Source organism: Microtus pennsylvanicus, chromosome 3, assembly GCF_037038515.1.
Source record: "Microtus pennsylvanicus isolate mMicPen1 chromosome 3, mMicPen1.hap1, whole genome shotgun sequence".
Taxonomy (NCBI): domain Eukaryota; kingdom Metazoa; phylum Chordata; class Mammalia; order Rodentia; family Cricetidae; genus Microtus; species Microtus pennsylvanicus.
Genome location: NC_134581.1, coordinates 68660772 through 68949129, shown reverse-complemented (window position 1 = coordinate 68949129; position 288358 = coordinate 68660772). Strand labels below are relative to the sequence as shown.

General features: G+C 42.1%; 3 protein-coding genes and 1 long non-coding RNA gene across 6 annotated transcripts; 2 read left to right on the top strand and 2 right to left on the bottom strand.

Moving 5' to 3' along the window:
* Positions 1-39717: 39717 nt before the first annotated feature.
* Fdx1 (ferredoxin 1) lies at positions 39718-60099 on the bottom strand. Its single transcript, XM_075965916.1, has 4 exons — positions 59758-60099; positions 54153-54277; positions 43378-43507; positions 39718-39918 (listed from the first exon to the last, which is right to left on the bottom strand). The coding sequence occupies exons 1-4, from the start codon at positions 59952-59954 to the stop codon at positions 39804-39806; spliced, it is 567 nt and encodes a 188-aa protein (XP_075822031.1). The 5' UTR covers positions 59955-60099; the 3' UTR covers positions 39718-39803.
* A 73827-nt stretch (positions 60100-133926) lies between these two features.
* Rdx (radixin) lies at positions 133927-199562 on the top strand. Of its 2 annotated transcripts, none has more exons than XM_075965914.1 (16): positions 133927-133947; positions 150937-151008; positions 155449-155532; positions 159776-159871; positions 160348-160622; positions 162028-162111; positions 162849-162995; positions 164761-164857; positions 165742-165905; positions 169279-169409; positions 176461-176621; positions 177898-177990; positions 180129-180371; positions 181274-181434; positions 196506-196599; positions 198922-199562. In XM_075965914.1, exons 2-15 carry the CDS (start codon positions 150997-150999, stop codon positions 196570-196572), a joined length of 1815 nt encoding a protein of 604 aa, XP_075822029.1. In that variant the 5' UTR covers positions 133927-133947; positions 150937-150996; the 3' UTR covers positions 196573-196599; positions 198922-199562. The 2 variants fall into 2 exon arrangements, with proteins under 2 accessions (XP_075822029.1, XP_075822030.1); XM_075965915.1 differs by lacking the exon at positions 133927-133947 and adding an exon at positions 135002-135136.
* Positions 199563-207824: 8262 nt separating this feature from the next.
* Zc3h12c (zinc finger CCCH-type containing 12C) lies at positions 207825-271648 on the bottom strand. Of its 2 annotated transcripts, none has more exons than XM_075965913.1 (6): positions 271572-271648; positions 242301-243052; positions 226181-226320; positions 218161-218395; positions 215459-215565; positions 207825-214930 (listed from the first exon to the last, which is right to left on the bottom strand). In XM_075965913.1, exons 2-6 carry the CDS (start codon positions 242978-242980, stop codon positions 213534-213536), a joined length of 2559 nt encoding a protein of 852 aa, XP_075822028.1. In that variant the 5' UTR covers positions 242981-243052; positions 271572-271648; the 3' UTR covers positions 207825-213533. The 2 variants fall into 2 exon arrangements, with proteins under 2 accessions (XP_075822028.1, XP_075822026.1); XM_075965911.1 differs by lacking the exon at positions 271572-271648 and adding an exon at positions 267546-268061.
* Positions 267927-280215, top strand: LOC142846070 (uncharacterized). The gene is made up of 3 exons (XR_012910021.1): positions 267927-267976; positions 269460-269534; positions 280099-280215. It is a non-coding gene; the product is annotated as an uncharacterized LOC142846070 (long non-coding RNA).
* Positions 280216-288358: the final 8143 nt, after the last annotated feature.

Sequence of the window (288358 nt, the reverse complement as noted above, 5' to 3'; positions counted from 1 at the left end):
AGGAAAGAGATATCTTGATTGAGGGAGCCATTATGGGACTAGCAAGAAACCTGGCACTAGAAAAATCCCCAGGAATCCATAAGATGACCCCAACTAAGACCCTAAGCAATAGTGGAGAGGGTGCCCCAAATGACCTTGCCCTGTACTCAGATTAATGACTATCTTAAATGTCACCAGAGAACCTTCATCCAGCAACTGATGGAAGCAGAGACAGAGAGCCATAGCGGAGCACTGGGCTGAGCTCCCAAAGTCCAGTCAAAGAGTGAGGGGAGTAAGAACAGGAGCAAAGAGGTCAAGACCATGATGGGGACAGCCACTGAAACAGCTTACCTGAGCTAAGACATCACCAATTCTGGCCATACAGGAAAGGAATCAGCATAGCGCCAAACTAGGCCCTCTTAAAGTGGGTGACAGTTGTATGACTGGGGCAGACTGCTGAGCAACTGGCAGTGGGATCAAGATTTATCCCTACTGCTTGTACTGGCTTTTTGAAACCCATTCTCTTCGGATGGATACCTTACTCAGCCCAGATATAGTAGGAAGGGCCTTGGACCTTCCCCAAAGCAACGTACCTTACCCTATCTGAGGAGTGGATGGGGATGGGGTGGGGGAAGGTTGGAGGGAATGGGAGGAGAGGAGAGAGTGGGAACTGGGATTGATATGTAAAATGAAAAAAAGATAGTATTTTTTAATACAATAAAAACTTGCTTATTTCACATTTTACTACAATAATCAAAATAGCCTATCAGGAGCATAAAAGCAGACATATAAAGTGATGGAAAAGACTAGAAAGTCATAAATAAGGTCTGACATGTATGGACAAATGATTCCATAAGAGTGTCATGACCATTCGATAAGAATACAACACAGCTGGTTTGGTAACAGAGCAGGCAGATCTCTAAACTTCAGACAAATTGGGTCTATAGAGCCATGTCTAGGACAGCCAGAGCTACACAGAGACCCTGTCTCAAAAAAAAATGATAGTTCACTTGGCACATGTGTTGACAAAGAAAAAAATTAAGAACACAACAGACTTTTTAATGAGTTATATTAGAGAAACTGGAATCCACATTCAGAAGAATGAAGTTAGGTTGGGCATGGTGGCACCTGCCCAAAGTGCAAGTCCTCAGGAGGTGTACCAGGAGGGTCAAAGCCAGCCTGGAGTCACACAAGAAGAGCCTGTCTCAAAGCAAGGAAGAGAAAAGGAGGAAGAAGAGGAGGAAGAGGGAGGGGAACAGTAGCAGCAGGTGATTCTTTAATACTATTTACAAAACGTAACTCAAATGCCTCAGAAGCCTAAGAGTGACAGCTAAAACTGTGACTAACACAAGGCACAGTCTCATTATACTGCTTTGACAGTATATTTTTAAGGGCGGTGGCCAAGGTACTAATAATAAAAGAAATACATATGCAAAGAGGTTTCATTAAATTTTTTAGAAGACATATCGGAAGATTCTATTAAGAGAACAAAAGAGACAACTCAGAGAAATGAGGAAAATAGTTGCAAACCACTTACCTAATAAGAGACTGAAGTCCGGAATGCACAAGGAGACCCTGTGTCCTGAGAAAGGGGCAGAGAACTCGAGCAGACTTTCTCCGAAGGGAATAAACAAAGGAACTGTGGATGAAATAAGAAGGACACACGAAAGGGTGGGTACTGCACACTTTCACTTACCTGAATTACACTAGTTGCCAGAGGCTAGCTGGGGAGGAGGATAGACTGTCTTCAGCAGGTAGGCAGAATTTTAGTACAAGTGATGGGAAATTTCTGCAGATGGATACAGTTGGTGGATAAAAAAAAAAACTCATAGCATTTAACATCCCTGAATTACACATTTGGAAATGGTAAAGATGGTAAAGTTACCCTAAGTATATTGTGCCACGGTTTTTAAAAAGGGGCAGAAGTAAACTATATTATTTAGGTTTTGTGAACATTCCTCCCATGAGGAGATAGGCATAGCATCTATCCCTCCTCTTAAGGTTCTAACAACAGATCAAAGTATGATTCTGCCAGCGTCATTTTGGGGGAACCCATGAGCTTATTGGGAGTTACTGACAGGAACATGAGTGACCCTAAAGCAGCCCACCAGCCAGTCTTAATCCAGCAAAGATAATGGCTTCCCCATGGCCATGCAGATGGAGCCCCTTCTCCTAGTGATTCCCACATTATATACTCTAGCCCCTCCCTGAGCCCCTGAGCTCACCTGCAATTAGGGCCCAATCTTCACACTTTTAAATCAAGATTGCATTCCGAATTATACCCTATTTTATAACCAGCTACTGTGATGTCTGTGGATTATGACTCCATAACTGACCCGTAAAGACTAACTTGGCAGAACAAAGGTCATAGCATTTCACAGGTAATAAAGAAATCTGGCGTCAGTATCATTTCAATCGGCTCCTCTCTTTAGTACCACTGGTTTCTACAGGATCCCTTTTCCCCAAGCTTCCTGTTTTGTTTCTCCATCCTCTTGTCTCTTCTTTCACAGATGATTCAATGACGCATCAAGGCTTTGAGACTGTTGGTGTGAGAGAGCTCTCCGTGGAGGTATGGAGATTCTGTGTATGATGCTTAGAGACCAGTGTGAGCTCCCAACAGCATTCCAGAACTGCGGTCCACAGACCTAAGGTCTGCGTGAGATGACCCCAGCTAGGCCTAAAGTTAAGGGCCTCCTGAGCCTCCCTCTCAAGGAGCCTGGATTTTATCTTGAGAGATGAAGAGGGTCACTACGGGATATTGATCCAGGAAAGAGCAGGAGGGAATTATGGTCTTCAAAGCTCACTCGGGCTGCAGTGTGAAGAGCCTGGCTTATAGGAGTGTAAGAATGGAAACAGAGAGGCTGGTTAGGTCACGATGGCTGTCATCCAGAAAGAGCTGATGACAGAGATTGATTTGTCTGAACTCCCCTGAAAGCCTGCTTTAAAATTCCACTTCTCTGAACCAGTAAGTGCTGTTAATAAAAGGGCAGCCTCAGTCTCTCATATGAAGGGAAGAAATGGCCTCTGCTGAGGCAGCTGAACAGGCCCAGAGGGGTCAGGCTGACAGGTCCCATTTCCCTGAGAACAGAAAGCCTTTGTCAGGATGGAAGGAGAGTCCCACCCTCCTCTCACTGACCCTCCCATTGACTCAGGCATGCTGGGAGTGGATGAGGCTGCAAGGATTCCATGGGTTGTTTTGGCAGTCGCTCATTCCAACTTCTCTAAAGAAGAGGAATTCTTCCAAGTTGGAAAAGCCATGCTTGAGGTATCTAGCGAGGATGTGAAGTGTCCAGAAGGTACTGGGCAGCCTGGACGAGTGTGAAGTGACTTTCTAGGTTGGCTGACTTCCCTTTTAACAAAATCGGTAGCCCTGGGCATTTTACTTTCAGGAATGGCACTTAGGGACACCTCATCTTGGGTGACAGAGAGGAGCAAAGACATATTGGTGCAGTATGCCAACCCCCTAAAGTAAGAGATAACCTATGTAAGGTATCCCTGCCATTCTTTGGTTTAAGACCCCTTCTCTTTGCTTGTAGCAATAAACAGGCCCTTCTGTCAGCCCAGACTGACCCCACTCCTACCCCATTGCCTTTTATCAACAAGATGACACTATGCCCCCACCTTGCTGCTTAGAAATGTGTATGGCATATGACATATATGCCAACATCGCTTACAAAATATCCGAGAGCCTCCTGGTTTCCAAGCAGTCACGGACGGTATGTGCTGTAAGGGAAGAGGTTAACAAAATGGCATTAATCTTGTCTCCCCAACCCCCAGAAAGAGCCCCCTGGGAAGTTCCCTGTGCTGGTGTCTTCTGTCTATACCACTCCTCCCTGCAAATGGAGCCGCAAAGTCATCTTCTGTCCCCTGACCCAGTTTGTAGGGTTGTATTCTGACCTTTATGTCCCCAGACACCAACTGAGTCATCTCCTGGAGTACATCCTGCCCAGCACCACAGAGCCTTGGCTCACCTGCCCTGTGCTCCTTCCTGGGTCTGAGTGACAAGATTGGCCTAACTTTCCCCCGAAATTCCCCAAGTCCTTTTGCCCACCTGGACGTTGTTTGAGTTGGAGCCCAATGTGCTTAAGCTTGAACCTGGAGTAAAATACTTGTGGCCCTTGAGTATCGCTTATGAATACTGGTCCATTTGTATGTATGTCTATAATTTTCTTTTTCATTCTTTCTTTCTGCCGTTCTCCCATGTCCCCTGCTGCCCTGCCCTCCCTTCCTAGCAATGGACCTCAAACCCAGCTACACATTACAAACGCCTGAGGATGTTACTGAACTACAGGTACTTTTACCTCAGCCCAGATAAACTGAGAATTGCTGCTTTCTATGGATTCCCACAGGGTCTAATCTACAGTCAGGCTGGAGAGCCAGGTCTCCTGAGTATGGAACCCACCTAAGGAGGCAAAGGGTGATCAAGGGCTTCCAGAGATGTTATATGGGGACCAGGCATGGATCCCAAATGTGGACAGGGACAAGCAGAGCCAGAAAGCGGCCAGGAAGTGGAGGGCAGAGCTTGGTTTTCTCACCGGACTTTGCTCTGCTGCTGGTTCCTTTCTGAGAAAGTGGTTATAGAAATCTGAGTCGAAAGAATCACTGCACCTCTGTCCTCGGTAGTTGTCCTAGTTAGGGTTACTATTGCTGTGATGAAACACCATGACCAAAAGCAAGCTGAGGAGGAAAGAGTTTATTTGGCTTATGTTTCCACATAGGCCATCAGTGAAGAAAGCCAGAACAGAAACTCAAATAGGTCAGGATCTGGAGGCAGGAGCTGATGTAGGGACCATGGAGGGGTGCTGCTTACTGGCTTGCTCAGCCAACTTTCTTATAGAACTCAGGACCACCAGCCCAGGAGAGGTATCACCATGATTCCCTACACCCTCCCTCATCAATCAATAATTAAAAAATGCCCTACAAGCTTGCCTACAGCCTGATCATATGGAGGCATTTTCTCAGTTGAGGTTCCCTCCTCTCAGATGACTCCAGCTTGTGTCAAGTTGACCTTCCCAAACATGGCTGCACATTAAAATTAGAAAGACTAGAAAAAGGGCTGGATACATGGCTCAGTTGGTAGAGGGCTTGCCAAACATGCCTGAAGTCCTGGGTTCAATCCCCGACACCACATAAACAAGATGTGTTGGTACATGCCCATAATCCCAGACTTTGGGAAGCAGAAACAAGAGGATCAGAAGTTCAATATCCTCCTTGGCTATGTAGGAAATCTGAGGCCAGCCTTGGTTAGCTAAGAGTCAGTTTCAAATACATAATTTTAAAACAACAAGCCCATCTCTCTTCCTGAATAAAGTCCAGAAAGCTAAATGTAAAGCTGAAATCCTGAAAGAAAACAGAAGGAGCTGGAGAGAGGGCTCAGAGGTTGCGTGTGACTCAGAGGACCCAAGTTGAGCTCTCAGTACGCATGTCCAGTGACTCACAGCTGCCTGAACTCCAGCCCCAGGGATGTCCGACACCTCTGGCTACTGTGTGCACATATACTCACGTGTGCATACCCACACCTAGACACCCACAAATACCCATACTTTAAAATAAAATAGGCCTAAAAGAAAACTAAAAACTAAACCTGGAGGCAGCACCTTCCTGTTAATAAAGAGAGAAAGGGCCAAGTTCTCTAGTTAAAAACAAATGGGAATCCAAACAACATGGAAGTATCCTTTTCTATACTGCATGGAAACAAGGTCTCCAAAGATGAGTGCTGAGCCAATAGGCGATTGCACATGACATCACTCCTCTTTATGAATTACCCCAACCCAAAAATCCCTTCACCGACACTAAGCCAGGCAGTGTCAGGCATTGCCAACTCTTTCTCAGCAGGCTATATTTTGACAAAATACTTTAGGTCACCAATCAAACATACTCTTGGTACCCGTTTTAGCTGTGCAGGCCTCAGTGTTAAAACTAGAATCTGCTCGATGGGCCCATATCCCTCAGCCTGATCCAGTTTCCTGTTCCTCCTGTCCCGGCCTTTCTCTGATAACTATTGCCATGCCCTTGTAAAGCCTCTGTTTGCTTTCTCCTCGCACCAGATCGCATGACGGGAGGTGTGGCTTCTCGTTTCTACTCATTTCTGCGCCATTTGATAAATAAGACAACATCAGGATGGAGATGCTCAATATTGTACTGGCGCTCCCAGCTAGGGAGAGAAGATCTCTTGCGTCCACACCCTTTGACTACAGAACTTGTAGCCCAAACTAAGAGGTAGATGGCAAAAGCGAGGTCATTGGTCTCAGCTGAGGTCAGACCTGCTCCGTGTGAGACAGAGAGGAACTCTATTGCCAAAGCAAGAGAAGGTGGGTGGGTGGGGTGGGGTCAGTGGATGAGCGGGAAAGGACCAAAGGAGGGTACCCCAGTCATGGGGAAGCCAAAGATCAGGCACTGGAGGAAAAAAAATGCCTAGAATCCAGTTTCGCCTTCTTTGTTTTTTAAATTTTACATAACAACCACAGTTTTTCCTCCTCCCTCTCTTCCAGCTCCCTCCCTTCACCTCCACCCTACTGCCCCCATCCACTCCTCCTCCATATCCACCCAGATGGGGTAAGGCCTCCCATGGGAATCAATAAAGCCGGACACATCAAGCTGAGGCAGGACCAACCTCCTCCCTTCTGCATCAAGGCTAAACAAAGCATTCCACCATAGGGAATAGGTTCTGAAGAGCCAGCTCACGCATCAGGAACAGGTCCTGGTCCCACTGGTAGGAGCCTCGCCCCACAAAAGACCAAGCTACACAATTGTCACCCAGATGCAGAGGGCCTAGGTCAGTCCCATGCCGACTCCCTAGACACACTTTTGTTGCTATATCACTTATAAAGTACCCCATGCAAACTTAAAGTATATAAATTGGTGAATTAAAACTGTCCCCACAATCTCTAGTCCCTACCCACCCAGGCAAACCCTCATCTTTGTGTCAGTAGGGAATCGTATGGTATTTACTCCTGCCCAGTGTCCTTAACTTGGGGTATTCACTCTGAGGTCCATTTGTGTTTTAATGGTGGATGAATGTTTAGCCCTGACCAAAATATCTGACAGACTAATGTTAGGGTGGATAATCTTATTTTTGCTCATAGTTGTGGGGAAAAGGGGTGTCTTTAACTTGACACAAGTATCTGAGAAGAGAGTGTCAGTTGAGAATTGTCTGCAGCAGACTGACCTGTGGAGCTGTGTCTGTGAGGGACTGTTTGTTAACTAGACCTCTAGCTGAGTATAAGCCAGCCTGCCAGCCAGAAGGCCGCATAGGTGCGCTCCCTCCCTCTGGAGGAACTAGCTGTTTGAGTGCCTGCCTTGACTTCCTCACAATGACAGACTGTTTCGGGGAATTGTAAGCCAGATAAACCCTGTCTTCCCTAAGCTGTTCTTGGTCAGGACATTTTACCACAGCAAAAAGAAAATGAGAAAAAAACTGAAACATGAACATGAGGTTTGGTCCTTGGTTCTTGGCCCCGGGGGCTTAGGCAGGATCTCATGACAGTGAACAGAACACGCTGGAGGCACTCACATGACACGCAGGAGTCAGAGGCACGAAGGAAAGGGCCGGAGACAAGACACCCCTAAGAATGATCTACTTTTGCAGCTACATCCCGCCTCCCAAGGTTCCCAAAACTAGTGCCACAGATGGAGAATGGAGATCCATCTTCTGAGTATATGGGGACACATTTCCTATTCAGATTATGACAGGTGTCTATTAAAACCTTATTCCTTTTTATTTCAGAGAAGTATCCATTGTCGGACTGTGTCAAAACATGCTTCTCCCTTTACTCATCGATGGCCATTTGGGTTGCTCCCAGCTTAGGGCTACCACAAGTGAAGTGGACCTGAACAGTCTTCTTCATGGCTTTGCATGGAAGCATGTTTTCACTCGCCAGCTGTGGAGCAGCTGTGGCCAGTGCTGGGATTGTTCAGAGGCGACACTAGGCAACTGTCTTAACAACCCACAAAATCCAACTCTGCCCATCCTTACCAACACTTGGTATCGGTGCTCTTTTTGGTTTTACATCTTTCCATGACGCGTTTTGCCGTGGTTTTAATTTGCATTCCCTAGTAGCTGATGACGTCATCTATTCACAGGCTTGTTTGCCATATGTGACCACATATGTCTGTCTTGATGAGGTGACCCCGAAGATGTTTTCCCACATTCTTCTTATTGTTTGGTTGAGTTTTAAGATTTACTGAGATGTCCGCCCTGGCAAAAGAGTTCAGTCAGAGGGCTGTGAGAAGGAAGACATAAATCCAGACGTGTGTCAGACCAACACTTCCTTTCAACATGAGGACTGAATTTTCATTTTATCAATAGACGTTATTGATGCTGATAAGTCCCATTTCTTTCCTTTTTAAATTTTAAAGATTTTTTTTTTACAATTTGTTTATGTGGGGAGGGTTCTGTAGGTTGAGGATGGGTGTGTATGTGTGTGAATACAGGTGCTCTCTGCTAGAGTGAGCCTTCTCACTGGGTGCTGGTACCCACACTTGAGTTCTTAGAAAGAGCAGCGCATACTCTTAACCACAAAAGCCCCTTTCTTTTTTCTTTTGAATACACATTTGGTGTCAGAGCTTTAAAGTCTTGGTTTAACTCAAAGTCACAAACATACTCTTACATTTCTTCTTCTAGAAATTTGATGCCGCTCATTTTTACACTTAGATGTTTGGCTCACTTCATACATTTTTGCATAGGAAGGACATAGGGATCAATTACATTTTTTGCTCATCAGTAACAGTCATTCCATCAGCTGACAAGCTGGCCTCCCTCTTCTGACTGTCTTTGTGTTTTGTCACACTCAACTGAGAGCTGAAGATCTAAATTCAATCCCCAGAGCCTGTGTGAAAAGTGTCGAGCATGGTGACATGCATTTACAATCCTACTGCTAGGAAGGTAGAGGCACACGGATCCCTGGGGCCAGCGGGAAACCCTGTATCAACAAAAGGTGCTGTTTCCTGAGGAGCAACACCTTAGTTGACCTTTGCCTTCACCCCCTCACACACACATACCTGCACATATATGACCGCACCCACACACACACTCACAACTAGGTTTACCTCCTCTCTATGTAGTGTCTCTCCAGATTCTCCGTCTTCCCCATTGGTTCATGTCACATTGTCTTCATTACTGCAGATTTGTAGAAAATCTTCATCTAGAAGAGTGTAGGTCCCTAACAACTTGTTATGTCCCCTGTAAGTGGTTTGTGCTTATTCTAAGTGTTTTACATTTCCATGTGAGTGTTAAAACCAACATAAATTTCTCTTTTAAAAAGTTGATTATAAATGTGTTGATTCCATGGATGAATTCATTGAGAATCCTCATCTTGACAGCATTGAATATTCCAATCCATGAAATTGTTGCATTTTTCCAATAAGTGGATTTTTAAGAATATTTTATCTGGTGTGCAATGCCTTTATAAAGTCATACATGCGTGCTTAAAAACATGTTGTAGTTGTGTGTATTTTTTTTTGAGAGCTATTGGCAGGGCCAAGTTTTGTGTTTCAATCAACATGGCTAGAGCCAAACAACCCATGTGCAGCCAAGAGCAGGGGACTGAAGAGAAGGAGAGTCTTTGGGAATCAGTAGAGTCCCACAGACAATACAACTGATGGTTCAGGAAAGGTGTTATCTATGTCTCAGCGCCCAAAAGAACTTCTGATGACAGCTGGGCCATAGTCTGGAAGCATCTTCCAGGAGGCAGACACCCACTGCCCCACAATGCACCTTAGATCTACACTCTTGCTCCCAGTACAGTAAAAGAAAAGGCCTGGCTGCATACTGCAGAACAGAACAGACAGGAACTGGCTTCCCGTTGCCTAGCAACTAACAAACATGCTCGCTTCTTGTCAATAATCTGCATGCTTAGAAGGCTTCCAGTTGGAAGCTAGAAATGTTTCTTTTTATTCCTTCCTCTTTCTCTTATACCTCTCTCTCTCTCTCTCTCTCTCTCTCTCTCTCTCTCTCTCTCTCTCTCTCTCCTTCTTTCTCCTCTTTCCATTTTTTTTTAAAAACAGTATCTCACTTTGTAGCCTCAATTTGCCTGGAATTTACTCTCCTCCTGCCTCTGCCTCCCTAGTGCTGGGAATGCAGACAGGCCCCACTACACTCGGTTTTTTCTTCCTTCATCTCCCTCTTCTCCCTCCCTTTCCCCTCTCCCTTCTCTCTTTATCTTTCTTTCTTTTTTAAGTCCTCTTTCGATAAATGTAAAACCTGTGTTCATCTCTAGCCACCCTCCCTTTTATTTGAAACAGCGCCTTCCTCCTGAACTCACTTGTTACACGAAGCTGATATTCCAGGCTGGAGTTCAGCTACCTCTGCTTGTTAACCAGGATGAAGAAAAATCTAGCGACTTCTAAAAGCAGCCAAAATGTTGCCCACTTATGCTTTTCTTTTCATATAGCCAGACTCAATGTCTGGGTCAGCCAGGAGAAAAGTTGGAGTTGGCCTAGCACAGAAATTTGTTTTTGTTTTTCGCTTGTCTCCCTGCTACCTAGGGAGCCTTCTGTAGCTGCTGCCTTCCTTGATGCCAGCAGAAACTGAGGAACAGGACAATGTTCACAGCCTCTGGCCAGGACTTAGCACTTTATACCAACAAAATGAAGGTATAAGCCAGGCTCCAAGGTGCAGACCTATAATCCCAGCTCTCAGATGCCTGAGGCAGGAAGATCTCAAGTTTGAGAAATCATTCTCATTACTTGTAAAAAAAAAAAAAAAGTTCTTCTTGCCTCATGCCCTGTGCAGAATAAGCTCCATTGGAGCTAGCTAATGGGAACATAGATACTGGTTCTATGAACCAGAAACACACAGAGGAAGGCACTTTATACATAGTTATATTCGTAGGATGGTCAACTTTTTATCAGTAACTTGCTATGAAACATAGAAAAGAGTAGCTAAAATGGTAGAGAACAATATTCAATAAATATTTTTTATTTTCTAGACTAAAGTTAGGATAGGGGTCATGTGACTAATTTTGGCCAATGATTGGCTTATGATCCAGCTTTTTCCTCCATCTTTTTCTTCCCCTACAACAGACATTATAAGACCTGAGTCAAGTGGCTTTGCTATATGATAGAAGGCAGCCAGACCCATACTAGACTTCATGTAAGTGAAAATCAAGCCTTTCCGTATGCAGTCACCACAGTTGGGGGTTTAACTGTTACTATGAATTATGTCAGCGAAGATAACCAGGCATCATGCTGCAGCTGGGAACCAGTGCCAAAGCACAGCGTACTATCAGGAAGAGCAGCCGTTCAAAGAGCTGAAGGTAGCCTGAAGGTCACCTTTGTACCACAGTTTTGTTTTGTATTTGTACTAGCAATGACACTGAACTCACAGACACCATTCAGAAAACCATAATATTACCAAAGGTCACAGAACAGCCTTTGTGTGACTATAAATGAAGTCTTAAGCAGGAATTTCAGGAGCTTCTCTCCAGGAGATGTCTCGCTTATGTGCTTCCGGCTGCAGACAGAGAGCGCAGACACCTCTGCCTGTCCTTTGGCAGAGCCCACAGAAGGAAGCTTTCCTCCCGGAGCTGTGCTGGATTCATGTCCCTGCCATGGGTTGACATCACAACAATTCTGCAACAGGAAGAACCAGGAGGCAGCCGCCTGCTCACGCTGACAAGATTCCCTCCTTCGGCAGGAAGACTGGAGGTGGCTTTATCTGATGCACGGTTACATAACACTATCTCCCTCAAAAATGTCCTCTGCCAGAAATGGTTGCTCTAGCCCCAATAAATACCTAAAGCTCTCTCTGAGGCTCCAGGCTTCCCTTGGATTTGCTTTGGAGCCCTCACAAAGATTATGGCAGTGGGAGCACTGGGATTGGAGGCCTCTCAGAATGGAGCTGATGGCTTCTCCTGAGAGAATTCGGAAGTTGCAGCTTAGCCATGTTCTCTTCACGCAAGGACTGCTCTTCAGGTGGGAGGCGCTGAAGCGTCTATTTAGAGCTAATTGCTGAAGGAGCAAAGTGAGCACTGAGAGAAAAAGCGAGCTAGGTGGCACGTTAGTGTCAGCATGGCAGAGCCATCCGTGTGGAGAAGGAAGGAAGACTCCTGGGCCATTCCTGCCTCACAGAGCTCAGGCACTAAGAATTCTTTCAGACGCTGGACACAAAGTGTTTTTGACGTGCATGCTCAAATGACGGTCTTAAGTGACAGGACCAAGAAAGGGTATTTCAATTGGGCACTGCCCTTTGCTATTCTGCCTGTGCAGCCCCTAAAGCTGACTGTCGTTCCTGAAAGGAGACCAGCTCTCAAGAGACATGGATGCTTTAGAAGACACCAAGATGAGTATTGTCTGTGCGGTGTGTCCGGATAGATAGGTCTAGAGGCACGTTCCTACAGGGTTATCCTATGACCCCACCCCTGCATTCAGGTGTCCAGTTCCTAATATATCTGCACAAGGCCAGGAGAAAGGGGCAATTTCCTGTCTTACTGTCCCTACCCAGGAGACAGAGGCTTAGCTGTCATTCTTCCTCTGTAACTCGAGGGCCACATGCAACCAACCCAAACAGGCTCAGCTCAACAATGGACTGAGCCTATGATTCAAAGGTAAGAAAACAAGAGCAGGCAAGATGCTCCGGAGTACTTTGCCCAGCCAGTTATCTATTCGAATTGGAGTCTACATGCACTAAAGCCACAGAAGCATTGCTAGTATGATGACAATAAAGTGACATTCTCTCTGGGGTTTGCTTGAGAATCACCAGGTTAGGCACCGCAGGGACGGCTCAGTGCAAGTGCTTGGTGCACAAGGGCATGGACCTGAAGTCAAATCCTGAGAACCCACACAAATCCAGGTACAATGGAAGGCAAGGACTAAGTCAAGATAGTCCACACTTGTGCCATGACACACGAGTACATGCACACACACACACACACACACACACACACCCTGGAGGAGGGGGAGGGCAGTTAGAGGATGTGAAGGAGGTTAGAGGTTATAAAGGAAACACTCGTCACTAGACACTGGTACTTGGATACTTGTCAAAAGTGGCCCGTGGGGACATTTCACTCAGTCTGCTAGTGTAACCAGTGCCTGGCAGAGGGCCTGCATGGCACATGCCACACCCCTCACTCTGTAATGGCAGATACTGTGGTGGAACATTTCATACCCATTTCTGTATTAGCCAACACAAATGCCAGGTGATGCGGGGACTCGTGTTTTGTCTGGAGAGGCTAGGAATCGAACCCTGGCACTCAGACACTAGAGGTTGTCCTCCTACTCAGGGGACTACAGATTCAGGCTTCCCTGAGTAAAGCTGCACAGAGCCATGGAAAGGAAGGACAGGCTGTGGTGCTGGCGCTGGACTGATCAGCGGATGCCCTGAAGGGCTACCAACAACAGGTGCCTTATTTCAAATGTTCGGCGCTTACTCCCTTTGTTGATTCTAGCCTGACCTCTGAAGAGCATAACCTGACTTCAACACCCACAGTCACCTCTCCCAGGGCTGCCATCCCAACTGAGGAGAAGGAGACAGAAGGCTGCTGGGAAAAATAAGTCAGAAAATGGGATAGTGGCAGGTTAGTACTTCTAATAGTGGCTAGTGATGTCCTTGTGAGAAGAGCAGAATGTTCCAGAAATGCAGCAGAGCAGAGCCTGAGCTGAGTCTTTGGGCATTAGAAGCCTCACGGAGAAGACGCACGGGTAGACCACGTGGAGAAGACTCACGGGTAAACCACACGGAGAAGACTCACTGGTAGACCGCTCAGAGAAGACGCAAGGGTAGACCATGCGGAGAAGATGCACTGGTAGGTGTGGAGCAGTCCTCAGAGGCCTGCGGTCTGCTGCAGGCTTTGACAGGCCAGCCGTCTATCTGGACCCTAGGCATAAGAGCAGCAGCAGGTGCCCACGCAGTCACCGGAAGCCCTGTCTACCCTGAAAGGCATCAAGACACCACACTATTGGCCTGTTTTCTTAATGGATCTGGCTCTAGTGGGCATCACCAGCTTACTTTAAAAGGGTGTTTCCTAAATTCCATGCCAGGGTTCCTAAACAGAGCTCTTCAACAAAGAGGCTTCGGAGGCTTCAAATCTCTCTCTCTCTCTCTCTCTCTCTCTCTCTCTCTCTCTCTCTCCCACCCTCCCTCCCCCCATATGTGTGTATGTGTATATGTATGTGTACATATGTATGTGTGTGTACATGTATGTGTATATGTATGTGTACATATGTATGTGTACGTGTATATGTATGTGTGTATGTGTATATGTATGTATGTGCGTGTATATGTATGTGTGTGTGTACACACAAACGTGTATATGGAGACCTAAAGTTGATGTCAGCCATCTTCCTCAATTACTCTCCACCTTATTGTGAAACAGGATCTCTCTCTGCACCTACACTTGTCAGTTTGCCTAGTCCAGCTAGCTAGTAAGCCCCAGCAATGCTCCTGTCTCTACCTCCCCAGCACTGGGTTTACATCACCCTGCCTGTTTGTTGTTGTTGATGATGTTTTCAATCTGGGCTCTGGGGATGCAATTTCACATCAAACTTACCTGGCTGAGCCATCTTCTCTGCTCTTATATCGGAATCAGTATTCTTTCTGCTTTCATTTGTTTGAGGTGTATGGGTGTTTCCCCTGCCTGTGTATCTTTGCCCCACTTGCACGCCTGGTGCCCATGGAAGCCCAAAGAAAGTGTAAAATACCCTGGAAATGGAGTTACACATGGCTGTGAGCCATCACATGAGAGCTGAGAAATAAACCTAGGTCCTCTGCAGGCGTATCCAGAGCTCTTACACACTAACGAGTTTTCTCAAAAAGTCCTCATGAGGCTCTTAGGACCAGGCAAGTTTGGAAGCATTTGGGCCTGGAAATGGGGTAATTGGAACTAATGCCGGACTCATTTTAACTGAGTGTCCTGTTTTCTCAAGCCTCCTCACTCAACACACACTCCTTGTAGCACTGCGTGTCCCGAGACCTGGCCTGCAGACTTCCAGACCCTGCCCCCGACCCAGCCTGGTAAGGCTGTGTGTAACCTTTCCCACCAGAAGCATCTCTGCAAATCAACCCTTTTCTACCAGCTCAACGCAAACAGCAGATGCGGAAGACACAGAACAGGCTCTGTTTCTCCTTGTTCCCTTTTTATTAGGTGATAAGGGCTTACGTCTGCACCGTCCCCTAGGGAGGGATGATGGCACACTGTGATGATAAAGGGGGTGGAAGGAGACGAGAGGATACATCTGGGAAGAAGCCCTGGGGTGATGAATAGAAATCGTCATGGGTCAGAAAATCATGCCTATAGCCATTTGGCAAACTGTGTTAGAACACGCCTCAATGAAGAGACAAATGGAACGTCCTCTTAAGCATTCTGAGGAGGGCTAGCCAAAGCTGCCTGAGTGGTGAGCGGCTGGACAGCATCCATCTGTCCATGCTAAGTGTGCAGACTGGGCTGGGGATTGGGTTTCACAATAGTAAGTCGGGCTTGCTACAGCTTCCCCTGCTGGGGACCTGCTCTCCACCTAGGGTACCTTGGCTTCAGGTGGTTCAGAAAGGATTAGGGACAATTTCTGGTGCATTTGCTGCTTGAAACAAAGAGGAAAAACGGGGGGAGGAGAGAAGAGAGGAAAGAGAGACAATGCCAAAAACTGAAAACTCATTTTAGCTCTTCTATTAAAGCCAGATGTATTTTAGGCCCTGTTTCTAGGCAACTGCATAATGGTAATATTCTCAAATCTTTTTTTTTAAAAGACGCACAACTGTCAGAGTCAGTAAAGGTCAGAAGGTAATTATAAAGTAATAAGGATGACATACGAGAGGCAGGATCACTCCAGGGTGCTCGGGAAGGACTAACATTTTATACTTCGCATTCATTTTCAGAAACTCTGAGATCACTCGGGCACTTGTACTGCCCCCTCCAGCGAGTCTCCTGTGCAATCAAACCCAACAGGTCATTGGCATGGAACCTTGCCCTCTGCCTTCGCACCTTTCAAGTCGCTCCTCAAAGGGCTAGTGCAGTTCCCACCACGTGCTCCACTTCAGGAGAGAAGGAAAGACACATCTAAGACACGGTAAAGAACTCTACACCTGGCAATTGCCTGGGCGCACAGATCCAAGGCTCAGCACACAGAAATTGAGCTCAGAGAAGAGGGGTAGCAAGGAGAGAGAGAGGAGAGAGAGGGCATTAAAGTTGTGATCTGCCAGACATGGGTGCTGGGACACGAACTTGGATCCCCGAGAAAAGCAGCAGCACAAGCGTTCCTCCCCGCTGATTCTCTCTGGCCCCACGACGTGTTTATACATCCTGTTTTCCTGAGGCCACTGAAAAGTTAGCCGCAAGCACACCGTTTATTACCTTGACCTTGTCCTAGCTGGGGCCAGCACCTGGATTTTCAAAAACTGTCTGTTAAATAAATATTTGTGTGTATTTCTTCTCTCCTCTTCCCCCTTCATCTCTCAAGGTCATAGTCCTTATCAGATCTGAAGCCTTTGACCTTCCAAAGTATGAAAAAGAGGAAAATTCCAGCTGTCAGCGGTAAGGGAACGATGAAGGGCTCTAAGGCATTGGTGCACCCTGGCCAATGTTTCCAGGCTCTCTCTCAGCGCTGCAACTCCATGCTGAATGGAAGATCCCGAAGACCTTGTTTCCTTTCCTTCCCCCACCTCCCTCTTTAAAATGTTGTTGACGCTTGGGTGGCAAGAAGGCATTTGCTCTGTTTCCCAGTGTTTTGGTTCGAGCATTTATTGACTGATTCCTAGACGGTGCATAGAATATGTTCATGGCTGCAGCAGACAGACATCAGCAAGCAATCCAGGGTGCTGTAACATGGTAAAACTAAGAGGGAACTCTATCTTAGTGGTTCCCCCAAAGGAAACATTTGGGGAGTTCAGAGAAGGCATCCCATCTGAGGGATGCCTAACTACGCTGATAGACAACCATGAACAACTGCAGTGGAGAAGGGATAGGAAGCTGCTCCAAGTGGCCATGCTAGACCACTCGGACACCAACTGCGGTGGTTTGGATGTAGATAGAGGCTGAGCAGCACAGTGTCCCTTGTGTGATAGGAAGGACTTGGGTTTTTGCCTGTGAAAAATTGGTTGATCCACTTTATATGCACAAGACCCAAACTAATGTAGGACTGTTGCTCCAAGCTAAGGATAGCAAAGAAGGGCTGGGTATGGTGATACAAGCCTGCCATCCCAGGACTTGGGAAGTTGAGACAAGGTTTGCTGTATGTTTGAGACTATAATGTAAGATTCTGTCTCAAAACCAGCAAGGGAGGCTAGTTTAGAAGAGGTGGTTTAGTGTATGAAACCGGTACTATAAATGCATGAAGGCTGGAATTTGGATTCTTCGCTCCTCTGTGAAGCTGGGTGGACATGGTGACCCATCTGTTATCCCAGAGCTTGGGAAGCAGAGACAAGGGATCGCCCTCCCATCCCCGCCTGGCAAGGCTGGCTAGCAAGACTAGCCGAAGCAGCAAGTTATGGGTTTAGTAAGAGACTTGCCTCAGTTAGTAAAATAGAAAGCAATCAGGAAAGACACATAGCATCAACTCTGACCTCTACAAGTGTGTGCAGGCACATGAATACACATTTACACACACAGTGTGCATGCGCACACATGCAACTATGCACACACCTGTGCATATCACATACATACAGATGCAAAATAAATCTCAAAGCTTCAAAAGCAAAACAAAAGAAACTCATTCAAAGAAGACTTGAGATTATTTAAAATGTTTTGGGAAAAAAGGAATTTCCAACTACCTGTTTTATGATATACCTAGCCCTTTGCCCAAGGTGATGAGAAAACAGACCCCCCAGGAACATGCATGGCCAAGAGGCTACCGAGAATGAATCAGGTTGCTCTGCACCTGACCATGGCCAGCCTCCGGAGACCAGAGTGTCCCCGGGCAGGCGCGTCTATTTTGAGCTTGGTTGAGAAGCAAATTCACAGAAAGAGTCGCATACTGACATCAGTTCTAATCCTGAGGATCCAACTGACCCACTTCTCAGGGACTTTGTAGATTTGGGGTTACTTGTTGGCCACTTGCTACACCCGTTCGTGGTGGTTCATGAATTATGATCTGAATCAACCAAAACAAATTAAAACAACTTTTCAAATCTGGGTAAGCATACAGCAATCTGGAGACTTCACACAAAAATTGGGCTCCAGCTCCTCTTGGGAAAAGACGGGAGAGCAGTGGTTCACCTTCTTCTCTGACACAGTGGGTTGGCAGGAGACAATAGCTGCTACCTGTCCCCATTGCTTCCTACTCTTCCACCTAGGTAGGGCAAGATCTCACTGGCCAGCCCCTATGTGACCCTCCAGGTGATCAGGCCAACTCTGAGTCTTCAGAAACTGACCGTGACTGTCCTTGGATGCACTCTCACCCCATTTCCAATCTGCATTTATCAGATTACCTAATTTTTAATACATTTTTTCCTAGGCTAATTAGTCCTGTCAAACATTTCGCCTGGTAGATTCCTTGATGCCAATAAAAGCTGGGCATTTGAGAGCAGAGAATGTAATAATATACAAGGAAGACAGGAGGTGGAAAGTGGACTAGAAGAGGAGAGTGCCTCCGGAATCAGATCCCAAGCCTGAGCAACTGAGCTACTTAAAAAAGGAAAGACATGGAAGGTGACAGGGTGGGGCCTGGAGAAGGAACTAGAAGGGAATTATCTCTCAGCAGGAAGTTGGGGAAGATGGTGGAGTATGGGTTGACAGGGAAGGACCCTTCCCCCTATCAAGCCACTTTGGCTAATGCTTAACAGCAAAACGTTAATATCTATGTACTTATCCATCTTACCAGTAATTAAACTTAAGATTCTTGGGGATTTTGAATGAGGTGTTAAGTGCACAGTATGCTAACTTAGGCAAGAGTAAGCTTTTTCCAGTTCAAAGTTAGTGCCCCAGCAAGAGAAATGAGAGTGACGGAATGCTTCACCCAGATGGTTTGGCTCTTTAATATCTACAAACACTTAAAATATTTTTCAGTGTTTTCTGTGCAGTTGCATTAGGTGATGACTGCTAGCCTGCTTGTTTCCTGTTTGGTTTTTCCTTTGCTCTCTCTCCAAATATTTTTTTTGGCCTTGGAAGGCTATAGTCGATCCACAACATTGGAACTTGAGGGCATGAAACGTTGAGTAATAGTTGGAGACTTGTGAGGGCCAGCAGGTGGTTTCGTCATCTAAAGCCTTGAGATTCTGCCTTTCATCTTGGTACTCCCCACGAGCTCTGGGCTTGATGATGCATATCTGAGACATACACACTCCCCACATCAAGACGAAGCTATTTCCTCTCAAATACGGGATCTTACTGGAGCTGTGGAAGAGTTCCAATACTGCTTGATGCTACACAAGAGGAAGAAGTCTCCAGTTGGCTGAGAAACAGGAGTTGGACAAAAGTTCGAATCCTTGGTGAAAGGGAAAAAAGAAAACACCAGGCAAGTCCACTTCCTGAGACCACTCTCGCTGCCCTGTACAAGGAGAAACCTCTTCTCCAAAGGTTGTAGCCACTTTGGCAGTACACAACGGACATGCAGTAGCAGCCGGGTAAAGTGCATGGCAGGCTGAGGTATGGCAATGCCATAAACACTTCCCTTTCCCTTTGTAAATTCTAGCGTGTTCCCCTGCAGGATTCAACTGTGTGGAAAAAGCACTGAAGACCGGGTTGGAGAGACGGCTCAGCAATTAAGAGCACTGGCTACTCTTCCAGAGAATCCAGGTTCAATTCCCTGTACTTACATGAAGGCTCACAACCACGTGGAACTCTAGTTCCAAAGGATTCTGTGCCCTGTTCTGGCCTCCAAAGTCACCGGGCATGCATCTAGTACACAGACATACATTCAGGCAAAGCATCCACTTAAATAATATAATATAATAATAATAATAATAATTGATACAAATAAACTGTAGCAAAGTGTTATAATAATGTCATGTCAACTCAAAATAGCAGAAAATTAAACTTATCATAGAAAAAGCAATGAAGACTAAAAACCCTGGAGTGGGGGCTACACAGGTAGGGGAGGCTTCAGAGATGACTGGGAAGTCAAGACACTGGTTGCTTTGAAAGGAAACTTGTGCCTGGTTCCTAGTGCCTACATGTAATCTCATGATTAGAAAAGAGAGATAAAAAGGAAAGGAAAATGTAGTAAGGAGAGCAGGCTGCATCTCACCACCCGGCTAGCTTAACCCACAAAATAACCACACAGAAATTGTATTAATTAAATTACTGCCTGGGCCATTAGCTCTAGCCTCTCATTGGCTAACTCTCACATCTTGATTAACCCATTTCTATTAAATCTGTGTATCACCACATGACTGTGGCTTACCGGCAAGATTCTAACCTATGTTCGTCTTAGGCCAGAGATTCACGGCGTCTGTCTGTCTCTGCTTTCTTCCTCCCAGAATTCTGTCTGTCTTCCCCACCTACCTGAGTTCTACGCTATCAACTAGGCCAAGGCAGTTTCTTTAATAACCAATGAAAGCAACACAAATACAAAAGGGCCTCCTACACCAGGAAAAGATATGACCACTCTCAGGTATGGTAGGTGGTGGGGAGGAGTTTATTGCAGATGAAAGAGAGAGTAAAGCATAGGTAGAGGCAAGGACATCTGGGAGAGTCCAGAGTGGACAAGACCAGGCTCAGCTGGGACATGTGAGGTGATAGGGAGGGGATGGGAGAGGGGAGAGGAGAGAGAAAGAAATGATATTCCTAAGTAAACAGGAAGTACATTGTAAGCAAATTCCAAAACTCTAGAATTGACAGAGACATCTTGCTGTCTGGACAGTCACTCAAAGTTCTTCTGTAATATTGGGACATCCATCTTCAGCCTACAGGCCCATAGTATCTGGCAGACTTTTCCATGAAGCAGGAAATTTCAAAGACAGTTCCACCTATATTGGCAGTTTGTCAGTCACTTTCTTCTGTGTCTTGCTGAATGTCTTGCAGACCCTTTTATGAAATAGGATCCCTGAAGGGCCATCTCACCTTTAGACAAGCTCAGCAGTCATTTCTCTGTGGGTCCTGCATGTCCAGTTCATATAGCATAACATCAGGCAGTCCAGGCAAGAGCAGTTTCTTGCCCAAATGGCTATCCAACTCCATAAGGAGCCTCTTCAATGCCCATCATTCTCTTGAAGTAGATTGGTGCTGGCAGGAGCAGATGTGTCTCATGTCATAAAAAGTCCTAAGTTATTAAAACATTTTAAATGCCATATTCTGAAGGTCTCTGAAAGATTTGAAGAATATGTATCTAACTGAATATAACTCTATACATATAGGAAACCTAACTAACATGACTACAGGCTTGACTAGTATAGATGACTATCTATTAAACTATATTTCTTAATTATATATTACATTTTTAAATGAGCTGTACAAATATAATACCTTATTAAGAACAGAAATATACATAACAAAATTGACCTTAAATTTGTATCAATAGACCAAGATCCATACCAATGCAAATCTCTATAGCATATCCCCCTTTAAATGTAAACAAACATTTATAAACAATATCTGGGAATTTGGGTGTAGCTCTTTCCAAACTACTTCCTGCTGTTTATTGGGTGAAGTAATTTTTGGGATGTTCACAGAGACATTTCAGGGGATCTTGGTCCATCAAACCACTTAAGTCTGGGAGAAGTCCATAGATTCTCATCTTCTGTGGGAACAAAAGAAGAACCTCTTTTCCAAAATAACATATCCTTAGACCCAAATTATGAAGTCAAGAAACCTTTAAAACATATTTGTTTTAAAGCAGCCCCATACAATGAAATGTCTGTCTGTATTTAGCTCCTTCACCGTCAAAAATTCGAAGAAAACATAATATACATAATCCAGACTCTTTGTGTATAATCCATCTTTACATGGCTTTTCTTACTCTATTACTTTTCTATGAGATTACACTGTCTCTTTAAAGACTTTGTTTTAACCTCGGTCAACATCTTATGGCCTCAGTTTCTTCAAAACATGGAATTGTTCCTGGAATGTGTTTTCATGCCCCTCCCAGGTGTGGGGGAACAGGAGTGAGTTTACTTCAGAATATTCATTACAATTTGTCATTTGTTAGTATGTGTCTATGGAAAAACATGTTTTTGCCACATGAGTCTTGCCTGCCACATGTGGCCTGCCCTTGTGATTGCACACTTTACTCATGTGACTCCTCTTAATCCTGAGTGCATAAATTGTAGGAAGCTCTGGATAAAGTTGTCTATTGCATGAGGGGAAAAAAGGAACTGTATTGGTGAACAAGAGACAGTGAGACAGGCTAGCACAGGGAGTAGCTGAGCAACCTGAAACTCCTCTCGGTTAGGCCAGCCACACCCCTCTTCTAGTAATGTGCTCAGGAACCTTGAGCAATCTAGGATCCCAGTGACATCAGGCTGCACACACACCTCTCCAAATGGATTAAGTTTCTCTTCCCTTAATGATCATCAAGTATGAGCAGTTTCTATTCAATTGTACCCCAGTTACATCCTGATGGAAGAACTTATCCTGAACTAGGCTTGGGGGCATGTGTAATAAAGCTACCCTCTCAGTGAACTCTTGGAGAGAATTCCCTGTTTATGAATGTGTAACTGGGCATGCGTATGATTGAAATCAAGTGCATCATGGGAAAGCACACAGCAGTGAGCAAAAGATTATAATCCAAATCTGTCCATCAAAACAGAACCACCAGCACCTGCCTTGTGGCCACCAGTTCCATCTTCTCTTGATCTTATAAAAAGGAAGTCCCAATAATCTAGGTCCTTGGGTATTCCCATGTGGCTGCTGTCACTCTTGATGGCATCCTTCCTTCTGACCTATATTATCACTTCACTTTCGAATCTTCTGAATAAGATTTCTTTGCTACTTTGCAGTCTGTGTCGGCCTTTATTTCAAGTCCTTGAAAAGAAGCTAAGAACTCGGAAGCATGTGACTCAGACTCTGAAACCCAGTACAACTGAACTTTTTAAAAAGGCCCAGGAGCTCTGTCTTTTGATTTTGTAATTTAGACTTTAGAACAACACATTGCTGAAGTCACTGTATGTTTGAGCATCTGTGGGCGATTTCAGTGGGTTATACGGCACACAGCTCCCTTCAGTGAGCTCCTTCAGTGAGCAGCCAGAGCATCCTGTCTTTCCCACAGCAGACCTGAGCTGAGAGAAACCCGTCCAGGTTTATTGAAACCTCCACCAATGTGGATTAGCTGGTGCTCAGAGAATGACTCGTCTACTGTTCAAGGTAAATCTCATGATCATTCTTCAAAAAGTAGACTAGGCTCTTTAAAAAGCTGTACAAAATATCTTTGAGTGTCATTAAAATATGTAGAGTCCTGTTGTTCCTTTCACATCAGATTTCCATATAGTGGTTTGTTCTGGATTATTACAAAGAAGAATGTGCCTTAAATCACCAACCCTGCATTTAAAAAGTCAACAGTTTCTATTTCCATTTTTGGTTACATGAGTTTCCTCCTTTTTCACTTTTCCTCAGGGTACCACGACTTATTTTTCTTTCAATCAAAAGTCAATGAATTCATTCCAGCCCACTCCAAGCAACATGAAGCTAGATTCCATCACTTGTTCCCTTGTCTAGAAAATTACAAATTCAAACGACTTCTCAAGGATTTAATACATGTGGCTATTAGGATATTTATTTAATGTAAAATATAATTAAATACTTCTACTGTCAATAATATCAATCAGATGAGTATTACCACAATCTCTTTATTCATTTGTCTTTTAAAAATGATGATGTTCAAACTGGGCTTGATGGCACATTCCTTTAATCCCAGCACTTGGAAGGCAGAGGCAAGTGTACCTCTGTGAGTTTGAGGGCAGCCTGGTTTACAGAGCTAGTTCCAGGACAGGCCTGGCTGTTACACAGAGAAACCCTGTCTTAAAAAAAACAAACAAACAAAAAATATTTATGCTCAACTTCTTAGAAGTCAAATCATCAATCCAGTTCATGCATCATACAACCAAGCATATGCTTCAATATCTGAGATTTAGATTTTGTCAAGAAACATAGCTTGTCATGGTACCACACACTTATGATCCCAGTACTTGGGACATGGAAGGAAGAGGCTGGCCCAGATACATGAAAGACTCTCTCAAAAATACAAAAAGATTAAAATAAAAATCATGTCCAATACTTGCAAACGACACAGTGCTTGGCAGTCAACAGTGCTTACATATACCATCTTTTTTTTTTTTTTTTGGATTTTTTCGAGACAGGGTTTCTCTGTAGCTTTTTGGTTCCTGTCCTGGAACTAGCTCTTTTAAACCAGGCTAGCCTCGAACTCACAGAGATCTTCCTGCCTCTGCCTCCCGAGTGCTGGGATTAAAGGTGTGTGCCACCACCACCTGGCTTATACAAACCATCTTTAAACTTCATCACAAAATGTTGTCCAGTGTCTACTACTACCTGAGTGAGGAAGTAATTTGGCTGAGATTCTGGGAGAAAGAAATCCTCTCCACTTAAGAAATAAAGAACCTGAGGTTCTGCTGGATTAAACGACTACCTCTAAGTGGAACCCTGGTGAAGCGGCCCTGGCGGGCTTGGGGCTGTCATTGTGCAACATTCTAAAAATAATGACTAGATAGTACAGAGTGAGCATGAGTCAAAGATTTTCTTAACTCACTAATGAGAGGAGGTGAGAGCTTATTTAACACAAAAGAACAAGAGAAACAGATACACAGAGTCACTAAGCAGAAGACATTGTCAGAACACTATAGTAGATTCACAACCAGGCAACTATAAGGAAACCCGACCTCTACGAGTTACTTCTTCCGTGGACAGAAAACATCTACAACTTATTGTTCTTTCTCATGTGAATATACAGCTTCAAGGTTTGGATACAAATCACTCTGTAGCAAGGGTGGAAGCTGTCTTCTCAGAGGTTAGCAGCTTTTTCTCTGTAGAGCAGAGCAGCAAATGCCCTCTGGTTCCTAGGCTGCATGGTCTCTGCTGCTTCCATGTAAGCTGTGGTATTGTACTGTGAAAGCAGTTATGGAAAAAAATGAATGAACATAGCTGGATTCCCATGAAAAAGAATAAGCAGAGGCCAACAGGACCTCAACTTGCCAGCCCCTATCAAAGACTTCCTGGGGATCATCCATCGGGTAACACAGTTAATCCTGTATGCAAACTCTGAAGAGACATACAGTAATGTCCAAGGTTTACTTAGCTTTATAATCAGTAGCCAGGGCTGCAAATGATGAGTCTCAAGAATAAGTTTTGTATCTCTATGCTCACTGGGGGTCCTTCAAATACATATAGGAAATAAATGGGCTTTTGTTTTCTTAAGATTAAAACATCATTATTTTTTCATCTTTGGCTTGTTTTATTGAGAAAAATACTCTTGTGAGCAGCCCTCTATTTTTTATATTGATTTGAGGAATTCTCTTCAGAACTAGAGCTGACAGGGAAGCTCTGGGAGCCATCAAAAATGCATGATGTGACCATGTCCTCTCTCTCTGCTCCCCCAGACCTAATCCCTCAATCTTGCCCCTAGTGCTGCAACAGAACACCAGCTGCAGCCTCCTTTCCCCTCTGCTCAAATTTGTTGTAGATCCCACAGATCACCCCCTCCCAACTTCCCTACCTTCACTCCCAGCCCCCAACTCCAGCAGGTTCCCCTGCTAAAACCACAGGCCACACTTGCCAGAAAGCCAAGGAGACTGTCCTTAGACCTTCTCCTCTCTGCTTCCCCAAACCCAGCTCCCCAGTCTCAGGCTCAGCTCTGCAGCAGAGCTCCCTGGGCAGCCTTCCCTGCTTCTCTGCTCCCATCTCCTGTGGATCCCACAATCGTCCCCTGAAACCCTTCTTCTCTCTGACCCCACGCCCAAGGGATCACAAAAACCCCCTCTAACCTGCCTTCCCCAAACTCATCCCAGTATCCCAGCCTCTAAAACCAGCAGGGATTCCCTGTGAACACATCAACTGAGCAGGTCAAGAAAACTGGCAACACACAGCCATCACACACTCCAAGAATCCAGAGAGGAAACAGAAACATAGGGAAAAAACACCCACCCAACAAAGACAAATCCAGAAAACAGCACCTAGACATGTAATTAACCCAAGCCCAGATGCCTACATGCCAGTGTAAGAACACAGTTAACAACAGCCAGGACAACAGGTCACCACCAGAGCCCAGCTATCCTACTATAGCAAACCTAGAATATTCCACCACAGCTGAAGTACAAGCAAAAGACCTTTAAACCTTAAAGACCTTATATGAAGATGGTAGAGTTCCTTATACAGGAAAGGAATAAATCACTTAAAGAAACCCGGGACAACACAAACCAAAAAATGCAGGAAATTAATGAATCTCTTAAATAAGTCCAAGGAAACATAAACAATTGAAGGAAATGAATAAAACACAAACTTATGGGACCTGGAAATGAAATAATTAGGAATTCAAACAGGAACTACAACAGCAAGCTTCACCAACAGAATCCAAGAGATGGAAGAAAGAATCCAGGTATTGAAGATATGAGAGATGAAATGGATACATCAGTCAAAGAAAATGTTAAATCCAAAAAAATCCTGACATGAAACAGCCAAGAAATTTGGGACACTGTGAAAAGATCAAACCTAAGAATAATAGATATGGAATAAGAAGAAAACCAGCTTAAAGGCACAGAAAAAAATCTTCAGTAATGTGGAGACCCAAAAATGTGAGCCTATTTTCATCTTAACCAAAAGTCAAAGTTGGAACTTACCTCTTCCTTCAAAGTTATTGTCTGTTTCTACCTCAAACAAAGGTCCCACCGAGATTTAGTTCAGAGAATTCTACTCTCTCAAGGTTATTGTCAACAGATGTGTCTAGTATCCGGACCTTGTATTTCAGGAATAGAGAAGTCAATATGTTTCTACTCCAAACAAAAGTCTAAGGATCCAACTAAGTTCCTACTTCCTTAAGGTGTAACAATGGATTTCAGGGGCTGGAGAGATGGCTCAGAGGTTAAGAACATTGCCTGCTCTTCCAAAGGTCCTGAGTTCAATTCCCAGCAACCACATGGTGGCTCACAACCATCTGTAATGAAGTCTGGTGCCCTCTTCTGGCCTACAGGCATACACACAGATAGAATATTGTATACATAATAAATAAATAAATATTTTTTTAAAAAAGAAAAAAACAATGGATTTCACCCAGAGAATGGTTTGCCTACAAAATGTTTTGGTCTAGGGTGTGAACATTATTTGTCTTGTTGTTCTAGCAACAAAATACTTACCTAAGGTAGCCCACAACTTTCAATTGGTATGTTTATTTCCTTATATCATGTTAATGCAGTTTTTTTTTTATCTTACTCCTACCTTCAGGGGTCAGGGTATTTTAAGCAATTGGAAATTAAACTTGGGTGATTTCAGTAATCACTGGAATTTCCTCCCAATATGATCCTATATTTCTGTTTTCTTATTTTATTTGTGTCTTCATACGCTTTACTTATTTTTCTGATCCCCAGGCCCCTACCCCAGCAAGAGGTATTTTTGTTGAGGCTGGTCCCTAACAAATGGCACCCCCATGGCACAGTCCCTGACACAACCTAAAGAAGGAGCTGCCTATATAAATACAAGAAGCTTACATAACACCAAATATATGTAACCAATAAAGTCCCCTCACCACATAATAATCAAAACATTAAACATACAGAACAAAGAAAGAATATTAAAAGCTTCAAGAGGAAAGGACAAATAACATATAAAGGCAGACCTATCATAATCACACCTGACTCCTCAATGAAGACCCTAAAAGCTAGAAAGGCCTGGATGGATGTGCTCCAGACTCTAAGAGACCACAGACATCAGCCCATACTATTATACCCTGCAAAACCTTTAATCACCATAGATGGAGAAAGTAAGATATTCCATAATAAAGTCCAATTTAAACAATATCCATCTATAAATCTAGCCCTATAGAAAGTGCTAGAAGAAAATCTCCAACTTAAGGTTAACTACACCCACGAAAAACACAGAAAATGACACCAGCAAAACCAAAAGAAGAGAAACACACACACAGTGAGAGAGAGAGAGAGAGAGAGAGAGAGAGAGAGAGAGAGAGAGAGAGAGAGAGAGAACAGCACCAACAATAACAATAACAAAATAAGAGGAGTCAACAATCATTGGTCATTGTTATCTCTCAAAATCAATGTTCTCAATTCCCCAATAAAAAGATACAGACTAACAAATGGCCATGAAAACAGGATCCATAATTCTGCTGCATCCAAGAAACACACCTCAACATCAAGGATAAATTTTACCTAAGAGTAAAGAGTTGGAAAAAGATTCCAAGCAAATGGACCTAGGAAGCAAGCTAGTGTAGCTATTTTAATATCTAACAAAATAGACTTCAAACCAAAACTAATCAAAAGAGATGAGGAAGGACAGTATACATTCATCAAAGGAAAATTGCATCAAGATGACATTTTACTTCTTAACATCTATGCCCCAAACACAAGAGGAAATACTATTATAACTTAAGTCACATATTGACCTTTGTACACTAATAGTGGGAAATTTCAATACCCCAGTCTCACCAATGGACAGGTCATTCAAACAAAAATTGAACCGAGAAACACTAGAACTAGCAGATGTTATAAACCAAATGGACCTAACTGATATTTGCAGAACATTTTTCCCAAACACACACACAAAGAAATACCTTCTCAGAATCTCATGAAACTTTTACCAAAATTGACCATAAACTTGGTCATAAAGCAAGCCTCAACAGATAAAAGAAAACTGAATAACTTCCTGCATTCTATCAGCCCATCAAATATTAAAGCTGGATATCAATAACAGAAACAACAGAAATCTTATAAACTCATGGAAACTGAATAACTCTACTAAATGAAAACCTGAGTTAAGACAGAAATAGATTAAAAAATTAAAGACTTCCTATAATTCAATGAAAATGTATACACAGCATATCTAAATTTAAGGGACATGATGAAAAGGGTGCTGAGGGGAAAGTTCATAGTTCATATCACTAACTTACAATTAAAAAATGAAGAGATCTAACACTAGCAACTTAACAGCCAACCTGAAAGCTCTAGAACAAAAAGAAGTAATCATACGCACAAGGAGTAAATGACAAGAAATAATCAAACTGGGAGTTGAAATCAATAAAATAAAAAACAAAGAGAACAATACAAAGAATCAATGAAAATGATGTGGGATTCCATTCTGTATGCTGTGATTACCATTAATGAATAAAGAAACTGCTTTGGACCTGTAGCAGGGCAGAACTTAGCTAGGCAGAGAAAACTAAACTGAATGTTGGAAGAAAGAAGGCATGGCTTCTCAAGGAGAAGCCATGGAGCCACCGCTGGAGACAGATACACTGAAACTTTGCTGGTAGGCCACAACCTCATAGTGATACACAGATTAATGGAGATGGGTTAAATTAAGACATAAGAGTTAGCCAATAAGAAGGTAGAGCTAATGGGCCAAGCAAATGATTTAAATAATACAGTTTCTTTGTGATTATTTCAGGAGTCTAGATGGCCGGGAAATGAACAAGCAGCCTCTTACAACAATGAAACCAAGAGTTGGTTCTTTGAGAAAATTAAAAGACAGGCATACCCTAATTCAAACTCACTAAAAGGTAGAGAGAGAAAACATCCAAATTAACAAAATTAACAAAATCAGAAGTGAAAAGGGAGTTATAACAACCAGAGAAATCCAGAGAATCACAAGGACATACTTTAAAAACCTGTACTCTACTAAAAGACCTAAAAGAATGGATAATTTTCTCCATAGACACTGCTTATCAAGTTAAATCAAGATCAGATAAACAATTTAAAAAGACATATAACCCCTAATGACATAGAAGAGTCATTAAAAGTCTCCCCCCCCCAAAAAAAGGCCAGGTGGTTTTAGTGCAGAATTCTACCAAACTTTCAAAGAATTCAAAGAAGAGTTAATGGCAATATTCCTCAAATTATTCCACAAAATATATACAGAGGAAACATTGCTCAATTCATTTTATGAGACCACTATTACCCTGAAACAAAAAAACACATAAAGACTCAATAAAGAAAGAGAATTCCAAGCCAATTTCCCTTATGAACATAGATGCAATTATACTCAATAAAATACTTACAAACTAAATCTAAGAACACACTAAAAAGATCATCCACTATGATCAAGTATTCACACTGAGATGCAGGGATGGTTCAACATATGAAAATTAATATATATAATCCACTATATAAACCAACTGAAAGAAGAAAAACAAAACAAAAAACTTACATGATCATCTCATTAGATGCCAAAAAGCCTCTCAAGATATCCAATATTCCTTCACGATAAAAGTCTTGAAGATATTAGGGATACAAGTTACATACTTAAACATAATAAGGGCAATTTACAGCAAGCCTATAGCCAACATTAAATTAACTGTAGAAAAACTCAAAGCAGTTCCAACTAAAATCAAAATTGTCCACTCTCTACATATCCACTCAACATAGTACTTGAAACTCTAATGTTCCTCAACAGAAGACTGGATAAAGAAAATTTATGCTCTGGAGTATTACTCAGCTGTTAGGAAAAAATGACATCATGAAATTTTCAGGCAAATGAGTGGAACTAGAAAAAAAAGTCATCCTGAGTAAGGTAACCCAGACTCAGAAAGACAAATATGCTATGTATTCACTTGTAAGTGGATATTAGCCATTAAGTAAATGATAACCAAGCTACATACAGTCCATAGACCCACAGAGGTTAGGTAAATAGGAAGGGTCTGGGGATGGGAAGATGTATAGATCTTCCTGGGGAGGGAAATATATTTTAGGGGTGAACTAATGGCAGGTGGGACTGAAGTGAGATCAGGTGGTGGGAGTGGGATGGAGGGAGAGAGTGTAGGGAGAGACAGTTGGAATTGGGTGGAGGGGCACTTGAGGGGTAGTGTGGAAACCTAGTGCAGTGGAAACTTCCGGAATCTATGAAAGTGATCCTAACAAGGACTCCTAGTAAAGAGGGATAGGGAGTCTGAATTGGATGTCTCTTCAAGCCAGACAAGGCTTCCAGTGTTTGGACTGGGTTGCATTTAATTGAGTTGTTTGCCAAGGAGGTCCTATAGAAATCTCCAAACAGTCCAGGCCAATGCTAAGACAAAGAATTGCTCTTCACAAACTGACAGCAGCGCCCCATTGCCCTGACAACATCCACACAGCTTACTGAACATAGAGAAGTTGAGCTGGTGCCTACATGGAGTCTTCATTCCTACATTCTAGTCTCTTTGGTGTGGGACAGTTCTCTGCTGACTACTGAAAGAGAAATATGGGCACCAACCAAGCTACCCTTTGACCTACAATCTGTCCTGTCTCCAAATATGCTAGGGCAATGGTGGCACAGATCTTATGGGAGTAACCAATCAATGTCTGATTTGACTTAATCCAGGAGGCAGAACCATGCCTGGAACTACTTTGGTGAGCAAGAACCAGAAACTAGTTAGCATGAAGACCTGAGGTAAAACCAAACACTATGAATGAAAAAAAAAAAGAATAAAATGATTCCTAGTGATATTCTGCTCTACTCACAGATCAGCACCTTATCCAGGCATCATCAAAGAGGCTTCCTCTGGCAACAGGTGAGAACAGATGCAGAGATCCACAGCCAGACATTAGGTTGAGAGAGAATCTAAATTGGAAGTCTCCATCAAATCCCTCCCCTCAGAGCACAGGGACTCCTTCAGAAGAGAAGGTGGAAAGATTGTAAAAGCAGGAGGAGATGAAGGACACGAGGAGAACAAAGCCTTCTGAATCAACAAAGCAAGGCACATATGAGATCACGGAGACTGAAGAAGTAAGCAAGGATCTACACCAGGTCCTTTGAGTACGTATTAGAGCTATTAGCATAGGGTTTTTATGGAACTTCTAACTGTGGGAGCAAGTGGGTCTCTGACTCTTGCCTGCTCTTGGGGCTCTTTTCCTCCTGTTGGGTTTCTAAGTCTTATTTTGATGTGATGGTTTCTGCTTTATCTTATTATATTTTGTTTTGTTATGTTTTGGAAGTTATTTCTTCAAAGCCTACCATTCTTTCCTAATGAAAGACAGACAGGGGGGATAGAGGGGGGAACTGGGAGGAGTAGAGGAAGGGGAAACTATAATCAGGGTATATTGTATGAGAGAAGAATCTATTTTCAACAAAAGGAAAAATATAACAACAAAAAGCATGATGTCAGACACTTTCAAGAGATGGAGTGGGCCTGTGTCTGGAGTCAAGGTCATGACTTTATCACCTACTCAGACAGACTAGCGTCCATGGAACAAGTATCAGCTTAGAAATGCTGACCTGTAAGATCAAAACCAGCAGAGGGACACACGTCAGGATTATTCATACAAAAAAGAGTTAGGGGTTACCCAGAAGACAAGCAAACTGGAGTGTGGTCCTCCAGAGCCCATGTAAACACCAAGTATAAACATGGCAGCCTACCTGTAAGTGTAACCTTGGAAGTGAAAGGCCAGGAGGCTAGGAGCTCCAGAGCAAGCGAGCTAGAAAGACTAGTCATTTTGGCAAGCTCTGGGATTGATTGAGCCCTTGCATCTAAGAATAAGGTGGAAGTGCAATCGAAGAGGATTCCTGACAACATCCTCAGGCCTACACACACACAAACATATGTGTGACACACTTCAGGTGTATGCATGTGTGCATACTCACATGAATGCATTCATATGTAAATTTACACAAACACACATAGCATGTGATGAGAAGAAAAACACAAGTTGAAGAAGAGTTACATACATTTTCTGATCTCTCAAGAAAACATTGCTATGCATCCTGACTCCTACTAAATTAGGCTGCAGGCTCCATATATTACCCTAAATTTAGCTTCTATCCCAACTATAATAGGTGACTGCCACAAAACCAAAGGATTAGAAGCAGGTTCCTTCCGGGTCCTAGTTAACTCACTGCATGGGTACTGTGGCTAGAAACCATGACACACTGTTGTTACCACAGTGAACACAACACAGTGCTCATTCTCAAAAAGAACAAGTGTTAATCTATCAGGGAAAATGCTGATGGAATTAAAAAGCAGTGATTCTGCTATGTGCCACAAGGTAGGCATAGTGAAAGGCTGGAAAAGATTCCATTTCTGTGCTGGGCCCTTTTGGGACCTTGAACTACACCCCAGCCTCCAGGAAAAGCTAAAGGCCGCGGGACCCCTCTTTAAGTAATGGAGAAACCTAAGTTATACAAAGTTGCTGACTGCAGCCCATTCCCCCTCCTGTAGTCATATAGAGAAAGTTGACCACCCAACTTCCCCTATCAACTTGGTAATATTTCAAACAGCCCCTACAGTTAGCAAGGGTCAGATGTCTGGAAGACATAACCAGGGGGACTGTTGCTATCCCCCTTAGATAATAATAACCTACCAGAAACTAACAGCTGAGCTTTACCTAATCTTTAGCCAATTATGATATAGGATACATAATTTTGTACTTTGAGTCTGTAACCTTGTGACTGTCATGTTATTTTTTTTTCTTTAAACTCTTTACAATAGTAGACAGGGTCCTTCTCTCTCCATCTGCTGTATCAGACTGTGAGGCAGGGGACCTGTGCTAGCCTGTACTTAATAAATGAAACCTTGCTTTTGCATTTGGAAGTGTGGCTCCGTGGTGGTCTTCTTGAGGTCCTAGGACTCAGGCACAACAATAGTAAACGCTGCACATGACAGTCAAGTGGGAACGTCTAGTGGTGCTCAGGCGAGTGCTGCACACTGCTGCCTGCACACTCCAAACTGCTGCAATACTTCCTCAGAGTGGGTAATTTATCATCATCAGATGTTAGGCTCACGGTTCGAGGGGTAAGTCCAAGTTCAAGGGTCCCAAAGAGTAAAGGAAGTCAAGAGAGGGTAAGGAGCTGGAGTTTAGCCTTGTATGAGGGAGCCATTGCCACAATAAAGTCATTAAGAACCCAACACCTCCGTGGCTCTCTCCATGCAAGTGCACCAGGCAGAGTGGCAGGTGCTGTGTTCCTAGCACTGCAGAACTGGACATTCCAGGCAGTCTCATCTCCATGGTGAGTTCCCCCGCCAGGGAGACCCTAACTCCAAATACCAAACAACCAACAAACAAAACCCCACATTGTTGTAAGAAGGATTAACTCTGAACACTGGAAGACTACTTTCAGAGACAGGCAACAGGGGCATTAGAATGCTACTTTGTAAGACAAGCAAATGAGCAGAGAAGGGAAAGGCAACCCAGAAGCCTACAGTCAGCACGTGTAGAAGTGTATCTTCTGACTAAGGAGAGGCGGTACACACCTCTAATCCCAGCACTCAGGAGGCAGAGACGGGCGGACTTCTGAGAGTTTGAGGCCAGCCTGGTCTACAGAGCGAGATCCAGGACAGCTAGAGCTGTTACACAGAGAAACCCTGTCTCAAAAAAACAAAACAAAACAAAAAATAAACAAACAACTACAAAAACCCTCTGCTTTTCAGTCCTGTTATACGTTTCCACGTGTTTGTCTGCTAAGGACCGTGCCTTCCTCTTGCCAGGTGGTTATCTAATTTGTTAGCATCCAGAACGTTATAAACAGAAGGCAATCTGACTCTGATGAGGAAAATGTGATACGTGACATGCTGACACACGAAGGAATCCCTGCTGCTGCGTCGCCAAGATCACATTTCTAGTCGTCGATATTTCTCTAACAGGAAACTCAGTCCTTCTGTCTCACTGTGGTCTACACTTAATTCACACACTATTTTCAGGAGTGAGCACACAGAACATTATCTCTGGGTTTTACAGCACAGTAAGTTAGCCCATACACAAGAAAGCTATGTGTACAAACTGTTCCAAAACGTGGTTTCCCACAGAATTCCAGGCCACAGCATTCCAGGCAGCTTAAGGACGGCTATTAAGAGGAGTAGGGGAAAGGAAGGAAAAGCTAGGACCACACAGTCTGTATCTCCCTTAGAAAATGGTTCAAGTGAAATGGGAGGGGTGACCACTACACTGGCCATGTGGGCCACCATGTGACATTTAACATAGCCACCAGGAAAACATGGACACCGTTCTTTAAGAAAAAATAAGAATATGTTCACAGTTAACATTAGTAAAAGGTTTCAGAAATTCCTAGGATAGTTTCTTTTAAAAAAAAAAACCCACAGAGTTGTTCTAAAGCACTTATATAATTGCAGGTTGTGGGTTTATCATGAAATCCAAATATAATATTAAGCATTAGCACACCGCCAACAATTACTGAGTACACCACCAAAGGAAGACACTTGTTTGAAGAAGCAAAATTACTAAAAGGAAACCAGCCTTACGCAGCGCTCAAAGGGAATTCGTTGTTGCTTCCTTTCAATCAATAGTCATGGGGGTTGGAGGGTGGGTGGCATGAGTTAAAGAAACAAACCATCATAATACAGTCAACGCAGGTATTTCAAAATATAATGCAAAATAAGTAGTTTCTCTTGAAAAGCTTAGGATGCCGTTTTCTTCAAAGTCCAGCATCTCTTGCTGCAGTGTGTGCCACTTGCAGTGTGCCTGGCCTTAAAACTCAGCCTCTGCTTTGTAAGGAAGCCAGGTCCCACTGTGGATGTTCCAGCCAACGTGCCCTGCCAAAAGCCCTGGCTAACCCTGCCAAGTCACCCAGTCACGAGGACTATGTTTGCAGATGGTACTCCACCGAGACTGGTTAGCGGTCTTTAACTTGAGTCAGCTGGAGCAAGAGAAACTGATCTGAGGAACGGCTTTCATCAGACTGGCCTGTGGATGTGTGTAGATGGGGGCTTTTCTGACTGCTGATTGATGCAGGAAGGCCCACCTCACTGGAAACAGCGTCATTCCTGGGCAGGTGCACCTGGGCTGCATAAGCAAGGCAGCTGAACCAATCAGTAAACAGCCCGACCCTCTGCGGTCGCTGCTTCCTTCCCGCCTTGACCTTCTGTCTATGCTTCCCTCGTGATGGAAAGTAAACTGTAGGATAAAACAAACCCTTTCCTCCCCAGGCTGCTTCTGGTCAATGTTTTATTGCTGCAACAGAAAGGCAAACCGGGAGAGAGCACCTCAGCTCTAACCCACAGCGTGGAGCCGACACAGAGTAGCAGACACGACAGCTCACTTCTTGCGGTCTACATTCCTGAGCGGCAGGAGCTGTCTGAAGAAACAAAAGATAACTGTTTGACACTGAGCTTTTAGGAAAACCTGTTTATCCCAGTAGAGGAGCCAATGCAGTAACACCTAGAATGCACACGCTTCAAATACAGAAGGGGCCTTTCTTCACGCTGGAAAACTCCCCCTCGTCTAAACCAACTCTTCAGTGTGCTCCAGCTGATAAGGTTAGGCTGTATAAAGGTACACACCATTGGTCTGAACCTTTACAACCTGGCATGGGAGGTGATTTACACCGTGATGTGGAACAGTGTGAAAATGCTCCGGAAAGGTGAGTTTGGGCGATCTGTGTAGGACACGAATACTCACACTGAAGTATAAATCACTTCCAAGCACTTTCAAAGTACAGCGTGCTCCACACAAAAAGGACCCCAGCCATCAAGCGGTAAACAAACACAAGATGCTTCACATCTTCCTAGTCTCTATTTACACACTAATTAAAAATAAGTAAAAACAACAACAAAAACATTTGGCAAAATGATCAGCTTGGTTCAAGGAAATCGCGTACATATATACATTATATTTTTCATCATTTTGCCCTCCTTGAGGGCACTCTCTTGATCATCCTTTTTTCCTATTCTTTGAGAATTTCACACATGCATGTGCGTTTTAATTAAACCCACTCCCCATTCGCTTCCCTCCAGTAAGTTCCTTACCCCTTCTACCATTTTTGCTTCCCAACGTCACTTGGTCATCCTTTAAAACCCACTGAGTAGTCAGAGACTGGAGAGCTGGCTCAGTGGTTAGGAGCACTGGCTGCTCTTGCAGAGGACCTGATTTGACTCCCAGTGTTCACGTGGTAGCCCACAGTTCTAACTCTAATCCCAAGGGATGCAACTCCTCTGACTTTCATGGACACTATGTGCATATGGTACACAGACTTACATGTAAGCAAACACCCATACACATTAAAATAATGTTTTTTTTTTTGAAGCCAAAATCCACTTGGTTGTTACCTGCATGTGCATGGATATAGGACCATCTACCAAAGTATGATAGCATCTCAAGGACTACATCCCTGGGAAAACTGATTTTCCTCCCCGGTAGCCATCATTTGTCGGTAACTCCTCCCCTGGAAGTGCGACTTCATAAGCCCCCTGCACAGGCTGAGATTTCTGGCTAGCTTGATCTTGTGCAACAAGCTGCAGCGTCTATGGGCTCACATGTGCAACAGGTCTGTTTTGCTACCAATGCCTACCTCAGGCTCTTACACTCTCTCTGCCCCCTTTCCACTGTTAAATCTCTGAACCTTGTGGGAGGCATGAGACGGATGTCCTATCTTCTCACCTGTCCATCTATGCAGTATATAACACAATGCTGTTTGTCAAGTTTACACTTGATCCATATTTATACAAAGGAACAAACTGCAGTGGGGTGCTCAAAGAGAACGATGCTTATGCTTTTCCTCCCCACTCCTTTATTCTGTTTTTCTCCAAAATTATTTGGTGTTTAATTACAAACAAAGAAAACCATGTGGCCTCACAATGCAATAGCAGCATGATTCCAGAACACACTGTGTGCACTTATTTATTTTTGGTTTATATAAGGAGGCAAACATCTTTCATACACAACTGCCTATCAGTGTGCTGAAAATACACATTAGTTTCTAGGACTGTTGCACACTGTTGACAGATTATGCACAAGGAGAGACAGAACAGTATCCCCTGGGCCATGCAACATGGTCCCCTGATCATATGGCAAGACTGAGGAGACACAGAAGTAATTCATTAAATCCCATTCTGTGGAATGGAAACAATCTGCACATTATTTGCAAAAGATTACAAAGATAGAGTACTCCTCTTGGAACAGAGAATAAGATATACAATTCCATTTATCCCCTAGCTTAGTCAGCAGACACCACACTTCTCTGTCAGGGTTATTATATCTATGTTCAGATACTTCTTACTAAATCAAAATTTTGAATACTTATTATAGGTTTTACTGTCTGAAAGTGTTTCCTCTGAATGTGGGTGACAGTTGTATAGCTGGGGCAGACTGTGAAGCCACTGGCAGTGAGACAAGTATTTATCCCTACTGCTTGTACTGGCTTTTTGGAACCTATTCTCTTTGGAGGGATACCTTGCTCTGCTTAGATACAGTGGGGGAGGGCCTTGGTCCTGCCTCAAAGCAATGTGCTAGACTTTGTTGACTCCCCATGTCTTCTCCCAGTAGTGGTTGAGGGTGGGAAGAGGGGGGAAGTGGAGGGAGCAGGAGGAGGGGAGGGAGTGGAAAGTGGTACTGGCATGTAAAATGAAAAAAGTTTTTTTAAGGGGCAACGGCTCAGAGGTTAAGAACACTAGCTGTTCTTCCGGAAAACCTGAGTTCAATTCCCAGTAACCACATGGTGAGATCTGATGCCTACTTCTGGCATAAAGGCACTCATATTCATAAAATAAATAAATCTTTAAAAATAAAGCTTAAAACAATGAAAAACCCAACAAATGAAACCAAAACAAAATTTAAAGTAAAAGAAAAACTCAACACTTTGCTTTTAAAAAATAAGTTTTTTAAAAAAAATAATTAAAAACAAAGACATTAAACGTTTCACTCAGCAATTAAGTATCTTTTCCACCCGCATATACATTTAAATACATACATCGTGCTGCCTGCGGATGGAGGCTGAGGAGTGGGCTCTCCAAGACACAGCAGACTGAGGCCTCTTCCCAGTGTTTCCAGGTTCTTTCCACCACCACCACCACCACCAAAAAAAAAAAAGGACTTTAAGACAAAGAACAAACTGAGGAAAAGTTTTACTACAGTACAAAAGGACACACCCAAAGGTGAGTGGAAGCTTCTGAGAGGGATGGGTGGCACAGGATTTGAGAGATGTATTACAGGCAAACTTTAAGGAGGACAATTAGTCCTAAGTTAAGGCACACTAAAGAACCCCAGGAATGGACCGAGATCTCTACTGAACAGAGTAAGCTCTCCTTACCCTTTTTATCCCTAAGTGGAGTTTCTGAGCTAATGATACACACACGCCATTATCATGAAGTACAGGACCAGCTGAGGTGGTTCCAGCAGGCCTGTCAATCAGCCAGTTTTGGGTCTTATGTCCGTACTGTTTGAGAGGTCGCATGATGTCCTCTGTAACACAGATCTGCCAACCTCAGCTGAGATCTTCATATTTCCGTCAGTTTCTGTCTAAACATGAAACTGACAGCCAGAAGCACAGATTCTCTGATTACACCCTGGTCAAACCACCTTATATGGAGATCTCCTGCCTACATGAAACAAGAATAGTGACAAGTTTTTTAAAAAATTGTTTCTTGAAATTTTTATTTCGTGAGTGTGAACGTTTTACCTGATCATATACCTATACATCAAATGCATGCAGTGTCTGTGGAGGCTAAAAGTGGAGTTCCAAACCCTTATGGGCAGCCATTGAGTGCTAGGATTTGAAGTGGGTCCTCTGGAAGAAGAGCCAGTGCTCTGAACTGCTGATCTAACTATCTATCCCCAACGACACTCTTTTTAAACTTACCTCTTAAAAAAGCAGACATAAGATTACACAGTAATGTTTTACTAAAATCACTTGAACACACTCATGGTAAAATGTGTAAGGAGTTTATTATATCAGCTAGCTTCTAAAATTAAACTGACATTTTAATAATCTAATCAAACGAAAACTGCAGACTTTCAGTACTACAAACTGAATTAAGACAACACAGCTACTCACACGGAGAAATATATTCTGTTGTATAATCATTTAATTATACTGGGAAATAATTATAAAAATAGGTAAAAATTTCATGAAAATATTTCTTTTTAATGTATCTTAGGAATTCTTGCTCATGTCAATAGATTGTCTGACATCCGCCACCGCCTCAGGCACACGAACGGTCATATTGTCCATAGCCTTGGTCAGACAGACTTGGCAGCCCAACCGTGACCTGCAAGGAAAGGAAGGAGGCTCAGTTTAGTATTGGATGCATGTCATTCAGAAGCCTGTAGTTGTTTAGGATATTTTTATACTTTCTTGCAAAAAGCAGTTGGAGAATTTGCTAATCTTCCACGTTTTCATTAAGCCAAAGCAGACACCCTCTCCAACCCAACTAGAGGTAGCAGAAGGTCAGCACCAAACAACCATAGTGGTAAGCACCTATAAACCCAGCACTTAAAAGACAGAGCCAGGTTAGGAGTTCATGACCATCCTCGTAAGAGATCCTGCCAGACAATAACAACAAAATTCTTTAAGACAAAAATGAAATCTATAGATTCAAACCATCAATTGTAAGAATGTATTTCCCCCATATTTTTAACATCTCTGAAATCAAAGTCCATCTTCAGGCCAAAGGCATCTTACAGTCACTGCTACAATATGAAGTGGTTGCTGTGTCACAGCTGTAGACTCGGTCACATTATACACATCAGTGGCTCCAACCAAGTAAGAGAAGGATGCTGTTGACTCCAAAGGTGTTAAAGTTTTAGCCCTTTCAAAATAAATCCAAAAGGATTATAAAACCAAAATCACTGACACCAGAGGAAGCCAGCAGATGCAAATGTGTAACCGTGGGAAGACTGACCATCATTTCATCTTCCTCTTTCTTCACAAAACTGCTCCCAATCATGCTTTCCTTAGACGCTGTTTTCAACAAGTGTGGCCCATGTGTGCGGCTATGTCTGAACAAGCTTTCTAAGTGCAGGCAGTATATTAAATGAAGACATACTACAGTGCAGATTTTAATAAGCAGCACTTTCCTTTTCTCTTAGAAGTACACAAAAGTTACATGTTAGGCTAGGACTGGTGGCATGTGCCTGTCACCTCAGCCACGAAGGAGGTTAAGACAAGAGGAATGCAAATTGAGGGCCAGCCTGGGCAAAAGAGTAAGAATTCCAGCTTGAATTTAACTTAAATTCAGTCTCAAAATAAAAAAAGTAAATAAAGGGCTGGGATACAGCTCAGTGTAAAGTACTTTCCTATCATGTGAAAAGCCCTGGGTTCAGTTCCCAATACTGAAAAAAAAAAAGGCTAATCTTATAATCAAACTCTCTTTGACATCACATGTTCTGACAGCATTAGCTTCATTAATGGCTTCAAACATTTACTGGATGTATAATGGTAAAATTTCTACCACTAAATGTCAATGATATAGTACTAAATGTCAACTGGTATATTACTAAATGTCAATGATTGTTTTACTAAATGCCAATGGGTACAGTACTACACATTAATGGGTATACACAGAGCACTCAACTCAGGGTTTTCACCTATTACACCTTGGGCACAAGAGAGGCATTCAGAGGAAAGCACAGGATTTAGAGAAAACCAGCCAGTGGAAAGCCAGCACTAACAGTGTGTTCACAGGCACCTTTCTGTTCTTCCCTAACCTGATCATCAAGAAGGAGGAGAAAAGGCTCACTTGCAGGCCTGCTGAAGAGACTAACTGCTGTTGTCGATCAGACAGATGAGATGAGACAGCTGAGGGCGAGCATGTGAGACTGTGACAAGTACCACATACACAGAACAATGAACCGCTGCACAGGACACACTCAGGAAGAGCCAAAGGAACCTGAGGAGAACATCTGAGGGAGAGGCAAAGTAGGCACTTCCGTTTTGTTGCTGCAAAGTATGGACAAGGACAAGCAATGAGCTGGGTTGTGGCTCAATGACCGAGCACTCGCCTACTGTACAATCCAATCCCCAGCACCTCCTCTGAGGGGAAAAGAAGAAAGAAAGAAAAATTACACGGAGAATTATAGTTTAAAACAGTAGCCGGGACAGCCGGGCGGTGGTGGCGCACGCCTTTAATCCCAGCACTCCAGGAGGCAGAGGCTGGCGGATCTCTATGAGTTCAAGGCCAGCCTCATCTACAAGAGTTAGTTCCAGGAAAGGCTCCAAAGGTAGAGAAAGCTTGCTTGAAAAAACAAAAAAAGCAGCCAGGACAAAACACATAAATTTAGACATAGTGAGGCACCACTTTCTGGAGTAAGAAAGCCAGTTTAACCAAAGAAAATTTTGATGATTGGAAGAAAAAAAAAATCACCTCCCATCAGTAGTTCTTCTTTGTAGAATTATAAACAGCATTGACAATACTTAATTATGCATCATGCTCTATCTGCAAGAGCAAAAACCATGGCAAGGCAACAGAGATAACTATAGGACTTGGGAGGTCTTAGGGCGACAGTCAGGTACTCAGCATTTCATATGTGGTGAGTGAAACAAGGCTATCCTTTAGAGGACAATGATTCAGAAAGTGAAGCAACTGTCAGCGAGGCAAAGCAGAACACTGCAGGCACAGTGAGGGGAGAACCAGCACCCCAGGGCCAGAGCGCAGCCACGCATAAGTGCAGCAGCTTGGATGTAAAAGGTATGAAGCGCTCACTCTTTCTTCCCAGGGTATTAGTCTCACTTCAATAAGAGGGAGGTGGAGGCCAGGACATAGCTCACTGACGGACAGGATGCTCTGTCTAGCATGGGCAAGGCCCTTAGCATCCAAAACCAAACAGAACAGAAAATAGGGAGAAATAAACTATAAAAGAAACAAACTGAAATTAATAAAACTATTATCACTATAACTGCTTAAAATTTATTCTTACCACATGAAACCTAGATCTTGTAAGCTAATACAGTTTTTAAGAAGTTATTCTTCATTAAGGTAGCAAAATACAGTTAAACAAAACCCACTCTCAATAAGAAATAAGCCTCCTTAATTATGCCTTGAAACAGTCAATCAAGGACAAGCCTTCCTTGACTCTAAGACGGGATAATTAAAAAATAGTATCACTGATGCCATCTGCTTTTGCGAAGCTCACTGTGTTTAAGAGAAACTACCTACTAATTAATAAGCTCTGATTAATTTACTTTACTATACACCTAGAGAAAGAACTACTCACCTTAACATAATTACTATTATATATTAAGTTTCTTTGAAAACTCAGTTCTCTCAGACAGGTAAAATTTCCACTATAATTTTGTTCAATTATCAAATCTGTTCTTCAAGAATACTATAAAAAGCATTCCATTTATTTAAATCCTATGAAATTATGATAAATATTAATTCCTGGCAAAAATAGACTAAAGATGTAATAGGATTAGAAACTATTACTACCGATTAACTCTTTGATTTTGTAAAGGGGAAGCTTCATGGGGGGCAAGTGTGGACAGTGAAAGAGAAACGCTCCCAGAGGATGCTTAAACTTCGTGACTGTTCTCTATCTACTCCTACTCGTGGAGTGATCTTAGACCTGAAGGAAGATAATGCAGACTTCCCCAGGGTGTCACTTACTCACAGGTCAGACACACAGTGTGCCTTATGCCTGTGATCTCAGCACACACGAGTGTGAGGCCACCCTGACCAAAAGTTAAGACACCGATCCTAAAACAAAACTAACCAACAAAATCTACTCACCTGTCTGTGAGTCCGTAAGCCAGGTCCAGCATGTCGTTCTCCTCATCGGTGATGGCATCTAACTTCTCATATATATGATCCTCGAAGATAAGGTGGCAGGTGGAGCAAGCCAAAGTTCCCTCGCAAGCACCTGTAAGAGCAGCAGAGGCTGACCATGCTGTGCACCGCAGCAGTGCACACCTGGCTGCTCTGTGTTTTAGAATCAGCTACAACACTAACTTAAAGGGTTTCAGTACTGAGTAATCACGAGTCAGGAAGAGGTCCTCCAGCCCCACATTGTCTGAAACCACTCACACAGCACTTCACAAAGGTACGTCATAAACAGGCAATGTGAAGGGACCATGAAGGACATACAAGTCTAATATTAAAATGTATCCAAGTTCATAACTGAGGCACACATACACACAAAGATGTATTCTTAAATATATATAGCAACAATGTATACAATCATATGCACATAATTCACCTTACCTGGAGAACCTCAAAATAACAGATAATGACTTGTGTTATCCAAGAGGAAGTAACTACACTACACCTAAATAAAGTTAAATATCCTTCCCTCTCAATCCTAAGTAATTGGGCCTAACAAACAAGGCATTTTAAGATACACCAAGGATTTAAATAATGTGATCATTCCTTTTGTTTCATTTTAAAGTTATATTTATTCTATATTTGTGTGCTGTGTATGTGTGTGAGCATGTGCACCATGTGGGTGGGTCCCAGGACCACACTCTGGTCACCAGATGATGTCAAGTGCCTTTACTTGCTGAGCCATCTCGCTGGCTCCTTATTCCACTTTTAAACCATTAACTTAGCAGTTATTCACTCAGCTCTTGTCATGTGCCAGGCACCACACAAAAGAAACTAACAAAATCACGCCATCCAAACAAATTAAGAAAGACTTCATTTGGAAATTGTCTTACAAAGAAACTCAACTATATAAGCCAGGGCTTCCTCAAGTTTTTCCCACTCATGACCCATTTTCAAGTGAGAAATCTTTAAGTGACCACAGGTATATAGGCAAATAAAACAGGTACATAAATCAAACACACAAAGATAACAAATCATAAACAACTTATTTTAAAGCAACTACTTGGTATATATATAAACATTGGTACACAAGATCTCCCAGAAGTTCATGAGCCAGATTGCCTAGAGTATAAAACATAACAGCAGAAACAAAACCAAAAAAAAAAAGGAGACTTGCTTCAATCAAGAAGAAAGGTGAGGGAAAAAAACCTTCATACCATGTACCAGAACACACATAACACATGAGGGAGAGGGGGAGGGAGAGGAAGAGAAAGAGCGAGGGAGAGAGCACCTTAGTTTTTACTGAAGTCATTTAGAAGCACTGATAGCCTCAGGAAGGTCCAAGTAATGAGGCACAAGAGTCGGGTATATGAGCTCTGGAACCAGATTCCCCACCTTTAACCACCTCTCTGTTTACTGCGTCATAGTAGGTGTCTTTACTCTCCGTGTTTCTGTTATTTTAATAGCAACTATACCAACCTCGCCTGGGAGTTGTAAGAATCATGAGTATAAGTAATATATGTATTGGCAACAGACCTAGATAATAACTATTTGGAAATGGTGAGAAATCTTAGGCTGCTGGGTGGGGGGGGGGGAGAACTATATCAATGGTCTCATCCAGCACTAGACCCTGCATGCTGCAATACTAACCAGATTGGCAATATGTGGACATTGGTGCAATAGTGGCATGACTGTCATGTCAAGCAGTAACCAACAACTTTCTGACTGGTTTGTTTATTTGGTTTTTTTTTTTTTTTTGAGACAAGGTTTCTCTGTAGGTTTGGAGGCTGTCCTGGAACTTGCTCTTATACACCAGGCTGGCCTCAAACTCACAGAGATTTGCCTGACTCTGCCTCCTGAGCATGTGCTGCCACCCGCCTGGCTTTCTGACTGGTCTTTAATCTGGCTTCACAGAAGGGATTCCAAACCTGTTACTGTAAACCTGGCAGGAATTTACTATTGTTGTTTTGCTTATTGGTTAAGCTATCCAACTGCCTTCTAAACATTGATTTGTGTTGCTTATGTTCTCAAACCTAGTGGGAGAAACTTGTTTTTTTATTTTTGTTTGTTTTGTTTTGTTTCTGAGACATGGTGTGGGAGGGTCTTCTGTTTTGAGTTGATTTCATTGGTTAATAAAGAAACTGCTTTGGTCCTTTGATAGGAGAGAAATTTAGGTAGGCAGAGTAAACAGAACAGAATGCTGGGAGGAAGTGAGGCAATTGCCATGCCTCTCCTCTCTGGGCCAGACACCATGGAGCCAGCCACCAGGTCAGACATGCTGAATCTTTCCCGGTAAGCCACCACATCGTGGTGCTACACAGATTATTAGAAATGGGTTAAGCAAAATGTGAGAGTTAGCCAGTAAGAGGCTGAAACTAATGGGCCAGGCAGTGTTTAAAAGAATACAATTTGTGTGTTGCTATTTTGGGGCATAAGCTAGCCAGGCTGCCAGCAGCTGGGCGGCAGGAACGCAGCCTGTTGCCCCTTACTACAGTGTTTCTCTGTGTACTCCTGGCCATCCTGGAACTCATTTTATAGACCAGGCCGGGCTCAAACTCAGAGAGATCTGCCTGCCTCTGCCTCCCAAGTACTGGGAATAAATGCATGCACCACCACCACCCATCACAGCTTGTTTTTCCAGCAGGCAGTGAGTGACTAATGCAGAAGACTCATAACTGGTCAAAGTGCCAACATAAGCAACTCTAAGGCTCAGTGAGCATTATGGAAGAGGGGCAGAAAGAATTTTAAGCATTGGTTGAGGAGGAAGAAAGTTGTGAAATGCTGACATCTGTACCTGGCACAGCTTCTGCACACATCAACTCATAGCATTCGTGATTACCTGCACAAGATTACTCCAGTCAAAAACCCAGCATGGACGTAGGAGGGGCTCTAAGGCCCGACCCTTGGCATAGGAGCTATTGGCAGTTGATGGGTGCTGAGGGAGATCAATTCACACTCGTTTGAGGACATGACCCTGGTAAATTGTTCAATATCCCAACGGGTGGCCCTACACCCACCATATATTAGCTGCACTAATTGGTCTCAGGGGGTATTAATAGCCAAAAGAAGGACAGGAAGTTTAAAGGAAGACAGTGTAGGGGACACCAAAGGAAGTTGGAGATACATAGGGATGAAGAGATAATAAAAGTATACTTTATAGATATACGAAATTTCCTCTTTCCATTTATGAAATCTAAGTTTGCTGACAGAAGTTACCTACATGCAAGTCTTGTATTAGGCTCATTTCATTCACTTATGATGTTGACAAGATAAGGTGGGTCACCCTCACACACCTAACCCCTTTACTAAATGAAACCTAGAATACAGCTGTGTGGGAAGTTACATATTGAAAATGTGAAATTACATATAATCATATTGTCCAAAGGATGATGGAACAAAGTATCAGAAAAGCAACAGTAAGCATAACAGCAAGCAGAAATACAGACTTCTATAAACAGTGCAGGAACCTCTTACCTTGAATATTCATAAAGCAGGCATGTGAAAATTACAGAAGAAAAAGTTTGAAATGATAAGCTAGATAAATTTAATCACAGATGTATAACTGCCCCCAAGTGGCAGAATAACTGCAGCACACGATACTGAAAGGATTATCTATTAACACAAAAGTTGGTATGTATTGTATTGCTTCCTAAGTTCACAACTGTCCATTCTGAACCATTTATTTACTCATTCCTTCATACACAACAACAAATGAGTTAAGAATGACTGTATCCCTTACCAGAGTCCAGTAGAAGGACATAGGAGTGACTAAATGTATTACCAAAATGTGGTAATTGCTATGAAAGGATGGTCTGAGGCCAGGCAGTGGGACAGACTAGACAATGACAAACTATTGTAGACTGAGTACTACAAACAATGCCAGCTTATAATGGGTTGGGAGTAACAGAGAAACACCACTTAGAGCCTGGGTAGTTGGGCAAAGGAGGATTTCTTTTACTACCTGAACCCAATACCCTGCATCCCAGAATCCAGGCATTTCTTCCACAACATTTGCCATCATCTGCTACGTATTTCCCCTATATGGCTTAAGAAAGTAATACACATAGACTTAATAGATACAGAATATAAATAAGACTTTGTGGGATGGGAGAGAGAAGACAGTGTCTCAGCAGAGGAAAAATGCACATGAAGTCTCAAAGGTGTGAAGTTTAGTTTGAGTTCAAGCTTCTAAGAGGTCAGCATCACCAAAATAGGAAGAAGACAAATGAGAAGTGGAGGAGAGCGGAAGAGCAAAGGGAGGGCACACCATGTGCAGCCGTAGGCCAATGGGAACTCGGATTTTGTCCTAAGCGCACGGAAGTCTTTGTGGCTGATGTGTGTGCTGACAATCACCCACGTTGCAGAGCTCAAGGGCAGAAGCAGGTTCACAGGTTCAGATATGCAATGGCTTACCAGAGCCAAGAGGATCCACTGGAGGGTTAAGTGAGAGTAGGTGCTGAAGTGCTGGATGAAAACAAAGCTGTTCAGGTTTTAGCCTGCAGTAGTTGGGCAGTACTCATTACTGATCTAGGAAATGCTGGAGGAAAGACTGTTTAAGGAGAAGGGCAAGATCAAAAGTTGTTTAAAAAAAAAAAATATATATATATATATACCAGAAACAGGGTTCAGTGTGTAAGGACAATTGTTACCAAATCTGATGACTGAGTTTATGTTCAGAATGCACACGGTGGAAAAGAAGGACTGACCCTGCAGCCTGTCCTCAGCCTCCGCCCGTGTATTATATAGCATGTGTGTGCCTACACTCACACACAAATATTATACACATATGGTGGAGGGGGTAAATAATTGTTTAAAAAGCAAATATTTGAGTTTTAAATTTCTTTGGGATTTCTAAAAAGAAATGTAAACAAGGGAGTTGAATCTGCAAGTTCAAGCTCAGAGGAGAAAACTGAGCCAAACATATAAATTTAATCTCTAGCAGCATTTAGGAAGGACTTATGGTCACAGAAAAGATGAGATCACATGGGTAGATACTACAGAAACCATGGACTCAGCCATGTGTGGAGCTCGGGTGTTTGAACACGTAGACCCTAGCAGTAGACCCCTGTTGGGGTCAGCGGGGGGGGGGGGGGGTGTTATGGAACCTTGAGGAGGTAAAGGCTTGCTGGAAGAAGCATGTCATGCTTTGAGAGGTTGTAGACTTCCCCCTTCCAGTTCACTCTCTCACATCTGTGGTTGAGGACATACTCTCTGAGCTTCCCGCTATGGACACCTGCTGCCATGTCTCCTTTAGTATTGTAGACCTCCCACCTGTAACTGTAGTAAACCAAGATAAACTCCTCCTTTGCCGCTTTTGGTCAAGGGTGTTTTTATCACAACAAAAAAAGATCTGATACACTTGGATTAACTCATTTGATCTTCACAGCAACCTTATGGGGCATATACTAATATTAGCCCCATTCTACAAGTAAGAAGACAAGGTAAAAAGTTAGGGTCCTTCTCCAAAATCACAACACTGTGAGAGTGGCGAAATGGACAGACAAGCCTAGGCAGGAAAGCTCTACTCAACCACACCAAATAGGGTTTAGGGGAAACACTGTTTCAACCTTGACCCACAGTGTGAATTTAATTTTACACACTCTATAAAATAAATATTTCACAGCAAAACCCCTGCAAAAGAGATTGTGTTTTTCTATGTTCTATTATTTTTTTATTTCTCTAAGATGCTGTTAGAAGCTATAAACTGGAGTTGGGAATGTGTCTCAGTTGGTAGGGTGCTAGCCTAGCATACATGACACCTTAGGTTTGCACTCAGGCATGACAGAAACCAGGCACGGTGGTTCATGTACTCTCAGCACACAGAGATGGAAAAAGAAAATCAGGAGTTCAAGGCTGGCCTCAGATATACCATTTCAAGGCCTGCCTCAGAGATACAGTCCTTCCTAGATACAATTGGCCATGTCTTTTATCAAGGTAACAAAAAAGTAACTGATACAGTTGAGGGACTTTTGTAACGAAAATAAAAACTTCCTTCTGATGCTTAGTTCTTAAAACTCTCCTTGAGAGAGTTTTACACAACTAGATAGTCTTGCAGTCTAAGACTACATATCGATTCTCTGTAAGTGGGCAGCTGTTTTTGCGAATCTTTTCTGTTATAAGCATCTCTGTAGTAAACTATCAGGGACAAGTGTCACTTCCTAAAAGTGAAAATGAATCTGCAGAGAAAATGACACAAATAGCCTCCCTTGGTTACAGCTTTCACCTGAGTGTTCTCAGGGGCTAGAAAAACACAATTTCTTTTGCAATGTTCCCACAGAGAGCCAACAGTCTCCACACACATAGACGTGTTGGTCTAGAACATGACCAAGAACATTGTCATACAGTTTTAAAACCTGACTTAACATTTTGGCTAGTTCCATAACAGTCATGGCTACAAAGAGAAACCCTGTTTCAAAAAGCAAACAAAAATTGTCTAGCATCTGGGTTTCCTTGTCAACAGCTTTTGGTTATTTTTCCAAGTAAGAGCCATGTCTTGCTCTTTGTGTATCTTGAATTTCTTTTTCTGTGCACATGTAGACACCACAGTGTGGAAACTCTGGGAATAAGGCGCTCGCCCTGCCCAGTGTGCTGCAGTTGCTGTCACTGGTGGTCACTGCTGCAGTCAGTTATCTAATCGCTGCTGTAGACCAATTCTCTAAAGCTCATATCCTCAGGGTGTGAATCCCAGCTCAGTGGCCAGCTAAAAGACTGGCCAGAGGTTCAAATATCTGGTGCCAAGAGGCTCAGGTGATTAGGCAAATGCTTCAACAACCAAGCAATCTGTATGTTAGTCTTCATTCTGGCTTGTGAGAGACCTCACAGTCAGCTAGAGATGAGCGAGTGAGTAGTCTGTGTATCTTCTAGATCGTCTCTACGGGCATCTCACTCTGCAGGTATTCCTTTCAGTGTGTAACTAGGCTCTTGCTCATCTTCATTCTTGGGGGGGGGGGGGTGGCACGCTGCAGGTCTGAGTTGACAGTGTTGGTTTGTGAACCACAATCTACCTGATCCCAGAGTTTAGTCTCAATTACTTTTCAACACACTAGCATCCATTGTGAGAGAATACTTCAGCAAAGCTCAATTAAAAGTGCAGTTTAGTTGGACTTGGAGGTACATGCCTATGATGCCAGCACTCAAGAGGCTGAGGCACAAGGATAGTGAGTTCCAGACCATCCCTGTAAAACTCCATAAAAATGTATTGTATCAATCATTTCATTACCTAATTTCTGTTAAAGGTGTTATATAGAAAGACACAAAGAAAAATGACAGAGAGAAAAAGGGAATGCTGAGACATTAGGTACCCTGGGATATAAATTAGCTGAATGACTTGCCACATATAAACAAGAGGAAATGTGTAGTGATATTTTGTTTATATTTTAACAAAGAAAGCTTGCCTGAAGATTACAGTGCAGAGCTAAGGCCACTAGAGGGACCTTTTATCTCTACCAATGCTCAGACCAAAGGAGTGATCCTGTCCTCAGACTTCACTGAGCTTTTGTCCCTTCCCACCTTGTATTCCTCTCTCTCCCCAGCCATATCACTTCTGTCTCTACCTCCCTAGTGCTGGGATTAAAGGTGTGGGATCCCTCTGTGTGAGCTACATTTCCCTTTTAGACAAATTCAATCTTATGTAGCCCAGGGTGACCTTGAACTACCAGAGAGCCCTCTGCCTCTATCTCCCAAATTCTAGGATTAAAGGTGTATGCCCACCACTCCCTGGCCTCTAGTGGCTTAGCTCTGCACTCTGATCTTCAGGCAAATTTTATTTGTTAAAACATAAACAAAATATCACTACAAAAATGAGTATTGGTTTTTTCATCTATAAAATGGAAGGTAAGAGCTGAAGGCACAATAAAATGATAGAATTTTTTCTTAGTATGCACAAGGCTTTGGTTCAATACCAACACCAGATAACATGCCAGGATGTGGTATAAACATAAATGGTAATGATCATAATTACCTTGAAACTGGTAGAAACATTAGCTTTACAAGCTCAGAAAAACATTACAAAAAAATCAATTCTTCACAAACCCTATGGAAGGCCACCCAAAAGGCAGCTTTTTGGAATTTACTATCGAATGAAAGCGATCTTCCCTCCAAGAAAAACTTCAGAAAACACTAACATGAAGGCAGACTTAATACATAATGGGAAAATGACAGAGAAAAGAACTAACAACAGCCCTTATAATAGGACTTAAACCATGCCCTGAAACAACATAGTCAGGCTATATTACATACCAAAGCAATCTTTTAAAACTACATATTTTCACCAAAGCTACAGAGAAACCTTGTCTCGAAAAACCAAAAAATAAAAATACATATTTTTATGTATATGAGTCTAATGCCTCTGTGTATGTGTGTGCATGTGTGTGTGCACACACACTATCTAGAGATATCAAAAGAGGACATCAGATATCCTAGAGCTGGAGTTACAAATGGTATGAGCTGCCATGTGGATGCTGGGAAGTCCTCTGTGAGATCAGCCAATGATCTTAGCACTGAAATAGCTCTCTAGCCCTAGACCAAAACCTCTTCAAGTGTGGATCACGACTCTATCTGGGGTTCCAAAAACTGAACAAAAGGGTGATAAACGATTTATAGCAGTAAAATGTTCCTGAACATAAGGACGAAAAAAAAATATACCATGATGGATCTGAAGTGTTTCTGGCAACCTAGATGGTGCTGCATTCTGTGACTTGACTACAGCCTTGGTTCTGAGTGCGCAGCCTACAATTACTGCACTGTGTACACCATCTCACAGAAAATGCCAACAACACTGCAGAAACACCCTGGTTCAGAGCTGAGACTGCTGTATGTTATGAACTACAGTGCTTCTTTCTTAATTTTTAAATTTTAATTATTTTATGTGTATGAATGATTGCCTGTATGTAAATCAATGTACTACATAGGTGCCTGATGTCCACAGAGATCAGAGACGGTATTGTGAGTTACTATGTGGTTGCTGGAAACTAAACCCTGGTCCTCTGTAAGAGCTCTTAACTGCTGAGCATCTCGCCAGCCAAAAGTGTGATCTTTCTATTGTGCATACAAACTTCTCTGCCCTTAAAGAAACAAACTGGTTTACCATTAAAAATAAAGGCTTCAGATGTTTTTCCACCGTCATTCTACAGCGTATCAATAACAAGTTAATGTATCCTTGGATTATTTTTCAATTTAAAAATTGCTGTTTGAGTTACTGATTTGAGTTTCATTTAAAAAAAACTGTTTAATAAATTCTGGCTTGGTGGAGAGAATTACCAATGTTTTTGAAATGGCCCTAAGCATACGTCTGCCATTTTGGGCTATATATAAGAAGCTCAATTCTCAGCACTGACAACTAAACTCAAAACACTGGACCACTCTGAAAAATACTGAAGATGTGCTTATGTCCTACAGAATCAAATATTTAGTTCTTTAAAGCCAGGCGTGGTGCTGCACGTCTTCAATCCCAGCACTTGACAGGCAGTGCTCTGTGAGATCAAGGTCAACTTGGTCTCCATAGTAAGTTCCAGGACAGTCAGGGCTACACAGTGAAACCCTGTCTCAAAATACAACCCCCCCCCAATAAAAAATAAAAAGATTTAGTTCTTTATATAAAAATAAACAAGCATCTATTTGGTTTAAAATAAACTTATGATTTATTATCAGTCAACATCTGATTTGTATAATTATAAACTATATACCAAGGTTGTAAAAAATGTATTGAACAAAAAGAAATTACAACTGGAAAGACTAGTGCTTTTCAAACCTAATATGCACCATCCAAATCACGGGAACAGCTTGTGACAACTCACACTGCTAGTTTGGCAAGGCAAGTCGGTAAAGGCGCTTGCCATCAAATCTGAGTACCCCATGGAAGGAAACAGACAACTCCATACAGCTGTCATCTGATCGCCACACATGGCATAATCAAGCCTGCACATAAATATATGCACACATGCATTGCACGCACACACGCGCACACACACACACACACGTAGTAAATAAACATTGCTGGCTAGACTTCCTGAGCCCCAAAATCTGATTTCTCAGGTAATAAAGATGGCAATGAGCCAAAGAACAATTTAGACACAGCCAGAGCCTCCCTGAAGTACAATATGGAGGTGTGGAAACACCAGGTTTGTACATTTGGCTAGACAGTATGGTCAGAAGAAATGAAAACTTTCTACATAATGTTTCTCCTGAGAAAGTAAAATGACATTTAGAATTAAATCAAAGCTATTCCAAATTTCTCTGTGCTATGGTATTCACTACCTCTGTCCTGTACCTTCTACCTCTCATCTCTCTGGCTTGCAGCGCAGGTGAACAGTGGGCACGAGGCCACAATCGATTTCTGAGTCACATGGCTATTTGAATTATTGTCTAAAAGTAAACAGGTGTCCTTTATTATCCATCTTGGGTTTTTAAATGTTTATGTGAGCATGTTTCTGCCTGAGTGTGTGCCATATGTGTGCAGCTGTCGGAGAAGACAGAAAATAGTGTGGGATCCCCTGCATCCAGAATTACAGGCAATCATGAGCCAACCAATCTGGGTGCTGGGAACAGAATTCAGATCCTCTGGAAGAGCAGTATGTGGTTTTAACCACTGAACCATCTCTCCAGCCCCTACTCTAATAATCTTTATAAACAAAATAAAATAACATGTCTTAAATTATAATATTTAATTAGAATGTTACAATTTAAAAGTTAAAACAAACGAACAAAAAAAACTTGTAATTTATTCAGAAACTTGCAAGGTAACTTACCAAAGCCATCAATGTCTAGATTATTTTCAACCACAACATCTAGCAGAGAGTCACCGACTTTCCCTGTGGCTGTTAGTGTTTCACCATCACGGTTCTTGAAGTGGACTGTTATCTTATCTTCTGAGCTGAGAAAGGAAGCAGTATTTCAATATTTTTAGTAATTTCAAAATATAATTTAAAGGCCAAGGAGATAATTTATCACATAGAGGCTCTTGCCATGAAAGCCTGACCACCTGAGGTGGATCCCTGGAACTCATCCCAAAATGTGGTTATTTGACCTCTACAAAAGTGCCATGGGTGCCCACAAACACATCATCAACATAACTCACACAAGAGTAACAAATAAAAAAAATTAAATCATAACTTAACTGCAAGGTCAAATGAATAAGCACACGTGTAGGAAGAAGACAGTACAGACTGAGGACTTATCCTCTACCCCACCTACAGAGGGCAGGATTGATCTCTTAAAGAAAATGAAAACTATGTCCTGCCCCAGCAGCCCCGTGAGTTGTGAACTTTTGTCTCCCCACCCGTCACAGATCTGTACAAACACTCAGCAATCATAACCAGGCAGCAAGTCTCCTGGGTTTTGTGGTTGAGGCAACAGTGTTCTGGTTTGATTTTCACGCCAGGGATTGAATCCAGACCCTTACACATGCTAAGCACATACCTGACCACTGAGCTACACCCTCAGTTCATAAAACCTATTTTGCTTTCACAAGCTCTTAGAAGAACAGTATCTCTGTGACCATGGCCTTGAGAGACAAGTTCAAGGTTGTTTGTGGTCAGCTTCATAAGAAACAAACCATTCTGCTAGCCACCCGTGTCACTACAGTGCAGGTGTCTAGTCATGAGACTCTGACCCCAGGGGCAGCTGTTTTACACTTTTGTGAGTCTTTGAACATTTCATTTTCGTCCACACGGTGCATTCAACACTAACAGACTCCTGGGGAGCCATACACCACTGCATGTGTGTTACTCTGTTATATATCATCACGTAAACCTAAATTGTTCTCCTTTTTACCAAACATCATTAAAATGTGGGAAAATCATCATACTCGCACCTGAAGATGTCTCTTCCATTCCCAGCACTTAATTAGTTGTAATTTTTAACCACAATCAAAATTCACAAGTAAGTCAGATGAACCGCCTCCCAGTGGATAATGTTGATATGGCAGTGGATAAAAGGATCCTGATTAAAAAGGTCCAACCTTAAAATATCAGTGAAAATTTTCATCAGCTTGTACAATGAATATACACTAATATTTCTTAAATGAAAAAAAGATAAAAATTTGTACGTGTGCCTTCAAAAAAAAAAGTCTACGCTCCCAAACTTCTTTTAATTGGGGGTGAGAGAGGCCTTTAAAACCAAGTACTTTTACTCGCCAGGCACTCCTAGCATGTGTCAGGCTCGGCACTGTCAAAAGACAGGGGGAAAAAAACTGTTTGTTTGTTTTGCATGACTTCAGAGACAGTCAGGGCAATGCTCTTTGTACCTGAGTCCCAACCTGGGCTCTGTAAAACAAGGATCCTTGCACTGAAGAACTGTAATGCTAAACTATTTAAAAGCTATGTTCTTTTCAAGGTAAAACAGCAGAGAATAACAACAGTCCTCACAGCTAGAAGATTCTCTAAAACACACATTTAAAAAGGACATAGGAGGCAATGACTTGAGCCAGTGGAACTCTGTAGTAAAATGGAAAGTTTAGGAATTCACTTATATATTATTAGGATGTGTGTGTGCACACCACACACCATACACATACGCGCGCGCGCACACGCGCACACGTGCGCACACACACACACACACACACACACACACACACACACACGGCAAAGGGATGTTGACATTTTCAGCATGGGCAACTGGGTTTAAATTGGGGTTACTAGGATTAAGAGAAGGAGCTTTGTGAAAGCTGAAAATGAGCTCACATTTAGAACTTGTTTGGCTTCTAATACTTGAAGAACCAGATGGGACAGTCGGCAAGCCATATGGCAATATGAATCGGAGAGACTGACACAGACAAATTCCTGGAAGCTAAGCTATAGTAAATGGGGATGTTTATGGAATTACTCCACTCTGGGGGCTTTAGGATTGCTGTTCTAGAACACACAGCTAAACTTACAACAAAGGAATTTCAAATCACTAACATCAGTCTTTTGTCAAGGCATTTATCTTACAGTTTTGACAATGTATAAAATGCCTAAGCCATGGTAGAACTCACACATGGATCAGTAACTTTTATTTAAAGCCCCCAAACTTCTTTCTACTGCTAGGAACCTGGACTGCTACTATGTGCTAAAACAGTGGTTCTCAACCTGTGGGTCTCAACCCCTGTGGGGGTCAAATGACTCTTTCACAGGGGTCACCTATCAGATATCCTGCATATCAGATATTTCATTACGATCCATAACAGTAGCAAACTTAGTTTTGAAGTAGCAACAAAGTACTTTTACAGTTGGGAGCCACCACAACGTGAGGAACTGTATTAAAGCCTTGCAGTGTTAGCAAGGTTGAGAATCACTGTACTAAAGGTATTCATCCCTTGTTAACAAATGCTAAGATAAGTAATTGATTTGCTAAGACAAAGAAGGAAGAAGAAATGAGAGGGAAAAGGTAATTCAAGTGAAAGAGTGGAGAAGCAAAAGCCATGGCTTCTGGTCTTACTCCTAAAGCAGTGACCATGGAAATCACTCCTATATACAAGTAAACTAGAGCAGTGACTCCACCCATAAAAGCATTAAAGTACTTTTTTTTCTACAGACCCTTACTTATCTTGGGCTAACTTCCTATACTCCATGTAGCAAAGGACAGCCTTGAACTTCTGATCCTCCTGCTCCACCTCCCGAGTGCTGGGATTATATATATCACCCCGCACACTTTATGTGTGGTGCTAGGGGTCAAACGGCTTCACATACTACACAAGCACTCTACTAACTGAGCTACATCCTTAGCCCAGTATTAAACTGTTTTTAATTTAATGAATTAAATGGTTAAAATAGAGGAAGTTTAGGGAAATACTTTATACACATGTACTTGCCCACACTTCTGTCTGTTCACACTCAGTAACTGATTGGTCAATGACACACTAGGTAAGATTTCAAGTAGCAGAATAAATGTAATTCTTCTAAACCTTCATCCCCAATTAAACAGCCACTTGCTTTGCTCAACCCCAGCAGGCACACTAACAAACAAGGCTGTGGTCCTGTAGGTCTCCCAGGCTAATGGAGTAGAGCAGTGGTTCTCAATCTTCCTAACCTGCGACCCTTTAATCCAGCTCCTCGTGTTGTGGTGACCTCCATCCATAAAATTAGCTACTTCATAACTGTTATACTGTACTGTTATTAATTGTAATGTAAGTATCTGTGTTTTCTGATGGTCTTGGGTGACCCCCGGGAAAGGGTCACTAGAACCCCACAATGAGTCGATACCCCCAGGTTGAGAACCACTGGAGGAACGTATAGCTGTTCTTACCCTTTCACTACATCGCCTGGGGCGCTAACAGAGGGAAAGGCCAGTCTATGGCTCTGCCCTCCCCTCATCACCTTTGCTCTCTGAAATGACTCACAAAAGTATGAACTAAAGAGCTACCAGCTACAGTACTGCAGCAGATCACACGCCTGACACCAAAGAGGGCCCTGGTTAGAGCCACAGCATCTCAAGGACAAAGACTGTCATCTGCCACGCGGCATAGAACCTATTCAAGGTCTAGGCCATGTTTTGCCAGCTAGTTAATATGATAACTTTATGCCCACTCACCTACCTACCTACTTCACAGGACTGTCTTAAAAGTACAGTGAAATCAAGTGTGTGAAAGCCCTTTGTAATCAAGTCGCTTGAGAAACATCAAGTATTCCCAAACATCAGGGTGTTTGGGAATAAAAGCTTTTCAACATTCATTTATTGAGAGTTTATATAGATGTGGAACTTGAAACTCAGCTTCTAGAATTACTTTGTCCAATACGACTTTGAACTTAAGCAGGAGGGTCCTTTACTGGCAATGCCAAACACAGTAGAGAAGCTCACCACACACTTAAATACTTAAAACATGGCTAGCATATCTGCAAAACAGAACCATGAATATTATTTAGCTTCAATCTTCTTAATGTTCAATAACTACAAATGGCTGGGAGCTGCTGTGTTAACAGCAAGAGTCTGGCATAATACGAGCTGGAAAATCTACTTGAAGCTCCAATGTCTCTGTCAAGAATCACAATATCCAAAACCTAATGACAAAATCGTAGGAACCAATTTGCAAAAGCATATGTATTCCCTTAAATACTAGTTACACTGATTATGTTCAGTATGTCACAACTTAAATCCAGAAAGCATCTGCCACAGAAATTAAGGCATCCACAGGTGAACAGTCAGAGACACCAGGGGAAATAGGACTGAATGGTCCCCACGATTTCCCTCTCCACACAAACCACATGGGGGAGGGGGGAAATTCTCATTTCCTGCTATACTCTATTCTGGAGTCAAACGACTGGCAGGGATTTCTATGATCAGAAATTCTCTGAAGAAGCCGTATCTGTGTTGAATATGCCGTAGACTGATACACCAGATACAGACATCCGTGGCTGTGAAGACACAGATTGCCGCATATCTACAAACAGCCAAAATTATCTTGGGTTATTGTTAACACCCTTATGGTCATGTATCACCAGACACTGTTTCTGAGCTTTATGGTTACCAGGCAAATAAGTCTTGGAATGTATTATCCTAACGGACCATCAGCTTCCAATCCTAACACTAAAGATGTAAGCTAGGTTCAAAACCCTGTAATCCATTTGCTGTCCCCTCATTACATTTGGCAAATACACTGACTTGTGACTTTCTTTGGGTCTGTGACTACAAAGTTGAGCTGAGTTCTTCCACAGAGGGACATACAATTCATGGAAACTCTAATCTGTGTTTCCAGGAATGGGCACTCATGTTTAGCTTTGAAGAAAACTCTCATCTTTCCTTTGAAGCAACAGCTATGTTTTTCATAGACACGGACATTATGTAATTGTCAACATGTCACCACACTCAGAAACTTTAAGTCAATTTTATCTTTAGTCAACCTAAGGGGGCAGTGCCTTTAAAAACAAATATGCCCAATACAAACCTTCCACCTATTGGGAGCTCTCAACTCTCTGAACATTTCCCACAGAATTCTCTACACTATGACCCCCAAGAACTGTTGCTAAGAAGCACCTACCTACTGAGCCCTCATTTTCAACCAGGCGCAAGACCAAACGTCACCTGTACGGAGTCATTTATCCCTTAAATCATTCTGTAGGGGCAACACTGTTATCTACTGTTAGTCTACTGGGACTAAAGTCTGTGCGGGTTTAAACTCTACCCTACCCAAGTCCCACTAGGCAAGCCTAACCCTTCCCTAGCCGGAAGGCAGCACAAAGGCCAGCGTGTGCTAGTCTTGCCAGAGGAGCAACCACGACGCTAAGGGCGACAAGGACACCCCACTGAGGAAGCCCCGGAGCCAGTGCCCCGCATCGCCAAGCCAGGCCCCGGAACGCTGGCGTCAGGAGGCGGAAGAGTGCCCGGGCGGAAACGCAGGCCGCGGGACGCCGGGACTCAGCCGTCGCTGCTGCGCCTCACCTGCTCCACGCGCGCGCAGACAAGCTCAGCGGCCGTCCCCGCCCGGCCTCTGCGTGCACGCCGGGGCTCAGGGTCCACCGGGGGACGGCAGTTCCCGCGCGGACCCCACAGGCCAGCAGCCAGCCGCGGTCCAGGCCACGGAAAGCGACGGAGGCGCAGGCGGCGCGCAGGAGTCGGGCGCCCGGAGCGGCCGCCATTCCCCGGTCGGAAGGTTCCGGGTCCTGTGATGTCCTGCGCAGTCCTAAGGGTCCCGCGGGTCCCTCGTGTCCAGTGACGAGCGGACTACTGCCCCGCGAGCGCCCTGCGTGTCCTATAACCCACGGCCGCGCCCCGCCCCGCCGATGCCACGCCTCCGCGGGGCGGGACCGAGCACGGCTCCCGTGAGCAGGGCAGGAGTGAGTTCACCTTGACCTTCTGCGGTGGGCTTCGCGCTCGGGGAGCAATTATTCTTCAAAGACTGTCCAAAAAGCCACCTGGTGAACTGAACCGCCTTCGTCCCACTCCCTCTAAACAAAGCCAAATATCACAGTTTCCACCGCCTTTAGAGTTCAAGTTTGAGCAAAAGGGATCTAGGTTTTTCCTACCCAGGACAGTGGAGAGTTTTTACAAACTTGACACACTGTGTGTATAAAACCCTGAAACTTAGCAAGTTAACTTTTAACTTAAAAGTTTAAAACTTTTTTTGATGACTAATAACTGGTAAATTGTGAAAGAGTATTTGAGGTCAGACATTCAAACCCAAGTCCTCTGCTGATAAGAGACCTTGGAGAAATTATTCTGGGCGGGGGGGGGGGGGGTGGGGGGCGGGGGGACGGATAACAGTTTCCACAACTCACGGCGAAGTTCACTTTCAGGGCCATTGTGGAGGTTAGGTGAGTAAGAGCAACGAACTGCGTCACAAACCAGGAACGATAAAAGCCTCATCTTGAGCATTCCTGATAAGGGGCTGAAGGACGGAAGCACTCGCTGCAAACAAGCTGGACATAGGCAAAGATTACTTGAATATTCAAGCTGGGGTTGGAGACATAGCTAAGAGGTTAAGAATACTTGTTGCTCTTGCGGAAAACCTGGGTTCAGTTCCACGGAGCAGCTCACAACTGTAACTCTAGTTCCAGAGATCCAATACCCTCTTCTAGCCACCTCTGGCACCAGGCATGCACATGGTGCAAATACGTATTTGGGAGGAGGGGTTTTACTCGACAGGTTGAAGATACAGCTCAGCAGTTAAGAGCACTTTCTGCACTTGTAGAAAACCTCAGTTCTCTTCCCAGCACCCATGGTAGCTGGTTCTCAACTGCCTATAACTCAGAATTCCATAGGAATCCACCGCCCTCCTCTGGCCTCCTCAGGCACCCACATACATAATTTTTTTTAAAAAAAAATCAGTCTGAACATATCTCTGCAAACATTTATCATTTTATGATGTGAACTGTAAAACTCCATCTAGCTTTTGAGAATGTAAAGTGGGTTATTATCTACAGTTAGCTCACTGTAGGCATACCAGACCTGACTTAAACATCACAGCGTGTGTACTTAGGGACACGTGTGTGCGCATATGTACATACATAAAACCAACATTACATGAAATCCCATTAGGACTTATGGTTTGTGTGTTTGTTAACATTATAAAGAAGAGAAATTTGGGGTTTGAGGAAATGACTCAGCAGTCAAGAATGAATGCTGCTCTTACAGTGGACCTGAGTTTGGTTGTTAGCATCCACACTGGGTAGCTCCCAATAGACTCTAAATTCTGAGGGATCAGGCGCCCTCTTCTGGCCTCTGTCCCATTTGGAGAGAGAGAGAGAGAGAGAGAGAGAGAGAGAGAGAGAGAGAGAGAGAGAGAGAGAGAGAGAGAGAGAGAGAGAAATTTTAAAAATTAAAAAAAAATAAAAGCAGAAATCTATTTCTATTTTCTCACAGGTTTGGGCACTGGGTAGTCAAAAATCAAAATGGCAGCAGGTTTGATGTGCAGTGAGAGCCCAGTCTCTAGCACACCATCATCACTGGACCCTCACCAAAACTCCTTTCTGAGATCCTCTTGTTGGGTCATGAGGATCCTACTGATACAATTCCATAGGACCATTCCCTGCATGCACTATTGCATATCATAAATGGGCTAGTTGTTAGGGTGAAGCCACTCACCCAAGGTCCGGACCACCCAAAGCACGGACCACCCAAGGCCTGGAACATGGGTCTGGGTGGTAGCTGAGCTGGTCAGTCTGGACCACTAGGATTGCCCTCCCCTCCTCACGCAAGGGGCAGAGCCAGCTCTCCTAGGCCCATGTCATCCAGGCCAGCTCTCTCATACCCATGGTAAGCAGTAGGGCCTTCTCTACTGAGTGTGGGGGCGGGGTGCAGGGGAGTGAGCAGTTCTCCCACAAGGGGCAGGGACAGCTCTCCTGCTGCAGTGTCCAGGAAGGGGCTGGACCAGTTCTCCCAGGGCAAGTGAAGTTCAAGCCTGGCTTAGGACAGCTCTTCGATTTCAATGCGCAGGGTTCCTATGGCCTGTGTGGTAACACAGGCCGTGGACATCAACATAGACCCCAGGTGCAGCAGGACTACTGACCCAGACATGGCCCCAACACCCTTCTGGCTCTTTCAAACCCATACCCTCTTTTTTATTGTCGTTAACATGGCTGCATGTATGTTCATGCATAAACATTCCTAAATATAATTTGCTCGGTATGAATAATGTTACTCATATGTATGCCATCAGGACTGAACATTTAATATTAGAAATCAATTGGTGTGCTCTTCCCTGGAAAAATCTTTCTCCCACTCCCAGAATTCCTTTACCCCATCCACGTTACCATGTCTATCGTTGCTGCCTTGGTTCAGCTCACGTTTAGACAGTCGTGTTGGTGAGATTGCAGAGCTGTAGTTTCTGATATCAGTAGGAGACACATTCTCACAGCAAACTCCCTGCTTCTCTGGCTCTTAGAATCTTCCTATCCCCTCTTCCACGATGCTCACTAAGTCTTAGGTGGGGGAGGGTTTCATAGATGCCATCTCTTGGGACTGGGATCCACAGCTCTGATGTGTTGTGGTTTTCTACACTAGTCTCCACTTGATGAGGGGTGAGGACTACCCTTATCTATGGGTGTAAGGACAAATGTTTAGAATGTGGTTAGGAACCACCAAGGTATGCAGCCATGGCTTCACTCTTACAGTTACGGGGCCATGCTGATTGTTTTTGTGGCTCATAGGCATCATAGCTAGGCAGGACTGATGGTGCTTTCCTCCTTTGGAAGCTGACACAGCACCTTCTGGTACCATGAAAGTTGGTCCTTAGAGAAGAGTTGTTTAGGTCTCTTCCAGCTTAGGAACCCATATGCCCTATGTCTGAAGTAGATGGGACTTGACTTCCACCTCTTGGGGGCAACCAAGGGCAACAGCAATAGGGTAGGTGTTTGGGACGACTCTGACAGCCCTGACCAGCCACTCAAAAGAGAGCTTCTCGTGCCTGGTAATAGAGTATTTTTAGGGGATCTTTGGCTCTTGGAGGGAAAGTGTCAGAACAGAGGGAAAAAATCATTTACACTATATGTATATATTTATACACATAATAGTATTCCTTAGTACTTTTTTGGCTTTTTTTTTTCCAAGACAGGGTTTCTCAGTAGCTTTGGAGCCTGTCCTGACACTTGCTCTGTAGACCAGGCTGGCCTCGAACCAGATACCTTTACTGTCCCCCCCCCCTTTTATACTTATCTCCCCTCTGTAATTAGAATACTCTTTGTCTCATTTCCCCAATCACTTGTACCCCATTTCTCTTTCTATTCCCACCCCCACCTCATCAGCAATGGTTCCTTTTCCCCTTTCCTGGTTTCTGCAATTACTACTCTAGGATATATACTCACATGTTTCTTTTTTTAAAAAAGTAGCACAAAACATGCAACAAGTGGACTTTTAAGTTTCACATTCCTATGAAGTATTCCTAGTGTCGCTATAATAAATTACTGTTTTCTAGTTATGTAGGCCAGATTCAAAGAGTTGCTATGTTTCACAGGCCAGAAACCCTAAACAAGACTCAAGGTTAAAGTCAAGGTACTAACAGGACCCACTCCTTTCCAGGCGGGGAAAGACAGAATGTTTCTTTTCTAGAATTCCCTAGCTGTGGAGTCCTCAGGTAGCATCTCCCAAACCCTGCTTCTTTCATCCTCTTCCTTTTCTATTTTTAAAGATTCCAGCGATTAGTTTGGGTACAGCTTGATAACCCAAAGTCATTGTCCATCTCAAGATCTTGCTGAGAATTATATTCCCAAAATCCCTTCTGCCATGTTCAATCCCATTTTCACGGCTTCTGAGGGTTAGGAGGGCTACCACTCTGCCTGCGATCGGCTTGAACTATCAAGCTCAGCATTAACACTAAACATTGGGAACTCCCTTTCCACCATCTTCTTCTCTGAGCTGCGTTTGACTGTTATACACTGATTAAAGTTCCCAAACTGCCCTCAGCATAGAAAAATAATAATGTGCATTATGCCAACCTGGGGTTCCAAGAAGGGCATGATCAAAGATTCTATGGTCATAAGAAATTTCTTACTCCCAGGGAGACAGTGGGGCTGATCTATTGGGAGCTCACCAAGCCCAGCTGGACTGTGACTGAAAAAGCATGGGATAAAACCGGACTCTCTGAATATGGTGGACAATGAGGGCTGCTGAGAAGCCAAGGACAATGGCACTGGGTTTTGATCCTACTTCATGTTCTGGCTTTGTGGGAGCCTAGCCAGTTTGGATGTTCACCTTCCTAGACCAGGATGGACGGGGGAGGACTTTGGATTTCCACAGGGCAGGGAACCCTGACTGCTCTTCAGACTGGAGAGGGAGGGGGAGAAGAGTGGGGGGAGGGGGAGAGGAGTGAGAGGAGTGGGAGGGAAATGGGAGGCTGGGAGGAGGCGGAAATTTTTTTTTCAATAAAAAAAATAAAAAAAATAAATTTCTTACTGACAAAAGACAAATATATTGGGCAAGCACTCATATTTATTTATGAGTGCTTAACTAATAGGTACACACACACACACACACACTATAAAGTAGATACCAAAACCACTGCAATTTTATTAGTAAATTAATTGACACACAATGTATATTAAATGAAGTTTTGGGTGTGTCTAAATGAAATGACATTAGATGTTCTTGGTATAGTTGTTTTTAATTCCATGCAAGCATAGCAGATACAGTATATATTTCACATATAAAATGAATTGATTTGATTTTACACTCGAAAGGATAATAAAATAGAATTTACACTTTTCCATTTCTGTTTATTTTAAAGAAATGTTTCTGCTTGCTATGGGGATGTTAGAAAGAAAGAAAGAAAGAAAGAAAGAAAGAAAGAAAGAAAGAAAGAAAGAAAGAAAGAAAGAAAGGGGATGGAGGAAGGAAGGGAGGGAGGAGGGAGGAAGGGAGGAAAAAAAGGGAGGGGGGCAAAGAATTAATATTAAAAGGAATATCCCCTTGTCCTGTTGTTCATCTTGTTGCTTATCATTTTATTCTAGAATAGGTGGATTTTTTGCTTTTAGAGCTTATGAATATGTGGTGATTTATTGAAGGTTATTAAAATGCAGAGAAGATCAGAGAAAAACAAAAGAATAAATTTAGTTGAAGATGCCCTGGGCTTGATAGGGCAAATCACAGAAACAGAGCATTGATCTGTCTGTTTCAAAATTGAGTAACTCAAGGGCAACTGCCAAGAGTCCTTGAGTTTGACCGATAGAAAACTTTGTTTGGATTGTAAAAAAACAATTTTTCTGACCCAGTGTCATCTGTTATTTATGAAAGTGTCAGATATTATCAAGCTGACAGACTTTTACTTGGAAAGTGCTCCAAAGAACTCATTTCTTTAAGAGCAACTGAAATTTAGTGGCAATTCTACTGGCCAAGTCTTTTGTTTGTTTGTTTTGAGACAGCTTCTCATTCTGAAGTCTTCAAACTTACAGCAATCCTCTTGCCTTTGCCTCTTGAGTGCTGAGATTATAGGCATTCGACCCATGCTGGTCCTCGACTTCCTACCTCGTATTTACGTGTTTTCATACGAGTTAAAAATCACCCAGTGCATATATTTTAATCACATTAATTTTTAAGATTCTAACATTTTGCAGTGCATTGTGCTGGTAAAGTTTTGAGGACACGGGAAATCTAACGACTGATAGTCTAACAGTACACACACACACGCACACACACTTAAAAATGTTGCTACAGACTGGAGAATTATGCAGTGAGAGTGAGTTCAGCACATACTGCTGGGGTCAGCCCATCAGAGAGCAAGTCTCATAGGGGACCCACCTCATTTAGCAAGGCGATGAGGAATATTGTCACCAGAGAAGCACATCTCACCAAACTTCTCCGCAAGACAATGAGGAATACTACCTTCTGAATGTGTCAAGCTGTCCCAATCGCAGGCTTCTTGTGTGAAGAGCTGTTTTCCTCACATTTCAGCTATTGGATGACTCCCCCAGCAGTGCCTGATTCTGGCAAGAAAGTAACCACAGTCAACCCTCTTACTCTCTCAACCAGGTCTTTGTATAAGCTTAGAAGTCTGCCTTCCTGCAATTATCTTCCTTGACAGACAGTTGATCAGTGTTAGTGTCCAGGCAAAGAGACCTCATTTGAGACATTCACAGATGCCCAAAGACAAGAATTACGGCATGCCTGAAGCTGTCAAACCATAACTTCTCAGAGAAAAAACAAGAGTCCGGCATTCCCTCTGCCAGCAGATAGGAAAGCAATGTCTCACGCTAACCTCACATTAACCTTAAAGCATGCCTATTTTTCACTTGACGGTCTACTAACAAAGGATCTGTGTCTCTGGGCACTGTGGCCCCCTCTCTGGTTGAGGTTTTGCTCCTATGGCCTTGGATCTTTGTGTTACCATGGTGAGTGGCTCAGCTCCTTATCACTTCAAGGCTCCTGTAGGAGAAGAGTTTTGAGTATAAGAGAAGAAGCATGGACCAGCTAGAAGTAGAACGGGATTATTAGAGTAGAAAGAGAACAGCAAAACGCACTTGAAATGAAGAGCATTGGCCTGTCTGTGTGAAGTTACTATAGAAATCCCTTACACCCTGTAGTGGCATTTCGAATGTATTTTAATAAATAAAGACTGCCTGAAGATCTGAGAGTAAAACAGTCCCACTGCTCAGCCTTACAGCCTTATGGTAACACACACCTTTAATCCCAGTAGCCACAATGACACACAACTGGAACCAAGCATTCAAATATATTAACCTATGGAGAACATTCCCATTCAAACCACCTTAGGAATGTCGATTGCTCCAGAGGCTTTCTCCTTCCTCTTTTCTATTTAAGCAGCTCATGAAACGATACCACTCACAGTTAGGGTGAATCTTCTTTCCTCAGTTAAAAAGACCCTACAACAGCAAGACCTGAACAACCAAATATGGATGAACTAGAAGAAAATGACCTAAAAAAATAACTTCAAGAGAATGTTTGAAACTCTTAAAGAGAAAATGAGATGTTCCCTTAAAGAAATGAAGGAAAAGGCAAACAAAAAATTGGAAGATGTCGCAAATCATGTAAAGAAAAACAAGAAATGGAAATCAAACATATAAAAGAAACGATTCAGGACTTGAAAACTGAAATAGAAACAATAAAGAAAACACAAGCAGAGGGAATTATAGAAACAGAAATCATGACAAAACGATCAGGAACCACAAACGCAAGCATGAACAGCAGAATACAAGAGATAAAAGAGAGAATCTCAAGCGCTGAAGATACAATAGAGGAAATAGAGTCATCAGTTAAAGAAAACACTAAACCTAACAAGAGCTTAACCCAAAATATCTAGAAAATATGGGACACCATGAAAAGGCCAAAACTAAGAATAATGGGTATAGAAGAAGGAGAAGAAGTTCGACTCAAAAGCACAGAAAATATATTTAACAAAATAGTAGAAGAAAACTTTCCCAACCTAAGGAAAGATATGCCTACAAAGATACAAGAAGCTTACAGAACATCAAATAGACTGGATCTAAATAAAAAGTCCTATCACCACATAATAATCAAAACACTGAACATACAGAATAGAGAAAGAATACTAAGAGCTGCAAAGTAAACAGGCCAAGTAACACATAAAGGTAGACCTATCAGAATTACACCTGACTTCTCATTGGAGACGATGAAAGCCAGAAGGTTGTGGTCAAGCGTTATGCAGACATTAAGAGACCACAGATGCCAGCCCAGATGACTATACCCATCAAAACTTTCAATCACCATAGAAGGACAAAATAAGATATTCCATAATAAATCTAGATTTCATCAATACCTAGCCACAAACCCAGCCCTACACAAAATACTAGAAGGCAAGCTCCAACCCAAGGAAGTTGGCCTCACCAACAAAAACACATTGGTGGTCTCATAACAGTAAATCCCAACAAAGGGGAAAACTGACAAATTAACATCACCAACAATGAAAACTAAATTAACAGGAGATAGCAATCACTGGTCATTAATATCCCTTAATGTAAATGGACTCAACTCACCTATAAAAAGGCACAGGCTAACAGACTGGATATGAAAACAGAATCCATCCTTCTTCTGCATACAAGAAACACATCTCAACCTCAAAGGCAGACATCATCTCAGAGTAAAGGGTTGGAAAAAATATACCAATCAAATAGACTTAAGAAACAAGTGGGTGTAGCTATCCTAATATCTAACAAAATAGACTTCAAGCTAAAATCAGTCAAAAGAGACAAAGAAGGTCATTTCATATTAGTCACAGGAAAAATCCATCAAGAGGAAATTTCAATACTGAACATCTATGCCCCAAATACAAAGGCACCCTCATATGTAAAAGAAACACTTCTAAAGCATAAATAATACATTCCCCACACACTAATAGTGGGAGACTTCAACATTCCACTCTCACCACTGGACAGGTCAGTCAGACAAAAAATGAGCAGAGAAATAAGAGAACTAATAGATGTTATGACTCAAATGGACTTAACAGACATCTATAGAATATTCCATCCAAACAGAAAAGAATATACCTTCTACTCAGCACCTCATGGAACCTTCTCAAAAATTGATCACATACTCGGTAACAAAACAAACCTCAACAAATACCAAAAAAAGGGACTAATCCAATGTACTTTATCAGATCACCATGGTTTAAAACTAGAAGTCATCAGCAATACTAATTCCAGAAAACCCACAAACACATGGAAATTAAACAATGATCACCTGCATCATCAATGGGTCAAGGAAGAAATAAAGGGGGAAATTAAAGACTTCCTAAAATTCAATGAAAATGACCACACAATATACCCAAATTTATGGTACACAATGAAAGCAGTGTTAAGAGGAAAGTTCATAGCACTAAATGCCTACATAAAGAAACTGGGAAAATCCCACACTAGTGAATTAACAGAACACTTGAAAACTTTAGAACAAAAAGAAGCAAACTCACCTAAGAGAACGAGATGGCAGGAAATAATCAAATTGAGAGCTGAAATCAACAAAATAGAAACAAAACAATACAAAGAATCAATGAGACAAAGAGTTGGTTCTTCGAGAAATCAACAAATAGACAAACCTTTATCCAAACTAACCAAAAGGCACAGAGAAAATATCCAAATTAGTAAAATCAGAAATGAAAAGGGGGACATAACAACAGATACGGACGAAATACAGAGAATCCTCAGGCCATATTTCGAAAACCTGTATTCCACAAAATTGAAAAACTTAAAGGAAATGGACAACTTTCTGTATAAATATCACTTATCAAAATTAAATCAAGACCAGATAAGCAGATTAAACCGACCTATAACTGCTGAAGAAATAGAAACAGCTATCAAAAATCTCCCAATCAAAAAAGACCCAGGACAAGATGGTTTCAGCTCAGAATTCTACAAGACTTTCAAAGAAGAACTAGTACCAATACTCCTCAAATTATTCCACACAATAGAAACAGAGGGAACATTGCCAAACCCTTTTTTAGTAAAAATGTCAATCTTACCAAAAGCAATCTACAGATTCAATGCAATGCCCATCAAAATCCCAGCAAAGTTCTTCACAGACTTTGAAAGAATGGTACTCAACTTCATTTGGAAAAGCAAAAAACCCAGGATAGCCAAAACAATCTTGTGAAATAAAAGAACTTCTGGAGGCATCACAATCCCTGACTTCAAACTCTGCTACAGAGCTATAGTACTGAAAACAGCCTTGTATTAGCATAAGAACAGACAGGAGGACCAATGGAACTGAATAGATGACCCGGATATCAACCCACACATCTTTGAACACCTGATTTTTGACAAAGAAGCAAAAAAATATCAAATGGAAAAAAGAAAGCATATTTAATAAGTGGTGCTGGCATAACTGGATATCAACATGTAGAAGAATGAAAATAGACCCATATCTATCACCATGCACAAAACTCAAGTCCAAATGGATGAAAGACCTCAACATAAAGCCAGCCACACTGAACCTTATAGAAGAGAAAGTGAGAAATACACTTGAATGTATGGCACAGGAGACCACTTCCTAAATATAACCCCAGCAGCACAGACACTGAGAGAAACAATTGATAAATGGGACCTAAAACTGAAAATCTGTAAAGCAAAGAACACAGTCAACAAGACAAAACGACAGCCTACACAATGGGAAAAGATCTTCACTAACCCCACATCAGACAGAGCTCTGATCTCCAAAATATACAAAGAACTCAAGAAATTGGTCACCAAAAGAACAAATAATCCAATAAAAAAAATGGAGCTCAGACCTAAACGGAGAACTCTCAACAGATGAATCTAAAATGGCTGAAAGACACTTAAGGAAGTGTTCAAAATCCTTAGTCATCAGAGAAATGCAAATCAAAACAACTCTGAGATTCCATCTGACACCTGAAAGAATTGCCAAGATCAAAAACACTGATGACAACTTATGCTGGAGAGGTTGTGGGGAAAAGGGAACACTTCTGCATTGCTGGTGTGAATGCAAGCTGGTACAACCCCTTTGAACATCAGTGTGGCAATTTCTTAGAAAATTAGGAAACAACCTTCCTTGAGACCCATTAATACTACTTTTGGGTATATATTCAAAGGATGCTCAATTGTGCCACAAGGACATGTGCTCAACTAAGTTTATAGCAGCATTGTTAGTCATAGCCAGAACCTGGAAACAACCTAAAGGCCCCTCGATCAAAGAATGGATAAAGAAAATGTGGTACATTTACACAATGGAGTACTACACAGCAGAAAAAAATAACGACAGCTTGAATTTTGCAGGAAAAAGGATGAAGCTAGAAAACATTATTTTGAGTGAGGTAACCCAGACACAGAAAGACAATTATCACATATTCTCACTCATAGGTGGTTTTTAAACATAAAGCAAAGAAAATCAGCCTACAAATCACAATCCCAGAGAACTTGGACAACAATGCGGACACTAAGAGAGACTTACATAGATCTAATCTACATGGGAAGTAGAAAATAGAAAAAGACAAGACCTCCTGAGCAAGTTTTGAGCATGGAGACCTTGGAGGAGAGCTTAAGGGAGGAGGAGAGAGGCAGGGAGGGGAGCAGATAAAAAAATGTAGAGCTCAATAAAAATCAATTAAAAAAAAGAGAATTGTTTCAATTTCAGAGTGTAATGATCAGAAAAAACTAAGGGTTACAATATATCCTGTCCTGCAACATAACTGTATGGGAAGCAACAAAACTAAGTCATCAAAAAGCTCCAAGATGATGACTGGCAGCCAGCCAGAAATTATCTATTAAGTCAAAGAGCAAGGTTCTAAACTTGAGAGGCCAATGAATGTAAAAGGGAGAAGTTCCAGATGGGGTTATTGCCACATCAAGTTCAAAAGGCAGAGAGAAAATCTGGGGAAGAAAAAATGAACAAACAGCTTCAGTCCTTGGATTGTCTGTCTCTGATCATAAACCATAAGACAGTTGCTGACAACTCAGGTTTTGTGGCCAGTGGCCCTAGTACAATTTGCCAGGTGTGTGCTGATGGGGAGAGGCAGAGACCTTCAAGTGTTAGGTAATCTGAAACATACACAAAACCAAACCAAAACTGCCTGTGACAGAAGTTCTAAGATAGTTATGTTCTGTTGCCCAACACGGCGTTGTAGGCAGGATTTCTCTTGCTGTAACCAAACACCAGGACCAAAGCAACTTGAGGAGGGAAGGATTTATTTGGATTACATTCCCACATTGTAGTCATCACTGAAGGAAGTCAAGACAGAAACTCAAACAGGAATGGAACTGGGAGGCAGGATCTGATGAAGGGGTGCTGCTTACTGGCTGGTTCCTCTTGGCTTGCTCAGCCTGCTTTCATATAGAACCCAAGACCAGCAACCCACAATGGAGTTGGACCCTCCGCCATCAATCACTAACTCAGAAAATATCCTTCAGGCTTGCCCTACAGTCTTATGAGGTATCTTTTCAACCAGGGTTCCTTCCTCTCAAATGGCTTTAGCTCATGTCAAGTTGACATAAAACTATCCAAAACACACACCAGCTACAGCTGAGTATCTGTGAAGTGATTTTCTTAACTTCCAGTCTGGGAGGCCACAAGTTGAAGATCAGTTGATACCATCTACTTCAGCTCCAATGAGGGCTTTATAGTAGATGATGTCACCAAGACATAACAGAGGAGGTCACACGGTAAGGTGATGAGTGGGATCGGGGAGTTGAGGGATCAACCTTTTTCTTTTTATAATTACTCACCCTTGGGAATTAACACACTCTAAGAGATGGTCTCTTGGGCTGACTGGCATTCCTATGACCTAGTCATTTCCCACTCCTTACAGGTTCTACCATCTCCCAACAGATCTCATGGATGAGTTTAGGAAGCATACTCAATGCCTTATCTAAGCCGCAGCACTGCTTTTGAGAATACAACCAAAGAAAGCTGAATTGAGAAACATTCTATTCAGTGCATGACCAGTACTTCGCAGAAATAAACAGAAGAACTGTCAAAGGTGAGAGGAGCCCGAGGGGCACAGGATAACTAACTGTGACATGGGATCCTGGGACAGAGAAGGACAGTAAAGAAAAACTAGTGGACTCCAGGTATAACATTGACTCTGATAATGAAAAGAAAAGGTTATGGAATGGGCAAAAAAAAAAAAAAAGGAGATAAAGCCAAGATTTAAGAGTGTGTGGTCAAGTCACTTGACAAGACAATTCAAACATTCTCTGATGAAGAATTCATAGTCTTTCTTACAAATGGAGCTAGACCTATTTGTTATCCTCTGGGGGGATAGCAATTATATTATATACAATGTTTAGATTAAAAAGAACATATACCTAAAATAAAAGTCTTCTAATAAAATACATGGAAAACTTTACCTTTGTTATTCTAAAATGGGGGGAAATTCCTAGACAGAACACAAAATTACAAAACATAAAAGAATAATTGTTAAACTCATATCAAGACTAAAAATAGAAGGGTTGGAGGACAGTCTCAGCAATTAACAGTACTCACTGCCCAATCAGATGGGCAGTTTGGAGAACAGCACCCACATAACAAGCCAGGTGTTGGGCCCACACACAAACACATGCACCGACACACACAAACACAAATGAATACATGAAAAAAAATCAACAAATAAAGGAGAATAGAGGAAGAAGAGAGGGCTAGCCAGAGAGATGGCTTGATGGGTAAAAGTTCTTGTTACACAAATGTGGCTACATGAGTTCTATTCCTAGAGTCCGTGTAAAAAGCCAGAAGCGGCCGGGCGGTGGTGGCGCACGCCTTTAATCCCAGCACTCGGGAGGCAGAGGCAGGCGGATCTCCGTGAGTTCGAGACCAGCCTGGTCTACAAGAGCTAGTTCCAGGACAGGCTCCAAAACCACAGAGAAACCCTGTCTCGAAAAACAAAAACAAAAACAAAAAAAAGCCAGAAGCGGTGGCACACATCTGTAATCCCAGCATCCCTATGGAAAGATGGGAAGCAGACAGAAGCTTGTGCAGTAGCACAACCAAGAGGAACCCTGTCTCAACAAGATCCAAGGAGAGAGCCAGCACTCAAAAGTTGTCCTCTGGCCTCCACATACTCTCTGTGGCACAGACAGACAGAAAGATAAACAGACACACACACACAGACACACACATACTAGTTGCTTTTAACTCTTTTGTTTGACTTCCAGTCATGTGGCTTAGCAGAATCTGTAAGGTGTGTTCTGACAGTCAGAGACAGATTCCTCCAAATGTGAGGTAACTGTGAACATGAGCTCTCTCTCTCTCTCTCTCTCTCTCTCTCTCTCTCTCTCTCTCTCTCTCTCTCTCTCGTTTTCCCTCCCTCTGTGTATGTGAAAATTAGACTACAGAGTAAATGACTATAAAAAACTAAAAGTTTATTTTTAACTTTTTAAAAAGTAAATAGTTCATTAGCAAATTTGCAATTTCAACTATAGCAACCGTCACTTAGAAAGTGGAAAACAATCAAATCAAAAGAATACACGTGTGCCAGTCACTAGAAAAATCTGTAGCTGTTTGAGATGCCATGCAGAAACAAATGACTCGAGTCCAGCCCTAAGGATTTGTCTTCTACGAGCCTGTGTAGAGCAGGTACTGGTACCCAGCATGACTTGTTCACACACAACTGTGGCATTTTTAAATCTACAATGGCTCATGGTGAGGAGGTTGCCACAGCATCACCTTTGTGGGTGCTATAAAAGCACCAGTTAAGACTTGTTTTGCAAGGCCAATCTTTTAACTTTTGAACTTTAGGCTCCCCTGACATTCCAGAACACTTTGCACTCCCAACCATGCACTCCAGAGCACAGCAGATTGTATACTTCCATCTCAAATAGTATAGCCAATGGCAGAAAGGCTTTTCTGGAATACTGCGTGACACGGTTTCACATGGATTGCTACCACTGGCCATGGGTCTCTTCTGCAATGCGCTCCATCTTTTGATAGTTATAAGCAGTGTTTGTAGGGTAGAAATCAAAAGCATGCCTCTGCACATTCGTGGGTGACTCATGGCTTCAAGAGCCCTGAGCCCTGCCAAGTCCTTGGTCTTCACATCAAAAACTCACATCTCTTTGATGCTACATAACCCTGCAGATAAAATGTTGCCATCCGTCTTTCTGTAAACACACAAAAAGAAGAGTTCTATAAGCTCTGCCCACCTCTTCTCTCCCCACGGTCCCTCCTCCAGTCAATGCATTTAGCCTTACACGTTAGCACTTCACTGATTTGTACCAGTCAAGGTCAACGATAAGTTCCACACGGCTAAACACCATGGTCAATTTCCAGTTCTCGTCTCACTCCCTTCGATGGTCCCATTTGTCATGTTACCAGCAAAGGCCACACACTTCAGCCCACAATGTGAGCTGACGTCATTCAGAGGTCTGCTCTTATCTGGATCACTTCCCTCATGGTGTTTTTTCACATCCCTGACTCTAAATGTTAGTGTGTTCCATGCGCCGACCTTCAAACTCAGGTAGGCTCCTTCCTGGAAATACAGCTACAGATCTCTATGTTACTAAAGGACACATTTTTCTCTTCAGGCCAGGCCACTAGTCTAAACTCCACATCTGATTACCTAACACGGACCCAACATCTTCACCTAGAGACTAAGAGGAACTTCTACTTAAAATGGAGGAAATGAGTGAACTGTTAGGGTGTGGGTGTGTATTGTATAACTGTTCCAAATGTATAGTGTTTGTGCATACCAATGCGTGTAGTGTGTGTGGAGGCCAGAGATCAATGTGGGGTGGCTTCATCCTATGCTTTTTCAGCCATGAAGGCCTTTGTACACCAGGACACTTCACTTGCTTGCTGTCCTATGTTTGCCCCCAGATAGCTCATACTTTCTTCTTCGCTATCTTTAGGGACCTTCGCAAATGTCACAGTGAATCATTGTCAATCATAAAATGGCATCTACTCCCCCTCACTCCTTATCATCCTTCCTTGCTTTACTGTTACAGCACTTATCAGCCTTCTCATCCATGTTTGTTTATTTGTTCCCATGGTAACCCTTCCCACCCCCAGAATATAATGGTTGTAATATTATATTTCCAGTGTTCAAATCAGCATTTGCCTATAACATCTTTCAGTAAGTATTAATTGAAATAATCAGAAGAATCTTGCCCCAGGACTTGAGCGACTACATAAAGTGAAGCCGACAAAAACTCCCTCCAAGTGTTTGGAATTTACATGTAACCCGTCTGACCAGTCTTCCCTACATAATGGAGGAAAAAGAATTGGAAATTGTATAAATGATATGTTTACCTAGAACCCAAGGCACAGGCCAGTTCCCGTGATTCCATTAAAAGCAAAAGTCACCATCCACTGCCAGAAGGTCTTCAGAAAGGCAAATTTTGCATACTAAAAACAGCAGTCAAGGCTCCTAGAGACTGTTCAGCACTGGCCCTCAAAGTCCAACAACTTGTGTAGGGTCCACAAAGGTGGAAGGAAAGAACCGACCCCACAAAGCTGTCCTCTGGCCTCCGCATGTGCCATGGTATGTGTGTCTCCCAATAATAATAACACCTATTCTATAAAAGACCAGCAATTTGGGTGTCAGTGCCGTGAACAGAGGCTACATTTTCTGATGGCTCCTCCTAGCCTGAGTAATAAAGCAATGTGTCCATGAGGTTCAATGATAAACCCTTTTCAGTTTGTTCAAGAAAAGAGCAGCCAGTTAAGTCTAACTGCCACAGACTGTTTGTGTCATATCTCCGCCCCCCCCCCAAGTCAATAACGATAGGAGGAGGAGTCCTCTTTGGAAGATGATTCCTACTGGATTAAGAGGGCAGATGTCTATGAATTGGATTCATGCCCAGTGAAACAGGACCTTCGGGAGACTCTCTAGTCCCGTGGTTCTCAACCTTCTAATGTGACAACCCACTAATACAGTTCCTCATGTTGTGGTGACCCCCAATCATAAAATTATTGCCATTGCTACTACATAGCTGTAACATTGCTACTGTTATGAATCGTAATGCAAATCTCTGTGTTTTCTGATGGTCTTAGGCAACCCCTGGGAAAGGGTCCTTTGACTCCTGGCTTGAGAACCCCTGCAAGTTCTTCCGCCACGTGGCAAGCTGTAAGAAAGTGTCATCTATGAGACTGCCGGAGCCAACCACACCGCAAACCTGTTGGCATCCTGACCTTGGATTTTGCCAGCCCCTGGGCCTTTTGGGGGAATCCTGTAGTTTATAATCCAGTAATCCGAACAAATGAAGAGAATCGGTTTAGGAAAAACTGCACCTTATGCTACTGGGAGACAGGAAACAAACCCGGTGACGGCAGTGCTGGCCACTTCAGCCCGCTAGGTGGAGCCCGAGGAGACAGAAAGCAGTCGCTGGCAGCTGGCAAAATCGAAGAGGGATTCCAAGCCCAGCCCAGAGGGTGCCCACCAGCTGAGGGCCTCCCCAGCTGAGTGGAGTAAGGTGAGGGGAGGGAACCTGAAGTGAACTAATAAACAGCAGGGCAAAGCAACTCCCAGTACAAAGAAGAGCAAGCCCGATTTCAGTCTGAAACGGAAGCATTTGCTTTTGTGAAAGCTCAAAACTTTAAACCTTATAGAAAAAGAGAGGGTTGAAGGTGCATCTGGGACTCTCTCTGGATTAAAATCGAAATATTAATAGTTACATTAAAATTAAAGCTATTGACTGGCAGACGGCTCCGAGGTTTGTAAAGGCTTTTGCCACCAAGCCTGGATGTCCGGAGTTTGATTCCCAGGACACGTGTGGTGGAAGGAGAGACAGACTCCCTGGGGTTCTATTCTGACCTCCACACATGCACCTCCTTACCTACACAAGTAAATAAACAGGGGTAAAACTTAAAGTTGTAAGGCTCTAATTTTATGACAAGTACCTGGAAGAAGGAAGGAGAAAAAAGTTATTAAGGAGGACGTTTGTAGTCCCGACGTCCATTGTCGTCCTCCCACCAACTAACGGCAGGTGAGTAATACACAGGGAAGTACATTTCTGTGTAATTCGATCATTGTGATGCTTTAAAAATGACCGATTAAATGTGTTGGATTTTATTTCATGGGTATGCCTTTCCACCACTTTAAAATACATCACATATCTCGTCATCAGAAAAATCTCAGATGGCTTGCCAATCAAAGAGTAAAAACTGGCTATGACTTGAGTATCCCCACCCACTTACCGTGAGCTGCCGTCAGCTGCCCGGCATTACTGGCCCTGTTTCTTTTCCAGCAGGCTCTGTGGACTTGACTGAGTAAGAATGTCGTTTTAGGGAGAAATGAGCCATGCTTTACAGAGGAGACAGGTATACCGGGCATGGTAGTACAGGTCTGTAATCCTACTGCTCGGAAGACGAGGCAGGAGGATCTCCAGTTCAAGGGCTGACTGGGCAACCCGCTAAGGCCCTATCTCAGAGAACATCAGAAAGGAAAGAGAGAGGGGAAGGAGGGAGGTCTGGTTGAGATGCTTTCTATTCATATGCAGCTGGAGGAGAAGACATTAAAGTCACAAGGGGTCCCCATCTTCTCTTTCCATCAGCCTAAAGTAAGCAGAAAGATGATGATAAAGGCCGTGGGAACTTGACAGTACTGCTGAGAAGCCTGAGGACCGCTATAAATTTACACTGAGACCAGACGCCTTAGTCCATTCAGTCTACTACAACACAACATCTTTGACTGGACAACTTACAAACAATAGAGATTTACTGATCAGTTCCAGGGCTTAGAGAGGCCATGATGAACACACCAGAAGACAGGATGTTCTCAAAAAGGGTTTTCCTCCCCGCTTTTTTGCTGTTGTTGTTGTGAGAGAAATAAAAAGCAGGGCCTTGGATGCTCTACCATTGAACTCTACCCAAGCCCTAGATAGTGCCTCTTGCTGAGTTCTCGCACAGCCGTGGGACAGAAGTGGGAATGCATGCTCTCTTAGGGCTCCTTTATAAAGGAACTAACCCCATTCAGGAAGGCAGAGCCCTCATGACTCCATTGTTTTCCCCAAAACCCCACTTTTAAATACTATCTAATCGATGATTCAGTTTCAACATATGAAGGGAGACACACCAACGTGCTGGCACTGGTCAAGGAAGTCGCAGGCATTCTTCTTTGGATGAAGACAGGAGGTAAGGTGGAGACCTAAAGCAGGGTTAGGGCTTGGCCAAATGACTAGAAAGGACCATGGGAAGTACGCAGTAGCTGAGGAACACTCAAGGTGGTGAGCAGAATGACTGACAGCTGAATTTAGGGAGCCGGAGAGGATGGAAAGTCACAGGTGCCACCTAGAGTCTTCTCAGCGGCTAAGGCTACAGAAGGACACATGTTATAAGGAGACAGGGTGGAACCTTGCACTGCTGGCCTCTGACAGAAAGTAGAACTCAATCGCTTTCTCAGCCAGTGACCCAGTTTCCTCTGCTTTAAACAGCTCTTGGCACCTGCAAGCTGGTGCTCGTTCTTCTGGCTGCAAGGAAGCCTCCCCTGACCTCACTTGGCTCCTCCCTGTGGTGACTGGGTTGTTTTACACATCAGTCCTCTCCATACGTTTTTTTTTTTCTCAATTACAACTCAGGGGGTAAACTCTGTCGATGGCACAGTTAAAACTTCAAGAGGTTTGATAATTTGTCCAAGGTCACAGAGCCAATTCTGGATTTGTCGTTGTAATCCTAAATGCCCCCTTTCGCCTTTACAACTTCCAGAAACAAGCACCTCATAAAGCAGGCCTCCGCGTGGCATAATCAGGCATTTACAAGGACAGTAAGGGGCAGGGAGACAGATAGAAGAAAGCTCCTGGAGCCTTAGCCGCATTCCTGCGATGTCATTTGTCCACATGGCAGGCATGGACTAGAATTCAGAATGGAATGTGCTTGCTTGTGTTTGCTTCCAGATTTAAAGAAGAGACAGAGTATCAAGAGCCTCTGCTCATCCCTGCACGCCACTCCCTCCCTCTGACTTCCACTGCTCGACCCCGCCCCCTTCTGACTCCCACTGCTCGACCCCACCCCCTTCTGACTTCCACTGCTCGACCCCACACTTCCCATATTAATACTTGGCCAACAGAGTAATTCAAGGTTCTCTTGTCACAACTCAGGCTAAAGCTACCCAGTCATAATAGCGCCTGTCTGTATTTCCAGGTACTTGGGAAGCTGAGGCAGGAGGATCCTTTGAACCACTGAATTTGAGGTCAACCTGGACAAACAGCAAACTGGCCTCAAAGTCAACAGAGATCCATCTGCCTCTGCCTCTGCCTCTGCCTCTGCCTCTGCCTCTGCCTCTGCCTCTGCCTCTGCCTCTGCCTCTGCCTCTGCCTCTGCCTCTGCCTCTGCCTCTGCCTCTGCCTCCCGAGTGTTAGAATTAAAGGCGTGCGCCACGACGTCTGGCAGACTTTGTCTCATAAGAAAAGAAATGAAATAGAAGGAAAAAGTAAGAGAAGAAGAGGGAAGGGGGGAAGAAAATAACTACTAGAATAGAACCAAATGTCCAGCACAAGGGCTGACAAGGTGTCTCAGAGGGCTAGGTAAGACACTTGCTGCCAAGCCTGTTGACCTGAGATTGCCAGGGACCCACATAATGGACAGAGAGAACCAACTCCTGCTAGTTGTTCTGTGCCCTTGGCACACATGTGGGGATACACACTCTAAATAAATAAATAAATATGATTTAAAACAAAACAAACAAACAAACAAAAACCGGTCCAGCTTGACACCTCAAGTTTTCAGAAATCTCCTGTTTTTCTCAGCACAGCTACAGGGTGACTCACACACAGAAGGTCCCAAACCGAACTAAATTGCAGTGCTCTGAAACAAAAGCGCTACCCTGGCATGTTTTAAACTCTCCTTAACAGAGTGGAAAGGGGCTGAAAGGGAAGAATCCCTATTCACAGCCTCCACAGAAGCTCCCGTGAAGGCAAGTGGCTGTTGGCTCCAGAAGCAGGGGACAGGCAGAACGATTTGCATCTTTTGAGAGCAGTTTGAGCTCTGGGAGTGTGATTAGGGAAGTGGCTTGCTTTGTCTAACACCCACCACGTGGACTGCAGTGCCAGGCTGTGTGGGGGTGGGGCGGAGGGGGGGTTGCCTGAAGACTCAGTCTGGCAAGAGTGGAAGAGGGGCGTTCCTAACCCTCACAGCCGTCCCCCTGTGGTTCGTCTGTGGGAGGGATGTTAAGTGCCTATCAAAGCCAGCCTGCTGCTGGGGAGCTGTCGCCAGAAGAGAGTGGCAAGCCCAAGGGACTTTCCGTTCTCCAGGCAGAAGGTGGCGCGACACTCGCCACCCAAAGTGAGCAACGACAGTTTCTTAAAATTATATCGATTTAAAAAACAACACCAACAACAATAAACATAAAAACAAAAAAACTCCTTACTTTAATTTTTTGTACTTTTTATAGGAAAATATATAGGATGCTTTTTGATGTTTTATTTTCAGATAATCACTTTATCTTGATGGGAAAAAAAGATAAAATACTTAATAATTGGAGGTTGGGATAAAAGAGGGTTTCGTTCCAAAATAAAACTCAGCTATAGCTACTTGAGAGTTTTCAATGGGAGAAAAACGAAAAAAGTAAAGAATTTCAGTGGTACTAGAAGCAAACCTGGATCTGATGCCCACTTAATATGGTGGAAAGCGGGGTGTGGTGATACTCACTTGTAAGCCCAGCAGTTGTGAGCTTGAGGCAGGAGGATGGCAAATTCAAGGTCAACCAATGCTACAGGGTGAGATCATGTCTAAAAAGGGAAGAAAATTAAAAAGCGTGCTGGCCACATGCTTTCCTCGCTCTTGGGGTAAGCTGTAAAGCAGTGCCTGAAGGCGTGTCCCCATCGTCATCTACAGAACCTGAGGACCCTGTCTAACCCGGCCTTCATAGATGCCATGAAGCTGAAGGTTTGAGTAAGGGGACTGCAGATTATCTGGGTGCATTTGAAGTGCAAAGCCACAGTGTTCCTCCAGAAGGGAGGCAGGAGAAGACCTTGTCTAGACAAAAGAAGAAGAAGCAATGTCATCGTGGAGGAATACATTAAAGAGATGTGACCACAATGCAAGGAATGCCAATGGCTTCCAGAAACTGGAAGACGCAGGGCTGTGCTCTGAAGCCTCAAATGGTGTTATTGGTTGGATATAAAATGTATCCTACAGCGTATGTGTTTGGTGCCAGGCAGTGGCACTGTTCTGGGAGGATCTTAAACCTTGAAGAAGGAGCTAACGCAAGGGAAAGGAATTCGTAAGGGCAGGCCTTGAGGCCAACAACCACACTGCTTCTGGCTCTGTTCCTCCTGGTTCTGCTCCACTGAGCAAGCAGCTCCTAATCCCTGCTGCCAAGTCTTGAGCTTCCCATGCCACCATGCTCTCCCTGCCATGATGGATGGTGTCCTTAAGCCGTGAGGAAAAACAGGTCCTCCCAAATCTCTTCTTGTCAGACATGTGCTTGCTGATTCAGAGGAAGGGCGGCCCTGTCAGAGCCTCGATTTTGGACCAGTAAAACCAATTTTACATTTCTGCCTTCTTGAACTATACAAAAACAAGCTTTCATTACTGAAAAAAAAGGGGGGATTATTTTCTTTTTAAATCTGTGTACATGTGTGTGTCTCTTGTGTGACATGCGTGATGAGTGCAGGTGCCCGGAAGGGCAAGAGTCCAGAAGAGGGGGTCTGATCCCCTGCAGCGGAAGTAATAGGTGTTTGTGAGCCTCCGACATGAGCACACAGGCCCCTTGCCAGAGCAGTAGTAACTTTGGTTACTTTGCTATTGATGGATACAACACCATGATCAAGGCAACTTACAGAAAAAATGTTGCTATCCAAAAGTCTATAAAAGATCTTTCATCAAGGGCAAACCTGAATTCAAGGGCAACCCGTGTCTCAGTTAACCTTCCCCTCGCCTTCATTTCTTTGTGGGTTAACCTTCCCCTTTCCTTCATTTCTCTGTGGGTTAACCTTCCCCTTGCCTTCATTTCTCGGTGAGTTTACCTCCCCCTTTCCTTCATTTCTCTGTGGGTTAACCTTCCCTTTGCCTTCATTTCTCTGTGGGTTAACCTTCCCCTCGCCTTCATTTCTCTGTGGGTTAACCTTCCCCTTTCCTTCATTTCTCAGTGAGTTTACCTTCCCCTTTCCTTCATTTCTCTGTGGGTTAACCTTCCCTTTGCCTTCATTTCTCTGTAGGTTAACCTTCCCCTCGCCTTCATTTCTCTGTAGGTTAACCTTCCCCTTTCCTTCATTTCTCTGTGAGTTTACCTCCCCCTTTTCTTCATTTCTCTGTGAGTTAACCTTCCCCTTTCCTTCATTTCTCTGTGGGTTAACCTTCCCCTTGCCTTCATTTCTCTGTGAGTTATCCTTCCCCTCGCCTTCATTTCTCTGTGGGTTAACCTTCCCCTTGCCTTCATTTCTCTGCGGAATACTCCAGGGCAATCTGATAGCCAAAAGAAAAAAATGCCTTTTGGTGTACTTTCTGCGGAAGTAAATTCATGAGGTATCTCTGAGCCCCATAGCCCTTACAGCTCTAGATGAGGTCAGATGCTCCTAGTGACCCTGTAACCCTGCTCTGCCCTTTAAATGAAAAATTAAATTGCTCTCTTTTATCAGGAAAAAGAACCAGAGAGTCTGTTTGTCTCTCTGCATTTGGCCACAGGTCTTCTCTTCCAAAAACTCTAAGTTTTAGCTTTTGCTGTGCTGGCTGAGGCAGAAGAAAACATTTAATGTCTGCTTACAGTTTCAGAGGGTGAGTCCACGACCATCATGGCGGGGAACATGGCAGCAGGCAGACAGGCATGGGGCTGGAGCAGTAGCTGAGAGCTTACAACTGATCCATAGCCAGGAGGCAGATCAAGAACTCACTGGGAATGATGTGAGCCGTGCCCACACCCCAGTGACACATCTCCTCCAACAAGGCCATAGCTCCTTCTGCTTTCCAAACACTTCCGCCAACTGGGGACCAAGTAATCCTATCTATGAGCCTACACGAGCCATTTCCGTCAACCTACCACTGTGTTCTTCACCCCGACTCATCTCTCCAGCCCCAAATTTCCATTGCTTTAAGCCACTACTTTTATAGTTATTTGTCACAACAGCTCAAGCCAATTAACAAGCTCCCTAGTCACCCAAGCTCCTCCAAGCAACAGTTAAGGGAGAGAAGATTCACAAATCCAGAGAGAACAATAGAAGAGGATTTTGATAAATATTTAGAAGATGGAAACTGAATAGATGAGAAGCAATTTTCAGAGATAATAAAGGGATGTGAAGACATGGGTCAGTTGTCCCCAGAGGCTAGATATGGTGTCACTAAGTAGGTGAGGAATGAGGTGTGGGTCTGAAACAGAAGATAGGATGGATGTATGGACGTGGACCTAGATGCTCCTGAGTCAGTAGTGGGCCAAGATCTAGGGGCATCACTGGTCCTTACTTCTAGACAATCTTTGCCCTACCACTTGAACTTACATCCCTTAGTTCTGTCCATGTTCCCGCTATTGGAAAGAGCTAGTCACAAGTTTCTTCTTGGAGCAAGGTGGCTAAGAAGTGCCACCACAGAACACCCAGGCTTCTGCCCAGTAGCTCCCTGCTGTGGGAGGAAGGGGAGCTTCCTGAAGCAAGCCCCAATTTCACCTTCCGCTACAAAGCATGTCATTGTAACATGCCAAGTCTCAGAAGAGTCAAAAGTTCCAGAAGAAAATAACCAGGTCACATGCGGCTTGAGGGTAAGCCCTCTCACTGGTTCTGCACTCTTCCTGCACAGTACAAAATTACACATGGAGCAGTCTCAAAGTTCTGAGAGAAATTCATCTTGCAACTGAAATGTCTATCATATCTAGTGCGCAACAATCATCAGAGAGCATGGAAGTGTGAGATGAAGATGTTTAGGAAGAAAAATAGAATGGATATTTCATGTGCTGTAAAATTTGAGGGAAAATTATCATGAAGAGTTTGTCCAATCTTTTGGATTTCTTATGGGGAAGAAGTAATTGTATAACAATATATAAAAACCAAGTAACTGCCCAATGGTGAAGGAAGCAGGAATAATTCATTTTGATCTTTCTGTTTTTGTCATTGTAACTTGATAAATTATAGTTGCATGTATTTACAGGGTGCAGAGTGATGTTCTACAGGGCCGGAAAGATGGCCGGGAACTTAAAAGCCTTTGCTGCTCTTGAGAGGATCCACGTTTAGTTATGAGAATTCACTGTGAGGCTTAAGATTTGGGAGTCCAGATCTGAAGAGGAGCCAATGCCCTCTTCCAGCCTCAGTGGGCACCTGCACTCACATGCGATACATACAAGACACACACATAAATAATAACAACAACAAATTCAAGTGATGTTATGACTTAAAGACACGATGAGGGAACCATTAAACCCCTCATGGTTAGCATCCCGAATGCTTCACTTCCTGTGGTAAGAACATTTAACATTTACTCGTTATTTCTGTATTCGCCAGGTTGTATAACATCTCAGTTTGAAAAGTAAAACCTTATTCCTGCTGTCTAACTGTGGCTTTATACTCCCTGACCATCATCTCCATATTTCCCTTATCCTAGATTAGAAGATTAACAGTTACTGATGTCGGGTTAAGTAGAGTCTCCGTAATGAGGAAGATAGGATTGCAACACACCACATGTCGTAGAAGTAACAGTTGATAAACACCATTAGAGTTTCTTAGGATTTATTTTTAATTATATGTAAGTATGTACCTCCATGTGAGTATGTGTATACAAGTGTGTGCATGTGAGGGAAGAAGTCCCCAGAGGCCAGAGGGGTCAGATCCCCAGATGTTAGAATTGTGAACAGTTATGAGCCACCTGATATGGGTACTGGAAACTGAATTCTGGTCCTCTGGAAGAGCAGCAAGTGCTCTTAATGGCTGAATGAACCATCTCTTCATCCCCTAAACACTGGATATTTTGGGTTTTGTTTTTTGTTTGGGTTGGTTGGTTGGTTGGTTGGTTGGTTGGTTGGTTGGTTTTTTGAGACTCTGTGTGACTCTCCTGGCTGGAACTCGCTTTGTGTGGAACTTGAACTCACTGGATCGGCCTGCCTCTGTTTTCCAAGTACTGGGATCAAAGACGTGCACCACCACTGCCCAGCAACACTGGTTTTTGACTGAACATTTCATAACTGTTCTGGGAAAAGTGGGGGGAAGGGAAGATGGGGAAGAGTTGGAGTCGGAAAAGAAATTTTAAAAAATCTCAATAATTTCCATCTAGAGTCACAGCCTAAAAATGTGTCTTTATATGTGTGCAAAGACCATGTACAAAGGAAGTCATCATATCACCGAAGAAGAAACTGGAAAAATGGAGATAATGTACATCTCTGAGTGAGGAACAATGCTATTATTTATAATTGCAGCACTCGAGGAGGCTGAAGACAAGAAAATCACAAGTTTGAGGTCAACCTGGGCTACATGGTGAGGCTATGCCTCAAAACAAACAGACAGCAACAATACCCAAAAGGAATCTGTTTATTAGAGACGGGTTCACCACACCTTGGTTAAACAGAATATATGTAAACCTTCTTCAAAGAAATCATCTCAGTATGTTGGCATGATGTATGCCTAGATAATGAGACCAAAAGACACAGACAAGCACAGCAGACTCGATGCATCAGGTGCTTTCTCCTTGGCTGTGAAAAACTCTTGACAGATCAACCTAAGGGAGGAAAGTTGAGTTTTTGCCCGTGGTCTCAAGAGACATCAGTCCATCATGGTGGGGGATACATGGCAGGAGGAGCAGGTCCATCTGTGGCTGTGGAAACTGGAAACTGGTGGTAGCTGGCTACCTCAGCAGACGGGAAGTCAAGAGAGTTCCAGCAGAAACCCAAAGTTAGTATCAGTTTCTAGAGCCTGCCACCAAGGAATGACCTAGGTCAACCAGCTAGGCTCATTCGTGGTCAAAGGGTCCACAGAGTCACGAAACAGTGCCACCAGCAGGGGGCCACATAGGCGTGAGCCTGTGGGAAGCAGTCAAACACTGTGGGTGGGGTGGGGGCAGGGTGTGCATTTCACACTCAAACGTGTGATTCGAGCATACTACCACACCTATGGAGAAAGGATGCTTACAGGCACACTGAGTTTCACGTCTGCGTAGACTGCTTCTGGAAAGACACCCAGGGAATTGCTAATGGAAAATGGCCTTGAGAAGCGAGCTGTGGAGGGAAGGCAGGAAAGGCATGGTATCTGTACGTCACCACAGGCTAGCTTGTTACTTAAAAGTTTATATTAGTGAGTATACTAGTCGCTTATTAACATAGAAATTTTAAAGGTTTTTTTTTTTTTTAAAAAGAACCTTGGTAAAAGAAAAACAATCAAATCAAAACAAATGTCACTGGAACGTGACAGAACCTTGGTCCTCATGCTTGCACAACAAGTCAGTCAACATTCCAGCATGGATGGGGGAGGGACACACAAGCCCCCAGCCCTGGCTGAGGAGCTGTGATAGTACAGTCAGTTTTCTTTAGAGGTGCGGCCTCCGGTAGTTTACCATACTCCTGTGGTTGGTCCCACACCCCTGTCTATATGGGCATCACTAATAGGACTCAGTGAGTTATTTTAAAAAGGGGAGTGGGCATGAAGTTGGGGGAGGAGCTAGGAGGAGGTAGGGGAAGGAATGAGGAGTGAATATGATCAAAATATATATGATCAAAGAAAGAATTCTAAGATTATTGTTCAAAGTTACCTCTCCTACTAGCTCAGCTCAATGTGTCTGTCAGTCATCTCAATATTTTCGGTGTTTTCCCTTTAGGGGGCAGCAGCTGCATTCTTCGTGTGCACAATCCACCCAACTTGGCCCTTTCACAAAGACAGAAAAAAGAAAAACTTGAAATACTAAGTATTCATTAAAGAAACACACGGCCCAGAAATGTTTATTTAGTGGGTTATGGTGGGGGAAGGGAAAAGGAGTGTGAAGGGGAGGGGAAGAAGAGAGAGAGGTAGAAGCTGCCTCTCCAGAAGAAGGGCAGACAGGGAGAGAGAGAGCAGGCTGGAGAGGAGGCAGCATCTGCTTGTCTCAGGAAGTTGGGGGAGATTGGGAGTGAACGGGGCTTGTCACTTAATGGGACAGGGTACTCAGGTGACAGGCCAGGCCAGCAGAATACAACAATTCTGTCATTAAGACTTTTCTCCTTTCGGTTTTTTTTATATGTATGAATAATTTACCTACATGTATGTCTGTGCCATGTGCAGGCCATGCATATGGAGGCCAGAGGAGGACATCATATCCCTTGGAACTGGAGTTATAGGCAGTTGTGAACTGCTGTGGAGGGCTGGGACTCGAACCCAGGTCCTCTGGAAGAGTAGCCAGTGCTCTTAACTGCTGAACCATCTCTCCAGCCCCTTGTTCTGTAACCATGTGCAGATGTCAATAATGAATGTTGACATCTAACAAGGCCCTTACTATTTGATTGGGACAGTGTTAAGGAATATGTAATGTAGTATATACTATTTATATACAAATAAATATATACCGGTATGTATGTATGTATGTGTGTATGTATACATACATGTAAATATATCAGTAAATCTCTGGGTTGCATGGTTTATTGTGTTTTACTGTTTATAATTATTAAAAATAATATTGAATAATGCCAGGATTTACTATTAAAAAGTTTGAAATAAAGGGTTTAAAGCAACATTAAAATTATTTTGCATAATTCTGTTTGTGATTACTCTGCCCCTTTTCCTGGGGAGTAGGTGTAACACCCCAATTCCGCAGCTAGATATGAAGGAGTACTCACTTGCTAAGGCCTTGAAAATTATATATATATATATATATATATATATATATATATATATATATGATTTTAAATATCAAAAGTTGTTTTGTGGGATAGGTCCTATTATGGTCATTTTCAAGTTCAGAAAACCAAGGTTTAGAAACCATAAATATTTGCTCAAGGTTCATGAGTGACAGAGCCCAGCTTGTTTGCTAACCAGGAGCTGACCCTGGGTTCCCACGCATGCAGTCTACTGCTGAGACCAGAGCTCAGGGCTGATCTTGCCTTATTAATTCCGGCACACGGCTCATTATACGTGTGGCTCTGCTCCGTGCAAGCAGACACTTTGTTGGTTGTCCTTGTCTTCAGATGAGCACTTCTTTAAGACTTTTTTTCCCAAAAGACAGACCTCTCCGAGGACTCTAAATTATATGGGCTTGGGGTGAGGCTCAGAGACCAGGTTTAGGAATAGTAAGGTCCTGCGTTCAATCCCCAGACCCGCAGAAAAAAGAGACCTCTAGGTGTTTCCGGATCTGAGGGTTGATTGGCTCTTGTTAGAGAACTGTGTTAAAGACAAAGTCTTAGCAAGTGAGTACTCATATCTAGGCGTGTCTCTCTCACAAGACCCCGAGGAAAAGGCACAGAAAAAGTCTAGTCACCATAAATAGGTAATTATGTAAAATAATTTTATTGTCACCTTAAATTCTTTACTTTTTAACTTTATAATGGTAAATCTTGACATTATTCAACATTATTTCTTAATAATTGTAAACAGTGAAACACAGTCAACCACGCAACCCAGAGATTTGCTGGTAACTTCTCCAAAGAGAATCAGCTGGATGTGTGATTGATTTACTTTGCAAATCTATGTGGAAGTGTATATTATGTATACACACACACACACACATTTTCACCAAAATGCATGTGGAGGTCAGAGGACAACTTTCAGAAGCTGGACCTGGGAATCGAACTCAGATGATCAGGCTTGGCAGCAAGCATCTATACCCACTGAGCCATCTCACTGGCCCAAAAGATATTCATAAAGAAAACAAAAAGATAACACCAACCAGGAAGAAGAGAGAGCAATGTCAGTACAGAGGAAGCTCTGAGAAATTTCTGAGCAATTCAAAGTAGGGGGATACATAGACGGATGGATGAGCAAACAGGAGAAGCTGCAGGCCTGGGCACAAGAATGAGCATGTGCCTTCCTTGGGGACCCCAGCAAGGCTCCACTCTGGCAACAGTGCTGCGATGGACTGTGGGGCAATTATCAGCAGCCTCATTACTGAGCTGGATGCTGTGCCCTGGGACATCCGGGCCCCTTTCCTGAGACCTGTGTAAACACAGCATGACAGAGGAGACTTTGCCCCAGGATAGAAGCCAGGCCACTCTCCTTAGAAAGCAGCCGTCAGCTTAGAGAAGGTTCTTTCAGTGGTCTTGCGACCTGAGAGAAGACAGGAAGGTACTCCCAAATCTCCACGATGAACTCAGGGACATGGGCAAACAAGCCACACCTGCCGCTCCACCTCCTCCACACAGAAGCCTTGGCTGCCTGCTTGTGGGCTCTTTTTTAATTGCCAGGTAGCAACTGGACATGTTTATTGGGAGCAGTGTGGTGACTCCGCACATGTACAAAGTGGAATCATTTCCATGTTTTTATCATTGCTTTTTATTTGGAGCCTTCAAATGCCTAGCGGCACAACAGGGCTAGAAAGATGTCTCGATCTGTACAGTTCGTGTTGTGCCCACATGAGGGTGTGAGTTCCAATCCTCAGCTCCGGCGTGAAGAGCCAAGTGTAGCACACACACTTGTAATCCCGGCACTCAGAGGTGGGGACAGGAAGCTCCCTGGAGCTGGCTCATCAGGGAGAGAGCATAAAGGAAAGCACTGTACACACATTTCTCTGTGAGTGTATGTGAGTGTGTGTTGGTAGGAACAGCTGTATTATTTATGTCAGGCTGTTAGAAACTAGGACTAAAGCTTGTGTCTGATCACCTTGAAGCATGCTGTCCTTACCCTGCCCTTCCTGGTTGCTAGTCTACTCTGCTCTTCATTGAGATGACCTTTTGTGTCCACAGGTGGTGCTTTACAGACATTCGGTACATAAGTCCCACCATCTTGGATAGGATTCCTGTCAGTAATTCTATTCAAGGAAATAGACCTGAACAATCAGGAAAGAATCCACAAAGCTATTTGTACCAAACTGTCTGCTCAATTTCATTCATAAGACTAAACAAGGGACACAGACTTCTGAAAAAAAAAATTACAGCAGTGAAAGCTTCGAATACAGCATCTTGGCTTGAAGGGAAGAGATAATTCAAACAAGGAAGAAAATTATGACTTTTTCAAAAACCAATCAACTCACAAATGATAATCCCATTCTCAATACATGTATTAGCTCATTAAAGAAATGAGTGTTGGAATTAATGCTAGAAAAATTCTAATTAGGACCAGAGGAGGGATTTATGACCAGTTGTAGTCTTAAACAATTACAGTTGTTTTCTGTGAAAAGTTTTAGTCAGCCTAGGGAGGTGACTCATGCCTTTAATTCCAGCACTCCAGCGGCTGAGGCAGAAGGACCATGAGTTTGAGGCCAGCCTGGGCTACATAGTGAGGCCCTGCCGTAAAAAGAAAGTGAACAAGCAAGATGTATAAGAGAAAATTAACATAGGGAAATAAATTTTGGGAAATCTAATGTTATGAAAATGTGGTTTTAGATAATTTAAAGGACTAAAGAGAAAAATAATCTAGAAGAAAGAAATGAGATAAAATCTTCCATGATAAATATTTTAGATTAAAAATAATCCCACTAGTTACTAAACAGAGTAAGGGGAAACACACACACTATAGTAACTAAAAATAGAGTTAATATATAATGAGTGTATATTGTGTGCTGCGTATTTTCTGAGGTCTTTGGAATGTATCAGTGAATCAGCAAAGAACTTGCCGCATAGATCTTTTATTGTATTGATCAAATGTCTTCACAGTTCTGAAGGGAAATTAATAAATATTGGAGTATGTGTCTGCCCAGACTAGCAGCTGAATGCAAGATTAAATAATTTACATAAGCAACTTGTGAAGCGAACAAAAGGCAAGGCCATGTAAGCATGGCCCAGAGGGAGAAAACTCCAGGAGAGAGAGGGAGGGTAGCAAGGAGTGATAGAGAAAGGAGGAAGGCAGGAGTCCGAGGGAGGGAAAGAGGCAGGCAGGCAGTAGTCAGAGAGATGGAGGGAAGAACGGCAGGGTTCAGGGGGAGGAAGGAGGAAGGAGGCAGGTATCAGGGGGAGGAAGAAAGGACACTAGACCTCCAGGTTTAGGAGAATCTCATCTGAGTTGCAGCATTCCCACTTATGAGACATTTTCTTCCAGATGGATTCTCCATAGCATTTACTGATAATTCCAGACTGCAGCTACAGAAGCCCTTTCCCAGCCCTCTGCTCGGTGCTTTATGTGGAATAGCATCACCAACCCTCACAGAGCCATTTATAACTAGAGAGGAATGCAAATATGCAAACATGAGTATGCACAAGAATATACACAGAGATACACAGCTGAGAGGCAGAACCTCTTAGACAATCAAAGCTTCCATCCAAGGGAGCATGATGATGGCTCACGCTTTTAATCCTAGTCCTTGAGAGGAGACGGAAGGCTGACAAATTTGAGGTCAGCCTGAGCTACAGAGGGATAAATTATCTCCAAAAGAAAACCCAAAAGAAATAGAAACTTTGTTCTGGGAAAATAGTTAAAGATTAAAAAAAAAAGATGTCAATGTGGGGCATCATTTTTGGTTTTAGTTTAGTCTTTTGTTTTTTTTAAATATTTATGTATTTATTTATTCATTTATTTAGACACAAGAGTTTTACTCTGCAGCTCAGGCTGACCTCAAACTCAAAACAACCCTCTTGCCTCAGTTTCCCCAACACTGGGATTACAGGCAAGCCACTCTGCTCAGCTAAGAATAGTTTTTATTAAGAAATATAATAACATCATTAGCACAAGTTAGAAGATGGAGGGGGAAAGAGAAATTGAGAGAAAAACAAACTCGAAAGATGGGCCATGGACGGATGCAGGGAATACTTCCTAGAGTGGATACGTGGGAAAACAGCTACAGACACGTTTGAAATGGTGACGGCAACTGCTGTGAGATCAACAACAGCAGCTGATAGCTGCAGGTTTCCCGGGTGTGGCCTGGACCCTCCTGGACTAGAACTCTTCTGTGACTCTCAAAACTTCTATAAAGTAATAAGCAATTTAAATTTATTTCTATAGTAAATAGTTACACACAATTATGTGTTATTAAAGAAGAGTTACGCATGCCCAGTGATCTTTTCCATGAAGCATACACTTCAAGCATGTATATATATTTATATGTGTAACTATAAGCCAGCTTCAGTACTGGCCGAAAGTTCCAGGCTTTTAGGAAATGCATCTTAGGTCAAAGAGAATTTATTGTATTAGCTATTTCACATTTAAAAAAGAAAAACTTTTTAAATCTGACTTCGGATTTGAGAGGAGTTGTAAACACCATGTCCCCTAACCATTTTTGACTTTACAAACGACCCCAAACTGCTCACCCGAACACTTTGGACCTTGCCAAAAAGGAATTTATCACCGGGGATTATTCATCTGTCAGGCTGTGATAAAGTGCGGCTTTGTGTTAGCTCACCTCTTCAGCACTTAATATTTATTGGGCTTAGGAGCACTGGAGCCCTGAGCGAGGGTCAGAAAGCCCTTTTGGTCCAGCTCAGACAGCAGCTCCAGAGTGACCCAAGGCCACGCGCTTAATCCTTAGTTCCTCCATTTGTGGAGCATGGAAAAAACTAATAAATAAATAACTGTTCACTGTGTCGTGCTGTTCCTGTGAGGATCAAAATGACAAAACAAACAAACCCTTTGAAATATGGCAAAGGACTATGGGATTACAGCACAACACTGTCTGAGTCCCAGACTTCTCCGTTGGAAAGAACTTAGTAACTAGCTGGCTGTGTTTCCCTAATTCAGTTCCTCCTTCCTCGTCCATCAATTGTTCAGCCATTTCCTATATCAGCAGCACTAATCTCACAGTAGACACTGATTTAAAATTGTATTCTCAGAACTAGTTCCTCTTCCAAAATTACAAGGAAACACAGGCCCCTGGTGCCACAGAGGACTTTGTCAGTCGTTACATCTAAAGCCCTTGTGTGAAACATGAAGCAATAGCAGTCCAAGGGGATGCATGGACTAAAGTAAATACCAGACGATGAACACAGAACTTGGGTTAGAAGCTGGACTCCCAGTCCTTAGAAACCCAGTCTTCTCTCCTGTCATTGCTGAAATAAGCAAGGAGAGGACGTTTACGAATCAGCATGCTTAATAAAGGGACACAGCATCCCGAGGAGACGAGACAAATTACTCCAAACGTTTCTGTAACTCAAAGGTTTTGTTCCTTTACCCACAAAGTAATCACACAAGATAAAACAAACAATAGAAATAGGAAAATAGCGGAAAACATAAAGTAAAAACACTCAAATCTATTTTGCAAATCATATTGTATCATAATTGGGCACTTGGTATTGTTTGATGGAGGAAGGTCATTGGTTAAATAAAAAGAAACTTCTTGGCCCTCATTGGTTAGAAGATAGGTGGAGGAGTAAACAGAACAGAACGCTGGGAGGAAGAGGAAGTGAGCTCAGACTCCACAGCTCTCCTCTCAGGAGCAGACACCTCAGAGAGAGACGCCATGCCCAGCTCCCAGGCAGACGCACGCGAAGAAGCTCCGACCCAGGATGGACATAGGCTAGAATCTTCCCGGTAAGACCGGTGCTCACAGATAATTAGAGATGGGTTGATCGGGATATCAGAATTAGCCAGTAAGGGCTAGAGCTAAAGGGCCAAGCAGTGTTTAAAAGAATACAGTGTCCGTGTAATTATTTCGGGGCATAAGCTAGCTGTGCAGGTGGCTGGGGTGTTGGGGACGCAGCCCCGCCGCCCTTATTACTACAATTGTTGAGTCCTTAACAGGACCCTCTGAAGAGAGGCTGGAGAGTCTAAGTGGTTTTAGCCTAGTGTGGTGAGGCACACTTCTTTTTTTTGTTTGTTTGTTTTTTTTTTTTTTTTTTTTTTTTGTTTTTCGAGACAGGGTTTCTCTGTGGTTTTGGAGCCTGTCCTGGAACTAGCTCTTGTAGACCAGGCTGGTCTCGAACTCACAGAGATCCGCCTGCCTCTGCCTCCCGAGTGCTGGGATTAAAGGCGTGAGCCACCACCGCCCCGCATGAGGCACACTTCTAATCTCAGCACTTAGGCAGAAAAACAGACCGACAGGGCTACATAGTGAGATCCTGTCTCAAAAATAAATAACTAAATACAATTAAAGAAAATAAAAATAAAGAATATTGAGTTTTACATAACTGTGGATTTGAAGAATCAATATTATAAACATGACTGTTTCACCACAAGCCATCTAGAGATTCAATGAAATCCCCATAAAAATTCTTATGCCATCTTCAAAGAAATAAACAACAAATCTTAAAATTCATATGGAACTACAAAATACATCAGATAATAAGCAATTCTAAACATAAAGAATAACACTGGAGGTATCATCACGTGCAATTTCAAGTTATGTTACAGAACCATAACGTCAAAACTAGTAAGGTATTGGCACAAAAAGAGACTTCTAAATCCAAGGAACCGAATAGAAGATCCGTATGTAAATGCACAGAGCTATAGCCACTAGATGTTTTACAAAGACACTAAAAATTGAATTGGAGAAAAGAAAGACAGCTTCCTTAACAAATAATGAATGTCCACATGTAAACGAATGTCCTTGCCTCTCACCCTGCACAAAAATCATGTTCAAATACATCAAAGATCTTAACACAGGACTCGAACCTCTGAAACTGCTAAAGGAAAAAGTAGAGGAAACACTTCAAGACAGATCATCGGGGAGGACTTTCTGAGCAGGACCCCAGCAGCTCATGGAACGAGGTTAACAATCATCAAACAAGAGCTTGTGTAATTAAAAAGCTTCTATAGAGCAAAGGAAAAGGTAGTCAAGTACAAACGACAGGACAGGAGGACGTCTTTCCAGCTATAAGTCTGACAGAGGATTAACAGAATGTACAAAGAACAATTCGATTAAAGAATTATTGAACTGAATACTTGTCAAAAGAAGGAATACAAATGGCCAATAAATATTTTTTAAAGGGTTCAATATTCTTAGCCATCAGGAAACTCTACATAAAAAACTACTCGAGAATCTCTCATCCCAGGCAAAATGTCCGTTATCAAAAACAAAAAAAACAAAACAAAATGAAAAACCAAAAATCACTAGCAAAGATGTGGAGGAAGAGGAATCCTTTTCCGCTGCTGGTGGGAGTCAATGCTGGTACAGCCATTAGAAAATTCATGTGGAGGTCTTACAAAAAAGCTAAAAATAGAATTATCATGTGAGGGGCTGGAAAGATGACTCAGTGGTTAGGAATACCTGCTGCTCTTGCAGAGGATCCAGGTTTGATCCTCAGCACCCACATGGCAGCTCACAACCACCTGGAACTCCAGTTTCCGAGAATTTGATGCCCTCTCTGGCCTCACCTGGCAGCAGGCATGCAAGTGGTGCATAGACATACATGCAGACAAACGTAAATATAAAATACACATAAAATAAAATAAGAAGAACTGCTATATAACCGAGTTATACAATTTTGGGGCCATACCAAATACCCCTAAGTCAACATTCCTGTTTATTACTGTTCTAATCACAACAGGCAGACTAGAGATCCATCAACAGATGAGTGACTTGAGACAAGGAGGTATGTATGCATGATGGAATTTTATTCAATAATAAATAAAATTATGAAGTTTTCAAGAAAATGAATGGAATTGAAAAAGTCTATAATGAGAGAGAGAGAGAGAGAGAGAGAGAGAGAGAGAGAGAGAGAGAGAGAGAGAGGAGAGACTACAGAAGCAGTTAAAATACTAGGGGAATACACATCTCTTCCTCCCTCTGCACAGCTTTATCCAAGGCTCCATATCTGTCCATCACCAAAGGGAAGATCCCCTCCTTTCTAACTAGGACAGCTTTTTCAGCCAATTCCAGATAACATGACCTCTGAAAGCGGTGTCTTTTTCGGCCTGCCAAAGGTTGTCACATGACTCTCAGGTTCACAGACCCCATGTGTTAGACCCATGTGGAGGGGCAGTGGCCTATCTTGATCACACAACCTTCTATTGTGCCATTATCCTCCTTGCTGCCCTGAACATGTCTCATGAGGGGGCATATGTCCTTACTCCCCCAACCCCCACCCTGCCCCAGCACGCTTCTGCCTGGACTGGGAAGGTCTTCATCCTTTTCATCCTGATGTCTCAGTCCTGGCCCTTCAGGATTCAAACACCTTTCAACAACAGGTTTTTTCTAAAGAGCTCCAACCATATTAGATTGCCCCATTCTCACTGCTGGGGAACCTTGGGCTTTTCTAAGCTCTGAGAGCCAAGAGTGAGTGGATATATCATTAGTTCCCCATAAATGTTTGCTTGGCAGGGGTGGGGTGGAGGGTTTGAAAAGAAAGATGGAAAGAAGGAAGGGACGGGGAGAGAGGGAATGAAAGGTGTACTAGTTACTTTTCTGTGGCTGTGATAAACACCATAGCCAGAGCTACATAGAGAGACTAGTGAGACCCTCTCAAAAAAAAAAAAAAAGGAAGGAAGGAAGGAAGGAAGGAAGGAAGGAAGGAAGGAAGGAAGGAAGGAAGGGTTCCTTTTAGCTTACTATTCCAGAGGTAAGGAATTTATAGGGATTCGAAAGACACCAGGAAACATGGCAATAGGAGAAGGAAGCAGACAGACAGACAGACAAGGAGAGAGAAAGAGCAGGAGACCATGTAAGACTAAATGGTAAATGGTTAAGGGAGAGAGAGGGAGGGAGAGAGAGAGGGAGAAGGAGAGGGAGAGGGAGAGAGGAAGAGGGAGACGGAGAGAGAAACAGAGAGAGAGAGAGAGAGAGAGAGAGAGAGAGAGAGAGAGAGAGAGAGGAGAAGGAGACTGTAAATAGTCCGAGCCCACCCCAGTGACTGTTTCTTCCTGCAACTCTTCACCTCCTAAGGTTCCATAACCCAGGCAGAACTACCAGCAAAGGACCCAAGTGTTCAAACACATGAACCTAGTGGGGACACTTCTCATTCAAGCTACCATAGAACGGCAGAAAAGAGAAAGGAAAGGAAGAAAAAAAAGAGGAGAGAAAAAGTGAGAAATTGATTGGTGGTATTGTCATTCCGTATGCTAGAATGTAAGGAAGTCAGTTCACTAAGCTTTTGAGCAAAATTTATACATTTACTTATCTATTTTCTACCTACCTGAATCTGAAAGGATTTACAATTAAAGAATTTTTTGTTTTAATATCACAAATACTTACATTTTGGGAGGGCTGTATATGTGTGTATAGGAAGGGGTGCTTAAGCCATGAAAGTAGAATTAAAAACCTGACTTCAATACCGGAATAGATAAATGTGATAGCTAAATGCATGTGTCAACTTGGCTGAGTTAAAGAGTGCCTGACTGCTGATGAAACACTTGCTTCTGAAGGGGTCTTTCAGGATCTTTCTGGATGAGATCAGGTTCTGTATCAGAGCTGAGTAGGGAAGGTCACGTTCAGCAGTGTGGGCAGGTACCATCTCATCCCCCGAGCGCCAGGATAGAATACAGAGAGAAAGAGCTTAAATTTGCTCTCTGGGCTTGAGCTGAGACATTCATCTTCTGTTACCCCAGGACAGTTCTACGCCTTCAGACTCAGACGGAAATTACATGGCTGGCTCTCTGGGTTCCCCAACTAAGCAGGCGGTATATCATGAGGCTTCTCAGCCTCTGGAAACCACAAAAACAAATCCCCAGGATAAATTTCACATTTCTGTGTACAGTCATCCTTTGGTGAAGGATTAGCGACAGGACCCTTCTTGAATTCAAAGTCCCTTATATAAAACGACGTGTGTGTGTGTGTGTGTGTGTGTGTGTGTGTGTGTGTGTGTGTGTAGTGTGTGTGTGTGTGGTGTGTTATAGCACAAATGTAGAAGTCACAGGACAACTTGGAGATAGTTGGCTCTCTTTATACCGTTTAGGTCCTGCGGACTGAGCTCAGGTCATCAGGTTTGGTGGCAGATGTCCTTACTCACTGAGTCGTCTCTCCAGCCTTTTATTTACATCTTCTTGTATACTTTAAATCATCTATAGACTTACACTCTAATAGAATACAAATTGCCATATTATACTGTTGACATAATAACAAAAAAATCTGAATATGTTATATGATTATTTTTCAAATATTTTCCATGTGCAGTTGAGCCCATGGGTACAGAGGGCTGAATACAATCCTGTCTGAGCTGTTTCTCTGGCTGTCTCTGATGCATCTGGAGCTTTAAAGTCCTAAATTCCTATCAGCTATACCCATGCTGTTGTGTGATTCAGGGATATACATTTCTCAGTGTTGTTTAAAATGAGGGAAATCTTAAAGAAATGACATTCTTACCAAGTTGCCATGGCCAATAATTGCAATGCAATTTTAAATCGCCAACTTTTCATAGGATCCCCAGAAGTCATCATGTGCTATCTGAATTCTCATGATCTCTGAAGACCACCTTCTCTACTGTTTGAATCTCTCGTTTCTTCCTCACCTTTACCAATACCTCTAGGGTTTATGTCGCGGGGCTATCCAGCCATTCACTCCCATTAATTCCATTTCTGAAACAGCTTTTGTATGTGTTGCTGGCCTCTCTGTTCTCTGTGACTGTACTCTGTTAATACTCCTCCCAGTTAGGTTCAGTAGCTCCCGAAGCTGATGTCTGCCTTTTTAGCTCATCATTCTCAATTATGTCCATTGCATCCTGGGATACTGAGATAAGTTCAGGCTGTCCAGACCATTTATCTAGGACCATTTATCTTAAAAGCTCAGCCTCTGGCTGCAACTGTCTTGGCTATAGTTAGTGTTCTCTGGTCTCCAATCCCTTAGCTTTCTATTCCAGTTCTTAATACCTCTCTGCTACAGACTTTGATTACCTGGAGAAAAGAAGTATTTCAGGGCTGGGAAGTCTCAAGTCAGAAAAGTACTTAGTACAGTCACGAGAACCTGAGTTCCGGTCCCCGGCATCACCTAAAAGCACCCGCTTAGAACCTGCTATAGCCAGTACCTTTATGCATGACATTTTCAGATGGGCTGAGAATATGTAACCAAGAGAAAATTACAGTCACCAGCACCACCCTTCCCTTTGTGTTGAGGAATAATGGCACAGATTTTAAAGAAATGTCATCCTATCCTGATAGGCAGGTTTCACTCATTGATAGTGTCCCTGGGTTTTTAGAATGGTCTAAGCAGCTATTTCTCCCAACTCGTCACTTCTAAATTGGCAGTTCAAAATAATTCTTTTTTTTAAAGATTTATTTATTTATTATGTATACAACATTCTGCCTCGGTGTATGCCCACATGCCAGAGGAGGGCGCCAGATCTCAGTACAGATGGTTGTGAGCCACCATGTGGTTGCTGGGAATTGAACTCAGGACCTCTGGAAGAGCAGCCAGTACTCTTAACCTCTGAGCCATTCTCCAGCCCCCTCAAAATAATTCTTGACATAGGATCTCAAGCATTAATGATCACAACACAATATTCAGAAATAGACCCAAAGTTTTAGGCTAGCTGTCAAGAGGCTTCAGTGACCCAACGTGAAGTTATTGTGCTTTTCTGGACCTGCTTGTCACAGTAGGATTAGTATAAAAATGTGTCTGGAGGAGAAGCTAATGTTTGTCACTGAGTCAGAGCCCATCAATAAAGACTGCATAAATAAGGAGAGTTATAGGAGCTAGAAAGATGGCTCAGCAGTTGTGAGCACTGGCGACTCTTCCAGAAGACCAGGGTTGATCTCTAACACCCACATGGCCTCTCACAACTGTCTGTAACTCCAGTTCCAAGGGATATAATAACCTCTTCTGGTCCCCTTGGGTACTAAGCAAACAAGTGGTGCAGACATATTTGCAGGCCAAACACCCATACACATAAAATAAGAATAAAAAGTTAAATATTAAAAACAAATGAAGGGAAGCATGTTGTGTTCCTGACCTAGGAGGTACCCATTGTTAATAGCCCCATTTTCCCTGAAACAAACCAAAAATGTTTATCACAGTTCAACAACGACAACAACAATATGAGCAGAATTATTTTGGAACTTGGAAAAACAAAACAACCACAACTATTTGTCTGGGTGAATACAACAATCTGCAAAACAACCAGGAAGGGTCTTGTTAGGAAAGGAGCATTAGGGAAGACACTGCCGTCAGTTAAGCTTCAGTGTTTACTGCCCGTGGTCTGTTGCAGAAACAGAAGTGAATCCAAATAAGACTATGACTGGACTATGTAACAAGGTGATGGGAATAAATGTGCCATTCAGACAACTGGCTAGTCACTGGAAAAAGAATAAGGCTGGGTACCCACCTTGAGCTTCCAGATGACAAAAGTGTCAAAAAGGAGTGCAACCTTGGAGCTGAGTATTCCCCTGTGAAGGAGGACATGAGGCCTGGCTCTTGGCCTCACCATCCCCATGGGACGGATTCCCACTGTGGGGGCCCTAGTGTGAGCCAATGGCTTCTAGATGGGAGCTTCAGGGGCTCATCTCTAAGCATACACTCATGGCCTTATGGGAAATTCCCCATGTGATTTTCACATTCAAGAAGAAAACGTACAAGTATGTACCCTTGATACTCCAGAGACTGAGGCAGGAGGATTGCAGTGAGTTCAAGGCTAGTTGGATTACATAGTAACCGAGGGGGTGAGCCCCAATCTAGAAAATGGAGACAACAAGAACAATAATAACATAGGTAAGAGGAGGGAAAAGAAGAAGAAAATGTTACAACTGGTTTCAGGAGAGTCTTCCTTGGCAACGATGCTGCCATCACTAGCCCTGCTATTGCAGGATCTGCTCCCTAGAGGAGGCCTGGGAGGATGAGTGAGAACAAGCAGCCTCCTAGAAGCAGACCTCTGTGCAGATCCCCGTTCCCCTCCTGGGAGGAAAAATCACCTTAAGACTTAGGAGCCAATGGGAAGGGGAAGACACGGAATAGCCCCTGGGTGACAAAATAAAACTCAGACTGCCATTTCTCGGCAAACAGAAGTCAAAGTTCATGTATGGACTAGATGATGAACACGGACCAGAAACAGGGAGAGAGCTACTGCAAGCAAGACAGAGAACAGGGAGGCAGTAATCCCAGGTATGCACAGAAACCTCCTACTCCACACTGGGGTGAGTAGCGACTGGCCCTAGTGACAGAAGATAGGCAAGGGCGGGACTCAGACCCCTTAGGGACTAAAGCTTAGGTCACTACAGCAAGAACGCTGATCAGTACAAGCACACTGAGAGCAAGACCTCATTTTGTTATTGCCAAGCCTGCGTCTAAGTGTTCCGGCTTTTGAGTTCCAGACTGAAGCAGCCAGCAGTCTTGTCGTAGCTCCCCCAGTCAATGCCTCCTGGTGCTGAGAGAGCCTCATTCCTGGTTTTTTCCTCTTCTCTGATCCATGATCCTTCAGTCCTTCAGGAGTTTCCACCTCCAGATAGTTCACCTGAGCTCTTCTTCCTATATCTTCATGCACGCTCACCTGCCTCCACGTGCTATTTGGCCTCAAGGTTGTTTCTGAGACTACTTTAAAACACGAAATTTGTGTCCACTAGGCTCTGAGGGAGCCAGAGCCAACCCTGGGGTCTAGAACATACACAATACTGCTACTTTCAGCCACAGTATTTTTGGGGGAGCTGAAAGGTGAAATCAGCGTCCAGGCCCGTGATCCAAAAGGATCAGAATAACAACCAATTTGTCCTTTTTTACCTTTGGCCCTGGTCCATGTGACTCTCCCTTTCCTGACCAAAGGGCAGAGAAAGGTCTCTGAGCACAGAGCAGGAATCTGTCCCATTGTTCAGAACCTGCAGCTCCAGTGATAATTAAGGCTTGAGAGAGCTTGGTTTTTCAACTGTGTTTCAGGTTTCCGTTTTTGTTGCAAATTTTAGTTACTCAGAGATCAAACCTCTGTGTCCCTAGGAGGACCATTTGCTTAGTGAGCACACATATAGTGAAAATGTAAAGCTCTGGAAATTTCTCATTTCTCAGAGGTGCCTCCCCCAACCCTGCACCAGGAGGCCAGTGTTCAGTCACCATTGTCATCATGAGTCTATTTATCACGGCATGGTCACCCACGGCTCAGGTCCTTTGGAAATGAGAGTTGAGTCAACCTCAAACAGCTGCAGGGCAAGACGCTATTTCAGACGCTCACTGTTTCCTCTTGAATCTATTTCAGTGTCCTCCTTGTACCTGGCTGGCCTATCTGAAGGTAATTATGATTCCACTGGGTACGGGGCTGTGCAGTCCAGTGTTGCGTTCCATCTAGTTGCTGATTGTGCCGGATTTTTAATACACATATTCAAAGCAATGTAGGTACCATTGGGAAGTTACATGAAAGCTTCTGGGGTAGTAGGAGCTATCTGATATACTAAACCAATTCACCAAATAGACCTTTGAGATCTGAGGCAGGGGTAAGGATGGGAGTAGGGAAGGCTACATTTTAACAGTTTAATTTGATTCTACGAGATTAGGCAAAAAAACGCCTTAGTGAATATAAATAAATAGATAATTATAGACCTTTCCTTTCCTAAAATCGATACCATTGCCTAACTGCGTGAGTGAACACAGGAAATGTCCTCAAAGGTACAAGTCCAGTTTTCTAGACACTAAAATGTTTCATTTTCTTGTTGGGGCAGAACCCACATGGCCAGGCATGGTAGCTCATGCCTGGGATCTTGGTATTCAGGAAGCAGAGGCAGGAGAATTGCCAGTTCTAGGCCATTATGGGCTACATAGAAAGACCATCTCAAAATACAAACAAAATAATACATACAGGATGTACAGGGATTTTATTTTCCCTTTACGATTGTTCTCAAAGTTAACACTTTCTACGTGGAGTAATAATTGCAACTCACAAGCTTCTAGATAGCCGCTCACGGGGCACTTCCTGTCCTGTTCACATCACAGTCCGCAAGCACGTGCTAACTGAAACTTCCACGTGAGTACTCAATATTTATCAGAATGAGGGCCGGGTGTGGTGGCGCACACTTTCAATCCCAACAATTGGGAAGCAGAGGCAGGATGATCTCTGTGAGTTGGAGCCCAGCTTGGTCTGTGTAGTGAGTTCTGGGACAGTGAGGACTCAATAGAGAGCCTGCCTCAAAAAAATAAAATAAAATAGTGGCCTTTGATGGATTTACAGACTCCTTTCTTACTGCCTTGAAAATCACCACGAGGTCCCCAGCACTCTCCAGCCTCAGGGAAAACCCATCACTGTCAGCAATCTAAATAGACTGCAATAGCCTACAAATACATGTTTGAAAACTAACTCACTGTGTGCTGCATACTGAGAGAACAGGTGACTAAAGACGACATCATCTTTCTTTCATCAGATTTACAGCGCAGCCGAAGAGGTGGCTACAACAGGTCCTCACATACAGGAGGAGCTGGAGCTCACCGTACTCAATCCATTCTTGCCAAGGTCCCATTGAGCTTTATATGACCGAACCCAATGGCCATTTTCAGTATGTGATTTCTCCAAACATTGCCTAGTTAACTGCACCTTACACTTCCAAACACTTATTCACTTGACTTCCAGTTCTGTATTTTAAATGCTTAGGATTCCTAGATTTGTATTTTCAGATTCTGTATTGTGCCCCTCAGTATGTCCCCTGGGATAGATAACGAACACCTAACTTAAATATGCCCCACAGCGAGTCCTGAATCTTCATTCTTTATAAGCCCAATCCCCTGGCAGTGTTCCAAACAGGATCCTGTTAACATACTTGATGAGACCCTCCAAAGATCTTGTAGTCGTCTTTATCTTTCTTATATTCAGTTTGCCAGGAAATCCTTCTGGGTTTTTTTGAACCCATATTACAATAGCCACCTCTTCTACCACTCATCACCAGTAGCTCCGCTTGAGACGCCCTTCTCTCTACACCTGGATCTTCCCGGCACATTCTCGGCTGACCCCTCTGCCTCCAGTCCTTGCTCTTTTCTCTCTAGAGCGGACAGAGCCTTGTAAGCTGTCACTTCCTTGTGCATCTTTCCAGTGGCTTCCTTCATACAGAAACCTGCCCATGTTTTTCTGCTTATGATTCCTAGATTCATATTTACAGTCCCTGCCTGCTTCTTGGTTCATCTTTTCTGCTACCCAGTATTTGAATTTTCTTTATGTAACCTCACTCTGGCATCTGCATCCCTTTGCCCAGAACACGGTTCACCCAGCTATCCCTGTGACTCTCTTCAGTTCTTACACGAGTCTGTACAAAAACAGCTCTTCAGAGACAACTCCAAAACAGCATTCCTCTCTACCTCCTTCCTTCCTGGCTTTATTTTTTCTTACTGCCTCTTCTCCCCCCTACTCTCTCCCTCCTTCTCTCTGTAAGACCTAAACTAGTGTGTGCCCAGTACAAAGTAGATACTTCTTAAATCTAGGCTACGTGAATGTGGTAAGAAAAGGGAAATTAAAATGAGGCATCATATGTTAAATTGGTCTCATTATAGTAGTGAAGGAAGCCAATATCCCTCAGTAAACGTTCACGGGTTAAAAGAGCAGGCTACACAATGGCCGAGGCCGGGGCTCTGTAACACTGTCTGGACAGCAGCGCACTGCTCCTCGTGACCTGACCCACGGTAAGCGGTCGAAAAGCTCTATTGAGAAGGAAACCAAGCACGGTTTGGTGTTGCTCTTTCCCAGAGAAATGTGACCAGCAATATCTGATTATCTGTGTAACAGACCTGTTTAGAGTTGGACAAGAGAGATGAAAGGAGGGAGTATTGGCTGTGTCTTCATTTAAAAAGCAAGGGAACAGAGAAGTCTTGTGACAACGCAGCTGGGTGTGTAATTGATGCCTAGCTCAGGATCTTGCTTCCAGGACCTGAGATGGGAGAAAAGAGAGGCGGGAGGGGAGGAGAGGGAGACAGGGAGGGAGAGCGAGGCAACAGGAATGAGAATGAATTGTCTGTATATCAGAGTGAATATGCCTTCCACATACCGCCTCAACCCGAAATTCTCCCCATCTCTAATTCTGATCATAACTCCCTTAAGATATAAGGAGAAGGAAAGTGTGTGCGTGAGGAGGGGCGGGGGGAGTGTGTGTGCATACATCTGCAGATGCATGCAGATACAACCATAATGACTTGGGCCTATGTTTACAAAAAGGAATTTAAGTTAATGGCATGAAAATAATTGAGGTTTACAGAATGGAACATGAGATTTAGTGGGGAATTTCTTTCTTTGGGGGGCTTCTGCATTTTCCCTTTACTTTTATCTATTTTGTGGTGTGTGTGGTGTGCATCTGTGCGTGCATGTTCACATATGTGTGTGGCTGTGTATGTGGTGGCCAGAAGTGAATGCTGGGTATCTTTCCACACTTTATACACTGAGGCGAGGTCTCCACTTGAACCCAGAACTCACTGACTTGACTAGTCTAGCTATCCAGCTTGTTCAGGGACCCCCTGTTTTTGTCTCCCTAGTACTAGGAATTCGGGGAGATACTAACCTCAGGCTAGCACTTTAACCCCTGAGCCAATTCCCTAGCCACTTCTTTAATTTTTGAAATAATGTTCTAGTTAGCACACAAAATAATGGGTTTCATTATGACATTTTCACACATGTACCATTGCTCATATTTGCCCCCCCTTCTTTTAATCCCACTCTGTCCTGATCTCTGCTTTATTCTCAGCTCTATTTACATAAAGCATGTTTTTCTTTACAATTAAAGAAAGTATTATATACCAAGGGCAGTATTACTGATATATTTAATTGGCTGTGTGACTTGTTTTCCTGCGCCAGCTGAGGCACATGTTAAGACCAAAAGAGCTGAAAGAAAGGAGTGAAGGTCTGAGCTGGTCCTCTTAGTTCCTGTAGATGTCTGTAGAGGATGTTTCTGGCTATTCCCAGAAAGGCGGTGCCGCTGCCTACCACCCAGGCCTTTAAATATACCCCCTTTCTGTGTGTTGAGGCCTTCAGCCCACTGGTGATTTGTGTTCTCTTCAATGTGCCCACATCTCAGTGACTCCTCCCCTTCTTCTTCCCAACAGTACTGATGGACCTCTGTCTCCATTTCCCCTGCTTCTCACTCACAGCAGGCCCCTCTCCTTCTTTTCTGGAACCTATGAAAGTCCTATGGTGCTACACTTACATACAAGTTGCTGTGATACAAGTATCGGGAACTGTGCCTGAGGAATTAGCTCTCCCTTGTTTTCTACTCATCGGGGGAAAATGGAGGCTTAGGGAAGATAATGGAACAGTCAATCAAAAGAAAATCATTGCCAAGCCCTACAGTCACTTATGCCTCCCATCATTCAGCCTCCCAAAGCCCAATAGGATTGCCTTAGGACCCGGCTCTGGCCCAGGAGACACAGTCGAGGCCCTGGGTCAAGGGAGAAGAGGTGTGCAAAAGCTCCTCCATTACTGGAAAATGAAAACAGAGAAGGCTGCTGTTGCCTCTTCCCCTTTATCTCCTTCCTCCCCATCAAACACAGAATAGACGGCTGATTTACAATGCTATCTCAGACCACAGAAGAAAGATCAGAAGCACGGGCACGGGAACTCTGACATCATCAACTACGAAACCAAGGTGCACATCTACGTGGACTTGTGACTTAGGAAAACCAATCTGACTAAGGAAAACAAATCGTGGTTTTCCTGTCATTTGCAGGTGAATGAAGGTCTAATTTATGTCCAGTCACTTCCTTATCCGGTAATGGCTCCCTTCAAAGAAGTAAGTCACAACACCACAATCAAAATGTTGAGGCTCCTTATTTTAAATTAGGACCAAGAAGAGAATTAAAGTTAAACAACCGAACTCTGCGAAGGACGGGAAACTATTAATGTCTGTAAATAGTTGGATCTTGAGTGGTAGGAGCTCAAGGTAGGTGTTTCCTCTGCCATCAAATACCACAACTTTAGAAACAGAAGAATTCCTATAGGTGACTGTGATCAGAGGAGAAGGCTCTGTTTTCTTATCCGGAGTTGCAATTTCATTTTGAGAAGCAATTTCAGAAATGGCATCGTGGGGAAGTGGAAGGACCAAGTGGACCTCTGGTGAATATAGACACAAGGACAAGGCCTCTGCTACCCTGTGCCTTTATCTTCTATGTGACTTCGCTGCACACGGAGCAGGAAAACAAGGAGGCCTTGACTCTTCGTCATGGTAGTAAACAGGCAAGTAGAGCAGACTTCACTTTTAAAACCTGCTTATGGCTCTCCGTTGAAAGCAAGTTCTAGGAAAGAGCATATTCTTATTCTCTTTTCAGTCTAGCCTTGCCTTTCTATAATACAAGCGACTGTGAAGAATGAGGTGCAAGAACGCCCTAGAAACTACAATACTAGGGCCATGCTTTTAGCTGGAAGGTCAGGTGCCCTGCCTGCCGTTCCTTCCCTAAGGGCTCCAGCATGCTGGGAAGTCTGTCACGCTCAGCTGGACGGGCTGTACAGACTTCACAACACTTAATTGGTATCTAATTGCAACTAAGCACAGGTTAAAAATGGAAATGCTGCTGCGTGCAGAACTCACTAGTATCTAACTACTGACGAGAAGCTCAGCACTTCGCTCAGTCATCAAACTTGTCTCTGAGGGCCGCATGATTTCATATACCAATACCATAGCCGTCAGGGCCACTTAGAAAGCTGGAATCACTGGGGAGATTTAAGAAGAAAAAATAGTTAAGAGGTAAAAAATGGCTAATAAACGGTAGTCAACTACTAAGAACGCAAGTTTTTAGAGGCAGGATCTCATGCAAACCAGGCTAGCCTCAAACTCTCTGTATTGCCCAAGATAACTTGGAATTTCTGATTCTGCTGCTCCCAGCTCCTAAATTATAGGCATGTACACCACACTTGGTTTACTGGTTTATTCAGTACTGGGGCCAGAGTGCTCTGGTTTACTGGTTTATTGGGCACTGGGGCTAGGGTGCTCTGCTTTACTGGTTTATTGGGCATTGGAACTAGAGTGCTCTGGTTTATTGGTTTACTCAGCACTGGGGCTAGGGTGCTCTGGTTTACTCAGCACTGGGGCTAGGGTGCTCTGGTTTACTCAGCACTGGGGCTAGGGTGCTCTGGTTTGCTCAGCACTGGGGCTAGGGTGCTCTGGTTTACTCAGCACTGGGGCTAGGGTGCTCTGGTTTACTCAGCACTGGGGCTAGGGTGTTCTGGTTTACTCAGCACTGGGACTAGGGTGCTCTGGTTTACTCAGCACTGGGGCTAGGGTGCTCTGGTTTACTCAGCACTGGGGCTAGGGTGCTCTGGTTTACTCAGCACTGGGGCTAGGGTGCTCTGGTTTACTCAGCACTGGGGCTAGGGTGCTCTGGTTTACTCAGCACTGGGGCTAGGATGCTCTGGTTTTTTGCACACTTGTCACGGTTTTGTCACAGTCACCCCAAAGCTTGACTGGAGCCAGAGCTTCTGCTCCCAGGGTGCCTCATTCACTTACCTCACTCAGTTGGTGTTGGTTGTTGGCTGAAAGCCCTAGTTCTTACATGGACCTCCTCACAGGCTTCCCGAGTGACCAAGATGGCTGGCTTCCCTCAATGGGAGTGGCCCAAAGGACACCAAATGGAACTGCTAGTTTGGGACTATGCATAGGAAGACATCTACTGTCTCCTCTCCAGGGTGCTGAGCTCAGGAAACATGACAGTTGCTCCATTCTCTACATTGGAAGGGAGGAACTAGGAGTCTACTGCTTAAAAAGAGCAACTGTGAATCAGGGAACGATCTGTGTTGTTTACTCATTATGGAGCCCCGCCTGGTCTCGAACTCAGGAACCTCTTGTGTCAGCCCCTGAGTGCTGAGTGTCAACTACTGAGTGCTAAGAGTTCAGCATTCACCACCAGGCCCGATCTAAGGAACTAGTTTCAAGCCACCACGTATGTATTAGAAAACAGTTTCCTTGTGCTTATTTTGGACCTATGGCTTTTTGTTTGTTTTTTTTTAAAGAAAAAAATTTTCCTCTCAAAATTTTTTTCTGAGCAGTGGTGATGTATTTCTTTAATCTCAGCTCTATGACTGAGGCAGGAGAATCTCTGAGTTTGAGGCCAGCCTGGTCTACATAGTGCATTCCAGGACAGCCAGAGCTATACAGAGAAACTCTTTCTCAAAATAAATAAATAAAAAAACCCAAAATGAAAAGTCGTTTTTTAAAGCCCAGGTCCAGAGAGTCTAATTAGTGAGGTCATCCCCTGGGGCATGGGGGACCTACCAGTGCCTGCACATCTAAAGAAAATGACTGCCCTCGGTGGACACATGAAACTTTTTAAATGATTTCTTCTACTTTTTGAAATTATAATTACATCATTTACTCCTCCCCTTTCCTATCTCTAAGTCTGCTTCATAACTCCACTTTGCTTTTTCAAATTCATGGCCTCTGTTTTCATTGTTAGACATATGAATATGCATATATATTCCTAAATACATCCCGTGTGGTCTGTATAATGTCACTTGTATAGATGGATTCAGAGCCAACTATTTAGTATTAGGTAACCAATTGGTGTGCTATTCTTCGGGGAAAACCGTTTCTCCAATCTCAGCAGTCTTTAGTGGCCTGTAGCCCTCTGTGTAGGATTTGAGGCCTTTAGACCTTCAGTCACCCACTTTGGCATGCTGGTTTTTATTGTCCTTCTTTGGCTCACGTTTAGGCAATCATACTGATCAGACTTTATAGGTATCGCTTTTGACATTACTAGGAGACACTCTCTGACAATCTTCTTGATCCTCTGATGCTCATAATCTCTTGCCCCCTTTCTGCAATGATCTCTGAGCCTTAGGTGCAGGAGTTGCATTGTAAATGCAACTGGGTTCCACACTCTGCATTGGTTGTGATTTCCTACAATAGTCTTCATTTATTGCAAAGCGAGGTTTCCTTGGTGAGGAGTGAGGATTATATTACCTGTGGGTTTAAGGGCAGGTATTTAGTATGTAGTTAGGGATTATACTTGTTTAATGACATGATGGCTGTAGGTTCTCCTCTAAGATTCATGGCTTCACTAGCCCTGGGATGTCGGCTGGGTTTCCAGTTCCAGACGTGATTTCCCTCTTGTTAAGCAGGTCTTAAGTCCAATTAGAGCCATATGTTAGCACCAAGGAATACATGCCACTACTGCACGCTTAGGATTAGGTGCTGTGCTGGTGATTGTTGTGGCGCATAGACATCATGGATGGGTAGGACTGTTGGTTGCTTCCCTCCTTTGGAAGCTTGCGCAGTGCATTCTGGTACCATAAAAAGCTAGTCCTTGGAAAGAGACTTTAAATCAGTTTCAGCAGCAAGGCCTCTGGGCTCTGTGCCTGAAGTACATACAGACACATGGAATTTTTAATTAAAGGCCATTTCAAAGAAAATATCAGATCCAGTGGGATACAATAGCGAGTTCTATCAAATATTTTAATTGAAATAATACTATAGAAATCTTTGCCGAAGAGAGAATACTTGTTCCAACAGTTTTATGAATAGTATTGATTTATCAATGTTCTCTTCATACAAAATCTTTCTCACAAGGAAAACTACAGAGCAAAATTCCTTATGAACTTATCAACATAAAAAACTTAATGCAACAGTAGCAAACAGAATCCAGAAACACGTAGAAAATATATTTCAATCAGGTTTATTCCAGGAATGTAAAATAGCTTTAACATTAAAAATTTAATGAAGCGATATTTCATATTTATAGACAAAGGTCTAAAGTCGGGCAAGTACTTTGAGAGGTAGACACAGAAAACACAATCAACTAAGTTCAGTATAAAAACTCTATCTCCTTTATTCTAATGTCCAAATGCCAAAGCAAAGTTTGATTTCACGAAGTTTAACCTGGGGAACCAATGAATGTATTAGGGTTACTTAGGAAACACTGGAAGGGGATTATAGGAAGGAGTTCTGGGTGACTCTGAAGCAGCCATCCTAGGACTGTACCCAGCATGGATGATGTGATTCTCACTGCGGTGAAGATGGAGCCCTCTTCCCCTAGCCTTCCTCAGTCTGTATATGGTAGCCCCTCCCTGAGACCCTGAGGCCACATGCAATTAGGGATGAATTTGATATAGCTGGCAAGGAGGAGTGGTTGGACAATCAAGCGAGGGTCCCAAGACCTTCCCTTCCTCACCCCTTCTGTGAGGGACCGCTAACAGTCAACAAGCACAGTGTGATAATCTAAGGAGACACAGCTGAACTCACGGAGATGGCAGCTGTCTGGCTCAGCCAGATAGGCTTTTCCAACACCTCCTACTCTCAGGGTCAGTCCATCTTGTTTATTGGCCTTATGCAACTATCATTGCCATGACGATCAGAGTTGCCTTTAATCTCTGAATTTCAGTTACCATTCTATCGTTAACACCATACAATGTCCATAACTTGTTAAAATGTCTTTATGGAAAAGATCCGCAGAATAGTAATAATGAGGTGAGGGCTCACAGTGACCTGTCCCATGCTCGTTACATGTGCTGGACTATTACCACCTTACAGAGGCAGTCGCTGCTTTTTCCAGGTGTTTGATCTCCCTTCCAGTCTCTAGTTATGTAGTGCAAATTGTAACCAGAGTCTCGGGCTTCTTTGTTGGAGAGTTTAAGTCTTTGCACAAGGATTTCCTACTGCAGATGTAGCTCAGGGAGAGTCCTTGCTTAAGGTGTCAATGACTTTGGGCTTGTTACTACCAAGTAAAGTGATAGTTTCCTAGAGTCGGGAACACTAGGGACTGGAGTAAGAACAGTAACGTGTGTGCTTAATTTTTGTTTCTAAACTGCCTACTAAAACGGTCCCCAGCCAGCCAGCCCACTCTCAGCAATGGGGCGGGAACCTGAGTGACGAGTTTTTCAGAGAACCTGGTATGCATGGTAGACATGGTAAGTGAACTGGGACATTGTTCTTGTCTGGTACTCACCCTGAAATGAGAAAGCAGACCGCCCAGTGCAGGATGTACGCTTTTAGATGAAAATGAGGAGCTGTGTGATGCTCATCATTCAAGGGAGACAAGGTTCTGGGTGCTAGTTGCACCCCAAGTTCTCAGAGACAAGCCCAGATGCAGTCTAAGAGTAAAGAAACTGTTGTTTACACAAATGGTAAACTCAACTCAAATAACCTACTCCAGCCACTCATCCCATAAAGCCAAGAGGCAAATGAACCCAAGTAAAACTATAATACAGTATGCATGTGTGTGTACGTGCATGTGTGTGCGCATGAGCATGAGTGTGTGTGTGTGTGTGTGTCTGTGTACAAGCACATGTATACACGTGTGGAGGCTGGAGGTTAACCTTGGGCGTCATTCTTCGGGTGCTGTCTCCCTTGGTTTTTTGTTGTTTTTTAGATAGGCTTCTCACTGTCTTTAGCTGGCACACTACATTAGGTTGACTGTCTGGTGATCCTCGGAATCCGTTATTTCCACTTCCCTATGGGATTACAAGTGTACATCCCCATTCCTGCCGTTTACAAAACAACAACAAAATCCACATGGGTTCTGGGGTCTCAAACTTGGGTAACCATGCTTACATTGAGAGAAGTTTACCACCCGAGTCATCTCCCCAGTCCCTCAAAGCCCTCCCCCTTTCCAGGGAGCAGAGCCACAGAGCCTCTAGAGTGCCAGCCCTGAATAGGAATGTCTTGTTCCAAAGATGGAATAAGCTTGAGCCAAAAGAACCGGGGATCCGTGGGAAGGGAAGCCGGTTGAGCCGAGCAGGAACTGGCAACTGGAGGGCTAATTCCAGAGAAGAGACAGAGAAAACTCTAGAACGTAACCAAATATTCTTCCCAAGATTCCACCACAGATGATTCGTTCCCCAGAAACATGGTGCCAGGAATCCGAGGCGCTGAGTCTAGCCTCCACCTCGTCGGCCCAGACAGTGTGGAGGCCAAGACAAAGAATTGGAGCTGGCTACCCTCAAGCCCTGCCAATCCAACCAGGCTGAAGATAGACACCGGGGAGATTAGAAATTTAAAAAAAAATCTGGGGTTTGTAAATGTATCCATTTGTATTTGCTCTCATTTGCTTTCTTTTCCTCCCGTTTTCTTTTTTAATTCCAACCAAGTCCCATCTGAACCAGGAGGAAACCGATTTTGCACACCTAAATCTGGATAAATAATGGAACTTCTCCAGAGGCAGATAAGGTGGGGAGAAGCCAGAGGATCTGAGGCCAAGAGCAAAGCCGGCAGGCCGAGGTGGGGCTCTGAACAGCAGGCCCCCCTAACATCTTCCTTCCTAGGGACTGGGGCCTTATCTTTCTGCTTTTCCTTGAAGTCCTGCTTGCACAGTGGCCTTGGGCCAAAGGTGACTGAGGCTCTGTGCCTTCCCATTGTCAGAGCAGGGGGAACAAATAAAGGATTGCCTCCGCGGGATTGTGGAATGTTTATTATCCTAAAGAAAAGCCTGTGTCGTGTTTCACAGGAAATCCTGCCATCTTATCTTAGAACTGGCCCTGAAATAAGTACTCACCACTGCTTTCAACGGAGCACAGGACCACTAGGGGACATGCCAGTGGGGACCCGGCTAAGACGGTATTAGGCTCAAAACCAACTATCACAATGGTCCTATGATTAAAATGACCTTGAAAACCAGCACTCTGAGCTGCTGCGTCCCCAGTTCCTTCCCTAGACTTTGTTCTCCCCGCCTTTCCAGGGAGCAAGCTGTCTCCCATTTAAAAAAAAAATCCATTAATTTTTTGTTTTAAGGTTATATAATATTGCAGTGTTATGTGACTATTTCTGTCTGTTGAAGATCCTTAGCATAGGACATAGAGAATTCTTATTTCAATGGCATCTAAAAAGATTGCTAATCAAAGGCTTAGAAAATGACTCCAACGCCAGGCAGTGTTGGTGCACGCCCTTAATCTGAGCACTCGGGAGGCAGAGGCAAGAGGATCTCTGTGAGTTCAAGGCCAGTCTGGTTTACAAGAGCTAGTTCCAGGACAGGCTCCAAAGCTACAGAGAAACCCTGTCTCGAAAAACCATAAAAAGAAAATGAAATGGCTACAGCATCAGAGAAAGGCCAGAGCAACCGCGGTCTCATTTTCTTAAGGCAGATGCTTCCACACTTTTCCTGGATTTACAACCAGTGGAAGTTTACCGGGAATCTTGGAGTTTTCAGCAACCGTGTATTTCACAAACGAATGAGCTCTGGCTTTAGACAAGCAGAAGGAAATTTTTAAGCAGCAGGCTTTTGATAAATGGCGGCAGCCCACATGACTGCTGAGGACTAGTCTGACAGGAATTGGCAAGATAACAAACAGTACAATGACGGTCCATTATCTTAGTGTTCACAGAATGTCTTGGCACTTGGCCAGATGTATAATCAGCCTATTTTTGTTTTTATCACACAAACCAAAGGGTTTTTCCAAATAATAGTAAATTAGGTGTGGCTCTTTTTTTTTTTCTTTTTAAACTGGGAGGATTTCCTGAAATCTGTCTAAAAGGTTTGATAATATCTTTGTATATTTTCAATAAATGGTATGCTATGTACCTATGTTAAAAAAACACAATGGGTCTGTTGTATGGGCCTTTGATTTGGAGAATATTTTCAGTGGCTCTCCCTTGACTTTGTTATTCTACACAAAGGCTGGAGAACTATTATATAACGCAGGAACCACACGGCTCTTGCAGCAGCCTGGTCTCCATTTCTCTAAGGGGAAAAAAGGATCCGAGCCAACAACCACTGCTCCCTAAACACGCCTACAACATACAGCTCAGGATTCCACTTACGTCTTTGTAATCGAGTATTCAAATTTATTATCACAGCCAACAACCCCGGCTCCCTAAACACGCCTACAAACAACACACAGCTCCGGGTTCCACTCATGTCTTTGTGATCGAGTGTCTGAATTTGTTAGCACACTGACCAGCACTTGCTGCTTAACATACACACAGTTTTTTTTAAAGATAGGGTCTTGTTACGTAGCTCAAGGTGTCCTTGAATTCAAGATCCCATTGCCTCAGTCTCTGCAGTGCTGGCTTCACACATATGTGTTACCATCCTACACATTTCCAATTTAAACTGCCCAAGGTGTCAGATACCTTACATCTGGATATAAACTGTTGAGTGTTAAATTCAAATCATTTAAGGTCCATTTGTTATTGAATATATTAAAATAAAATAAAGATATTGCATGAAGCCCCACAGCGTCTGTTCTGAATGTCTATTCTCTTTTTAAACTTATTTATTTATTTATTTCTGTTTGTTTGTTTTTGGTTTTTCGAGATAGGGTTTCTCTGTGTAGCTTTGGAGACTGGCCTGGAATTTGTTCTGTAGTTCGAGACCAGCCTCAGAGAGATCTGCCTGCCTCTGTCGCCCAAGAGTTGGGATTAAAGGCATGCATAACCAATGCCAGTTTATTTATGTATGTATATATATATATATATATATAGAGAGAGAGAGAGAGAGAGCTCTGTCTGTATGTATATGCCTGCATGCCTGAGAAGGGAATCAGATCCCATCATAGATGGTTGTGAGCTGTCATGTGGCTGCTGACTATTGAATCAGGACCTCTGGAAGAGCAGACTGTGCTCTTAACTGCTGAGCCATCTCTCCATCCACCCCCATGTCTATTCTAACTGCAGAAGTTGTTAAATTGTAGAGTTGTTGAGTCTGGTTAATTTTGGAGGTGATGTTCTTTTATTAATTTTTTTTTAGTAACAGTTTAAAATAAATGAAAATTACTGCAGGCACAGTGGTGCACTCCTTTAACCCCAGCACTAGGGAGATCTCTGTGAGCGCCAGGCCAGCCTGGTCTACACAGAGAGAGACCTGTCTCAAAATAAAATAAAAATGTAGCGGCTGGAGAGATGGCTCAGCGGTTAAGAGCACTGGCTGCTCTTCCACAGGACCTGGGTTCAATTTCCAGCACCCACATGCCAGCTTACAACTGTCTGCAACTCCAGTTCCAGGGGATCCAACACTCTCAAACAGACCAACGCAGACAAAACCACCAATGCACATCAGTAAAATGAAAAAAATAAAATTTTAATTGTTATTTATGTTTTAATTTATTTATCGAGATAAATTTATCCAAATATGTTACATCTTGCATGCTTAGAACTATAAAATATGATTGAAAAAATTTAAAGAATTACTTGAATTAATGGAGATAAGCAGTTTGCTAGCAGTTAAAAAGCAATATTGTTAATTAACATACTTACTTAATTAAACCCTAATCAAGACCTTACAGGTCTTCCCCGCACCCCTGTGGTAATAAGCATGTTCTAAGACTCATGAAAATGCAAAGTGTCTAGAATAGTCAAAACCTTTGGAAAATAAAGAACAAAGCTAATAGGCATAATTACTTGGTTTTAAAATTAATTCCAAATCAAGAGTATTAAAGTTGTGTGGAAGAGGCATAAAATACACATTCAGATCAATGGAATCAAAGAATAAAACAAGAAATGGATCCGAGTAACTTTCCACAAAGGAACGAATGCAACTCACTGGGAGAAAGAAATGTCTTTCAACAAATGGCGCGGGGAGGGGGGATTTAAAGTCATATAGAGTACTACATAGCCAGACCTGTCTGAGAAAAGAGAAGAGGAGAGGAGAGGAGAGGAGAGGAGAGGAGAGGAGAGGAGAGGAGAGAAGAGAAGAGAAGAGAAAAGAAAAGAAAAGAGATCAGGTCAGGCTAGCATAGATCAGTGGTAGTGTCCATGCCTGGCATATGAATGAATGGTCCTGGGCCCAGTCCCTAGAGGCTCAAGCATGGGAGTCATGCCACACACACACACACACCTATACTCATACTCCCCAACCCCTCCACCCACCCCACACGCCTACACCACACACACACACACACACACACACACACCTATACTCATACTCCCCAACCCCTCCACCCACCACCCCACACGCCTACACCACACACACGCACACGCACACACACACACACACACACACACACACACACACACACACACAGATGCCATAGTCTATCACAAATAAAGCAAAGACTGGAGCGGAGCATGCTGACCTGCGCCTGTGGCCCCAGCACTTGGGAATCACTTGATTCTAGAGTTCTAGATCCGCCTGGACCACAGTGAAAGCCTTCAAAACCCCCAACAATACCAGGTCAGTTGTGCCTGCCTGAATCTGGGGTGCAAAGAAGGAAAGGCAACGTATTATAAAGGGCACAAAAATCTTTTCTAGCTAGTGGATGTATTATTTATGTGTATTGTGGTGATATTTCCATAAGTGTTATGTAAATATGTCAGAATTCATCAGATTTTATACATAAAATACAACAACAGAGAAAGGCTAGCTTAATTCAGCAAGGGAAGACAACCCCTGTGTTCAAGAAGTATGAACTGTTAACAATTAGCATTTGCACTTACTTGGACAAACATCTCAAAAATAAAGTGCTTAAGTTGAAATAATGTTTAAAGCAGTAAGGCGATTTAATAATATTTCATATTAAAAGCTATTTTAGAAAATATGAAGAAAAAATGTTATACTGTGTTTCTTATCACTCAAAAATATGAGTTTCTATTTTTGTTTTCAGACCTTTCTATGTAAAACATAGAATTTTGTAAAATGGGATTATAAGACAATATTATTTTGATTATTTTGTATTGTGATTCAAGATTATAAAATGATTGTTTAATACAAAATTAGTCTTTAAAAATACAATACTCCTTTTCATATAAAGTCATATTGTTTATTATGTACGCTATTATACTATGCTGTTACCTCTCATATCCACAGAAGGTTGGGTCAGTTTCGGGACGTGTCCTGTGATACTCAGATCTGCTACTGCTCCAGTGCCTTCCATGGGACCAGTTAATAGCACTTGCATATAATCTACACACATAATCCTGAATACTTTAAATCATCTCTAGATTACTTAGAGTACCTAATGCTGTACAATCAGTTGTTACACTCTATGTTAACTGTATGTTACGCTGTACAAGGTTAGTATAGACGCAGATTTTCCCCTCAGATATTTTCCATACTAGGTTGAATCTACAGCTGTGGAAAGCACAGACACCGGGTACAACTGGACACTGTATATTCTAATTCACTTAACACTTGTTATAAGTTTGAATGTTTTATTACATTTACTCATTCGTGGGTATTCATACATGTGAGAGCATGTTTGCCATGCTGCCTGGGTGGAGATCAGAGGTCAAGTTTTAGAAACTGTTCTCTCGCCCTCCACCAGATACACTCTGGGGATTGAACTCAGGCAGTCCATCTTGGAGGCAAGCGCTTTTACTCACTGAGCTTTCTACCTGCCTTTATTAAGAATTTCTGAATTGAGGATATCTAAGCTGTTCTGGGGAGTCAATGAACCGTTATCATATTAGTGTAGAATATTTTAGCGGTTATGTCAAACTGCGTTCTTATTTTTTGGTATTGTTAGAAATGGGTATATGATCAGAGACTATGAATGTATTTAGGAATCCTGATGTATAGTATCAAATTGGTTTTCTTAAAAATATTTTAGTATATGAGAGAGAGTATCTCATTTCATTCTCCAAACGATTTAAGTATTGGAGCCTTTAATTACTTAATTAATTTAACATAAGTTGTGGCTATGTAGCCCAGGCTAATCTGGAACTTGAAATCCTCCTGCTCCAGCTTCCTGAGTACTGGAATTAAAAGTGTGCACCACTACTACCCTGCTAACGAGCTTTGAAATGTTAACACCATTTCCTGCTCTGTTCAATATAACAAGGGAATTCTTTCAACAAGATTATTATTTTGATATGTTTTATTTAAAAGGTATGAGTTAGTTTTAAAGAAAAATAAGCCATGCATCATCTTTTTAAAAGATTTGTTTTTATTCTATGAGTGTTTCGTCTGTGTGTATGTATGTTTATGAGTGTTTGCCTGCTCGTACACATGTACCCCCGTTCGTATACCTGGTACCCACTTAGACCAGAAGAGGAAGTCAGATTCCTGGAAGTTGCAGAGGATTCTGAGTTACCCAATATGGGTACTGGAAACTGAGCTTGAGTCCTCTGCACGAGCAAATGCTCTGAACTATTGAGCTATCTCTCCAGCCCCCAGGGCATCACCTTAACTTGACATGTGGTGCCACATTCATTAACATTGCATTAAACTGTATGTCATTTCTTTGTTATTCTTGCAAGCATGTTAATCATGTCTTTTTCTTTTGGTATATATAGATTCTCTATCATAAATACTCACTGATGTCATTTCACAAGTAAATTTTTTTGTGGAAAAAAAAAGACAGCTTGTGGAATGATTAGTGCATTTTTTTAGCTTAATGTTTTAATATCGGGCCCTACTAGAAACTGTGGTCTGGTAAGAAATGATCGTTTCCCAGCTACAATTGTCAAGGATGACCTCATGTGCTAGGAATGGTTAAAACTGGGAAGAGTCACTCTGTCTTCAGTCTAGATTTTCTTGTTTTAAATTGTGTCCTATCAGGGACAAAACTGAGACACAGGTCACATATATCTTCATGCGTGTAAAGAATTCTCAGTCCTCTGGGTTTTAGTTGATAATTCTGACTTCATGTCAAATGGTTTATTTGTCCCCATTGGTCTAAACCCAAAGAATGATTCAGTCTCAGGGAGTCTGAGAGGCTGGAGGGCCTTGGGCTCTCAGGACAAATCAGGGAGGGTCAAGGTCCATAAGCACAGTGTGAGACCAGATTTCAGTAGAGCATTCAGAAAGAAAACAGAGAAGAAGCAGATAAAAGTCACAGTGCTTGAGGCCAAAGAGTAAGTAAATATATAATGGATGAGGTCAACAGGAATTGCTCAGGGAGGAATGATCTCAGTTGTGATTTAGAAAATGATGTAAAACACATTGGATATTGCAGTAGATTAAAAACACATTGTAACGACAGCGGTATGAAGGATAAGCGCAAGCATTTTACTTCGCTCTAATATCTTTGATGGTATTTGGTGTTGTGTTTATTTAGTTTGATGTATGTATGTATGCATGCATGCATGAATGATTACCTTAGAATGAAAACAAAAAAGTAGAGAATAAAAGAACTCCAGCAAGGGAGAAAGCATTTGACTTTAGAGCCTACTCTCAGAATAGCTTTTGATGGGGTTCTTCTACATGAAGAAACGAATGTGAAGATGAGCAATCTAGGTTTCCCTGAAATTTAAACAAACCACACGTGAGCCAGTTCCTCTATTCCCTCTCCTTTGTTCTTCTGCTCATTTCAGACATTGGTAGGATGGAAGAATGGTATCTTTCTTCCCAGATGAAGCAAACATCAGAGGTTCCAGTCAGAGAGAAAATATGAGATCAACGAACTAGATTGCCCAGATCTCATTTTTACCAAAATGACGGGCCAGAGAAAAATGGAAATCTCAGCAAGACGGATGTAGTCAACATTCCAAGAAAATGAGAATGTGCAAGGAGTCGCCTGAGCCTTTTAGCTACGTATACCTTTGAAATGTCTGTTATTTAAGTCCTCCATAACTTTTCTGTTTTGTAATCTCTGAAATTCCCTAGCAATACCTAAATAGGGTCATTTTCTGTTATAGGAACAAGGGAAGGAAGGAGAAAATAATGACATTGTTATTCCCAAGTGTGTGCATGGGTGGAGCCAAGGGTAATCATACAAGAAGAAAAGCAGGGTGAGATGTGAACCCTTTAGGAGGAGAAGCTTAGGAACAAAAGATGTCTTCAGGAGTCCATTAAGAGAGACTGGTTCTGCTGAAGGCATTGCTAATTTGCAGATGGGAACAAATGGCATACTCTGCAGAGAATATCCATCAGATCCTGATGTGTTCTTTAAGAAAATTTCCTTTCCCCCAAGTATCTTCATATCCTCACAGATTTTACAGTGTTTTCATTATTAATCCTCATCTCAGCAACCATGCAAGCTCTAAAATATGTATTAGCCTGACTTTACATCCTGGGCTCCTGAATACCAGCCATGGTAGTATCTCTATTTGTTTCCTAACAAATAGATAAATGAAGAAATGAAGGAAAGAAAAAAGAGGGAGGAAGGAAGAGAGGAGGAACAGAATAGTATTTCCCAATGGGGTTTATCATGAAGATTAAATAAAAAGCCACTTATGAGTCAGGCAATACATATATTAGATTCAATACTTCTATGACAAATACCTCCTGGCCTTTTGTTCAGCACCAGGAATGGAGATGATGGGGTGGGTGCTGTGGGACAATGATATTTTTACCCTGTAAAGATTTATCAGTTGTATTGCTTTAATAAAGCGCTGATTGGCCAGTAGCCAGGCAGGAAGTATAGATAGGGCCACCAGGCTGGAAGTAGAGGTAGGGTGACCAGAATAGGAGAATTCTGGAAAGAGGAAAGGCTGAGTCTGCAGTCATAATCCAGACACAGAGGAAGCAAGGTGAGACTGCCTTGCTGATAAAGGTACCAAGCCATGTGGCTAACACAGACAAGAATTATAGCTGGCAACTTTAAGATGTAAGAGTTAATAAGAAGCCTGAGCTAATAGGCCAACCAGCTTATAATAAATGTAGACCTCCGTGTGTTTCTTTGAGGCTGCATGGCTGCAGGATCAGGCAGGATAGAAATCTCAGACAACAGGGTGGCACAGGAATGAAAAAAAAAGACAAACACAGACAGGCTAGGATCATGTCGTCTGGGCTCTTGGATGGAGAAACCTCAGCACCTATGAGGCTCAGAGTGTTTATTATATACAGTTGAACAGAGCAGAGGCTACTGCATACATCTGAACAAGGAGATGGGCTTATTACTTTCAGACAAACAGGGGGCAGAGTTTATGGTATACAGTTAGATAAAAAAGGACAGGGTTAGCAGTCTCTGAAGGACAGCAGTCTTCAGACAGTAAATATCTGGTGGGGGCGAAGCTATGGTGGACATTTTCTGCACACACTACCCACACATGGACCAGAGGGGAAGGCTTTGCCATTTTCCCTGAGCTTGAGGCTATGGGGTCTTTGACATGGCCGTGCCCATGTCAACAGTGCGAGGCTATGGGGTCCTTGACATGGCTGTGCTCATGTCAACAGCACAGAATGGGTCCTTGACATGACCGTGACCATATCAACAGCACAGACTCACTCAGGGCCTCCTCCTTTTCCCACAAATGCCTAAGAGAATGACTGAAAAGGAGACAAGACTTGTTTTGGTTCGTGGCTTCAGAGGTTTCAGCCCATCAGTAGCTGGCTCTATTACTTTGGGCCTTAGGGAAGGAAGACATCTTGGTGACAGAGTGAGGAGAGGAGAAGGCTGTTTGTCTCATGGTGGCCAGGAAGCCAAGAGGAAGAAGACAGCATTAACGACAAGATATATCTTCTCTCTGGGGCACTCCTTCAGTGACCTTTCTCTAACTAGGCCCTACCACCTACCTTTTACCTCCAAACAATATCACTGTATTATAACCCCACCAATAGATAAATCCATGGATTAAAACCCTCAGGATTCAATTGTTTTCCCCAAAGTCCATCAACTGACGGCCAAGTCCCAGTCAACTCGAAATCCATGAGCGTGTGAGGGGCATTTCACACTCTAATTATGATGACTTACTCCCTCGGAGTGAGAGCGGGTGGATGCTAAATTCTACTATGGTCCTTGTTACTAATTAATTCATTGTGTACATGTCTTAGGTGCTGGGCAGGGCAGAGGATGCAGGGTCTTACACACTGACTTTGCAGTGAGATGAACCTGGATTGGGAGTGGTGTGGTAGAGATGGTAGGATATCCCATTGCCAGTGCCTCTGAGGTGCCGCTTTGTATCTTCTAGTCTCTTCTAGTTCAGGGCTTCAGCCTCTTGTTGTCTCTTCCACTGCTGCCCCGGCAGTGAACCAGTTCTGTCTGCACTTAGACTTCATGGAGATGCCATATGATGCTGATCCTCCTCGTATGCGTGCCACACCCTGACTGACTCCTTCTCTGAGGCTGCCCTGTGGATCCTGGGGAGATGCCACGGGATGTTTTCAGCGTCCATGTCTGCCCAACTGGAATGTCGAGGACTGAACAGCTGGTAGGGTAACCTTCACTGATAGCAGATGGGAGAAGCGGAAGACTTTCTCCGTGTTCTTCATGTGGACAAACTCGTCTAAGATATGACCATGCACAGTACTGAGAACTGCCCTTTAAAGTCAAGCTGCCAATTGTGTGTGGCTCAAACGATAGCCAGCTCAGTAAAGAACTGAGCATTGGCTCTTTCTTTCAATACCCCCTATCTCATTCATTCCTGTTTCCCTGGCTTTTAACTTCCTGCTAAATAAATACCAGTATGCAAACTTCAGACTCTGCAGATTAATATATTTATCATAGCTATTTCCCTACCATCTATAAGAGATGGCCTTTTTCAGTTGGGAGGATGTCTCAGTTGGTACAGTGCATGAGTACCTGAGTTCTATTCCTAGAGCCCACGTGAAGAGCCCCGGGGTGGTGATGCATGCTTGTAATTCCAGGGCTTGGGAGTTGAAGACAGGAGGATCTCTGGGGCTTGTGGGCCAGCCAGCCTAGCTAGTCTAACTGTTGAGTTTCAGGACAGTGAGAGATCCTGGTTTTTTTTGTTGTTGTTGTTGTTTGTTTTTTTTTAAAAGTAGATGACTTCTGAAGAATGATACCTAAGATTTTTCTCTGGCCTCCACACGCATATGCAAATCCCCTGCCCCCATATACAACAAATAGCTAACTAAGTACATGACCATCCAGAGTGAAGACTCACATTCTCAGATAAGACAAGGCAATACATGTCTATAATCCCAGGAATTCAGATATTGGAGCAAGAAGGTTGAAAGTTTGAGCCAGCCTACGCCAGTGATCAAGACCCTACCTAAAACAACAACAACAACAACAACAACAAATCAATCTATCAATTGATCAAATGATAACAAAAAACCTACAAGCAAACAAGAAGAAATATTTATACAATACTAATCTGATTTGTAGTTACATTTGGTCCTAGAACTAAGTTAAAATGAATACATAATAGGGGGCTGGAGAGATGGCTCAGAGGTTAAGAGTACTGGCTGCTCTTCCAAAGGTCCTGAGTTCAATTCCCAGCAACCACATGGTGGCTCACAAACATCTGTACTGAGATCTGGCGCCTTCCTCTGGCGTGCGGGCATACATCGAGGCAGAATGCTGTATACATAATAAATAAATAAATAAATAAATCTTTTAAAAAATGAATACATAATATATTTATATTATAAAGTTAAAACCAATAAAGAATATATTTACAATAATATGATATATGAATAAACGTACACATAGTAGATAGAGGGAAATAATCTCAGAAATATCCTGAAAAGAATGAGTTTCAGTATCTATCTATCTATCTATCTATCTATCTATCTATCTATCTATCTACTATCTATATCTCTCATTTGCTGGCTTTAAGAATGGCAGGAGCTAGAGCAACTATCTTTAGCCTTGAGATGGAAGGCCCGTGTTGAGGGCAGAAGAGTGCGAAGGAGGTGAAACAGATAGCTTTGACAATGGAGCAGGTAGGTCGAGCTCTAGACTGCTTACCGGGTGTCCATTGCTGTTCTACTGCTATGGAGAGACATTATGACCAAACAACTTCTACTAACGTGTTTAATTGGAGACTGGTTTACAGTTTCAGAGCTTTAGCCCATGGCCATCATGGTGGGTAGCATGACAGCATGTAGGTAGGCACTGGAGAAGTTGAGAGTTACATCCTGATCTGCAGGCTGGGGGACAGTGGCAAGCCTGGCATGGGCTTTTGAAACCTCAGCGTCCACCCTACTGACACGTGTCACTGAACAAGGCCACACCTCCTAGTCCTTCTCAAATAGTGTCACTCCCTGATGACTAAGCATTCAAACATATGAGCTTCTGCGAGTCATTATTCAAGCCACCATATCTGGACATCATTCTGAGAAAAGAAAAAAAACCATAGGTTGGTATCTATTCAAACAAGAAATCAGCTTTCTGTATGAATAAAATGAGGATCATGTAAGACAAAACAAATAGCATCAAGTAGGATTTATATGGTAGCTGTGGATTTGGAATGAAGGTCTAAGAGTCAAGGTTTTGGTCTTTACATCAACTCCGACTCTTAAAGACTAGCACAGCAAAAACAAACACAACCCTTGCTAGTCAGCAGTCTGGCCTAAGCCACATGTTCTCAACCCAAATGAACACACGCTACAAGCTGCAGTAGCCTTTACTGTGTGTCATGTGACTACACACTCACAGTCTAGTAGCCAGTTAGCTTTTTAAGAACAGTGCAGCTGATGTTTAGTATTATAAAGGAGGGGTGCATGGGTTCATACAAGGGCACTTAGCACAGCCTAAGTTATGATTCATATCTGGAGGACAAATTCAGTAAGGTGAATGGGGCAGAGAGAGGTGGAAGATGCTGGCTGCCTGGGAGTGGAAGTAGATGTAATCTAATAATTACAGAAGGCCAGGGTGACTTGAGCTAGGAGAGCAAACACAAATCAAAGGCGACAACATCTACAAATGGCTCTGGAGGGAGCAGAGATGTGAGGTCATCATAAATGTGTTTTAACAAATTAACTGTGGATGCAGAAATGAGAACTGAAGGGGACACGAGCGGACATGTAAAAACAGGCCGTGATTAATGGAGTCGGAATAGGCGCGGATGGGAGATATGTAGACAGAAAGACAGGAGCACAGACCATCAGGACTGAGAAATGGGTTGTGTGGCGTCCGGGTGTAGATGGGGTGTTAAGGACAAATCTTGAGGCCTGCTCTGAGTTAGAGAGGAAGGGTAGACTTGAGTAAGTCCCCCTCAGGGGTCTTAGTTTCCTTTTCTGCAAGATGAGGATGAATTTTTCATTGAAGTCTCATCTGCTTCTGGAGTACGTTATATAATTCAGTCATTTTTCACAACTAAGGAGTGGCCTAACATGAGTGAGAATTCCCTATAGGTAAATGTGTTAGTAATCTGTTGTCACATAAAAATATACCCCAAACAATGACTGAAGGCCTCACAGTTTCTATAGGTCAGGAATTCCGGAGCAGGACAGCCGGGCAGTTCTGGTTCAGGTTTTTCTTGGGGTGGCGCTCAGGCTGGGAGTAGGGGCTGTAGTCATTTGACATCTTGGCTGACACCGATTGACATTCTTCTGAACAGCCTGTTTCTATGGCTGCATATGCAAGACCCTGGGTCCCCACTGAGGCCACTTTATTTTTTACTGGAGCCTCAAAAGCTGTGTGTCAACAGAAAGCCTCTCTGTGTGAGTTAACTGCCTCAGGCACTTCATCACACCGGCAGAAAGCTGATTAAAATTAGTAGGCAATTTATAACTAATGTATGTCTCACCATTTTGGAGGCTGGGGACAGACTCCTATATCAGGGCAACAGCAGATTTGGTGTATGGGAAGAACTGGCTCTTTCTGCTTCAAAGATGGGGCCCTGTAACTATGTGCCCTCCCATGGCAGAGGGTAGAAGGGAAAAAGGACAAACACGGTAGAAGCTCTCTTCTAAGGATATCAATTCAGTTCAAGGGAGCAGCTCACTTATGGCCCAATCATTTCTTAAAGTTCCATTTCTTTTTTAGTTTTTTTTTTTTGTTTTCTTTTTTTGTTTTTGTGTAGCCCTGGCTGTCCTGGAACTACCTGTGCAGACCAGGCTGACCTTGAGCTCACAGAGATCTGCCTGCCTCTGCCTGCCTCTGCCTTCCAAGTGCTGGAATTAAAGGCATGTGCCACCACCAGCCAGCATAAAGCTCCATTTCTTAATACTGTTATGTTGGCAGTCACATTTTACCACATGACTGAGGCCACAGGGCTCTGTCAGATCACGGCACACACTGTCGATTCTAGTCCATTTGTCACCATAAGTCACCAAACACAGCCCACTTGGGGGGAGGCTCCATTTGCTAAAGATAAAAGCATCGAATAATATGTGGATAGATTTTACATTTTTATGTCCGTGTGTGGCCATGTGTGTATATGCATGTGCCTACTAATGCAGAGGTCAGCAGAGCGTTGGATCCCTGGAGCTGGAATAGTAGGTGGTTAGATATCTAGCATGGGTACTGGACACCAAACTCAGGTCCTCTGGAAGAGCAGCATGTGCTCCTACACGGAACCTTCCTTCTCTCCACGACATATTTGAAAACATCACATTAAAGCTCTGATCTTCTGTACCTGGCACTTCATCAAGTGCTGAGCACCCTTGCTCAGTAGTAAACAGTGCTGTTGTAAAGAATCAAACAAATGGAAGGAAACCAAAACGGTAGCTGTTGAGAATACTCCGCGCCAACAACCAGGGGGATTATTTCGTCACTTAAATCTCTCGTTCTCCCTCCTCCCATAAGGGAAGGAAAGTGTAATAACGCACAAAGCTGATTGAGTTACAAACCAGTCACTCTTCCGGGCTCCAATTACAAGATTTTTATGGAGGGAGGCTCTGTGCATGCACATGTTTACATGTTTTAGAAAAGTATGGAATGCATTCTGTAAATTACACTGTTTATATGAAAACCAACCATTTTATATGTGTCTGGGTGAGAGCTGGAGAATTCTAAACCTCGAAGAAAGCTTGCTGCTATTCCAGTCCAGCTGTCTCACTCCGTGAACGGGAAATCTAAGTACACATGTGGGCACACACAATCCCACTCAGCAACAGCAACACTCAGTTCTCACAGCTGCTGAGATGACCATTGGCCAATACTACTGGAGATGAGATTGGTGCTCTTTGACACCTTTTTCAGACCTGAAGCTTCTGCACTGTTTTTAAACAATATGTGGGAAAGGCCCAGTGCTTTCTTTCTCTAACATTCCCAGTAGGTTACAGAACTGTCCGTACACTCTGTCAAGGGCACTTTGTAACTTGTTGGTAAGAACTGGGAATAAAGCCAGGCTTAGACTCTTTCCACTCCACTTATTACTTACTTCTGAAATTTTATTGCCATTTATCACAAACTAAATTGCCTTTACTATATACATGGAGAGGATTAAGTCCTAACTTTTACCTTGTCTTTGTTGATCTAATATGCTCATATCTGTGAACACATGAATTATGTACTTAAGTAATTTGATCCTAAGATAGGGAGAAAATGAAGGTAGGAATAGACCTCTGGTTTCCTGACTCTTCCTTGGGCACATTAACCCTCGAACTTCTATTGACTGTACTGAAATTTTATAGCGCATATCAGCAATTAACTTTGTGTGGCTTACTCAGCACACAGCATCAGCGATAAGATAGTTTTCTTTACTTTGTCTGAGTTTATTGAGGGCTATTATGTTTAATACATTGAGTATGTGTGCTTAAACATGCCTGACAATGTGAGTAGTGAGAGCCATTGCTCACAATGCAAATTCTCTTAGCTGGGTTCTATTGCAGACTTTAAAACTAGCAATATTTCTGCAGTTACAGCTTTTTAAAAAAATGGATAATTTTTAATGAAAAACCATTTTAAAGTTTTTCCATATAAAAATGCTCCTACTAGCTATCTAATATTGTTGTTAAAATTCTTGGCTTGGCTTGGACAAAACTATATTTTCCAAATAGGTGGAGTAAAGACCTGCTTTAGTATATCTATGTGTATTTATTTAGCAAGCATTTTTTCATTTTTGTTTTTCATTGTTATTTAGTCTTTTAAAATAGACTCTCATGTAGTCCCAGCTGGCCTTGAACGCCTGGTCCTTCTTGAGTGCTGAGATTACAGGTCTGTGATGTCATGCCTGGCTGTCCCACTGCTTTATTCTCATTTGTCACAGTTTTGTATAGCTCATCTATGTCCAGTTATTGAATATACATTATTCCTAGATTCTCCATAGCTATTAAAACCCAGCATATTCCCAACCTGCCTGATTGTTTTGATCGCTCGGTGTTTACCTATCAGGAACTGTTTATTTTCCGACACTCTTCTTTCCACTTAAGTGTCAGCACAAGAGCAACGTGAGCCTTCTCGGTGCTGGGTCCTACCATCCAGTGGCTTCAGCAGTGGGGGCTGCAGACTATTCTTTGGAGATCCAGTTTTCAGTGGGGATGTGCTGGTAGGCATAGAAATCATGTGTGCCTATAGACTAGTCAGCACAGCGAGGCACCAGTGAATCAGGAGTCAGCACAGTCCATCCTTGCTGAAGTTCCTGCTGTTCGTCTCCATAGAAGGAGAGATCAGGCAGGACCATACGCAGTCTTGGAGATGGTGCTGCACGTGCATAGAGCTTCAAGAGCTGGGCAACCACATCCCACCTCGAGAGTGAGTGAGCCCCCTTGTGCTGCACAGAGTGATGATGATAGCCATATAGCACAGGAGGGAGTCTGTGCCACACAGAGCAATGGTAGGCAGGTTGATACGGTGCTGGGAGAGGCTGGTGGTCATTTTGGGGGTCTGTCACCATCGACTTCCCAGATCTGGTTAGTGAGTTAGGAGTGCCAGAGACAAACTTTAGCACATCAAGGATTCCTATAGGACATGACACTGATGCCAGCGGGGCTTCTGGTGGAAACAAAAGCTTTGCTAGGATCCTTTTCAGAGTTACAATGTAGACAGCTTTACCTGTCTTGTTGCCATCTGGAATCAAAGTTGAGTGCCACCTGCCTGTGTCCCAATTTTCAACCTACAAGAAGCCACTAGGGAGGAAGGAAGGGTGTATTCTGGCTCATAATGTGAAGATGTAGTCTGTTATTACAGGGAAGGCACTATGACAAGAGCATGAGACCACACCCCTCACATCTCAGTGGTTCTCAACCTGTGGGTTATGTATGACCTTGTCATAGGGATCATAGGGGTTTCATAGCAGATCTGTCTGTTATCTATCTATCTACCTACCTATCTATCTACCAAGTTTTTTGAGACAGGGTTTCTTTGAGTAGCCCTGACATTCCTGGAACTCATTCTGTAGACCAGGCTAACTTCCAACTAACAGAGATCTTCCTACCTCTACCTCCCAAGTGCTAGGATTAAAGGTGTGCACCACCACTGCTCAGTCATCTCCCTTTCTCTTTATCCAGTTCAGGATTCTAGCACATGGGATATTGCCACCCACATTCAGGGAAGATCTTCTCCTCTTAGTAAAGTCATTCTGGAAAGGCCCTTGCGATATACTCAGAGGTATACCTCACTAATGTCCTATGTGTTCACTACAACAGGTTGACAATGGATATTAAGTAAAACAGCATTTCAGTGGGTCCCAATTGCAAGGAATTTGAAGACATCCTTCTGAACTGGTGACAAGACATCAAGGGCCCTGGATCCTAGGAGTGTTTTCCTTTAGATTATGATAGAAACAAAGAACAAGCCATATGGGTCCTGCTCCATTCTACCCAGGACCAGAATGGTAGCATATAAAGTGGGATGGGCCTTCCACACCAACCAGTCAGTAGTCAAGAAAATGGCCCAAAATGTGTCTACAGGCCAAAATGACAGAGCTGTTTTCTCAGTTGAGGGTCCCTCTTCCTAGTTTGTGTCAAGCTGACAAAGACCAGCCAGTATGGCCCCTCTCTGGGGAGTGGCAAAAGCATCTCTCTATGTTCCTGTTTGCCCTCTGGAAACACAGAAGAAATCCTGAAAGCACCACCGCATTCGTCCTTCTCTTCAGTCTGTCCCCAACTCTCTTAACAAATCCTGACTGCCTTCTGCATCCCCACCATCTCCCAAGCTTAGCCCGTCCTGCCTTCCCATGGAGGGCTTTGTAGCCAAATTATCTAAGGTGTTCCTTGTAAATTCATTGCCCACTGTAACAGAACCATGCAATCTGCATTGTTGTCAGGTGTCTTACTAAAATATAAACTGAATCATATTATTCCTCTTTCCTCCTCTATTTTAATTTTATTGAAAATAATCTTTTATACAATATATTCTGATTACTGTTTTCTCACTATAACTTCTCTGAGATCCTCTCTAAATCCCTTCCTGTTGGCATTTATTATAAAAGACTATTGGCTGAAGGAGTTGCACAGCACCTCCCACAAGAATCCACACCTTCCCGGTGTCTCATTAAAAAACAGACAGGCATCTAAAGAATAATATTAAAACAAAACAAAACAAACTGGAATAGAACAAAGTGAAAAGAAGAGCCCTTAAAAAAACTACAAGAAACACATATAGTTACAGAAATACACATGCACTCTTATACACAGGAATCCCATAAAAACACAAAACTGAAAGCCATAATATATACAAGGGGATCTGTAAGGTTAAACAACAGCAAGAAAGCATGAGATTAAGAACCTCAAAGATGCCGTTGACCTTGTTTTTGTTGGCCATCTACTTCTAGACATGGGGCCTGCCCTTAAGGGTGCTTTGCGTTCTCAGTGAGATCTGTTGGAGAGAACTAGTTTTTCATTTGTGGGTGGTTATCAGTTGAAGGCAGTTGAAGATGGGGGTTTGTGACTACTTCTCCTCTCAGTGCTGGACCCTATCTGATGCATACCTGTCCAGGTCCTGGGCACACTGCCACAGTCTCTGTGTGTCCATCTTGCTATGTCTAGAAGGCCTTGTTTCCTTGGTGTCTTCCATGGCCTCCGGCTCTTACAATCTTCTCTTCCACAGGGTTCCCTGAGCTCTGAGGGAAGGGCTCACCCCATTTAGGACTCTCACTGTCTGCACATTGTCTTGCTGTGTGGGTCTCTGAATTTGTTCCTGCCTACAGGAGGAGGAGCCCTCTCTGCTGAAGGCTAAGCAGGTCACTGATCTATCTATGAGTGCAGCACTAAGTGTTAGGAGTCATTTTATTTTTGTTCCCTTAGCAGAACAGTAGTATTGTTTTTTTTTTTTCTCCCTAGGTCACTAGCTTTTTGGTGTCTCGTTCTTGCCACCCAAGCAGAGTTGGGGTTGGGTTCCATCTCAGGGTGTGGGCCTTAAATCCAATCAGATGTTGGTTGGTCATCCCACCTGGCACTCCTTTCTTCAATGCCTAAGTCTTAAGCAGGGGAAAACTCTTCACTGCCCCACTTACCTTTCTGAGGCCCCTGGGTTTCAACCACACATTGATTCTCAGCACCCAGAGCTGCTGCCTTTCCTGGCTTCTCTGAGGAAATGTCTCCACTCCACTCTCCTCTCAGCCCCTGCTCCTGCAGTGTTCTCTTCTCTGGGCAGACTTGATTGCTCTCTCCTATCTCCCTAGCTGCTGTGTGTGGACCTTTATTACTGTCATAACACACAGCACTGTTTGCTTTCTTCCTTACCCAAACAGAGGGCCAGCCTTATAAACTAGCAAGGGCTTATAGCCTAGCTTCAAAAAAAATTATTTATAAATTATTTTTGTAAAAAAATTAATTTTCTTCATTTCAGGAAGTACTTTTATGTGTGTTAGTAAGATCAATGCTTTTACAACTAGCAGTGGAATTCCAAAAATTAGAAAATTAGAATAAGCCAACACACTGTGGTGAAGTCCAATAAGAGTGTAGTGTAGAGATTTTGGTAATAATTTTTTTTTAGAGATAAGGTATCACTATGTAGCTCTGGCTGTCCTGGAACTCACTTTGTAGACCATGCTTGCCTCTAACTCACAGAGATCTGCCTGCTACTACCTCCTGCGTGCTGGGATTAAAGGTGTTAGTCACTTTTCTATGATTTTAAAATATCTTATTTGCTATTTAAAAGTATATCGGTAACTATTAGCTAACACCAAGCATCTTTCCAGAACAACAGGAGTGTTTTAGGAAATCTGTGTGGCTCTTTCCCTCACACTGAACTTTCAGGGGTGAGCACCTGTTCAGCAAAGGCTCAGCACCAGGCGAATACACATGCCAACATCACGAAATTGAAGTTTTGGGATATTTAGATCAAATATTCAATATTTCATTTAAAAGTGCTAATATTTGATGTGAAGAACGAACTAAAACGGCATGTTTCTGTTTAATATGTGGTAATGTTTGATGGAGTTTTTGCTCTATTTCAGATTATTTCCTTCAGAAAGAACCCCAAATGTGGGATTATGTGTTCTAAGAGTTATGAGCCCTCTTAAAGGCTGAATCACCACACCAAATTGTTTGCTAGAATTTGTCTCAGTTTACATTCCCACTCAGCATTTGGGAGTACCCTTTTTATCTTCCCAGCTTGAATACAATCTTTTACTTAAATATTTACAGCTATGATAGCCAGCTGAAATGCTACAACGGCCTGGATTTGTTTCTGCAGAGCATAGGATAGGCTCAAGGCTCCTGCGTTCGGGTTTAAGTCTTGGCTCTGCCATTTCCCAGGAAGGCTGCATTGACAAACACCTCTTCAGAGGCTCCCCTTTACTCATTAGCTTATTTTAAAGTCAATAAGAGCTTTCACCCTGAGCCCAGGATGTCGTAATCATTAGACAAGGCAGTCATGAGAAAGCGCTTCACACCGTTCTGAACACGTGACCAAGGCTGACCGCTCCACTTTCAGCTGCAAAATGTTCCAGAGACTTTAGTTTGATTTGTGCTCTACGTAGGGACTTGCATACCATTTTTACTGTTCCTTTGTCGCACCGTGGAAGGAGGGCCAGCAAGTATTCCTCCGGTGGTATCCAAGAACCTCAGGAACCTGTCTGGTTACAAAGCACGCACCTGCTCCCCATCCTTGAGGAATTTGCAATCTAAAGGCTTCTGAGATCAACCTGGACTCTCTGGAGGCTTTTTAATTGTTTAGTGAGGTCTCTAAGGGCGGTGGTGGTAACTCACTGAAGAGGAAGCCTGGTGAAGGTGTGTGCTGGGTTCCCGGAAAAGCTACTTTCTCAGCAAAAGCCGGTAAGAGGAATTATTTGCTCTATAAAAGTAAACTAGAGGTTTTTTTTTGAAAGTTCGTCTACGAAAGTTACATTAAGTAAAGCATCTTCAATGGAATGCGGCAGAGTGGTAAGATTTATGTCGTTGTTGTTTGTACAGTCGTACCAAGTGTTACTCTGAATCCCAGCAGAAAACACCCAGGGTTAGCAGCACGGAGAGGAACCCCCCCCCCCCCCAGAAGCAACCAGCCGCTCTCTCTAGGCTAGCGAGGGGACTACAATGAGACTATGGTCAGAGGGAGAACTTTCTCCAAGTGTAGCATAATTTAGGTTTGGCTGGTCTTTGGGCCCTATTTCTAACTTTTTCTTAACCTACGCCTATCTGCCAAGGAGTATCCCTGCTATAAACAACAAAAAGACCCGATCACATTATAGGGTCATGCCCACTGGCTTTTTGAGATTACTTAAAACACTGCAAAATTGAAAGCACCCAGCTTTTCTATTTGGTTAAAATCTGCACAAAATTAATGTTCTTTTGTTGTAACTGCTGGGCCTAGATCCCCCCCCCCCCCAGCCTGGGATCCTGATGCTCAGCACCCAACTACACTCCGGAGCGGCTCCTCGGGTCCCCCCCTTCCTCCTGGGAACAGCTCCACCTCGGGGGCGCTGGAAACGCCCTCCGTGAGTTCCCTGGCACCAGCGGGAGTTTCAAGTTTCCACTGGCGGGGCGGGGGCAGGCGGCGGGCGGGCGGCTCCGCTTCCTTCACTGCGGGCTTCGGACTCGGGCTCCCGCCGGCCAGCGGCGTCCTCGTCCCTCGGGAAGCCTTCGCCAAGGCCCGGCAGCGCGTCCCCCGGCTGAGGCCCGTTCGTCTCGACCAGTGGCGCGGAGCACACCCGCCCCCCCCCCCCCCGGGAGGGCAGGGAGACACGCCGTCGCTGCGGCCGCGGCGTTGGCGCTCGGGCCCCGGCCTCACCCGCCACTGGCGGGCCGCGGGAGGAGGGGGCGCGGGGCGGCCCCGCCTTCCCCCCCGAGGAGGCGCCGGGCGGCCATATTGCCGAGCTGTCTGCGGCGGCGGCGGCGCGTCTCCTCTCAGGCGGCTCAGGACTCGCACCACCGCCTCTCCTTTCGCTCACTGCCAGCCGCGACGCCCCCGCCGAGCCGCGCCTCAGCCAGTCGGCGGCGGGCAGGGAAGGAGCCGCTCATTTTCGGGGTAAGCCCTGCTCGGCGCGCTCCCTGCCCCGGCCCGGTGGCCCGCTCTTCCCCGCCGAGGCGCTGAGGTGGCGGCCAGAAGTTGCCGGGCTGTGTGGCGCCGCGGCCCGGGCCTGGCGCGTCTCCGAGACGGGCTCGCTCGCGCCTGGCCGCCCGAGAGGCGCCGCGGTCGTTAACGGCTGAGCCAGGCCGCTTCCCCGGCGTCTCCTGCCGCTTCGCTCCTTCCGCCGTCGGCCTGGCCGCCCCGGGCGTCGGGCCGTGCGGGTTCCCGCCGCCGTGAGACTGGGCCCCAGGCTCGGCCCGGCGCGCCCCCGAGGGCCGTGGCGAGCGCAGGTCGGGGGTGCTCGCTCGCCCCCCGGGGAGGGAAGGCACGGTTGGAAGTTCTCCCCCGGCCTCCCGTTTGAAAGTCGGGGTGTTGGATTACTAGAGAGCGTGTGGACGCCTTAGCAGCGGGAGGGCTGTCGCGTTGCCGGGCTTGGGGCCCCGGCCGCTCCCGCCGCGCGAGCCCGCGAGGGAGGCCAGGCCCCGACTCCCGGCCGCCCTACCTGCTGCTGCCGCCCTCCTGGCCCCTCGACCTGGCCCGGGTCGCGGAGTAGCCCTGTGCAGTGTCAGCAGACCCCACCAGGAAAGTTCGCATCCCTACCTTTCCGTGCTCCCGAACTCCGTCTCCGAGCTAAGTTTGAAAGGGGGCCGTGCGTTATTTCAGTGAAAATAGCACGGCTGTTCCTACACAGATGTTTAAGTGTTGCCAGGATTCTGGGTGGTTTTTTTCCCCCCTCACCCTAAAAGAGTGGTCATTCGTTGGGAATGTGTTTCAAGAGGTCAACTTCATAAAAAAATGTATTAAAATACAGTTGAGATTTTGTAGAAGAGGTGCGAGTGCGATGCCCCGTCGGCTGTGTGGTGGCACCAAGATTTGCATGATGTAAATGCAAAAGCCCACGATAATGAGGGCTTATGTGATGAAAGAGTACTTGGACACTGCAGTCTGTTGTTGACCGAGCATCTTTTTGTCTTTTTTTTTTTTTTGTAGAATACTTACAGGACCATGACGGAGCACAGAATAAACAATTACCCTGTTCATTTTGCTGCATAAATAATGGCTTAATCCGCGTGCCAATACAGCAGCACTAGATCTGGAAAGAGAAGCTAATTTTTAGGATTATGTTTGCATTTTTTTTATTCTTTAGAATTTCTGTGCTTGCACCGGTGTGCAGTTTATCTTCCAGAATAATCATTTCTTCAAATATGACAAAGTGCAGACGACGTTTCAAGTTGTCAGTGTGCTGTGAAAAGAATTACACAGACTTTTTTTTAAAGCCACTTTGGAAACTGTGTTTTGGAATTTAATAAGCAGTTAATCTTTGGAACGAATAGTCACTAGGAGTCTTTAGCTTTGTTTACATGAGAAGGAGTTTGCTTGTGACGCTTAAGAAATGTTAAGCCTCTGCGGGTCCTACATATTGTTCCCGGAGCTTCAGATAAGAGAGAATGTAGGAGGAGCTCAGACATGTTTGTAGACTAGAATTAGTAGATTTTACTGTGGGAACAACAGATTGAATCTTAATTTTGTGGAAACTGACTGCTCAGGTGGAAATGCCTGCTGCTTGTCTGTGTGAGGGGTTGACAACAGGCTTGGCTCTCCCTCAGTTGTCAGTAGTGACAGGAGCAAGAGCTGGGTTTTGTTTATTGCTTTTCACCATTCCCAAGGGCAGAATTGAATTATTAGCCAGTTTTTAAATCTCTGGCGAGTAGTTGGAAGATTTACAGATTGATTTTGTTTTCATTTCTCAATCTTTTAGTATAAAAGTTACGTACGGTCTGATGTAGTAGATTCTGAAATGTTGAGTGATGATGAGAGTCCTGGATTTTCATTCATTTTAAATTTAATGCATTTTAACTTGACCCATTTCAAAATGGGGTGGTAATACTTTAACTTTTCTTCCAAAGACCAAAGCCTTGAAATACTGTCCCGTTGTGGTCGTGAAGCCTGAGCAGTGCAGATGGAACATATCTGTAGAGCATAGGTAATAGTTTCCTGTTATTGGTGCAGTCTGGGAGATGAAAATCTTTCTTACATGGCTTATGCCTCTTACTGCTGCAATCTGGGAAGTAAGGAAGTTCCTCTTGGATGTCTTGGGTCCCCTGCAGATGAGGAACTGGTGGGCACTAATTGACCCTGTCGACATCCTGAGTATGAACGTGGATTGAGTTGCTCTCTATGAGGCTATTTTAAGTTTCTTGACCATAGGTGTCACTAGAGGGTGTTCCGGGAAAGCCCTGACTTCAGTAGCTCACGGCTTTGGAGATAGAGGTATGCAGTCTGACTGGGAGCTGCTCCCTCTCTAGGTGTGTTACAGCTATCCCATCTGGCCCATTCATTCAGTTTCTGTGTGCTTCTTGGTATTTATATTGGATTTATATCTTAAACCATCTTTTAAAAAAACAACTATAAAGGTAATGCATTATATAGTAAAGTTGTAACACCCAGAAAGACATTAAGCCACAGAGTAAAAAAACTTGTCTTCTCACCCCAGAACCCGGCAATCCTATCCTCGGCCCCGTTTTTCATAGGTAATTGTCTTGTGTATAGAAAGTGGTTACCCTTTTCTGCAAGCATGAGCACGCCTTGCTCCTGATCTGTGGGTCTCAAGCCTGTTAGGGCAAGGTGCTATAACAAACCTTGACACAGTGTTTGTTACTTATATTAGACATGAAGTAATTGTATTTTTCAAATTTTCATAAATTGAAATGAGTGGGATTTGCTGTCCTTATTCTCCGAAGCGTTTGTGTGAGCACATGTGCCGATTTTCTTGGTTAATGATTAGAGGTAAGGTTTACCTTTATAGCATAAATTCATGGTAGAAGTTGATGCACACATACAAACATGTACATATACATACACTGCACACATAAGCACAAAATATTGTCTTTTGAAATAGGTGTGTGATTTGAAATAGCAATGTATCTATATAATATGTATTTTTACCTGGAAATTGTTTAGAGAGGAAAAGTTGTCTATGTGATTAATTCCTTTTCCATCTTTAATAGTGGGCTCTAGTACCAGCTTCTCAGAAAAGGTGGGGGTTATATAGAGCTTCCTCAACATTGAATAACAGTTATGTATAGCAGGCCTTGCAAATTCATCAATTTAAAATAACTAGAATTTTTAAAATGATTTTTATTTCATGTGCATGTCCACATGAGGGTACCAGATACCCTGGAACTGGAGCTACAGACAGGCATGAGCTGCCATGTGGGCGCTGGGGGTCAAACCCTGGTCCTCTGCAAGAGCAGCCAGTGCTCTCAACCACTAAGCTTTCTCTTCTGCCCCAATAACTAGATTTTTTCTTTGTTTTGTTTGTATTGAGACAGGGTCTCTGTAGCCCTGGCTGTCCTGTAACTTCCTATGTAAACCAGGCTGGCCTGGAGCTCACAGATACCTGCCTCTGCTTCCAGAATGTTGAGATCAAAGGTATATGCCACCATGGTGTGATAATTCTAAATTACATGTAATATGTTGTATGTATATAAACAAGGTCACTAAACTTTATACATCTATGTTTATTGCATTTCTTTATGATTTATGTATGTCGGAAATAATAAAGCAGTAAAGTTAATTTATTTGGAAAGATTGTTTAGTAATTTTTGTGTATTAGTCTACCAGTTAAAATCTATAGGGCAAATCCAGCCTGCTCATGTTTTTGTAAATAAAATTTTATTGGAACTTGTCCATGCCAATTGCTTACATATTGTCTATGGCTACTTTTAAGCCATGATGTCAAACCATATGGCTAAAAAAACCTAAAACAGTTACTGTTTGCCTTTTTTTGCAGAGAGAATTTGCTTACCTGTAGCTTAAAAGAAAAAGAAGAACAAAAAGCTCTACTATATTGAAAGAATGCTCAATCTGGGCCTCGTGCTACAGATTTCTGATCCTAAGTGCCCTGGGATGAGGCAGGGGATTTCAAGTTTCAAGGCCATCCTGGAAAACTTAGTGAGACCTCACCCCCATCTCAAAATAAAAAAGAATAAAAGGACTGCAGATACAGTTTACTGGTAGCATAGCTAATAGGCGTCAATCCCTGTTGACTGGGTGGGGTTGGGCATGCTTTTAGATACAGTATAAAGAAAGGAGTACTACATTATTTTGTCTAAGATAGTAAAATTTATAAAGTTGCCTCACTATCAGTAATTGATATAGAGTATTTTTAAACTTTAGTTAATTCTTAATAGCTTTTAGGACCTTTAATGTTTCCTTTAATTTGTAAACAATTGAAATTAAGACTTGCTGCAAGTGAATTTGTAAAGTTTTGAGCCTTTACATTTAAGATGCACGGTGAGTAATAGAAAATTACTTAGTTTAGACTAAGTTCTAAGATTTAATACCCTGGCTTAGACTAAGATTGGTTTTTATTTTGGTTAGCTGCAGGGATGAGTTGAGTACCTTGTCTAGATACAAAGTATTTAAGGAAATGAGGGTTCTTTTACAGAAGTTTCTCCCGCCTTCTGCTCCTTGGCCAGATTGGGGCATGTTCGTTATCTCCCAGCATTGGCACTGTATTCAAATTGTTTTAATTCTGTTCCCATTATTTTCCTTAGTCATATACCAAATATATTGAATTTCTTGTACCCAAATGAAAACAGATCCAAAGTGACCTGTCATACATTAATATACTTAATTTAATATGAATATGTAATTTAATATATTTTTCAAAACTGAAATTAAAAAACAAAAACCATTGATTGCTGTTAAAGTGCTTTATTGAATTATTACACACAACTAAACCCAGCCTTCTGATAGTTTTTGCAAGTAAGGTTTTATTTGAACACACTAGCACATTTACTTAATTACAAAGAACAATTGCAACATAGACTGTATGGCTTATGAAACCTAACATGTTTATTTACCTGACCCTTTACAGAGTTTGCTGAACTTTGTTTTAAGATGTCAGTCATACATCCAGGCAATTGTTACAATCTGGTAAATACTTGTTGGCATTTAGGCCTGGAAGATGGACAGGATCCTGAGGAATTGACAACACCACGTGTGCCATATTGAATGTTTTGAAAGTGTGTAAGTGGGATGGTGGTGGATGTCAGCTGGAGTTAGTAGTAGTGTGTAAAGTTTTAAGAATCTTCTGATATCAGTTCTGACTATCTCCTGCTTTCTCCTCTTTAGAAATTTCAAATCTTCCCCGTCGTTTCTGTAAATTAGTAGTCTTTGAATAAGACAACCATGGTAGATGTATTTGTCTTTAAAAAGAATCTCTCCTTCATAAGAGACAATGAGGACATACAGCCTCTTAGCCACAGTTAATTGAGAATAGTCTTTCCAAGTCTGTTGTGCCTGTGTTCTGTGGGCTAATTTGCCTCCAAGAATAGCTATGTGTATCCCAACGCCTATGATAATGCCAAGTTGAAGTGTCAGAGTTGGACTCTGTATGGGGGAAGGATTGAACTTCGTTAGATGTCATGAAGACTCTGATACTTAAATTTTTTTTTAGGTTCTGGACTTAGAGAAGCTATACAAACTTAGTTTGGTTTTCAGTAGAAGTGTATATACTGAGAAGTTTACTGCTTTCACCTGGGAACACAGCATGATAATCACCATCAGTATTAAATGTGACACTTATGTTTGTGTTTAGCTTTTACTGTTTCTTACTAGTATGGCCATTTTATGACATTAAAATAAGAAGAAAATGTTTTCCTTGACAATAGCCAACAGCTAAAGTGAGTATTGTGTGTAAGCCCAGCTCATCCAAAGCAGCAAACATCTGAGGACCAGTTGTGAGACTGGCACCATCCTAATTTCTCTAAAGGGAGAGGAGGCGCAGGACATCGAAGCTGAATGGCTTTTATGGTAATAGACCTGCCAGGTGTCCTTACTGACCAAATGCGGTATCTTATTTTAAAGATACTTAAGACTGAGTTAAGTTTTAAAAAACCAGCTACTGCTGTGTAATGTCTGATGTTGTAAAATAAGATGTAGACATAGTTTTAAGGACTTCTCAGTTCAGCGTGAGTCTTTGGTTCTTTACCGTGACTTCCATGGACCTGCTTTCTCCGAGCACTTCTAAATGTTTAGTATATGGTTTAAGTGTAAATGGAGCAGTTGGGCTGCAGAGAGCTGTCTTACGTTTCACTCCAGCACATGTTCACAAATGATAATGTGTCACCTACCATCTGCGCACCTTGGGAACAGTGCAAAGTACTTCCAAAATTTTTATGTCAGAATTAAAATTCAAGGTAAAGCATTATTTTTGTAGTTTTTACATTTAAGGTTTAGAAATTTGAATTTTCTCAAAACTCATGAATATTTTCTTAAACATCTTTAAAACATAGACTACATCTATATGAGCAAGTGTCAGACTTAGAATTTCCTGTCACTTGTGTAGGAAATTCAGCTGCTGAGGTGATGATTCTGGCTAATTTTCAGTTTTGATATGATCAGAGGTTGGTTTTCAGCTTGATTATGGTAGAGGAGAAAGCTTTGTCAGCCTCTTCTTAAAAGCCCCATTCGGTGTCTGGGACGGACTTGCCTAGAACTGTGAGAAAGAAAAACAGAGTAGGTTAGTGCCCAGAATCAGGGTTAGAAGGGCTCCGACCTCACCTCCATGTGACCTCCATGCCTTTGGGCAAGTGGCTTACTTGCCTGGGTCTTCCTTTCTTTTGGAGGTATACAGGTGCAGGTGCTCAAGTATGGTGGGGAAGGAAAAGGGAAGCTTTGTGAGGATTAGACCATGTCCGAGTTTCTCTAAAGCGGGCCTTCTGCAGATGCTAAGGCAGTCTTCTGCTCTTCACCTGGGAACCACATGGGGAACAAAAAGGAAAGCATTATACCATTAAACTCTGCTAACATATAATAAATACTTCTTGCTATTTTTAAGGTTTTAAACCTTAAAAGGATATGTGAACTTGAATGGATAAAGTTATATTCTTATTCACATACTCTATTATGAATGTGGCAGTATCAAAGAAACTTATTTCCAGAAGACTTAGCTGGGATCTTGATATATGTTCGGGTTTTCTCAGTATAGTCTTTATGATGGGCTCTACTTAGAACTCTGGCGATTCAGTCCAGCACCACTGTTATTAAAGGGCTGGAAGAGAAGCACATGTGCTACTTTGACATAGATTTGTGGATCTTAAATTTAGATAATTACATTCAAGAATGGTAGGTTTCTTATAATTTTTTGTATTTTATGCAATATTTTATGAGTTTATACACTTCTGGGATGTGGTTCAGAGGACAAGAGAGTCCCAAACAGGAAAAAAAGGATTCAGTTGTTTTTTGTCAGTGCTATAACTGTGTTTATTTGCCTGCCATTCCCCTTATTAGTGCATTTTAGATTTGTCTTTGCAATATTGCTTCTTGTTTCTTAGTAAATTGGACAAGAGTTTTTATTTTTTTGGAATTTTGTGCAGAGACAACTTGTGCTTCCCATAGTTTGAATCCCAAAAGACTGAAAACAATTGTAATTAGGCCTTGAGAAAAGAATAACTTGCGAAGTAAAATTAGTTTGATGTTAATTATTGAAGCTTCAGTGTAAACCACTAGTAGACTGCACTTGGCAACACCTGTTGCAGCACCCGCCCTGTTTGTTGGCCTGTTGTGCCGCTGCTGGCACAGAGCTCCACTGTGGCACAGGCAGGACAGAGGATGCTGTGTGTCAGTGCTTTGTCTTTATTGTGTAGCATTGTGTTTGCTCTGTGGTAGTTTGCTGGAGATGGGAGACAGCTGCTGCCAGCATCTCTTAAGACTGAAGACAAACTGTTGACTAGGTAGTTGCTCCCGTTGTGTTTTTCGGAGGATGTTGGTGGGGAAAAGACACAGGCCTCTTTAAGTAACAGAGAAGTGGGAGAAACTGGATTGGGGAAAAATAATTACATTAATAAACCTGCAAGTGAAATTTTAAAATCAAGAAAGGAGACAAGTAAGAGTCATTATTTTCTGAATAGTAACACGAGAGAAGAGGGAAGTTGACCAGTGTTTGGTACACAAAGTATGTTTGGCAGCTGCATAGATATTTAGGCAAGAAAAGGTGCTGAAAACAAAGTTGGCTTCAAGCTAGAAATGGAATCTCAGATACATGTGTATGTTACTTGGCTTTTTATGTGATCTTTTATTTTTTGTTGCTATTAGCGGGATACTAGTTTTATTTAAAATAAGACCCAAAAAGGAACTAGATAGGCACCATTCATAAGTAGCATCTTGATAGGAACACCGTTCCTTGATCATTAAATGGACCAAAACTTCGATTTATTCCATTTATCCAAAGGTTCGTCCTAGAAATTTTTAGATAGAATTCCTACACCTACCACACTGTGTAAGGCAATAAACTGATATAGAAATAGAAATGTGCTTTTGAAAGTTTTGCCTCTAATTTTAAAAATTAGAAACTTAAAAGTAAAACCTCCATTAATACTAAATGATGGAATAGATTTTGTAGCAGATTTGTGTTTTTGCATAGTTGGAATGAGTGTTTGGTTAACATGTTTTACCTCTGCTTAACCTTTGCTGAACGTTGACTCGGTTTGTCCAAATGTATAGACACAGACTCCTACAGCACCCTGGAGTGTGTGCGTCATGCTGTCACACAGTGTCAACTGCTTGTGGTTTTAGTCATCGACTGTAGTAAAGACCGTGGCCGAGAATACCTTAGAAAAGAGTTCTTTTTAGTTACTGCTTTCAGCTTTATGCTAGAAGCAGAATTTCTCTTTCTAGAAAGTTGTGCATCTTATTTATAAATATGTTGACATCACAATTTCTAGAAATACAGAACCAGTTTATGATGCTGCTATGATGCTTGTCTGCTTCTTACCATGTAGGTTCCTCAGCATTGACATGCAGAAGTCTTAGCTGGCTACTGTGTATTGACCACAGAGTAGTATCTGAGAGTTAGTTTGCTTTGTGGCTTTAGTTTGTGAAGTCTTTCGCTTACTTGATTACTAGAATGTATTTTGCATAGCAACTTTATTATAGCTATTGCATATTTTCTTATGAACTTTGATTTTTTTTTTACTTCTACCTATTTAGGGATGTAAAATAAAGTGCATTCATTTTTTTTATCATAGTGCTTGTATACTTATTTCTCTAAAATCGAATTAATCTGTTTTTTTTAACCTTTCCTTTTGAAAACAAAATCTGTATTTTCATTTTAGAAGCTTACAGATTCATCCTGATTTATAGAGACTTTCATATTTTGGAGAATAACCATTTTGACCTCTTTTTTGTCATTTATAATTTAAAGAAATGTGATGATTTGTGCTTGGTTGACCTAGGCCATATCCTTTGGTTTCCACGGAGCTCTCTCTCTTTTTTTAAAATTTTATTTATTTATAATTTGTTTGGTTTTTCGAGACAGGGTTTTTCTATAGCTTTTGGAGTCTGTCCTGGAACTAGCTCTGTAGACCAGGCTGGCCTCAAACTTACAGAGATTCACCTGCCTCTGCCTCCTGGGTGCTGGGATTAAAGGCGTGTGCCACCACCACCCAGCTCAGAGATCTCTTATTAAGGCTAAACTTTATGCAGATTGTTTTTACTTGAAACACTTTTGGTGGAATATAACTTGAAATAAGTCTAATTGAAAACTTGGCCAAATTATTTAACTTTCTGTTAGCTGCCTAGCTGGTCCTGTGTTTAAGAAATATCTTTTCTGAAATGTGAGTGCTGTAACTTAAGTTTGTAGAATCTGTTGGATAATTAAGATTTTTTTTGCTTGCTTTTTTTTTTAATCTCCTTGCTGGTGAGATTACACTGGAGGGACACACCAGGCATATAGTTCAGAAAATAGTATGATAGATGATGAAGAAACTCATTTGAATCTCTCTACCCAGCTCCAGAGAGTACTGTGATGGGGACTGGTATGTTATAGTACAAAACACTAATTCAAGAAAGCACTGAAAATTGGTCGACACAAAGAAATATTCTAAGTATTCTGGTGGGAGTAAACCTGAAGAACACCTTCACGGTGATTTGGTGGGGTGCACCTGAAGAACACCTCCACGGTGATTTGGTGGGGTGCACCTGAGGGACTCCTCCACAGTGATATGGTGGGGTGCACCTGAGGGACTCCTCCACAGTGATATGGTGGGGTGCACCTGAAGGACTCCTCCTCGGTGATATGGTGGGGTGCACCTGAGGGACTCCTCCACTGTGATATGGTGGGGTGCACCTGAGGGACACCTCCTCGGTGATATGGTGGGGTGCACCTGAAGGACTCCTCCACAGTGATATGGTGGGGTGCACCTGAGGGACTCCTCCACCGTGATATGGTGGGGTGCACCTGAGGGACTCCTCCACAGTGATATGGTGGGGTGCACCTGAGGGACTCCTCCACAGTGATATGGTGGGGTGCACCTGAGGGACTCCTCCACAGTGATATGGTGGGGTGCACCTGAGGGACTCCTCCACCGTGATATGGTGGGGTGCACCCGAAGAACACCTCCACGGTGATATGGTGGGGTGCACCTGAGGGACTCCTCCACAGTGATATGGTGGGGTGCACCTGAGGGACTCCTCCACGGTGATATGCAATGCAGTGCAGGGCTGGCAAGATTCATTAGGGATGTGAGCTCTCTAAATTAACTGAAACACAAGCCTTGATGAGCTGAAAATAAAATTTTAGAGAGATAAATACAAGAATAAAAAGATTTTTAGTTATACCATCAAAGTCTTAAAACACTTTTTTTCAGTCAAAAAAGGCTTTCCAGGGATGTAATGGATGGGATAGTGGTTAGAGCATTTTCTTCTCTTCCAGAGAACCCAAGCTAAGTTCCTAGCACTCAAATTGGCCCTCTAACTCCTGCTCCGGGACATTTGACACCCTCTGCTCCGGGACATTTGACACCCTCTTTTCACCTAGCAGGCACCTGCATACACACATAAAATTAAAAATTAAGGATTTTTTTTTTAATTTTTACTTTTTTAAAGTTATTTGTTGTCTGAACTTTCTGTCCCTGCCTGGTTTGTGCAGTCATTAAGTCCCAAAGAAATCACACAGAGTTCTATATTAGTTATAAACTGATTGGCCTATTAGCTCAGGCTTCTTGTTAGCTAATTTTTATAATTTATATTAGCCCATTATTCCTGTCTGAATTAGCCACGTGGCTCGGTACCCTTTTCAGCTAGACATATCTTCTTCTGTAGCTGGGTAACAACTGCAGAAATGAGCTTTCTTCCCAGAATTCTCCTGTTCTCGTCTCCCCACCTATACTTCTTGCCTGGCTACTGGCCAATCCGCGTTTTATTAAAATAAAACAAGCTACAAACCATTGTCCCACAGCAGTTATCTCTAGAAATAAAAATAAACATTGAAATTTTAAGCCATGGGCAGGTAAAAATAGATTAACAATAACTAAGAATGGGGCTGGAGAAGTTAGTGATTAAGAACATTTCTTGCTCTCTCAAGAGGACTGGAGGTTGGTTCCCAGAACATGCATCAGATAGCTAACAGCTGCCCATAACTCCAATGCCACGGCTCTGATGCCCTCTTCTGGTCTCTCTGGGCACCTACACTCATGTAGCATATATCCACACAAACACACATACACATAAATAAGTGGTTTTTTTTAAAATATATACAGTGTTCTGCCTACAGGTATGCCTGCAGGCCAGCAGAGGGCACCATATCTAATTATAGATGGTTGTGATCCACCATGTGGTTGCTGGGAATTGAACTCAGGACTTCTGGAAAAACAGCTAGTGCTCTTAACCTTTGATTCATCTCTCCAGCCTTGACATAAATAATCTTTAAAAAACAAAACTAGAGAAGCTGGGCCTCTTGGTTCACACCTATAATTTTAGCACTCTGAGGCTGAGATGGGAGGACTGCCTCAAGTTTGAGTCCTAGGCCAGCCAGAGCTACATACTGTGTGTGTGAGACCTTGCCTCAGAATGCACACACATAAAGACATCTAACTGTAAAGACACACTGGCTAGAGGAATATCACTCAGTTAAAGGGATGGGAAATTTGAAAATGTAATCAAAGATTAGTTCGGAAAATTTCAAGTGTCCAAAAAGAAGTACTTGGTGAAATGTGGATGAAAGAAGAGGTTGTGACTAATAGATTCCTAGAATTCAAGGAAAGCTGAATCTTTAGAACAAGGAAGCTTACCAGAGCAGTGACAGGGAACCTGACACAGAAGAGAAGTAAGAGTTGGTGCAGTAGAAAGGACAGTCAGATCGATAGAGGAATAGAGTGATAGCTGACTAACAAATGCCAGAATTAAGAGAAGTAGTAACTTCCCAATGCTGAGCAGGCACGGTCCACACATGACTCTGTATGTTACTGTATGGGGAGAGACCCCTTCACTGGAGGTTTAACCGTTCCAGAACTGCTTATCTGATACCAACCTAAAAATTCATGGAAGTAAAAAACTGACATTTTATCAGAAGTCATTTGGGAAAGCTTAATGTATTTGTTGAATTGGTTAAGTAGACTAGAATGAATAGAATGAAAGATTTAAAAATTAAAAACTTGGCTTAACTTGATCTAACATACTACCCAACACATATCATATAGTATTTTTGTTTATATCTGGAACAAGTCACTGCCTGACCCTGCACTAAAGTGTTTAAATATTGAAACAAATACAGAAACAACATAAAATTAGCATTTTGCCTATAGATATAAAACTCTTGCATTTGAAAATTAAAAATGGAAAAACTAACAAATCATTTTTAAATAGTGATTAGAAATCATGGTTTGAAACTGAACGTTTAGGTCTTAATAATGGATGAGAGAAGTACATACAAAAATCAAAGCCATCCAGGCATGTTGAGGGCAGGAGGGTGATTGAGAATTTTGAGAACAGCCTGGGCAGTATAGTAAGTTCCAGGCCATTGTGGACAAAGAGTTAGAACGTGTCTGAAAAATCTAAAAACCAAAACCACCCACAGCAAATGAAAATCCCTATGACCTTACAGCCTATAAAAATGGTATAGCTTCAAGTGTATGAGAAATATTTTCCCTTCTCAGGATAATCTTCAGAAAAGGGGAAAGAAACATTGTGTCCTTGGACCTTCCGTTGCGAGATGCTGCCTTTTCATTTTGAACATGAAAGTTGTATTTGACTTGAAACTCCTTTAATTCAGATGTGCTTAGAATGCTCATATGGTTTTTCTATAAGTGACTTAACTATAAGAAATAGATAAAGAAACCCAGAGCAGAAAAGTTGGGCATGGTGTTGCACGTCTTTATAATCCCAGCATTTGGGAGGCAGAGACAGATGAATCTCTGAGTTCAAGGCCAGCCTGGTCTACAAAGCTAGTTTCAGGACAGCAAGCAATACAAAGAGAAACTCCGTCTTCAAAAACCAGGAAAAAAGAAAAAAGAAAAGAAATCCAGAATAGATTTTTTAAAAAAAACCAACCAAAATAACCTTAAAATTTAAAACCTCTAGTAATGCAGTGTAGATTATTACCGTAGTACAAATGGGGTGTGTGTATCATGATGCATAGTTGTGGTTTGGGAGCAGAATCTGAGTGATAGAACAGTACATTTTCTTTACATTGCTAATGCTGAGCTGAGGTATGGCTGTGGGTAAAGTTACTTGCTGCACAAATGTGAGGGCCAGAATCTGACTCCCTAGGTCTATGGAAACTCTGGGCAGGTGTGTTGATTCACTTGTAACCCCACAGCATGGGCGCTGGGACCTCAGGATAAGCTGTGCCAACTATACTAGCTGAATGGGTGAGTTCTGAGTCCAAGTAACAGACCCTGCTTCAGTATGTAAAACAGAGGCACCTGACATAAGCCACTGGTTACAACAAGTACTCACATACATGTGAACATATATACTCATGCATGTACATCACAATACACATGAAAAAGTGGTGTTATTATAATCTTAAAAACTATTTTGATCCAAAAGAAAAGTTTTGATAGACTTTCTTGCACACATATAAGAGCAGTGAATTGTTCTGTGAACTGTGAAAGAAGCGAACTTTATAGATCATGTTTTAAACATTTATGAATGCCTCTAAATGTTATAGATGAAGTTTAATATCCAAGTGATAAAAGAAATTTTTATATCCAGAGTGGTCTGTTAGTGAAATTACTTTAGAGTTGTCCTTAAACTTGGATATATTTAGTTTCTGACCTTAAGGCATGTTAGTGGAATAAAGTCTGGAAATTACTTTGTGTTCTAGAGTGCACAAAATGGTCCAGAGTAAGAGAAAGTACAAGAAAACATTGGGAACTAATAGAAATTAACAAAAGTGAAAGATGAATAATTAAAACTGAGAAGTGATTTTTTTTTTCTTTTAAGTTCAGTAACCAAAGTGAACTGCCAGAATTAATCTGGGGGGGGGGGGGTAGGCAAAACCTCATAGTATTTAAGAATTTAAAGAGAGTCATAGTTTTACATCTAGCAAAAATAATCATGAGCAAGCACAATGACTATGTTTCTGGAAATGCATAATTGACCCAAGCTTGATGGAAAGCAAATTTGGCACTGGTGTAGGGGTTTAAGTTTTGGGCCATTTTATAGTTGAGAACCCTATGGCTGTTGATTGTGGAAGCGGAGATTTTAGGATTCTGAGGAATAAAAGCAAACCAGTTTTGAAACTTATTTTATTTTTGTGCATAATGTAACTCAGGCTGGCCTCAAACTTAACTATGTATTCCACTTTGGCCCAGAACACTGCCCTGCTTGGGATTCCAGTGCTGGGTAACAGGCTCATACCACCACGGAAGGAAGCTGTTAGAATCAAGACCTGTTTATAATACCTGAACCAGGGGAAGTAAGGATGGAAGTGTTGGAGAAATTTTGGTCTGCAGAATATGAATGTGTGTGCGTGTGAGAGAGAGGAGGTGGGGATAGGAAATAGGGTACAAAAAGTTGAGGAATGGGTGTTTTATGTTTCCTCCTGAATGTCACTGCCCAGTGACTCATATTTTAAAAAAAGCACAACCCACAAAGCTCTAAAGGAAGTTTCTGTATATAGACATTTATTGGCATGTGCTTGAATAAAATTCAGGGAAATGACCTTATTTGAATGTGTTAATTCAGCTGTGCGTACATATATCTTGGCAGTGGTAGGCTCTACATAAGTTTATCTGCAGTGTCTCTGATACAGCATTAGTCAGAGGAAGATTTGGAGCTAGAGTCTCTTTTCCTAGAGAGCTGATAATGACAGATTTCTCAGAAAGGCAAACTCATCGATGTTGGTGTTTCTTAGTAAGAATGTTTCCCCTGTGATGGCCCTTTCTTACTTAGAGAACTTACACATCAGCATTTGCTATGGAGGCCACTGGCTAGCTGGGGACCGGCATGGGTGTTGCTTTGCAGAACCTTGTGGCTGCCGTCCACACCTTAGGGGAATAAGCTATTGTGTACTTTCCTGAGGTTTTAGAATTTCAAAAAGAAAACTCCTTTTTAAGGAAGACAATTTGATCAGCATTTTTTGTATCTGACAATACAGAAGAAAGGTTGAAAAATATTCCTAATTTTTCCTTAGCACTTAAGTCTGCCTATCTTCATTTTTACTGTTCCTTTCCATACAAGGCTGGGTTTGTGGATGAAATTGTATGAGAGTCAGTCTTTGGTCCTTAGAAATCACATTTTCTTGCTGTTTTAATAGATAACATAATTTATGCTATGCTATTTGAGACATGTGCTGCTTCCTGTACCATATACCAGTCTTTTTAGGGAATGTGAAATGCTAGCTGAAGATGCTGAACATGAGTGTCAGGGAACTAACCTGATTTTAAAGTAGTCTACTTTTCCTTTTTGATAAGGTGCAGCTGAACCCTAATGTGGAAGATCATAAAGTGTGCTTTTTTTCTTAACAGGCGATAATAGTTTATAGAACTGAAGAGTTCCTGAAGAAGGTAACAGACAAGAGAAGGAAAATGCCGAAACCAGTAAGTTTATTTTATTTCTCTTGATAATGCTTAGCATTCTGTGGGTTGTGAAGATAATCATGGGTGATAGACAGTACTATTAAGGTTATCATTAATGAAATTTGGGACCAAGCTGTCAAAAAAAGTTCTATCCTTGCTTTCATAGTTAATCTGTGTGACTTTTGTTTAATCCATTTTGCTCTTGATTTCCTTTTTATAAAATAGGGCTATAATTTCATTTGCTCAAGGAAGGAGACAATGATTATAAGAATCTAGCATGCATTTAGTGCTCAATAAATTTAGCCCATTGTCAGGAGAAAATAGTGGCAGTGTGAAGGAGCCATTCTTTTTAACTTTCTTCTATTTAGAACTTGAACGACAGCCTAGGTTTGTATACCTAGGTTAATTTCTTTCTATTGGAAGTTTCTTGACTAAGATCCACTCCTTTGATTTAGGGAAATAAAACAGGGTATTTTCTTCAATGTTATTTTTAGCTATCAGTGTGTTTGTATATAACTCTAGGTAGCCTTGAGTTCATAATTTTCCTCCATCAGTGTCCTGAGTCTTGGGATTGAGATAATACAGGTGGAGTGGAGAGATGGCTCAGAGTGGTTAAGAGAACATTTGTTATTACAGAGGATCAGTGTTTTATTACAACACCTATGTCAGGGGCTCATAACCTCCTCTAACTCTGGTTGCAAGAGGATTTGATATCTCTGGCTTGTATAGGAACCAAGCAGCATTCATGTACATAAATCCATGTATACACATATACATAATTAAAAGAAAACAAATGTGGCACCATTACTGACCAATTAAATTTTTAAAGAAAATTGTTGGTTATTAGAATTTTCTATTATGAATATCACCGTGGAATGACTTTGATGCAAAAGAAGGTTAAGAATAAGGTGTACAAATCAGAAAGAAGCAAAACTGTGTGCACGCACACATACCTTCAGAGGCCAGTCTTTGACTGAAGCTGGACCTAACTGGTGGCCAGCAGGTCCCTGAGATCTTAAAGAGGATATCTCCCCCATAGCTCTGGGGTTGCAAGTGTAGGCTAGCCATACTCATCTTTCTCACATATGGTGTCTGGGGATTTAAGCTCAGATCTTCCTTCCTGCACAGCAAGTACTCGTAAGTGCTGAACGATCTCCCCACCCCAGAGTTACAGTTTTAAAACATGAAAAATTTCATAGGTTGGAATCAGAGTTTAAAATGAATGTTAATAGCATCAGAAACAAAATACTTAGGGATAAATATAGAGGTGGCACTGGCACTGAAAACGTAGCATAATCTAACTGTGGAGAAATACACAATGTATGGAGACTTAATTATAAAGCATTCTTAAGATGTCAGTGTCCTCTGAATGTATCAGTAGATTTAATTCAGTTCTAATCATTTGAATCCTAGCATTCTTCTTGGGTAGGGAAAGATTGCTAAAGAAATTAAAAAGAAGCATGGAAAACTTAGCTGGATTAAAAACAAGAAAGGAACATCTGCTACTCTGCAGTCTAATTTTAGCAGGAACACGAAACTTTATTACTACTTTGGAAAGTGTAGTTTATCTTATAATTGATATTAATTTGTTACTTATCAATGTCAGGGATTAGCCCTGACAGAAATTATTTTTTATATTAGAGTGGAGGTGTGGAAATGAAAACACAACTTATATGACTATATTGGGAGGGAGTTTTAGTGATTTTTAAGAAATTTTGAATTTATGTTTTGAAAAAATTATTTGTGCTTACTTTTTAAGCAGCTTTTATATTAAAATGTAAGCTGGGGGAAATTTATTAGTATTTTGTTTTTTAGGTAGTGGGGAATGACTTAGGTTATGTTTTGTTTTTTTATGTTTATTTTGTTATGTTTATGTTTATTTTGTTATGTAGACTGAAAAACACCTTTTTTAGATGACCTTTTAAATTACAATAAAATTATAATTCAATTTTATATATTAGTTGAAGATTAGTTCTATGTGTTGTCAGCACATTAAATATCTAGGGGCTAGACAGATGGCTCAGTAGTTAAGAATGCACACTGCTCTTGCACCTGAGTGTAGTTCACAGCATCCATGCTGGACAGTTTACGGTCGCCTCAAACTCCAGCTTCAGGGCATCTGACACTCTCTTCTGGACCCTGTGGTCACCTGCACCATACACCAGCACACAGAAACACAGTGTGCATCTTTCTATTGTAAATACACTTTGATACTTTATAATACGGTGTATTTTGATCATATTCACACACCCCACTTCAACTTCTAATTCTTTCCAGAATCACCCTGCCTTCTTTCTCCCTTTCTAATTTCCTGCCCTCTTTTTTTTTAGTTTTTTTTAGTAATCTGCCAAGTCCAATTTGTGCGTGGACTACTATTGTATCATAGCCAACCTCCCCGTGGGCCACACTCATAAAGAAAACAGGCCCTTCTTAGAGAAGCCATTGATTGTCAGTAGCTCATGAGTTAGGGATGGAGGCTCCTGAGCCTTACCCTGTTTCATGCTAGACTGTTGACATTAAAAAGATAATGGTCTTTTCATTACACCTTTATTATTTGTGTTGTATTTGATTCTCCTTCCCATCTGCCCTTTCCCTGTCTCTCACCCAGTCAGTCAGTCCCCTCTTCTTCCTTAGGATATGTATTCCCCATCCTACCCCCACCTAAGGTCTCTTTTTCTTTTCTCATTATCTGCTTTCTAGTTTGATCTCTCTTGTTCAACACACACACACACACACACACACACACACACCATTGTCTTCCCTTCGTCTCCCACTGTCCCCCTCCCCTAAAATCTAGGTTTTGCATTTTGTACAAAAATAGTAGATATGAAGGGCATTTTGTACAGAAATAGTAGATATGGAAAATTAAGGGACCCAAGAATTGTTTTGCTGTCTGTCCTTAATTTTCTGTGCATAATGAGGTAGTCATTTTTTGCAGTCCAGGATATGATTCGTTTAACATTTGAGTTGTCGTAAACTATAGAATACCCATTCTAATGCATGGCTTATTTAAAGTAATTGAAGCTGTCTGAAACTTTGTCTTAGCTTTCCCTGGTAACCTCTTCTGTGGCTCCAGTGTTGAGCCAGGATGCTGACTGTGACGCCGTCCATCCTTGCCTGGTCCATGTTTGTATCCTCAGTTGTTTAGTTCTCTGCAGTTTTAACCTGTGCGTTGGCTTGTGTGACAGTGTCGTCACAGTGCAGTTACGAAAGGACTATAGACATTGAGAAGATCTTGATTTTTGAATCATGAAGTCGTTAACTACATTACTGTTTTTTCTTTTTAGTGTATTTCTGAGACTGACTGTTCAGTGTAATGATTTCCAGTTATATCCACTTTCCTATAGTTGTCTTATTTCATTTTTCTTCACTGCTGCATAAAATGCCATTGTGTATAGCTACCACATTTTTGGAGAGTTTCCACTTATTTGTTAAAAGATACCTAAATGGATTCCATTTTCTGCCTATTGTATAGCATCCGACATGGATGTGCAAGTGTCTCTGATGTGTCAGTTTGGGATCTTACTTGTGTAGGCCCAAGAGTGATAGAGCTGGACCATACAGTATATTTTTGGCTTTTTGAGGAACATCCTTACTAGTTTCCACTGTGGCCTCACCAGCAGTGAAAGAGGTTCCTCTTTCCCCATTTGTTGTCATTTATTTTCTTCAAGATCACTGTCTTCACTGGACTCTCGGAGCAGGTTGTTCATTTTACCATGTGTTATGAAAAGAAACAGGTTTTTGTGGCATTTTCATACATACACTTTAAAATGAAGAAATATGGGATAGTGGATGACATTAAAAGACTCAAGAGTTGCATTCAGTTTGAATACCTGCTCTGCTGTTTAATACCCATGTGTCCTTGGTTCTCTTTGTCTGTGCTGTGGGTTCCAGGGATTAATTGAGTCATCAAGCCTGGCATCAGGGTCATCTTGTTAACTAGTTACTTAGAATGAGGTATTTGTAAACCAGCCACCCACCTTCCTTCCTTCCTTCCTTCCTTCCTTCCTTCCTTCCTTCCTTCCTTCCTTCCTTCCTTCCTTTCGATTTCCTGTAGTAAGAATCAAACTATGTCACTTTTAGTAAAATATTAATGATGGGATGTATGGAGATCAATTGCAGAGACTTGCCTGTTATGCACGAGGGCTTCATTTTTCAGTACCTCCTACACCAGGTTTTTTAATCATACATATATATATCCCTATAATCCCATCAATGAGGAGGCTGATGGGGCAGTCATGAACACTGCAAGTAGGCCAAGTTTGAGTTATATAGCAAGACTTAATCTCAAAACCCAAGGGCTAGAGATGGTGCTTAGTGGTAGAGATTTGCATAGATGCACAAAGCCTTGGATTTGATTCCCAGACACACAAATACTAGAACTCCAAGAATTTTCTCATACTTACTACATTGTGAATATATTCACTTTACTAATCACTATCTTTCTTGGTTTTATTACAGATCAATGTACGGGTAACTACAATGGATGCTGAGCTAGAATTTGCTATTCAGCCCAATACAACTGGCAAACAGCTTTTTGACCAGGTATCATTAATCCCACAAAGCATGCAATTCTGTGTGCTTGTCTGTGTGTGGTTTATATATGTATGTCCTTGGTGATGTGTACATGCAGAGGCCAGATAAAATCAAATTTTCCTCTGCTTTATTTTATTGAGACATCTGTCACTGAATCCGGACTCAGGCTAGTGGGTCAACAAGCCACAGCAGTCCTGGTTCTACCCATCACAGTACTGGTGTTACAGGTGTGAATGGCCAAGTCCAGCTTGTTAACATGGAGACTAGAACCTGAACTCATCAGGTCCTGATACTTCAACAGCAAGCACTGTTAACCATTGAGCTATCTCTCTGATCCCAAAAGATGCAACTTAGATAATTATTGTGTGCATGCTATTGTATGCATCGTATATTTCCAATATCCTTGATAATTAATTCAACAATGTAGTGCTTGGAAGTTTTAACCATATATATTCAGGTTGTTTGAATAACTGTAGGGATATTTATGTATTTTTATTTCTACTTTCATGGGATAAGTCTTTAGTGTATTTTCAAAAACACACAAAAGCATAAAAGGGGCCGGCAAGATGCTCAGATATGCTGCCAAGCCCAATAGCCTAATCGAACCCCCGTAACTCATGTAGTGGAAGGAGAGGACTAGTGCCTGAGCATTGTTCTTTGTTGTCAGCATGCATGTTATATTTGGGCTCAAGAGAAGGTTTTACCATAAAGGCATGATAAATGAATAGATACCATTAATATAATTTAAACTTCATGCACTGTACACCTATAGTGAGACATTATTGCCTCAGCTCTCCCTGGCTTTGATACTCAGCTTCTACTTCTCTTCATAAGATTCCACAAATGACTCAGATCATGGGTGTTGGTGATTGCATCTATGCATTCACGTCCTGAATGTTGGTCTAGGTTATTGAAATTGCTACCTGTTGTTCTTTCAGCAATCCTTAAGTTCTGTTTCTTAACAATGTCCTTGAGCCTGAATACCACAAACCTTGACTGCAGTAAGTATGTAGAATGGCCAGTGGAAAGGTTCAGGTAAGGCTAGGAGCAGATATGGCCTTCTCATAACTTCACATGTGTGCATGTAACAGAGCCTCATTCTTTTAAAACCAGAATTTGCTGATTTAAATAAGAATCTTAAATCCCATTATAGGCAGTTCAGAATTCGTGTCACATTTGTAGAACGTTGAGTCTTTACACCGAAGTATATAGTACCTGCATAATCCTTTCATGGTTTTTCAGTGTCTACAGTGTGTGGATGGGTTAGGGTCTTAGCTGATATTAACATGTATCCCCACAGTGCAAAAGTGTGTCATTACTATTTTCCTTGTCACTTCCCTTCCCTACAGTCTTTACCCTGGGGTCGGTCCTTCAAAGGTGGCAGTGTCTTACTTTTTATTGTCATGTTAGATTGGGGCCAACTACTATGTCAGGCATAGCAGTCCTTTTGTTTGACTCTTTGTTGAATAACCGTTTTTCCTAGCTTCTCCATGTTCGACCAAAGAATAGAATTCATGTACTTAATAAGTATGCAAGAAGATTTCTTAGGGTCCAAGAAATAGTGAAATATTTGTGTTTTTGTTTTTTCTGTTTACTAGCATATCTGTGAACAGACTTGTACTGCAGTAATGTGTCTGTCAGTTCTTATTTGCAGGGGAAGATGAGAGCCACTAGGGAGCTTGGGCCTATTTTAGAATTTCCCAGCTGAGCTCTCTGGATGATTGTGTTTGTTGTGACAATTACCTACCTGTGTCCTCTGTAGCACCTTCTGAGTGGTCCTCATGCCCTTCTGTTAAGTCAGCATTGAATGTTTTCTGCACTTTGAGTCAGTTGCTTGTTGTTGCTGTGAGAAAATAACTTTACAAATGCAGCTTAAAGAAGGAAGGCTTAGTGTTGCTCAGTGTTTAGATCCATCCAGTCCATCCCAGTGAGGAAAGCAAGGAAGCTGGAACTGGAGGCAGCAGGTCACATCACACCCACAGTTAGGAAGCAGTGAGTGATGAATGCCTGGTTTCAGATCTTTTCGTTGTTGTTGAGTTCATATCTCTGGTTGTGGCATGGTATTGGCCTTGAGCTCACATCCAGGGTGAGTCTTAGCACTAAAGTTAACTAATCCAGATAATCTCTTGTAGGCACAGGCAAAGTTTGTCTCCAAGGTGATCGTAGACTCTCATATTGACAGTATTACCATCACCGTCTCTCTGTCAGAGTTCAGTTAGCATTTTTCATTGTTTGGTACTGGTTTGTTTTTGCATCATTAGTATGAGTCTTTGTATTTGTATTCCACCCACCCTGCCCCCAGAAATTTCTGCTTTTTAAATATTTCTAAGTGATTTTTTTCTTATTTTCTATTTGTATTATTTAAGTTAAAATTTTCAAGTAAGGGAAAGTAAGCTGAGTTGGTTTGCTGTCTTGAAAACAAGTCTCCTTTAAAAAATTAGCCAAACTGCAAAGATGGCTTAAGACGAGTGGTTAAGAGAGCTTGTTGCTCTGACGGAGGACCCAAGTTTGATTCCCAGCACCCACATGGTTGTTTACAACTATCTGTATTCCACTTCCAGGGGGTTGGAGGGTTTCTTCTGACCTCTGTGGCATCATCACACTTGTGTTGTAAAGACAGATGCAGGCAAAACACCCACATGTAAAATGAAATTAATAAATCAAAAAATTGTTTAATTAGCCAAAAGTGCTTACCACTTAAATGAAATTAATTCTTTTTTAAAAATAATTATTTATTTATTATGTATACAATATTCTGTCTGTGTGTATGCCTGCAGGCCAGAAGAGGGCACCAGACCCCATTACAGATGGTTGTGAGCCATCATGTGGTTGCCAGGAATTGAACTCAGGACCTTTGGGAGAGGAGGCAATGCTCTTAACCTCTGAGCCATCTCTCCAGCCCCAAATTAATTCTTTTATAAGGGTTTTAAATTTCATGTCACCTCCTAACTCTCCTCATTTTATTTTAAATACAGGTGGCGTTTTTTTTTTTTTTTAAAGAATAATGTATCCTGGCGTACATTCTAGTTCTGCCTCTTTATTCCAGTCCTTAGAGTGCTTATCACAGATCAGTGTTCATATGCAACACAGCTCTCACCTCAAAGGGTATAAGTTTATTTTGAGCCCTTTAGAAACATGTACACAGGTTGCTTTCGCTGGACCCCTGTGTAAGTGGTTCCATGGACTGTTATAGTCACGGAACCAAGAAGAAGCATAGGGCATTCACCACACTAGTGGGGACAGCAGAGAGATGGGGGAAAACGCTGGTGTATGTTTCAGATGTTATGTGATGACATTCTTAGTTTCGGGTTAGTAGAAATTGGTGATCTGCTACACTGGAGTCTAAAGGTGTTTGTTTGTTTTTGTTTTTTAAACTAGATAGTTGAAAGGATGTTAAGTCAAAGTGCACGATGAATGACAGTCACGAAGACTAAAGATAACAGGATAACGTATGCACCTGTAACATTCAGCTCTCCGCTAGTCTTGTAGAATTTCCGTGCTTTGTCTTGTGGAATCTTCAGTATAATGTATGTGACTTTTTCCTGGGAACGTTAGTCATTCTATCAGAAGACATAGATTTCAAGATGAATAAAATAATGATATCACTCTGTCCTTGAGTGCTAAGACAAAGCGTTAAGACACATAAGAAGACACACTATACCCCAGTTGATTAGGGAACAGGTGATTAATTTCATTTCTATGATGGAAGAGATTTATTCACAGAAAGAATGTTAGTTGATCTGGGACTTAAAGAATAATCAGTGGATGATAAAGATGCAGAAGTCTAGGCAGAAGGGAAAGCATGAGCAATGATGTAGAATGGTCCAAAAATTGTTTCAGTGAAGGTAGAATATTGAAGACACCAGACTCTGTCACCAGAGTGATGTGCTTTGCCCTAGTTACTGGTGGGACACTTGGAGGGAATCAGGTAGGATTATAGGCTGACCACATCTGTGCTTCTCTCCTTTAGACTGTTGTTTTGGTTATTGAGGCTGTGATGTGAGCTCAGGAAGTGAAGATAGAAAACACTTAGTCAAGGATGAAGATAGAGGTGACATAACAGGATTGAGAATAAAGAACTTGAATTGATGTTTTCAGAAATGTTTTTTGAACATGTCAAAAAGTAAAGAGTGTTAAAGAAAAGTCCTTTTCTGTGGCACTTCTACTTACGTAGTTTTGTCCTTGTGATCTGTAGTGTTGAGGGTCATCTGATCACAGTGTGAATGTTGAACTGAATTTATCTGTTTTACAGGTTGTAAAAACAGTTGGTTTACGTGAGGTCTGGTTTTTTGGGCTGCAGTATGTAGACAGCAAAGGATACTCTACATGGCTTAAACTGAATAAAAAGGTAAGCCGTGTATACTGATTAATTTGATGCGTTTATTAATCTGTGCTGAAAAGGCATTAGCAGGGTCTCACTAAGTCCAGGCTTCCTTTTGCAGTTGTCTCTTAATTGATTATTACTTACGCCTTTTAGTTCATTGGAGCACCATCAATATTACTAAACATACTCTGTGAGAACTGAGCTTGTCAGAAATAGAACCTTGAGACGGGTGTTAATATGCGTTAAAATCAAACATGCAGCTGTAAATGTCTTCAGGATAAGGTCCGGCACACAAAAGTTTTAGTTCTGATTGTTGACTGGGCTTCCAGAGCTGCTGGCAGCCTCAGGACTGCACACAAAAGCCTCTTTAACACACGTGTTTGTTTACAGACTTATGTATAACATTGCTATCTACTTCGTCAAAAAAGAGTTTGATGTAAATGTATTCATTTACAGTGACTTAAAAGTTTTGTTGATTATACTTGAAATTACTATTTTAGGTGACACAGCAAGATGTTAAAAAAGAAAATCCTTTACAGTTCAAGTTTAGAGCTAAATTCTTTCCTGAAGATGTTTCTGAGGAATTGATTCAAGAAATAACACAGAGACTTTTCTTCTTGCAAGTTAAAGAAGCCATCTTAAATGATGAGATATATTGCCCACCAGAAACTGCAGTTCTTTTGGCTTCGTATGCTGTCCAAGCCAAATATGGAGATTATAATAAAGAGATTCACAAACCAGGATACCTGGCTAATGACAGACTCCTACCACAGCGGTAAGTAAATTAAAAAAATATTTTCTAAAGTTATTTTCCAGAAGCATTGGTGAAATTTCTTTAAAAAATCAGCCTCTGCCTCCCGAGTGTTGGGATTAAAGGAGTGTGCCACCACCGCTCAGCTTCTTAAAAAGACTTATAAGTTGCCAGAAGATGGTAGACTAGGTTTTAAAGATTTTGGCTTAGTCACCACACAGATTTATTTTCCGTTCTACTGTCTACTGTTCTTCTGTAGGATGTTCAGCTAAAGGAGGTTACTATTTGGTCTTGATGTCAGGATATGAATTTTTGTTTGTTTGTTTCTACATTGAAACACACATAGGTAGATGCATAATAAACACTGTGAGAATAGTAAGTGGCAAGAACCATTTCTTCCACAGAATGAAGTTTTGGTTTGGTGTGCAGTGTAGTCCAACACTCAAAGCAACACTGCGTGGGAAACAAATGACTGCAGAATGACGGTTGGGAACCTAATCTAATCCGGTGTTTGCTCGTTATACTACTTTAGATTTGTAATCTCTTAGGATCCATCATAAACAAAGGTTGTTAATTATTCTGTGGTCTAAAGAGAATTCTAGTCAGAGTCTATGGTGTTTCTAGTATAAGTATATTGTTTTTTGTTGCTTTGGCATTAGAGTAGAAAATATGAATACTTTTGGTTTTCAGTGGAGCAAGAACATTGACAGACTACAGAAGAAACACTTCTCCACTAGAGGAGAAGTGGATGGCGGGATCATGTGATGTGAAGTATGCCTTCTTTCTTGTGCTGGCATAAGGTTTAGTGTGGAGTACAAATGGTCTTGAGCACATTGTGTAGCCCACATTGACTTCAAATTCAGAGTTGGCCTGCCTTAGTTCCTTAAGTACTGGGATTGTAGGTGTTTACCACCATGCTCAGCTTAATATATGTTTTCTTTTTTAATAAAAAAGTATTATCTACATGAAATGACAGCATTAAATTTAGTCACAAAAATAGTAGATATGGAGAATTAAGGGATAATCAGGACCCAAGAATTGTTTTACTGTCTTTCCTTAATTTTCTGTGAGTAATGAGGTAGTCATTTTTTGCAGTCCAGGATATGATTCGTTTAACATTTGAGTTGTCGTAAACTATAGAATACCCATTCTAATGCATGGCTTATTTAAAGTAATTGAAGCTGTCTGAAACTTTGTCTTAGCTTTCCCTGGTAACCTCTTCTGTGGCTCCAGTGTTGAGCCAGGATGCTGACTGTGACGCCGTCCATCCTTGCCTGGTCCATGTTTGTATCCTCAGTTGTTTAGTTCTCTGCAGTTTTAGCCTGTGCGTTGGCTTGTGTGACAGTGTCGTCACAGTGCAGTTACGAAAGGACTGTAGACCTTGATTTTTGAATCACGAAGTCGTTAACTACATTGTTTTCCTTTTTAGTGTTTTGGAACAACACAAACTGACAAAAGAACAGTGGGAGGAGAGAATACAAAATTGGCATGAGGAACACAGAGGAATGCTAAGGTATCTGGGTAATGGTTACGTTTCTTTCCAAGTTAAAGCATTTTTATCTCATTCAAAATCTTCTTGGTCTGGCAAGATGCCTAAAGCCTGTGCCTCACTTGATGACCTGAGTTGAATCTCGAGAACCCACATGGTGGGAAAGAACCATCTTCTGAGGGTTTCTCCCCCTCCCCCCCATGAAAAGTATTATCTACATAAAATGACAGTGTTAAATTTAGTCACAAAAATAGTAATTAGGGAGTATAAAGGGATAATCGGAACTCAAGAATTCTATTTTCTTATCTATTCCTTAATTTTCTGTTAATAATGAGATAGCTGGTTTTTTTTAGTCTAAAGTATGATTCTTTAGAAACACTTGGGCTCTTGTAAACTATATAATACTCACTTTAAAGCATGAATTATTTAAAGTAATTTAAGCTATCTAAAACTGTTTTAGCTTCCCTGGTAACATTTACAACTTAAGTATTCAACAGAATACTGACTCTGACACAGCCTGCACACATGCTGTGGTTCATGGGCCCCTACACACACACACACACACACACACACACACACACACACACACACACACGCACTCACACGCACTCACACCACCTGCCACCTGCACCCCAGGTTATGCTTCCCATCTTTTGATGTACATAAATAAATAAAAAGCACTGAATATTAGCTTCATTAGTTTTAGTTTGATGTTTCAGTGTGTCTACTTCAGTGTATTAAATTCAGCTGTATTTTAATAGGGAAGATTCGATGATGGAATACTTGAAGATTGCGCAAGATCTAGAGATGTATGGTGTCAACTACTTTGAAATCAAGAATAAGAAGGGCACTGAGTTGTGGCTGGGTGTTGATGCTTTGGGTCTGAATATTTATGAGCATGATGACAAGTAAGTTAAATGGGTGTCTAGTGAGCTGGTCGTTCTGTGATCCAATGGCTTTCAAACATCTCTGCTGGGAAAAGTTGTCTTGATTGTCCTTATTGCTTTCTACATTGAGGCTTAGGTATCATCTCTCTACTTCCTAGTACCTTGTAGTTTCTGAGTTTTACTTCTGAGTCAGTTTATTAAATTAGAGGGTCACCTGTATTTAAATGTGCTGCTTTTGTCTCTTGGGTGAAATGCAGTAATAAGTAAAATCTATTGCCTCAGTAAGTTAAGAGAGTCCCTGAATGTTGCTGTAGTTGATAGTAGCTTCAAATAGATAACATACATAAGTCAAGAGCAAATAAATTGATAGATGTGTTTAAACGTTTTCTTATAGGAATTGTTTTGCATATTTTAAATAGTAATTTAATATATTATCCTTATGTTATTCATAGTAACTAATATACTATTATCTTGAATTTGATCAAATTAATTTTATGTACACAGTTCATATTATATATGATACATCACGACCTTATAGTATTAATATACAAATATAATTAATGTATGTTAATACTAAATATATATACTATAAATGTATGATATAAATATGTAATAACAGTTTGAATATATCACTCTCATAATCCTTTATCAAGTATAAAAACTTAGGGCTGGAGAGATGACTCAGCAATTGAGAGCATATCCCACTCTTAAAGAGGACATGAGCTTGATTCCTGATACCCGTGTCTCAAGGCTCACAACTTTAACTCCAGGTCTAGGGAGAATGGATTCATTTGGTCTCTGAGGGGTATTTGTAGTCATGTGCACAGGTACATACATAACCAATAATAATAAATTTTTTTAAAAGAATAAATCTGTGTTAGTAATCTTTCCCACTCCAGACATGATTTTATAGCTCCCTATTAAAGTAGGTCATGCTGATTTATCTCATTGGACATTAGTGAGCAGAATAACATGTATATTGATTATGAGTGTTTAAATAAGTAGCTATGCTTAGTGCTTATTAGGCTTTAAAAGTAGCATAAATAGTAGAAAATCTTGTTCTCTTATCAGGAACCTGACTAAAATGACCTGTGTATGTGTCGGTTACTTTTGTCATAATAAGAATGATTGCAGTCTGATTCCCAGTATGTTTATAGATAGGGTGGCAGAATGGGGTGACATTGGTAGGCATAGTGACTCACATTTTGAATTCTGGTCCTTGGGTGCTGAGGCAGGAGGAATGTACATCCTGGACCTGCCGGGTCTATACAGTGACAAAAACACAGACAGAGGTGGGGCACAGGGGAAGAAATAGAAAGAAAATGGGAGTGGTTTTCCTTGTTTTTACAAATATTTTTGTTCACATATCAAAGTCTTCAAGCTTTACTGAAATTCAGTACTTTATGTCTGTATTTCACATGACATTTTTAATTACTTTCCCTACCAAGCTGATATTTGTAACTTAAGACTCGACATAATAAAAAGTAAATGAAGAAATTCAAGCCTGAAGAGGCTCAGTCCAATACTCTTGTTTACTGAATTTTTCTGCGTAATTTTAAGAAAATGACACATGTATGAAAGCCTGAATGATTGTTATTTTGTGAGTTAATTAAATTTCTCTTTAAAGTTAGCATCAGCTGTGTAGTGTGAGGAAGATTATATGTTCTGAGCATCAGAAGCTCTTAAGACTGGTCATTCACTTAACCTGTCCCAGAGGGCTCTGTATTTTCCACTGTTAAGTTTCCTGACTTAAATTTAAAGCAATATTCTTTTTTTTTTTTTAAAGGTTAACACCTAAAATTGGTTTTCCCTGGAGTGAAATCCGAAATATTTCATTTAATGACAAAAAATTTGTTATAAAGCCAATTGACAAAAAGGCACCTGTAAGTATTCTTTGTTCATTAACATTCTCTGCTACTGTCTGTGAAGTAACTGAGAGACGGACAATGATCACCCTGTGTTATTTCTGAGGGTATTCTCTTCCCATAGGTAAATTTTACTCAGTGAAAAGTGATGAAATGCTATTAAAAATACAAAGTTTTATGCCTGGGTTGTTGTGGCACACCTTTAATCCCAGCACTCAGTAGGCGGAGGCAGGCCAGTCTCTGTCAGTTCGAAACCAGCATGGTCTACAGAGTTCGAGGGCAGCCTGGTCTACAGAGCTAGTTCCAGGACAGACAGGGCTACACAGAGAAACTTTGTCTCAAAAAAACCAAAAAAAGAAAAAAAAAGTTTCCATTTTTCTTAAACTATAAGAATTTTAACTGTGATTTAATGATGTAATTGATAATGATATTAGAAGGGTATTAACAATCACTCCTAAGAAATAGTTTAATCTGCATTTATTGCTTTCAAGAATGTAATAGAGATAGCCTTTGAAAATTAATTCCGTATTCTTGTATTCTGAACTTTGTTTTTAATATTGGAGACTTATTGAAATGGATTCTTAATAATTAGTGTGACATATACTTGAGTGTTCTTTTTGTTATCTAAAAGATAAATATCTTCTAGGCTAAAACACAGCTATGGAGGAAGAGCAGTTTTGACAATAATGGCAAAACACACCCTCTTCTGGAGTGTAAGGATTACTGCTCGTAGTTTCTTCAGAGTTCAAAGATGTGAGGAATGAAGGTGTATGAAATTTCAGAGTTCCTAAACTTGTGTTCATGTGCAGTGACACCATAGTTCTACTCTTGTTGAAATTGAGTAGTTGTGAAAGACACTATCATTCAGAAAGATTTTAAAATTAAGACTATTTTCTATTCAGGATTTTGTTTTCTATGCTCCTCGTCTGAGAATCAATAAGCGGATTTTGGCCTTATGTATGGGAAACCATGAACTGTATATGCGAAGGAGAAAGCCTGACACTATTGAAGTACAGCAAATGAAGGCTCAGGCCCGGGAGGAAAAGCATCAGAAGCAGTTGGAAAGGTATGTATGTGTACCTGTCAAATTTTGTTTTGTTTTTTGTTCTTTGAAGACAGGGTTTCACTATGTAGCTTTGGAGTACCTGTTCATTTTTAATTGCTTGTTGTGACAGGCTATCTAAAAGTTACAGGCTGCTCAGTTTTATTGGTGTACTTTAATGTCAGACTTTGTGTACAGTTTAGGTGAGGGGCCTGAAAGGTATTTCTAAAATAATTTAATTTTACATGCCAGTATAGAGACTTTATAGTTTAGTATATTTATGTCCTCAAAATAGAACTAAGTCAAAATGAGTATTTAGAAACTCATACTCTTGCTGGCATATACCTTTATTCCCAGCACTTGAGAGACAGAGTCAGGCAGATCTCTGTGAGTTCAAGGCTAGCCTGGTCAACAAGAGCTAGTTTCAGGACAGGCACCAAAGCTACACAGAGAAATCCTGTCTCAATAAACCAAAAATCAACCCCACCCCAAAAAACTCAAAAAAAGAAACCCACACTCTAAATGAAAAATACATAATATGAAATATGAGTAATCCCAAGAAGCTTCCTGGGGGAAATGTGATTGATTTGGTTAGGGTGTGGGAGACATATTCAGAAGAGGAAGCTAGCATAAGCAAATGCGTAGCGAGAGATAAGAGTATGCAGGGTTTGCCTAGGGACCAACTGGTAAGTGGACCGGGTTAATTCTTTGGAGCACTGTGCAAAGAAGATCTCCCAGTGTTATGTGGGAGACAAAGACCTAGCAACCCCAGGTGTCAGGTGTGGTGTGCAGAGCTGGGTGCGGTGTTGGCTGGATGTGGCCTGTGGAGATGTGAGCCGTGGATCTCAGCAGTGCTGCAGCATCAGCTGCAGAGGGTTTTCACATAACCGGATTAACTGTCTCCTATAGATACATTCCACGTTTCAGCAGTAAATAGTGTTTGTTCCCAGCTTGCTTATAGCCATATTCCTTTGAATCTATCTTTTTCTGTGTGCCTACCTCCTTTACCTCCATCCCTGTAGAAGAGCGAGTGAGACACCGATAGGGAAAAGCTACATGAAGCCAATACCCTTTCCTAGAAGGGACATTGGTACCGGAGTGCAACCCAAAAGGTTTTGAGCATTTGGATAGGGTATTACAGCCTGCAGTCTTGAGACTTGTTTTGTACTGAGTCCTCAAGAATTAAGGATCTTGTGTCCTGGCAGGAGAAGGACCTGTCTTGTGGGCCTGTGGTAGTGCTATACATGACTGTACAGAGGCTATGAGCAATGGAGTAGCCTAACAAACATCCTGGGTTGAGACAACATGCTGTAGAAAAGTAGTTATTTGAAAACTGGCACTTCTGCTTCAATGAACAGCCTGAGGGGACAGCGGGCTTTTTAAGTTAAGGCACATCTTAGGCCCTTCTTTTGTCCAAAAAGCCCGGGATATGCCTATTTGCCCATAAGCCTCTTCATCTAGGTTTTCTAGAGGTGTTGAAATTCCCAACTTCTGAAGTCTCTGCCTGAATATACTTTATAAATTGAAATGAGGAGGCAAATGCTGCAGAGACCAAGGGCAGATAGGTGTTGGCTCTTTGTTCTGAGTGTTGAGGAAGTACATCATAGAGAACCTAGAGCCAGAGTGGAGCAGCCCTCCCCCTTTTCATTTATTTATGTGTTTGTTTATTTGTTTATATTTTCCCTTGTTCTTTAAAAATAACTTTTCTATGATTTGATTTTTTTTATATGTATTGACTGTTTTGTCTGCATGTATGTGTGCACGCCATTTGTGGCTTGTGACTGCAGAGGTCATAAGAGGGTGTCATGTGCCCTGGAATAGGATTTACAGATGGTTGCGGCCTACCCTATGGTTGCTGGGTATTGAACTTGAGTCCTCTGCAAGAACAAGTGCTCTTAACCACTGGGCCAACTTTCTAGCCCCAGGTCTCTGATTCTTAAATGGGATGAAGTTTATTAATCAGCAGGAGGCTTAGTCACCCTTCAACCCCGTGTCAGTGTTGGTGTCTCAGAAAGTCACCGCCAGGAACTCCTGCTGACTTGTGACATTTCTCCTTCAGGGTTCCACACTTTCTTTCTTGGGAACAGACTGATGCCCACGATCTGCAGGAGTTTCCAAATTCAGACCTTTGTAGTAAGAAAAATTGCTTTGGTAGAATAGTTTGTAATGTGTCTGAGTGATGTATCTAAGTTCCAGAATTGACACTAGGTGGCAGTCAGTACTGTTTTGTGAATATTAAGGAAATTTTAGAGGAGTCACTTGAGTGAAAAAATACTATGATTGAAGGTAGTGATTTGAATATTAAACATATGAAGTAACACAGTTTAATGTCTTCATCCTTTTGGTTTTGGTCACCAACATGAAGTTTGTTCAAGATAGGCTCTTGCTTAGCTGTCTGATAACAGGTTTTGACTATATTATTTCCCTAACTCCTTTATCCCCAGTGATTTTATCAGGACTGATAGACACAACTAAATCTTCATGGCATTGTTTCCCCTTTTACCTGCATTAAATATCTTCTGCTATCCTAATGGGATTGTGAGAGGTGGTAGGTAACCTGTCATCTTATATTCAGGCGTAAATGCTAGTACCAGAAGTTAAGTGTGTATTGTTTGGTTTTTTTTGTTGTTGTTGTTGTATTTTTTTTGACTTTTTGAAGGGGGGCTTCTCTGTGTAGTTTTGGAGCCTGTCCTGGAACTTGGGCTGTTGATAAGGCTGGTCTCGAAATCAGAGATCCACTTGTCTCTGCCTCCTGAGTGCTGGGAGTAACGGCATGCATCACCACCACTTGGCATATTGAGTTATTTTTAATAATTGAAAATTGTTGATCTTCCAAGATATTTTTCTGTTAAAGGTACTTGTGTGTTCTCTTTAAACCTTTAGTTTTTTTCCCGGTTGGAGGGCTTCTGCTAACTCAAAAAATAAATTTCCTTGGGTTATGGCAATGGTGCAGCAAGCTGTATTGAGATGTTACATATAATTTGTTCTGTATGCAGATGCTAGACCTACTGAATTTTTTCCCGCCTAAATTGGCTTTGAACACTCGTTTTAAGTTTTAAAATAGTGTGTGTTAATGTGTGTAATATGTATATGTAAACACACATGCATAAATACGCATGGAGGTCAAAAGTAGAGATCAGCTGGGGAAGATACTTGATCGACAAGGTTCCAGGGTCCCGCCTGCTAATACCATCCCCAGCTCTGGGTTGTAGCACATGCTGCCATGTGTGCCGTGCACGGCTAGTATGTAGTACATACTGAACTGTATGTGGTGAATATATTAAAAACATTTTAAATAGTTACATTCTTTTTTTATTTAATTTGGGATTAATACAAATAACTTGTTAATTTGTTTCCATCTGTTTATGTGTAACGTGTAACTTGTAATTTCTTTAAGGGCACAATTAGAGAATGAAAAGAAGAAAAGAGAAATAGCAGAAAAGGAAAAGGAAAGAATAGAGCGTGAGAAGGAAGAACTAATGGAGCGTCTAAGGCAAATTGAAGAGCAGACAATGAAAGCCCAAAAAGGTAAAAGTTTTTTTGAACAGTAAATTCAAGATTATTACTGTGATGTTAGGTAGCAGTATTCTATGCCAATATGGACTGTTAGTTTGTGTTGTATAGGTAGGTGTGTTTAATTCACAGATGTGTTTAGTGGAATCACATTGAAGTCTGTTTAAGACACAGTTCTGTTGTACTCTTGTTCCCTTTCATTTTCAACCATACAAATGTGTATGTTCTCTATAATTCATATATAAATTTATGGCTTTTCCTTTTCAGGATTCCGTAACTAAAAACATACATTTATTATCTTCTGACATCTAAGCTAATACATTAGTGGAGTGCTTTGGGACATTTTAGTATTAAAAGCATTTTTCCTGTAAAAACTAAGCCCCCAAGAAATATTTGATTTCAGTGTGTTAGAGAGCACTGAAGGTGGGGTGTGCTCAGTACAACCCTTGATTAGTTAGTAGTGTGTTAGAGAACACTGAAGGTGGGGTGTGCTCAGTACAACCCTTGATTAGTTAGTAGTGTGTTAGAGAACACTGAAGGTGGGGTGTGCTCAGTACAACACTTGATTAGTTAGTAGTGTGTTAGAGAACACTGAAGGTGGGGTGTGCTCAGTACAACACTTGATTAGTTAGTAGTGTGTTAGAGAACACTGAAGGTGGGGTGTGCTCAGTACAACACTTGATTAGTTAGTAGTGTGTTAGAGAACACTGAAGGTGGGGTGTGCTCAGTACAACACTTGATTAGTTAGTAGTGTGTTAGAGAACACTGAAGGTGGGGTGTGCTCAGTACAACACTTGATTAGTTAGTAGTGTGTTAGAGAACACTGAAGGTGGGGTGTGCTCAGTACAACACTTGACTAATAGATATAAGGCTTGATTTTCAGCTTCAAAAACATGCACAGACATGTCATTCTGCTTGTTTGCTTTTGACATGTTTAGATGAACTTTCTGTTCAGCTTGTAGTCAAAGTATTGATGTATATAGAAAGAACAGTGTTTACATTGAATACCTGGGATACACTACTTTAACAAAGCATTAGTGGAAAGAACAGAAGAAAAAAAGTTAATTAAGTAAATCAAATTGTTCTTCCCAAGCCAAAAAAATTCAGCAGGCATTGTGAACTTACTCTTTTTATACCACCTTTCCCTAACTAGTGATAAGAGCGGCAGGGCTGCGTCCCCAGCAGCCCGGCCGCCCGCACAGCTAGCTTTACCCGAAATAATTACACGGACACTGTATTCTTTTAAACACTGCTTGGCCCATTTCTATCTAGCCTCTTCTAGGCTAACTCTCGCACCTGGACTAGCCCATTTCTAATATTTTATGTAGCACAGCTAGGTGCGCTTACCGGGAAGATTCTAGCCTATGTCCATCCTGGGTCAGAGCTTCATGGCGTGTGTCTGCCCAGGAGCCGGGAGCGTGGCCTCTCTCTGAGGCGTCTGCTCCCGAGAGGAGAGCTGTCGAGTCTCTGAGCTCACTTCCTCTTCCTCCCAGCATTCTGTTCTGTTTCCTCCACCCACCTATATTCTAAGCTATGAGGTCAAGCAGTTTGTTTATTAACCAATGAAATCAACAGATTGATATATGACACTTCCACATCACCTAACAGTTAGTAGAACTAGCCATTTATTTTTATTAGTAATGACAGTGTTATTTAAAGCTTAATTTGATTCTGTATATGATGTTCCCATGTGGCAATGTATTTTTAGAAACAGTCAGAATCATTTTCCAGTAGGTGTGTCCAGAGGAGGTAGTCATATAAATGACTATTCATAATTCCTGGAGTATTGGGAATAATTTTTAGTGCAGACTGTTGTGACTTTTGAGTAGGGAGGGGCATGTTTTTACTCAAATTTATAATGCAGGCTGGTCTCAAACTTTTGATCCTTCTGGCTCCCTCCTCACAAGTGCTAGGACAACTGGCACGTGCCATCCTACCAGCTGTGTGCTTTAAGCTGGAGAATTGGCTCATTTAGTGAAACACTAGCCATGCAAGCATGAGGATCTGGGTTTGATCTCCCGAACTGATAGAAAAGGTTGGGCATGCTGGCACCAGCTTGTAATCCAGCATTGGGGAAGCTGAGATAAGACTGGCTAGGCACCTTACCAAATCAGTGACATCCAGGTCTTGAGAGACTGTCTCAAAAAGAGAGGAACAGCTAGCTTCTGGTTGATTTCTGGCCTTCGTGTGTAGCCATTATCACAAACTAAACAAACACAGATTTTAAAATGAGTTTTATTCTGACTTAATAGCTAAACCTCACCTCTCATACCTAGAATTAATTTACTTAATTTAAGGTTGTAAAGCATCTGTTTATAGATCACAAAGTGGAGTCGTAATGTTATTCTTGAATTCCAAATTTGATGCTGTGCATTCTGCTTTTGGTACATTTTTATCTTCTAGGAGTACAGACATACAACCTACGTGGCAGTAAAACTGTGCAGACGAAAGAAATATAAGTATAAAACGTTGACAGAGTGACGTGGTATATGTGTGCTAAGGACCACGTGACTAGTATAAGTTGAACCTTTCACGAATACTGGAAAGAAACTTGGATTAAGGGGCATAGGGCACATTGATGGGATACTTGATTACATGTGTGAGGCTGTCAGTTTTCTTAGTACCACACATATGACCTCCTGGATTATACCGAAGGAGTGATTATACTAAAGAATGAAAATTTAATAGCAAAGGAATAATGATTCATAGCATTTTTAAATTTATATAACTCTTTGAGAGAATAATTACTAAATCTTTTAATCTCATTCATTTAGGATGTATAATAAAAGTATTAATGATTTACACAACTACTCAAAGAAGCACTGAAGAGTATAAGGGAGATAGACCAGAAAGAGTATAGAGCACCTTTGTCAAGACAGTTGCCATCAGTCATCCTAAGACAGAGGACATCCACTGTATTTGTTGTTTTTTAAATAAAGCTTTCCCAGGCGATCCTAAAACCTACATGATTGTCTTGTAATTTGTGCTGAATTCTCAATTTAAATCAGTAGATGACCATATGTCATGATGCTTAGATTATTATATCTCATTGTCATTTTGTTTTAATTTTTATTTATGCTATAATTCCAAATAACTCATTAAATAGAACAAAAAGAATAGAGCAGTTGTCCTAGAACATTTTGAAGATATATTGGGATACCTAAAAGATAATGTCACCAGACCTGCCGTTTATTTGCCGTTCTAACAAATAAGTAAAGTGAGTTTGATTTTCGTAAGACAAGCTGTAGAAAGGAGTTGTGGCCTAGTGATTTCATTAATTCTGGGCACTTAATAAGCACTGGGGGCACGAAACTATATAGATGTGGTTCCTGCTTTGATGCAGTATGCACTTTATTGATGAAAGATGGAGCAATAACCTAAAGAAAATCACTTTATGTAGTGCTGTGGAAGGGCTATCAGCATGATGGTGTGATGAGTATTAGTGCCGCTTGTAACAGCAAAACCTTAATTTTGTCATCAAGTTAGAATGTGACCATGAGTGAGTCATTTTAACACCTTCATTTTCTTAGGATTTCTGAGATTGTTTTTAGTTTAGTTTTATTTTCTGAAAACCACTATCTTAGTGAAGAACTGATTCAGAGGTCTGTATATACCTGTTAGGAGTAACCTCAGTCATTTGTTAAGTTCATGTGAACTGTACACTCCTGTTCTGGCAAGCTATAAGAATAAGACAATGAACATTATGGCATGCTTTTGTTACTTCTTAATCATTTGTCTTCCCTGTGTAAATTTTGTCATTGATTTTTTTTTTTGAGATCTTAGATTTAGTCTTATCTTTTTTACCTTGATAGCTTTGTTGCGATACAATTAATATGCCATAAAATTACCCATTTAAACTGCACAGTTTAATGATGTTTAATATGTTCAGTGTGGTGTACACCTATTACTCAATCAGTTTTGAAAATCTGTTGTCTCCAAGAAGAAATCCCATACCCATTAAGCAGTCAACTAATTTTTTCCAGTAATCTTCCCCCCAGCCGTGGGCAACTGTTAATCCATTCACCTCTACAGATTTACGTTTTCTGTACACATAACCGGTTTCTTACTTAACCTGGTATTTTCAAAGTACATCTGTGTTGAAACATATAGTAGCATTTCATTCTTTTTAAATTGCTGAATGATATTTTATTTTTTATTCATCGTTCTTGGGCACTTGCATTGTTTCTACTATTTCTCTGTGTTGTGTATAACTTACAGATGTACATATACAGATTTATTTTAGTATTTTCATGTTTGTATGTTTTGGTATTGCTGGCCATATTGATTACAGTTTTTTTTAAATATTTATTTATTTATTATGTATACAATATTCTGTTTGTGTATATGCCTGCAGGCCAGAAGAGGGCACCAGACCTCATTACAGTTGGTTGTGAGCCACCATGTGGTTGCTGGGAATTGAACTCAGGACCTTTGGAAGAGCAGTGGCTCTTAACCACTGAGCCATCTCTCCAGCCCTTGATTACAGTTTTTGAGGAACTGCCTATTGGTTTGAAAATGGCTTTATGTTTCTATAGCCATGTATGATTTCTTTGCATCCTCTCCAGGATATGTTAATGTTTATCTTTTGGGTTATCATCTTCCTAAATGATTTTCAGTACTATTAGGATTTTGACTTAGATACCTCAGTGCCTAATGAAGCTGAGTGTCTTTCCATGTGCCATTTCTTTATTTTGGGGGGAAAGTGTTCAAATTTTCTCCCCACTGGCTAGTGGGATTTCTTGATGTTCTGAGGGTTCTTATATGTCTGGGATACAGATCTTTATCAAATCCATGATTTGCAAATATTTTCTCCCAGGGAGATGGTAGACTTGTCTGTGTTAGCCTCAAATGCTGTCATTTGACAAGAGTGTGATTTCTCTCCCTGCTTCTGTAGTCTCCTACGTGCTTCCTGTGTGTTTTCTAGTGTCTCATTTATGTGTGAATTTGGGGAATTGGCAAATATATTGAAGGAAAATAGCATGCATATCTGATGAGACTTTTCTCCTTGGTTGCCCCTTTTCAGGCACTTGTCCTCCTAGTACTTTTTCAGTCTCAAGCTCTACATCTTCATCTTGGTCTTCCTGGCCCAGTAGGATGCTGGTCCCAGGCTGCTGTGTGGCTTTGCTGCTGTCCACTTTGGGGAACCAGATACCTTTTTGTTTACAGAGTGAATACACAGCACATGTGAAAATATGTACTCATTTGTCACACAAAAGGCATGAGTGACACATATTCTGGAGTGTTTTAAGAGGAGATCTTGTTTATTCACCAGGCTGACATTGAACTCCTAGAGTAAACTGATCATTCTGCCTCAGCCTTCCAAAATACTCAGGACTGTAACTACACACCATTGTATCTGGGGGGAAAAGTTTATGCCTTATTGTTTTTAATTATTGTATCCTAATAATTATGTTATTCATCGAAATTTTCACTTTTTTTGCAATGACATATTAATTACTCTATCATTGCTTAGGTATACTACTTTTTTTTTAGCCAGTAATACATAGTCCCAGTGTTCTGTGATTTCTAAAAATTGTGATTATTGATCTGTCACTTACTTTTTTCTTCTAAGATTATATGTTTTCCCCAGGAAATCAGTAGTGTTATTGATAAACCATTATCTTAGAAAAGAGAAAGAAAAAAATTTAAAGTTTTGGGCTGTATTTTTTTTTGTTATTGTTGTTGTTACTACAATGTTAGTAGTAGCTTCTAAACTTGGTTCTTGGGGTGAGAAATTATTTGACTTTCAAAATCGTTTAGTGCTGGTGTTCAAATATGAGTGAGAAAAAGAAGCTTCCTGGAATTTTATTGGTTTGAATTTACATTAACTTTGCCTGTCGCCTCCATATAAACATTATGACTGAGCACTCCACTCGGACATGAGTAGGGACATAAGCTGTTTGACTTTGTGTTTTTCCAACTTTTGCCTTGAAAGAGTTGCTATTTTAAATACCCCAAGATGGAAAGTTCAAGATTTTTTTATGAACCAGCTAAGGGGACAGTTTGTATTCTTTATCATTTTTATCAAATCCTTCACCAGATTTGACTCACATATGGTAATTGAGTAAATATTTTAGGCATTTACACAGTCTCAATTGCTGGTTTGGCTGTCGTGTGAAAGCAGTCATATGTAACTTCTGAGTGAGGGTGTGGGTGATGATTCAACAAATGTTAGTAAAATAGCATTTATTAACCCTTGTTTCAGAGCGCTGGTGAAAGCTGAGCATTTCTCCATAAGGTCATATGACTACCCAAATATTTCTTTGTAGGTGAGATTAGAATAATGTTCATTTTAACATTTTAAAAGATAGATTTTTGTATAATTTTTTAAAAAATTCTTTACAAATAGCTATTGACTGTACCTGTTTTGTTTTTTTAATTGATACTACAGAAAACTGATAGAAAATAACATTTTCTATTTATGTCAAATTTAATTTGTAATCCAAACATCTACGAATTTTGTTATGAGTTAATTTTTTTTACTATGACAGACATAAAAATTTAGCATACTACAAAACTACCAATTTTGAAGTATATGGTTTAAGGATATGAAGAATCACCTATAAGATATTTGAGCCTAGGGCATCTTGTGTGCTAGACCACTGAGCCCTAGCCCCATAGGTCTTAAATGCATTAATTTATAGATCTCTAAATATGGTGCTTACTGAGATTTAAAAAAAAAAAAAACAAAAGAAAACTCGGTCTTTACTTTTGGACAGTACTGGGAATTGCACCTTGAGCCTTGTACATCTGAGCAGACATTCTCCTACTGAGTTATTCTACCCAGGCCCCAGCTTTTCTAATTCCCCCAGATTAAAACTTAAAATTAGAGATTTTTTAAAAAATTAAGTATGTACTTCTATACAACTTGAACTATAAGGGACTTTCAATGTCTTTACAGTTTTGAATTACATATTTGTAAAACTATTACTCTTTACAAGGTTAAATTTGAAGTGTTTGTGTATTTAAACACTGATTTTTAGAAACTGCAAGTTTTTGGCATCATGCTGTAATGAGGATGATTGAAATTAACCCATGTCTGTGCGCTGGGTGAAACCTTTGACAGAACTAGAAGAACAGACGCGGAAAGCTCTGGAACTGGAGCAGGAGCGCCAAAGAGCAAAAGAAGAGGCAGAGCGGCTAGACAAGGAGCGCCGGGCTGCGGAGGAGGCCAAATCTGCCATAGCCAAGCAAGCTGCGGACCAGATGAAGAACCAGGAGCAGCTGGTAAGGCCCTGCTTGTTCTTGGAAAAAGCTAAACTTCACCAAATACATGGCGTGATGGCAAACCCAAGTATTGACTTTCTAGAAAGCATGCCGAAGGGATAGCAACAAGTGACAGAACTGAACATTATTTCTGCCTGAAAAAAATTAAAAAAACTAAACCGGAACCCAAACAGCATGAAGGGGTCCATGCGTTTTGAGTCATATATTTCCTTTTTAAAGATTGAAAATATATTTTCTTTCATAAAGTATATTCTGTTTACAATTTCCTTTTAAGTGGAACTAGTGGCCAACAAAAGGATTTTCATTCACTTAGACCACTGGTTCTCAACCTTTTTAATGCTGTGACCTTCAATACAGTTCCTCATGCTGTGGTGACCTATAACCAAAAAATTATTTTTGTTTCTATAAGTGTAATTTTGCTAATGTTAGGAATCATAATGTAAATACTGTTTTCTGATGGTCTTAGGCGACCCTTGTGACTTTCCCAAAACGGGTTGTAACTTACAGGTTGACAACCACTGACTTTGACTTTGAACTGGCTCTGCAGTAAGATATGTGGCGCCTTGCACTTTGATAAATCGAGATAGCATGTTTGGTTTCTGGATGTCATCTTATAAGCCATGACTGGTTGAAGTTTTGTTTATTTGATGTACTTCCAAATAATGAGAATATGCATGACACAGAGAAGATTCCAAATCTTATTAATTCAGGTGTTTATTTACTGAATGTCTTTGAATCTTGTTTGTAGACAGAGTCTTGCTAGTAACTTAGGCGACATTTGAACTCTTGATCTTGATTATCTGTTCCTACTTCCTAAGTACCAAGAGAGCATGGATTCCAGGTGTTTGATGTCACACCTGTCCTTTGTTTTTTGAACTTCTCATTTTCTCTCTTTGAAGATAGAACTGGTGAGGAATCAGATGAGACTGTTGACAAAGTGCCTTTGCAATAACAGAATATTATATGATTTTTATTTAATAAACTTTAAAACAAACTCTTACATTTCAAGCTCTTACTAATGAAACTTAAGTAACTGCTCATCTGTAGAAAAAAGTATTTTAACTTTTGCCTTATATTATCTATCTCATCATATTAAGTACCTATTCAAAGAAGTTAGTTAAAATCTTCAGGAAATCTGCCTTTTTTAAAAAATGGAAGACTAAGAGAAACTTAAAACAGCCAAAGCATGTACCTGAAAGATTTTTGACTGAATTATAACAGAATATTAAAAAATATTGTCTCCAGTATTTATAACATATAAATATTTTATTTTTAGGCAGCAGAACTTGCCGAATTCACTGCCAAGATTGCACTTTTAGAGGAAGCTAAGAAGAAAAAGGAAGAGGAAGCTACTGAGTGGCAACACAAAGTAATCACTGTTTTGTTGTGTGATAGCGCCTACTGAATAGCTGCTCTGTTAGTGAGCCAGGAATGTGCTTGCTTGCTCTGTACAGGTGATGTGAGGTTGGTACATGCTCAGTCCCTGGGGGATGCATAAGAGGTGATCATCTAGGGGAACCAGACAGATACCTGGGAAAGTCATAAGCATTTAAGTTGGGTCTTGAGAAATAAATTAGTTTAAGATTGGAAATGATTAAGGGATGAAGCATGTTGTTGACTCTTCCATATAGGAAAGAATTGAGTTAGTAGAGTAAGTAAGAGTAGCCAACAATCAGGTGTGACTTCACAAAAGTTAGAAGATTTAGGTGACAGTCGGATAATAGAAACTTAGTTATAGGGCATCAAACAAATATTTGCTGATGCACAATGGTGGGATATGCCATACCAGGCTTAAGATTTCAGAGCACAGTTAACAGAGTGAGCAAGATTTTATAAAGACAAACACACAGAACAAAAAAGAACCCCAGACCTAATCAATGTGAAGTATGGATTGGGATATTGGATGCTCATAAGTGCCCGAAGGGTGCCGTAGTGAGATGAAAAGACTGAAGCATAGCAGCCAGTCACAGGAGGCGAGCTTGAGGTAGGCTGTAGTTTACTAGTAAGACTTCTTGTTTTCTTTTTGTTTTTTTTTTTTTTCAAGCATGCTTTAAGTCATGGGCACTATGACTTTCCCATGTGTGCATATACTATAGCCTGCCATATTCACCCAATTACTCCCTCTAGTTCCACCGCTGCTCCCACTGAGTGCTTGTCCTTCCCACGCAGCATCTCCCTTCTACTTTCCTGGGTTGCTTTCTTTTTAATGGACCAGTGAGTCTGTTAGGGTTACAGAGCTTGGGTAAAATCTTAGTTATAGAAACATGAAGAGCTTGCCAATGGCTGCACCACTGAGGAAAAATGTCTCTCTGAGCAACCACTACCTCCCTGCTCCTCAGGGAGAGGTCGTCTCCTAAGCCCTTCCCCAGCAGCCTTTTAACTGCTTGTAACTCTTAAGGGTGCAGTGGATGCTGCTAAGGTTTCTGATGAGAATTCACAAGTGCAGAAGTCAAGCTTGGAATTGGAGGGATGGCTCAGAGACGATGAGTCTCATTCAATAACATCAACTTATAGTGCACTTATGATGTTTATATCCAAGGAAGGTACATGAAATACGCAATAGTTTTTCTACAGTAAAATACTCTTACTGTATGACATTTTTTTCCTGTTCTTAAATTTCTTTGAGACAGTTCAATAATTGGAACATTTTTGACATTTTATATGTATATATGCAAAAATATAAAATATATGTAGAAAGGGGGTAAAATGGTTAGTCTTCCTATTATACTGCTTTTGTCATGAGAATTTTATAGACCCTATTTAGAGATGGATTTATGAACTTTAGAGTCATACAAACTTTTAAAACATATTATAGCTACAAGTTCTATGAGCAATTCTTTTGCATAGAAATCAACAAAAATTAATTAAAAATTAAAATTACAGTCTTACAAGCTAGGACATTATTTTAGAACAGTGTATATATTCTCTCCTATTTTTTATATTTTTGTATACAGTTATTTATGTTTGAAATGAAATCTGTTTATATAATTCCATTTTATTGAATTTTTATCTCATGTAATGTTAGATTATATTTAGATTCTAAAATTCAACCATTAAGCTCTTCAAGCTTAAGGAATTGTTATGGGAGACTCCATAGTTTAGGAGCCCTTTGAGAGTGAAATAGAGTACTCCTAATAGGACATAGGACGAGACTGGAAAGTAAGACTTCTCTAAGCAACCCAAGAAGTTCTGTTCCCAAATCATCAGTAATTTGGATATTTTATGTTGTATTATATGAGATGACTTATCTGGTTAACCCGTTGTTAGGTGAGTGATTTTAATTGACCACTGTATTAGAGTAATGACAGTCTGGTTATTCCATTAACTCTTTATTTTTCTGCTTGTGCCTCATATATAATCTATTAAATATGACATTTCTCAGCATTGTACAGATTTAAGTTTAAAAAAAGGATTTATCATGATTACCTTGAAATACATTTTTTTGTTACAAAGACAGAATAAAGTATTTTTTATTCCCAGTTTAACAAACTTATTTTCAATGTTCAGGCTTTTGCAGCTCAAGAAGACTTGGAAAAGACCAAAGAAGAGTTAAAAACCGTGATGTCTGCGCCCCCTCCGCCTCCCCCTCCGCCAGTTGTTCCTCCCACGGAAAATGAGCATGACGAGCAGGACGAGAACAGCGCTGAGGCCAGTGCCGAGCTGTCCAGCGAGGGGGTGCTGAACCACAGAAGCGAGGAGGAGCGGGTGACGGAAACGCAGAAGAACGAACGTGTGAAGAAGCAGCTCCAGGTACTGATGCAGCTGTGTGTGCACTCAGAGCCCTTGCAGTCCGGGCCAGCCTTGTGATTGGCTCTTCTTATTTGTCCTGAAGTGACAAGTCTCTCGTTGCTTCCATTACACAACCATTAGCAAGGGCTTCGCTAACTATGAGTTTTCAATTATAGAAGGGTTTATTTTCAGAGGGAGAAAGTATCTAGTACTATGTAAAATTACGTTAGTCTTTAAAACAGCGGTGCAACACTTGATACTTCATCCTTCATCGAAAATATTTTATCAGAATTATTCATATTTTAAAACTAAAAGATCAGTTTATTAAATGTATATTATTAGGTCAGAGTAGGAAATTTCAGCGTAATTCAACGGTTCAAAAAGTAACTAAGTTTTTTTGTTGGTGAAATCTTAATTTAAAAAAGTGAAAATTATAATAACTGTATTAAGATTTCTAGAGAAAATGTTCATTTTTATCTTACACTGACTTTTCTTTAAAATGACTACTTTGAACTTGATCAGTTATTTCATGTGTTGGATTAAGAAAGTTAAAGCAGTTCAGAATATATAAAATATTATGGCTGATAACTAAAGAAAAGAAAGGCCATGGGCATTCCTCCCTATCACAGTTACTAACAAAAGAAGCTTGTGGGACTGGATGTGATTCTGCAGTTAAGAGAACAGTCTGGCTTGGCCTTCAGAGGACCCGGGTTTAATTCCCAGCACCCTTATGACAATTCATAATTGTAAGTTCCCACAGACAGACATGCAGGTAAAACACCAAAAAAAAAAAAAAACCCACAGTGGAAAGATTAAGAATATATTAAAGAGTCAGATTTGGTATGCATGTATTTTTGAATCTTTAAACTTTTTTCATAATTTGTTAAACTCTATGTAATAATAATGCTTTTTTTTTAATGCAGGCATTAAGTTCAGAATTAGCCCAAGCCAGAGATGAAACCAAGAAAACACAGAATGATGTTCTTCATGCCGAGAATGTCAAAGCAGGCCGCGATAAGTACAAGACTCTGCGACAGATTCGACAAGGCAATACGAAGCAGCGCATTGATGAGTTTGAAGCAATGTGAGAGCTGTTCTTGTGATACATGTCCTTCCTAAGCTGAACCACCACCAGAGAAAAGCAGGCCTTGCAGATGGATGGAATGCATCCCACCTTGCCAAAGCACTCACAGCAGTTGACTGTGCTCACTAGCAGAAGTCTGAAGGGCGCTCTTCAGCATTAAGGCAGTGTGATGTCATGTTTGGTCATTTTTCTTTTGGCCAGGGAATTGATAATGCTATCCTGTCATCTCTTTGTACATTTTTCATTTTTTTGTTTGATTTTTTTCAGTTGAATATTAACACTAATGACCATGTCTGATAAATGTCTGTGTGCTTTGAGCACGGTGTACATCTTAGGATGACGGTGAACATTTCAGTGCATGCTTAATGAACTCAATTTTCTTTGCCCTTTCCATGTTTGACCTACATACATTTCCATGTTTACTCATGTGTTTTCAATGTGGCTTCTCATGCCCTGTCATGGCAGAGCCATAATGTTGGTGTCATACACATCACTTACTGAAGGTGTTGAAGATGAGGTATTGGGGTAAACAGACACAGGGTTGATGAGACAGCAGCCATTGTGTAGGAGACTGCATCGCAAGATGATTAGAACATTGAACAGTACAGTGTGCAGAGGTGGTTAATTATTACAGAAATCCCTTAATTACATTATTGGGTGGTTACTTTGCATTTCCTTAAGCACAGTCATCATTGCCAGCTCAAGTGATTGGTGTAACATGTCCTATAATCCTTTGATGGCTTTTCTTGCCTGCTGCCTCAGAGATGGAGCCAGCAGGCATCAGTCCTAGGAGAATTTATTGATTAAAACTCTGCCTGCGAATAAGTGGCCTCTGAAAAAAATTCAAGGTTTGTTCTTAGGTTGCTGTACAAACAGATGTCTAATAGAAGATACTGTTGATGATAACTGATTTTAATTGTCAAAAGGAACAAACCTGGACCCTCCTGCAAGGGCAGCAGATGAAAGCATCAGTTCCAAGGAAGTAATACTACCTCACTGTACACTGTGTGTGCGCTGCATGTCTGCTGTCCATAGACAGTCTCAATCGTGCCCTTCATTGAATATACTTTTGAGATTCCAGTGCTAATGCTTTAACTGCCTTTTTGTTGAACTGTGAGGCTCTGATGTGTGCTCAGATATTGTTTGTTGTCACTGGTGTGCTGTTTGCTGAGGGGTGGTCTGTGTCTGAGGAAGTAAGACATTGCCTTTGCAGTGAAGGATTCTCGTCCTTTATTCGTGGTGGGGAAGGTACATCATCTTAGCATATTTGGTTTCTAAATCACTGCTTGTTTTATTTGCAGTCTCTAAAATCAAATCTCATTTCAATTATGTCTTATTGAAAAGTCTTTCTGGCTAGAAAGATGCTCTTATTATTTGACCATGAAGCACCTGAGTTTGAAGATACAGAAAGCCTTGTTTTCTCTGTGTGGTTCAGCTACGTTCCATTCGGTATTATGCACTCACACTTACCTTTATCTATTACAATTGCCATTTATTAAGCAGTTTTCATGCACCGTAGATTCCATTTATGTCTGAAAATATCTCGTGCTTTTTTTTTTATTTTGCTGACTTTAAAAGGAGTAATTTTGGGCAGACATTATGAAAAGAAAAGGCCTTGCTTAATATATTTTTTAGATTCTGTAGGACAAGAGACAACTGGTTAACCTTGAAGTGATGGTTGTACAGTGGTTGTGCACATGCTTCAAAATCATTTGTGAGGGAATGTTTCTGCTTTCCATACATGAGAGGGGGAGATGGTAGGACTTACGGCCTACCTGGAAACATGAGCATTCTCTTTCCCAAAGCTCTAGAGCAATAGTCCTTATTGCTAGAAGAGTTGACTTCCCATGGATTTTCACTGATTTTCCCCTCTTTTTATTGTGTACAAGATCATTGCTACACCAGTTGTTACAGTGTTGAGAGGTTACAGTTATATTTGCTGTTAATAGTCTATTTGTAGATTAGGATTAAAATGGGTTTAATCCATTTTTAAAGTTGTATGGATTTTTCTAAACAGGAACAGCCATTTGCAATATGGGTTTTCATAGAGCTTAAACCAATTATAATGTTTATCGTTAGCAGTTGAGAGCACATGTTCATATAGCAATGTAAAAACACACTAATGAGTATTTGGTAATTTCCCATTAGCATAATTTCATGTTGTACAAGTAAATTACATATACATCTCTAATTTTGGATAATATTCATTGGTTAACAATAAAGAGACAAAAGCTCATGCCTTTGAGTTCCACTGTTGTTATTTAACATGGTTTTCTCATATATTTCTTGAAATTATAGTTTGAGCCATGAACTATATGACATCTTAGGAGAAAAGTTTGAATCCTTATATAGACTTCCTTTTTCATCATCCCTTTTATCCTGTAGAGGTCACAGTGACTCTTAGATTCTTGACTTCTGAAGATAATTTGGGAGTTCAGGCATTGCTTTTTCTTTTTCCCAAGGAAGACAGGGCTTCCTCTTGACGATTCTTCTCTCTATTACAATCTGGTGTTCTTTATATTCTATGCTAAGTACCTTTAGTCTTACCAGAGCTGTCAGAGCAGCCAACTGTGAGTGTAGAATTGCCTTCAATCTCTCACTAATCCTTAGCAAATATTCTTAAATAGAAGAGTGACAGCTCTCAGAACACTCCAAAAGCCATGAGTTGTTGCTTTTCCTGTCTGTAAGAGCAGCAGCCATGTCTCTGATCTTGAAAAGCAAAGACTTTTTTTTTTATAGAATGTTTTACTTTTTATCTAGAGAGGCTTTATTTTTTTGAACTTGAATTACTACTTTTAAACTTAACAAATTATTGGAATTTTTCTTTATTATGCACTGAAAAATGGCTTGACATTACTGTTGGCTAGAATAATTCCCTTTTTTTTTCTTTAAAGTTTCATTGCCTTATAGATTTGGGATGTTCTAAGAAACAGAAGGATAAACATTAAATTCACAAGTATATGTGACCAATGAAAACTCAGCTTGTTTTAAAAGTTAAAACTTTAACTAAAGTATAAGTGATTATTAAATTGCATTAATTTGCTAACCTGTGAGGCAGATGTGGCCTGTCATGTAGACTAATGTTCTCCTCAAACATTTTGGAAGTTGAGTGGATTCTGTGTGTGTTTTGATTACATTATAAAAATGTCCAAAAGCCAGGTGTGCTGGCCCACACCTGTGATCTCAGAAATCAGAAGGTGGAGGCAGGAGACTCAAGAGTTCATTGTCATCCTTGGGTACACAGTGAGTTCAAAGTCAGCCTAGGCTAAATGTCACCCTCTTGCTCCCCATGCCAAATAAACAGACCATTAGTTGCGCCCCTGCCTCTACACCATAGATAAGTCAAACATGGGTATGCTTTTTTCTCAACATTGGCTTTCCAGTTCCATACTTTTAACTCCTGTTTTTCCTTAGACGTATCTCTTAGTGATGAGCCCATCTCTTAGGAATTTAAGAGCTGCCATTTCCTGATGGAAAAGGCTGTGTGATTTCTGTCCTGTCTCCTCTTTGACTCCTCTATCTCTGTGAATCAAGTGTTTTGACTCAAACTTGTCCACACTGCCGTAAGCATGACATTTTCCTTATGCTTATACCCAAGGGTTGACGTGTTTCCTTCATGCTTGTATACACACTGCCTTAAGCATTGAAGTGTTAACTTTATCTCATCTAGAACTTTAAAGTCCACGACTTCTAGGTCACCTTTGTGTCTTTCCGTGGAGCTCCTGTACACTCAGTGGTTCTACATTCTTATTCAGTAACCTTCATTTAATCAAAAACGTTTGTTATGAATTGCCTGCTATATTCGAGGACTTGAAGCAAGATAAGAAAGACCATGGCCCTTCAAATATGAGAATTCAAATACTAATTTATCCTCGTTTCTACATCAACTTGCATTTCTCAGTTACAGTATCAGTTTACTTTGAAAACGTCAGTTCCATGTTGTTGCTTCGTGCTATTTTGTATACTTAGATTCCTCCGTGTTTAGCTAACCGGTTACTCCCATCTTTGAAGTTTATTTCCTTGTCCTAATTGTTCATTTTTATTTCATCATTTTAAAATGTGGGGTTTTACACTTGTCATCGTGTCATTTGTTCCCAAAAGCTAGTGGTACTGACTTTAGCTTCCTGTCTTATGCATAGTATCAAGCATAGCAAGCAGGCTTTTAGAATCTGGGGACAAATCAGGCAACTTGGGAGCTTTTCTCATGAGATGGGGATTGTGACATTCTTCTCACACTCACAATGTATATAACCTTTTCATTTTCTTGGTTTGCATATTAGATCTACAAACATGCACTTATTAGAATCCTAAGACAGTATCTCCCTCCTCCGATTCCTTTTATTCATATTAAAAACCTATGAAACTCAAGTGTAGCATTTGAGTCTTTTATATTATCACTCCATTTATAGTTTTTTAAGTTTTAAATGCGTTGGCTAAAAGATGACAGTTGTACAGTGATGAGAACAAGATAGAAGGAAGGGCAGTAGCAGGAAAGAGAGCGGCCACGAGAATGGTGTTGGGTTGGTTCCCAGGGAAGCTGGTTCTCTGGTACATAGCAGGATCCATTTCATGGGTCAAGCTTTTAATGTTGATTATTAAAGATGCCCAGAGAGAGGAAGCTCCTGATTTAAGTCTAACTGTAAGAAGATTGACCTTTTACCCAGTCAAATAGCATCATCAGCAGTATGTTAGTGGGAGTTTGATGGCATTTTTGGCTGAATATGGGTTTGTTTTGTGACAAACGTGGAAGGTGAGCTTGTTAATCATTTCCAGGGTACAACATGGTAGCACCACATTGTCATTGCTGTGCACCCATCACTAGCCTCCATGTCCAGAGCATATTTATCCACACTGAAGCTGAACCCATTGAAGGACAGCTCTCTTCCTGTCCATGGTGGCTACTGCTGGCACTTTCTGTCTCTGAACTGTGGGATTTCTAGGCACCTTATCAGAGTAAACCACAGAGTATCCATCCTTTTCTCTCTGGCATACTTGATACATTTCACATAATGTCATCTCATTTTAGCAACAAGTTTTATTTCTTGTTGAGGTTGAATAAGTGCTCCATTGTTTATATTACATTTTATCCATTTATTGATCAGTTGGCATTAGGGTTGTTTTCACATTTTTTACCATTGTACTGTTCTACCATTTCCACATTTACTAATGGTGCGGTGAACATTGGTATGAATATATGTCAGACTCCCTAAATTGATTCACTGGACCCCATGCTAATCCTATGGTTAATATTTTGAAAAGTTATCATATTATCTTCTATGACAGCTGTACTATCTTGTTCCCACCGAAATGCACATGGCTCCCAGGTCTCTGTACCCTCCCTGACAATTGATATTTTCTGGAGAGCTCCTTTTATTTGTTCTGACAATGGAGTAGTAACTCCCTGTGGTTCTGGTTTACATTTCTTTGAATTGTAAATGAAAAAAAGCATATTGAGTACTTACCTCTTTATTTGCTTATGGTTCTTGTATATCTTCCTTGAGGACTATTCATTTGGGTTTGTCCATTTTAAATTTATTTTTGGTTGAATTAAGTTTTTAAAAGAGATCTTTATATTCAGAATTCAAGCTATCCTTTATCTCAGGATTTTAGTTTGATTTTTCTGAGACAGGGTCCCTCTAGATAGCCCTGGCTGTCCTGGAACTCACTGTGCAGACCAGGTTGGTCTCGAACTCCCAAAGGTCTGTCTGCTTCTGCCTCCCAAGTGCTAGGATTAATGGTGTGTGCCACCACATTCAGTGAGAGTTAGGATTTTAATTCCGTAGCAGATACGAGCAGCAAATATTTTTCTGCCATCCTGTGAATTTCTCTCTCACTTTTGTTGATGTCCTTTGCTGCGTACAAGATTTGGTAAAGTTTGGTATATTTGCTGGTGCCATTAACCTAGGGCTTTTGGTTTTTCCTTTTTTTAAAAAAAACCAAAACAACCCATGCTTTTGTTAATCTTAAGATCTTGATGTGTTAACCAAGCTGGCTTCTGACCCCTATGCATTAACTAGCCTGCCTTGATCCGTAGTCTCCTAGGTGCTGCCTCCATGCCAGGTGGTTGGGTTGGGTTTGGTGGTTTTTTTTTTTTTTTTTTTTTTTTTTTTTTTTTTTTTGAGGCAGGGTTTCTCTGTGGTTTTGGAGCCTGTCCTGGAACTAGCTCTTGCAGACCAGGCTGGTCTCGAACTCATCACAGATCCGCCTGCCTCTGCCTCCTGAGTGCTGGGATTAAAGTCATGCACCACCACAGCTTGGCAAGATGGTTGGGTTTTTTTGGAACAAAGTTTTAGAATTTTTATTTAAAACAGCTTTCAAATTTCTTGAACTTGTATTAGTCCTCCTGCTTCGGTGCTGTAATCCCAAGTGCTGGGGTTACAGGCCATTATGCCCTACTTAGGGAAGGTAGGCTTTGCTGAACACATTGCTAAAAAGGAAGGCCGGATGGAAGAATGCCATTTTCAGTGATTAGTCTGCAGACAGGAAAAAGTACATGGAAAGTGTGAGTCACTGCACTAACTATAGGAGGCGGAGTTTAAGGATGCTGTGCAAGCTGGGAGACAGTGTGCCAGGGTACACTGATTTGATTCAAGGACAACTTGTGGCTTTGATAATTCATGCTGCAATGTAACACATAACTAAAAAGTGCAGAGGTTAAAGAAAGTAGGCTTGCATCTGTAGCTAGCCTGCAGGAATGCTGTGGCCCTATGGGGGAGAGGCATGCCCAGATGTAGTCTGTTCTCAGCTTTGCTGAGAGTAGCAATACTCAATACTCTTTCCTCTTTCTGCTTGTATTCTAAATGACCTGTGTGGGGATTTTCAGGACCTTGTTGGTGACCTTTTGTAGGAAGGTTCCTGGTGAACTAGAATTGAAGATCCTGGGTTCTAATTCCAAGTCTAACACTGTGTTGTATTGCAACTCTGATTTCTGAGTTTATAGGCTTGAATCAGATTGCCTGTGTCAGAGCATTTTTCTAGAATCAGATATGGATAACTTGGACTTTAGATATATTTTTAAAAACTACTGTCTAATGTTGGCTAATAGCCATGTACTTTTCAATTCTTGTAGTTGCAAAGCTCTTAGCTCAGTATGGTGCATGCCTTCAGAGAACCCTAATGATGTCATGACTAGAAGATGCCCAGCAAACAGGTTTCTAGGGACTAGGGAGCCAGCTTCTTAGGTCATTGCGAAGGGTCATAATCATCAAGATGTGACCCAATGGTGATTATCTCAGCACACACAGCTATAGTTATTTACTGTGTGCAGCATCTTTGGGCAGTCTATTCTGGAAATTTCTATAAGCATAAGAGATAAGTTATAACTTACATGCAACTATATCAAGGCACAGAAAGACTTGAAGTGCTGCACTGCCCATTCATAAGGAAGCATGTAAGGCTGAGCTTCAGAAGGCAGCCCATGACACGGGAAAGTCGTGAGGGGAAGTGGGGTGCATGTACAGTTTGGGTCCTGATGGAATCCGGGGCCAGGAAAATGTTAAGAAGAGAAAGTGGGCTTAAGCCAGAACCTTGGAGAGCTCCAACAGTGCTTCCAAGCTGGGGACAATTGGGGAGGGAAGAGCACAGACCTTGCACAGTGGGCTGACTCCCCTGAAACTCCAGAGTGATCACACTGGCTTGGGATACAGTCACTGAAGATAGCATTAGATCAGATGAAGTGTACAGTGTCTTCTGGAAGGTGTTCCTCACACACCTCCTTGTCAGCCGTTCTCAACCTGTGGGTTGCGACCCTTGGGGGTTGAATGATCTTTTCACAGGGGCCGCGTATCAGATATTTACATTATCATTCATAACAGTAGTAAAATTAGAATTATGTAGTATCAACAATAATTTATAGGTGGGGGTCAGCACAACACAGGGAACTGTATTAAAGGGTTGCGGTAGTCGGAAGGTTGGGAACCACTGCCTCTTGTGATCCTGAAGCCTCAAAGAACAGAGGTGCTCTTTGTAGCAGAGTCCTACCATCCCCAGGGGCCTAAAGCTGCACTCCGGCATGAACTCCACCGGGCACTCCCGCCCAAGTCCACAGGATTCTCTCTAGTAAAGTGGCAAATAATTACCCTCTGGGGCAAATGTGTTCCAAGCGGCACTTAATTGAGTAGCTTCACACCATCTGGTGTGGTAACACTAATAACAAGGCCCTGGCCATTCACTGATAAGTTAAAACAGCGTAGTCAGAGGAGGAAGCAGGAGAGTCAAGATGAGCATCCAGCGGATAGAGACAGTCTCTTGCTCCCCCTGTTCTGAGGATGCTCCCCCTGTTCCGAGGCCGAGCGACACTTTGGTGAATGTGGAAAGCTGGTCTCCAGGGCGGTTTGCACAGAGGCCTCAGAGAGTGTGACACTCCTCACTGTGACACTCCCCATTGCTAGAACCCAGGCATCCCTAGTGTCAGCAGGGATTGAGTTTGGGGCAGTGCTGAGTAGTCGAAGGGCTGTCTGGGGTCATGGTTAGTAAAGTCAGCTGTGGCCTGTTTGTGGAAGGCCTCCAGATAGGTTATTTGTGGAATTCCTAAGGGTCTTTGATGGGGAAAGAACGGCAGCTGAGAACCTTCCAGACACTGTCCTCACTCTTGAGGACATCACATTGACATACGTCCTTGCCCTGAGCTGACTTCTGTAGGAAAAGCTTTCAGCATGAGTAAGTGGCGCTAAAACACTGCACATTTCTGTGCTAGGTCAGGTTTGTGAACTAGCCACTATTGAGCCGTCCTTGACCCATGAAAGCAATTCCATTTCCACTTGACCTATGAAAGCACAGGGCCGAGTCGGGAAAAACTTTGGGGGTGATTATCAGGGTTCAGAGGTCACAAGCATCCCCACGAAGAGGTGGTGTGTAAATTGCCACTTTAAGGAAGAGAAACCCCACTCCTTTGCCTTCACTTGAGTCAGGAGGGTGGGTGTGCTATTCCTAGCCAGACTCTTGTCTGTCCGGGGCTCTCGTACTGTCTCTAAGACACACATGGTTCCTCAGACACAGGAACCCCAGCATGGCTGTACCTTTTGATCTTCCAATAAGTCAGACACAGCGTTTGAGAGGCTAGGATCAAAGGGAGGGAGGCCCTCAAGAAGTGAGGTCACACATAACTCAAGGCAGATTAATCATTTCAGGTAATCTAACCATGCCTGGACAGGAATTCTAAATTCACAGAACCGGGTGGGATTATTTCAACAAAATAATTAGTAGGTAGAAGGTAAAGTGTGATTTTGTTGAAATCTTTCCCCTTATTTCACAAGTTTTTGAAAAAGCTTATCAAGCCTAGCAAGATAGACCTGCCTGCCCGAAGGAGCCCAGTGGACCACAGTCTACTGTCTTAGCTGCAAGTGTTCCAGGAAGAGAGAACAGCACACGGAAGACCTTTAGGGTAGGAAGGGTGGACTGGCTTCAGGAAAAGAAGGAAAGGGTTATGTCTGATTCTGAACGAAGTCAGGCCAGTGCTATCTGAAGTTGGAAAGGGGCCAGGCCACATCTCCCCTAGTTCATGGGGTTTAGGCTGCATGTCCACTGAGCAGTTTGGCCTTAGAGACCACATTATTTCCAGAGGTAGGCCAGAATTGTTACAGTAGAAGTTTGAGGGACAGAAAGTGAAGATGCACTGGGTGTTAGTCCTGTACTTAATGGGCCGTGCACAGGGATACACCTGCCTGGAGGAAGGGACACCTCTTCCTAATCCACAGCACAACCTCAGGAAGGCGACAGTGGCCTTGAAGATGGTAAACTATCCTACTTAGTCGTGCAGTAGTTTGTCCACAGACAACCATCATGGCAGTCTGTATTTGGACTTAGGTTTGCATTGAAGTGGGGACTATACATGTGCACATCTGTATCTATATACCTGTCACGACCACTGTATACTAACGTGACAAGATATGCTTGAATGCTATTGTAGGCCTTCCTTGTCTGCACACCCCGAGTGAGTATGTCCATTAGTATAGAAACCAAGCTGAACTCATTAAACTCTCAGGTTAAATGTAGCAGGGTGGTGGGGACTGGAAAGTAAACCCATCAGGGAAGACTGGGTTCCATTCAGCCGCTTCATCTTCAAGATGAGATAATCTTGGCTTCAATGCAAAAAGAAATAGGTGTTTGGCCCTTGTGGGGAAGAGAAACCATCGTTTTCTTGTCTGTTAAAGCTCCCCAAATCAGAAGAAACACATGCCCCCAAGAGGTGCCTTTAATCCAGGTGAAGACCTATAGGCCATTAGTGACTGTTGAGAGGGAGGATCAGTGTGCTCCCAGGAGGAGCTTACGATAGGTTGGTTATCGTCGTAGATGATCAGCCCTAAACACACATGCACGGAAGTGACACCGACTGTACTCAGCCGGTCATGTGTGTTCACATATGTGTACATATGCAGTATTAAGAAGAGGTCATGAATGCTAGAGGAAGTGAACAGGATCCAGGAGAAGCTGGCAGGGGGAGGGCGTAGAAATGATGGCAATACAGCACTTTTGTATGGAACTCTTTATCAAGTTACAAAGAAACTATAGAAAACAATTGGAGACGTGAAGAGCAGCAAGCGTGTGCTGAGTCAGTGTTACTCAAAGGCGTTGAGTAATGCGTTCCAGGACTCCTCGGGAACTGAGCCACTGATGGCAGGCTGGAGAAAATCAAGAGGTTGGGGTCAGAGGAAGGCAGCCCAGTGGGCGGGGAGAAGTGAGGCCGATGATGACTTGAAGCAGGACTGTAGTTCCCTGTGGCTGTGGAGTGAAGGTCAGTGGGGAAAACAATGACTTCGCTCTCAGAATTAATTAATTAATTCAGTGTGATTATTTCAGTAAGTCAGTAGTTTCGACCTTATTAGGATATTTGAAAAGAAAAACTAGCACAGTGTTTTACAGATGTCCCGTGTCTGCAGACAAACACAGATCTAATTTATCTTTATGTTTCTATTAAACAATACATTTTTACTTGTGGAATTGAAATGAAAACAATTACATTTTTAAGAGAAAATCGCTAGAGATGTCTTTAGATTTATAGATATTAGCCATCAAGTCAGAGCAAGGATTGGCAAATGGTCTTTGGTTTGAGACAAGGACTCACTGTATAGCTAGGGAGGTTGGCTCTTACCTTGCTTTCCTGAGTGCTGGGATTACAGGGGTGAGTGACTCTATCTGGGTCGGCAGATTATTTATATGAAGATCAGGTTTTTGCTTTCATGAACCACACGTGTGACTCTCCCCTAGCATGGGTGGTGTATAAAGGAGCAAGCCTGGGTTCCAGCATGGCTTCATTTATATTTACATCCAGGTTTCCCGTGCTTTTCATTGCTAGGGAGACTTTAGATTTGTAAGCAACAGGGGGAAAAAAAGCTTAAATCACCGTTAGAACCCCAAACTGGTAGGAAGACAGACAAGATAGATTTACTTAGTCCCCAAGGCTGTTTGCTGGATTTCAGAATCGTAACAGGCAGATTGCACAAACCTCCTATCCCATACTTGGGAGGTGAAGGTTGGAAGTTGGAAGAGCGTGTTGTGTTTGAGGCTCGTCTGTTTTACATAAGAAATCCCTGGCTGGCCAAGCTGCCCAGTGAGACCCTGCATCTGCAGACGACAGAGCCACGAATGGCCCGTGGTGTGGGCTTCTCAGCTGTCAGGAATTTGGATGTGGTCACAGTGGTTTACTTTGTTGTAGCAAAGGGCATGTCTTGCCCTTTGAAAACCTTTTAGCATCAACTTAAACCAACACGCCTTCAGAGTCCCCCGAAGGACACTGACCTTGCTGGCTGCTCTGACTCATCCACCGTACCTTCCTGCCGGATTCTGTTTCCAGCACGATCTGTTCTATTATGGAGGCTTTCCGCTGAGGTTTTTATTCGGCTTAGTGAATTTTGTATTTCCAGCATTAAATCAGTTGGGCTTTCTTCAGCGATTCTCTTCATGTCTCCTATATTCACATCTCAGATTGATGAGCTCATTTCTCTCTCTCCTTTTCCCTCTTTCTTTTTCCTCTCTTGTGTATTTATGTCTTGAGTAACTGAGTATCGTTAGAGTCATTCTTCTCAATTCTTCGTGTGGAGGTTCTTCCGGGTCACTCTTGCTAGGTGTCATTATGATGGGATTAGGGACTTACGGGGAGGCAGGCTGTCTCCCATATTTGCTCCCGTTCTACACATCTGGAGTAGTTTCTTGGCTCTTTTCCTTTTTGCTTCTTTCAGGGGAGGTGGTTTGCAATGCCCAGGAGAGGAATAAGACACAGCAGGGTTAAAAGGCCCAGCCCTGCCCTTGGGACTGGTGTGGGAAGTCCTGGAGTGGCTTAGGCCGCCTGTGAGGAGGGGAAGTAGGGTCCCTTACTTGCTCAGTGCACGCTAGGCTTCAGGGGCAAACTTCCTGGGCGCTGTAGGTGGGCTTGGTCGAAGAGGCCATGACTGGCACCGGTGGACGAGCCTGTGCAGGGGGTAGCAGGCCCTGTCCTTGCTGTGGGCGACTGTGTGGTCTGGGCTCCTCATGCAGGAAGGCTCCTCATGCTCCCCCTGCTGGTTGCCATTGCTGCTCCTTTCCCATCTCGCTGTGTTGCTCCAGGAAGCACCATGTCTGTCTCTGGTCAGTACCAGCCTGTCTTAATTTAAGTCATTCCCGATGGAGGTTACTTCTGCAGTTTCTCTATCCTGATGAGGTGTTCCTATATTGGACCCCAATTTTTTTGTATACATTTCAGAATTAGTTTAACTTTTATGATGAAAAAGTTTTCGAAGGGAAATGTTTACATCTGTATGATATTAGAGCCTCCTGATAACGGTGACTTCATCTCAGTTTATTGACATCTCCCATCATGTGTTTAGGTAAAGCTGTTTAAACTGTTACAACAAGATCATGTGTCCTTTGCTAGGTTTATTATTAGTCTTATCTCACAATCTCTTAAGGATTATGACTGAAAATATCCAGGGCTAGGGTAGAGAAATGAAATTAGTTTTTCTCTGCTGGCCTTAAGAGCATCGCTGAATCCCTAGTGTTTTTTTTTTTTTAAATAATTTGCAGATTCTTTGGGACATTCTAGGTTTCCTGCGGTGTTGACAGCCCTGATCCTCCCAGCATTATAACTCTACCCTCCTGCTCATTGCAGCCCAGTGCAGAATGCTGGCGGCATCTCGTTCCTCTCGGATCAATGTGTCTAATATGATACCATTCGGTGTCCTGGGTTTGGGGACATGACCTTTACCAGATTAATGGAAATTCCTTTGATAGGCTAAGAGGTTTGTTTACAAAATACAAAAGAGGGTTTCAAACTTATTCCATGTCATTCGTTGTATGTTGAGGTAACTGTGCTCAAGAATTTTTGACTAATCTTCCAAACTAGATGAACAGATACTTATCGTGAAAGCAAATGTATGTGTTTAAAATAACTTGCTATAACGTATGTCCTAGCTATAGCCGGTGCTCCACAAGTCCTGACCACCTGCACTGTGACTGCCCTCCATCTGGTCAGTATGTACCACCCTCTCCTCCCCTTCAGAGGACGCTTTCTTCAAAGCAGTGTAATCTCCTAGCGCCACCTGCTGGCAAGCTTGGGAATTTCTGCTCTCGCCCTGGGCTTCCTTTCTTGGCTCTTGTCTTCTCTTGCCTTTCTCTTCACTCCCATCTTCCTGTCTCTAAACCTTAACAGTTAACATACACATTAAGCCATTCTCCTTCCTTTGCTTTCCTTCCCTCTTGGCTTCACCAGTCTAAACCTCCTTCAACAGTGGTTAATGATATCAACCAAAGGGAACAACAGTACAGACAACCATACATTTGAAAGACTGTTCAGAACCACGGAGTGCTAGCTCCGCTCAGCTACCCATTAACATCCTCCAGATACTTCAGTTCTCCTTAAAATGTCCTTAAGTTTCAATTTTTAATAACTTTTAGTTAATTCTGCCCAGTTTAACAAGCTCAAGAATTAATCAAAATTATTAAACTTTTAGTAACTCTTATTATTTCTATCATTTTATTAACAGATTTGACAAATTTATAGCTTCTTCTGTATTTTACTATAAGGTTTTTTATTATGGGTTCAACAACCTGGCTGCAGAGCGACCATCCACTGCAGTTTATAGAGAGACAGCCCCCCACAGGTGCCTTTTGGTACTGCAGTTTATAGAGAGAAGCCCCCACAGGGGACTTTTGGTACTGTAGTTTATAGGGAGGTTGTACCCCCCCCACACACACACACACAGGGGACTTTTGGTACTGCAGTTTATAGGGAGACACTCCCCCCCCACCCCCCTTTTAGTACACAGCTCACTTAGGAGACAGAGACTTCCGTATCTAATTGCTTAGCTTCCTAGTGCCGAAAATACCACGAGCTACTTTGGGGCTGATGAGTAGACAGGGCCAGTGCAGTCTCGTCTTTTTGGGTTAAGCTTCACCTTGCTTTTGGTCTGTACCTGAGAGCGACAGTTGAGTGTAATATGGAAGACACCGTGTCCCAGACTGATCTCTAGCTAAGGAGAGGGCTGCTGTGGGGACAGAGCAGCGAGAATTCTCCATTTCAAAGCAGGCACCATAAAACCTAGGCCTGCTAGGCTGCTTGTTACCTAGGGACACAGCAGAGACTGCAGAATTATATAGAACATCCAGGCTGGGGCGTAACTCCATTGTTACTGGCTTCCAGGAAGCCTGGCCTCCATCCCCAGCACCACATGAGACCAGGTGGTGGTGTGCATCTTCCCTAGAACTTAAGAGGCAGAGGCAGGAAGACTCAAGGTCCTCCTTAAGCCACGAATACCCACTGATGAAGTTCTGACATGTATGGCTGGAGAACCGTGGTTACTAATCAGTCTGTGGAGAGTTCCTCAGTTTTTAAGAGAACCCTCTGGCATCCGCCTCCAAGAGATCCCAAGGTATTCTCTCCACGGTCAACTAGTAGAGTTTGAAAGGTAAACTTTAAGAATCGTTAAAAAGGGGTTCAGGCTAACAGTTGAGCGCCCCGGTCAGCCCTCGGACAGCGCAGGCTAAGAGAGATTTTCCTGGCTTCTAAACTGCTGAGCATGCTGTCTGAGCCCCCTCCCCCTGCCACCTCCTGCATTCCTCCACATTCGTGGTTTCTAACCTCTTGATGTCTCTTCCAAAAGGTGGGGACCCAAACTGTATGCCCTGTTCCAGATGCGCTCGTGCCAAAGCAGCATAAAGCATATGTAACAGGATGAAGGCCTTCCTGCTCATGAGGTAAGCACAGCAGGCAGCAGCTGCTGGGGTGAGCCTGTACTCCCGGAGGCCCTGCTCAGATCCTGGGGGACCCTCCTATGCCTGCTCACCTGCTGGCCAGGGACTTCTCCAGTTCAGGTGCACTGCGGTACCCCGTCCTGCCCACGTCTTCTAGGCTCCTCCCCAGTCAAGGACACTGCCCTCCACTGTAATCGCTTTGCTCAAGTTTATGAAAATGCATTTTTTTTATCGGTGACCATGGTCAACTGACCATATTGTAAGTGCTGCTTTAGGTAGGACATTCTCTTGTATTTGTGGAGACTCCCTTGGTGAGAGAGAGAGGACTGTTGGAGTCTGCTGCCACTTGGATGTACTGGGGTATCAAAGGTCTCAGCTGGAAGTAACAATGAAGTGTTGTGCACACATGTTGAGTCAGAAGATCAAGGATCTAGTTCCTCAGCCTTATTAATAAAGCATTGTGCACCTCCCTCGGTCTGGCTATATTTAAAGATTATTTTATCACAATGACAGATTGTTAGAAAATTAATGTCTTTGGCCAAGACTAGATGAAACCATAGCACTGCGGTTCATCTTAGAGACTGTAACGGCTCCAGGGTGAGGTCCCCCAAACCTGGGAGAGTTTCCCAAGCTTTTGCCTGTTTAGTGGCAGTGGTGCCGTGAGGCTTGAGAAGTGGCACAGGCTGCGTCCCAGGGACCTGTCATTTAGACGTCTGTCCATGGAAGGGAGCAGATGCGTGTGCTACACAAGGTGAGGCAGTTTAAAAACGCCCGTAGCCTTGGATTGGAGGTTCTCTGAAGTGAGGTGGAGGTCACGCCAGACTGTCTGGACGCCACTGAAACTCTCACAGTTAGAAAGTGAATTTGAAGGCTGCCGTGTGCCCATCTGTGTCTGCTTACACTCATTTTGAAAGGGATATGGCCAACTATAAATCCATAGAATTCGACGAGCCAGGCGATGGTGGCGCACGCCTTTAATCCCAGCACTTGGGAGGCAGAGGCAGGCGGATCTCTGTGAGTTCGAGACCAGCCTGGTCTACAGAGCTAGTTCCAGGACAGGCTCCAAAGCCACAGAGAAACCCTGTCCCCAAAAAAACAAAACAACAACAAAAAAAAAAACAAACAAACATAGAATTTGATGATTCCTATTCCTGGTATTTAAACAAAATTCTCTGCTGGAAACACATCCTAAACATTCACAGATTGCTGCAAACAATATTCTCCATGGCTTTTCATCTGAAAACCTGGTCTTCCAGAAGACAAATTCATTTATCCTGTTTTATTTGATTAGCAGAACGCCCAGATTGAAGTAGGCTGCCTGTTCTACCCGCTCCTCAGTGATTTCACCTGCTAATACCCGTGCTCTTGAGAGTGACTCCTTTGACAGAGGCTGACTGTCTATTGTTGGCAGAAGCAGAAAAAGAGAGTGTCTGTGTGACTCACCCGAGCAGCCACGCTCAAATGACAGATTTCAAATTATCCAGAGACGAATTTCTGAAGGGAACAGGGGGCTGGCAGTCTCGGCATCCTTTAGCCTGAAATGTCACATAGCTGTCAGCCTTGGAAGGCCCGCGGCTTCCACAGCCGATTGCCACTGGAAAGGACTCAGCTGCCCTTTAGGCCTTAGTTCTTCCGTGTCTGGGGCTTCTCCCCAGAAGTGTCACCCTGCCTACCTGTGGGATTCTGTTGGCCCGAAATTAGAGGTGACATCCAAAGCCACAGACAGGAACTGGGTGGCTGGTTTGGTGAGTGGTGGCGCCCCCTACAGTCTCGGACCAGAATACAGCCAGATGACTAATGAACTGGACACTGGATGGCGGGCTTCCTGGTCTCAAAATTCGGGCCTTGGGTTTTCTTCAAGGCTCTGGGCTAATTTTTGCTTAAAAGGCCGGGTCAGATCTGACCTCAAGCTTCTCTGTGTGGGATCCCTGAAATATGAAGTGGCCTGAGGTGTGTGCCACATGGAGCTAGTGTCAGTGAGGTGAGCTCACTCCCCACCCTCTCCTCCACACCAGAAACATCTGTGACTAACATGATGGGCAATGTTTAGACCAACTCTACATTCATAACTTGACTCGGGGGGTCAGAATGTTCCCAAACCTGCCGTTCTGATTTCTTTTGAGGCCCCAGACAATTCCAGCTACTCTGAGGTCAGAGGGCAGCCTGCGCCTCCTGCCATTTCCTCCATGGTGTTCCATCTCCTGCACAGCCCTGGAACATTCCCAGAGTGCTCAGCATGAGTTTTCAGGGCCAGGCCCTTTGCAACCCATGCTGGTGATGTTTATTTCTTCCGTCTCCTGACTTTCCCATCATGTGTCTGTACAGGTCCCTGGCGGCTGACCCACGATGAGCTTTAGACTGAGGATGTACTTGTACTACGACAGCCCTGTGTCTTGAACGCATACACCCCAAACTCTGGCATCTCCAGGACAACTGGATGGACTAGTCCCCATCAACCAGAGCGCTTGCTCGTGTTCTCCCCAAACCCCGGTCTTGTTTGCTCTCGGTTGTCGTCTTGCTGTTTTTCTCTTTCCTGTACCTTTTCACTGTCTTCCTAGGAGCAGACCTCAGGAGATGGAGCAGGACTTGGGATGTCTGCAGACCCTGCGGTCCTCAGCCAGCCAGCACCTGCTGAGCCTGGCTTTAAGATACCATTTTCTCAGACAGATGCTGGAAGGCACCAGCTTCTGGAAATCCCCCAGCACACCCCACCCCCGCGCTGTGTTTTTCTCTGCATGACTAGCTGCTCATAAGATGGAATCTAAGGGGACAATTATCAGGACTTTTCCACTTTTTAAAAATGGATGTGACTTATCTTCGGCTTTTATCTGAGAGCAAATTTGGTGACGTACCTCTCCTGTGTGTACTCCTGTCGAATCTGCAGAAATTGATGTGACATACCCCCTCCTGTCTGGGCTGTTTGTATAATTGTATATAAATGTAGCAATAAATATATTCTAACAACATCTGGAGCCTGGATCCCCACTTCATTTTGTACCTTGGTGGCAGGGAGTGGCAGTCACACTTTCACTGACAGGCCCTGCTGACCACTGGTGACCTGCTGACTACCTGATCCATCCGAGCTTCTCAGCTCCAGTTTCAGCAAGGGAGTGTTACTAAGAAGCAAGCCAGCGTTTGGAGAAAGGATGAGGGGGTTCAGTGGCAGAGCTGGGACGTGGTGCAGCATTAGTAATTCATGCAGTGGCGCTGGTCCTGGCTGAGGGAGGTTTGAACGTGCAGGGACTGAAGCATTGGGCGACAGTTTGCAGTGTGACTCAGTCGTCTGACATTAAGGCGACTGTTCAGACACTGAGTCACACTGCAAACTGTCGCCTTAACAATATATTGTGCTGCAGCGATGTGGTGAACGTGGCAGGTACTTGCCAGGCACAAAGGGAGACTTTCAGGGTTTTCATAAAAACCACACAAAATATGCCACAATAGAATTTTTTTCATTGGTTAGTGGGTTTGCAGAGGTTCCAAGGCAATACAGAGAGCACATAAACAGACAGTCCTTTATCTATTAAACACAACGCTGTTTATCTGCTCCTAAGGAATGTTTATTAATACTGTCCTCTCATGTAGTTAAGGTCTTTTGTTAGCAGCATTTTTTAATAATTTAAAAGATAATCATGTGCTTTGCTGTGGTATCTTTTCAAATTGCTTTGCCGATGTTTCTCAGTGGGCCTCTCCTCAGTCATAAATAGAACTTGACATACAACCATCCAGTCAGAAGACACAGATATGACGGAGCCCCAGACTGGAACATACCGGGGCCAGGGAGGGTTGGAGCACCTGAAAGGCTACTACTTTTTGTGTATGAAAAGGAGGAGGAGAGACTGGAAACATCAGGCTGTGATGCTCTCCCCTGCCAATGCCGCTTTTCTGAACAGATCCCTTGGGGCTGGGACTAGTGACTTGCACAGGCAGAAGCCGTTAGAAAAGAGATGGCTGTGGTGGGATGAGGATAGTCTTATCGAGAGACTGCCTGGAAGCAGAGACTGAGCAGGCCTCAGGATTTCCTCGGGGTGGTAAGACAGGAGACTGCAGCATGTGCTCCGCTATATAAGTCAGTGGGAATTAGTGACTGACCTTGGACCAATTGCTCCATCCAGGGGCCTCTCGCTCCTCTGCTGTAAAATGGGATGACTGGAAGGAAGGAATGAGCCTTACACACCCTCATTTCCACTTTTACTTTCTGTTTGTAATGTGTCTCGGAAAAGGGAAAGAAGTCACCTACTTTTAATACTAAACAGAAGGAGACTGGATGGCACAGATGGGCCACAGAGACAGGAGGATTTCGAGTGTTTATATCCAAATGCTAAAACAAGCTGGGGCTTATCAAGTACAGCCCCTGGGCGGAGACAGGACACATCAGGCGCCCACTGTCCATCCAGCCCCTGGGCGGAGACAGGACACATCAGGCGCCCACTGTCCATCCAGCCCCTGGGCAGAGACAGGAAGCACCAGGCGCCCACGGTCCATGTTCTAGTGACCATTTTCCTGACTTTTCTGCACATCAGTGGACAGATGGGCTGGAAATTGATGGCTCAGAACCCCAAAGCCTATAGTGTAACCCGCAGAGGGGGAGAAGATGGTAACTTCGAATCACACCAACCCCACATGCACCCGAGGGAGCTCATGAAAGGGAGGCTTCCCTTCTCCCGGGAGAACCCACATAGGATGAACACTCAACCCCTGACCTAGCATGTATTCTGCATTACTTTCCAGGAAGATGGAGGCTTTGACTGGAGTTTGTGGGGGATCCTGTTTCTCAAGTTTTTGGGGGGGCAGGGATGTGCTGTCTGTCTGCAGAGAGTCCACAGTTACCCCCGTCTCGGCCTTACAGAGGTGATCACAGGGAGGTGGGCCCTCTTGGGATTCAGTGGTAGGCAGGAAGTCTGGTTGCCCTGACTAGGTCTGCACACTCCAGCAAGGAGCTTCGGTCGGGCTCATGGTGATCCTCCAGCCACCACCGACTTGATCTTTGGCTTTGTCGCTCAGCCCTGTGTTCCCCATTTCATGTACATCAGACTCACGGGAAGCATGGCTAAAAACCATGCTAGGTCACTTTCTCAGACTTGGTGACAGCGCAGGCCACAGGCCTGGCTCCGACATCTGCAGTTATATCACATTCCTAGGGGAGACCAAGGCTCCTTCAGTAGGGACCACACTTTAGACCCAGAAGCACTTGTCTGAGAGAAGTTGTATTTATTGTTCTCCTCAGACACCACAAGAACCAAATGTTCTCAAGGCTGAGTCATCTGGGTGGCATTTGCTAAACAGGGGCCGGTGAACATTCCTTGGTCAGCATGAGTAAGTCACTCACAAATCAATAATCCTCCTCTAGCCATAGCCTCGGGGACAAACGAGGTTATGGATTACACTCAGTAGACAGGGTAGAACATCAGATAAATGGATGCCAGCTGGACATTGATCCTGAAATGGCAATTCAAGGACAGAATCCCATTTTCCCTCAATAAAACGGCAGGCATAGTCCTGTGTGCAGGTAAACAAATATGTAAGCAGGCCTTTAAGCAGGGCTGGGAGAAGTGGGTTGTAGGAGCTTTTCACTGGATTATAAGCATCAACCGCTCAGACCAGGAGACAGCCTGAGAGGTCCTCACAATGGCGATGCATCTGAGGGACCCCTGGACAGGTGCACGTCCCTGAAACGGGTGTCAGTGCCAACAGATTTCACGTACTTATAATCACGTAACTGGGGCTAATCTGCATGCACTCTTCAGCGTCTGAGTTCACTCAACAACACACTCAATAATTCATTTAATGTCCTTTGACCCATTTGTCTTTAGTGACAACCATACCAAATGTTTCTCCATCCTTTGCCATCAAATCAGTGAGGAATTCCAGAGGTACAGCCCAGCATGGCTTCTTAGTCAAGCCTCCGCAGGTATCCACACACCCAGACTCCCCGAGTCTCAGTCCTCCTGCAATCTGGGGGACGTGTCTTCCTTGCCACCCACCCAAGTTGTGTGACTGCAAGACTCTGAAGTTGCCTGTAGTACTCTACCCCCAGCCTCAGATGCCCTTCTTCCTGGGCACGTTTCCAGGGGGTTCACTCCTCACTAGTGTCCACCGGAGTGACACTTTCCTCTCTGCCTCGTGTAGTACTCAGAAGTAGCCACGGGGCCTCTTCTAGGCACACAGGGTAACAGTGAGCATGGGGACTGTCTGGTGAAGGTGTGCTGGCTACTTCTGTCAACCTGACACAAGCCAGTTATCTAAGAGGGAGGAGCCCCAATTGAGAAAACGCCTCCATAAGATCAGGCTGTAGACAAGCCTATAGGATATTTTCTTAATTAGTGATTGATGGGGCAGGGCCCAGCCCATTATGGGTGGTGCCACCCCTGGCCTGGTGGTTCTGGGTTCTATAAGAAAATAGGCTGAGCAAGGCAGGGGAAGCAAGCCAGTAAGCAGCACCCATCCATGGCCTCTGCATTAGCTCCTGCCTCCAGGTTCCTGCCCTGTTCATTGCTTTCTTCAGTGATAAACTATGATGTGGAAGTGGAAGTCAAATAAACCCTTTCATCCCCAACTCGTTTTTGCTCACGGTGTTTCAGCGCAGCAATAGTAACCCTAACTAAGACAGAGGATGTTAGTCTATCTCTCCTGTTAGACTACAGGTCATGGGTACCTGACAGAAGAAGTTTATTTGACTTATGAGACTGATCACCCAAACACCCTGGTTCTGTGGTCCTGGCGAGGCCAGGGGTGTCCATTGTACCACCAGTGAAAACAGAAAGGGACTTGACTGAGAAAGAGCTGAGGGTAGGCTCACTTCATAAGTTTCCTGACAGTCCTTCCAAGGATGGTACCCGGTGACTTAATCACTTTCCATGAAGTCCCACCTCTTAAAGGTCCCATTACCTTCATGTTGCCAAGTTGGGAACTAAGGTTCCTTCACCAGAAACAAACCATAACCAAAGCATGGTATGAGCATCTCTGACTAGCCTGGTATCTACAGTCCTTCTCAAGTTCTCAAGGGCCAGGGGACAGCCTGACCTGCATTTCTGTGGGGGGACACAGCTGTGTTCTCATGCCTCTAGTGTATTTTCTATGCCCATGGCACTAGGGGACATGTCTGGAGACATCATTGATTGTTAGCATTCCCTGGAACTGACATTCAGGAGGAAAACCAGGAGTTCCACAAAGCATCTTCCAAAGTGTAAGATCTACTCATCATGACTGTCGGGTCCCCCCTGTCCTTCCCCAGTTTGGCCTCTGTACATGGGTAAGTCATTACTTTGGAGAGCTTGAAATGGCAGGGAAAGCAGACAGGGTTGGGCTGAGGCCAGGCTGGACCATAGGCTGTGACCTACATCTCTGGCTTCTTCAAGAGGCCAGTGACTAGCTGCACCAAAGTACAGAAGTCACCAGGTCGTAGAGAAGAAGGCATCTGTATGATGATATGATTCATAAGTCTCCTATCTCCAAACTACAGAAGATAGCACATCACTGGGCTCCTCAACCCAGGAGCCCCCCTTCCCTCCACGGTATGCTCTCTGGGCCACGGGATGACACTGAGTGGACTCAGCAGTCCCCAAGCGGGGACACTCAGACCTCTTGCACCATGGGCCCCGCATATTGTCATCACTGAGTTTTCCTTCTTGGTGATGGGTCATCCAAGTCAGTGGGGCTGAGGCATTGCATTTCACTGTCATCACGGGGCTGGCTATGTCGTCCAGCATTGGTCTGAAATGAAGGGGATGCTTAACGCCCTCTCCAGTTTTTCTGCTGTGTAGCTTTGGGCGCCCCACTTAGATTCTCCGGATTTTAAAACATAAAAAAACAAAATATATGGAGAAAGAATGAATTATAACATGCATATTGATTTTAAACTTTTTTCTCCCAATGATATCTGTAAATACTCAGTACTCATTTCCAGATCTTTCTGAGGACAGCAATGCTGATCGTGTGTCCTGTTTTCCTGGGGCTCCTGCTCGCCCAGCCTTGAGGAATATCTGTGAGTGCTCGAGGCTGAGATGATGCTTGGTGCATTCTGAGAAGTGGTTGTGTGTAGTCAGAAGGAACAGCATTCTTCAAAAACTATCACTGTTTCCCTTGTCCACTCAACAACCTTTTACCCTGAACTCCAGCCATGCAGGGTCAGTGGGACAAAGGGGGTCCTGAATTCCCCAGGGGCCTCTGTACCTCTTCTTGCTGTGTCCAGTGCTGGGGCAAGGACCTCAGTACTGGAGGCCACCCTAGATGAGGGCCAGGGAGGAGTGCAGAACTGAGAGTTGCAAGGTTCCCTCCACCCCAACACCCCAAGAAATCAGCTAGAATAATAGTCTAGCTGTCAGGAGTCGCCACCACTTCACTCTCTGTCTCTGTCTCTGGTGCTTGGTCCAATGTCCAGGAACAGCGGCCGGAGGCTGAGAGCAGACTGGACAGGCAGGAAGAGAACATGATGTGACATGCCTGTGAATGGAGACTTGCAGCAAATCACCAGGTGCTATTGGCAATGCAGGGAGAATGTGGATCTAGACCTGGGGTGAATGACAGTATCTGTTGCTGGGGTTGTGAAGCTGGTTTATAAGTACCCTTGTAAGACTCGCCCCCAAGTATACTAAAGTAGCCTTGGGTACATCCCTTTCCTAGCTCTGTGGGAACTGTTAGATCTGCTTTGGACTACACCACCTGACCCTTTTATCTGTTGTCATCTTTGGGCTTATCCTTTAATTCACCATCATATAATCAGTATTCAGGATACGGCCCACTCCCAGAGGAGACCTGAGCTCCCACTACCCAAACTTTTCTCGGCTTTCTGCCTACCTGCCTATCTGGATCGCAGGGCAGGGGTGGAGCTAAGGAAAGGGCCAGCTGCAAGTAGCTCCTGACTTGGGTAGGAGCAAACCCTAAGCATTGGGTGCAGTTGTGCACACGCAGCAGCTCAGACGTATTCCCAGCTGATGTCTGCGATGGGAAATCACAGAACTGTCTGGTCATGTAGCTCGAATAAACCAAGCTCTAAAGCAGGTCCATGCCCTCGTGGTGCATGTATTCCTGGGCAGGGAGATGAACAGCACACAAACTAAATCTCAGTGGCAAATGCTGGGGAGGCAATGTAAAATGGGGCATATTGGAGAGGGGGTGTTGGGGACGTTCAAAGGGCAGGAGGGCTTCACAGAAGTGATGTCAGAGCAGATACTATACTTGCCATGCTGGAAGACTGGATGTATGCTGGAGAAGAAATCTCCAGAAGGCCCAGTATCTGCTGCCCTCCAACTCGAACATTTTAGGAGCTTAGAGTAATCCAACAGTGGGTCTGGGACATGTACGGCCAGAGGCATCCAGCTCAGAGCAGAGGGGCAAGTGGTGGTTAAGAGCAGTAGAGGGGCAGCCGGGGAGTGGGCTGTGTGCACCTTGTGAGGGGCAGGCTTTGGGCTACAAAGGAACTTTGCATTTCTAGCACCTTTAGCCTCCCAGTGCACTGCGGGGGGGGGGGGGGCTCTATACGGTGTCTAGTTAGCCACACTGCATCCCCGAGCCGGAAAGAATTCCATCTGAGGTGATTCAAGATCAAAGTCTTGTTCACACGGGGGGAGGGGGACTGCTCTGCTCATCCCACTGCGTCCTCGCTCCAGCCCTTTCCCAGGGGGTCTGTCACACTGTCCCAGCCTGCATGTTAAGTTCTCATGAGAGAGATGGAGAGTCTTTCAAAGCCAGTTGCTTCCTGTCATCCTACAGTTCCTGGCAATTGGCCTATCCCTGACCACCTTGGCTGGGCTCTCCCAGAGGCAGAGTTAAGGATGCTCCCCTTTGCAGCTGCCTCAGAACCGGGAGATGACAGGAGTGTGGTAAAGGCCCAGGTGCAGGTATTTTGTTTTGAATAAATTCACGATTACAGCTGCCTTTTCTGACACTCCCACCACTGACTGATGAGCACTTTAAGTCAGCAATGTGTGCTAACTTTCCTCTTCAGACAAGATCAGACCTGAGGAAAGAAAAGTACCAGAGCCTTCTCCTGTTCTGGGTTCAAGCGGTCCTGGGAAGGCTGGAAGCCTCTTCCACTAAATGCTGCTATTGATGCATTGCTTTTGGATACATTAAACTGACAACCATGAGAGCATCGCCTCAATACTTCAATGTGCAAGACAGCTTGAGTCAAGACACACAGTCTAAGTCTGCAAGCCCTCAGCTCAGACAACCAAGTGGGGATAGATAATGTTGGTCAATGCAAAGTACCAATTTTGGGAACAATGTCAAAGGGAAGCAAAGGTTTGCAAAGAGGCAGAGGAGGAAAATCCTGGTAGAATTTAATCAGTGTCATTAGAACATGTTGCTATAATGCTCACAGCAGAAGAGGAACACTCCCATTGACCAAAAATTATGTGAAAATTGGGTCAGGAAGCCACAGCTCTAGAACGGCAGGGATCACGTGGAGTCGGTCTCAAGGCTCAGGAGCAGAGCCAGGCAGCAATGCACTTCTCTGTACCTGGCACCATGCACTGGACACAGGAATCTGTGAAACAGGGGCCAATGCCATTTTTTTTTTTAACAAGGGAGTTTGGGAAAGACTCTGAGAGCTGATCTGGGGATTCTGCAAACTGTGTGTGTGCTGTCTGTTATTGTTTAACATGTGCAAGATGGGTTCAAGCACACAAGTATCACTTACTAACCTTTGCCTGCTGTGTCCCCGAACCTCTGGAAGAAATCAAACGTTTATCTAGAGCGAGCTAGTGTTTTGAGCCCCAACTATCAATTAAAAATTATCTATTATGTTTGTTTTTTTCTTTTTTAATACTGACGCTGTGTTGCTTTTAGACTTCAGCTTAACTACAAGAACGAACCTTGAAGGATGCATGTGAAGCCTGCTTAGAGTTCACATGCGTCAGGGCCCCAAGATGGTGTACCATGCCAGTCCATACCACCCCACCAAGAGAAGACTTCTCAGTACTTTTCAATCCTGTCATCAGAACAAGGACTCTATACCATCCAGCCTTTCTATTATAATCTCAGTGGACAATCACACTGTCTTAGCTAGACAACCAAACATTTCAGAATCACCAGAAACAAAGCACTTTAGAGACAAACAGAAAGAAAACACTCTCACCATGTTTTGAGTCATGACTAATTGTTTTTGACATTTAATTTCAGTTTAATAGGAATTAGTTGTGGCTCTAACATTTACATTGATGCGGAACATGTGCACATCCTACAGAGAAGCTCAATGCCATTAACCACACAATTCAGGCAAGCCAGGGGACCAGAGGAGGAAAATACTTTGTTTATTTAGCATCTATGCTGTCATATGAGATCAATTTCTTCATGAAACAACAACCTATCACAGGAAAAATGAGTATTTAGTATTTCCCCCTCTACAGCAGAATCGAATAGTTGTTTCCACTGCTTTGGGGATTGTAAAACCCCATTACAGAAACACACAGGACAGAAAGTGATAAACAGAATAATACATTTATAAAATGGGTGCTCTAAAGATATTCTTTACCTTATTTTTCCTGTAAGAAAAGCTTGAAGGATCAATAAGGAAATTCTCTACCAGCATACAACTATAGTTGGGAGGGGAAGGAGGGCTGACAGAGAGGGTATACCATATCTGTAGTATTTGACCATTCATGGGTATTTAACAGAAGGTAGAAAGTTAATAATTTAAAAAAACCTAGGGGAAATCTAAATACATATCTATCTATCTAATATCTATATATATATATACACACACACATAGACAAATATGTGTGTATATACTTACAAAACAACCACTGGATTTCTTTTCCCTGCGAGACAGCAGCTGCTTTAGAGAGAAGTCGTAAAAGCTTTGCTGGGAAACATCTGTTGTTGACCTCAAATACCTGGATAGAAAGTCAGTACATGGTTTATGAAATGAAACTTTACAAGTTTATAAAGAGTGAAAACATGCATAGACATTCTCAACTGCCAAATGGTCAAAACCTGAAATTGTGATTAAATCTGAAGGACTGAGGATCACAGGAAAAAGCCATGTCTAAATATGATGGTGCTGTCCTCACAGGGGCAACAGGCAAGGAAGTGAGAACACTGCAGAAGAAACAGTAACACTGTTAAAGCCAGAGCTGCACCCAAGGTTAAAAGAAAGTGTGACTACCTAAGTAGGTGGTGGTTTCCATAGCTACTTCACAATCCTATGAAGAGAGTGTTATTGCTGTGTCCACGAATGAAGCACTGGGAATGAGCATGCTCGACAGTGTGACCTCCAGTCAAGTCAGACTCACAGGAGGTTCTAAGAACACCACTCCCATGGCAGCCCCTACAGTGTCTAAAACCTCTAGGGTGAGCATTTGGACAGAAAAAGAAGACATGCATGTTTCTAATTAAAAGTGACAATGTAACAAATGCACTCATTATAGCTGTTAGAGTACTCTGCTTTAAATATTACTGAAAACTCCTAAACTGTGAAAGTACAGTATGTCAGTCTTTAAAACCACTTGGAAAAGAGAACAGGTCTGTTGAGTATCAGAAGACAAAATCAACAGAAATTTGTAACTAAAAATACAATCTTTGAAAAATTTGTGGCTAAATTATAGGCTAGGTTTTAAAAACAAACTGTTTTTGGTCCATGAGGCCATTAACAAACAAAAGATAAAGGAATCTTATTCATAAATACATACTCAAAGCTCAAGGAAAAATTCCATACTCTTCTCTCTTTGATGGGTGTGCTAAGTGACCATCACACATCATCTTCTGAAGGACACAGTGACTACTAGGCGACCTCTGAGATACATACTTATTATATTAACATATGCCAGAACTTACTGCATAGGATGTCTGGCTTTCTCCCTCAAGGTCAGGGCTCAGGAATGGCCCACAGGTAAAAACTAACCTGGTGCTTGTTTCTGTAAATAAATTTTTATTTAAAAAAGTCACATTTTTCTCCCTATGTTGCCTGTGGCTTTTACATTGTAAAGGCAAGGGTGAACAGTTTTTAAGAGACTGTTTGTTCTCTGAGAGCAGATCCTACACAGAAGGAGTTGCTGGCACATCACCTAGGGTTTAATTCCTAGGTGTCTAGAACAACACAAGGGCCTTTGCTTTCACACGCAGGTACCTGGCTTCCTTGCATTCTGATGTGTCTGTGACTAATCTTCTATGCTTTATTTTGTTCATGGGTATGTATCCTGAAATTTTAACACCATAGCTGGAGTTTTCAATTGTAATATATTTGGAACATAATCATTATCTCTAGCCATAATCTTGCTTGATGTCAGGCATTCTCCAAGAATTAGAGATGAATGAACTGGAAGAGCCACCCGGCAACAGAGAAGCTATAAAAACCGTCCCTCTTGTTTTCTCCTGACTAAGGAAACAGGCTATTGAAAGGAGGAACGAAAACCAAATACACTTCAGAGTAAATACCAGCAAGTCAGGGGAAGGAGCTCAGCTTTCACACAGAAAGGCAGACAGCAGATAGCCAGCCAGACATTGATATGTGTGTAAACATGTACACACACATACATGTACATGTACACACATACATACATACATACACACACACACACACGGAGTCATCCCCATGTCTATTATAAACTGAAAAATACAACATAAAGTATATTTGTTTTATAAATATATTACTGTCTATATACATATAGATACATCCATAAAAGACATGTTAAATAATCATTTGTATAATCAATACTACTTTTTGTGTATTTAAAAATTACACATTCTATTAAAATTATCAAAATAATTTTTAAAATACCAAGAATAAAACCAACCAAGTGTTTCTTTCCATGTAAGTGGTTCTGAATCTTATGTTCAAATAGACCCTAGACTTGGTCACACAACTCAAAGAAACATAGTTCAACCAGGAAAATGCTATCCATTAAACAACCCCCCAAACATGTGTATATATAAAACACCCTCTTTAGGTATATTACATAGTCTCATAAATGTATTTTCATAAAAACACAAAATTCAAGTTTCCACCAGTGTCAACTATTTTATACTGGTGACCATGACTTTCACTGTGTAGGTCAGTGACAAATTCCCATTAGGATAACAAGACTGAAAACGTCTGTATTACATGCAAAAACAGAGGAAGTGCTACGCATTTTGGCCAGTGAGGTACTAATCCCTCTGGACTAGACACAGGGACAAACGAACTGCTCATCACTGTCTATTATTCAGGGGCAGAATATTCCAGTCGGAGTCCTTTTTATCAGCTGACCAATTCTGACTTTCTTGCTACTTATTAACACACCATTTCCAGGTTGTTTATTTATTTACTTTAGAAAGTCTGGTAAATAGGAATTAGCAATTGGGAAGAAATATTTTTGCTAAAATTAAGGTCTATGATCAGCTATGAACTTGATAACAGACTCCTGTTACTTATTACTTGAGATACTTGAGAATTTGATGTAGCTAAAGTCTGCCAAATATGTTCAACTCTGCAAGCAACGCTGGTGTTTCATTTAAGACTGTCTTCTTGTCCTAAGGAGACTTTTCCTTAGCACACAGCTAATGGTACTGAGAAATGGAGGTGTGGGTGGGTTAGAGCTACCCACTCCTTGACAGACACTGGCAGGGGTTACATTAAAGATGAAAAAGAGGGCAGCTGTCAGCTAAAATCATTACAAGGCCAAATTTTAAAAGTTGTATCCTTTGTACCCGAAGTCTCACATTATTTTAGTCAAGTTTGCCCATTTCCAAATAATCACAGTGCTAACATGAAGCAGAAGTGACAGATTCATCTGAGCGACTTCCTACTCTAGCTCACAGTACGACTGGGTAAAAGGAACCCCACATTTGCAACCCTGTTTTTGGCACTCTTAGCCTCCACAATTCAACCTGTCCTTCAGCTAATGACTGACAGAATCAAGGACAGTCGCCCAAGTCAGCCGCCATTCTCAGACAGATGCCACTCGGAATGGCTGGGGTGGCGCTATCTGCATCACTCTTGGGAAAGATGTGCGCCACACTCACTCCAACACAACAGCAGTAACTGTAGAACAGCACTTTCCTGAATTAAGTTTGCTGAACATGGTTCAGATTATTGGATATGCTAATATGCACAATGCCGTTTAGAAGCATTTACTGTGTACCCAAATCCTACTCCATGCAACACACAGTGTCACACAAGTAGTGAAAATGTTATCCTAGTCGAAGATGCTTGGACGTTATTTTCAGGCAGCATTTTATCTTTATTTTAAGTTAAGTTCACACTAGGTAAGTTTTAGGAGAAAGAAAATGCCAATAAATTTATTTAATATATTTTAATATATAAAACTAAGACAGACACCTTTATTTACCTTAATTGTTACTTTTATTTTCTATCCTATTCTAGACTTCGATTTTACTTTAAAATTTTATATTTAAATAAGGGATAAAATGTTGCCCAAAAGTCTAATTATAGTTACACATTTGTGTTTTTAACTAGATCTACAAATCAAAATAGTTCTTATTGTTAAAAAGATACAATTTGTATCAACAGTAAAAGGTACTTTCTGGTTTTCAGGGCTTTGCTTCTCTTAGGTTACAGGAGCATCTAGACCAGAGCACCCAGGCTGATGACAGGAACAGAGCTGGACTTGTCCTTTACACTAAGTGACTCAGGCTCAAATTCTGTCCAGCGCAACACCGTCTGCTCTGATCATGAACCCATCTTCCAATCCTCAGAAACGTCACTACAGCAAGCAAACCCCGTGACTTTGCAACCAGAAATATCCCTTACTAATACTAGAACAGACCTTAGTCTGTATCTAAAACTACACTATTTGTGGCAAGAGTGTGGCCTCAATAATATAATAGGCCCCCAAAAAACTACCTTCAGGAAAATGGAAAATATACAATATATTACAAAAATTCAAAGTTACCATTTACAAGTTCCCCATTGCCATTTCTATAGTGCAGTATCAATAAATGTTGCATCTCCTCAACACATCACACCACCTCAGGCCAGCCTTGATAAAGAGCAGGAAAGCTAGAGTGTATTAAATATAAAAGTTGCATTGAGAATACTTAGATTCATTAAAAACAGGCAAGTACTGTGAAAGGGTTATTCATCCAGTATCGTGCCTCCCATAGACAGACAGACATTAAGAACATACGTGAATGGAAAACTAGGACTTCAGTCTCATTTCTACTGCCAAGAAGCACATTTCAACTGGAAAACAAAGCTTTAACCTGTAATAGTTACGGCTTTTGCCTTATTCATAAAAAAGAAAATGGAAACATTTTTCCATTGATTGCATCTGCTTTCTTTTAAACTGACCATTTAAAATTAACTAATTTTCTTAACAGGAAACCTCCAAACAAAAATAAAATAATAAAAGTGCCATACTGGAAATCTTTCTAATATATACTATTACCCATTTTAATATAACTGGTAACTTACATTTCGTTTAAAATATAAAGTCAGTGCTGTAGTATATCTTTGTTTCTATAAATAATGATTATAGCACAAAGAAGCCCACTTTCCCCAAATAAAAATAACTTAAAAAGCTGTAAAGGATTCTAGTTAAGCTTGGCTTGAGGGAATCGTTGGCTAGATCTAGTCCAGTACCTCCACATCTGGAAGGTACTGCAATTGCTTGCAGTTGACAGACAAACACCAAGTTAATAAGACAGGAAACAAGGATTAAAAAGTGCTGCATAGAAACCCCTGATGCACCAAATAGGAATATCAAAGATCACAGATACATCTATTAAATCAAACTGGAGAAACTTCCAGCCAAGTGTATAGCTTTAAAAAGGAAATGTTTTTTTTTTTTTTAAAAAAAAAAGTCTGAATGTAAAGCAATCCCGTGATGTGTCCACCAAATGGGGTTCCATAGAGATTCCATGATACAGTAGTTCACATAAATGGATACTATATAACCTCCTTGCTGAGAAGGAGATCACATGTGCTATTGTAGCAAACCTCCCTCAGCATCTGAGCTGAACAAAAAAACTAGTCGACACCACAAAGATGCATCATCTGTTCAATACCCCAGCTGGGATTTCTCCACCAGGATGGCTGCGGCAAGCTGCTGAGCATCCGTCATGTGCGGATTCCTTTTCATGACGAGCCTCACAAGTTCAGGGGGGAAGATGTTGCACAGATTGATAAAAATCTTCTCTCGGTTGTCCTGGTACCTCGGGGGATCTTGTGGCATGCCACAGTACGGGATGCGCCAGGTGGGCTCCGGCTGCTCAGGCAGGCTCTGGAAGGTGATTGACTCGTAACAGGGGGGTGTGGAGTTATCGGGTAAGGAGTAAGTCTGCCGATAGCCGTAGGCATCCATCCCGTAGCTTGGCCTATCCCAGCTTCCTAGGCCTTCCTGGCGTGAGTAAGGCTTTCTTTGTCTTGAAGGAGAACTATCATAGAGTCGAGAATCAGAAATGCTGTCTATTCTCGTGGCCACTAGGGACCTCCCGAGGTGTGGCGCCTTCGAGTGTGTGGAGCTTGATGGAGAGGGATAATCACCGGGACAGCTGGACCGGGCACCCACAGCAGGGTGCTGCAGATGCATAGCCAAGTGTGGAAGGGGAGGCTTGGGATGGAACTTTGGTTCTTCATGACTGTAACTTTGCACTCTGGTTAAGGGGTCATGGAAATTCTGCAGGAAGGGCTGGGAATTAAGGCGGCTGTGAGGGTGCATGTGTTGACACTTCAGATTCTCTTCCAGTTGTGGGTCAGGAGAGCTGACATAGGACCGGTCGTTGTACCCCACATAGGAGTCGCTACTCCCACAGCTCATGCTCCCTTCACTGCTGCAGTCTGAAGCTACAGAATTCACTCGATAGTCAGTGTCTAATGAGAAACGCCTTTCAGGACTTCGGGGGCCTGAGATACTCAGATTTGAATAAGCATTCAACATGGAATAATATCCAATGTCAACAGGAGAGTCACATTTTGGATACTGTTCATAAGGCATTGGCGTTCCATGATTTTTGGTTGCCATCATCATTGGAGGGTACTGTCCCTGTGGTCTTTGATCCTGAGGTGGAAAATGAACTCCAGATGGAAGGCCATTGCTTAAAGATGTAGTGCTTTGGGGTTTTGCAGTAGGAGTGGCCGGTATACTAACTAAGGAAGGTACAGACCTGGTTTCCAATTTGTTTTTGGTGGGAAGCTTTTCCTCTATGTCTTGGTAGACGTGAGTCCTTATGCTTGGGTCTGACTGCCTCTTTGGAGCGCCTCGTTTAACATCTGCAGTGCTATCAACCTTAGTGCTACAAGGAACGCTGTTGCTTTTTACCAGTCCTCCTTCATTTGTAGTTTTGGCTGCTGTGTTTCTAGACATGGCACGAAGTTCATCAGCTACTGACCGCTGAGGCTGGCTGCCCCTTTCTGGGTGGTAATATTTGCACTTGTGTCCGTAGGTGCACTTCTTTCCTATGAAGATAAAATCAGTTAGATCCTGCACAGTCAGCGAGGCACGCCTATCTGCACTTGAGAAGGAAAGGCAGAAGAGGGAGATGGGCTAAGCCTTAGTCTCTTCCTCACTCTCTTCAGCAAGGAGGAAACTCAGCTGATGTCTCAGATCATATCTGCCTCATCTCTTCCAGGTCTTTACGACTGGGTGGGAAATTCTGCTATGAAGTGAACTGTATGCTGCAAGGTGATAAAGCTCTGCTTATCTATTCGTATCTAGACAGAATTCCCAATATTCATTCCCATAAACACTAACTTCAAACAGAATTACAGCTATTTTCAGACCATATTTTCACTCAGAGAAATTCATGTATTGAACCCAAACAGGTAAAAACAGTTTTAAGGCTAACACACGTTCTTAAATTTAATATAATCAAAAGAAGCACATAGTATCCATCTGAGACTTTTCAGTGTTTATTGACATTAGTCCAAGTTTAATAGTATATTGAGCTCTAAGGGTGCATGGAAAGTATTCATAAGGACAGTTACCATATGGACAAGGTTGCTTTTTGTGCTCAGGAACAATGGGCTTCTTTCTCAGAAAATTATCCAGACTTGGGCCATGTCTTCCAAGAGGGTCATCAGGGGGCATGAACCTGTCACAGAGACAACAATAAAAAAAATGACACCCCAAAATATTAATCCTAAAGATATAGTTACTCATTCTCTTTTTTTGAAATTTGTATCCAATTGTCTTGACTAATATTTATAAGATCAAAAATATACCAAGTTCTCCTATAAAGTGCAGCTTTCTCCTGAACTTGTATCTGTTTTGATTTAAATAAGTTTTGACACAGCATGTCCTAACAATGCTTTTTTTTTTTCTTCTTCTTCCAGTCTTGGGATGTTTGAAAGGATTTGAATAATAATTACCAGGGCATTTTAGGAGATCTCTATCAACACCATTCTTGCAAGGGAATGCAGGGCAGGTGGGGGCTGTGGAGCAGCTGAGACGGGAAAGGCGGGGGATGGGCAGCAGGGAGGACGGAGACTCACTTGATGCCAGATGTGCTACACACTACTGCATTTCCAACTTCAAGCTCCATTTGACACATCAATCAATAATTCTAACTTAGGTTCAGATGAACTAAGTCACTAGTGTCTAACATCCAATTACAAAGTCAAGATTCAATTACGCGGGACTCTCAAGTCTGTTCTCTTCCCATTATAGCAATGGCTTCTCAGCTGAGATGGAAAAATGAGTTGTGAGGAGGCAGAGTACGCCTGTGATCCTGACCTAGATAACAGAACACGATTCCATCTGAAGGAAAATTGTTTTTTTTTTTTAAGTTCAGGTCTGAGCAGGGCGGTGGTAGCACACACCTTTAATCCCAGAACTTGGGAGGCAGAAGCAGGTGGATCTTTGTGAAACTGAGGCCAGCATGATCTACAAAGCATGTTCCAGAACAGACAAGGCTACACAGAGAAACCCTATCTCAAAAAACAAAAGACAACAACAAAAGAACAACAACAACAACAACAACAACAACACACACACACACACACACACACGTCAGATCTAGGTCACTGATCTGAAATCCTAGTTATGTGGCAGAGGGGAGGAGGTTAAGACAAGAGGACAGCAAGTCCAGGTTTCCTAGGCTACAGAATGAGTTCCAGGCCAGTCTAAATAAGTTAGAGACCGTGTCTCAAAAGGACTAAGAAGTAAAACCATGGAGGCTGTAACCCAGTGACAGTTCGCTGGCCTGGCACACACATGTGAGGCCGTGGCTTTGGTTCCTACTACTAAAGGAAGGAACTGAACCTAAGGACACAAGCTTCTTGTTGGGTTGACTATCAGAGGGAGGAAAGAATTCATATCATGCACAGAAATAAATTCTAATACTTGTTACACCTTTGTTCTAACTTGAAATAAATCCAAGTGTTTACCTACAAAATGAGAATACGCACAATAGAGAAACTTATTGAGGAACAATCAAAATGGCTAAAGTGCTAGTATTACAAAAGCAAACTGGCAACATTGCAGGAAAAACTAGAGGCTAGGGATGTAGTTCAGTAGAACACACGAGCAGCCCGAGTGAGATCCCAGGTTCCATCCTTAGCATTGCTAAATAAAAATATTTTCCATGTTTCTTCCCTCCTCTCTTCTCCTGACAGTCTCACTCTGAATTTGTTATTCTTCTGTCTCAGCCTGTGCAGTGGAGCTCACAGGTGTGTGCCCAAATGCCCACTTTCCACACTTGTCATCGTCACACGTGGCGAGCTGGGCAGTACCGCAGCAGGTGTGCACTGCAGCTTGACTGGTTTCTCTACTCTGTGCTTAGTCTAGTTGTCTTGGAATTCTTTAATTCTAAATATAAAAACCAGCTTATATGATCTTTTTGTTTTCCTCATTAATAAACTCTAAGGAATAATGTAAGGCTGGGAGTGTAAACATATTTTTAAGCTTTTGCTAAATTGTACAACAGTTTTCATAAATTTCAAATTTGTAATCTTTCCTTTTCTGTGCATGGGTGGTTTGCCGGGATGTCTGTGCAGCATGCAGATGTGCATGCAGTGTTCAGGGCAGGCCAGAAGAAGATGCTGAATCCCCCGGTACTAGAGTTACAGATGGTTGTGAACTGCCATGTGGGTGCTGAGAATTAAACCTAGGTCTTCAAGAAAAGCAGCCAGTGCTCTTAACTGTTGAGCCATCTCTCTGGTCCCAGGTTTTATGCATGTTTAATAGTGTAAGTATTCATGTCTTTGTGAATGAATCAGTTAAGAAAATAAACTCCTTTGAGTTTACACTGACAACAGGTAAGCCTCTTCCACATGTGTGCTGGCGGCATTCGGGCTTGCTTAAGTCACTTATCTTTCTCTCAACTTGAAGGCTACGATCACAACCACAGTCTTCCTCGGTAACACAACTTTAAAATGTAAGTTATCATGTGCTAAGTTGACTTGACAGGCTTTTGGGTGGGGGGGGGGGGTGGTATAGATGTTTTGTCAGCCAGGTCCCTCGGACACTCTAAGAAGCTTCTTTGGCCTCAGGTACTGTGCTAGCAACTCAGGGAAGGGCATAAAGCTCACACTTGCCCCCTATAGCACAAGTGTTCCATTTTGGTTCCCCTCAGGATGAAGAGGAAACTGCCTGCCGTCAGAAGAAACCAGTCTCAGGTCTGGTCAGTGGCAAAATGGGAAGGATATTAATGCAACTATGGCTTATGACAGTTGGCTGGCTTACTTACTTGTCATTGACAAAGGAATACATTAATAACCGTTCATCTATGAACTTCTTCCATTCTGGTTTCTCATTCGCCAAATCTCTGTAGTTATCATTGGACACAATTATACCATCAGACTCAAAGGCCAGCTTCACGATGAACCGGTCATCATAGCATACCACTCGTCTGCCTTGGACACGCCGGGAAGGTGTAAATACCAGGATTTTTTCCTTCTCTAGTTTCCGCAGAATTTCCTGGTCTGCAATAACACAGGGTAGAAATTCAGGGGTAAAGACATGGTGACTTTTATATAATCAGCGGCTTTTTTTTTTTAAAAAAAAAAAGAAAATCTAAGCGTTTATTTTGTGGATGAGTGTTTTGCTTGATGTAGGCTGGTGCACCACGTGTGTGTCTGGTGCCCACAGAGGTCAGATAAGGTTATTACATCCCATGAATCTGTTCTTACAGACGGTTGTGAGTGCCATCTGGGTGCTGGGAAACAAACCAAGTTCTCTATAAGAACAAGTGCTCTTAACCATTGAGCTTTATTCCAGCTTCCTGGTGAGAGTTTTTATAGGAACGGGAACGTAGAGATTACAAATCACACAGTAGATGGGCACAGCATAATCAATAACTCCCAACAAGACTTTTAGAACTTTCAGTCATAAAAGCTTTGGAGCTGAAGTCAGCAGCACCAGTGTGACATCACAGCTGAGGCTCTGCCCCACAAGGCTGATGTCAGCAGCACCAGTGTGACGTCACAGCTGAGGCTCTGCCCCACAAGGCTGGAGTCAGCAGTACCAGTGTGACGTCACAGCTGAGGCTCTGCCCCACAAGGCTGATATCAGCAGTACCAGTGTGACGTCACAGCTGAGGCTCTGCCCCACAAGGCTGATGTCAGCAGCACCAGTGTGACGTCACAGCTGAGGTTCTGCACCACAAGGCTGATGTCAGCAGCACCAGTGTGACGTCACAGCTGAGGCTCTGCCCCACAGGGCTGAAGTCAGCAGCACCAGTGTGACGTCACAGCTGAGGCTCTGCCCCACAAGGCTGATGTCAGCAGCACCAGTGTGACATCACAGCTGAGGCTCTGCCCCACAGGGCTGAAGTCAGCAGCACCAGTGTGACATCACAGCTGAGGCTCTGCCCCACAAGGCTGATGTCAGCAGCACCAGTGTGACGTCACAGCTGAGGCTCTGCCCCACAAGGCTGATGTCAGCAGCACCAGTGTGACGTCACAGCTGAGGCTCTGCCCCACAGGGCTGGAGTCAGCAGCACCAGTGTGACGTCACAGCTGAGGCTCTGCCCCACAAGGCTGATGTCAGCAGCACCAGTGTGACATCACAGCTGAGGCTCTGCCCCACAGGGCTGGAGTCAGCAGCACCAGTGTGACGTCACAGCTGAGGCTCTGCCCCACAGGGCTGATGTCAGCAGCACCAGTGTGACGTCACAGCTGAGGCTCTGCCCCACAGGGCTGATGTCAGCAGCACCAGTGTGACGTCACAGCTGAGGTTCTGCACCACAGGGCTGATGTCAGCAGCACCAGTGTGACGTCACAGCTGAGGCTCTGCCCCACAAGGCTGATGTCAGCAGCACCAGTGTGACGTCACAGCTGAGGCTCTGCCCCACAAGGCTGATGTCAGCAGTACCAGTGTGACGTCACAGCTGAGGCTCTGCCCCACAGGGCTGGAGTCAGCAGCACCAGTGTGACATCACAGCTGAGGCTCTGCCCCACAGGGCTGATGTCAGCAGCGCCAGTGTGACATCACAGCTGAGGCTCTGCCCCACAAGGCTGATGTCAGCAGCACCAGTGTGACGTCACAGCTGAGGCTCTGCCCCACAAGGCTGATGTCAGCAGTACCAGTGTGACATCACAGCTGAGGCTCTGCCCCACAGGGCTGGAGTCAGCAGCACCAGTGTGACATCACAGCTGAGGCTCTGCCCCACAAGGCTGATGTCAGCAGTACCAGTGTGACGTCACAGCTGAGGCTCTGCACCACAAGGCTGATGTCAGCAGTACCAGTGTGGCGTCACAGCTGAGGCTCTGCCCCACAAGGCTGATGTCAGCAGCACCAGTGTGACATCACAGCTGAGGCTCTGCCCCACAGGGCTGGAGTCAGCAGCACCAGTGTGACGTCACAGCTGAGGCTCTGCCCCACAGGGCTGGAGTCAGCAGCACCAGTGTGACGTCACAGCTGAGGCTCTGCCCCACAAGGCTGATGTCAGCAGCACCAGTGTGACGTCACAGCTGAGGCTCTGCCCCACAAGGCTGATGTCAGCAGCACCAGTGTGACATCACAGCTGAGGCTCTGCCCCACAGGGCTGGAGTAAGCAGCACCAGTGTGACGTCACAGCTGAGGCTCTGCCCCACAAGGCTGATGTCAGCAGCACCAGTGTGACATCACAGCTGAGGCTCTGCACCACAAGGCTGGAGTCAGCAGCACCAGTGTGACGTCACAGCTGAGGCTCTGCCCCACAGGGCTGATGTCAGCAGCGCCAGTGTGACGTCACAGCTGAGGTTCTGCACCACAGGGCTCATACTGAGCTGCTATGCTGCCTTCCTTCTGAGCAACAGGCACTTTCTCTCATCTTTGAGTATGTTGTAGTTTTTATTTTTCCTAAATAGAAGCTGTAATGAAGGGAGCAAAAGAAACACTTGAAATACAGGCCCACAAGAACAAGGCAGTGGGGCAGCGGTGCTCGTACAAATATGGCGCCACATGTTCTGCATCCTGTCCTCTGAAATGTGGTAATAAATGTCACTAAATAATTTTCAAAAACCCACCAAAAATTCTACAGATAGTTACTACCTGTTTTCTTGTGGTATGTGTTATGAGTTCAGTGGTCACTGGAGTTTAGAATAGACTAGAGGTGGAAATGTGGGTGTCAGAATAAGCACTCATGCATAAAACTCAAGTTTTGCTAAACTTCACATGAGGAAATCACAATCTCACTGAACCTGCTTCTTTGTTTCTGAAATGCAGTGGGCAGGCTGGAAGGAGCGAACTAGTTAACATATGGAGAGGGGCCAGGAAGCTCCCCTCCACCCATGGACCATGCTCTTCAACCTAACTTGAATGTATTTCAATCACATGCAATTGTTGATCTCTTTAAGATTCACAGAAAACCAGTGCAAACCCTAAAGTCCAGATTCATTAACAGAATCCAGCATGCTCTAGGTATCTGGAGCACAGTGCTCTGTCCTGTCTCATTGGTCTCTGTATCCATCAGTGCCCAGTGCATGAAGCACATTAGTAGATACTCAATGAATGTCTAGGGAATGCAGGAATAAGGAGCCACTAAAGGGTGCAAACTCTGAAGTTTCTACTCATTCCCTCTATCTTGCTCCTGAGTAACTCATGGGCCTCTATTTCCCAAGAAATGTTTGCTTTGAACCTCACTGAAGAAGCTGGCAGAGGAAACGAAGCAACCTAAACCACCATCGCTTGTTCAACTTGTGCTTATGAAACAGTTTGTAAGGTTGAAAAAAATGTTAGATGACAGATAGATAATTCCAGCTTAAAAATGCAAGTTTAGTATATAAGCTAGTAAGTTAACATAGCCAGTGCATGTTAAGTATTTATTAAGTGAATAGAAGATTAGCAAAACTGTGAGGCTGAACCCATGACTCTGAAAATTTTAATGTATGCCTTATTTATTTAAACCTGGTGAAGGAGTACTGAACTATTCCATTCACCAGAGAGTATGTGCTTGGTGGCTTTAGTCAAGAAAAGTATTACTTTGGGAAAGAAAACACTTTAAAGACTCTGATTATCATTCCACCACTTTACAAAGTAACAGGCACTCTGATGTCTTCTGGGGCCTGGCAGCTGGGACTTTTCCCTGGACTCTGCCATGACCCAAACTGGTAGATTCTTATTTCCCTTCTTGATCTCATATCTTCCTTCCTCAAGAAGCACAAAAGTCATCTGCACAATTCAACATCACTTTTCCTTTATTTTATTTTTCAGATAGGGTCTTACTAAGTAGCCCAGGCTAACCTGAGATCCTGTCTCAGCCTCCCAATTCTGGGACAGCAGATGTGTGTCCCGATGCTCAGCTGTTGTCTTTTCATTTGAGTTTAATTTATCACACCCTGTCACTGCTTATCTAAGTATTTTAAGGTTCTTATAAAAAAATTAAGAAAGTAAAGATACAAAGAAATAGGGAGAAATAAACATCCCATAAAAACACAACTTAGAGGTTATTTACATTTTGGCATATTTCCTTTAAATCATTTCCTGTAATTTTTTTGTTAATATATATATGTGTATGTATACTTATGTGCATATATAAACTATACATGTAAAAACAATAAAAACCACAAGTTTATATACATCCATATACAATAAAGAGCATGAGTCTTATATAATATTATATTCTGTAAAAAACTGTCTAGGGGCTGGGGAGATGGCTAAGTGGGTAAAGAGTTTGGTGCACAGTGAAGACCTGAGTTCAAAGTTTCAGCAGTTCAGATTCCTGTAACCCGTATAAAAGATGGCATGGTGGCATGTATCTACAATTCCAGTGCCAGGGAAACGCCGACAGATGGAACAGAGTAGTTCAATGGCTTGCCATTTGAGCTTCCAGACAAGATATAAAGCAGAAAACAATAGAGGAGGACACCCAGTGTTGACCTCTGGTCACAGGATGGACAGACAGACGAGAATACCTACACACCTACACACACCTACAGACACACACACAAAAATTCTGCCTAAATATTGTGCCATTGAGGAATGTTCTAATTTACTGAACTATTCTAATGAATATACAATTGGTTTTCATTTTCCTTCTATTGAAAATAATACTACATTGACTTTTTGGATCTAAACCTTCACCTACATCACTTCTTATTTTTATGGGATTCATTCCTTAAAGGGGAACTTGAAAATCTAAGAGCATAGCAATCCCTCTCCCTTATTCACTGGGAAAGACTGCAAGACTGAAAACACAGCCAGTACAGAATCCTATATATATGTTTATCCTTTACATACACATCTTTGATAAAACTCAATTTTTAAATTAGGCACAGCAAAATTAAATTATAATAAACATGTCTTAGATTTTCTACTGTTGCTAAACACCACGAACAAAAGCAGCTTGGGGAGGAAGGGTTATTTAATCTTAGTTTACAGCCCCATAATTCAGGGAAGCCATAGAGGAATGCCACTTACTGGTTTGCTCCTGTTCCCTGTAGCTTGATCAGTTTGTTTGCTTATAACGCCCCAGCCCAGGTGGTACTACCCACAGTGAGCTGACCCTCCACATCAATCATCCATCAAAGAAGTGCTCCATGGGCTTGCTACAGGTTGATCTAGCTGGGGCATCTCCTGAACTGAGGTCCCCTCTTCCCAAAAGAAGCTAGCTGGTGTCAATTTGACATAAAATGAGCCAGGAAAAAGTAGAATGATTGAAACAATATACTGTTAAAAATGATGTTGGACATTATGGCACTACATGGCCCAGAAACCTCAGCACATACTTTTTTCTTCTTTATAAATTTGAGAAGTCCTACCTTTTCACTTAAAGGGTTTACTTTACAGCTTTTCTGTGGCAACACCCAAACTGTTAGTAACCTTTATCTTTAGGCTACTACTAAATAAAATAAGAGCTACATATGCATAAGCATTGCAATAGATAATCTGCTTGTCCTAGAGGGCTGCCAGGCAATGGTTGGGGCACAGAGTAGCACCCAGAGGTTGGAGATGCTGCACAAAGGGAGGATTCCTTTCCTAGATGGGACAGTGTAGGATAACACAGTATTTCATCACATGACTCAAAACACTGTGCAATTTTAAATTTATGACCTGTTAATTTTTAGAAGCATCCATTTAATATTTTTAGCTCACAGTTGACCTTATCTGACCCAAACTTCAAAAACTTTGAATGAAGTGGAAACTATTGAATCAACATTTTAAGATAAACATATTTGAGGGTGGTTGTGGTGATCTGTACTTCCTGGGTGTAAGAGCAGCTTCCTCAAAGCACTGAATATCAGCTGTTAATGTGAATTTGATGGATGGAAAGTAATAATTGTTTAGATTTGTATATTTTTGACTACTGAGGTTGGACTTTTTCCTTATTTGGTTCTTGTGAATTGTTTATTCCAACCACTTTATTCTTTACATGTTAGAAACAGCTTTGTGTTTGTTATTTTGTGTGAATTCTTAATATTAAGGGTATTTTTAAAATGTAATCAATAGATACTTAGTTTTAAGAAAGCCTACCAAGAGGTTGAAATTGAAATTTGCTTTAATTAACTTTTTTCCTCACATCACTTCTAAAATTTCTAAATTTAGAAAGGCTGTTCCCCTTCCCACCTCAAAGACTACATAATCTCTGATGACTTAATTTTGACAACTTATTCCTCAATGATGTAACATTTATTATTACAGGGCATAAGGTAAGAACATAAGCAAATTATTTTTTTTCTAGAGTTATTTCACCATTTTTGTTCTTTTTGCTGGATCACATGGGCATTCCACTCTGCAGTTTGACATAGCTACATGGGGCCTAAATAGAGGGAGAACATGACCCTCCAAGGTATGGTTGAGGGGAAGGTTTTTACTGTAGACTTGAGAGAGGGTACAGTCAGAGGCATCTGGAGGAGTCTAGGGCAGGGGAAGAAAGTAGTAGGCCAAATAAGACCATGGGGGAGGAGGGCAGCAAGAGAAGAAGAGAAAACATAGAGGAGAGCAGAGAGGCAAGAGACGTGGGGGGGGGGGGTCAAGAGAATTCATGGCAGAAATTGAATGGACTCTCATAAGAATGAGATGCTGGAGGAAGGGAAGCCCAAGAGCTGCAGAAGTTTAGGGGAAAGGGTGGGGTGAGAAGATCCCCAGGGCCTGAGTGATCCTGGAGACCAGCAAGCACGTTGGTGAGCTAATAGACACCATAGACAGCCATCTGTCCTCAGTTCCTTTTAGACCTGACAGAACCCATGGCTCAAGCCCCCACCAATGCTTGCCAATTCACCTCACCCTATTTAACATTGCCTTCATGATACCAGATAAAAGAAAACCTTAAGACAATCTTTCTCACAGGAGGCATGGTCTCGGTCTCCTTTATTCCTTCCATCCTTCCCTTCCTCTGAAAAGTTCTATAGTTCTGCTCATATGGGTTCTTCATGGTTTTGGATGAGAGAGAAGGACTGGATACTCCCTGGAAGTCAGTATGACTGAATCAAATGTTCAACAAGAATGAACAGTTAAAGAAGGCATGTTTGCCTCAAACTCATACATTTAAAAATGACAAAATAATGCAAAAGTAAATGTATTTCTGGGTTCTGGTAATTTCCTCCTTTTTTGGCTGGATCACATACACCAGGGTCTTGTCAGGCCTTTTATGTCCTGTAGCCACTAGAACTTGACAGCTGCCTAGGTTAATTTCGTAGAGATGACAAACATGGTTTCTGAAGAGCTTCAGTGTGCTTTTCCAAGTACTATGGAGTGAATGCCACAGCTAGAACAGATCTACTAAGAATGTCTCAGAGAGTGAGAACTTTATAAAATTTGATGTCAATGTTTCCACATCAATGAAAAGTATCCGACTTATATATTGCTGTGGTATTTGAATGAGAATGGTCCCCATAAGGTCTCCAGTGGGTGAGACTGTTTGGGAAGGACTAGGAGGCGTGGCTTTGCTGGAGGAGGTGTGTCACTGGGGGTGGGCTTTGAAGTTTCCAAAGACTCCTGCCAATCCCACTGTCCCCTCTGCATACTGCGCTCTGTCTGAGATGGGACCTCGGAGTTGCTCCTGCTGCCAGTTTGGCTCCATCATCATGTCTATCACAGCAACAGAAGTCATGAATGCATGCAGTATTTAGTTAATATAATTATATAACAGAAAGGTCACTAATGCATACAGTTTTTAGTTAATATAATTACATCATTTCAAACTGGCAAATAAAAAAGGCTCCATCCAAGACAATGGCAGTAGTCACATAGCCAGAGTAAGCAGAAACAGACTGAGAAGCCCCAGAGTGTCAGGCACCTGCATGGGGATGTCATGGGCACAAACAGCCATTTGCAAATGAGCTTACCTGTGATGAGAGCATCAGGTCGGGATTGCTCTTTTCTCCAAGCAGGAACAAAAACCGTAATATCTTTGTGGCCTCTTTCCAAAAACCAATCCACTGCCAATTTTATTCCTCGGCAGGAGAATACTTCTTTGTTTCCATGGCTGAAAAATTATTATTATTTAATAAATTATACTTAAAGCACAACAAAACCTAAATACAAGCTTATGAACAGAAACAGTCAAGTAATTGCAATAACAGTAATAACGTTGAAATTTAATGTAAAGTAATACAACTTGGAAAAACTAAAGCAGTTGACATCAATTAACTTGGTTAAAAATCAAAATATGTGTGAAAAAAGAAAACTGAGATAATGTTGACAACAGAGAAAGGTGAGATAATGTTAGGCCACAAGGGTTAACTAATCAAAAAGATACAAGTTACTTTTGCTGATGAAAGGGTAAAAAAAGTATTCATCAGGAAGAATTTCAGTAAAAAATAGAAAAACTTGACATAAAGACACACATAAACATACACTAACACACATAGACACACACAGATATACACACAGACACACACACTCAAATAAATAAAGACCAGTGGAAAACATTACCATTTTCTAAAATATTTGCCTTTCCAAAGAATTTTAATTATACATTTCATCTAATGGCTAAGTAATGCATAAAGCTGAGGTAGGTAAATTAACACACAAAATGTTGTACAAATAAAAAAAAACATGCACAAAGGTGAGGGTGTACAATAATACCAATGCTTATTGAAATGGGAGAACATTCACAAATTCTTTATGTCCTACATGCTAAGTTCTGCCTAGCACCACTGTGGGAGACAAGATTAATGGTAGCTACATTCAGAACTGGACTAGCGGTGCCAGTTGGCTACTCTGTTAGCATTTACCTGCACCAGCTCACTTAAACCCTTTGTTCTAGTAATTAAATATGACATATTCTAACGTAAAAACGTTTCCTGCTTCAGAGATGCTGCCTTGTTCTCCAGTATGAACATTGCAGGCTTCATTTCTCATAAATTTTTTTCTTCTTAGAACAAAGGAAGGCATAAGAAAATAATTTAGGTAAATGCTTTGCTAGCTTTTAACATGTTATCAGATATTCTATACTGTCCTAGTTGGAAGTACCAGAACCTTCTAACACAATTTATTATAAAATAGAAATGAAGTCTACTTTCTTTGAAGATGGTGAAGGCTGAAAGTGCACTGTGGGCTGCTTACGGTACTATCTAAATGGTCCAGGACAAGGCTAGAGGTGAGGTCTAAACTGAGAGGTTCAGAGGATGGGAGAAGGCAGAGCCTGAGGTCATACTTCCTAAGTATGACAGGCTGCCCACAATGTGATGTTAGGTTACATGGGAAATACTGAGTGAAATCTCATCTTGCTTCCGAGAAGAAAAAATTTAAAAAATCCTAAGTTATCTCTGGAAAGAATATACACAGCAAGGATTCCTAGGTACACCCCACTTGCTAAAGCTTAACTACACTGTTAACTTTGATTTAACAACTTGAGATCTAAAACAAACTGAGAGCCAACAGTGTGATTACTTCCTTGAGGTCTCAAGACAGGCCTGCATAAGGGTTTTCTTCCTGGGGCTTCATTTGGTGAGAGAGAATTATCACACTCACTCTAGAAAGAAAGGTTATTAATAAATAACTTTCACAAAATGTGTATAAACAGTAGAATATTAAAAATTCTAGAGGTGCCAGAGCAGGAGACTGTAGGCCACAAACATGGTTGGGCTAATCAAGGCTGACTGAATTTTTTCTGCTCCGTCCACACAGTCCACAAGCTTCTGAGGGAGAAAACAGGCAAGAGGGTGAAGGCTGGCCTCAGGAAGGGTGAGCACACACAGGGTCTACCTTTCTGAGCAGGGCATCCACATCCATGCCAGTCTGGTTCTTTGAGAGAAAGGAATCCTCCTGCTTGAGTAACTACAGTGAAGTTTCTGCTGTTTGCATTTGAACATATCCTTTACTTCTACAGGGCATACTATATACCAAAGAAAATTGGTATCACTTTATTAATTCTAGGGGAAAATATACTTGTATACAAAAACATTATTAGGGATTTACAAAGCTATCACAGAGAGGAGCATACATAGGAAGCTACAGTAATGCTGGATTCTGTCTCTGGATTAGTACAACAGAAGAACACAGGATTACTAGAAGAAACGAGCAAATGCACACTCACACAAATTTACACGGAAGAAAGGAGCATCATTTGAATGCTAATCTAATGGACACACACAATCCTGCAAAGATTAAATAAGAGAACAACATTTCAAGAACCCACAGGAGCTACATGAACAGTCACTTCAGAAAAGAGGGAACCCAAATGACCAATAAACATGGAAGATGCTCAATAGTAAAAATGCAAATTAAAGCCAAAATGAGACACTGTTTCACACCCATCAGATGGGTAAAAATAAAATCTGCAAACACCAGATGTTGCCAAGAATGTGTGAAAATAGGAACTCATACATTACAGGTTGGAGTGTAAATTGATATAACTTTTTGGGAGAGCAATTTGGCAATATTATAAACTTGAGGGCGTGCTTTCTCTGAAACATAGTAATTCTACATCCAAGTACAGTAAAACCCTACAGCAATGCAAAGCTGAACTTAATGCAGTTAGCCACTGGCTTTCAACCCCTAACCAGTCTCAGATTCCAAGTAGAGATAAGCCAGAGTTCCGACCTTCACAAGGGGATACAAAAAAGAAAAGGCAACTGGGGTTGTCCAGGTTTGAGTCCCCAAGTATCCATGATTTTCTAAGCCAAACCTCAACTGGTCAGGTCAAAAAATGAATGTCGGCAGTGGAGTGCTCAGATACAAATACGACACCTATACTCTCCTTCATCCTAAGAATTGGGGACCATTGTGGACGAAGAAGAGAAAAGAACAAAGTAGCCAGAGGGCTGGGGAGGACCAGAACAAAACAGGGTCTTCTGAACATGATAGGACTCATGGACTCAAGACAGCTGTGTGCCTTCACAAGATCAAGCCAGTCAACATTTTAGCATGGAGGAGAGATGGGTGCATGAGTCCCCATCCCACGTTGATAAGAGAAAGGGTCAGGTTTCTTTAAGGGCGTGGCCCTCGGCAGGTCTCCATGCTCCAGTGGATGACTCCACACTCATGAGTGTATGAGAAGCACAAATTGGACTCACTGCGTTCTTAGAAACAAAAAGGACAAGAAATTGGGAGGGGGTAAGGAGGTAGGGGTGGGTGACTATAATAAACTACATACAAGCAGAGGAAGCCCTGGTGAATGTGTGCTGCTGACATGGGCACAGCAAGTCAAGGACCACAGAGCCTCAGAGCCATGGAGAATGGGGGAGCCTTCCTTGGGGGTGATGGCTGTGCTGGTGCTGGGTATCCAAGTATGGATACTGATAGTGTATGCAGAAACGTCTACAAAATTCCCTTGCCTACATCTTTACAGCTCAAAGATTGCTCCGCTCCAGAGGTGGTGCCTGCTGAGGCTACTTGTCTCCTTGATGCAGCTGCACTCCATAAACCTGCCCCCTTGTTTGTCTGTGTGTAAAAATCCCATCTCCTGTTCAGCTGTATACGATAGCCCTGCCCCTCTGTTCAACTCGTAACAAGCATGCTGAACTTCCGGGTGCTATGGTTTCTCCATCAGAATGGAGTAGAGTCCACCTGAACCTGGCTTTTCTGTGTCTTTTTTTCACTCTCTTGCTGCCCCTAAGCAGGTCCATCCCTGGACCAGTGCTAGATGTGGCAAAACACATTGTAGGAAATCCTTGAATAATTAATAAAAATACAATATTAAAAATATTAAAACAATATTAAAATATTTTTAAAAATGACCTTAGAGAGATGTCCCTATCAGCCAACAAGTCTCAGAATTATCCCTAGTAATAGATGAGTCGGAACAGAAAACCACCAGGTGGCCCCAAACTGCTTGGACTTGGACAGTGAGGAGAGAGTGGGGTCACTCAGGCATGTAGCAAGGTCTGCCTACTCACAATTCATAGCTACAAGGAGCAGCTGGGGGAGGCTGCTGGAGAAGAAATGGACTAAGTCTGACGGAGCATCACAGAAAGCAGGATCTAACGTGTGCTGAAACAACAGCTACACATCAGCCGCTGACTATGCAAAGAGCTCTTCTACAAAGAACAGAAATTTTACTGCCGCTTTGCAAGCATTTACAAACTCTATGCATACATTCAGAGTGTCTTCTTACTCAATAAAAAAAAGCTGATCCTGTATTTATAATTTAATATGTTCCTTTAGGTATCATTTTTTTATTTCAATACTATAGCAATAAGTATAGTTGACATCTCTCATGCAAACCTCATGTTAGGTTGAGTATGTTGGAGGATTTGCAGCCATCTTGGAGTAAGTAAGAGAACATGAATAAATATTTACTAAGAGCCTCCCTTCCCCAACTATTTTGGTTTAGTGGGATTGGAATTCCAGAGAAAATTCCAAGCCTCTACTGTAAGTACTAAGTTTCTGTGGAGCAAAATGGGTAAGAGCTTGAAGGTCCTAGTGGACTCAGCACTTGTTGGTTGGTATGAAACACCCAGGTCTCATTCTTATAAATGGAGGCTTATTTTATTTGTGTTTGGAGTTGGTATATTTAAGAATCCTACTTTGCAGTGACTAGAGCTTATTTGAGGCAAACAAATTAATGTATTTACAGAGACTCTTAGATAAGTTCCATTGAAAATAAAAAAGAATCATTTCAATCTTTGAAAATCATTGTGTTTCTCAGGGAATGAAAAGGATGAACCAGATGGCCATGGAGATTGAATGAAGAAACTACTGAGAGAGGACATTCAGGGTCTTGGCCGTCTCTATCGTTGCTTCTCTTGACTCTACTCCCTAATGCCTCTGCCTCATTATGAGCCCTAGAGCAGTGGGGTGGATGGACAGATGTTTGCATTGCTATAGAGTGTGTGGATACCTAGCCCTTCAAAGGGGAGAATTGTAACCTTATCGGATTATTCTAATACAGATTCATTTTCTAAAACTCTCCTAACATGAACATTCAAAACACAGCTAAGAAAGAAGAAATGAGGAGGAAGGAATGTGGAGTATGGCACTGGGGACGGGAGTCTGCTCCAGGACTAAAGATGCAGGTCAGCATGTGCTTTCCCTGGCAACTTAGACAAGGACCCAGGAGGCAGAACACCAAACAAGCCTACCTGGAGCTCCAGTGACTCAAATGTCTTTTTTGTTATTGAGACAGAGACTCCCTATTATGTAGCTCCGGCTATCCTGGATCTCGCTATATAGACCAGGCTGTCCTTGAATCAGAGACCAGTCTGCCTTTACGTCCTGAGTATTGGGATTAGAGGTCTGCCATCATGCCAGGCTCTCAAATGTCTTCGTGAAGATCCAGGACTATCAGGAAATCAGGGACTTTAAGAGTTCACAGGCCTCATTTCTCAGTCCACATGAGTCATATTAAAAGCTAGTTTCCAGGGCTGGAGAGATGGCTCAGTAGTTAAGGGCACTGGCTGCTCTTCCAGACAACCTGGGTTCAATTCTATGCATCCACACGGCAGCTCACAACTGTCTGTAACTCCAGTTCCAGGACTCTGACACTTTCACACCAGTGAATATGAAATAAAGTTAATTATTGCAGTAAAAATGAACCAGGGCACTTTGTGGCATGTTTCCGCTAAAAGCCCTATGCGTGAAGATGCTACATGCAGTGACTTTGCCAGACCAGTGAAACAGGCAAGGAGAGGGAAAGGATAACCCTCTTCATACAGCTGTGCCATGGTCGCAGGAAGCCGACTACCTCCTCCAATAGCTCTGGCTATCCCTGTCCTGGCAGCATCCCAAGACATCCTTCTGTAGGAGGTGATCTGGGAAAAGCTCCAGTAGGGCTGCTCAGTCCGTCATTGAGCTTTATCAGTGGGCTACCGGGAATTGTTTTAAATAAATGAGGATGGTCTTAGGAGTGGATTCACACAGACTCTCTTTTCTACTTTGGGGCAACCATGTTACTGGAAATGCAAACCTAGGTAATAGCAGAGGGAGAGAAAGAAGGTACAGGGACTTAAGTGGCAACCTTGCCTAGTTAGCTAAAAGTTTGCACAGGGGATGCTTGGGAAACAGATGTAGTTCTATTGGTAGAATACTTGCCTAGTGTATACGAAGTCCTAGTTTGATCCTTCCTAGCACCCCCAAAAGAACACACACAACCAGGGAACATACCTTTTTCTAGGGCCACTGTCAAGTAAGAGGAGACTTTTAATACAAAGTCAATAGGCCAAGATGGTAAGAAGCCAGGGCATTGAGAAAAGGAATGCGGAGGTAGCCTGAGGAGGACAGAGTGTGACTCCACTCTACAGCTCTCCTGCCTTCTTCCAGTGACTCATACCCTCGAGAAGCACACAGAGAGCAACTGGGAAATGAGCAAAGCAACAAGAGGTATAATGGTGGCACCTCACGGCTGGGAAGGAAACCACATACCTACCTGCCTGTGGTTTTTGCCTTCAACTTTCCCTGTCTTTCTTATGAATATTAACAGCAAAAGTTTTGCAATAAGAGGAATAACTAAACTTCTCTTGATAGCTTTCTGCCTTTCTTTCTTCCGAAGTCCCTGAGTAACTAAGTACTGTCAGGGGGTCAGGGGCCATCTCACACTCCTCTCTTGTGTCTCAAGGTCATTACCCTGTGGGAAATACACCTGTCTTATCGAGCAAGAGCTTCCACTTTCTGAAGCTTCTGGGAGACAAGTCACCTGAGCTGCTGAAGATGTGCCCATGCCATTGACAGTGAATCCTGATAGTCTTCCACGCCACGGAACAGACTGTGAAGAACACAGGCTCTCCTACATTAATGGTAACAACACTATCACATGGGAAGATAATCACTCATTTATGGTCAATGAGACTTCCTAAACAAATATACTAGAATATATTATAGACCTTGTGCTGGAAAGAAAGGTGAAATTAATTTATAGATGAAGCTATGACAGGGACCACTAAGTGTTGGGTTGATTAATTTGAGTCTTACTACTTCCACAAGGCAATCACAGTTTCTGGCAGATGGAACTCCCTATGCCTAGTAAATTGGAAATCAGCAGGAGATAAGATGGATACAAACTATCTTGGCTAATAAATATATTCTTTATGAGACTTTCACTGCTTTTTAATTACTATGTGTGGTCACTTTTTCTCATAGATGTAAAAGGATTATCTGTAATTTGTTCACATTCACCATGCTGTATATCTGAAAAACACACCTATTTTAGTTTTCTGTACTCAACTTGGAGACAATTTCATGTGAAATCAAAATTTATTTATAATAATTTATATCATAATCACCATTGGAAAATTAAAGTATACTTGTTTATTAATGCCATTAAACTATGTCTGAGGGCTAATGAACTATAAAAGTGTTTTTTTTAATATAGAGAAAGATTTAGGAAACCACTTATTTATAATTTTTGTGATTCAGAAAAGAGAAATGATAAACCAACCATTGTCTGCCTTATATGGTAAATGCAATTCCCAATATCATATTATCTGCATTTATAAGATTAACTAGGCTAACCCAAAGAAAAGAAAGCTTATTTTAGAATCCCGTCATTGTCCAATAGGAGACATAAGCAGTAAATGATGGAGAATCTAAAATAGGAGTACAGTAATTTATTAAGGGAGACTTTCTTCTTAATGATTTATATGGCAGTCAAGGGCAGGAAAGAACACAGGTGTTACTTTCCAATTATCTTCTTATTTCCTTGAAATTTCATTTCACCAGTCTGTTTTATAATGCTTGTAAAGAACTTTTGAAATTATAGGTGACTTTTCATTACATAAAATTATGTACAATATATTTATATTTATTGCATAAATATATTAACTATATAATCAAATGAAAGCTTTTTTAAAAAATAAATTGCAAAACATCTACAATCTAATTATAAAAATTATACTCAGAATGGCTTGCTTTAATGCTTAAATTAGGGACGGATTTTCAAGAGTGAGCTAATGTGGTACAAATATCAGTTACTTCTGGAATTAGATATGTCTGTTTTTAAACCACCTCTCTATAGATCTTGGGCAAATTCTTATTCTGAACCTCAATTTCCCATATTTATAACCTTATGAGATTGTGAGAATCAAAAAAAGTAATATATATAAAGCCTTCCTGAGTGTTCAGCAAATAGAAGGCTTCAACAAACATTAGTTCCCTCATTTCTCATGAGGCCTGATTCTTCACTGTTTAGAAAAGGTTTAGAATGGGAAAAAGACTGTAATGCTTCAGTCTCATCAGACAGTATAATGATCCTTACATATTTTGGGCTGAGGACATCACTAAGTAGTTCTAATTTTCAAAAAAAAACAAAAACAAAAAGGGAGCAAGGGAATTAGAGGACTCAGGAACAAAACAACAGCTCTTCTGCCATCCTCTATTTCTTTTATTAAAACAACAACAACAATACTTGATCTACACATGGGCTATACTCTAAAATGTGCTTTCAGATGATACTCTCTCTGAGAAGATGAAGTATGAATAGACACATGCCTAAGATTTGATGGATCTTCATGCCAAACTACCCATAGTGACAACTACATAGCAGAGTTGTCGGCCAAGGTTCTAGAAAGACAGAAAAGATGAAAAACATCTTTTAATGCTTATGAACCACGTTTTAATTTCTAATACTGAAGTCCTTTATGTTTAGATCCATACTAAGGAAAATTAAGAGTTCACAGAATAATAGTAATATAATATTAAATATTTGATGGACACTAAATTATTTAGATAAAATCTAGGAGTTCTCCAAATATTGAATCCATTTTATTTTTTCTTCAAATTTTAGACCTTATGCATGAACCACCTTAGATACATAAAAATAAATTTTAATTCTAAAGAAACCTAAAAAATGTCTTAAAAACCTTCATTAAGGCATCTTTCAATGTTTAATAATTTTGGGGAGAAAATGTATTTCATTTATGCTATGTCTTAGGTAGTGCGAATTACTAACACCTTCAACACAGAAATGCAGAACATTTTATTTTCTATTTTTGCAGCCCAGTTACATCACATTGTATTTGAGAACCTACAATTAATTTCATGCTGTGGACCTGAAAACACTTGGAGCCTTTTTCCCGCAGGACTGAGGTTAACAAGCTGTGTTTTCTTATCCAGGCACACCTGCTGTCACTCTGACAGCTACTCCACCGCACTGTCTCTGATCTCTTTCCCAACAGCAGCAAATTACTGTGGATCTCAGCCTAGTTCTTGGGTGACTACCGCTAGCCATCACCCCAGGACAGTAAATCCTGCTGTTACAGGTCGCTTAAATCATAGTTGACAAACTGTGCTCCAGACAGAAACTCCACATTAGGGCACAGTGGCTCTTTTGGGGAGAGGGGCAAGGACATTTCTGCAGTGGGCAATAAAGCCCCACATACATGTCCCTAGTCAAACAGCATTCCACTTTGCTTCCAAGCAAGTTTTGCAAGACTGTATTGCTTTCAGGGAAAACAAAAGTTTGAAAGATCACTGATTTAGGAAAACGAAACTTTTCAAGCGAAATTGATGATGAACACAGCAAGAGAGGTGGTGCTGAGGCTTGGGAAGTAGAGGAAGAGGAGGACCATGTTCATTCTCTTACAATGTCCATGGCCTGACTAGGATTAACACGGAGGCACATCTTGTTAACTAGATCTGAGTGGGCCATGTGTCTAACAATGACAAAGAAAAGATATCTACTAAGGAAAAATTAATATGTGAATCAGTAAAAGTAGAAAAATGTGGACTCTAGCCAGGTTTTCACAGTTATTGCCATCAGTAATACTAGTTATGTGAAGACCTGTGCTTAATTTTACTAGTTGGCAATTTTTTAGGTTATGGTTTAAATAAACACAAGGAAGGCAACAGGAGAGGTTATTATTCTCTTAAAATGTGGTATCAAAGACTGATGGAGGAAGGTCATTGGCTAATAAAGGAACTGCCTTGGCCCATTTTATTGGTTAGAACATAGGTAGGTGGAGTAAACAGAACAGAATGCAGGGAGGAAGAGGAAGTGAGCTCAGATTCCACGGCTTTCCTCTCGGGAGCAGACACCTCAGAGAGACGCCATGCTCCCTGCTCCCGGGAAGACGCAAGCTATGAAGCTCCGACCCAGGATGGACATAGGCTAGGATCTTCCCGGTAAGCGCACCTAAGGGGTGCTACACAGATGATTAGAAATGGGCTAAATTAATATGTGAGAATTAGCCTAGAAGAGGCTAGATAGAAATGGGCCAAGCAGAGATTAAATGAATACAGTTTGTGTGTTGTTATTTCGGGCATAAGCTAGCCGAGCAGGCGGCTGGGGTGTGGGGGACTCAGCCCCGCTGCCCTTATTACTACAAAAGACAATTAGAATTATAAAGTAATGGTACTATGGGGTATAATTAGGATTTGTCTCAATCAGCCTCTACACTGGTACAACAAACCACATCCAATTTCTGATTCTTTCCATACCCTATAAAAACAGTCAGAGAAAATAGGGCACTGTCAGCTAACTTGCAAGCAACACCAGTGATATACCTAAGGGAAATCACGCTGCCCTTGAACTCACATAGCAAGCCGGACTTACAAGCATTCTACTGAGAGGCTTTCCAACAGAAAATGAGAATCATATATGTAATTTTAAGTGACCTAGCAGAGCATATTTAAAAAAAGTAAAATCGCTTGAAATCAATTTGATTATGTTTCAGTTAACATACAATTATATCAACATATAATTAATATAAAAGTCACTGAAATAATTTATATATTATTTGTAATGAGCTTGAAAATCTGTACGTGTTTCACTCTTTGGATTTTCAATTCCAACTAGATATATTTTGAGATAATAGCCATAAGCTGCTAGAGGCTACTACAGTACATCAGGAAGTCTATTATGCATGTTTCTGATACAGTTTTACTGAAGGAGGCAAAAGGTATCTGAATCAGCTTTAGCCGGTTGTAGTTTCTCCGGCAGTCTAATCAAAGCATAATGATTTTAACAACTGTAGTCGGTGGATAAGCAGGTGTGGTATGCAGGTATTGTAAGCAGGCAACAGGAGAAAAAACTAACACCACTGAGGGTAAATTTTAGCTTGGGCAAGATAGTGTTCACTGCTGCAATTAAAAGTCTTCAAGTTCGTGTAATTTCATAGAGCAGATTACATCCATAAGGAAATTTGTATCTTAAAAAATGACTCGGAAACTTCAATCTGAGTGTAGAAACTGCTGAACTCTGCCCACATCTTCTGAGTGAGTGGCTTAGATCCCTGTTTTCATATCAAGGGAAGTCGTCACGATTTGTGCATACCGCTGTCTGTATTCACATTTAACATCTGCTTCTGATTTCTGTTCGAACTTTAAGAAAATGACCCTGATGATTCACCTGGGGTACTGTTCTACATACCAGCTCTGTACTAATTCCAACACAAGTTTTTGTGGGAGGTAGAATATAATATAAACTGTTACACAAATAGTTGGATTATTTTCCTGTTTTGTGCCATTTTATTGGCATTTAAAAGTATTGATATTATCAGTGCATCTTCTGCTCCAGTTGTCAGCAGTTAAGTTCTATATATATTCTTATCTCCAGTTTTAGTTCTCAAATATTCTTCAAATTTCCCTATAGAATCACCTAACTTAAAGACGAATCCACTATACCAGTCTTCCATGGATAAGGTCCACCTAGTGGTCTGTCAGTACGAACAGAGGGAATACAAGACAGATCCCATTAGCAAATGAAGTTTATGTGAGGGGATTAGGCAACACAATATCTGATACTTGGTACATGTACTAAGGATTTCTGGTCTACCTATCAGTCAGGAGATTCAACCCAACCCAGAAACCCAACTTCACTGACCAAGAGAGAAGATTTGCAATGATGGAGCTGGGTTCAATAGTCAGGTCTTATCAAAAAGAAAACAGGGGTCCCAGCTGCCTTTACAATAATGTGTGCTACAGTGTTTTGTGACAGTAATGACAGGCTCTTGGTCTTTTCTTATATTTTTGATTGTGAGCCTATCCTTTAATGGCTGAGCCATCTCTCCAGTCCCCTTGATTTTTTCTTATTTATCATTATTATTTTATATAAAATCTGGAAGAGACTTAAGTAGAATGTGGAGATTTAGTTCATTTGAATTTTAGATGATGAGGCCCTGGAAGCACACTAAAGAAATAAAACACTTTTTGGAAATCTGGGTCCAAACAGCAGCTAATTCTTACCCTTGGCAGCACATGAGTTTGTACTTTCTTAACAACATAAGTCATCAAAACCTGAAAAAATTAAAATAACTGGACTTAAGGAAATATATTCATTTAAACTAATGGGAACATATGGAGAGACCAGTTTTATATCTCACTGCTGAGCTATCCCAAATTTAATGGAACCATAGATTTTGAAGAAACAGTAATCATAACAAGAAGAATTTCAGCAATTCATCTGTCAGTTTGTGTCAAGTAGTGTATTCAACAGACTTTATCCAGTTCTTAACAACAACTACCATTACCACCAGAAGGAAAAACATTAACCAAGCTCAAAGAAGCAGCATGCTCCCTAGGGCAACAGAAAAGATCAATGATAAACATGTTCTGGAGACTCCTTTACAGTGACAGTGGAAACTGTCATTGAGGCCATGATAATTGAAATCAATGTAATTATTAAAATAGACCATTCATAGTTCATAAGAACAAAGTGGAATGTTAAGTTACTATGGTTATAACCTGCACAAGACAATACCAGATGGCATTTCAACATAGATGAGAAAATTTCATGAGGCCACACCCCTAGAGATGAGCTATGGGTTGTCAATGGTTTCTGAGGGAGGAAAAACAGCTTTCTTCAGGAACAAGCTCCCTGATAGGTTACCTAATGGGTGTGGGGGTGTGTATACACATGTAAGTATATATAAGACAATAATAATTATAGAAGAAAACAATATGAATTTGAGAGAGTAATATGGCTTGGGAAAATGGAAGGAGTGGGGGGTAAAAATTATGTAAAAATAGTATACTTATGTATGAAATTCTCAAATGATTCATGAATTAAAATAAAATCTGGATAACAGTTTAAGTTTTTGTTCTCTCTGTGTCTCTGTCTCTCTCTCTCTCTCTCTCTCTCTCTCTCTCTCTCTCTCTCTCTCTCTCATTTCAACCTGAACCTGAGGCCTCATTCAAGGGAGTCAAGTTCTCTACCAATGAGCTACAGCCCCAGCCCAAACTCTCATTTGTTACTATACTCTTGATTGAGAGATTAGTTCTTTAAGGTTAACAGTACCTGTAATTTATTGACTGTCTATTACACATTAGCCATTGGTAACAACTATCTCTCATCCTGATAAACAATGTTGCAAAATACGAATTTCCCCTTTAAAAATCTGGGAACAGAGACTGGAGACTTGAACCAACTGGAGGAAAAGCCAAGAGAATTACACAGAGAACTAAGTATGGTCTTTTGATTTTTTCAGCCTTTCTTTTAATTAATTAATTATTTATTTTTTATGTATCGAGTGCTCTGTCTTCATGGACACCTGCATGCTAGAAGAGGGCATCAGATCCCATTACAGATGGTTGTGAGTCACCATGTGAAGGCTGGGAATTGAACTCGGGACCAGCAGTCAGTACTCTTAACTGCTGAGTCATCTCTTCAGCCCCAAAGAATTAAGCATTGTAAAAGCCCACAAGGAAGCTGGAAAATTTCAGCAGCAGTTTGCCTAGCATGTATCAGGTCCTGTGTTCAATCTTCATCCCATTTTGTGTTTTGGAACAAAAATAGTATTGTTTTCCTACTTTAAATTTGCATATAAGTATGACTGTGTATATCAAGTCTGTAGTTAGCATTTATCTGAGAATGAAATACATTTTCTTTTAAATTTATTTTTTAAACTATCTTTTCTCATTTTACATGCCAAATCCAGTTCCCACTTCCTCCTTTCCTCCAGTTCCTTCTACCTTCCCTCTCATCCCGTCCCCATCCATTTCTCAGAGAGTACCGGTAAGGCTGCCAATGGGGAGTCAACAAAATCTAGCACATTGCTTTGAGGCAGGACCAAGGCCCTCCCTACAAATACGTTTCCTTACTTATGGAATCTGTCCTAAAATAAGAAATATAACAAAATAAGATTTTATCCTAGGCTAGTTTCATATTTACTTATCACATATAATCTATTATATGTACAGATATAGTAGATACAAAACAGGTTTGCTAAGTCTGGCATGAATAGAAAATTAATCTTAAAAGTTAAGGCATGTAATATTTATGCATCATGAGATGGAGGAAATCTCTCTGTAGTTTCGTTACAGAAAAGTTTGGCTCTGAAGTAAATATGTATTTATAAGTGACTTTGGAACTGTAAGCAGAATTTGTAAATGGCAGAATGTATAAGTGACCTTTAAATTTTCATGAATTCTGGTACTTTCAAAATTATAGACATGGTGGAATGTCTTATTGTGACTGACAGAATAATACTGCTATACTAATAATTTCCTGTCAACTGTTCTCTCCTGAAATGTCTGAACCACTTCAGCTTAGGTGTCATATTAAAATATGTGATGAGGGAAAGAAATGGATCTGTATGGCCCCATTTTAATAGGAAGGGTTACAGAATGGTGCCCGAATTAGGTGCGGGCAGATGTTTGTTTGTATAGTTACATAAAAGGGATTGTTTGAATGTTTTAACTACAGTATGTGTCTTGCATTAACGCTTTTCTGTAGGTAATGCTCAACATGTCAGATTAAAACTCAACAAAATCCTTCCTCAACTTTTCCTCCGTGCCCTTCCCTTCCTGTGTTAATCTTAGCGCAGTGGACCTCAGCTTCCCAATCCTGCCAGCTTTTAACATCAGTCCTCAACCCTCCTAACGCTGCGACCCTAATACAGCTTCTCAGATTGTGGTGACTCCCAACCTTAAAATTATTTTTGTTGCTACTTCATAACTGTAATTTTGTTACTGTTATGAATCCTAATGTTAATATCTGATCTGTAGGATATCTGATATGTGACCCCTGTGAAAGGCTCATTTGACCCCCAAAGAGGTCATGATCTACAGGTTGAGAACCACTGTTACAGAGTAACTGTTTTTAGATCAACTTCCTAACATCAGATTCTTGAAGACAATTTCCTGGTTGTGACGTGCTGTGACTTTTGTTTTTTAAAGCACATCACAGGATATTCTCTCTTAAAAGCCTTCTTCTTCTTTTTTTTTTTTTTTTTGTCTCTTGGTTTTTTTTACAGTTGTAGATCCTTGGGGGAATGCCTGTTGTCATGGATATATGTCAGAATTACAGAGCCACCTTAAATCCCAGCACTCAGGAGGCAGAGGCAAGTGGATCTCTGTGAGTTCAAGGCCAGCCTAGGCTATAAGAGCCATTTCCAGGACAGGTTACAAAGCTACAGAGAAACCCTGTCTCCAAAAACAAAACAAAACAAGGAGGGAGGGAGGGAGGGAGGGAGGGAGGGAGGAAGGAAGGAAGGAAGGAAGGAAGGAAGGAAGGAAGGAAGGAAGGAAGGAAGGAAAATGAAGCTCTAAGGTCTTGAGGATCTTCTGTCTTTTTGTGTCTTTTTATCCTCAAACACAGGGAATATTGTGGGCACTTACCTAGAGTGACTGAATTTAGATTCACTCTAAACTTTAGGGCATCGAATTCACTTGAATGAAATGTTTTCCTCTCATTTTCTCCTCAGTTCCTAAAGAATCATGTTTGAATTACGTTTCTTGAATTGAGCACAGAGCTGAAAAACGCACCTTTGCTTTGTTATCAAACCAATAGAACAGACCTTTATCTTCTAGAAGAACTGAGTTTTCCTAAGTTATTTTCATATAAAATAGGCTATTTGGCTAAGATTCTCAGAACTGATGAATGCCATCATACTTGAGTTCTTTTGAAACTCATGATCAACACTAAGCTGGTAACACACACTAATTTTTAAGACATAGCAATTTAGCCAGAGGAAGAAAGACAAAACCAGAAATATCTAAAAAAGAGTATTTCTAAAAGCTAATGTTGAGAGATGTTTAGTAATATTGATTTTAATGACTATGAACAGCAAAAAGAACTGGAAATAACTTTCAAAGATTTAGTAATATCTTCAATTAATCCTTTTTTAAAAAACAAAAACCAAAACAACTCACCTCATTGCCACATTGCTGCCATCAATAACCACTGGTCTCAGATTTTCGCCATCATCTGTTACAATCTCTTGCATTGGAGACTCAGACCTCTGAGATTCCAGAGACGATGCTTCCCTCATGACACTGTTTATAGTACTAACTGTTTGATCCGCTTCACTTTTATTTCCAAGTTTGACAAGTTCTCCCAATATGTCATTGATTAAAGCATCAGTACCAAGTTTGTTCAGCACAAGTTGGACCTGCTCTTCAGAATAACCTAACTTCAGTGCAAACTCCAGTTTTGTTTGGTATTCTCGAACTACGTCAGGGGGTTTCTTTACTTCCTTGGATGGAGTCTGGGACCCATCTGGTTTAAAGTCTTGCAAAATGTCACTGTGTTTGAGTAGGTGGGGCTCTAAACAGGGAGACCGACATAACTGTCTGTGAGCCTTGGTTAATAAGCATGGCTCTACCGAAAGGCTACTCAGTTGTCCTGACTCATGATCAGAATTTGTGCTTTCTTCAGAGTCACCGGAGCTCACGTTCTCTTCAGACACCTCTTTTTCTTCCTTCCCTGAATTGGCTGTATCCATTGTTGGCTTCTCTGCCATAGGCCAAGGCACAGCTGCACTTATCTGTGGGTCAGTGCTCTCCATATAAAGGTGGCCAAGGTCATGCCCCAGGTGATCCTTCAGGCCCATGAAGCTGTTCCGCACACTTGATTCCACTTTGCTACTTTTCCTGTATTCTTGAATGCACAGCACCCCGTATTCCTAGAGAAAATGCAATATAGTTAATGTACCATATTTATTGTTTGAATGTCTACTTTGTATTTTGTTTGAAGCCTCTCATCACTCAGCAAACTTGCCAAGAATCCTTTTCATGAGTCTCTCCAAGGCAAAAAAGTAAACTGAGGTTTTTACAAAGGTTATTTGTTCTCTCCCTCCCTCCCTCCCCCCCTCTCTCTCCCTCTCTCCTTCCCTCCCTACCCCTCCCTTCCTCCCCTCCTCTCTCTCCTACCCTCCCTCCCCCTCCCTCCCTCTCTCTCTATCCCCCTCCCTCTCTCTCCCTCTCTCCCTCTCTCTCTCTCTCTCCCCTCCCTCCCTCCCCCCTCTCCCTCTCTCCTCCTCCCTCCCTCTCCCTCTCTCTCCCCCCCTCTCTCTCTCCCGTGTGTGTGCAGATGTGTAGGTGTGTAACAAAGAATAGGAGATCATGAATTTGAAAAGGAGGGGGCACATAAGGGAGCTAGAGGAAGGAGAGGGAGAGAATGATGTAAATCTAGTACTCATATATGAAAATCTTTAAAAAAAATAAATTAATTTACACACTGAAATGAAGGGGCACATAGTCTAAAATGGCCAGTAAGGAACTGAATAATCACAAAGCTAATTACATCTCCGGCCAAGCATGCTGCTGTATGCATGATACCAGTGACTGGGACACTGAGACATGAAGATGGTGTGTTTGGGATTAGTTCGGGCTACACAGTGAGTTTCAATCCAGTCTGCATTACAGAGAGACCCTGTCTCAAGAAGGAGAAAAGAAAAGGCTGATTTCCTTCCATTTTGAGATAAATATAATTTTTCATTAATAATTATGACTTCATGAATACTGAGAACTGTAACAGAAGATACTTTAAGTATTATGATCCTTTATTAAGTGGCAGAGACATTGTAGTATATTTCATTTAAGAAAATTTTTTCTATATACATTTATTGAGAGCAGTGAAATAAATATTGTACATAAACTCTGACACAAACAAGTATACTGTCATGTCAGTGTCTTGGTTTTTATGTAAAACATATTTTTGTATTGCATTAGACTAGTTAACAACACACCTGCATTTTGTTAAGAGCCTGCCTTTTTTCCATTTTCCCTGCTTAAAATGTTTTTGTTGTCATATTACTTTTCTTTAAGACCTATTGGAAATAATTTATTTCTCTACTAGGGACAGGTCAGAAAAGTAAGGTTATATTCTCTTTATACTTCATTATGAGGACTACATCAACACCAGAAGTTTATTGATTAAGACAACTCTGGTGTTCTACAATTAATTAACAAGTCAGGGGTAGCTAAGCCTAAGGTTGTCATAAAAAACCCTATTTGAATAATCTAATGAAGAAAAATGGAGAAACATTTACTTTTAAACTGAATCTGTTCAACAAAATATATATCAGAAGAAAGTTATTATATAAACATTAAAAGAAAATGCTGATATTCTGAGAAGTTTTAAAGTTTATCCAATAAACCCACTACAGGATCAAATATTTGTACACAGTGTATTGAATTTTACTAAGCATGATAAATACCAGAAAACATGCAATCTTAAAAAATACAAAATTTCTGTATTTCCTTGGGGTAGAAGTCCTACACTTTTCTATAGGATTTTTTTTTAACCCGGATTTGTTCTTTGCTAGCAATTTGAATACCACTCACTGTTCTACTAATACAACACTCACTAAAGAAACACCCAGTGTTCCTAGATACCCCACTGATAAAGAGCATCTGCTTCATTATGAAGCTGTGTCCATTTCAACTTTTTTCTATTAATATGGATATGCATGGCCCAATTACTCAGAATTAAGGAAGGGATTTTGAAAGTAAATCTGTACGCCCTGTGATTTATTAACTACAGTAATGTACTAACACCATAATGCAAGTAACAAATCACAACAGCATCCCAATAATGGGATAAAGTTAAAAGAAAAATCTACACCATGGCCATAGTAGAGCTCCCACCAAAAGTATCTTAAACAAGGAAAATCTATTGGAAGCTGGGCTGCCTGGCAACCAGAAGATGGTTGCTAAGCTGCACTCCTTTAACATGCCATCATGAATGCTAGCACAGTGAAAGAATAATTTGGTATGAACAAAAGCCTATAAAAGAGACTGGGACTTAAGTGCGTCTGGTTTACCCTCAGAGAACAATGCAGCTGCCAAACCAATCTGGAAGCTCCGACATCATTGTTCTGTAAACCCTACAATCTGTTCTGACTGCAGGAAGTGCATTTAATGGGAAACATTTTTGATCTCCCCTGAAAAGTTTTGGTTTTGCATAAGTGCTGTTGTGAGATAATTCAAGATAATGACTTGCTGACCAAATTGCGGAGTTGAACTAGGGAATATTATTTTAATATTGAACAGCTTTGTTGTGTTTTCGAGCTAGAAGTCCTATATTGGACATGATGAATACACAGAAAATACAGACAGGGAAAATCATTAGAATGAAAATTTCTGATTGAAGGATATATGGCTTTTCTTAATTTCACTTTTCAAAGTGACAAACCCAGATACTGTAAAGTTTTAAAACAGAAAGTCAGACCACTCTAAAACTACATTTCAATAAATCTATGTAGCATTTGACCGGCGGTCGTTCCTGAATCTGTTCTTCTATGTACTTTGCACATGGCTATAGTGACAGGACAAGGAGATGCGGATGTTTGGTTGCTTTATAATATTAAGTCATTTAATAGTCTTTATAGTAAAATAGTTAACAAACACTAATAATTTCAACTTGAGATAATTCATGGCATTTGTACATACTATTTGAATAATATTTTACATTATTTTTCAATAATATACAATGTTTCTTAATGTTAAAAATAAATGGTCTAGGTTTCAAGTTAACATTTGATATAACCTAATTTGTATTGACTGAAATGGCAAGGATCTGGATTTTAAAGCTTCAGTCTGTAGAACACTTCGATCAAGTTGTGGCTAGTAAAAACTTGGCATGACTTAAGGCATGTAAAAACCCACAATTTCATACTATCTTAAAATTACTCAGTAAAACTTAAACCTTAGCCTAACGACTTAAAAAGAGATACAAACAGCAGTAGAAGTTGCACAGCTTACAAGGAGTGAACATAAAACCTTTTACAGAATAAAGAACACCATGGGATTTACTTCTGTGCAGCCTCTTAACAATGACTAAGTTTTCAAAAGAAAGGACTTAACAGAATTGTTACTTATCATATGTAATGAATAATCTTTTTCTTAATTTCTAAACCCTGAATGGTTTAGACTTTAAGTTTTGCATTATTCAGTCAGACCCAAGCTTATGCAAGCATTCATAAACCTCTACTAAATATCCACTAGTAAGGACGGCTTTCCTCTGTTCGTGCAGACGCAGAGCCGAGGCATCACACACAAGGTCAACCAGTTTGCACTTCCAGAGCTGCTGGAAAACTCTGGGAAGAAACAGAGTCACAACACACAGTGTTTACACACTCTATCCTTCAACACAAAAGGGCTGGGCCAAAACACAACAATCGAAACGACTTTTCCAGTTTCAACAGTCCATAGATTACCTCTAGATATTATATCAGAAACTTGCTTTTTTTCTTGATAAAGACTATTTACTAAAATTAAATAATAGTATTTGTTGAAAAAGAATGAATTATGTTAATTTCATAGATGCTGCTGCTAAAAACTCATTCTTCTGACAAGAAATAACTGCAGGTCCTAAAGCAGGCTTTAGGACGTAAAGGGCACGGGCCTGAAATTTACCGCATATACTCAATTCCTCTAGTGAAAAAGGACGGAAAATTCTCACGAGATCACTTGGATAACAACTCACCTCAAACCAGGTAAAGCTAGTTTTTAGCATCCTATAGAGCATTACAGTGATCAGGAATATTAGACTATAAACTTGTTACGTCAAATTATTTATTTGTAAAGTTACAATGCCATGAAAATAGGTTTGGTTGTCATCCAAATGGCTATACTCTAAGAACAATGAAAATAAAATAATGAATATGTAATAAATTCCTACTGCTGTGGTCTTTGCGTATTTAATCACCATTGTATTTGAGCGAGCACTGTTGTCTGCATCTCTCTAGCTAACAAAGGAAGGATGTCCCTTTGAACAGATTGGTTAATGTTCTGGGGCAACAGATGTCTACTGGAACTGCAGGAGACCAGCAACTGGTGGCCTGCCTATCTTCTGAAAACTTTCAATAGACTTATGCATATGTTCACACAATAGGGCATGTGGTAGAAACGAAAACCTCTCTTTAACCCTTTATGTTCTTTCTCTCCCCTACCCTCAAACTGACAGAAGAAAGTCTTTGTCTCCTCCTCACTTCCCCATTACAGAACTCTTGAAAGTAACTAGAATGGCATCTTCAATCTAATATCTGAAATTAACACACGAGAAAGTAAATTCTACATGAATAATGAAATCGTTGACAAGGCAACTGAATGCTTAATCATCATCTTTAGAAGCAGCTATTGGAAACATCTATCAGCAGCAGCCCATCTCTGCAAACTAGACTCTGAACACAATTGAAAATCTACTGAACCTGACCAGCATTTCACAGAAACTAGCCATGGCAGTGATGCCTTAAGAAACACAAGCATGTGACAAGATAAAAATCTAAATTTGTTGTTTAGCATGAAATTAGAACTTCCTTATAACTTGTCTAAAGTTCCAAATGAGTGTGTCTAACACCCATGGTTTGAAAGCATTCATGAAGCTACAAATAATCGTTTGTAAAATCTCCAAACATAAATATATAAAACTCAGCCTCACAGATATATTCTTACAGAAAGAGCCAGATTCTCTGGTGTACTGACACTAACACATTTGCATGTTTTCTTCTGTGGTGCTACCTATCCTTCACAGAAATGAAATGATAGCCGTTACAGCAAAGTTTAACTTCCAAAAAGCAGTAAGTAGCACAGATACTTACATTAGCAGGAAAGTACAAAGACATTGGTTTCTGTGGCAGCTTCAGCAGTAACGACACAATTCTAGCTGCAGACTTCCAGGCAGGCAAGAAGAACAATGAGTGGTTGAACAGATGGGACGGCAATGTCTTTGCTTAACCTATTACCGAGTGGAACTACAGCCAATCACAGGCCAGAGAGCTCACAATTAGTCAGGCAGATGCAAGACAACCTCAGCACCCTGCGTCAGGTTCGTAGGTTTCTAAGATAAGCAAGTTGATGTCATTCTTGGGTCTGCCCCGGGCAGCATGTGTTTTAACAAGGGGCTGCAGCAACAATAGGCCACACAAAGCCGACTAGTAGGCAGCTGCTGTACGAGAGCACTCATTAGGGAGCAGGCTGCCAACAACAAACACCTGGCTCGGCCGGGCCAGCCTTTCCTCCTGTTTTTAATGCACGAAGACAAAGAAACCAATTATATTTTAACACAGTAAAAGTTGCATGTTTCCAAAAGTTGAGGCTATATGCTAGTCTATTAATGTTTCATTTTTCTCTGAGATGAAGAAAATGAGATGCACCGAAGTAGTAATCAACTATTGCAGCAGTCTCCGTTAACACAGAAGTTACTGGTGAAATGAGCCAGAAGGTTCATCTATTTCTCTGGCAATACTGGAAAATCTACTTTAAAGTATTTGTTAGAAAGGAGGTGGTGGCATACACCTTTAATCCCAGCACTCGGGAGGCAGAGGCAGGTGGATCTCTGAGTTCGAGGCCAGCCTGGTCTACAGAGTAAATTCCAGGGCAATCAGAGCTACACAGAGAAACCTGTCTTGAAAAAGCGAAACAATAACAACAACAAAATATTTATTAATGTGTTACAAGATAATAAAACTTAGAGAGACTTGGTGAAAACTGCAAAATTAAAGGATTATGCATTTACAAATAGAATTAATTTTAAAAAGTAACTTCTCTAAATGCAGTAAAAGAAAATACTAGTTAGTCTCAGTTTGTGAAAATAGGTCCTATAAAGCATACACTTAAACAAAAGTAACTAACTTAAATCATCAGGCCAGCCCAGATGATCTACATCAAATAACAATGGAAGATCTCTTATAATAGATACTGGTTAGCCATCTAATTAAATAAAAGCAAGACCTTCCATAACATACTTGCTAAAATGTATTTCATAAAATTTGAAAGTTGTAATACTCAAATTTAAGTTCAGAATATGTCAGCACTAAAATGAAATACTGGGGTAATTTTGAAGGACATCTAAAGTACACTAAATAAGTACCCTTAATTGACTTCTATGTTCCACATGACAGTGTTTATAATCCTATGAACTACTCGCTTCTGAGTGCTGCACAGGCTAAATCTTTAGTGAGCTAAGATTATGAAAACGTTTAATCCAAACGCTAACACCATGAGGCTTTATGGTATTTCCTTACTGAGAAAAACCTACAGTTACTGTATTCCTTACGTGATGCAGACTACTACAAGGATGTGTGCCCATGCAGTCACACACAAACACACCCTTGTCACTGAAACGCAAAGAAAACTTGAGTATAGGCCAAGAACTGCTGACTTATGCAAAGCTCAGACTTAAAAGAAAAAACCCTATGATCTTGAACTCAAAAGATATAAACTGAAGTTCTCAATGTACAACAACTTCCCCTTTCACAGAGTTGTTTTCTTGAACAGCAGTTGTCCATAGTGGGACCATTTGTAAAAACCCAGGGAAAGAAAGTTCTATCTTGGGACTTCTGCCCCTGTCCTTTTTGAGTTCACTCAAACAGAAATCATATTTTTCTCTATTTACAAAACGAGAGAAAGATCTATTTCATATACTTAAAAACACTCCCTCTGCTCCCTAAAACCTGAAATCTGTTTCCAGAAAGAAAACACAAAGACATTGTAAGGCATCATGTCTGTGGATGTTTGCCCTCACTAGAACTTAGTATTTTACTGAAGTCTGTTGTTTCAAATGTTAGAGAAGTTGTGTGTGTGTGTGTGTGTGTGTGTGTGTGTGTGTGTGTGTGTGTGTGACTGTGTGAGTGTGGAGATGAGAACTTCCTCAACTAGGCTCTCTCCTTTCACACGCAGGTCCCAGTGTCAGACTCCAGGTGTCGGGCTTGGCAAGCTCCTTCACCACTAGGCCATCTCATCAGCCTGTGACAGCATTTTGAACTAAACATAACTGCTAGATTCTCGATGTTGCGTTGATTTCTGGAATGAGAACTATTCTTTTTTGGCCAAGCACTGTAGTGCTAGAGCAGATGCAGCTAAACCTGTGATCAAATTTGTTAGCGCACTGAAAATCCAGACAAGTACCTATCATCACAGCTCATCGTAAATTACTATGCCAGTACACAGAAGGTGAAGCCCCACCTTGGGGTAAGCATATAAGTATCACAGAAGTGAAGAGAATTAGAATTTACCTCTGCCTCCCTCCATTTCCAGAGCTCTTTTAAAAGGTTAAAAAGGTATCAACTCTGAAAGCAATAAGGCCTAAGTCAAATAAAAATGATAAGCACAGCATAAATCCATGCAAAGTAATTACAGCTATAACCAAAAATACCTCATTTGCAAAGCACTGACTAGAGGACACAGTGAGAACAGTACTTAAGTATTTATATTAAGGCCCTCTTCTTTTGTTGTGAAAGAAAACTACCTAGTACGAATGGACAGACAGCCTCTTTCCCCTTCCTTTTCTCCCCTGCAAGGACACGGGATACTTTATAGCCTTCATGCTGATGCGGGAGGAGCAGGCTTCACAAAGAAGAAAAACTACCCCTGGGCGCAGCAGGAAGCCTCAACTACAGCACTGGATTAAGCTTTTTCACAAACAGCAAATAAAGGCAGTGATCTGAAAAAGCTAATCAGATCCTGCTGTGATATTTAGACCCTCTCCCTTGCTAGTATTGGCTAGTGTTAAGCACATTAAAACATCTGTAGGTGAAAAGAGCCCAGTCTGGTATTTTTAGTCACAGGTCACAAAGGCCTGCCTACTCTCCTTCCCACTGCAGAGAAATACAAACAGCTGTACCTCAGGAGCTGTGTGGGTCACTGCGAAGCACAACTGCACATATATGGCAGAAGTAAAACAAAACAACAAAAGAAAAAGGAGCTATGACAGTTCTTGGTGTTCCCTACAACCTGTCAGCAAAAAGGAAGCTGACCTAACATTTGAAACTCAGCCTGTACCTGTTCCGAGGCCTGACAGGGAAAGGACGCGCTGGGAGGCTGTCTGGAAGCAAGTCTCTTGGCCAGAGGTGACTCAGTGGACTTTCTTTTTTCTTTTGTTTTTTGTTTGTCTGTTTTGGGACAGCTGTTCTGTGCAGCTTTGGAGCCTGTCCTGGAACTCACTCTGTAGCCCAGGGTGGCCTCAAACTCAGAGATTCTCCTGCCTCTGCTTCCCGAGTGCTGGGATGGAAGGAGTGCGCCAGCACCGCCCCAGCTTCAAACTGATTTTCTGTTCCTTTTCTGTAGCGGCGTAAACGAATGCAGACAGTTTGTAAAAATATATATAGTTTTAATGTAGAAATAGACTTACAGAACCACCGTTCCCGCGGAGATCAGGAAAGTAGAAGAGACAGCTCGGAGCACGCTAGCCTAATTTATAGGCAGACATTAGCCCGAGGCAAACACGCCCCCTAAGGGGCGGGACTTATCCCTACACTTTTCTCTTAGATGTTACTATTCTCTTTAAAACAAGGGCAACAGCACAACAGCAGTATCATGGAAGATTATTATATAAAAATTCCCCAACTGAGCCCCTAAAGTTTTGAGATAAAATTTTTGCCAAAATTTGTTATTATTTCTTAAGGTTTTAAAAAATGAACTAATAAGACAAACATAAAAGATAATTTACATACAGTGTAAGGAGAAGGAACAGATGAACTTGAACTCATAACCATATGTGATGAGTCTTTCTATTAGGAAGGAATCAATCCTCCATACAGTGAACTGTTTTTCTGAGTGTTAATCTGAAATGTTGACCCACAACACTGACAATACTGACTATATGAACTAAAAACAAATTACTGTAGATCTGCATGGTATCAGTTAAAGTCACAGGATCAACTGTTCCAAGAGCTGATAAATATCATTTTTATATGCTGATTCTAGGATGTTCTGAAAAAAAAAAACATTCTCTTAAGTCTAAGTGATTGGTCAAGTAGTATTGTAATTAATATATCTTCTATTAAGGTAAATCATCTAATATAAATGACTTTGTATTTTAAAAAGCTCATAATCTGAGAAAAATATTCATATTGGCTAGCTAGCAATATACTAAGAGGTCAAATGTAGTGGCACCTGTCCATAGTCTCAGCACTCAGGAGGTGGAGGAGGGAGAATGCCAAACTGGAGGCCAACTTGACCTACAAACACCTCATGTCTAGTAGTGAAGTAAGAAAACAACAAGAAGTAGACTGATACATTATAATGCACATGGAAACAGCCCTGCTGGCACACAGTGCGGATTTCAGATTCCAAACGTTTCCTCTGCTCCCACTTTCTTCAGTGAGAGTTGGCATTTCTCACTGCTAAGTTAAACACTGTTGGCGAATAGGGAAGTAAGTTAAAATTATCACCAATCCATCTTCCTCTACTGTCATAAAATAACCAGTGCTGTATTAATAACACAAACATCTTTCTCAATTCATATCAAGAATGACTTTGTCAGGAAGACACCTAGGGGTTAAGACCTAAGTATTCTAAACCTGAGGGGAGAGCATGCTTTGCCCACCTGGAGGTTATTCATGTCCACACGGAGGACAACGTTAAGAAGAGAAGAATAACCAGGAATTCATTAGCTAGAACGTAAGTGACGGAAGCCGCTGAAAAACGGACAGAAGGGGCATAGTGTCTGGAAGGCACTGCTGCACAGTGGAGTTCTCTAGCCAGGTGAGCGCGTGACACAGCTCAGATGTGAAATCAAGGCTGTACATCTGTTCATGTGCATTTTTATTTTATAGACATAAAATGAGCCTGAAATGGAGGTTATTTTTATTTAATGTTATTACTGACCATTTTCTTTCCTCTGCTTTTGTTAATGTATCACCTCATCAGATGAACTCTCGGCCTACTACATATAGTTCTGAGGGAACTGCCAATCACAGCCTGACATACCTCTGGCCACACTAACTGGGTGAGAGGATGAGCTCTTGACCTAAAACTGCACTCCTAAGACTGTCTCAGGAATTTGAATAGCTAGCCCAAAAGAAACCTAACAAGTCAAATCCTGAGTTCTGTCCTCCTCTTTGGCCTTCCAAGAGGCTTACATGTTGAGTTCTTTCTTTGATTCTTGCCTTAGGGTTACTATTATGATGGAATACCATAACCAAATCAACTTGGGGAGGAAAGGGTTTATTTGGTTTCCATATTACTGTTCATTATCAAAGGAAGTTAGGACAGAACTCAAATAGGGCAGGAACCTGGAGGCAGGAGCTAATGCAGCAACCATGGAGGGGTGCTGTTTACTGGCTTGCTTTTTGACTTGCTCAACCTGTTTTCTTATAGAACCCCGAGACCACCCCACTCACATCAACCACTAATTAAGAAACTGCTCTAAGAACTTGCCTGAAGCCTGATTTTTGGGAGGCATTTTCGCAAGTGAGATTCCCATCTCTCAGATGACTAGCCTGTATCAAGTTGACATAGCACTAGTCAGCATAAGCCTGTAAGCTTTTTAAATTTATCTTTCTTTAAAAGTCTGTTTTTCCTATGGGTAAAGATTAAATTCATATACATACACTAAGCGTTAGTTGCTGATTGTTTTTGTTTTCAAGACTACATTTGGGTCTCCTCTGGCTCTATCTTATTTCTCATTTACATATAGGGAAACGTATAGGGAAAGAGACAGCAAAAGCAAAGGTCAGATGTTAAAACATCTGCCTGGAGGGTTCTCTTTACTCATCCTGATCACGTCTGTCATTCAAGGCTCACTCTTCCATAAGCTCTTCTTAGACTAACGCTTAGTGGTTCCCAGCTCCTTTGAAATTCTATAACATGAGTGGTCTATACTTCACTTATTGATGACCAGATGTGCTTCTTGAGAGCAAAATTTTTCTTCAGTTACTCCTGTGTACAAATGTTTTAGCACGAGCACTGTACTGACACCTGAAGATCCTTCAGTAAAAACACAATCATAAAAAATAGGTCCTTGCCAATTCAAATACAAAAATGTTACCGTTAAGATTTTATTTCCACGTGACAGAGTGAGCATGCCAAAGTAGGATTTCAGGTGCTGCTATTCCTCAAGAAAGCCCAAGACTCCCAGTGCTGCATACTTGTCTAGATTCATGAGTAAGCAGCCCCCACAGGGGTAACACTGGGTGCAACTGACCTGCTACAAAAGTCTAGCAGGAGGTCTTTTAAAAGCTACAAGAATGTCTGTTATTCTTTTGTGTTAATTAACCCCACATGGCAAACTAATTAAAGCTGCTTAGTGGAATAGGCAGGCTACAAAGAGTAATCATAACTATTTTAAAATTAGAGGAGGGTCCACCATTGATTCTGTCTATAGCACTCAGCACTATCTGAAATGTCAGGCTTCCTCCAGGGTCTTAGGAAGTATCTTTAACAGACAACGGGAGACTGTATTTCCTGAGGGAGGAAATGGTTCGGTATTCTCTAGGTAATTATTTGTGGGAACTTCATATAACAGAGCTACACGAATCACAAGAGTAATTTCTCTCCTTTTTAGAAATTCCTCTCGCTCTCTAATTTTTAATAGCAGCTTTCCTCTAAAGCGAGGGTGTCCTCAGTGTCTTGTACGAAGGATACCACACATCCCCTTCTCTTATAGCACAGTGTCTATGGAGGGGCAAGGGAGGTGACAAGGAACTGGACCTAAGGCGAGGAAACCAGAGTGTTTCTCAAAACTTGACACTGCATTTGCATCAAATAAGGATCTTGAAGATTCTGATTTAGGCAGTCCACATTTTAACATGCTCATAAAGGCCGTGGGTCTCCCCAGGTTGTAGGTCACAAACAGAATTTGTCCTTTATTCTGAGAAGGGAAACTACAAGAGGGTTTTGACAGCTGGGTGCTAGGCCAGTTACGTACCTTATAACCTGGACCTATTTCTTTCTGCCATGTTCCACTGACCTTTTTTTACTTCTTACCTGGACCATAAGTGAAAACCTGTTGGTTACGACAGACTGGGTCTGCTCTCCGGACGGGCCCTTCAGTGCTCTATCTCTCGTTTCCAACTTCAAGTTCTGACCACATAGTATGTTCATGCTTCCACATTTGTGGGGATTGTTTGGACAGTTTTCAGCAAAAGCTGTTGAGAACTTGCTGGGGACCCTGCTGCAGCAGCATTTCTGGAAGGAGCCCCCACTGAGTCCACTGAGTCCACTCAAGTTTCCTTTAATTTTCAAAAAAGTCCTTTATGGAGTCATATATTTCTTAAGAAACTTAGCTAAACTTAAAAAAAAAATTCCTCTGCGTGGAGGTGGCACATACCTTTAATCCCAGCACTCAGTAGGCAGAGGCAGGTGGATCTCTGTGAGTTCCAGGACAGCCAGGACTATTATACAGAAAAACTCTGTCTCAAAAAAAGCCAAACCAAATGAAAAAACACACACAAAAAAACTTGCTTAAAATACTCTGTTGTTTTGTTTTTCCCAATGTGAATACAGACTTTCTTTCTCTTCTGTTTTCTGACTAGCTGTTGCTGGCGCCTTAGAAAATGCTTGTCAGACATAAAACTTCAGTGAGCTGTAACTCAACTTGTTCTTTAGTGTTTCCCTGTGACCCTGGAGTGTTACAGGCTTATAGAATCAGAGTGCCTCTTCCCAACCAACTTTCCTACCTGCACCATAACTTTTAACTGGCTTTACTGTAATATTAGAGAACTATGTATGTGCATGCATGTGCATACCCTGATACCCTACAGTATGAATGGCCGGGCTTTTTAAATGCTACATATTATATAAAGATAAGATTACATATATGCACACATTTGGCGGAAGATTATATTTACTAATAACTCACTCAGAGAAAACGTTTGTCTACCTACTTTCCTACCTAAGGTATTAGGCAATTTAGTTTCTTCATGCCTAGATATCCTAGTTGTGGAAAATAAAGGTATATAATATGGTTATTTTTTGAATTAATGATCAAATCCTTATAATAGTGTTAGATGCATAATAGCCAGTCAGTAAGTATTAGCTATATTTTCATATCACATGCACACCATACTATCTATAGCCTTGCAAAAATCAGTTACAGAAATACATTCTCTCCTTTACCAAAGGTTTAAGAGAATACAAGGAAAGCTGGTTGCATTAAAATGGTTTATTAAGCAGATCACATACTATAGTCGGAGTTCAGTACCCTAGACTACACAGTGGCTTATGCTTCAACACCAAACATGATGGCATACATTTTTATTTAACTCATTAATATGACTATGTTCCTATGCTATCTAATATAAACACGAGGGGAGGACTTGTCATTTTCTGTAACTTATTCATTTGCTACACATAGGCTCCAGTGTTTGCTGACTTAAAAGAGATACAGTTATTGCACTCAACAGTATTTCTCAATGGCCAATGCCATAAAAATGAGCGGAACCACTTGTTCCTATTTAGATGCTTCTATTTCTAAAGATGATTCACTGGCATTCTGAAGTTTGTCTCTGGATGCTTCCTATAAACTCTAGGATGCAGTTAACTGCAGCATGGACTCTAATGAGAGGAGGATGAACAAGGTGAGAATAAACTGTAAATTAGCAATTTATAGATGTAAGAAACGCTATCATATCAATGCTCTGTCCCAAACTAGCCTGGTACGTAGGGAACTTACTTACTCATCACCTCTCAGCTCTTCAGTGTGACTGCTAGGAAAGGGTTGCTGCAAGGCCCAGTGGTCTGACAGAGAATAACTTGTACCAGTGTCCGCTACACAGTAAGAACAGAAGCATATACTTAGAATGTCTGTAAGTGAAACTATAGTACAAGAAGTAGAAAGCTTGATTTATAGTATTTATATTCTTGTGAAATCATTGCAACGGTTCTCCTTATAGAATAAAAAATAGCATGCAAGCAAAGGTTCTCATTGGGTCCCACTCGCCACTTGTTTAAAGAGCCAAGAAATCAAATAGTTTACACTATTTACTTACATTAAGATGGAAATAGTCCTAAAGTCCTCTCTTATTAATTAATTAAGAAGAAAGAAGAGCATTCGGGAAAAGCCTATTATCGCATCTCACGGTTCCTCCCACATTTACAGAGCCACAGAATCAAATGCCTCAGAGTTCACTGCCCGATTATATTCCCTTTTCACGAGATCACAACACATGAACTCACAAACTAGAACAATCTGGAGTGATGTTGTTCAAGGGAAAAAGAGAACATTTAGTCCAGAAAAGCCAAAGATACAGTATGTTGTTCTGTAAGAAACACCAAGAAAAAACTGGTCAGGTTAATCAGAAAATGTTAGTACCTGATGAAAAAAAGTATAAAAATTGTCGGTAACCAGTAATTTAGAAGAAATATATTGGTTTACTGGTGGCAGGAATACGGGAAAAAATAGTAAATGGGCCAGGTGTGGTGGCACAAGCCTTTAATCCCAGCACTAGGGTGGCAGACACAGGTGGATTGCTATGAATTTGTAGCCAGCCTGATCTACATAGTGAATTCCAGGCCAGCCAAAGTCCATAGTGAGATCCTGTCTGTTTGAGAGGTGAAAGGGAAAGAAGGGCAGAAAGAAGGAATGAAATTACAACTACAAGCGTCTAAAAGGAAACTGGTGTTTTTCTAGGGAAACAAAACACCGCCGTTTGTTTCAGTTTAATGATACAGATGGTAGATACTAAAATTTTTCTTTAAAGTACATGGTTGTAGACAAAGAGCAGCCAACCCTCTTACCTATTCATGATATCATCTCATTAACCTTGTCATTTCTTTTTTGTTGTTGTTGGTTTTTTGGTTTTTGTTTGTTTGTTTTTTCAAGATAGGGTTCCTATGTGTAACAGCCTTAGCCTCAAACTCACAGAGATCTGCCTGCCTCTGCCTCCCGAGTGCTGGGGTTAAAGGTGTGTACCACCACCGCCTGGCAACCTTGTTATTTCAAACCACAGAAGTTCCTAAAGCAATAAATTGCTATTTGTCATATTTTTCAGTTAGCTTTCTTCATGGGCCTACGAATTAACTATTGAAAAGTAAAGCCATAATAATTCCCTCAGATACTACTTCTGAATAAAATCATATTCAAAACTATCCCTAAGGAATCATTTGATTTGCAAAAAATCCAACCATGACTAGTTTATTTTATGAATAGTCATTTAGCTGAAATTCAGAACATATAAATGAAACATGCTGGCTAGTTGACTCAATTTTATTGCAAGTCTGTTCAAGTAATATAGTTTTAAAGTAATACTTTGATGAAAAGGAAGAAAATAACACGGGCCACAATTGGAAATTTAAAGCAAATGGGAGATTAAGTTAGCATCCAATAAATTCGTCAGTTTACTTATTTGCATGTTTGTCATAAGAGATATGCTAAGTGATTCAGACAGGTTACAAAGATGAGTACAGCCGCTGCAACTCTTTAAAGGTTTTTTTTTTTTTTTCTCTCTCTCTCTCTCCCTCTCTGTGAGTGTGTATACACACATGCTCACAGTGACCTTTTGGGGAATCAATGGAACATATGCTAAGAACTCTTGGATACATTTCAATGGTAGAGTGCTTGCCTAGCATGCATAAAGCCCTAGATTCGATTCCTTGCATAGGAAAAAGTAAATAAATGCGCATACTACAGAAGAGATGACATGTTTGGTACGAAAGGATTGAACTACATAAACATTTATTTTTTGAGGGGATGGTGGGAAGGGATAAGAAGGAGGTGGCTTTCAGAAATAAAGGTGAGTGCATGCACCTGTGTATGAATGGATCCTGCATGCATGGGACTAACTGAACAAGGACTGGGGAAGAGGAACAGCAGCGTGTGTCAGGAAACCAATGGCTCCGCTGTAACACTTTGCTAACACCAGTCTTCCACCATCAGCTCTGCAGTCCTTTCAAAGTTCTGCAAGATGCAGTGGGCAGGACCACTTGGGAGTGAAGAATGAGGCAGGGAGCCCGTCTTCAGGAGAGGGGGGGAACTGCTGTGTGGTGCTTGCTTTCTCCTTTCCTGTCCCTTCTCTAACCTTTCAGCACTTCAGATACATGAGGCTTAATGCTGCCATCTGCCAGCCCACAGCCACCTTCCTTACGCCTGCTCCATCTTTTCTACTAAAAATCAAAGTGTTAGGATACCTGCACGATTAAAAGAATTAGGCATTTAAGGGGCTGGAGAGATGGCTCAGAGGTTAAGAGCATTGCCTGCTCTTCCAAAGGTCCTGAGTTCAATTCCCAGCAACCACATGGTGGCTCACAACCATCTATAATGGGGTCTGGTGCCCTCTTCTGGCCTGCAGGCATACACACAAGACAGAATATTGTATACATAATAAATAAATAAATATTAAAAAAAAAAGAATTAGGCATTTAAGTGTGATGGCTTCTTGAGACACAAGAGAGTAATAAGGACAGCTTATTAAACCACATCTTTGTCTTCTCCTGGCCTCTGAACTTCCCTGGTTCTCTCAACCCCCTTTCTCTGCATTAGTGTGTGTGGGGGGGGGGGCAGAAGCAGCTTATCTCAGTCTCTTATGGAAGAAATTTGAACCCATTATGTAAAAAATTAAAGGGCATTCATTGAAGAATATAGGTTAGGGTTTGCTAACTGCACTCTCACTCAGAAGTTTTTAACCCACTAAAGTTTGGTAAACAATGCCTAAAGGCCATGGGGGAAGCAATGATTTGGTAAGTGAGTGCATCTGTAAGGAACCAGTATTTGTAGAGCAGGTAGCTGAGCATCTCACTTTACCTTCTAACTTTATCTTTTAAAGAGATGACAAAGGTAAAAAGGTCAGTAAGAGGCTGTTTCAGATTGAACATATACATATGCCATTCTAATCATGCTATTTATAGAATACATTTTCATAGCATGTCATTTTTTTTTACTTGGGGCATTATATTAACACTCAGAAGTTTTACATTTTGGAGCATTTCTGATTTCAAATGGTAGGCTGGCCACATTACCATATTATGTATAATAGTAAACGATGACAGCTAAGGCTTAGGTGTTTCAGAGCACACCATCAGTCCTTCCCAGCAGTCATGGCACATGGTCGCAGCACGGTGACTGTCACTGTCGCCATTTGACAGGCAGGAAACTGACCTAGGGAAATGAAAAGGAAACTTCTCCCGTATTATACACGTATGCGGCAGCAACACAAGGGGAGCTCAGACTCGGTCTTCCTGGCTGTAAAACAGGCTCGTCAGCACCATGTTCGCTCACGCCTAGCCAATCCACAAGGCTGTGTGGAGACCCTGTATGTAAACAACATTGGGTGTGTAGAAACGGATATACAATCACCACTAACAGGGTACTAACTTGTGTAACTCTTTACACGTCAGCTGTCGTGATCACGTATCAGAAAATGGCTTTAACATCCAGGCTGGAGATGATGGTTCAGCAGTTAAGAGACTTGAGTTCAGTCTCCAGCACTCATCAGGTGACTCACAACTGCCTCCAACTCCAGCCCCAGGGCATGTGACATTCTCTTCGGGCCTCAGAAGACACCTGCACACCTGTGTGCATACACACACATAGACAAACACAACTAAAAATAACAAAAATAAAAAAAGAAAGTCATAGTAACACACTTTGGGCACAAACGTATGTACCACAATTGTGTATGATGGGGGAAAACTGGTCAAAATCTCTGTGTCGAAACGTGTATCCATTTCTTTTAGGCTTTCCTAGTTGGTAGGATACAGTTTTTCACAATAGGCTGCAATAATTTTTTTTATGTTTGTGTTATCAGTTGTAATGTTTCTTTTTTCATTTCTGATCTTACTTGATTCTTTTTTAAAAATCAAACTGCAAAGTCAGGCGGTGGTGGCGCACGCCTTTAATCCCAGCACTCGGAAGGCAGAGGTAGATGGATCTGTGAGTTCGAGGCCAGCCTGGTCTACAAGAGCTAGTTCCAGGACAGGCTCCAAAAGCTATAGAGAAACCCTGTCTCGAAAAAGAAAAAAGAAAAGGAAAAACAAACAAACAAAAAAAAACCAACAAAACTGCAATATTTGAATATGTTCAATGTCATCCAGGCAGTAAAAATAATCCCTTACACCAGTGGTTCTCAACCTTCCTAACACTGTGACCCTTTAATACAGTTCCTCATCTTGTGACTCCCAACCAGAAAATTACTTTCCTTGCTTCTTCATAACTGTAATTTTGCTACTGTTATGAGTCATAATGTAAATATCTATGTTTTCTGATGGTCTTAGGAGACCCCTATGAAAGGGTCATTCTATCAAAAAATGGGTCGTGACCCCCAGCTTGAGAACCTCTGTCTTAAGAGAATATTTAATGACATGGGAAAATTCTTATGAAGAGCAAGAAACAAAACTTTAATGTTTATACATTTTTAAAAGGATGTACTCATGCTTATTAAAAGGATTTTAAAATGAAATAAGGACATTAACATTTTAATTATCTCTAGGTGAATTATAGGTGGTTTCCATAATTACTTTACACATTTTCTATGTTTTAAAAATATGATAAAATATGCCAAAATATTAAACTGAAAACTTAAGTTTAAGAGAGAGTTTGAAGTGGTAAAAGGAAAAAATTGAAATGGAGTTTAGAAAACACTCTTCTTTATTTGAGACAATTTTCCCTATGTACGGCATAGCTAACTTTAACTGACTTAAAACTCATGGCCTTTGTGTTACTCAAGGCGCTTCTTTTGTCTTAGCAAAGACAGAAATAATATATTTCATCTAAATAGACCATTGATTGTACATCTCAAGTTTTTTTTTTAATAGCTGTACTGGTCATCTTAAAACTAAGTAATTTCTAAGATCAATTCAGGCCAAAGAAAATGACACAAATTTAACCGGGTAAGTTACAATGAGATGACTTCAGTTACCGAGCAAAGCATTCAATGTATGAATGTAAGTGTATAAAACAATGAAAACAGATGATGAAGTCAAAGCCCAGATCTGAAACAGACTAACTTACAGAATAGGGTAAAATTAAGCCCACATTATTTTGAATAGGAAATGAGTACAGATGACTAAGAGCAAAAACTAATTTTAGCTTCATCCTAAAAGACATAGGGTAATAGAGTTAAAGGACTTTTGAAAACCCAAAAATATAAGCTTACATATTTATAACAATAGAAGCTTAATTTTATAGAAGTTTTACATCTGGCAACTCAATAGCTCCCAATACAACTAAGAGCCAGGGATTAAGTAAAAAGCATAATAAATTAAAAAACAACCCTCCTATCCAATCAATGATACTATTAAATATTTTTTTACTAACTTAATGCCTAACACTTTTTCATTCATTTAAAATTTTTATTACATTTATTTAGACAGTGAGCGTGTGTGTGTGTGTTTGTGTGTGTGTGTGTGTGTGACAGAGGTGGGGGAGGGAGGAGAGAGTGCACTTTTTTTTTTTTTTTTGGTTTTTCAAGACAGGGTTTCTCTGTAGCTTTGGTGCCCATCCCGGAACTAGCTCCTGTAGACCAGGCTGGCCTCGAACTCCCAGAGATCCGCTTGCCTCTGCCTCCTGAGTGCTGGGATTAAAAGCGTGTGCCACCACCGCCCAGCCTTGGAATAATCTTTTTGTACACTGTGAAGATATGTCACTCTAATTGGTTTACTACAAAGCTGAACGACCAATAGCTAAGCAGGATTTCCAGACAGAGAAGATGCTGGGAAGAAGGAAGATGCAGAGGAAACAGCATGGGCAATGCAGAGTCGAGGTAACCGAGCCACGTAAAAGAACAAAGATTAAAAGATACAGGTTAATTTAAGTTATAAGACCTAGTCAGAAACAAGCCTAAGGTGTTGGCCAAGCTTTCATAATTCATAATAAGTCTCTACGTTGTGATTTGGAAGCTGGCTGGCTACACACATGCCATGAAATGCTTGTGGAGGCTGGAGGACAACCTGTGAAAGTTGGTTGTCTCCCTCGACTGTGTGGGTTCTTGATTCAGGACATCAGTTTTGGAGGAAGCAAGCGCCTTTGCACACTGAGCCATCCTACCTGCCCTCATTTACTATTTTGTACCAGTCAAAGCAAAGCTCCAAAGTAGACAATGCTTAGTGGGTAGGAACAGAAATAAAATGAAGATTCTAACTTAGGATGAGAGTCAGCAAATGACAGAGCTCATGTTGGAAACATCATCTGCCTGTGCCATACATACAATGCAATCCTTCATTCCTTGACCTATACTATCCAAGAGTCCTCTACCCGATGTGCCCAAACTTCTGACACATTGACACACAGCATATTTGCAGGGCTTGAGAACTACACAATGAAGTTACCAAAAATAATGCAAAACAAACAAAATCTCCCATGAAGCAAGTCCTACAATGCTGTGTTGGGCTCTGTTCTTAGCCATCCTGAGTCTCATGTAGGTAGTAGGCTGGACACACCCACTAGGCCTTTTGACACTGACTTTTTAGTTTAAGGTTAGCTTGCTATCATATAGTTTCACAATGCAGAGATGATATCATCTGCAAATTAGAGAAAGTGAGGGACACTATCACTAAGGAGCAGCTACTAACAGAGAAGACGGTATCACCGATGTAGTCAAAATAATTAATCCTCACACTTCCCACATCTAACACAAACTGCATAGCTACTTAAAGTGTGAATTTCTGTCACTGGGACCAAAAGTCTTAACATTTCTCGTTCTCCATTTACATGCATGTGTACACTACAGTGCTCATTGGAGGTCACAGGACAACCTGCAGGAGCTGCTTCTCTCCTTCCACCTTGTGTACCAGGAATCAAACTCAGGCCATCAGCTTTGGCAGCAAGGACTACCAGCTGAGCCATCTCACCAGCCCAACTATCAAAGATTTTTCAAGTTACTCTTTAATTAAAACATGATGAAATCAGCCTTCTTACTCTGATAGTGGGTTTACAAAACGCATTCTTTTCGATCATTATATTTAGAAATACATTCTCAAACCACAGACACTGAAAACACACTTTTACTGAACTATTTAAAGCATTATGATACTGAAATATTAGGAAAACACAAATGTCTGAGAGCAGGAGGATGATTACATAAAGTAACCTCGTGGAAGGAAAATATTTGAAGCATTGTTAATATAATAAATAAATCTTGATGGTCATTAACATAGAAATTGAAGGGGGTTTCAACTCTTTAAATAATATAACTCCAAGTATAGGGGAAAGTGTTCTGCCTTCTTAAAAAAAAATTCCCAAGGATGATGCTATTTCATCGTTCCATTTCACAATAATATGCATGAATATACTAAGTTACAGAGACTTTAATACTGCCACAGCAAGGATGCTGCATGGCTAAGTTAGAAACCCTCACTCTATCATTGTTAACTACAGTTGAATGTTACAGGTCTATGAGGCTTATTAGTACTTAAAACGCATAAGGTGATATTTTTTGTTTTGTTTTGTTTTGGTTTTGTTTTGTTTTGGTTTTGTTTTGTTTTTGAAGTAACTGGAACACTGCAGGTCAAACTCCAGGCTCTCACCAGTTGAAGGCTAAACCTGGCATCCTCCTTTGATAAATGTTCATTCTCCACTCATTCATTATTTTTCTTCCCAATATAAGCAGTCACATGACTACCAGAGTTCTAGGACATGAGGCTCACCCAGCACTAGCTACTTAAACCTAACTTTGAGGCCTTACACAGAATCTGCATTTTCCACGTCTTCACTCATGGTTCTGAGGGACTTGCGCTGAGCATTACGCTCCGTTAGGAAGCACTCCTCTAGAGGCTAGAGATTTAACAATGAAACAACTTCCAGTGAGCAAGAACTGGCAGATCAGCTTATTATTTTACAGTCTCACGTTAAAAAGTTTCTTTGTAAAATTTCCTCAACATCTTGGTTCTTTAAAAATCTCAAGTCAGAATGAAAGAACTCTTCTAAATTTAGATAAAAACAAATCACCAAGCAGATATTGACAGCAACATTTTTAGACATACACAGTAGTTCAATGCAAGGGTCACTGAACTCTGCTAGAATGATAGCAAGGTAATTCAATTTGGACTAATTTTAAAGGAACATTTTCTATTAACCTCTTGGGGTCCAATTTGGCAGTTCTAACCCACCAAAACATCTCCATAGCAGCCCAAAATATAAAACAGGATATTTTTATTGTGATCATCTGAAAAAAAAAGGTAAAAGGAAGTGACTAATAAAAGCTCCGTTTAGCATATAAACACTCCAAGTTTCTACTTCCCATCCTTCAGTATTTTCCATTACACTGAATAGTTCATTAGGCTGTCATCATTATATATACGTTAAAAATATTGATCTCTTGACACTGAATAGTTCATTAGGCTGTCATTATTATATATATGTTAAAAATATTCATTTCTTGATTCTTATCCAAGTTGGGTTATGGGATACAAATCAGTGGTAAAAAACCCAGCATTCAGAGTTCAACCCCAAATATCAAAAAGAAAAGAAAATGCTCACTTATTTTGTATATGTTTTCTGGTTTTGTTTGGCTGCTTGTTTGGGGATGAGGATTCATATTTTTTTTATTTTTAATTAATTTATTTATTAAGGATTTCTGCCTCCTCCCCGCAACCGCCTCCCATTCCCCCCCCCCCACCCCCCCCCGATCAAGTCACCCTCCCTCATCTGCTCGAAGAGCAATCAGGGTTCCCGGACCTGTGGGAAGCCCAAGGACCGCTCACCTCTATCCAGGTCTCCTAAGGTGAGCATCCAAACTGCCTAGGCTCCCCCAAAGCCAGTACGTGCAGTAGGATCAAAAACCGGTGCACCCACACACTGAGACAATGAGGATTCATATTTTATAGCCCTCGCTGGGCTAGGACTCAAGAGATCTGCCTGTTTCTGCCTCCCAAATGCTGAGATTAAAGGCATGTATCCTGGTCTTAATGGTTAGATAATTGAAAAATTGCAACTTACTTTGAAAGTAAAAGTGATTCTTTAAAGGAAGACATTCAAACATTCAAAATTTAAACATTAAAATCATGGATTCAGATTGAACAGACAGTACCTTCAAGTAGACAGATTGAGAATGACAAGATTTAGTAAGACAAGATGTGACCAGAAAGGTATCTGAAGGATGCACGGTCCTGGGGTGTGGACCAACTTTAAGACTGGTTTTCATAAATCTTTTAGTGAAGCTGTCTAGTCAAAGGTCAGAAAATACCAAGATTAAGAAACTGTAAGTCAAATTCATTAGACACGTAAGAGACAAATTAAGTCATGCCCTTGTACCTACCCATGATTTTGTTTAAGACATCCTCCAATCTAGCCCTGGCTAACCTCGAACTTAGGATCCTGTTGCTTCAGATGAGTGCTGGAATCACAAGCATGTGTCCCATTGCTCCTAGCTGTGGTCTAAAATTTTTTAATGGGTCTTGGAAAGTCAAAAAAAAAAAAAGATAAAGCGTTTGAGGCATGTCCCCTGTTTTGCGTTTATATTTGAAGTAGAGAATGAAACTCTCAGTAAAAAAATGCGTGAAGAACTGTACAACTTTCTCAGATTTCTAAATATACAACGCTTAGGCCCAATTATCTCTCCATCTATTCTAAGTTGGTTTAAAAAAAATGAGAAAAAGAAATCTGAATCAATAAGCGCCTGATGGAGCTGGAGATACTCCAAGACAGTCCTGCAACCAATAGGAGAACTTTCCCTAAATGTGGATTACGGTTTCATCTCTTTATCACAAAACTGAGAACACAAGCCCCCGAGTGTTAACGGATACCCAAAGCAGCAGGAAACCCAGTTAGAGTAATCAGTATGGGGGAAGCAACCGCTGTTTGTAAGGACTTTAAGGGACAATAAAGGATGAAACAGTTTAAGGGACGAAAAGCGGGATTCATTTCTCCAAGTTAAGGAGCACCTTGTCTCGGGGAGTTAAAAATGGATGCGGGCTTCGGGCGGGAGGCTGAGGAGCGGGACCGGGACGAAGGGTGATGGGTTTCCCTAGACCCGCCAGAGGACGGGTGGCAGGAGGGCTAAGAAAAGCGAATGGCGGGGGGCTGGACGGAGATGCCGGGTGATGTCTCACCCCACGGGCGCGCGAGGGTCCGAGCGGCAGGATCACAGCGGTGGGTCCGTTTCCCTCGGCGGCGCCCGGGCCCGCCTCCATCTTCGCTGGCCGTGGCCCTCGGGGGGGCGGGCAGGAGCCACCGGACCGGCGTTCTAGGCCGCCGGGCCCGGCCTCACCTCGCTCGAATTCCCCGCGGGGCCGGCGCCGCCCGCGGGCTGGATGCGCTCGGCTTTCCCGCCCGGCGTTCCCGAGCGCCGGGCGCCGGGGCCACTCGACCTCGGGGGTCGGAGCCGCCTGGGCCTGGAGTACCCTGAGCGCGGCCGCCCCGGCCCCGGCAGATCCCGAGCTCCGCGCTCGGGCGCGGCCTCCCGGCCCCGCGGGCCTCCTCGCGCCGGCTGGCTCGGGAGCACGGAGCCCCGGGGACGGCGAGGAAGGCGACCGCGGCCACCCCCGCCCTCTTCCCAGCCCGCGGGCCGCCGCGCCACCCACCTGCAGTGTCTTCTCCGCAGCCATCACGACATGCTCTGGAAGCCGGGCCGGCCCCGGTCCCCTCCTCCGCCAGGCGGCCACCTCTCGCCTCAGCGCCGGGCCGCCGCGGCCGCCGCTAGGGCTCGGGCCGAGCGGGACGCTCCCCCATGCCGCCGGCCCGCCAGCCCGCTGGGCGGACTGCACGCCGGGGCCGCGGCTCTCAGGCGCCCCGGAGCTCCGCCGCCCGCTGCCGCGCTCCTCACTCGCCCGCTCGCCCGCCCGCCCCGAGCCGCTGCAGCCGCCGCGTGCCGCGTTCCTCCCCTCTGCTCCCTCGCCTTCCTTCGCCGCTGCTGGAGCGGAGCTTGGCAAACCAGCACCTGCTGCTGGAGAACGCCGAGAACTGAAACAGGAAACCCGGAGCCAGGGGGGAAACCCGGGAGGCGTGGAGAGGGGTGAGGGGAGCTGCTGGGACCTGTCGGGCTCTACCCTCCCCCTCCTGCTCTTTTCCCTCCGGGCCCAACCCCGGGGTCTGGGATCCCTCCTCTCCACTCCCCAGTTTTGCTCTCGACGGTGCCTCTTGAACTGGCCACCTTATCTCTAGCCTACCCCAGCTCAGATCATGTCCTGGGCAGTCAAGGAAATCGTGTTGCTTTCTCAGGGCATGTCCCCGTTTGTTGACTTATTATTAATACCCTGCAATGGTGGCGAAGGGGGGCGGATTGGACGACAAACAAAACACCACACCCTGAGTAATAAAACTAGTAAGGGAATTTAAACAAATGAAGCAGTAGGGATTTCACCCTTTGGGAAGGACTTCCGTCAGCTAGGGAACTGGCATTGCTGGAAATGGCAATCACTTCGGAATTGAGGTTAAACCCAAGATAAGCTCAGATCTCTGGGCTGGGAGCAGGCAGCCCTGTGCATTGAGGTGGACACGTGTGAATAGCTCTGAGCGCAGAGCACGCCTGTTTCAGAGAAGTGAACAACACCTAGCACAATCTAGGTCAACTTCTCGGAAATGTTCCCACCATCTTACTCATCTGCTTATGGAAATGCTATCAGGAGTCTCACTTCTCGCCCTAGCTGCTGGATACATCTAATTCTGGAGCAGGAGGGAGAGACGCTAATGGGCCATTGCCATCATCGGTAGTTTGCTTAGATCATGAAATTGCCACTACAGCCAGGCAAACTAGGTATTATGATCCAGTTTATTGTTAGACAGTCCAAGTTGTAAAAATTTATACAGCTTGAATAGAAGAAAGCACGTGTTTGTCCCAGGACTGGCCTATGGCGCCTTTGGTTACACTTTTCGCTTTTATTAGAATTGTTTCTTGCCTTTCTGAATTGTTTTCAATAGGACATAGATCATTTAAGCCTGGATTTTGGTCTATTCAATATTCTAGCATTCATGATGTCTAACAAAGCTCGAACTGCATAGTTCAATGTTTCTTTTCTTTTTTGCATCAGTGAAATTTGCCTTCGTGGCTCCGGTGAGCAGGGCGCCTATCCCCATTGCATCTTTAAGTTTTGAGGAGGTCCCAGCTGAAAGCATCCTTCCCAGGATTCCCAGAGAGAAGAGAGAAGAGAGCAGGGTGTCTTACTTAGCCCATTCTCCCCCTTCAGCGGACTAGTCTTGGGGCCTAACAATAAAACTGCAGGCAGGAAGTTGGCGCTGGTGGTCCACAGTTTTGGTATCACATTGGAGACCCCAGGAAGACTAGAAATCTGTTCTCTGCAGCAGGTGAGATTTTTGGCAGGAGAGTTAGAATACTCTGGGAAGGCAGCCCCTATACACTGGGCCAAACCTACAGAAATCTCTGGAGCAGGACTAAGAGGTGGCAGGGACTTAGAAAGAAATTTGGCTGGCAGAAAACAGTAAGTCCCAGCCACTATGAGATGACTTTAGTGACACCAGGAAATTTCTCCATTCTACAGTGTCCTGCCCACATACCCTGCCTCTTGCCCCGTGTCCTGCAATTGACTCATCCAAGTTCCAAGATTGGGCACTCTGTAAGTACTTTGAGATAAGGTGAATATTATTTGTTAAAACTAGTATTTACTAGATGATTATGAAATTATAAATACTAGTCTTTGTATATATTTTCTTTCTTTCTTTCTTTTTTTTGTTTTGTTTTGTTTTGTTTTTTCGAGACAAGGTTTCTCTGTAGCTTTGGTGCCTGTCCTGGAACTAGCTTTTATAGACCAGGCTGGCCTCGAACTCACAGAGATCCACTTGCCTCTGCCTCCAGAGTGCTGGGGTTAAAGGTGTGTGCCACCACTGCCCGGCTTGCATACGTTTTCTTGTATAATGCCCACAAACTCCACAGAGGGGGCTACTGGCCATAATTTCCCTTTTTGCTGATGAGAAACCCCAGACCAGGATTACAGTCACTAGATAACCAAGAGGGCAAGGACTACACTTTAAGGTAGTTTGACTCTAGAATTAAGAATAAGATACAATAACTGCCCTCAATCACATTGTTATTTAGCTGAGGGAATAAGAACACCCAAAGATAATAACCCTGAGCTTTGAAAAGCAGATTGTGTGGGTCAATAGCATCCTGATGGGTTATGGAGATAATAATTACATTCAAGGACAGAACGAAGGAAGAGCCAGGAAAGTCTGGGGAACAGAGATTCAAAGGAAAGGCCAGAGGGGGCAGAAGGGCAGCATCACAGAGATTTGTGAGAACAGAAAGAGGAAAAAAGGAGGGATGGAAGAGAGGAAATGGGAGAGAGATGCAGGCAGATGCTTGGTTCCAGGTAGCCTACAAACGTGTGGAGAATCTGTGACAGGTTTAAGATCATCTGGAAAATGTCGGAAGACAAGGCTGTTGCATTGATGGGATGGTTGGAAGGCAATGAGAAGCAAAATCTGAAGCTCATATGGCAGAACTAATGATGCAAACAGCAAGGTGAGCAAGGAAGGAAAGAGATATTACTGTGTGACTTAACATAGAGGCCTCGTGGGAATCTGGGCACACACTCAGTGCAGAGACGGAGTGGAGAAAGGGAGGTTAGCAGGCAACTGAGTGCGGTGCAGAACCTGAAGTAAAGGTGAGGGGTAGGGTGGAAGGACCTACTTCATTCAGTCTTACATGTGCACTGGAGATAATACCAGGTTCTGCATGCATGACTGTCATAGTGCTATCTAAAAATAGAGTGTGTAGGAGAGGCATTTATCTGCTAATAGGAGAAAAAATACAAAAATTTAATATGGTTTCCATTACAAAGTAATCAGGTAGGATGGTTCATTTTTATAAAACAGCATTGAAAGAAAATTTCTAATAAAAATAAACTTTCTAGGGCTCTGAGTTAAGTTGGCTTCCTGCAGTTCCACTTACACCATCTTCTTTGCCCCCAAGCTATTCTTCTTTGTAAGGAGCGAGAAATAAACAAAACAGTTTTCACAGGTTCAGAGGAAGTTTGAATATTGGAAGGAGACATCATTTAATCTGAACCCTCTTGTCATTTTGGTGAGATCAGGGATGAAATTCTACTTGCTCGATAGTAAGCCTTCACTAGGTGTTAGTTCTCGGAGCAAATCTGTACTGTAGTCACAGAACCAAGCCTGCACCTTGAATTGCAACTTGGAATTGAATATAATTGCAAACTCAGGAGGCCACATCTGCACGGTGACAAGCTCTTGGAACAGTATTGCCAGTTGACAACGCTGCCTTTGAATGGGTGACTGTGAGGGCAGTTACTTCTCCCTCCTAAGAGACTCTCTGACTGTCACACGCTTAGGTTTATGCTTGAACCATAAAGGTACAAGTTTAGATGCCTGTCCCATCCCACCATGGCTTGCCTTCATCACGAATTTCTATTTGCCCCCTGCCAGATTTCCAGAGGCTTCTAACAGTTAGCTTTCAGGTTCAAAACTGCCACACATTTCTGGCCAATGTTTCTACTGTCCTCAAAGGTTTCCAAGTGGGGCTTTTCTTATGGGTCCTATATGGACCTGTAGCTACACATGGAGCAAGAGTTACTTCTCAGAATTTCAGAGTCTCCTGCCTCACGCCTCCCCCATTTCTGCCAGATTCTTACCTTAGCTGCAATGAGGTCGGCAGTTCCTTCACTGTGCCTTCATCTTCAGCTCTTGAGCCAACGGTGCTTTCTTCTAGTTGAAGGGCTTCTTTACAGCTTCTGTATCCTTCAGAATATTCTGTAATTCCAAAAACCTGTAGATGAAGTCTAGCTGCATTCACTAGCACGACTCTACAAAAACTCTCTCCCAACCACACACCGCGTAAGACGCACAGGGTGACACAGCACCTCTTGCCCGGTAGTCTCGGGGGCGGCTACAGTTGCTTATTAATGCTGCGTTCTTAGAGAAGGAAACTAGAAGACACGAGGATACGTCTTGTTGACCAATCCTAGGACTTCTTTTTTCTGATGGGTAACCACAAGATTCCGTAGTGGCAGGGTGACTGTTTTCCTCCAGCATTTGAGGGAGGCCACCAGAGAACCACAGGAGCTAAGTTTTCTGTATGCCAATGTCATAACCATATGCTGGTTTTCTCCCCGAGCCTGGAATGGCAACATCGCTTTTACCATGTTTGGCAAACGCAGGGGACCTGAGAACAACAGAAATTTCGCTGCTATCTCCAGGAGGACTATGATTGCAAATGCCATGGCCATTTACACAGCTCAGAAGTTTTAGAGATTTTCTTTCGAGATGAGATTTCAGGTGAACTAAAACCTCTTCCTTACCTAGACAGTCATCTGCGGTCTGAAAAGGAAACAGATACTTAGAATTATAAATACACAAAAATCGAGCAAGCTGAAGACAAGTTAGAGTCTAAGGGTCACCTTGAAAGACCATTAATTAGCATTATTTGCAAAGATTAAAAAGAACATTAGTTTAAATTGCACTAGTGGAAGATTATTTAAATAGCATACTCTTCCCATCCACTGGTTTTATATCCAGCTGTCAAAGATTAGAGATGCTTTAATGTCAATACATCGTCTACTGAAGGGTGGGTAGAGAGTGCTTAGCTTGTGTGTGAAGGCAAATCTATGGTTATCTAAGCACACGATATCTCTCATGAACACAACAAACTAAACAAACTAGGGTCATTGGTTGCCTATAGCCAGAAGGACTGAATAAACAGAAGAAAAGGGTAAACGGGATTTTCTTATTGTTCTATAGAACAGTTTTTGAATTTTAAATTGTACGTATCAATTCAGCTTTCAGAAACACTGTTTAAATGGCATTTTTATTGATAATGTGTCTTTTTGTCGACACATTTCTGTTGAATTTCATAACTAGTCAGGTGTTTTTTTTTTAAAGTGATAGAAATAATTCCAACTTTACACATGGGTTGATGCGAATGCAAATTAGGGTAACCACGGTGGAAATCAGCATGGAGGTTCCTCAAAACACTAAAAATAGAACTATTGGATGGTAAAGCTATTTCACCACCCAAAGAAATGAAATCAGCACATTATAAAAATACCGATGTACCTGCAGAACTATCCACAATCACCTAGATATCGAATCAGCCGAGGTGCCAATCAACAGATGAAATGATTAAAAAAGGTGGTGAATGCAGAGAGGCATATTATTCACCCACAGTGAAGAACGTGCTGTTTGTAGAGAATGAGTGGAACGTGAGGTCACTGTGTTAAGCAAAACAAGCCATACTTCGAAGGACAAATATTGCCTTTTTTCCTCTCCTAGGCTGAAACAATTTTTTTTTAAAAAAAAGAGATTCAAGCAGAAGGGGAAAAATTGGGAAAGAAAAAGAGAACTCGTGGGAATAGGCAAGGCGTTAATGAGAGAGAGAATTAGCAAAGTACATTATAGGCTTGTATAAATACACCACAATGAAGCCCCTTATTTTGGAATAGTTCATATACACCAATGAAAGAAGAAAAGTCGTTCCCAGTGATGAGGAAGAGGAAGTGAAGGAAGCCCTGTGAGTTGCACGTGTGGAGTCTGGGGCTTCCCAATCAAGGGAAAGATGTCTATGGTCATGTGGGAAGGGAGATCCCATGATTACTTAAGGATTCCCAGACAGAACTAATGGGATTAGTCACAGTGCTTACAATTTAGTTGTTAAAACTCCAACCTCAGGGTCCATGAGGGTATTTGAAAGAAACTACTTTAAGAGAAACATTTGGGGGATGTTCTCATAGCCAGAGACTGGAAGGAAGTGCTCACACATAAACTGGAGGTCTCATGGTAGGTCAATTATAGGTTTTTAATGATGCCCATCACACAGAATTCTATTTGCTTGTTCTGTGGTCTTTCTGTACCACAGAATTAAGTTCCATGAAGGCACAGGCTCTGTCTTGCTCCCCAAAAGATCTTCAAGTCTTTTGTCATGGCAAGAATGTGACACTCAAGGTGGCTCTAGATAATTGGAACACCCCAACATTCCAATCTGTGGCTATTTCTTTCTCTTTGACCTGCTGGAAGGCAGTGAAGGCATGTCCATGGGAGCTAAGACTCAAGTCCTTTGAAAGAGCGACCAAGGTAAAATTCAAATCCCAAAGTGAATGGGAAATGAAACAAAGTATTCAAGCATGGGGAAATAAGGGAAGGAACTAAAGACTAAGATCTCAGAGTCGTACAGGCATGAGGAAGAAAGAAGAAGAAAAAGAGGAGGAGGAGCAGGAGAGAAAGAATAAAAGGTTGCCAAATGGCGAGCAAAGAAATGAAATGAAACTCTGCCTTCTAAACAAGCAACAAAGCCTGCAAGAAGAAAGGAGAAGTTGGCTTTGTACGAAGGGCTGCAATGACGCAATGACGGGAAGTGCAGGATTATCAGCAGGGCATACTGGCTGCTGAGTCACCGCAGGACAGAGACTGCAGTAGTGGGGGTGGATCCAGTCACCCTGACTGAGGGTCTAGATTGGCTTCAGCGTCTAGGAGAGTGGGAAGATGAGTAAGTTCAGTGGCTAATGTCAGATAGTTGAGGGGAAGCAATCGATCTAGATAGCTCCGGGCACCCACGGTTGACTCTGAGTAGAAGTCAGTGGAAAATTCACACTGCCAGTTATTTCTATCTGAACACTGAAATTCCAGAAGCTACCTGGGGGAGGACTGTCTAAAAGCCAGGTAATGTGATTTACATCTGCAAGGCCAGAGTTCAGGAAATTGAGGAGGCAGGATTGAGGCGGTCAAGGCCAGATGGGCTACTTAGTGAGACACCTTTTCAATATGGAAAACTATATAGGAAGCAGAAGTGAGGGCTCCAGGCAGGAGATGTCAAGTTTATCTTTAGTAATCAAGAGCCACAGTGTTAAGTTGGAAATGACTAAAGCCTTATAAAGGGATAAAATGTTGGAGGCATCTTGGGGATTGAATGGTCTTTGTCAACCACAGGTCAGGGATTGGGTGCAGTTGACTCCGGAAGACCTTTTTATTCTGCCTTTTCTATTCTGAAGCACCCAGAGTTAAAGGTACCAATAGGGCCACTCCCTGACTCCTGTGTCTGGTCCATCATTTTGGTCTCTTTATCTGAATTCTTTTTTGGTGGCCCCCTGAATTGCTTCTCCAGCCCTTCAGCCATCAAGCATCTTCCTTTAGCTTTTGATTCTTATATACAGATTTCCTGAGAAAGTCTAGGTCTCCTGGATTAGCCTCAGAATATCTTTGTGTTGGGGTGTGTATTTGTTCCTGTGTGTGTGTCTGTGATAGTGTATATGTGTGTGCGTGCACTCATGTACCTGCGCCATGCACCCATGCACCCTTACAAGTGGAGCCGAGAAGATTAGATATTTCCCCATCTCTTTCAGGGATCATCTTATGTTTTTCTTCTGTCTTCCTTCTCAGAGCTGGGATTAAATGTACATGCTGCCGTGCCCAGTTTTTTGTCGGGGTGATGGGGATCCAGACTCAGTACATTATGCTTGAGGGTAAATATCTTGCCTACTGAGACATCTTCCTAGAGGGATTCAGGAACCATTGCTCCTAGTTTAGATAGCTATAATTTACAAATAAACACTGGCAAAGATATTGAGAGAAACTTGGGCTGCTGAAGTGGTGTGATTCACCAAAACACACTTGCAAAGGGATATGCACTTTTCACATTCGGAGAAGGTCTTTCCAGCCACTTCTGTTTCCTTAGTGCTTGGTTCTTCGTGTTCAAAAGCAAGAGCTGGCGTTTTCTGAGACCCTCTGTAGTGAAACTGAGTACACACAGCTTAGCCGTGTGGAACTGGAGTAAGAGTTGGTAGGGGAGGCTCTTATTTCCTTTAAAATCTGGGAACATTAAGCATTCTAATGTTATTTTAAATTACAATAGATACATACTCCTTGTAGGAAAATTACAGTCATGCTGTTTCAAAAATGGAAATCATGTTTAATCCCTTCACACAGGTAACCAATCACTTATACCTGTATTTCACTACCACATTTAACTCAAGCAAGCAAGTCTTGAGCACCAGCACTGGGCTCAGGATCATGACATTTTAAAAAGTCTATATCCTAAACTACAGTTTTGAAATATGAGACACAACTGAAAAACAAACCTAGAGGAAACACTTGATTATAAAGATCAAGTGCCCAAGTTGCTGGATCTGGGATCCTCAGGACTGTTTTCAAAATAACCTGTTTACAATGGCGATTCATTTAGTCCATAAATATTTGTGGGCTGCCACTGTGTGCCAAGCTCTCTTTACATCCACCACCACCTCCTGAGGAGAGTTTCTAAGTGGAAGAGAGCAGCTACCGTCTGTCTGAGAACTCATCTCCTGTCATTCTCTGCTCGCTCTCTGCCAGTCATGCTGGCCTGCACAGTCCTGATATTTCTCTCTCTGGAACACCCCTTCTCAAAGGTTTTCTCCCTAATATTCTTTACATTTTTGTACAAATATCACCTGATTAAAGAAGCCGTCCTATATAGCACCCTATTTAGAATATCACATATATCCTCTCTTTGTGTACATTCTGCTCACGTTCAGTCCTTTTAGCATAATAAGAAAACTATAGGGTCATGATATGACCATGATTTGAGAGCTCTGGAATAGGAAGATCAGGATATACAAATAGTAGATTCTTTATTGATAAAGATGAATGGAAAGTTGTATGCAGATGGAAGTTTGTTCATCCACAGGTGAAAACGAAGGAACGCCCATCTCTGGCTATGGTAGAAAGACAACAGGCATGATATGACGATTAGGACACGTCATAGGAAACCCAGACAGATGTATATCCACAGGCACTGTCTTCAGCAAAGTCTCCCATGGGCATAAGAACGAGGCAAAGCAGGGAACAGGAGCGAGACAAAGGGATGTGATAAGCCTTGGGTTAGCCAGGTGTCAGCTGCTCATCCCCCTGAGCAAGAAGTAGGCTGTCTGATCAGGTCTCAGTTTGCAAGGTGAGCTAGCCTTTGGTTTCAGTGTTGTAAGTTCCTTAGGAGTCCCTACCTTGCTTCTTCAGATCAGTGTCTTTGCTTTGTTCCTCTACTGCCTACCTCTCAAAAGAATATTTTGTAACCATTTTTGTGTGTGTGTGTGTGTGTGTGTGTGTGTTGTGCACGCGCGCTTCCACGTGCGTGTGCATTCTTCTACCACATACATGCCAGAGGATAATATAGAACTCACTAAGGAAGCTAGACTGGTTGTCTGGCAAGCCCCATGGATCCTCCTGTCTCCACCTCCCCAGCACTGGAATTACAGGCATTCACCACCACTCCCAGGATTTTTTTACAAGGATCCTGGGGGTCAAACTCAGGTTCACATCTACTGAAAAAACAGACAGGATATACCAGAGAGCAAATGAACAAAAGGAATTCCATAAGACAGCTAGTCCTCTGGAGAAACAAAGCAGAGCACTACCAGGTTTGGAGGCTGGTTTGTGGCTGGTGGTGAGACAACATCTCTTCCTAATCCTCCTTGAGCTACAGTGATGTTACAGATCTAGCCACACGCATGACACCGAGCTGGAGCAAAGGGCAAGTGAAAGAGACTCCAGAGAGTGGAGAGTTGTTAAGGATCCTTTGTAAGAAGCAGCATACTATAGTGAGGAGCTTGGGAGAGGGGGAGAGAGAGAGAGAGAGAGAGAGAGAGAGAGAGAGAGAGAGAGAGACAGAGAGAGAGACAGAGACAGACAGAGACAGACAGAGACAGAGATATCAAAGAGAAGAGTGGCCACATGGTAAGGGGCATGGATCAGGAGGGAAGGCTCTCTGTCCAAGTATGGGCTGACTGCTCTAAATGGGTCATGTTTTCTCCTGTTTGCCTTGGACTTTGTATCTTTCTCTTGCCTTATCTTGACCCAGCCTTCGTTCTTCATCCTACCTCTTTGGCCCTTGCAGGCTTTTTAGTTGACATGCCTTTTATGTTCTTGGTAAAACTGTACTGGCATCTGACAGTTTCTGGACCCTCGTTAATGTAGACAGGCTGATCTCTTGACCTATAACACCTTTGTCCTAACAACTTCGTGAGGCAGAATGTACCACAGCATTTCATTCCGCTCTTGTTGGGCTCATCTAGATGTGTTAGATCCCCTCTTCTAAGCTCGCAGAGTCCCTGTGATAATTAACCCACAGAAGAGAGGAATGTGCTCACCCAAGTGACACAACAAAGCAAGAATGTAAATCTGTTTGGAATCATGTGGCTCACAGGCGCACGTGCACGCTAGGAGTACAGCATAGGATGACACACATACAGTGATTAGGACAGACCTAGACTTTTGGAAAAATGCTCAGTAAATGTTAGACCTGATGACAGACAACCTTGGCCACCGAGTAGCTTATGTTTAAAAGAGGGCACGGAAAATTTAGTAATGAGTAAGTCAGAGAAAACCAATTCAGTACCTGGAAGGATCTTGGCTAATATGTTTCTCCCCTTTTGGTAAATAAAGTACCAGGCATTTAATAATAGTGATGGCGACATCCTTTGAAAAAATATAAAGAGGAAGGGCAGGCATGTTTGAAAAAATAATCAGTTCCGTTTTAGAGGTTGAACTTGATGGGCATCTAGAATGTCTGGCTGGAGATTAAACAGTTCATTGCAGTGCATAGGCAGCGTGTTTGGTTCTTTACTGTGTCAGCCGTCAGATTATCTCCATGACACATGGCGTTATTCAGCTTTCTGCTGTTGTGACACAACATCCAAGGCTCTCACGGGAAGGATTTACTTTGCTTCATATGTTCAGTCCATGGCTGACTGGTTCCATTGCTTTTTAGGCCTATGACAAAACAAAACAAAAAAATCACATAGGAAGCACGTAACAGAGAAAAGCCACCCAATTCACGATAACCAGAAAGGAAAGCCAGAGAGAAAAAAGAGGATGGCATTCCAAGGTTCCTTTCAAGGATACTCCCTAAATGACCAACTTCTGCAAAGTAATGTTCAGCTCCTAAAATAGTTACTACTCCCCATAATACACTACTTTAAGAATCCGCCAGTGGATTCCTGCACTGATAAAATCAGAACACCCAAGAGCTGATCATATACAAAAATCCCACCTAAGAACATTGCTACATTGGGGACAAAGCCTTCAATGCATGAACGTGGGGGAGACATCTCATATTGCAACTTGTGGCCTCTTTTTGTCTGCCATCACCTTGATACAGACATTTGCCTTGCCCCTCGCATTCTTCATCAGTCACGTGGCTATACAGTAGTGTTTATTTTGTAAGTTTGCTGTGGGCCTTAAGGTGATTTTTGCAAAATACTCAGAAGGTCCTTCAGCACATAGGCCAAGGAAAACACAAAAAGTAGAGAAAAAAAAGCAAGATTGCATTGGGGTCATGGAGTCCAAAGAACAAATGTTACTAGAAGAACAGTAGCTGTCAGATGTTAAAGTAGGCAGGGAACTTCCAAATGTGTTATTTTTTTTTCTCATGTTGGAACATGTTTACACAAAATGGTGAAAGAAAAAGTCGAACAAGGTTATTCTACCCAATCAGTAATCAAAATAGCATGTATAGCCGTTATGTGCAGAAAGGCTGAGTCAATTAGAAGCTCCTGTTAGAAAGAACAAGACTGAGCTAGAATCTGGTTTACATACGTCACCTCTGTTGAGTCAGAACTATGTGTGCCAGGCTGCTGACTGGCTTCCTTGTAGTTGCCTGCTCCTGTTGAGCCACTGAAAGCCAGAGAGGTGTGCCCAATCCTTCCCGAACGCAGAACACTGCAGAACTGGGACCTTCAGTACAGAAACTCTACACACTGTCTTCTCTGCCCATCTCCTTCAAACAAACCCTCACTGGTGGCTCTGGGGTCCATAGGTGACAGGCACCATGGTTAACATTACAGTTGTGAGGTACAGTTAGTTGTGGAAAAAGAGAAGTCAGGAGGCTGGTTTTGAGTCTGAGCAATCTAGTTTCGCTTGTGATAAGCAGCACGCTCGAGCAAGCTAGTGAATCTCAACTCATGCATGCCTTTTCTCTGCTAAGATGGTATGTTCACAATTCCACAGGAGTTAGAATTTGTGCTTAACTAGCCAAACCATGTGGGTTATAAATAAGCTTCTTTGCTTAGTAGGTGAGACCGTTTTAATTGAGTTATTCAAATGAATTCCCAAAGCTCTTAAGGATTCTGCTTAAAGGGACACTACTCTCTGGGAATAGGACACAGATGCAATTCTCACCAAAGATATGTTTTCTTCTTTCAGAAGTACAGAAAGAAAGAAAATTCCTTCCTGCCTGAGACCGAGAATGTGGAATAGCTTCAACAAGTAGAGCCCACACTGTTCTGATAAAATGTATGCAATTTATTGCTGTGCGTTTATCTACAAAGAGGTAAGATGAGATGGACTATCCTAAGACTCTTCTTTTTAAAAAAAAATTGATTATGAAAGCAAAGACAGGGAATAATGAGTTCAAAGACAATTTGGGCTAGATAGTGAGTTCAAACTACTCTGGCCTACATGGTAGGACCCCGTTGCAAAGAAAGTAATGGATAGGGAAGGAACTCAGTGGCATGGCATAAGTCCCAGGCCTGGGTTTAAGCTTCAGCATCACAAAAATATGACTAGCAAAAGTATATACATATGTGTGTATTGCATACAATATAACATTGCTCTGAGCTATGAACCCATCCATCACTTCATATACCTCTCTTGAATATAACAACATTTAACTTTTATTCTCTGCAATCTTCAACCACAGACTATTTGTAAGACTCCTTTTTAAAGAAGCAGAAATTTGTGGTAAGGATCTTGGACAAGGAATAGAAAAGGAAATGAATAAAATAAAGGGAAATCCAACAGAATGAGAAGGTCAGCCTAGAAATCCAAAAGGTCTTAATAGATGAGAGATCACTCTGCAGGCCAAACTCCGGGAACCGACCAGCAAGTACGTAGAATGGGCAAGCTGGTAAGCCACGGGACAGGCTGGAAGCCACGGGACAGGCTGGAAGCCACGGGACAGTGTGAAGACACGAGGCTGGGTAAGAGAAAACAGCTGAGTGCTGGTGTGTGTTGTGTATGAGAGCAGAGCCACTGCCTCTCAGAAAGCACACAGTGAGGTTCAAAGTGAGAATGCTCAAGCTGAAGGAACAACAACAACTCTTAGCTGTGTTGCTATTGTCCTCGCTTTACTCTTGAGTGGAAACCACCTCATTTCTCCAGCTGTAACACAGGAATGTAATATTTTAAAGCGAGTCAGGATTTTACTCTTGTACAATTAATTACTGAATCTTTTATAATCACTAGGAGTGCTAGAGGATCAGGCTTGAAGACTGTGGAGCCATCCACCATGTCCAGCACCCAAAGGCCTGAAGATCCCATGCAAATGCAATCCTCTGCCAACATGCATAGATACAGTCTCATCTCCAACTTGATGCTGCCACCAGTGGTGGCTTCTCAGACTCCTGTGCTCACTGCTTCTGGAAAGAGAAGACAGTTTCTGCTCTTGCCAGGGCAGACTGGAGGAGATTTAGCACCTTTCTTTCTGGGTCATTAGAGTCTTGCTTAAAACCTATGGTGAGAGCCTCCAGTCAAGAGAGTCTAGGCCACATTCCAGAACCTTTGTTGGAAGAGAAGCTGGGTAATTAATACCTAGCATGATCATTCTACAGTACCAGGAGGCCCCTGCCTCAGGATGATTCCCACATAGAGTAATCAGGGTTAGAGACCATGAAATAAAAATAGTAAACACACACATATGCACGCGCACACGCACACACAATTTGTAAGACTCCTTTGAGTCTGGTGAATAATGACAAGATATTTTGGCACAGAACTCCTAAGCAGTTTTCTTTTAGCTCTCAGATTCTTCCAGTCAGTTCTTAGGAATTCTCTAAGAAAGTAAAGGCAATACTGATTTCATCGTGTTTTGGTCAACAACCGACCACACAGAGACAATGGCGATTTTGCCAGCAGTAGACAGGACTCCAGCTCCATGCTGTTGGCTGTCCCCTGACAGTGACAGGAAACTCTACTAAAGTACCCCTGGGATCTTGGCTAACAGCACAAAAGTACTTCAGGCCCAGACAGCATGAAGCAAGGTTGGATTTATTAAGGAAGTGAGAAGAGAGATAATACATGCTAGTGTGGGCATCAAGAGAGATATATGTTAAGCATCCTGACCACAGTTCTGTCTGCACTTCTGTGATGTTGGAAGCTACTTTGGCTGAAGGGTGTAATTTACAGCCAAGTTTAAAGAGTAGACAGAGTTTAAAAACAAAGGAAAGTTTAAAGGTTAAGTATAACCATATGATTTGGTCTACATGTTGATTTTATCTCAAAGAATTTCCTTTTGCAAATGAAATCGTATGTTATTCAGAAGTAAAGATCAGCGAGGAGTGCTGATAATAATGTTAAGCTCAGAGGTCCCTATGCTCGGGCTTAAGCAAGATCGGGTCACTTGATGTTTCACTACTTCGAGTATTTTCTGTAGGCAGCCCTCAGAGTGGGTTTCTTTCTGCTTTCTGTCAATAATATTGAGCTCTTGACTCTCAGCAAATGAATAATGTACACCAAATTCCAAGAATGAGTGGCTTCTTTCTGTTCCCCATTCCTTCTTAATTTTCCCAGTTCGTCTTTCCTGTCTCAGTCTTAGAAGACTTTCTTGATCACCCACTAACCTTGTAGCCTTTGCAGGAAGTGCACAGAAAACAAAGTAACTCTCAGGGTGTGTCCACAGTGTTAAGGATGGGTGATGGCAGCCTTCTACTGAGGAATATTATCTGAAGAGTGTTTTAGTTCAAAACTTTGAACACAGTATCAAAAATCAAGGAAAGATGCCTAAGTGGGTAAAAGCGCTTCTTATATATGTGTAAGAGCCTGAGTTCAGATCCCAGTACCCACATATAAAGTCATGTATGACCATGTACTGGCTTATACCCAGGGTGCTATGGAGAACAGGGACAGGAGGATCACTAGGGCTTACAGGCCACCAGCCTAAGCTCCAGGTTCATTGAGAGACCCTGTCTCAAGGGAATAAGACAGAGAATTGTAGAACAGGACATCTGATGTCCTCCTGTGGCCTCTATGTGCATATACACACTACCTACACATACACACAAAAGACACACACTTCAAAAAATCAAGGTGTCCGTTTGTTACACAAATATATACTCATTAATATAACAAATGTATTAAAATATATTCAATTAGTTCCCACTGAAATGAGAAATAGATTTTAAGTAAAGGTAGTAGAACTCCTTCATACTTAAGGCACACCAAGATTAGGTAGTCCTAAGTAATAAGCAATAATAATAATAATACAAGAAGGAACAGAGCATGAAAGATTTTCTCTACCATTAAATTTTTCCTTGAAGTTTCTGTCTAGATCTGTGACAAAGTAGTTGTCATGTTTTTTCTACAGATAAAGCATCTTTGTAAACCAGAATACAGACAGTAATAACTCATATCTACTGCATCTAATAGTCATCTTCCAATTCATCTGCAATGTTGGTTGTGATGAAGCTGTAAGCCACACAGCAATTTCTAGTATCTTCGCAGTCTTTCTGCCTTCTCTCCCAGCACCTAGAGTGGCTAAATTATGTTAGGAGATCTGATGGGAAGTAGACTTTCCTCAACAGCCTGGGAACTTTTTCTATGCATATTTTTCTACTCATTCCATCTGGAGACAGCATTTCCCAAGTGATGGTAATGAAAAGATGGGCGGCCTTGCGTTGGTGCTTACTCAGTCTGTCTTTCCTGTGAGTCATTATTGTTTTCCAGCCAGATGCCAGGCAAGGCTGGTTTTCTGTGGGCCCTCTTCATTCATTTGGAAACTAAAAAGGTACGCGGCGCACCACGTCCTTCATCTTAGCCATGTCCTTCATGTCAGCCACAGGCTCTGCGGGACTCAGAGGCAGAGGTACCTTCACAGCTACTGCAGAGTGCAGCACGGCCTGCCGTCTGCTTCAGGGGAACAGTCACGTGGGGCTTGTTAACCGTATGCTAGGAAGGCTTTGAAGGCTAGAGGCCTGGTGCTAATAACATCTCACGGCTGGGCTTTGGAAGAAAAGAAGAAAACAGGCCTTTATCTTTGTAACTGGGAGATAGAAATGGAGCAGGTAACAATAGTGCTAGGATATTTATCCCCATGTCCCATCTGGGAACAATGTTTAGTTATTAGAGTAATGAAAGCTTTTTTTTAAAAAAATAAATGTTATGCCATGCAGGCAGTCTTCTCTATTTTTAGTTTTATAAGACAGGATCTTGTGGAGCCCAGACTGGCCTTGAAATCATGATATAGAGACGATCTTCAATATATGATGCTCCTGCTTCTGCCGCCAGATGCTGAGATTACAGGTGTGTGGGCAGACCCAGTTGGTGGGAGGCTGGGGATGCAGCCTGGGAATCCCTGCATGCTGGGCAGGCACCCTACTACCTGGCCTGCATTCCTAGCTGCAACATGCAATCTTACAACAGTTCTACTCCGACCAGGGAACTAGCCCCTAAGCTCCCAAGGAGCTTGCTGAGGGACACGCCCCATGTTGTGTTACAACATGGCTCGCGGTGCAGCCGTAATCCAATGCCAATTCGGTCAGCATCCGAAGCCCTCAAACTTTACCAGGAAAGCCAACTTTAACATTTAGGACCACATAATACAGATGACAGGAGGGACAAAACATTACATTTCATACAGGAAGGAAAAAGTATGAACTCAAGAGAACTCCTTGAGAGTTGAGATAAAACAAGGAGCCTCTGGTGTACTCCTTGGAATGTGTGCAGTGACTCGGTATGGGCAGAAGCTGCCTAAAACTGATGGGGGAGTCTGTTGACTGCTGTCTTCTTCAGTGTATTAGTACTGCCCCATATTACCTTACTATATAATACCCTCCCCCAGTGCAGTAATGAAGAAAATAAATAAAGGTCTTAAACATTCAAGATTTGCTAACCTCTGGGCTAGTAATAATTGCCTCACTATATGGCCAACAAGTGTTTTACTAATGAAAGAATAGAGAGATGACTAAGAATGCTATACACTGGGTGGTGGTGGTGTACACCTTGAATCCTACCATTTAGGAGGCAGAAGCAGGTGGCTCTCTGGGAGTTGGAGGCCAGCCTGGTCAACAGAATGAGTTCCAGGACAGCCAAGACGACACAGAGAAACCCTGTCTCCAAACAAACCAAAGAGAATGCTGTGTGTAAAGTACAGGCTACGAGAGTTGGAACCAGGGCTTTCCAGGTCATCACCACCATCACCTATGGTGCACAATTTAACAAGTGTTAGAGACAGCCTGAATCCTACGTTCAGGAGTGTGCTTACGTGGCGAGTCATTGCAGTGACTACTGAGGGGTCAAGGAGGAGCTAGTTTGTATTGCCCCAGGCGCCCATGGCTTTAACACATTTATATTTAGCTTTGTCAGTTATAAGAAATGATTATCCTTCAGGAAGTAATGCTGCAAGGAACCTAGGGTTGCCCAAGGCTCACAGCGCTGTTCCCCAGTGTCCTGATGACTGCTATTGGTAAGGGGTCCCTGGACCGCAGAGCAGTCAAAAACTGATGGGTCAGTTATTAGTCCAGTGGGGAGGGTGCATCTCCAACGCATGTGGTTCTAGTTTCAGGGAGATGGGTTTTTTTTTCTTTATTTCATTCCTCTACTCAGAATGTAAGTTACTTGTCTCTCCTAAAATTTTTTTCATGGCATTTTGTGTAATGTCCCGTTATGACCTATTCATATTACTGAATTGGACTTGCCCGGATAGCTGTTGTCTTACCTCTTTTCAGTGCTCATGTAGTATCTCTACTCCATAGCTCATTACTTGACATATAGTCAGGACTTCATGTATAATCAGTAAGCTGTGAGGGAGAGGACATGGTAAAGAAGGCAGTGGAAGAGGATGACTGTAGCTGTACTCCACAAGCCGGAGTCAACAATTCCTTCTATTGCAGGAGAGTAATGAAGTCGTTTGTTCTTTGTTCTATTACGGCGTTTAACTTGACATGCGCATATTGCGTGTTTCCTGGATGCGGAGCATTACGCTATGATCCCAGTTCCTGAGAAGTTGCCAATCTAGTGGGAAAGAGTGCGCCTGGATAAATAACTATAACCCAAGGTCACATGATCACTCTGATAAAAGTAGTCACATGCTAGAAAGTGTTCTAAGTGTGGAACATTCTTTATGTCATTTCATTCTAACAATATAATGAGATAGATACTATTACTGCCCTCTTTTCACACTGGGAAATAGAGACCCAGAACGTTTAAACAGATTTTTGAATATCATACAGTGACTAAATTGGTATAGTCAGGTAGGTGATAAACTCAGATTAGCTTACATCCAAGAGTCAAGCTGGGGTCTATTGCACCGTTACACTCAGCGCAGAAGGAGGGCTTGTTTGGTAGGTGATAAACTCAGATTAGCTTGCATCTAAGAGTCAAGCTGGGGTCTATTGCACCGTTACACTCAGCGCAGAAGGAGGGCTTGTTTGGTAGGTGATAAACTCAGATTAGCTTGCATCCAAGAGTCAAGCTGGGGTCTATTGCACCGTTACACTCAGCGCAGAAGGAGGGCTTGTTTGGGGGCAATGGCAATAGGCATTCCGGAGGTAGAGGGTTTAGTGCGGCTCTAATGACACGTGGGAGAATGTCAGATGGAGGAGTTGGCAAAGGAAGCGGAAAAGAGAACAGCGTTGCTAAAGTCATTAGGGATTCAGAAATGTCATGTGGTCAGGCAAGTGGGGAGTTTGATATTAATTAAGGAAAGAAACCAAGGAACAGTGGGGGCGGAAAGACACACAGAGATTACATCATGGCGACTTTATATAGTTTCTGAAAGAATCTGTCCTTTTCCAAGGGGTTGCGAATGAGAAGAGTTTTCCTGACTTGCTGTTTATGTACCCACTGGGCATATGTCTGGTAATGCCTGCAGGATATCCCAGGTGAGTCGGTTCTAGGGGATGACAGGCAGAGAAGAGCCCAGGAATTTCGAGATAGAAATTCAGCATTTGCTCAAGAGCTAGCCAGGCATGATTTGACTCTAGTTGAGAATGTGCATGTCCCACAAAGAATTATGAGCTTGTTTTTATATAAGGGGACATTTGGAAGGGGACATTCGGAGGTGGAACCTTTAAGATATGTCCTCTCCTCAGGGATCCTTTCAGTTCCCAGAACTCATCCCTCTCCCCTTCCCCCCCCTCACCCTCACATATTTCCACTATTGTGACACCATCTCCTGTGAGGGCCTCTTCAGAGCCTAGGAATAGAGGTACCTTGCCTTGAATCTCCAGAATTGCAAGCTGCCTTTCTTCATACAGTTGGTGTGCCTCAGGCATTACATTATAGTAACTCATGCAGATTCTTAACCTAGCATGAGGTGGCCTCCCAGGATAATTTTTTAATATAAATGAATAAAAGAGAATTTATTATCAAAAAGACTCAGGTGTAACAAAATTAGAAGTAATGCTAAGAAGGATTGAAGATAGTTGACTTCTACAATCAGAAAAATCAAGCAAGGTCTAGAATGGAGATTTTAACCGGTAATGGCCAGCTAAAGCTTGCACTGTGAGCAGGGATAAGTGAATACAGAGAAGTCAGCAGGCTTCTGGCAAGTAATTCTGTTTGACCTGATTAGAAAGGAGAGAACACACACAATTATTTTTTAGAGTAGCCAAAACTTCCCTAGGCCTGTTTTTTTTTTAATAAAAAAGAAATATCACACATGAAACTTCACATAAGACACAGTCTTTAATGACTCCATTGGTATTTACCATAAGAAATCAAATAGCAAAATTTATGACTATTTCTTGCAGGTTTTGCTGAGAAACCATTCACTGAACATTTGATTTGACTCAAGGCTCTAACACACTATCTGGAGCAGAGTGTTTACAGGCCACAAGATACTGTATAAGTAATCATCTCTCAGCAAAAGGCTCTCAGCAAAAGGCTCTCAGCAAAAGGCAGATAGTGCTGAGGAAGGCTTCTCTCTCCAGGGTCTGATGTGCGAGTGGTCTTTGTGGTTGGCTGATCGATGCATACCTTGAAAATAAAAATAGCAGAGGTCTGACTGTCATTGAATTACTAATACACAAAGAACTTCCAGTTCAATCTTGGATGACTCTTTCTTTCTGTTCATGGAAATGCACTGCGTTATTGAAAATATAGCATCTGAGGGATCTGAAGCATGGTGCTAGGAACCTGTTTTCTTCTCTAACTTATTAGAATTAAAAAAATTCACTGGGACTATGAAAAAGCTTCTTCTGCATTTGTTAAGTTGTAAAACAACTTATGGGCTTTCTAATTCTCCAATGTCACCCACAAAATTCTTATTTCTTCTTCGTTGTGGTAGAAAACAGAACGCCAGTTATGAACACCTTGCTATAACTCTAGAGTTCCTCTCTTTATGGCTAGAATCCTGTCTGCTGACCAATAATACGCTCCCTCACAGCATTGCTTACAAAACTTTTTGTAGAAGGTGACTGCTTGTTCATTTCCCAACAACTCAGACCCAAATAATCACACAGAAACTATA

Coding starts and splice junctions, on each gene's coding strand:
- Fdx1 (XM_075965916.1), bottom strand. CDS start 59,954: ATGGCGGCCGCTCCGGGCGCCCGACTCCTGCGCGCCGCCTGCGCCTCC. Junction 54,278..59,757: donor TCTGCGCGCGCGTGGAGCAG/GTGAGGCGCAGC, acceptor TTCCTTTCTCAG/CTCAGAAGATAAGATAACAG. Junction 39,919..43,377: donor GCTTACGGACTCACAGACAG/GTGAGTAGATTT, acceptor CTTTCCTTGCAG/GTCACGGTTGGGCTGCCAAG.
- Rdx (XM_075965914.1), top strand. Junction 155,533..159,775: donor GCAAACAGCTTTTTGACCAG/GTATCATTAATC, acceptor TCTGTTTTACAG/GTTGTAAAAACAGTTGGTTT. Junction 162,112..162,848: donor GAACACAGAGGAATGCTAAG/GTATCTGGGTAA, acceptor GTATTTTAATAG/GGAAGATTCGATGATGGAAT.
- Zc3h12c (XM_075965911.1), bottom strand. CDS start 267,569: ATGGCTGCGGAGAAGACACTGCAG. Junction 226,321..242,300: donor GGCAGCAATGTGGCAATGAG/GTGAGTTGTTTT, acceptor ATAATTTTTCAG/CCATGGAAACAAAGAAGTAT. Junction 214,931..215,458: donor AAAGCAACCTTGTCCATATG/GTAACTGTCCTT, acceptor TTATCTTCATAG/GAAAGAAGTGCACCTACGGA.